The sequence below is a fragment of the Rhinatrema bivittatum genome, chromosome 6 (genome assembly GCF_901001135.1).
Source record: "Rhinatrema bivittatum chromosome 6, aRhiBiv1.1, whole genome shotgun sequence".
In the NCBI taxonomy this organism is placed as follows: domain Eukaryota; kingdom Metazoa; phylum Chordata; class Amphibia; order Gymnophiona; family Rhinatrematidae; genus Rhinatrema; species Rhinatrema bivittatum.
This window is the reverse complement of record NC_042620.1, coordinates 255,507,182-255,750,974: the sequence shown is the minus strand read 5'-3', so window position 1 is coordinate 255,750,974 and position 243,793 is coordinate 255,507,182. Positions and strand designations below refer to the sequence as shown.

At 44.8% G+C, this 243,793-nt stretch overlaps 3 protein-coding genes across 11 annotated transcripts; 1 reads left to right on the top strand and 2 right to left on the bottom strand.

The window, feature by feature from the left end:
- Positions 1–8,084: 8,084 nt before the first annotated feature.
- On the bottom strand, positions 8,085–102,297 carry LOC115094135 (microfibril-associated glycoprotein 4-like). 3 transcript variants are annotated; one of them, XM_029606874.1, is made up of 6 exons: positions 27,390–27,508; positions 23,311–23,404; positions 19,366–19,508; positions 19,007–19,103; positions 18,410–18,592; positions 8,085–8,903 (listed from the first exon to the last, which is right to left on the bottom strand). In XM_029606874.1, exons 1-6 carry the CDS (start codon positions 27,393–27,395, stop codon positions 8,593–8,595), a joined length of 834 nt encoding a protein of 277 aa, XP_029462734.1. In that variant the 5' UTR covers positions 27,396–27,508; the 3' UTR covers positions 8,085–8,592. The 3 variants fall into 3 exon arrangements, with proteins under 3 accessions (XP_029462734.1, XP_029462735.1, XP_029462737.1); XM_029606875.1 differs by lacking the exon at positions 27,390–27,508 and adding an exon at positions 102,208–102,297 and having other exon boundaries at positions 8,086–8,903; XM_029606877.1 differs by lacking the exon at positions 27,390–27,508 and adding an exon at positions 24,168–24,253 and having other exon boundaries at positions 8,086–8,903.
- RNF112 (ring finger protein 112) lies at positions 11,360–143,317 on the top strand. Of its 7 annotated transcripts, none has more exons than XM_029606863.1 (14): positions 58,681–58,949; positions 64,073–64,277; positions 84,394–84,690; positions 102,557–102,772; positions 102,984–103,106; positions 103,781–103,885; positions 105,384–105,434; positions 113,603–113,659; positions 114,985–115,071; positions 115,572–115,668; positions 116,333–116,448; positions 137,920–137,970; positions 138,285–138,359; positions 142,598–143,317. In XM_029606863.1, exons 3-14 carry the CDS (start codon positions 84,424–84,426, stop codon positions 142,988–142,990), a joined length of 1,638 nt encoding a protein of 545 aa, XP_029462723.1. In that variant the 5' UTR covers positions 58,681–58,949; positions 64,073–64,277; positions 84,394–84,423; the 3' UTR covers positions 142,991–143,317. The 7 variants fall into 7 exon arrangements, with proteins under 7 accessions (XP_029462728.1, XP_029462726.1, XP_029462723.1 ...); XM_029606865.1 differs by having other exon boundaries at positions 64,073–64,311; XM_029606868.1 differs by lacking the exons at positions 58,681–58,949; positions 64,073–64,277 and adding an exon at positions 11,360–11,380.
- Positions 143,318–170,668: 27,351 nt separating this feature from the next.
- LOC115094136 (microfibril-associated glycoprotein 4-like) lies at positions 170,669–225,716 on the bottom strand. Its single transcript, XM_029606878.1, has 6 exons — positions 225,565–225,716; positions 220,847–220,934; positions 185,880–186,034; positions 174,722–174,818; positions 174,429–174,611; positions 170,669–171,825 (listed from the first exon to the last, which is right to left on the bottom strand). The coding sequence occupies exons 1-6, from the start codon at positions 225,568–225,570 to the stop codon at positions 171,575–171,577; spliced, it is 780 nt and encodes a 259-aa protein (XP_029462738.1). The 5' UTR covers positions 225,571–225,716; the 3' UTR covers positions 170,669–171,574.
- Positions 225,717–243,793: the final 18,077 nt, after the last annotated feature.

Here is a 243,793-nt window from a genome sequence, read left to right as displayed (position 1 = left end):
CCTCCTTCCAAAACCCCAGGCTTCTCTTCAAGTTTCCGCATGCCAACCCTTTTTCTTCAGAGAGCAGATCTTTGCTCTGTTGATGTCACTCAAATAGTGCTGCTTAAAAAAACTCTTACCTCCCCTGGTGCTGCCACTCTCAGCCTTCTTTGCAGGGCCGGCGAGCCATATTAGGCATACTAGGCAGCCGCCTAGGGCACCAGAATGGAGTGGGGCGCCGTAGGTTGACGCGAGGACGCCATGATTGAAAAAGGAAGCAGTTGCATGGTGCGACGCTGAGGTAGGTGAGGTCGCTGATAGTGCAATTTAGGGGATCAGGAGAGAGAGAGAGAGAGAGAGAAAACACCGCCTAGGGTGGCTGGAAATCCTTGCACTGGCACCGCTTTTTAATGACAGGACACAGGTGTCAGCCACCTCTATTTAATTACTATAATTTTTCAAAGTAGCTGCACTGTCCATACCAAGGACCCCAGGGGCTAGTTACTTTACTTTTTAGCGTCCCTACAATGGCAAATCACTAGCAAAAGCCACAAGGCTAGCCTATGTATTTTTGTGCTTCAGCAAGGGATGTATAGGGGGCTGCAGGCAAATCCTGGACCAGATTCCTGATAAACCAGGAGTCCCAGCACAGGGGCTCTCTCTGGCCACATTAAAATGCCCAAACCCCTCCCCCTTGCATAGCTGATGGGGGCTTGTACTGGCCACCCCATCACTCACTGGCCCAATCACTTATTTTAAGTGGTTTTTCCCCAGGGGCAGGATTGAAGTTGCCTCCCGGGTTTTGCATTTCTCTCCAGTATATCCTCCCATGTCCGCAGCAGCAGGAGAGGTTCTCCCAGGATCCCTTGCTGCCGTCCCTGCTTCTGACGTGTCCCAGTTCGTGATGTTACTCCCAGGGGGAGGGTCTTGCTAGGGCCCTCTGTCACTTCCTGCCTCCTCACCGCTGGCCATGTCTTTACCTCTGTAACCCCTGGTCAGGACAGATCTTTTAACTGGCACCCAGGGGCACATAGAAAGAATTAGAGACAGACCCTTTACGCCCCACTATTCAGTGTCGCTATGAAACTCCTTTCCTCCCACCAGATAGCTTTATATTCTGAGGCCCAGGCTCCTAAGTATGGGGGATGAACGATAGCAGGGATGGATTGGCCTATCGGGGCATCGGGCAACCCCCAGTGGGCCGATCGCTCCAGTCACGTGGTCTGCTGCACTCGGCAGACCACGTGATGTGTCCTGGGCCGGCCTGGGCGGCGAATACCCGGGCCGGTCCGACATGGTGAATCCGCCGCTGAACGATAGTTCTTATACCCTGCCTGCTTCTTTGTATTTCCAGCCCTTGTACCCATCCTGGGTTCCAGTACTACTACTTAACACAGCCTCTGCGTCCAATAAACACACAGTGAGAAGAATAATGGTTTCCAACGTCTTTACTGATAGTTGATTAGATGACTGGTTAATATTTACACTTCAATTCACTTCTCAAATTCAGTAGATAAATAAGAAGACAGTGAGAGGATATAACAAACTTGTGACTCCACCTCATTAGCAAAATCACTATTTGCAATGGAAGTGCTTAGCTTTACATTAAATATCTCTTGTTCTCCAGTTCCTTTACTCCAATATCTCTTTAGATTGAATATAGTCCAATCCTTCTTAAAATCCCAATTTAATCTTTAGATCTTCCCACTGAAGGTGGTTAGACAGTATATATTTCACTATTTAATCAGAACTTAGTCCCAGATGTAATTCTTTTCCAAATAACTTGTTTAATCCATTTCCTCCTTAATCAGTGCCTGGTAGGCACCTCTCACACCCTTGATTAATATTTTCTTCAAAAGTAAGTGAGTTCTTGTTACCTTTATGTTGTTTTTTTTCTTTGTTGCTCCCAATAGTGCACTTTTTAGGGGTCCCTTGCTTTAGATGGAATTTGTATCACCTCTGCCTCTTTCTGGATGAAAGATTTCCTTCTTTAGTACCATGGGTTATCAGCTCCAAGTGGACAACATATTAGTCGAACCCAAAAGGGAAAGAATTAAGTAAGAATCAGCAAGGGTGGAATAAAACTTCTGTGCCTCCAACGGAGGAAATGGTGCAAAAGACGGTCAATGCAAAAATATTCATCCTTTGCTTCGGGTCACCAGACAGCTTCATACTCTGGAGGAGATGCAAAAGACTGCCAGAGTCTTCTCTCACACGTGACCTAACCTTACGCAGCAGACGCACCAATCCATTGTGAAGGGAATTCTCAAAATTGGCTTAAAAGAATCCAAAGAAAGCTTAAAAGGCTGAGTAGTCAACAGGAGGCTGGCTCATAACTGGGAAGTCCTCCTTACTTCTGTCACACAAATTAGGAAAAATTAAAGCAGGAGAGAGAGAGCTCTTGCTTCCTTTAAAAGGGTAATTTAAAAATCCACAACTGGTCAGCTCGAGTTCCAACTAAAGAAAATCCACGAGGATGATAAACAGCTAGGACACACCACCTGCATGTTCCCACATGGGGAAGCAAAACCAAAATCTCTCTAAATTATTTCCACATAGAACTTCCCCAATTGACTGGTACACTACTTTAGTAAGGGGAAACCAAAAGGTCCCTTACACTTATTTATTTTGCTTTCATTTATTTTATTTTTTATTTCTCTGCCTTTTTCTTTTTTCTTTTATACCTCCCGTGCAGCGCCGAAGTGACCTGGCCCCTTTAAGAGGGTCACCAGGTGATAGGGGTGTGCATTAATTTAAAACAAATGCACAAAACATGACAAATAAGGGCAATTCATTTCATCTGAGGGGCCCTGAAATGAATTGAGGGCCCCCGAATGAAACAAAACCATATTTGTTGCAATCGTTTTAAATGAATGCATTGGGCCTAAGCCTAGGTCTGAGGCCAGGACCTTACCTAAGGCATGGGCCGAAGCCCAAAGCAGGGATTGTGGCCTAGACCTGATGATGCCGGGGTCTCAGCCTAGGCCCAGACTGACACCAGGGCCTTGACTGAAACCCGAGCCCCAAGCCCCTATCTGAACAACCACTTACCTGATCCATTGGGTATCGAGGGAGTGGCCAGGTTCTGACACCGGGGCCTCAGCCTAGGCCGGAGACTGGGCACATTCCCAACACTGCAGCCCAACCTGGAGGCCAGGTCCCAGTGCCAGAGCCTTGACCTAGACCCAGGCCCAAGGCCAGGTCCCAGCCCAGAGGCCAATTCCTGACACCTGGGCCCAGGCCCAATGCCATGGCTCAGCCTGGCCTGGAGGCTGGGTCCCAATGCCTGTGCCTCTGCCTAGTATCAGGCTCAGGCCCAGAGCTCAGGCCTTGCAGCAGCTCTGATGACATCCTCTTCTTTCTTCTTTTTATCTTCAACTGACGCCGTCTGCCAGGGATGCACCAGAGTTAATTAACTTTAGTGCATTCATCCCAGCGGATGGCGCCATTTTGATGTATGGCATTGTCATACAATATTGTACATCAAAATGGTGCAGTCTGCTGGGGTGAATGAGCCAGAGTTAATTAACTCTGGCACGACCCCAGTGGATGGTGTCAGTTGAAGAAGAAAAGAAGAAAAAAGAGGATGTCATTTAGCTGCTCTGAGGCCTGGGTTGCGGACCTGGGCCTCACTCTATGCCAAGGCCCAGGCCTCGGGACCCACTCTCTGGGCCAGGCCCCAGCTTCGGGCCTGTGCCTGGGCTCCAGCCTAGGGCGAGGCCCAAGCTTTGAGACCCAGCCTCAGGCTGGACCATGCAATCAGGCCTGGGCCCAGGCTCCGGCCTAGGTCGAGGCCCTGGTGTCGGGACCTGACCTCTGGGTTGGGCTGTGGAATTGGGCCTGGGCCCGGGCTCCAGTCTAGACCGAGGCATCTACCTTGTGTAGGTTGAGGCCGAGGTCACGGTGACCTACCGTGTCCTCGGCCTACACAAGGCTGAGGCTTTGGTCTGGGCCTAGGCCTTGCCGGCAGATCCCCTCCAGCCTGGGTAAGTTGGGGGCTGAGGAGGATCCTCGCCCCAGCATTTTTCTGGGTGGGTGCAAGGGAGGGACAGGAGGCCTTGGGAGGCTCCGTTTTCATTTTTTATCCGTTTTTTAAAAAGTTTGATTCATTTTTTTCACATTAATGAAACGAATCAAACATTCCACGGACCAAAATTTGTGGGAAAAAACCTCCCGAAAATGAACTGAAAAAAGATTTTTTTCCCTGCACACGCCTACCGGGTGATGATTTAGTACTGGGCCTGCGGGCCCAGCCGAATCCTTTTCCATTGTGGCACTACCTTCCCAGGACTCCACTTTGCTTTTTCTTGTCTCTTCGCGTGCCTGCCTGTTTTGGCCCTGCACTGCTACCACAGCAGCAAGAGCCTTCTCTATCTGCTGTGGGTGGTTGAGAATAGCTGTGGCAGCAGCACCTGTTCTGGCCTTCATCTTCTGTGGTTCAGGAGCAAGGGCAATGCTCCTGTGGCTGTCTACCCTCATTTCTTCCAGTCCTCATCCAGCCATCCAGGGCATGGGACCCCCCACCCAGCAAGTAAAACTTTTTAAATTTTTCCTGTCCTGTCCACACTAAACTTGTACTACTAAATCAAACTGAGAATCTTAAATATACAGTACTTTTGTCCTTGTAAAAGCAAATAAATATAGGGGTACATTTTCAATAGGGTACTAAGAACAACAATCATAAAACTATCAGTGGAGTCTGCAGTCCCATGGGTATGTAATCCCTGCTAGCGATTTATCATAGGGACAGGGGCATACAGTGTTCTTGTCATAGTTTTGCCTGTTATACAGTCTCTTCATGCCAAGGTTCAGCCTGCTGCACAGGCTTCGCTAGAAGTCCTCAGAAAGCCTCACCTATAGCCTTGCCAAGTAACTCCTCACTGGTTATACTATACCTGAGCCTCAAGTCATGGATTCACCCCTTGGTTCTCTGAACTGGCCACTCTTTCCATAGTACCTTGTTCCTTGCTCTGTGGATTTTGGGCCTGTTCTTACCTTGTACCTTTTCTTGTGGCCTACTCAGGCCTTTCCTTGCCTTGTGGCCTCTGGGCCTCTTGCCTCTCCTAGTGGTCTCTGGGCCTTAAGCATAGCAGCCTATGGGCCTTCTGCCTTGCAGGCTTCAGGTCCTCCATTTTTTCTGTTCTGTGTTGTCTTTGCCTAGTCCTTGTCAGGTCTTGTATATGTCTGCCTTGCCCTTGGTCCTGCCCAGTCTAAAGCTGTATCCACCCTCAGTCCTTGCACAGTATCCTGCCCCAGTCTGTGTATGTATCCAGCCTCAGTCCTTGCTCAGTATCCTGCCCCAGTCTGTGTATGTATCCAGCCTCAGTCCTTGCTCAGTATCCTGCCCCAGTCTGTGTATGTATCCAGCCTCAGTCCTTGCTCAGTATCCTAGTGCCAGCCTGCTCCAGTATCCAGTCCTCAACTTCCAGCCTGTTTATCCTCAGTGTTTCCTTAGCCCTGTCCTTGTCCTCAGCCCTGCCCAATCTTTAACCAGGCCAGCCCAGCTTGACCAATATCTGTACCAGCCCAGCCTGCCTAGGTCCTGTACCAGCTCCAGCCCATCCTGCCCTGGGCTGGTATCCAGTTCCCAGCCTGTGTGCCTGTCCTCAGCATCTAGCCTGCCATGCCTCATCCAGCCTGCCATATCTTGCAACCATGATGTTCAGAAGGAGACAAGCCCTACTGGGGAGGGGGCTAGCTAGGCAGAAGACAAACCTAAGCCTAGCCCAGTGGTCCTGCACTGTTCCTGAGGGGGTACTCCCTGAATCCAGCCTGCATCCGCATGACAGAATGAAAAGGCAAAAGAAACTTCAAGGGAGTTGGTGCAGGGTTCCCTGCCAACGTGGAGAATCAGGTACAGATTTTATTCCTCTAGCCTTTTGCCTGGTGGCTTCCAGGGAGTAGCCGAGTTCTTTCAGTTAGAGCGGAGGAGAGTACCATCGCTCTCGCAGTAATACCAGAAATTGCGAGCGGCCACTTACTATAATCCTTGTATGGCCTTAGCTGAACGCTGGAATAGCGAAGGTACATTCCGAGTCACTGAAGTTCAATTACATGCTAGCCTTCGGCGAATTGCTCAGGTTTCCTCGAACTATTATCGAGAAATGTAATATAAATTTCTTTGGAGGGCGTATGTCTCTCCCCTGGTGGCTTTCCACTCTACTTTGCTGCAACTTGTGGGAAATGCAGTCAGGCGACTGGTACTCTCTCTCATATGTTTTGGGGCTGTTCGATTATTCAACGATTTTCGAGGTGTGTTGTATCCTATCTGGCACACCTATTGGGGGTTTCTTTGTCAGTGTTCCCCCTTCTTGATACTTTTTGAATGTATCCCTATCCTACGCATTTGTGAAGTGGGTCCTCATCGCCTGTTTATGAAGGCTTGTTTTGTAGGGAAGAAATTGATACTTCTTCAGTGGAAGGAATCGGTGGGCCCCTCCTTTTGGGCCTGGAGGAATCACTTTCATCGATTGATGCAGATGGAACTGATGTCAACTCGGACTTCACCTAAGACACATCGCATCTTCCTTCAGATTTGGGACCCGTATATACAGACATTACCTCATAGAGCACGCAGCTGGATTTTAAATAACTAACATCCCTTTTGGTTATTGGGCCTGGGACCCATTGCTTTTATGGACTGGTACTCATAATGTACACTGGTCGATGTTACTGGGGGGGGGGGGTGCTCTCTGGGGAAGCTTTAGTTTCCATTTGCTATCAGATATTGCTTTGAGTGGTTGAATACTGAAGGAACAGTGTATTCACCTTGCTGTTTGTATTTTGATGTTATATTTGGAAACGCAATAAAAACTGATTCAAAGTAAACGTAAGAAGCATTTTATAGAAATATGGGAGAAATATTATTATTTACAGAAGCTCTCTCCTAGAGCTAGGAATGAAATAAGAACATGCCATACTGGGTCAGACCAAGGGTCCATCAAGCCCAGCATCCTGTTTCCAACAGTGGCCAATCCAGGCCATAAGAACCTGGCAAGTACCTAAAAACTAAGTCTATTCCATGCTACTGTTGCTAGTAATAGCAGTGGCTATTTTCTAAGTCAACTAAATTATTAGCAGGTAATGGATTTCTCCTCCAAGAACTTATCCAATCCTTTTTTAAACCCAGCTACACTAACTGCACTAATCACATCCCCTGGCATCAAATTCCAGAGTTTAATTGTGCGTTGAGTGAAAAATAATTTTCTCTGATTAGTTTTAAATGTGCTACTTGCTAATTTCATGGAGTGCCCCCTAGTCGTTCTATTATCCAAAAGAGTAACTGATTCACATTACCCCATTCTAGACCTCTCATGATTTTAAACACCTCTATCATATCCCCCCTCAGCCATCTCTTCTCCAAGCTAAAAAGTCCTAACCGCTTTAGTCTTTCCTCATAGGGGAGCTGTTCCATTCCCCTTATCATTTTGGTAGCCCTTCTCTATACCTTCTTCTCCATCACAACTATATCTTTTTTGAGATGCGGCGACCAGAATTGTACACAGCATTCAAGGTGTGGTCTCACCATGGAGCGATACAGAGGCATTATGACATTTTCCGTTTTATTCACCATTCCCTTTCTAATAATTCCCAACATTCTGTTTGCTTTTTTGACTGCTGCAGCACACTGAACTGACGATTTCAATGTGTTATCCACTATGATGCCTAGTGATCAACTATCCATGATGGTCTCTAGTCTGATATCTTCTATTATTTGCTTTGATACTTGTGTTTTATGCCAGGCCCCGGTTCTGTCTCTTCCATCTATAGCTTTTTAATGTAACACTACTACTCTTAGAGCATAATACGTGGTGTTCTCTTGTAACCTAGTGGGTGGGGTAGGGCAGGTGATGAGTTTCTTATTTTGCTACACATCTATTTAATGTTTTGTTTTGGAGGTAAATCTAAATACGATTGTTTTCATTGCCCTTTATTATGTTTGCAATGCAAAAGAAACAAATGTATGCCAGACATTGTTGATTCTATTTCAATAAAAAGTTTAAACATATATATATATATATATATATAATCTACATACACATACACCCCTGTGGGTGGGGGTAGGGGGGAGTTAGATAAGGGATATGATTTGAAGAAAAAAAGAGACATCTTAAAGACTTTATTAACCTTGGATTAAAATTTATTAGCAAAGGAAAGAATGATGTTCTCAATTCAAATGTCATATTTGGTAACACTTCAAGATTAGTTCTATGTAGAAGAAATATTATATATATAGTATATATCTGTATAAGCAGTGGGAGCTGATTAGTGGCAATGTCAGGTACCTTTGTTAAAGGTCACAGGAGAAGTTAATTAGTTTTATGAAGAACACTTGGAAGTTGACTGATGAAGGCTGCATGGAAGGTTATTTGACTGGGCTAAAAGTCATGCATTAAGTGTGCCGTGAGGGAAGGCATCTAAAATTCGTCATGATAACAGCCTCCAGTCACCCTGCCAACCTGCTGCTGGAAACAATGCCATTTGAATGCCCTCCCCCTACGAAAAAAAATAAAAAATCTTACACTAGAAAAAAATAAGTGTAATGAGAGATTTGCAAAGTAGCTGCTTTATCTCTGTTCAGGATCATCATCCCAGATTTTTCTTAAAAGCAGGCTATATTTTATTTTTATGTTGATGACGCATTTTCAGGTGGTAGCTTCCTGGTTTCTCCCAGTCACTCTTTGAAGCAGCTTTAATCTTCATTTGAGTGAATTTCAAGGAGTGGTTGGTGCTGGTCCAGGAATGCCAGCTGAGGCCAGAGCCAAGGTAGCCTTCGTAGCAGCCATTCAGATTGGCATGGTAGCAGCCGTTGGCATGGTACCAGAAGCCCCCCTGGATGTATTCAGCGCAATTCTGATAATCACCATCCTGGTCTCTGTCGAAGGTAGAGAACCGCTGCCCGCTATGGTTAGACAAGGAATCACCTACAAGGGAGAGATGGAGAGGAATACTTTAGTGGTCAGTTGGTGTCTTCACCGCTCTCCCAATAATAAACAGCATTATTCTTACCGAGAGCAGTTTACCAAACGTTTTAATTGAGCCATAGTTCTTTACCTATGTAAAAACAGCGGAGAACTCCCTCACTGCTGTTTAAAAAATGGGTAGGGTTAGAATAGAGGGAGGGAAAGTACATACAGGGATTGCATTTTAAAATCACTGCACACGCTTATACATACATAACCCTTGTAAATTTGCGCCTGCTGCAAAGCAAGGGCAAATGTGTGCGCCGACAAAGGAGGCATGGTCCCCACCAGCCCAAATTTTCATAAGGAAACTCCACGGGAAATTAGCTTGCAGGCCCACTAGTAACAAGGCTCCCATTTACTTTAAAAATTGCCCTGCTACTGGGCAATCAGTGACAACGTGTTCTGCTTAGAGCAAACAGTCTTCAAGCTGCCACAGACAACAGCAGCCACAATGTGCCATGCCCTCAAAGAGAAGCGCAGGGACCTGAACAGCAATAGACGGGAAGTGCCGACACATTGCGGTAGAAGAGCTGCAGCGCACTGCTTCGCCACAAGGAAGAGTGGCACAAGAAATACTGGCAGGCCAGAGAAATAGGCCATGGACTGAGATGTCTGTCTGACAGAGGTGTCTTAGATATGCCGGGATACAGGGACTACTGCAACTGTGGATACCTGGTGTTCTGTCTACACAGCCTATCTCATATGTTTTTCTCTTGTTCTGCTGCCACCCTGTGTCCTGTGGTTGTATTGTTTAACTTAGTTTCACCGTATCACAAATGATGGTACAACTGGTATTTTCTTTTGTATAAACTTATTCAAGCTGTCCAGCTTCAGGAAAAATATATAAACTTTGTAGGACCACTACTCATCGGAGTGAAGGTAATCAACCAGACTCTCTTTATGGTCTCAGGTCCATTTTACTTTATATATATTTTTTAATAATTTTTTATCATCTCTGTTTTCTCCAAAACTGATGAAAGCTCCTAGCTGATGAAAGCTCCAAAATTCAATTTAATTCATACAGTCACAATATGATAACAATAGTGTCACTTTTTCCAATATAGACTCAAAATAATTCTGCAGTGAAACTCATCTGCACATCCCGACACGATCGCGTTTCGGACCCCCACCGCCGGGGTCCTGCTTCAGGGGAATAGTCCTTTATGCTTGTTCCGTGACATCCAACGGGCATTCATCAGAAAAACATTCGTAGTCGCCAACAGCTGTTTTAATCCAATAGTGAAGTCGCGGTCCAAATTTAGACTCGCCTAAAGGCGAGTCTAAATTTGTGTGATTGATAACTTAGTTTCACGACAGGGCATGTGACCTTTGATCTAATAGGTCATTAGAGCTGCACTGTGATTGATTTGAACCTGGTGAGTGCACATTTCCTGGTTTGCATTCCTTACTCAGAGCGTTTCCCTTCTTACAGTTGGTCCCTTAGTCCCACAGCATCCTGGAATATTTGTTCCTTGGATAAACACAAACAATAGATGCCTGAGGGCCATGTCTTTTTCAGCCTGGAAAGACGTTTTAAGTTTAAAGATCAGGCATCTATTGTTTGTGTTTATCCTTGCGGCTATCATAGATCGCCTACCTCTTTGTTTTCTTGGACCATATTTGTTCCTTGGGCAGGGAATTTTGTTATGTGTGACACGGGTGCCACTAAATGAGCACTGGTCCTATGTATTTTTTTTTTCGGGGGGGGGGGGGGGGAGGCTACATGTTTACATACATTTATTTTGGCCAGTGTTAGAAGTTTAAAAGTGCAAAACCGAAGGGGTATCGATTGGGAAGGTTGTGGTCTGGGCAAGCCTTGGCAAAGAATGTTGGTGGGAGGACAGTTTGGGGTAGTCCTTCCTCTAAGGGGATGTTCAGAGTGTTATTTTAGTGAAGGTTAAAAGGTTATCCTGTTTCCTGAACTGGGAAGACTCCAGGTAGTGTTCTAAGATGGCCCAGTGGAGGTGTGCGCTGTGCGAGAGTGGCAAGCATGAAGTTGGACCAAGGAATGAAGTTTTGTGTCTGCTATAAATCTGTGTGGGTGTGGCCTGTGAGGGTGAGGCCTGTGAGTGTCTGGAGGGTCCAGGCCACAAGAGAGAAAGGAGAACAATTAGTGCTTCACTCAGAAGTACTGCTAGAAGTGTGTAGGTGGGTTACCAGTGTGAAAGATCATCTGAGAGTACCTTTCTTTTCTCTTGGATTTACAGAAGTGCTGCAGAAGTCAAGGACTACTAGAGGAGGGAGAAGAGGTTTTGAACTTGGAGATTTTTCTGAGATAGTGTGTTGGGGGAGGGGGGGGGCCTAGGGGAGAGGCTTTGGCTGCCTATTTCTTCACAGAGCTTGAGACTAGCACTATACTCCAAAGGACTGCAGAGTGCACTGCCTCAGGAGCTGCTGAAGGGGGACGTGTCTGAAATCCTAACAGCCTTTAAAGAGTGAGTGACAATTTTAAACTTCTGTATCAGAAACAGATAACTATCCAAGACTCCTTTTGGGTCCTCAAGTGAGGGAGAAAGAGACCAAGAGGTAAAAGGAGTGAGGAATGTGGAGTGGATTTTTAGTGGAGACTCCTGTGGGAAAAAAATGAGCCAAATCAGAATTTGTGTAAAGATGAACCAGGCCTTGCATGCATTGGGAGTAACCTCTACAAAAAAATCTGATCTCAGGGGAGGTGAACCATGGTTTCTAAAGACTCGGGGAGTAACCTACAGCCAAAGAATAACTTTGGAAAAAGTGAGAGCTTGGGGACTGATTTTTGTGATTTGAACATAATGGCAAGTGATGCGATTATGATTCTGGACTGAGGACTAACAGCAAATCTGTTTTGGCTATCCATTTTTATTGTTATAATAAAGTTATTTATTTTGGTAGCACAAGAAACTTGTGAACATTGGAATTTTTGGGGGTGTGTCTTCAGCCAGTTTGGCCTTACAGGATGTCCTGTCCCCAGCCTGCCCCCTGAGGGACAGTATAACCCACCCTGGGTGAGTACACCCAATGCTCCCCAGGGCTGGGAAAGTGGCCCCTTGGCACAGGAGCTACATAAGTTTGAAAAAAATACTTCGGCCGAGCTTGCAGCACCCTCTGTTTCTTATGTGCCTCAGAAACCCAGAAGGCGGCGCTACTTTTATTTTACCACACACATTGAATTGAAATTTAACTAAAGTATTCCAGAGGAAATACATTACAGCTATGAAGATTCCAGTGAATCTGTGCAACTACTTTTGATTCCATTTCATTGCAGTAACTGCTACATTTATTCATTGTTCTAATAAATATTTTGGAAGTTAAGAAGTGAATCTGTCTGAATATCTAAAGTTGGATCAAAGGTTATCTGGCTGTCTAGCAACACAAGAGGGAAAGGCTGTGCTGGAAGGGCAGCACACCTGGCTCTCTCAGACATATCAGTTGAGAAGTTGTAATTAGTCCAGAATGGCGCAACAGGAGTGATTATAGGTGTGGCCCTTGTGTGCAGAGTGTATCATGGTGAGAATGTGTTTGGCTAAAGGGATGATGGAAGGGGAGAGGTTCCAGAAAGTGTGAGGGTCATCTAATGGTCAGAGGGAGTGCATGGTCACACTTGGACTGACAGACTGGTTCAGCTCCTAAGGGCTGGGTTTTGGAAAGGGTATTTTGCCCTGCTTAGAGCAAGGGCGGGGGCTCCCTCAGAGTCACCGAGCCAAGAGAAGGCAGCAGCTGGGACCCTCTCCTGGGGTGCCAGGAGCAAGAGGAGAGAGTCGGCAGAGACACTCCAATAGTGTCTCAGGAACCAACAAGAGAGAGAGCAATTTTAGATCTAATTCTCATGGAGCACAGGATTTGGTGAGACAGATAACGGTGGTGGGGCTGCTTGGCATTAGTGATCATAATATGATCAAATTTGAATTAATGACTGGAAGGGGGGACAGTAAGTAAATCCATGGCTCTAGTGCTAAACTTTCAAAAGGGAAACTTTGATAAAATGAGAAAATAGTTAGAAAAAAACTGAAAGGAGCAGCTACAAAGGTAAAAAGTGTGCAAGAGGCATGGTCATTGTTAAAAAATACCATGCTAGAAGCACAGTCCAGATGTATTCCACACATTAAAAAAGGTGGAAGGAAGGCAAAACGATTACAGGCATGGTTAAAAGGGGAGGTGAAAGAGGCTATTTTATCCAAAAGATTTTCACTCAAAAATTGGAAGAAGGATCCAACAGAAGAAAATAGGATAAAACATAAACATTGGCAAGTTAAATGTAAGACATTGATAAGACAGGCTAAGAAAGAATTTGAAAAGAAGTTGGCCGTAGAGGCAAAAACTCACAGTAAAAACATTTTTAAATATATCCAAAGCAGAAAGCCTGCGAGGGAGTCAGTTGGACCATTAGGTGATTGAGGGGTTAAAGGGGCACTTAGAGAAGATATGGCCATTGTGGAAAGATTAAACGATTTCTTTGCTTCGGTGTTTACTGAAGAGGATATTGAAGATGTGGTAGGCCTGATTGACAAACTGAAGAGTCCTCTGGGGTCGTGCCGAGGCCTAAGGACACACTATCCCCACAAGTTGGGACCGCTCTCCCAGCGCTCCCTAACAAATCTGCTTCACTTTATTGAAGAGGTTAATAAACATGTAGATAAAGGTGAACCAGTAGATGTAGTGTATTTGGATTTTCAGAAGGCATTTGACAAAGTTCCTCATGAGAGGCTTCTAGGAAAAGTAAAAAGTCATGGGATAGGTAGCGATGTCCTTTTATGGATTACAAACTGGTTAAAAGACAGGAAACAGAGTATAGTATTAAATGGATAATTTTCTCAGTGGAGGGGGGTGGGCAGTGCAGTGCCTCAGGGATCTGTATTGGGACCCGTGATTTTCAATATATTTATAAATGATCTGGAAAGGAATACGATGAGTGAGATAATCAAATCTGCAGATGATACAAAATTATTCAGAGTAGTTAAATCACAAGCGGATTGTGATAAATTGCAGAAGGACCTCGTGAGACTGGAAAATTGGGCATCCAAATGGCAGATGAAATTTAATGTGGATAAGTGCAAAGGTACAAAGAGAAAAATAATCCATGCTATAGTTACACAATGTTAGGTTCCATATTAGGAGCTACCACCCAGGAAAGTGATCTAGGTGTCATAGTGTATAATACATTGAAATCATCAGTTCAGTGTGCTGCAGCAGTCAACAAAGCAAACAGAATGTTAGAAATTATGAGAAAGGGAATGTGAATAAAATGGAACATTTCATAATGCCTCTGTATCGCTCCATGGTGAGACTGCACCTTGAATACTGTGTACAATTCTGGTCGCTGCATCTCAAAAAAGATATAGTTGTGCTAGAGAAGGTACAGAGTAGGGTGACCAAAATGATAAAGGGGATGGAACAGCTCCCCTATGAGGAAAGGCAGAAGAGGTTAGGTCTGTTCAGCTTGGAGGAGAGACAGCTGAGGGGGGCTATGATAGAGGTGTTTAAAATCATGAGAGGTCTAGAACGGGTAAATGTGAATCGGTTATTTACTCTTTCGGATAATAGAAGGACTAAGGGGCACTCTATGAAGTTAGCATGTGGCACATTTAAAACTAATCGGAGAAAATTCTTTTTCACTCAATGCACAATTAAACTCTGAAATTTGTTGCCAGGGGATGTGGTTAGTGCAGTTAGTGTAGCTGGGTTTGAAAAGGCTTGGATAAGTTCTTGGAGGAGTAGTCCATTACCTGCTATTAATCAAGTTGACTTAGAAAATAACTACTGCTATTACTAGCATCTGTAGCATGGGATATACTTAGTTTTTGGGTACTTGCCAGGTACTTGTAGCCTGGATTGGCCACTGTTGGAAACAGGATGCTGGGCTTGATGGACCCTTGGTCTGACCCAATATGTCAATTTCTTATGTTCTTATGTTTTATATATTTAAAGCAAGCGCTTAAATCTACTTTTGAGGCCTGCTGCTACTGAGCTGAGCTTAATTAAATCCAGAAAGTGTGCCCTCTCTTGGATGGCCTTCTGTTATGGAGCATCAGAATTCGCATTGAATTGGATTACTTACTGTATCTTTTCAGCTCCCACTACAAACATGGCTCTCGAGCCTAGTTATTTAACTGTTACATTTTGCATGGCATTAATAAATTATTTTAGTATGATTGTGTAACAAATTGGCACGAGCTGACAAACTGACTGATTTTCTTACAATACAGTTAGGCATTTTTTGTTGACCCGTCAAGTCATTCTTACTTAATTTGTTTTCTTGATTTCATTTCACGAACTGATCTTCTGCACCGCTATAAGGCTTTAGCTGATTTATCAGACAAGTGATTTGACTGTGCTATTTTGTTTTAATTGGCCTGGTGCCTGTATGATATACATTTAATGTACATTTAAAGTTAACATTGCAATGTATTGCACTGTAATCGCGAGTGTTTTAGAAGTGCGGTCTATAAAAATAAATTGACATTGACGTTGGCAGTAGCTCAGTGCACTCTGCTTATAGGGAGTACATTTTCAAAGCCACATGTGTCCGTAAAACACAGGGTTATGCTGAGCATGCATGGCTTGTTATAAAATTGCCTGGGGTTTGTGAGCGTAAAAGTTAAGTACATTACCCGATGTCACGCTTACTTTTACACAAACAAAAAAAAAAGAGGTTTTCTGGGGAGACGGATTTTGTATTTATGTACATGTGGGGGAGTTCATGCACATACCGTAGTTAGGGATAATTTTTAAAGTGAACTTTGAAAACTGGTGTACCAAATGCATTTAGCTGCCGCATAAGTTATCTGAGGTTTGTCACAATTACCTTCTCTAGGGACAATTAGGAGCAGCGCATTCTATGTATAACAGACAGCCCATGAGACAGCGTCCTGCTGATAATATTCAGTTGCTGCTGCAGCACTTTGCTTGTAAAGGCCCAGTCAGTCACACTGCGCCAGCTAAAGGTCAGCGTGAGATAATCGTGAGCAAGGGCATGACAGAGCACACTCTGCTTGGAAGAGAAGTCTGGTGACACAGGGATCTGCTTTTGATGGAAAGGCAGTGACACAGCACTCTTTGCTCATAGCAGACCAGTCAGTGGCACATCACTTCACTTATAACGGACAGTTCATAAAAATGTACTGCTTATAAAGGACAACTGATGTCTTACAGCCCTCCAGTTATAACAGTTAGTTAATAAGCCAGCTCTCTCTGCTGATACCAGATAATCTGTCGAAGCAACACTCTGTTTATAAAGGACAGCCATTGACGCAGTCCTCTGATTATAAGAGACAGTAGAAGAACAGCGCTCCCTGTAATAACTAAAGTTAATGATTTTTTTGTTTAAACTAATAGAACCCAATAAAATATCTCTGACTTTGAAGATCAGGCCTAATGGTTTCCACTGAAAAACTATGATGTGGCCTGTGTAGGCCAATGAATGAAGGCCCTCCCCCTGTGGTGATTTATTAAAAGCTTTTCTTGAGCATTTTAGTTTATAAAAAATCGGCCAAAAGTAATTGCGCAAAGTAGACAACCCAGACATTAGCAAAGATAAATATTTAGAATGTATCTTGCAACTTTAATCGAAAAATCCTCTTAAAACTGTGCCATTAGACATGTGGTTTAGCAGGCAGATTAAAATGAGGAACTAGGATAACGGTCAAAGAATATTTTAACATTACTTTTATGTGCAGATGTGTAAATAGGCTAAAGTTGAAAGTAAGTGAGTATGCTTAGAATAAAAATAAAAGCACCGATATATGAAATATATTTCTTAAATAAAAAAAAGGGGAAATTAAACCGCTATTGATAAAAAGAAATGCTGTTTTGTAAGATAGAAATAAATCAGGTGTATGCTTGTTAGAACTCTGACAAGATCTCTCTTTGTCACTGTTTCTCTTGATGTGCGCACATCAGTAAAGGTAATTACTTACTGCAGAAAACTTTGGGGTAGATTTTAAAAAAGAGCGCGATCGCATACTTTTGTTCACGCAGCAGGCTGAATTTGCTGGATAAATTATTCAGTTAGCCAGCTGATTTATCCCGCCAACGCTGGTCAAGGCAAAGGGTTGTACTAAAGTTAGCTGGTTATACATAACCGGCTGCACCGCTGAATATACAGCACTAATAAGCCAGTTATGCATAACCAGCTAACGAGCAGAGCCACGTGGGGGCTGAATATGGACCTCAGAGTTTCTGCACGGAGTGGCACTTTACTTAAGAACATAAGAAAATGCCTTACTGGGTCAGACCAAGGGTCCATCAAGCCCAGCATCCTGTTTCCAACAGTGGCCAATCCAGGCCATAAGAACCTGGCAAGTACCCAAAAACTAAGTCTATTCCATGTTAAGTTGCTTCCCTAAGCAACTTGCTGGGCAGACTGCTTGGACTCTTTTGGTCTTTATCGGCCGTGCTTAACTATGTTACTGTGTTGTGAGTGTGGAGCTGCCAGTCTGCACTGTTTCCTAGCTGATAAACCATTTAGTGCTGAGTGGAACAAGCAAGCAATAGGAGGAAGGACGCGGCAATGCTATTGCACCATCTTCTCCTCTGGAGCCTGGGGGCCTGTGGCACTGCCACGTCCTTCTTGGTCCTGCCTGCCAGCCCAGCAGTTACCAGACAGAGAATGGGGGCAGTTTGTTAACTCCATGCTTGGACCCCCTGTGGGCCAAATCAAGAGGGGCGGGGCCTCACTTTTTGCCCCCCCACAGGCCCCATGGGGGAAGGGGTGCAGCTTTGCTCTGTGCTGGGGCAGCAGATGTGGCTGGGCTTTTGGGGAATCTGAATGTTAGAGATGTTACAGGTTATGTAAATATAAATTAACCAGAAAAGATGCCCAGCACTAGTGAGAATACCGATAAAACCAGATTTTAGTATCCTCAAAGAACTTCTAATTAGCTGGAAAACAAACACCTACATTTACAATTATAAACACCTAAAATCAGAAGCCCTACTCAAGGACAGATTTCGCTGGTTGCTGCCCCTAGGCACTGAGTCAGTGCTGATGCCACACTGATAACACATACACACCCCCTTTTCCCAGCCAAACTCTAAGACATGCGTAGCGCCCCAGACCTCAGCTCCAGTGGCTACCTTCAAGGTGCAGCAAGCACGGGGACAAAACGTACACTCGGAGGCTCTGCCCCTCTGGGCTTCTGAATGGAGGGCCAGGGCCACTGAGCCACAGCCTTAGTTCCCTCACTGGAGCCAAGGCCTGGGGGAAGAGGAGCGACAGTAGCCGTGGCAAGGGCACCTGCCAAGATCTGGGGCAGGAATGTAGGGCGGTAGGGGGCAGGAAATTTGCTTCTCCCTCCAATTTTGCCATCCCAGGCACAGGTCTAGTAGGCCTGAATGTAAATCCAGGCCTGGCCCTACTTATAACGATCAACGATGGAGCATCGTATAATGAGCCACTCCTGATGCAGTCCTTTGCTTATCATGAACAGTAGGAAACATAAGTGCTCTCTGCTTATAACCGATAGTCAGTGACACTGCGCTTCCCTTACCTGCTCCTCCATCCCTGAAGCCAGAGACATGCAATGTGTAGCCATCACTTTCACCATGAAGAGCATAGGGGGAGAGAGAGAACACCGCATACTCTGCGTACACCCTCTGATTGTCGAACCCCTCCAGGTCCACTCGTAACTTGTAATCCCTTTGCAGTGTCATCAGCCAAATATTCTCTAGACCTGGAAAATAATTCCAATTTTAGATTTTGTTCACCAACTAATTTAACCTCATCCCAGGTTTTTAAAACTCTTGCCTCAAAGTTCTGTGGGATTTTTTTTTATCTCCCTCTGATGGTACAAATCTCTGAGTTAACAGCCTAGTAGCAGAATGGATTCCAGAACGTTTTTTTTTTCTCCAGAAAAGGAGCTTCTAACCACGAACATGAAGCAGACACATAACCATTACAGATACAGCCTTCTGATTCCCTGACCTCATCAACCCCAGTCTCTCTCCCTGCTCAGTCAGTAGTTCCTGTTCCTCTGAGAGGCCAATAGTGCTCTTTGAGTCAGAAGTCATCTTGTTATTTAAAGAACATTTTAATCACCTCCTTTCCCCCATGCCCCAAAAGACTAAAGCAGGATTCTGAGCCTCACCCAACCAGTATTCTGTGTTCACATGGCCAAATCCATCCCTGTAATCTTTCCAGTCGCGGGAGAAATCAACGGACCCATTGGATCGCTTCTGGAATACCTGCAATGGAATGTGAGACAGTCAATTTATATTCAGAGGGGGTTATTTCTTATTTATTTTCCTAGATTTCATGGATTTTGCACATGAGATTCACATATTGATAAAAGTAAAATGATGAACTTGGGGAACTTCATAAAAAGCTGAATATAAATAAATAAATGTTATTTAATTTAATGCAACTTAGGAGAGGGAGAGAAAGGAAGGAAAGGTGTGGGAGAATATTGCATCGTGTAGGGAGAGAAAAATAAACGTTGTCACTTACCGTCCATCCTTCGCTGTTGCTTGTCATGTCACAGTAGACAGGAACAGGCAAGGTTGGACCCCTTGGATATATCACATAGACGCCAGAGGTTGTGCTCCCCCTCCTGAGGAAGTCCTCACAGTCTAGGGGAAGACCTGCATATTCTGAGCCATCAAAAGAGAAAAATGAGGAATTACCTTCTAAAGCTTCATCTCTGTATCATGGACACTAATTTTCCAATAAAGATGTCCCTCTGTTTCATCTCTATGTCCATTTCAGTCCATGCATATCAATAATCATATTTCTATGATGATTTTCCACCAGAGAGAATCCCGATACCTTGTGACAGAGTGACCCTGCTTTCCCCCTTTAAGCCCATGCGGGACCAAGAATGGGGCCTGGTTCACCTTAAATCCCACAGAGGGAGAGAGCTCTGTGGGTGGGACCCTGCTGGGGCAGGGAAGATCCTGAGGGAGTGACTAACCGAGGAGCATAAGAGGGCTAAGCCCAGCCGGTTTCTGGAGGTCCCTATGCCTCCAGGAGGAAGGCAACTCCTGTAAAGGGCTCTGTCCAAACCAGAAGGGAGGGAGTATACACTGACCTTAGAAGCAAGGCAGTCTACAGCTCCTGTATGTGTAAGTGAATACTGTTAAAGTAGGCAGTGCACTGTTAAAGTGTTATGTTTGCTAATAAAAGTTTTATCTGCATTTGAAAAGGCTGGAGCCAGTACAACTTTCTGCCTCCAGCCAGAGAAACACCGCTCACTTTCCCACATACCTCTTATAGTGTAATAGTTCAGATGCAGCCACTTCTAGTCTCTAGATCAAAGGTCCTCAAATCCAGTCCTGTTTTTCAGGATATCTCCAATAAATATGCTTGAGATAAATTTGCAGACACTGCTTCAGTTGTATACAGATCTATCTCATGCATATTCGTTGTGAAAATCCTAAAAACCAGACTGGTTTGCAGCTCTCGAGGACTGGATTTAGGGGCTCCTGATCTAGACTGCATAAGAGTTTTCAAAGCAAGTGATAGGAAAAGGAACAGTGCTGTTATAAATGCCCAGTTACAGATAGGTAGATTGAGACACCGGATGATAAACTGATTCTAATCCCAAATTTGCACCCAGCGTGTGAAACAGAACCAAGGGGTAGGGAGATAAAGTAACTTTTCCTAAGATTAAAACTTCTAAAGGAGTAGCTGTGTTAGTCTTTGGCAGAAAAAATGTCAAAGAAGCTGGTGGCACTTTATAGACTAACCAATTGACAGTTGCATCTGACTGAGTGGATTATTGTCCTCAAAAGCTCATGCCTCTCTCTGTAAATGGGTCAGTCTATAACAGGAGTGGTCAAATGGTGGTTTGGTGTCTCCTGAGAGCCAGAATCACATGCACTTTTTCATGTGCAAAATATACCTCTCACTCTCCTATTCCTAGTGACAGATTTAGGATTTTGCCTCTGGGTGTATGTGTGTGTGAGTGAGTGAGTGCATGTGGGCATTTGAAACTCAAAAGAGCGGGGAGCTGCTTAAAATCCTTTCTAATTTTAATTATTGGTTATTATTTAATGTGTCTGTTTTGAAATATTTTATGGGTGTTTGTAACATGTTTATGAGTTTTTTTTTACTATTTGATGTTGTTCTATTTGTTAATTGTGTTGAATTATTCTTTTTATTGGTATGGTTGCTGCTTTGGTCCTCTCACTGTGGAGTATACTTGCCACTGTAACCTCTTCCCCCCAACTCATAGTTTGCCCTCCCCTGAATTAGAAAGCTATTCCGTTTTCCCTGCTAAGTGAGTTCCATTTTACACAGGCAATTATACTTAAATTAGGAATGGCGCTCCTTTTGCATGGCTTACACAGGACTTGCAATTTCAACGCATAGCTGGTTAATTAGCCAGAACATTCCATCCTAAAAACTTAAAGTTCTGCCTAGCTGATTAAAAGGAATTGTATTCCTACACAGCTCATTAATTAAGGAGCGTTTTCCTTCTTTTCAGTCTCTGCATAGAGTTTACTTGAGGAGAATTTTACTTCTGTGCAGGTTACTATTTGTAAAGCACTCCCTGCTAATTAAAACCAATTTCACGCTGCTGCCCTTACATGCATTCCTTTAGAAGAGATCCAGCTAAGTAGTGCTGTCAGTATTAAGAAGAAAAAACAAAAAAGGTCCAAGGCCTAATAAATAAAGGGCTCTGTCAGGCTGTGCTTTACCCCCCCCCCCCCCAGCCCCCAAACATTAGTAGGGCCTTCTCCAGCACCCCGTCCCTAGTTTTAATTCAAAGTTTAAAATCCTTGCCTCCTGGACCTTTCCGTCCCCTTCCCCTGCAGTACCACCTCCCCCACCCCATCCCCGATACCTAAAAATATCCCGGCCGGAAGCAAGGGTTTTAACTCTCCTGCTCCCAGCTTTTGTCGGGCAGCGCTGGAAGCGTAAACTTAAGTTTACATTTCTAGCATTGGAAGCGTAAACTGAGCATAGTTAGCCAGCTAACTCGACCTCTTTCTTTTCTCTGGCTAAATTATAGCCGGATAACTACTTATCCGGCTATAATTTTGCCAGATAAGTGGCTGAATATGCCAAGTTTGTCATTTAGACGGATAACTTTTGAGTTATTCATCTAAATGGTTTTTGAATATGGACTTCTATGCGCTTAAGTTTATTCACACACTGGCTAATTTTAAAAGAAACGCGCGCACGTGTGCGGAGATACGCTGCAATTTGATATCGTGCGCGCATTTAAAATCTCTCTGCCATGTGCATGGGTGCATGTAATCTTAAGAGGCAGCTCAAGTAAATGTCCCACGCGTCTTTCCGCTAAGGCCTTGGCAGCTTTTACACGCATATGCAGGCAGATTTTAAAACATGCTCGCGTGAGGGCTAAACTAGTTTTGCCCTTTAGTCCAACAGTTTGTCCAGTTGATATTGAGGTCTTCAAGACCCCCTCTGCTTCTTCACCCTGTAAGCCCTCCACTTGACCCCCTAACCTTCACGCTGTGCTGAAAGTCCTAAAACCGGGGATCTCCAGACTTGCTCTTCATCAGGACCAGCAGTAAAGTTACGTGGATAACACGTGGACATCCGTTCATGGTCAGCTTTTTTAAAATTCAGAGTTACGCGCTTAAGCCTTGGCCCCGCCCCAGAACACCCATGCCCCGCCCCTTTTCTGCCCCCTTATTCTTGACGCGCGCATTGGGTAGGCACGCGTGGACTTCGTGGCTTCTTGAAATTGGCGTTGCGAGAGGCCTGCGTACGTGCGCATGTGGCCGGTTTTTTTGTGCGAGCAGCGCTTTTAAAATCTACCTCATATCGAGCAGGCAATTAAAAAGAAACCAAAACCCACTTCCGCGGGTAAAGCACTATTTTAACCACAGAAATGGCTTTGAACAGTACCCTCTGGGGGGATAATTTTATAACAGGCCATATAGTTTTGCGCGCTGTTATGCGTTCACCTTACAACAATTTTCAAAGCAGACTTACACGTGTGAGTTTGCTTTAAAAATTATCCCAACACATCTATGCCCACACAATTACTCCTGCTACTGAATGCGCATGGATTTAGCAAGAGAATGTGTACACACACTTTTTAAAATAAAAGATTCTGCACAGAATTTCCAACCCTGCCCTGGAATGCTGTGGGTAGAAGTGTGCACATACGGGTGGTGCAGTTTCCTAATCTAAAGGGCTATTTCTGCAGGTAAAGCCTTATGCAGGTAATTTTCTTTAAAAAAAATTGTTCTCATAGTAACTCCACTCTTTCAATATCCTGTCAGAGGTAGCAAAGAAAGCAAAATATCATTTCTGTTCCTTTTTTCTTCATTTGCAAAGCAATCAAGCCTCGTCTCTATCCAGATTATATTCCAGACCCAGGGCCTGAAAAATATCACTCTTTGGCCTGTACTCTCATTCACTGGAGGCGGTAAATTTCACCCTTTGGGACAGGTCACCCTCGGTAGGTCTGTTTACCTATGTTACTAGTAAAGACTTTTTTGCTCATCTTGTGGACCTGAGGAACCTCTGAAGAGCTGCAGGTCTGCCAGAGCAGCAGGAAGAGGAGAACCTGAGAGAGAAGAGAAGGAATTGGCATGAAATACCAGAGGGATGGAGGTTTTTCTCCTATCTTCTACTCCACATTCACTTGATTTTTCATACAATCCACCTCCAGACCCACCGCCACTGACAGACATTTTTAGGCCCAGACAGAACAGATATAAATAATGGGCTCCCTTTATATTTTCTTGAACTGAAAAATTGCAAAGGCTCCACTCCCTCCTCCACTCATGCCCTGCCCTCCCCCCCCCCCCCCACCCACCACCCTCAAACAGGGTTGTAATCATGACCCCTTACAGTTCACCCACCCCTCCCCACATCTCTATTCCATCCCTCTCCCTACCAGTTCATGCCTCTCCCATAGCAGCAGAGGAAACCTTCTCTTGCTATTAAAAGCAGGAGCAGTGATTGAATGAGCTCAGGACTGTTTGCAGGCTATGCTCACATTACCTGCAGTGTCTCGACTCCCCCTCCAACCCTCCTTTGTTACGAGTTTTCTAATCAGGCGGAAAGCCTGCAGGCGGAGGAGGTGAGCATTCGTGGGACTGTGTGCATGCATTGACTGCTTCCTCAGGAACAAATACGATCCAATAGGGAGGGGATGAGAGTGGATGTGTGGGATGAAAGAACTGTAATGGGCAGGGAAAGGGGGAGAGACAGGCATCCCAAGGTGGGGGTGGAGGGGGGAGACGGGAGACTGGCAGTTTGGGTGCCCGAGTTGACCAAGCTCCATGAATCACAAGGACTGGAAAAGCTACATGGACTATACCCACCTGTTAATGACCTTGACTAGAGCTTAAGCTCCCTCCCTCCCATTTCATCAAGGGACCTTATCCTTCTCTCTTTCCACCTATAAAATCCACTGATCCCTGCAGTACTCCCAGAGTGCAATTAGTCTATTTTTATATAGCGCTGACTGTGCGCAGCTCTGTCTGAGAGAGGATTATTCCTGGAGGTTTCATCACATGATTTAACACCTTGAAGGCTGCAGCTTCTGCTAACTCAGTTATGGAATGAGCACTTTTTCCTTAGGAGGAATTAAGCACCAGTGTATGCAAGTTTCACGATGTTCAGATGCAAAACATAAATCAAGGAACTTGGACAAATTATTGGTACTGTGAATCTTAGTTTTAACAGCGTGATGGGTTAATATATGTTTTTTTTTCTGCATGTTTAAATGGTATCTGAATATGATTTCATTTCACTCAGATCCTGCGGTGCTCCACTTTCAAAGTCATTTATCCAGGTGAACCGGCTTGGCTGAAAACTGGCCTCCTCTGCCCGGCTAAAAGTACACGTGGGCTTCCATAGCGCGCACGCGTTTAGCCAAGTTAAAAAGATGTGAGCTGGGGATATGTACAGGAAGCGTTCATTTGATTTTTCAATGGGATCTATGTGCAGTGTTTCACCACCTCCCCCCATTGGCAGATCAGCATCTTGTACGTGTACACTACTCTAGCTAATTATCATAAAGAAACTACACGGATAGTTTTCCTTTGACAATTAGCTACAAAGTAAGCATGCCCACTAAAAGGTTGAGTGTACTTTGCATTTATGGCGCCTATTGAAGGCTGCCCCCTAAATTCCAAAGAGAAAATATTATTACCAAATGCCTGGCACACTCCAAATGCTTTCATTAGATGATGTGCTCGTGTTGTCTTTTTCCCTGAACCTTGGTACTGCAAACAGTGGCATCAGAGCAGGGGGGTGGCCAGCTCTGGTTCTCGAGAGCCACAAACGGGCCAGGTTTTCAGGATATCCACAATGAATACCCATGAGGTAGATTTGCATGCTCTGCCTCCATATGTACTTTATGCATATTCATTGTGGATAACCTGAAAACCTGGCCTGTTTGTGGCTCTTGAGGACCAGAGTTGGTCACCCCTGCACTAGAGTAAAGCAGGGGTGTGCTATATTATTTTTTTTCATGCGTGCTAATAGGTGAATTTTTAAAGGTTTTATGCAAGTAAATATAACATACTATGGTTATGTTAGGATCCCCAGTCACGGGCGGCAGCGACTGGGACCCCTTACCTCCTTCGGCAGGCAACCAGGTCCAGCCTTCCTCTGTCGCCGCTCGCCGTGGCCGACACCAACTGCCACTACAGCGGCCTGCCTTCGCGGCTGTGCATGCGCCACCCTGACTTCCATGTTTGACTCCCTAGGCACGCATCTGCGCACTGTCGCTGCAGATTTAAAGGGGAAAGTTTCCCGCGGCCCATGAAGAGGACGTCAGGCCCTGCCTCTAGCACTTTGCCTCAACAACGGGTCCTGCTCTGTATTGAGTGCGAGTTCTGTGTTCCAGCTCCTGATTCCTGAACCAGCGTTCCTGCCTTGCTCCTTGATTCCTGATCCTAGCGTTCCTGCTCCTTGTCCCGCCAGATTGACCTCCTGGTTTTGATTCTGCCTGCCTGACTTAGCTTGACCTCCGCCTGCCTGACCTCTGCCTGGTAACCTGACTCTGCTTGACCTCCGCCTACCCTGACCTCCAGCCTGTTTCTCCGTCCACGCCTGTTCACTGCCCGTCCTGTCCCCTGGCCTGTTCCTGGTTCTGTCTGCCGCCTGCCTCGACTTCTGCCTGCCTGACGTTGCTTCAGCCTCTTCCTCTGGTTCCACCCCTTGAGAGACCCCCGCCTAAGTCCTGCTGGCCCCGGTACTCAAGGGCTCAACCTGCGGGGAATGAGGGCTTTTAAAGGTGAAGCTCCAGTTGGGTCTGCTCTGCCTGTTCCGCTTCCCAATGACGAGGACCAACAGGGGCCCTCTTCTGGTGGTACGGCCAACCTAGTCTCGGCTCAAGGTTCCACATCCCCAACAAGTAGCAATTCAGTGCACTAAACACAAGTAAAATCTATTGACAATTCAATGGCATATAATGTAGCTATTTTCAAAAGCCCACTTATATGCGTAACTTGTAAAACATAGTTTTAAGCATATAAATGACTTTGAAAATCAGGCCCTAATAGGTTTAGTGTGCACTAAAGTGATCTAGCGCGTATTATATCATATTAACATGCACTAAAACCATTTAGTGCATGCTGGAAACGAAATGACACAAATGAAAATTTGCAACTGCACACTCCTAGACTATAGTAGAAAAATTAAAAAATTAAAACAAATGTACAATAGGGACAAGATCATGACAATAAAAGTAGCCTATAATCGTATAATATCATAGCTTTATTAGAACACTACAAATACTAACTTGGTGTGTTAGATGAAATCATTGATTATTATATAGTTTGCTAATTATATTTTATTTTCAAAGTCTTAGCCTTTTTCTGTATATACCTTGAAGAGGACTTTGGTGCCTGAAACACATCTCATTTTTTTTTTCCAGAAGGATCAGATTTGATTTCCATATCTGTTTATTCTCACAGAAGTTATGGATTCAGTATTTATAATGTTCCAATAAAACGGTGATGCGATGATATACAGCTATATGTAATTTTATGCAAATGTGCCCCAAAATTGCCGCGGTATCTATTCCTGAAGTGCCAGAAAACTGGGGACTGTGACTATAATCTTCAGGAATATATGAAGCTAATGAGAAACCGATAAAATAAATTGGATTCACCATACAGGATTCTTGGGGGAAAAGTTCAGAATGCCCAAGATTTCTCTAGCATTGCACGCGGCAGCGGAGCTAGACCTTAAATTCCAGGATACTCCAGGACAATCCTGGAGGGTTGGCAATACTGACTGTGTATGCAGTGCTGGACAAAGTATAATTATTTTATCACTGACAGTATCTGCAGATCTCCACAAAGCATAAATATTTTATTTTTATGTAGGGCTCACAGCATATGGAGTGCTGTATGAGGGATATAATTATTGTCTCTTTATATAAAGCTAACAGTGTGTGCAGCACTGTCTAAAGTATAATTATTTTACTTTGTCATAGTGCTATCATGTGCCATACCTCGTAGAGCTTGCTATCTTAGCAGTAACTTGCAAACAACGTAATTAGCTAATATAATAAATCAAGTCCATATTACCTTCATGGTCCTGCAGTGTGGATCTTCTTCCCACTAAGGACTGAGAAGTCTTATTTATAGAGAAGTGATTGTGATAAGTTTTCATGCCAGGGTCAGCAAACAGCAAGGGGAAAACCAAGAAACTAATTTAGTGTGGTGCATGCAGGAAAAAACATATAAATTCCCGAAGTGACGTAGGTGATTGTGAAATTACATCCAGAAGCAATGTCTGAACCATATCAGGGAATCCCAGCTGGTGAGAGCACAGAGCCGCAAGGCCAGCAGACCTATGTTCCAGTCCCACTGCTAGTACCAGCCTCACTCTGTGGCCTATACTATTGAGCCCTTCAGAGCTGAAGAAGCTTCTAATTCCTTCACCACCATCACTCACTGTGTGACAGCCTAACGATGAGTGCGCAGTTGCAACTCCCACAATCCCAAATCCTGATACCATTTATACCACTAATCTTGACATGTGGTAGCGCAGCGATACATGAAGACCTAGGCTCTGATTCCACTGCAGCAGAGGACCCCAAACTATGGCCCGGGTTTTGGCTGAATTTCATCTGGTTCTCGGTAGCAGCAACAGCAGCAGGAAGACCTTGATCCAGCCTGCAGTAGCATGTCGGAGCTTTCATTGCATCGGTCCCAGAATGAGTCACATCCATTGCTCACGGCATGCACTCCCTGTCTCACTCAGCCTGAGGATAAGACAGAGGCTGGAAGGACTCAAAGGAGGAGACTCAAGAGGAGGACGATGAGGAGTTGCTCTGTACACTGTGTATGCCAAACAAAGCGGGACCAGCTATCCATACCCTGCATGCTGCCCATTAATTACCACACTCCAGGGCATATGCTGTAGCTAGGAAGAAGATCCTACATCTTCAAGAGCTACCATTGGTGACACTTGATGCTGTGAGTTATTGAGAGCAGAGTCCAGATGCTGTTTTGCATCTGAGAATCAGACAGTGGTAACTTTTCCGTGGCATACCTATTCCGGACTGAAGGCACACCAGTTGGGAGACACTGGCCTAGAAGAGAAGAATAGAGCTTGGTTTAGCCGAGCCTCTGGGAGACTTGGAAGAGACAAGACTCTAGGAACATGAAAGAGATGAGACTAGGAACTTGGAAGAGACGAGACTCTTGGAGACTTGGACGAGACGAGACTCTTGGAGACTTGGAAGAGATGAGACTCCTGGAGACTGGGACGAGAAGAGACTCTTGGACGAGATGAGAGGCTTGGACGAGATGAGACTCTGGGAGATTTGGAAGAGACGAGACTCTAGGAACATAGAAGAGACGAGACTTTTGGAACTTGGAAGAGATGAGACTCTTGGAGTTGAAAGGTACTGTCCCTCAGGGTGCCCTACACAGCCCGACATGGGCTGGTTGCGGACCACGCGGAGAGCGGAACATGAACAGAATGGAGAAGAAGGTCCAGGCAGTGCATGAGAGAAGACCAGCCAGAAGGGAATTCCAGTCACCTGAAGACAGACACCGAATGAGACGGAATTACTCCTAAGAAGGTCGGCTGGAGATGAAGTCCAGTGGACAGCAAGGCTGGTAGCAGATTCTTCAGGATGGAGATGAGGAGTGAAGGAAGACAGTACACAAGAAAAAGGTACCTCAGGACGCAAGCCATCTGGACACCTGGACATCTGGATCTCTGAACGAGTGGACATCTGGGCATCTGGAGATTTGGACAGATGGACATCAGGATGAGTGGACTTCTGGGCGAGAGGAAATCTAGATCCCTTGACAAGTGGACAAACGGACATCAGGACGAAGGATGTCTGGACAACCTGGACATCTAGATCTCTGAACGAGTGGACATCTGGACATCTGGGCATTTGGAACATCTAGGACATCTAGGTACAGACGAGGAACCCCGAAGCTTACAGGAAGGGAAGCCGAGGACTGGAACATACCACGAAGACGATCCGACAAGGGATGAGACCCGGAGCGTCGGACGGAGACATCAAGAAGACATGAAACATTAAGTCATCCGGACAGGAGCAGCAAGATGGACCATGATGGAATTGGTGGAACTCCATGGACAATGGAGAAGCTCCATGGAGGGTGTAACTCCATCCGAAGGCCCTGAGGAACTGAAGTAGGGCCTTTATATAGGGCAGGTCCAGGAAGTGCCCTAAGGACGTCATCTGGAGGGGCTGAAGGGTGCTTCCTGCTTCTGGCCCTTTAAAGGAGGAAGAGAGGCATGCGCCCGCACCTAAAGGGAGCCCCAGAAGAAGGTGGGTGCAGCCAAGGCCTGCAGCGGTGTCCTGCTATGTGGAGGAAGAGGGAGCAGGCCGGAGGCAGCTCCTGCCGTGAAGAGGAGCTACGCTGGGGTGACTTTCTGCCCCGAAGAAGAAGGAAGACGGCAGTGGCTCCGTGCTGCTGAAGAGGAGCTCTGACGGCGGCACTCGGGCTGCTGAGGAGGAGGGAATCCTGGCAGGGACTTCCCTAGTAAGAGGAGTCAGCGGCCTGTCTCCAGCCACGCAGGAGGAAGCAACAGCAAAGCCACAAAGAGGAAGAGAGGCACGGCTCGGCGGTGGTCCGAACCGCGTTGAGGAGCGGCAGCGTTGGCCGGCACAGGAGAGGAGGTGAGGTTCGCGGGGTGGGGTCTGCGGGCAGGATCGTAACATATACAGTCTAACCATTATCATAAAATAAAAATCTACGAATGCCTGGCCCGGATGGGCTCAATTCCTTATTTTATAAGACATTGCAACAGCATATAATTTCCCCCCTCACTGCCTTATTTAATCCAATGGCAGATAAAGAACAGATACCAAATACTATGTCTGAAGCGGTAATTATAGTGCTTCCTAAATCTGGGAGGGACCCCACTGACCCGGGTTCTTATAGGCCAATATCGTTACTAAATTTGGATGTCAAAATATATGCCAAGGTACTTGCCAATAGACTTCAGGGTGTGCTTCCTCTATTGATATCACCTGAACAAACTGGGTTTGTAGTAGGGAGAAAACCGAGTGTGAATATATGATGCCTGTTATTAGCGTTAGAAACTTGTCATGCGCGTACTTATATGAACCTGTGCTAATTAGCTTTGATGCAGAAAAACACCCGGGCACGCTGCTGGAGGCGGCGATCTTTCCTGCCGGCTAGGTCGATGAGAGCATCCAGGGATTCCGGGAGGTCCCTGGATGCCAGCTCGTCTTTCATACGCGAGGATAGACCCTCTAGGAAGATACTTCTCAGGCTACCTTCCCGCAAATTCAGTTCAGTAGCCATGGTATGGAACTCTATGGTGTAGTCCAAAAATGGCCGTGCACCTTGGCGGAGGTGTAGGATATCGGAGCCAGTGGCAGCCAGTCGACCAGGCTCATCGAAAGTCTACTTGAACACCTGGACAAAGTGTTGTAGGTCATGGAGGAGCAGGGCCCCTTGTTCCCATAGGGGGGATGCCCAGACCAATGCCTTGCTGTCAAGGAAGGAGAGGATTAAGGTGGTCTTCATGGTATCCTAGGAGAACTGTGTGGGCTGTAGTGTGAAGGCATGAAACACAGGTTGAGAAGTCCTCGGCACTGCTTGGGGTCACCCGCATACTGGGGAGGATACTGGAGGGAGGATAGTGAGGGTGCCGCTGAAGCTGGAGGCGCACCCGAGGCTGTGGAGGCATCAAGGTGGGCATTCAAGTGTTGTAGGGAGTCTGCCAGTATCTCGAAAAATTGCTGCTGCTGAATCTTCAAAACTAGGCCTGGAATAACCTGGAGGCCCGAAACATCCACCAGGTCCATGGCCTCAGCAAACTGTTACACTGTTACACCAGGTCCATGGCCTCAGCAAACTGTTACACGGACCTATAGGTGGACCCCTGGATGAGACAAGGTTGGTGCCACCTATAGGTCCTCATCGTCGGGAGGTGGATGCAGGTGGTGGAGACCCAACCGGACCTTCACCTATACCAGCCCTCTTTCCCCGCAGGTTGAGTCCTTGGGTGCTGGGGCCAGCAGGACTTAGGAGCGGGTCTCTGGATGAAGACGATCCTGAAGACAGAAGATGGAAGCAAGGTCAGGTGTCCCAGATGTCGGGGCCGGTGGCGAGCAGGAGAATCCAGGGTCAGGCCAGAGGTCAGGGCAGACGGCTAGCAGAAGAAACAGTGAGCAGGCAAGTGGTCAGGGCAGGCAGCAGACAACGCAGAATCTAGGGACAAGCCGAGTCAAGAACCAGAAGAGCAAGCTGAAGGGATGAGGAGCCGCGACAGGGATAGGAACACACGGAGCAGGAATGGGAACATGCGGAGCAGGAAAAGGAACACACAGAGCAGGACCATGCAGAGCAGGACCAGGAATGCACAGAGCAGGAGCAACCAGCAGCTCTGAGCAGAGCAGGACCTGTTGCTGAGGCAAGGATGGGGCAGCAGGAGTTCCCTTATATAGGGCCAGAGGTCAGTGTCAACATCCAGGGCCGCAGGTGGTTTTCCTGCCATGGCCCCTTTAAATCTAATTGAGAGCCGCGTGCGCGCTCGCATAGCAGCAGCGCAGCGGCTGCAGGTTCAGCTCCCTTCCGCGCTGGAGGGAAGCGACGGCAGTGGCTCAGGGGGCCACTTGGGAGGCCTGGACCTGCTCAGAGGGTGAGTGTGGCTGGCTGTGAGGCTCCGCAGCCAGCCACTGCAATAGAAGAGCATTCCAACACAAAGGACCTGCCACAGCCAAGATCCTATCGTGGATCTCCTCCAACTTCACCATGTGCACAGAAGGTGGTTGCATCCTGAGGATTTGAAGGTACAAGAGTGATCTGTACGTTTTTAGCATCGTAGCAATATAGCTGGGTGTTTCTTTTCTCAAAACCTTAAAAATGGTAGTTAGGAGCTTGAATGTGTTACACCACTGCGCTGGGAGAAAGTGAACATGTATAAAGTTTGGGTGATAGGATCTTTATGGCTAGCACCAGTTAGAACCCAGGCAGCAGAATTCTGAATCACTTGAAGTGCTTTGATACTATTCAAGGGTTAACCCATATATCACAGATTATAATAGTCAATCCCAGAAAGGACCATTGCCTGGAGGACTGTCCAGAAATCACTAGCTTCTACAAACAGCTTCAATTTCCAAAGCAACAAAGATTGTATAAAATATTTTTTATCAGGAGCTGAGTGAGGAGGACAGACGCGCTGTGAGATCTTGTGCGCTCTGAAAGCTGCCCGGCTGAGAGGGACGCCGTTTCGGAGGAGTGAGGTCAGCCCCGCCTACCAGTGACGACATCCAAGCGCCGCGGATCCCTATTTAAACTAGGGGAGAGCGGCGCGCAGCCGCCGGCGCGCCGAAGCCGCGCGCCAAAGGGGCGCGCCCCTGGGCGATTTTTCTTGGTTTGCCTTCCTTATCGTTGTTTGGTCTGTTGAATAGACGTATTTTTGGATAAAACTCTGGATGGGAAAGAAAAGGAAGGCAAAGATGGCGGTATCTATACCTACGAGGACAGATGTAATAGGCCCGATGGACCAGCACCTCATCAGAAGGGTAAGCCAGACAGTAAGAGATGTCATTCCAGACAACTCTTTCTCCTCGGGTACTCCCAGTAGTCCCGCCGAAAATCAGTTACCCGTCATAACCCCAAGGAATGAGGGAGCACATAGAGAGTTTAGCTCCTCTTCACTGTTAGTAACATCTCCAGACTTGAGGGTTCAATCGTCAGGGATCCAAGATGGGACTTTGCCGATAAATGATTTGCCTAAATTTGAACTGCCAGAAGATGTGACTCCACCTGAAAACATCTCCCTGACTGATGTATGGAAAGTGGTCACAAAAATGGAAAGGATGTTATCCTTTACTATAGCTCAATCCACCACATTATCTGTAGAAACTAGGAAGAGTTTGGAAGATCACAGTAAAAAATTAGCATTATTGGAAACCCAGAGTGTGACACATTCTGGCCAATTAGTAACTTTACAAGCAACCAGTGCTGCATCCATAAAGGACTCTTTAATGGTTCATAAAAAAATGGAAAGTTTTGAAAATGTCCTAAGAAAAAATAATCTAAGATTGTTAAATTTTCCATGTATTAGATTAATATCGGCCTTAGAATTATTTAACAAATATGTTAAAGAAATTCTAGGAATTATGAAGGAATTAACCATATCTAAAATGTATTATTTGCCGCTTAAGAAAATAGATACATCAACTCCAGAAGGGGGAATGGATGTTTTAGTTTCAGAAAGTCCTAATTTAACTGAATTTTTAGAGACCTCTAGGGATAATATACAAACGAGAGCTACTCTATTAGTGACATTTAGTTTGGAGAATGAAAAAAATTTAGTATTGCAAAATTATTTTAAAAATAAAGATATTTTATTCTGTGGTCAAAAAATTCATATATTTCCGGATGTTTCCAGAGAAACCCAGTTGAGACAGAAGTTATTTCTGAATTTGAGGCAGAGAGTGTTGTCCCTTGGGGCTACCTACTACCTCAAATTCCCATGTAAGTGCATAGTCACCTTTCAAAGAAATAAATTTATATTTCTAGATCCATCCCACCTGGAAACTTTCCTAACTGACAAGGGTGGATGAGTAAATGACCACTTTCTATCGGGTTAATTGGATAAATGAATGGCTTCCTCCTAGAGATTCATAATGCGATGTGATAATTTGCCTATTATAATTTCCTGTTAATAGCTCCCCTTTAAGTGGACTGGATTTTGATTCCGAATGATAATTGAGAGGAAATGTATTTCTTTATTATTATGGATGACGTGAATCAATACTTCTTATTTTCATTTGCATTGTATAAATGTCTAAGAAATTTAATAAACTATAAATAAAAAAATATATATATATATTTTTTATCAAGGCTTTTACTTATGGTTGTAAGGACAAAGAGGGATCTACTATGATGCCCAGATTACGAATCTGTGAAGATACAGGAATAGACAGGTTTTCAAACTGAAAAACCGATAAGGTGTAGGGAATGGGAAACATTTCAAGGATCATCATCTCTATCTTTCTGCCATTCAAGGGTAGTTTATTTCTCATCATCCAGTGGTTGATAGCAACAAGACATTTAGAAGCCTTAACTAAGGCTTTCTCAAGGGTATCAGTGATGGGCACAAAAAATTGTTTATTGCTGCATAGAGATGATAACCAACCTCCAGCTCTTATCTGTTGCGGTCTCTACCACTTCCCTCCGCTTAGGGCTCAAACCCGCCTACCTCCGCTTCAGGAATCACCGCATTCCGCCCGCTCTGGACCCCGGGGGCTTCTCTCACTCCACGTGGCGGCCGCCATTACGTGCCTGCTTCTTGTCAGTCTCGCGCGCGAGGACGCCCGTCTTGAGCGCTTAACTCCCGGAAGCCTGGCCCCGCTCGTGCTGCTGACGTCACGCCCAAGTCCCGATATAACCGGCGCTCAAACTCTCTCTCATCGCCTTGCAATAAGGTTCACAACTCCATAGTTGTTCTTAGTTGCGTTCCTGGTGATCTCCACGTTTCCTGCTTCTGACTCCGGTTTGCTTCTGACTTCCGCTTCAGCCTGCTGCCTGCCTCCGACTCTGGTTTGCCTCTGACTCCGCTTCTGCCTGCTGCCTGCCTTCGACTCCGGTTTGCTTCTGACTCAGCTTCTGCCTGCTGCCTGCCTCTGACTCCGGTTTGCCTCTGACTCCGCTTCAGCCTGCAGCCAGCCTCTGACCCCGGCCTGCTTCCGCTTCAGCTTACAGCCTGCTTCAGCCCCGCTTTGCTACCGACTCCGCTTCAGCCTACAGCCTGCTTCAGCCTCCGGTTTGCTACCGACTCCGCTTCAGCCTACAGCCTGCTACAGACTCCGCTGCTGCCCGCTGCCCTGCCTTCAGCCGGCCTCGGTCCTGTACAGCCGGTCCCCTGCTTCCCGGGTACCTTGGACTTCCTATCCTTCCTGTTTGCTCTGGTCCCGGTCTAGCCTATCTCAGCCCCTGGACTTTCTGCCTTTATTCCAAGTCCCGAGGACCCAGTGCCCTACGGGCTCCTCCCGGGGGGTTCCTGGTTCCCGGGTGAACACCTCCTGCTTGTGGCTCCGCCCCCTGGCCTACCCTGCCACCCTAGGTAGGCCGACCCAAGGGTCCACTATCTCTCCAGCAGTGTCCAACTGCAACACTATCAACAATTTACAGATAGGACAGATGTATATGTTAAAGGGCATAGGGGACAGTGCAGAGCCCTAAGGAACCCCCATGGAAACTGGCCTCAAGGAAGAGGAGGTTTGACTAAATGTAACATGTTGGGATTATTACAATAAGTAGGATATAAACCATTTGAAAACAGATGAAATAATTCATAGACTACTTAACCAGGGCAACAAAATAGAATGATTTAAAGGGTTGAATGCAGATGAAATATCCAATAACACTAAGATGAACCTGGTGCCAAGATCAAGACTGCTATGGGGAGTGGTGGACCTGTTAGCCGAGACGAGGTTGGTGCCACCTATAGGAGAGGGGCCCCTATAGGTCCTTGTCATCGGGAGGCGGACGCAGGTGATGGAGACCCAACCAGACCTTCACCTATACCAGCCCTCATTCCCCGCAGGTTGAGCCCTTGGATGCCGGGGCTGGAAGGACTTAGGTGCGGGTCTCCAGGCGAAGACAATCCTCGAAGGCAGAAGGCGGAAGCAAAGTCAGATGTTCAGAGGTCGGGGCAGGCGGCAAGCAGAAGAGACAGAGAGCAGGCAAGTGGTCAGGACAGGCGGCAGACAATGCAGAATCCAGGGACGAACCGAGTCAAGAACCAGAAGAGCAACCAAGGGGACGAGGAGCTAGAACAGGGACAGGAGCGGGAGCAGGATCACAGAGCCAGGAGCAGGAGCACAAAGATGATATGATTGTTCTATGGCCCTTATGTTATGTTCTTATGAGAGAGAGAGAAAGACACCAAAGCCTGAGCCATAAGCGAGAGTTTCCCCCCTATAAAAAGGATTCCACCCTTGGGAAAGAGAGTTAAGTTATGGGAGAAGTGCTAGCCAGAGCAGCCCTGAAGAATAAATGTTTGTGAGTCCTTGGGACCTAAAGCCCCCCCAAATAAGGGTTACAGTAGGTTGAAGTCTCCCAGAATAATAATGTTCTTTTTTCATGCTGTAGCAACCAGATACTCAATAAGTGGGGAAATAAAGCAGACATGTGCCCTATGTGGATGTCTTTAGTACAATCATTTCCTTAGAAAGATAAATTTCAGCATTAGTTTTCGACATAACCAGTGAGCTCCTGACCACAATCAGAAGTTCCCCACTTCCCTTATTCCTATGAGATTTATGTGAGGCTTGGCCAAGCTGGTTAATCAAAACAGTGTCAATATCCAACAATCAGGTTTCAGTTAAACACAAGAGGTCAGACCGCTTATCTTTTAAAATCTCAAACAAGATTGAGATCTTTTTCCAGATAGATCTAGCACTGATCAAAATAATAAACAGCACCTGAAACTAGGAAACTGCATCATAGGTGGAGTTAGCAATATAACAGCATCAGATGTGGTGGATACCAGTGACAATACCAAGTGAGTGGCCAGACTCAGGCATGTTATTAGGCCAACAAAGACCAACCAAGGCCAAACAAAGCTCTAGCAGTTAGAAAATCATAGCCAAAGTAAGGCGGAATATACAGCTTGGCATGCACGAAGGAACACAAAGGAACTCCTTTGTTGTGCAGCTTAGTGCGTGCGACAGAGGTCGAATGCGCCACAACATACAGTGCCTTCGGCATCAGCCTCCCCCTGAGGTTTAAACTGTACACTCCAGTACCATCACATGGAAGCTGAACTAACGTGGGTTCACAATTTGGGGGGAGGGGGGATTGGGGAGCATGGAAACAGCAGCAAAGATGAAGCAGGCAGATGGAGAAATCTCCCCAAGCATCAAGCACTCTCCAACTAGTCAAGATAAAAGCAAATTGCAGAAGCTGACTGACTTGCCATGGATTTCCTGTGTTGAAGAAAGGATAAATGCTGGAAAGGACTTTGAGAATCTGAGATAAAAAATTGCTAGATGATTTCAGATCATTAGGGACAGGTCAAGAACCAGCAAGTGACGCTGGTGCAGAACTGCTGCTGGATGACTTTGCACCTCTCCCTGGGACATCGGTCCAGTTTCTCACCTTTTGCCCTTTTGGGAGTGAATTTGCTGCCTTCTCTCTGCCTGCCCAGGTCTTGCCGGCCCTCTCTCCACCATCGGCCTCTGGTCCCTGCCCCCTGTCAAGAACCGGCAAGCGACGCCGGTGCAGAACTGCTGCAGGATGACTTTGCACCTCTCCCTGGGACATCGGGCCAGTTTCCCACCTTTGGACCTTTTGGGAGTGCATTTGCTGCCTTCTCTCTGCCTACCCGGGTCTTGCTGGCCCTCTCTCCACCATTGGCATCTGGCACCACCCCCGATGTCACCAATGGGGGGGGGGAGGGATCAAGAACCGGCAAGCGACGCCAAAGGAGCGCGACAAAGGAGCTCCTTTGTGCGCGATGAGTACCACTGAATGCTCTAGTGTTGCTTTTCCTTGTTCTTCTCTGTATTATTCAATCTCCTTCATTACCGTCAAGGTATATATGGTGATTTCCCTTCACATAAGTCTAAAGATTTGCTCACTCGACCTCGCTGTTTGCTTTCCGTATAGCTCTCGAACCCAGCTGTTAACTCAGATTCTCTCTCCAAGCCTATTGTTAATTCAGGTATTGATTCTATTTCTATCTGCTTGCTCAATGTGCAATTAGTTAAAAATAAGTCACATCTGCTCCATGATTTCATTTTTGAAGAACAATTAGATGTTATTGATTCACCAAATCTTGGCTTCTCAAGACTGACCATCTTGTTATTAATCAAATTTGTCCTATGGGTTACTCTGCAATTTTTCAATGTTAGGGATGTGGACCCTTGAGCTGAGACGAGGTTGGTACTGCCACCAGGAGGGGACCCCTGTTGGACTTTGTCGTCGGGAGGTGGTGCAGGCAGAGAAGACCCAACTGGAGCTTCACCTATACCAGTCCTCATTCCCCGCAGGTTGAGCCCTTGGGTGCCGGGGCCAGCAGGACTTAGGCGGGGGTCTCTCAAGGCGAGGAACCAGAGGAGGAGGCTGAAGTGGCATCGGGCAGGCAGAAGTTGAGGCAGGCAGCAGACAGACGGATCCAGGAACAGGTCAGAGATCAGGACGGGCAGCGAATAGGCAAAGATGGAGAAACAGGCAACCGGAGGTCAAACAGAGTCGGATATCCAGGCGGAGGTCAGGCAGGCAGAGTCGGGTTACCAGGCGGGTTCAAAGCCAGGAGGTCAGTCCGGAGGGGCGAGGAGCAGGAGGGCATGGAACAGGAGGCAAGGAGCTAGGCAGGAATGCAGGATCAGGAATCAAGGCTGGAATGCAGGATCAGGAGAGAACGCAGAACTCACTCTCTGAAGCAGAGCAGGACCCATTGCTGAGGCACTGATTGAAGGCAGGGCCTGGCCTTAAATAGGTCCTGGCTGATGAGGTCATCAGCAATGGCCATGGGGCTTCAGGACCCATCTCCCCTCCTGTTCCTCTTGCGCCAAAAGGGGAGAGGAGCAGAAAGAACCGAGGGCGACCCACACAAGGGATGCTCCGATGCGAGGACCTGCGCACCACACCAGACCTGATGTGCACGGCAGTGCAGCTCGTTGAACGCCAGTCCCCGTATCGGGACACAATGCGCCCGACTCGCAGGGCCAGAGGTGAATGTGCGGTCCGTTGGACCCCACACTCACCTTAAGTGGAGCGGTAGAGGCCTTTTGATTATCCACAAAACAGCTGTCCAGTTAAATCTGAATTCTTAAATAGCAATGCCTCACTTAAGATGCTTATCTTGTCTTTACTTCATATATGTAGTTGTTTAGTTTATGCCCCACCCAAACTTCTCTCTGCTGATCTTTCCCCTTTTTTTTTGAGCAGCTTCTACTGACTAGGTTTGATTTAAACAAGATGGTCATCCTTGGAGATTTTAACTTACATGTTGATGCCTCTCCTTTAAATCCCCAATGTTCTTTATTCTTAGATATCATGGATTCCCTTGGCTGGCCACAAATTGTCCATTCCCCCACACACAAACTGGGTCACACCCTTGACTAAATTTTTGTTAACAAATCCTGTGTTTCTGATAGATCCCACAATCCAACTATTTCTCCGGTCGCAAGTTCCGATCATTTTCTCATCACATTTGATTATTTTGTTTCCCCAGGTATAGTTCCGCTTACTGCAGAGGGCTTTCCTACTTCGCGTAGAGGTCTTATTGATACTTCTCTGTTCTATGATTCTATCCTGTCTTTGAAATCTGACTCATGCTTTGATAACTTCACAGCTGTGCTTTCTCATGTAATTTCTTCTGTCACATCAATTTTTGATAGTTTAGCCCCTTTAAAAGTCTTAAAGCCACATGAACACAAGTCGCCACCCTGGCTGAAGTCTGCCGCAGTTAAATCTGTTAGGAGCTCTTTAAGGAAAGCAGAATGTATCTGAAGAAAAGCTCCCACTCTGGATTGTGCTCAAATGTTTAGAAAGCTTCTCTTGGAATTTCAGAACTGTACTAATTTTACTGTGAATGAATATTTTTCAAAACAAATCCATGAAGTAGTAGGCTATAACCCTAAGGTTCTATTTAAAACTGCTAAATAGGTTACCAACTCTAATACATATTCTATGGTTCTTACAAATACACCTAGCGCACAATCCTTTTCTACTTTTTTCCAGCTAAAGACCCATAATACTTGTTTGTCTTTTTCTTCAGTTCCAAATTCTTCAGTTCTCAGACCCTCCTTCTACAATGCTATCTACTTGGGAAGAGTTTGAGGTTGTTTCTACTCTAGAGGTTGAGAGTTTCATGGCCAATCTTAACGATACCATCTATCCACTTTTTCAATGCTCATCTTTCCTACTTAAATCCTCTAGAAATGTGTTAGCTCCTTGGTTTGCTAAGTTAATTAACTTATCATTAGCCAAAGGTCAGGTCCTATCACCAAGAAAGCTACTGTGTGTGTCCACTTTTAGAGAAATCTTCACTTGATCCAACAGATATCAACAACTACCGCCCCATCTCTTCTCTACCTCACATCTCATTTTGTATAGGACGCCGGTGCGCACAAAGCCCCGGGATGCGCGTAAGTCCCGGGGCTTTGCTTGGGGGGCATGTCGGGGGCGTATCGGAGGCAACATGGTGTTCGGGGTGTGTCCAGGGGCGTGGCCACGGGTGTGGTTCCAGCCCAGGGGCGTTGTTCCAGCCCGGGGGCGTTCTGGAGGCGTGGCTGCGGCCTCTGGACCAGCCCCTTGGACTGGAACAGGGACGCCGGCAGCCTGATCGCGCGCGCGAGTTACGCCTGCCTTGGGCAGGCGTAACTTGTGGAATAAAGGTGGGGGGGTTTAGATAGGGCTGGGGGGCTGGGTTAGGTAGGGGAAGGGAGGGAAAGGTGGGGGGGGGACAAAAAAAGAAGTTCCCTCCGCGGCCGCTCCGAAATCGGAGCGGCCTCGGAGGGAACGGAGCCAGGCTACGTGGCTCGGCGCACGCAGGCTGCCGATTTTGTGCAGCCTTGCGCGCGCCGACCCCGGATTTTAACAAATACGCACAGCTACGCGCGTATCTATTAAAATCCGGCGTACTTTTTTAAAATCAGCCTCTCAGTGTGTTGCAACAGTCAAAAAAGCAAACAGAATGTTAGGAATTATTAGGAAGAGAATGGTTAATAAAACGGAAAATGTCATAATGCCTCTATATTGCTCCATGGTGAGACTGCACCTAGAATACTCTGTGCAATTCTGGTCGCCGCATCTCAAAAAAGATATAGTTGTGATGGAGAAGGTACAGAGAAGGGCAACCAAAATGATAAAGGGGATGGAACAGCTCCCCTATGAGGAAAGGCTGAAGAGGTTAGGGCTGTTCAGCTTGGAGAAGAGATGGCTGAGGGGGGGGGGGGGGATATGATAGAGGTCTTTAAGATCATGAGAGGTCTTGAACGAGTAGATGTGAATCGGTTATTTACACTTTCGAATAATAGAAGGACTAGGGGGCATTCCGTGAAGTTAGCAAGTAGCACATTTAAGACTAATTGGAGAAAATTATTTTTCACTCAACGCACAATAAAGCTCTGGAATTTGGTGCCAGAGGATGTGGTTAGTGCAGTTAGTGTAGCTGGGTTCAAAAAAGGTTTGGATAAGTTCTTGGAGGAGAAGTCCATTAACAGCTATTAATCAAGTTTACTTAGGGAATAGCCACTGCTATTAATTGCATCAGTAGCATGGAATCTTCTTAGTGTTTGGGTAATTGCCAGGTTCTTGTGGCCTGGTTTGGCCTCTGTTGGAAATAGGATGCTGGGCTTGATGGACCCTTGGTCTGACCCAGCATAGCAATTTCTTATGTTCTTAACATGGCAGAAAACTCTTGAAGATCTCAACATCTGATTTTCATCCCCCCCAAAAATGGTTAAATTTTAATGAACTTGCTCTGAATATGGCCAAAACAGAATTAATTGCCATTTATAGCCCTCATGTCTCCTTAACAGCTCTGTCTATAACTCTTGATAATTCAGTTTACACCATCAAAGCCCAGATAAAATATCTTGGCGTTGTTTTGGATAACACCCTATGTTTTTACCCCCAGAACAAGCACATCATCTCTCAAGGATTCCATAGACTCCGAGTTCTCTCAGGTCTTAAGAAACGTCTTCATCCCCCAGATTTCCGCACAGTTTTGCAAGCTTCCATCTTCCTGATCATCGACTATTGTAATAGTCTCTATCTAGCGATTCTCTCTTCTCTTCATTCATTACAGCTACTTCTAAATTGAGCTGCTAGATTAATTTCAGGCTTGAGAAGGTATGATCATTAGGGATGTGAATCATTTTTTGACGATTTAAAATATCGTCCGATATAGTTTAAATCGTCAAAAATCGTTAGAGGCGATATATAATAGGAATTCCCCCGATTTATCGTCAAAAATCGTAAATCGGGGGAAGGGGGAGGGCGGGAAACCGGCACACTAAAACAATCCTAAAACCCACCCCGACCCTTTAAAATAAATCCCCCACCCTCCCGAACCCCCCCCAAAATGTCTTAAATTACCTGGGGTCCAGTGGGGGGGTCCCGGTGGGATCTTCCACTCTCGGGCCACAGGTGCGTTGATAGAAATGGAGCCGGCGCTACCTTTGCCCTGTCATATGACAGGGCAAAGGTAGCGCCGGCGCCATTTTGGTTCCTGTCCCCCGACGTCACGAGCGTAGGAGATCGCTCCCGGACCCCCGCTGGACCCCCAGGGACTTTTGGCCAGCTTGGGGGGGCCTCCTGACCCCCACAAGACTTGCCAAAAGTCCAGCGGGGGTCCGGGAACGACCTCCTGCACTCGAATCGTGTTGCCGTATTGCAAAATGGCGGCCGTATGGCCGGCGCCATTTTGCAATACGGCAACACGATTCGAGTGCAGGAGGTCGTTCCCGGACCCCCGCTGGACTTTTGGCAAGTCTTGTGGGGGTCAGGAGGCCCCCCCAAGCTGGCCAAAAGTCCCTGGGGGTCCAGCGGGGGTCCGGGAGCGATCTCCTACGCTCGTGACGTCGGGGGACAGGAACCAAAATGGCGCCGGCGCTACCTTTGCCCTGTCATATGACAGGGCAAAGGTAGCGCCGGCTCCATTTCTATCAACGCACCTGTGGCCCGAGAGTGGAAGATCCCACTGGGACCCCCCCACTGGACCCCAGGTAATTTAAGACATTTTGGGGGGGTTCGGGAGGGTGGGGGATTTATTTTAAAGGGTCGGGGTGGGTTTTAGGGTTGTTTTAGTGTGCCGGTTTTCCCGCCCTCCCCCGATTTACGATTTACACGATATTTAAAAAAACAAAACCGCGACGATCCGATTCCCGACCCCCCCCAGCCAAAATCGATCGTTAAGACGATCGATCACACGATTCACATCTCTAATGATCATATTATTCCAACTCTAGCAGAGCTTCACTGGTTACCAATCAAAGAGAGGATAAAGTACAAAGTAGGAATGTTGATCTTTAAGCTTCTGAATGATCATTCTTGTGTTTGGGCCAATGCGATTTTAAAATTTTATCAACCAACTAGAACCTTGCGTTCATCCCAAAGAGGGCTCCTGGAAATTCCATCTCCCCGTCACACACAACTTCCTACACCCGCAAGAGTGCTTTCTCAGTTGCCGGACCAACATTTTGGAATTCGCTTCCCATCTCAAAGAGACTCACTTAAGAGTTTTAGAAAAGAAACTAAGACCTTTCTTTTTAAGCTGGCTTATTTTTAAGTTAATCTTTTAAGTTGGCTTATTTTAAATTAACTTTTTTCTTTATTCTGAAATGTATTTTACTACTGTGTTATATTATTTATAAGTTGATTTTATTAGTTTTAATTGATTTCAGATTTGTAATGTATTTTTCTTTGTTTTAATTTTGTTTTATTAATTTTAATATTTTTTACTGTCTTATTTTACTCTATGGTTATTTTATGATTATGTATGTAAAGCTGTTCATCACCTAGGCCTATTGTGTTAGGTGATTCAGAAATCTAAATAAATGTAAATGTAAAGGTTGAATTGAGCCCGTGCTGGTTTTGACCTTTTAGATTTTATTATCCTTTCAGTTTCTCAGCTTCCCGACAGTGAATTCCTCTTGCTTGTATATATTCTCCAAATGTTTTCTACCCCCTCCATTGACCACCATCAAAGACATTCAGGGAATTTCCTAGCAAATAATAAAAGATCTAAGAAACTTCCTCATTTTTATTACTTTACTTTTTTCCAGACTGTCTCTCAAGAACAGATTAAATAACTGACCACCAAACTGAATCTGCTGGAAATCCCCACTACTGTGCAAATTATAATAAAGGTTTTTAAAAATGCATTAGTTCAGCATTCTCAAGAGATCTGTGCAGCATGTTGTCATGCCATCTCTGAAAAGAAAATAATTAAGTCTCGTAAAGTCTGTGGCACATTTATTATTTGAAAATGTTTGATTCTGTTTCTTGGAAAATGTGCCACAGATTTTCGAGACAGTAATATACCTTCTGTAAAGTATTTTAAATTTTGTTTCTGTTAAGTTCGCTGGTGAAGATATACCAATATAGAGCTGCAAAAGCTGCAAGAATATTCCCAGCTTGAAGCTGAAAACCCAAGTCTGCAGCCCATAAGTGTACCAATTTACTAATTTACATATTCAAATAGACCTGCTTAATATGATATACCCAAATGCCAATTTTATTAAATTTAGACACAATTTCCATGAAAGTTTGTCATCTATAAAGGCAATTTTTTCTAAACCCTCAGCTGTTATACTCTTACAATAGTGTCTAGCTTGAGGATCCCATGTGTCCTGCAGCTGTTGAAATTAATATAGTCAGGACTGCTCATGATGGACAGTACAGGCCCCTCTCTTTCCAAGTTTGGAATACAGCACTCTCCATTCCTGCTGGAAAGTCCTGGTTACCTGTCAAAAATAAAAAAGCTGAAACTGACATGACCTAGGAGAAATATCTCCCTAACCCTTGCTAGGAAAATTTTTCTTTTTAACAGTATGGAGAAGGTTAATAGGGTGAAAAGGTTTGACCAATTCTTCCAGTAAGTTTTCATTATCAAATTTATGGTGTAGTGATGTCCAATCCTGAATATAACAAAGTAGTGAAGTTACATTGTATATCCTCAGGTCAAGCACTGTATGACCTCCTTGGTTCGTTTCTTTCCACAGTAAGTTGTAATGTATCCTTGCCCTCTTTTTTTTCTCCACACAAAAGCACTAACAGCCACACTAAAACATTGGATCTCAGAGTTTTTAATCCATATTGGAAGCATCTATACACTATACAACATTATCAGTAAGATCACCATCTTTACTACAGTGCAGTGCACAATGTTGTGTTAATGACAACAGAAATTCCATCCATTTGTTATTGAGATTTTCTTTTATCAATTCCAAAACATTAAGTATGTTGTATTGATTTAATTATTTCTTAGTATGAGTTAACCAAATTCCTAAATATTTCATATTAGTTAGATTCCAAGTTAAAGGAAAATGTGCCATACATCTAGCTTTTAAAATAGGTGAAAGAGGAAAGGCTCCAGACTTACTATAATTTAATTTAAGCTCTAAGAAGTCTCAGACATTGCAATATCTATAATGATTATATCTAAACACAAAAGTGGATTACCAATGAATAACAACCTATCATCTGCATACAAACTTAGTATCTGATTCACTAAGGGTTTTTCTGATAGACACAAAATGGGAGAAAAGCCTTAATGAATCTGGTCCTTAGTTTAATAAACTTCCCTCCTATATTGATGCCCTGAAATGTTTCCTTGCTATGAAGCTTTATTGTCATAGATTCTACAATAAGCACGTATAGCAGTGGGGATAAGGGACAACCTTATCTGGTCTCTCTTTTAAGTTTAAATTTTGGGATAATGCCCATTAACTAAACTTTGAGGTAGTAGGTATCAGTTCTAATTTTGTGATGGCATTGAGGCCCCTATAGTCAATAAAGGGCCTGAGAGATCCATCTTTTTTGCTCACAAAGAAGAAACCTGCTCCGGTTGAAGAAGAAGATGGCTGGATAAAGCCCCTTCCCAAGTTCTCTTTGATATAGTGACTCATGGCCTCAGTCTCAAGGTAGACCCTTCCTCATGGGGGCACCTTCTCAGGCAGAAGGTCTATGGTACAGTCATAAGAATGATGCAGGGGCAGGATTTCAGCCCGCTGTTTGGAGAATATTTCAGAGAAGTCAGCATATTATGGCGGCGGCCCTGGTATGGCGGCGGCCACTAACAAGACAGGTGGTGAATGGATGGAGGTGAGACAGGTAGAGAAGCAGGTGGGACCTCAATGTGCCAGCTCCAAGGAGTTCCACTCAATGACTGGCTGAAGCTGTTGCAGACAGGTCAGGCTCAGAATAACAGAATTCACCGCTCTGGGTTATCACATGGAATGAGATTATTTCCTTGTGGAGATGATCGATCTGGAGAGTGAGTGCAGGGGCGGTTCTATAATGAGGCAGCGTGAGGCGGCCACTTCAGGCGGAAAACTTTGGAAGTGACAAAAACTGCCCCCCCCCCCCCCCCCATACTCCTCTATCAGCCTCCTCCCCCTGCCGCAAAATCAATAAAGGACCTGCGGGCCTCCAGTGGATAGTCCTGGAGGAGACCTCAGCTGCGCAGAATTCCACCCTCTTCCCTGCTTCTCTGGCCCTGGCCGACACCAAAGGTGGAGCTGTGATCCACCAGCACCAGGGGCAGATTAGTCTATCAGGACTTTCAGGCATGCCCTGGTGGGCCAGTCAGCCCAATCACGTGGTTGGTGTTGGTCACAGCAATCCCATGCCTGCAGAGTCGCTGTGCCTAACACCACCCCGAAGCAGCTCTTCATTCAAGGCTGCCTTTTAATTTTCAGCACAGAGGCAGAGTGGGCTCCTCTCACATACAGTACTGTGGCAGCGGGAATCACTCTGGCCACTTCCTCTTGCAGCCTGCCTCTATCATCTTTGCCGTTGTGGTGGAAAAAAGAGCTGCTCTGCTGCAGGCCACCAGCAAGACCGTAGTCTGTTGCTGCGGGCTGCCACAGGAGCCCAGACGGGAGCTGCTTAACTGGGGGGCCGCTGGCAGGCCCCGCAGCAGTTTTATGTATTTTTTCAGCTCCCCAAGGCTTTCCTTATGTTTTGATTTGCGCGGCTATGGCAGTGGTAAAACGGCTACATGGGCCTGCTCTCGCTTCTCTCCTTTCCTCTGTGGCAACGGGAAGTACTCCCGCTGCCTCCCTACACCTGCCTTGCCTTGCCTAGTCTGGAGCCTCCACTGCCGGAAACAGGAATACACAAACCTCCTGGTGTTACCTTACTGCTCCTAGGCGCGACTTCCTTCATGCTTGACCCGCTACAAAAAAAATAAACTACCAGTGCCCCCCCTCCCCCTGCCAGCATCTGGGCCTTCCAGCCTGCCTCTACCATAGGGGCACTACCTGCTGGAGCAGCAACAGGGCGCCCACCCAGAACGATTTCTTTTGGGGTCCTGCCTGAATACCCTCTGACCACCAATGTAAAAGAAAGTAAAAGTTGTTTTTTTTAAACTTATTCAGAGGCACAGCGAGTCACTGTGTATGTATATAGGTATATAGGTGAACTTAGTTTGTTTTTGTTCTACTTATTATAAAGCAATCGTTTGATATGTTCTATGTAAATCGTTTGATATGTTCCATGTAAACCGCCACACGGCGGTAGTTATTTCAGTTACCTGTGAACCGGAGTGATATGTATTTTATACAGGAACTTCCGGTATATAAAAACCAAAATAAATAATAAATATGTATGAGCTGGTGTGAATTTTGAGCATGTGTGAGCCTGTGTGTCACTGAGCATGTGTGAGGGTGTGTGAGTTAGTGAGCATGAGAGTACGTTTGTGAGTCAGTGAACATGCTTGAGTGCATGTGTAAGTTGGCATGTGTGTGAGCGCGTGCGTTTGCATATGACAGAGTATATACGAGAATGAACATGTGTGTTAGTGTGTTTATATAAGAGAAAAGAGTTTGTGTGCAACCCTGTGCCTGCTTGATCCATGACAATTTCAGGGTGAGAGGACTCATAAATTCCCCAAGTATAAAGAGCGTGGGATTTTCAATCCTTATTAGTTTAAATTATTAGATGTTGTTAAATGTCTGCTGTTTTAAAATATTTTATTGGTTCCCAGTTATTGGATGTTCTATTTGTCAGCAGTTTTGAAACATTTTTTTAGTATGGTTTTACTATTATGGTTAAAGTTTTATATTTTTTTATTTTATTGTTTGATATTTTATGAGGAAACATCCTGATTCTGTTTTTCCATTGTTGCACTGGCTTTTTGCAGTTTCCAGTTCAGCTTATATCTGCATGTTATGGCATTTTTATTCTGTGTTTGAGGAGCTATTTGTGTTCTGCACGTGTAGGCACGGTGAAATATTCTGCTGGCATGTAGTTTTTGTTTAGGGATCTATAACAGCTTGACTTGTTTACTTTTCCCAATAGGAGTTGAATTGGTGTTTTAGAGTCTGATGTAATATTTCCTGTGTTGCCTTTTTATAGGTAGCATGGTAACTCTTTGCATACAAGCAGTTAGTGTTGTTTTGGTGTGGAGTTTACTGTATTGTAATTGTAATTCAGTTTACCCAAGGCTTTCAGAGGTCCAGGCGCACACCCAGCAAATGTTACAATAGGCCTACTGCCTTGAGAACATAAGTGCCATGCTGGCTCAGGCCAAAGGTCCATCAAGCCCAGCATCTTGTCTCACAACAGTGGCCAGGCCCTAAAAGTAGATTCAGTTTCTTGCTACTACCTCCCTGTGACAAGTGGTGGGTTTCCCTGAATCACCTGGTTAATAATTATGGACTTTTCTTTCATGAACTTGTCTTTTTAAATTCAGTTATGCTAGCTGTCCTGATCCCATCCTCAGGCAATGAATTCTATAACTTGATTGTGCATTGAGTGAAAAAAGAGACAATTGAGGCAGGATATGATTGAGGACAACAAAATTGTGAGTGGAGTAGAACAGGTAAATAAGGAACATCTATGTACCCTTTCAAAATTATTGTAGGAATCTGATACAGACAATGAAGTTCCTGCCTGCTCCAGAGTCAAGGGAAGCCACTGTAGAAAGCTCATAATGTTCAGTGGCAAGGGAGAAAGGAACCAGTAGTTGCAAAGAGGAGAGTATGCACTTGCAGCCTAGGGTTGCCTCCCTGATCAACCCTAGGCACAAGAGTTTCCTGATTTCTCAGGGCACTGAGATGAGGATGTCCTTGACCAGCACAGTATAAACACAAGTCTAACTGTCTTCTACGGAGTTTTTCCTCAAGGGACAGCTTAGCACAGCCGCGCTGCATTAGCTCCTCTGGCACTCTTATTTCAGAAGTAAGTACTGGAGCTAGAGTATGCTGGAAGCAAGGAGCCAGACTGATAGCGTGTTAGGTAGCCTTGGACTTCTGAGCCCATTCTTGAAACTGCCGATCAATATGATTAGAATGCCTGATTAAGGCATTCAATGTTGTGGGGAAATCTCAGCCAGGCAGTTCATCCTTTATTCTGCCAGAAAGGACTTGGTTGGTGAAACTTGTCCTTTCCCTACTGCAGCTCTAATGCGAGGGTATGAAACTGTATAGCATATTCTCCGACAGTTTGTAAACCCTGCCAATCCTGGAGAAACTCAGCTGCCAAAGGAGATGCTCAACCTGGTTACTTAAACACAAGTTGGAACTGATGAAGGAAATCTGAGAGGCTCTGGAGCAGGGGATCATCACATTCCCACAGGGGAGATGCCCAAGCCAGGGCTGTGCCACTCAGCAGTGACAAGATGTAAATAACCTTGGAACAAGCGGTGGGAAACAGGGCAGACTGAATTTCAAAATGCATGAGGCATTGATTGATGAAGCCATGGCACTCTTTGGGGTCTCTGTGAACATGTGGTGGTGACGGAAGTTGAGGAACCGGTCTGTGAGGAGAAACAGGCCTTGACAGGAATCAGCGGGAGAGGAGCCGGTGCTAGTGTTAGGGTGTCCCTGCAGGTTGCGAGTCTCTCAAGAAGACTAGTGACTTGATTGAGAAACCTCTATTGCTCTGGGATATGTTGGGCCAGGCCTGGGATAGCCTGGAGCGAGATCAGATCTGCTGGGCTCATAGCCTCAGCAAATTGTAATGGGTGTGGACCTTGCTGCTGTGGTAAGGTTGACGCAGCCTAAATTGCTTTGCTGACGATCAGGCCCAGCGCCACCGGGTGTGCAAACCGTGCAAGTGCATAGGGCGGCATACATGGTGGGGTGGCATCAGGAGCAGGGAGAGGCCCATGTTGCTGCTGGTGGGATCGGATCCACTGGCAACAGAAGAAGCAGGAGGTCCGTTGTGCCACCGGTTAACCTGACCCACTGGCAGCAGAAGCAGAAAGCACGTGGTACCACCAGTAGACCTAATCTCACTGGTGGCAGGAGGCCCGTGGGGCCACCGGTGAGATTAAGTCCACCGGTGGCAGAAGAAGTAGGAGGGCTATGATGCCATCAGTGGACCTGAACCCACTGGCGGTGGAAAATCAGGAGGCCCGTGGTGTCACTGGTGGGATCGTGTCTGTCAGTGGAAGAAAAGCAGGAGACCCAAAGTGCCGCTAGTGGGATCAGGTCCACCGATGGCAGAAGAAGCAGAAGGTCTGTGGTGCCGCCGGTGGACCTGATCCCACCAATGGCAGAAGAAGCAGGAGGCCACAACAGAAGAGGAAGCCCATCTAACAACTCCTCCTCAGTTGCTGTCCCCGTGGTATTCAACACTTGCGGTGCTAGCACTTCCTCTCTTGATGCATGAGATGAGAATACAGGAAGTGCTAGCACCACAAGTGTTGAATTACCTGGGGGCCAACACATGAAGAGGAGCTTCAGAATGGCTGCACTCTCCAACGAAGAAGGTACAGGCTGGCAGCAGCAGCGGAGGAGGAATGACCCGTGGATCCTGACTGTCTGGTCTGCATGTGTGTGTGTGAGTGAATAGGAGGCTACCTATGATGGGTGTGTGTGTGTGAATGGGAGGCTGCCTCATATGAGTGGGTGCATGAATGGGAGCCTGCCTGGGATGGATGTATGAATGGGAGTCTGCCTGGGATGGGTGGGGGTGTGAATTGGAGCCTGCCTGGGATGGGTGGGGGTGTGAATTGGAGCCTGCCTGGGATGAGTGTGTGAATGGGAGCCTGCCTGGGATGAGTGGATGTGTGAATGGGATCCTGCTTGGGATGAGTGGGTGTGTGTGAATGGGAGGCTGTCTTGGATGAGAGGGTATGTGAATGGGAGTCTGCCTGGGATAGGTGGGTGTATGAATGGGAGCCTGCCTGGGATGGGTATGTGTTGTGTTTGTGGCATTGTGGACCCTTGGTCGCAATGGAGATGACTCCGCCCACAGGGAGGAGCCCCGTGGGGAACTACTGCAATAGGCTGACACAGATAGCAGACACAGTATGGATAGAGTCTTTATTGTACTGCTGTAGATAGATGGTAAGGCAGGAACGTAAGGCACTAATCCACGAAATGCCAGTACGTTCAACAGGCTCAGAAGTTTAGTCTCACCCAGATGTTCACGATAGGCGGGAGCCCGCAGTGCAGGTAACACCGCAGCTGGTGGGTGGAGTTGGAGCACCGGATCATAGAGGTACTCACAGAATGAAGGCGTCTTCCTGGTGGTAGAATGGTGGGACCGAAGGTCCATGGTGCAGGATATAATGGCTGGTAGGCCTTCGAGGAGCAAATACCCAATGGTCCAATATCCTGAAATGTAGAATAGAGAGAAAGACCCCCGAGGAGCGGTTGTCTTAATTTATGAGGAACCCCGAAGGGAAGTTGGAAGCGAGAGACCCCCGAGGAGTGGGTGTCTAGAGCTTCTTACTGGAGCGAGGCCCTTAGAGTGAAAGCGGCATCTAAGCGTGCAGCTTAGAGCAGTCAGAGTAGCGAAGTGAAGTCTTTGCTAACTCAAGGTGGTAGTGGAGGCGAAGGCTAGATATACCCGGAGGTACTGAGTCATGCGGTGGGGCCGCCCCGAAGTTCCCGCCATGACGTGTATTAGAGCATAGGAGATGTGCGCGCTCGCGCCCTAGGAGGCCACTGGAGTGAACATGGCGGATGGGGACGCCCATGCTGTCTGCGACCGACGGATGCAACAGTATGTGAATTGGAGCCTGTCTGAGGTGGGTGTATGCATGGGAGCCTGACTGGGATGGGTGGGTGTACGAATGGGAGCCTGCCTGGGTTGCATATGTGTATGTGTGCATGCAAATGGAGGTTGCCTGTGATAGGGGTGTGTGTGTGAATGGGAGCCTGCCTGGGATGGGGCTGTGTGTGTGAATGGGAGCCTGCCTGGGATGGGTGTGTGTGTGTGAATGGAAGCCTGCCTGGGATTTGGGTGGATGTGAATGGAAGCCTGCCTGGGGTGTGTGGGTATAAATGGGAGCTTGTCTGGGGTGTGTGTGTGTGTGTGTGTGTGAGAGAGAGAGAGAGAATGGGAGCCTGTCTGGGTTATGAGAGAGAGAGAGAAAAAATGGGAGCTTGTGTGTGTGTGTATGTATGGTGCTGCAGGTGGATTCCAATCTGCCAGCAGCTGAAATGAAGATGAGGGCCTGATGGGTTTCCCATTGAAAAAGATGATCCCTAAATGAAACAACCATTCCACATTGCCACCATAAATGAAAAAAGGTACCGGTCTGACTGCACTTCCTCCAACATAAATCTGATACAGAAGCATATATTTGATGTAACTTTTCAGGGGTTATGTACCAGCGGTATAAGAGTTAATAACAATTCTCCTGTAGAGAGGCAGAGACAGAGCATTCTTGCGTAAGTGTAAATTAGTTCCCAGTCTTCATCACTTAAGGGGCCTCCTAAATCTAATTCCCAGGCTTTAATATGCTTCGGTGGTTCAAATAACTGACCATTGAGAACACCATAAATTTTTTATATCAGCCCTCGCATATGATCAGCTTGATCACAGAAATTCTCATACAAGAACTTATTCTGGCTCATTATGCATTATGGCATTCAAAAAATGTCTAAGTTGCACATAAGCCAAAAAATATCCAGCCAGTAGATTATACTTATCCCGTAGCTCGGGAAATCGAAGAAGAGAGCCTTGAAATAAACAATGGTCAATACGTAAAACACCGGAAGCCAGCCAACCTTTAAAAGTCAAGGACTGCAGCCCAGGTAGGAAAGTAGTGTTATAGAAAAGATGGGTGAGAAAAAAGTAAGTGCTAGTGCCCACCAGTTTACGTTTCCATTGAGATAAAATTCTCATAGTCCTATGTAAAGCAAAGGGAAAGCAGTTAAGTGGGCGCCAAGATGATTTCGGTTGCCAAGGAAGGGCAGATAAAGGCATAGCCCCCACCAATGCTTGCTCCAGGAGAACCCACTGCAGAATAGAGTTCTTCCTGTGTAGATCAATCAATGGACAGAGTTGAGAAGCAGCAAAGTACCACAGTATGTTGGGAACTCCTAGTCCTCCCCTAGACTTAGGGTGGAAAAGAGTTAGCTTGGCCACCCGTGGAAGGCGCTTTCGCCAAATGAAGTAAAAAATCTTCTTTTGCCAGGAACTCAAAATTGCAGCGGAGAGGAAAATGGTGCGGGTGGTAAATAGAGAAAGCGAGGCAGAATATTCATTTTAATAATGGCTACACGGCCTAGCCATGAAAAGGTGTCCCTTTGTCACTTCCTCATGTCCAACTCCATAGCGTGCAACAGAGGTACATAATTTAAAGAAAATAAGTCTTTCACGTGAGGACTAATGCGAACGCCCAAGTACTTGAGAGAGCGAAAGGTCCAGCAAAAAGGAAAATTCTGTTTGATAGTAACAACCTCATCATTGCCCAGGTTAATGTTAAATAGCTCTGACTTATTGCAATTAACTTTAAAATCAGATACCCTACTGAAGGACCCTAGCTCCTCCACAATACCCTCCAGAGAAGAACGAGGATTAGACACTGTGAATTTGATGTCATCAGCAAATAATGATAACTTAAAGTGCAGTGACCCTAATTGAACCCCGCTGATCTGTGGAGAAGAGTGCACCCTAGTAGTAAAAGACTAGCACAAATTGCAAAGGTCATAGCGGGTAGCCTTATCTATTCCCTTTCCCTTTAGTAAAGGTATCTCCAAAGCCACCATTCACCTTGACTCTAGCCATTGGCTGATCATAAAGCCTCCTTATCCACTGCAGAAAAAAATGGTCCAAAGTGCATTCTCTCCAGTGTCTTGAAAAGAAAAGGCCAATGAACTAAGTCAAAGCCTTTTCAGCATCAATTGAGAGCAAAACAGTAGGGATTTGCTCCCTGTGAATCCACCAAAGTATGTCTACGATCTTGCGAACGTTGTCGGCTGCCATATGTTTAGGTATAAAACCTACTTGATTGGTATGGACTAATGAAGATAAAAACACATTCTACCTTTCAGCAAGAACTCGGGCAAGTATCTTCAAGTCTAAGTTAATCAAAGAGATTGTTGCGCTGGAGGTGGACCCTTGGCCTGGTGCAGGATTGGTACGGCCCTCTGGTCGGACCCAGAGATTTATGCTTTCTGCATGAACATATGAAGGCAGAAAATAAGGTCCTAGGCCAGTTCTCCAAACAGGTGCCCAAAGCTCTGTGGGCTCTCTCAATCTTAATAGGCAGTACAGCAGAGTTGCCATCATGATCTCCATCAGCCTGCGCGGTAAGAATGAAGATACATGTTTTTTGCGCTACCACGTGGGAATCCATGTATTCGGCAGTTTCTGGGACTCCCCTTATCCTGAGGTTGTATCGCCAAGACCTATCTTCTAGGTCTTCTAACTTGTCGGCGAGAGAGGCACAATCCTCTTGCAGAGATTGGTAAGTACGCGCTGTGACTTTCAACCCAGTGGCCCAACTCATCAACTCTGGATCCCAGAGCCACAAGATCCCTGCGGACCTCCGAGATGGAGGCTAGCAATTCTGCCTTATGTTGTTTCATATCCCACCTCAAGTCAATAAACCAGCCGTGCAGCTCATCCTGGGAAGGATTATTTTATATATGTTTTATTGTAAATCGCCTAGACCTATTTTGTGACAGGCGATTAATACATTTTAATAAATGAAATGAAATGAAATAAAAGTCAGGAGGGCTTGTGATTGTCATAGGGCCAGACAGCAGATCTTCATCATCTTTTCCACCCACATCTTCTGCGGCCTGCACTGTCGCCTCACTGTCTTCGCCGAGGAGAAGCGATGCATTTTTACTGTATGAAAATTGTTTGAGGTCAGTGGTTTCCCGCTTGTTAGCCATCATAAGAGCTTAAGGAATGAAACAATGCAAAATATATTCCGCGATCACGGGTTTGTTGCTGAAGTGAAGAATATAAATTGCAGTGGAGAAGAGCTTTGAACTTAGGCAGCCATCTTGGTTGATGTCAATAGAGTGTCCCGCTAGAGTGTGAATTTTTAAAATCCTTTTTAGTTTTATTTTTCAGGTGTTATTTGATTTCTGCTGTTTTGAAATCTTTTTTTGGTGTTTGGGACATTTAAAAAAACTTGTATATGAGTTTTTAATTATTTGATCGTTTATTCATCAGCTTTTTTGAAATAATATTATTGGTATGTTTTTAGTATTATGATTATGTATGTATTTTATTTCTTGATTTTATTGTTCGATGTGTGAGGAATGGTGATGGTTCTGTTTTTTCATTGTTGCATTACAAAGAGTGTCTGGCTTCTTGTGGTTTCCAGTTCAGGTTTTGTCACATTTATATTTCTACTTTCTGGTTGCTCTATTCTGCATTTGGTGAGGGTCTGTTTATGTTCTGCATGAGTGACTGTCGGGTGAAGTATTCTCCTAATAGGAAGTGTATTAGTGTATTCGGGCTTTCAGAGGCTCAAGCCCACACCCAACACACATCACAATAGGCCTAATACCAGATGGGTTCCAAGTGTCTTTTTTGCAGGGATTTCTGGTTGGCATCACAGCAGTGCATGTAAATATAATGTATGTGATATTTTTTACCTCAGAATACTGTACTTTTCATGTAAAATATAAATACATAACTCTTAACCGTGAGTGTGGTATGGGGCAGGAGCATTGTGCAAGGGTATAAGGTTCGCCCTAGGGCACCTAATACCCTTGCACCAGCCATGGGTTCGGGTGTGGGGGGGGGCTAATAATGTCAGTTTTTAAAGTTTGTATCACTGAAGAGAGCTGGGTGTTCTTTTGTTGGGCCTGGGACAGAGAATGAATGAACGAGGGAGGGGGCAGCACAGTAATTGTTTGTACAGGACAGCAAAAAAGCTAGCACCGGCCCTGCTGACATTGAATTAGGTGAAATATGGCACAAGTGACTCCGTCCTCCGCACTCTTTGATTGCAGTCTTTTCCCTCTGTGCATGGGTCTCTTATACCAGGACATGGAAACTCTCATCCCCCAGGACTTGGCTAAGTGAGATCCCCAAGTGGGCAGGGCATCCTTGTATGGGCAGAAAAACTCCTACACAACTGGTAAAAGGTTAAAACACAGTCTAATGCACAGAGTCCAAAATCCTCTCTCTCCCCAGGGGCTGAAGACTCCTCAAGTGTTTCCTACTCGCACTTAGTTGATGTTTTTCTTCTCTTTCTCTCTCAAAGGAACCCCCGATCTTCTCTGGGACATTCTGCTCTCCATGTCCCCTTCTAGGGCAGGAAGAGGAGTGCCCTTGCCTCAGGTCACCACCATATTTATTTATAAGCATTTACTACCTGCCCCTCCAAAGTCCGGGGCAGGGTACAATAAAACATTCATAAACAGCAAGGAAAACAAATAAACCAACAGTACAAAAACTAAACAAAACAAAATGCTGGTCCCTAAAGGGGTTGCAGAGGGGCAGGTCTTCCTTATCCTTGGACCCCCAAAGACAGGGTTCCCCATGCTCTGAACCCAGGCGACACCCAGGGCTCTCACAAGGCCTCCTACAAAGAAAAAATTACTAAATCCAGAAAAAAAACCCCGGGGGTAAGCCCAACTAGCTAGCGACTGAGTGGACTGGAAGTGCAGCCTCCAAGTCTTGCCTAGGACTGAAAACCACCACATAAAAACTCTCTTATACTGCCACCTAACTCACAACTCACAGGTACTGCCTCCAGTCTCTCAGTATAGAGCTGCTTATAAATCCTACCCAGGGGGGTGGCCATCCCAGTACCCTCAGAGGGAGGGACTGCATACGAATGGCACCTCCCCCCATCTACTAAACTTACTGTCCCTAGCTAAAGGAGTTAACCCAGGGCAGTAATGGTAATGAACCCGAGGTTTCATACAGGCCGGTGGAGTGCACTGTTAACCCGCATTTGGACGCACGTTTTCGACGCGCTAGCTTTATCCCTTATTCAGTAAGGGGGAATAGCGTGTCGAAAATGCGCGTCCAACCCCTCGAGACTAATAGCGCCCGCAACATACAAATGCATGTTGCGGGCGCTATTATTCATTCTTTTCTGTGCACCCTCCGACTTAATATAATGGCGATATTAAGTCGGAGGTCCCAAAAGTTAAAAATAGTCAAAAAAATTTTTTTTAAATGGGCCCACGGCTTGTGGGTTGAAAACCTGATGCTCAATTTTTCCGGCGTCCGGTTTCCTAACCCGTGGCTGTCAGTGGGTTTGAGAACCGACACCGGCAAAATTGAGCGTTGGCTGTCAAGCCCGCTGACAGCCGCCGCTCCTGTACAAAAGAGGCGCTAGGGACGCGCTAGTGTCCCTAGCGCCTCTTTTTAGAGCGGGCCCTAATTTGCATAGGCCACCCTCCTGAATCGCGTGCCCAGGAGAGTGGCTTGTGCGCCTGCCAGGAGAGCGGGCACTTGCCCGCTCTCCCGCGACTTTTTCTGTATCGGCCTGATAATTAGTTAAAAGCTTTGTAATTTGCTTTGAGGCCGCTTGTGTAAAAAAGGCAGAATATCAAATGACTTTAAAGAGAGAAAGAAATGTGCGTGAAAAAAAATGATCTGCCATTGAGTGCAGGTACTGTGGCTTAACTGCATCTCCAGCTCTCCTCACCCCCATCACTTGCAACTGCAGGACTAAGCTGCACCAAAATGAATGCACTGTGGTGGTGAGAAGGCCCTGCCATTGAAAAGGCTCAGAGCCACTGCTCCAGCTCCATTTGGCCCCTTCCAGCCTCCTGAGACAGCAGGGAGGCCCAACTGCCCGAACTACCCCTTCCATATGGCCAGCGGCATGATGTAGAGGTTATGGTGCTGGTGTGCCATTTTTAAAAATACTGCTGCAACTGAGGTCAGAGGAAACCAAGGTAGTGCTGGAAATGATGATAGGCAGGACATGATGATGCCTTCCCATAAATTCCTGTCTTGGGTCTAACCTCCCATTTCTTGCCTGCCCTGCAGTCTTGCAAACTGCACAGGGTTTTCCCATTTATAGGTCAGACCTCACACAGACCAAAATGTGGGGAGTGCAGTGAGTGAATGGCACAGGCGCTGCCATGCATTTCGGCCTGGCACCTTAATATTTATCCTCCTTTTCTCTGCAATGAGATTAGAAGCAGGGGTAGGGGCAGTTTTTAACATAATCTCAGAGAAAAGAGAAAATATCTATTAAAAAAATCTACCCACCAAAAATAAAATAGCTGCGTCTGTACCAGATGACAAAACACTGATATACTTAGAGCAGCTAAGCTGGAGATACTTACTTTATAAACACTAATATTTTCTCAGGGAATGAAATAAAAATTGAAACAAATATTGTTTGTTTTAACTGTCAGCCAAATTATCTACTGTAAATGTAGTTCGGCTAACACTGTTGCATCATGGAAATCATGAGGGATATTTCTGGCAACAATTCAGATTTCAGGCTACTCTGCTGCAAGTGCAGGTGTAGCCTAAACTTTCACGGCTCTCTCACTATTCCCAAAAGAAAAGGCAAGGGGGCCGAGACTGCCCAAATGCCCCACACCGAGGGGGGCTACATCAGTTCCCAACTGTGACAAGCTCTGGTAACCCTACCCCCGTAGCTGCTCTCTGCGTACACAGACTGGAGGCTAATGGGAGACGGTGGGGGGTGGGGCCTGAGCTTGGCGAGAGCAAAGGGCAGGCAAAGATTTTAACAGGAATTACTTTCACTTTCATTTCTTGAGGAAAGAGAGAAAAATCAACAAACGAGCGGTGAGTAACTGCTTTTTTTTTTTTTACTGGATTGATCTCATGTATTTGTGATTAGTTTTCCAGAGCAGGGCTGATTTCATCTGGCCATTAGAAAGAAGAAGAAAAAAAGGACCGATCCGTCTCTCTCTCTCTCTCTCTATATATGTATTTTCCTTCTTCACTCTTTTTATTTTAAAGTTCACCTATTACTTTGTACAAATTATCATGCCAATAAAGTTTCCTGAATCTGAATCAGGCACAAGAAGGAAGCCAGACGAGGAGAAGGGTAATTAGGAAGAAACAGGGGCTTCACAAGTTTTTCCTCTGGCACAGGCTCCGACCTCGGGAGCGTTTTCTCCGGGGAAGGATTCGGCGCCTGGGCACCAGGAGCACGCGAAGAGCGCCCCCCCCTGGGTGGGTGGTCTAAAACCCGGGCTGCACCCCCTTCTCAGACGTCAGCCAGACCCAGACCCGTCTTCTTTTAACTGCGTTTAGGGCAGGAATGCCTGGGGGCGAGTTTTGGGAGAGACTGGAAACTAACATGCAGACTGTACTCTCAACTCTCTCTCTGCGTTATTTTTAACGTCAATTGTTTATCCACATACGAAAACAGCTGCAAAAATCCACAGGTATTGTGTACCTGTGGTAGTTTTCGATGGGAGCATACACTCAGACTTTCCCTTTGAAAATTATGTACGAGGACTGTGGGTACTTTAATTTCCACCCAGATAGAAAGTTTGACCATTGCCCCCGCTGACAGTTTGAAAGCTTGTTTTGTTTTTAAAAGCCCATCACAGAAGGAGGAAGAGAGTGAGAGAGAGAGAAAAGAAATTACCAGACTTTATAATTCCTTATCACATTTTTCAGGGTTGAGTTACCTTTTCAAATTATTTGGGAAACGTAGTCTTGCCAGCCTCTCCTCACTATTCTTGCTGTCCCCCCCTTCCACTGTTCTTTTTGGTCCTCCTCCATTCTACCTTCCCTATTGCCCCCTCTCCTTGGGTTCCCCCCTAGATTCCCAGAATCCATTTTTTCCATCTCTCCTATTTTCCCCTATCACAAACTCCTCTCCTATCCCTCTGCTTCTGCTGCCCCATTTCCCCCTCATCATGTCTCTTCTGTCTCGCTCTCTGTCGTTACCTGTAAAAACGACGCTTCTTAAATTTGCCTGGTGAATATGCACATAAAATTACACACATACACCCTTTTGGGCTTTGCATACACTTTTTGATTTTGAAAACGAAGGAGGTAATTTTCAGAGGAGTCGTGCAATGTAACATACTATCATAGCAATTTTCAAAAGTCCATGTATGCATTTGTGGATGAGTTTTAAAAGAGTTGCTCGCGTTAAAAGGCCCATATATGCGAGTATATGGGCACATAATTTAAAACTGGCAAATTATGTGCGTGCGTGCGCTCAAGAGAACGCGTGATAAAAAAGGGGAGAATTTGGGACGGGTCAGGGCATTCCAGGACGGGACCAACATTTATGCTCATAAATCCTGATTTTAAAACCAGCGAATGCAGCATGCATTTACTTCTGTTCTTGTTCAAGTGTAAGTCAGAATAAAACTCATAGCCAAAAACTGACCGGGTGAGGGGCCTGCAGGCTGAAGAACCAGAGGGGGCTTGATGACCTAGAGAGAGACTGGGCAAACTGGTGGAGTAATTGATCAAACTGGTTATTTCCTTCACGTGTGCATGTTTTAAAATCTGCTGTCTTGCACGTGTAAAAGCCGCTAAGTCCTAAGGAGAGAGACGCGAATAATGTTTCCTCACGGAACTGCTTTGAATTAGGAGCACGCATATGCACGCTATATGTACACTTGCATGAACAATTTAAATTTCCAGCGTATGTGGGCGCACGCACTCTCTTTTTAAAGTTACCATCTTAAAGTAGAATAGATTGTAGCAATTTTCAAAAGCCTACTTACATGGGTAAGGTGCATTTAAGCATGGTTTTAATCATGCAAATCCTTTTGAAAATTACCCCAAAGTATGTAAATTTCCCCAAAAACTTTCCTCGCCCAAAGTAGTAGGTGTAATGTGCAGCTAGTTTTCATGGGATAATCTTCAAGGAGAACTTATATGCATAAGTTTGCTTTGATAATTGGTTTAACTTAAGGCCCACAACAGCCTGCAAATTTATGTGGACTGTAATAAAATTACCCCCTTGATATTTCATTTAAAACTTTCAGAAGTTACCTACTTCAGTATTTAAAATAAAGGGTTTCCCCCTCCCCCCCCCCCACCCTTGTCTGCATTTCCGTCCCCTGTGGTATTCTCAGTCCGTCCTCTTATTTTTATCTTGGCCGATCCCCTTACTCCTTTTGTTGGTTCTCCATTCCTTCCCTCTCCTCCTTTCTTCATCTCTGCCACCTACTCCTGGGGCAATTCTGCACAAACCCCCCCCCCCCAATTAAAACTTCTGTGCAAAAAAAAGATACACATTCTGTTCTCTGTTGCTTTAGGCTCCAGGCACTGGCAGCGAGAATCATCCAGGCAGCCCTATGTGCTCAAGAAATAGACCCCTTGCTATGGAGGGCGCAGGGCAGGTGCCACCTTTGCCCATAGATAAAAGCAACCCAGTGCTCCCTCCAGCTGGATGTCGGTCACTGCTCATAAGAAACATAAGAAATTGCCATGCTGGGTCAGGCCAAGGGTCCATCAAGCCCAGCATCCTGTTTCCAACAGAGGCCAAACCAGGCCACAAGAACCTGGCAAGTACCCAAACACCAAGAAGATCCCATGCCACTGATGCAATTAATAGCAGTGGCTATTCCCTAAGTAAACTTGATTAATAGCTCACCTCAGTTTTCTCTTACCACAGCCCTGGAAGGGGGGGAGAAGTGGCATCGGCATGTGAAGGGCATCAAAATTCTGCCAGCTTTGTTTAAATAACACATTCCAATCACTGTTTTTTGAATACTGATTTATAGTTCAATATAGAAAAAAATGTTATTGCTTAAAACTGCATAACTTTTGATTTTTTTTTGTCTGTACATTTTCCCCACTGAAAGACAGGGACCCTCCCCCGCAGATCACCGAATCCCTCCTTAGCTTTCTACCGCACAGGCTTGACCCTCCCCAGCTTTTGCCTCTTTTTCACTTGAACTCTCCCCAAGCCTGAAACCCTCCCCCCATCTCTCTCCACCTCAAGCTCCGATCCATACCCCCCCCCAAATCCAGCTTTCTGTCCTACTCCCTTTCTGTGCTCCGGCTCGACCCCCCTTCCCCGCCAGCTTTCTCTCCTCTCTCTCTCTCTGCCCCATCAGACTCGCCCCCTTCCCATTTCTCTTCCCATCCTTTAGCAAGACCCCCCCCCCGCTTTCTCTCTTTCCCTGTCCCCTCATCTGCTCGCTCTTTTTCCGCTCTTCTCTCCCCAAGCAAGTCCTCCATCTCTCTCTGTCTCTATCCTGTCCACCCCCGTCCACCCCCCGCATGCTCTTTCTCTTTCTCTCTCAGGCTTCACCCTCTCTGTTCCCTCCACCATCCTGGCTGTGCAGGCTGCCTTTGCCATTGCTGCTCCTCCTCTTGCCCTCAGATGCTGTTGCTCCTGCATTCTGGTCCCTGCCCCAAATTCTGCAGGGCAAATGGGGGAAATCTGTGCAAATTCAGTGCTGCACAGAATACCTCCAGGAGTAACCATCCCTGCTATCTTTCTCCTACATCTACACTCTCGCTTTCATATCGCCTCTCGCCATTTTTCACTTCTCTCTGTCTCCTGTGAATCGCTCACCCTTTATCAGATACTATTTTATCTATCTCCATCTTCGCCTTCCCTCCAACCTACATCTCTCACTCTCTTAATCTGTCATGACCCTCCCAGGCTGTCTTTCTCTCTTCTTCCCCCTTGACCCCATCTCTTTTAACCTCCCTTCCTTCAGCGCTCTCTCACCTTTTATCTCCATCTCTCTCAGCTTCTTCCCCAGTTCTATTCTTCCAGTTCTCTCACCAGGCCAATTGCCAGCCTTCTCGTCCTCCAATCCCCCCACCAGTTTGAGCCATGGAATTCTTTCTTCCCCCAGCCCTCTCTTCTCCCCTCCATCCCCAGTCCCATGCTGCAAACTCACTCCCCAGTCCTCTTCCTCTTAACCCTGAGTTTATTCCACCATATTCCTCCTCCTCTTACCACTGCCAACTCAGTCCTTAGCTCTCTGTCCCACTCTCTCACTGCTCAATTCCTGGTCCTCCCTGTTTAACCTCCCCCCAGATCATCTCTATTCCCATTAGTTATATTTCTGGTTCTCTCTTCTCTTCCCAGTCTCTCCCCTCCCCCCCCCCCCACTTCCCACCAAAACATCTCCATTGCTGTTTCCTCCTAGCCCTATATCGCCCTTAAATCCCCAGTCCCACCATTTCTCCCCTCCCTTTCTTGCCCCACTCTCCTCACTCCTCCCCCTTCTCACTGTGTCTGGTGTCCAGCTACACATTTCCAAGTCCTGCAGTAGGAACCCACGTGGTGCTGGCAGGTCCCATAAGAACAGCTCAGGATCTGTGAGCATCTCATGGTCCTACTGCAGGACTCGAGCTCCTCAGCTTATGGAGAAGAGAGGTGTGTGGAAATGAGGAGACATGACTGGGCATGGGGAGGTTGGTGAGAGAAGCAAGGGAGAGTTGGGGGAGGAGCTGTAATCTTGGTGTGTTCAACTACAGCACTGGTCCATCAGGAAATGTAATCGGATTTATTTATTTATTTTAAAAAAAAAATTGTATTCCACACTCATACATAGTATTGCTCGAGGTGGACTACATTTAAAAACATACATAGTTTTTAAAACAGATGGAAAACAAGATTACAAAGACATGCAGATTTCTGCGGCTTACTAAAAAAAAATATACAAAAAAAAAACAGATCAGTGTGCATGGTCTTTAAATGCCAAGTTCCTGGGAATACGGGTTGAAGGCTTGTGACAAAAGAAATGTTTTTAGAGCCTTCTTAAAGGTCTTTGTACATGTGGCAGCATCCAATTGATCCAGCATGGCATTTTATATTCAAGGGCCAGACACTGAAAAAGCTCTCTCCCTTGTTATATTCAGGTGTGCCAGCTTTGGGGAGGGGATGTCAGGCAAATGCTAGTTTGTTGATCGCAGCTGCTGTGTGATATTTTATAGCCTCGTCCCAACCTCCCATGCTTTTGCAGCATTTCCAGGCTGGCTAACCGGGGGAACAGATGACCTGACCTGGGAAATGAAACCAGATTCTTCGCATGGCAAATCATAGCACTGCTACTTAGCCATCAGGCTGCCCTCCAGACCTTATTTTACAACTCCCACACCAGTACATCCTGCAGGAAAACAAGGACTAGACTGCCCTGAGAAACCAATCACCTGATCTTTTGGAAGCAGGTATTTGTTTTCTCAGCCTGAATAGTGTTTAGAGGTGAGTTGATGGGGCGTAATAGATAGGATAGGAGCAGTGAGTTTTTAATTTGTTTGCTTTGCTAGTTTGCGTATCATATAATGGGATTTGGTTTGGAAGAGGTTCATATTCAAAAGCATATAGCTGGCTAACTCAGAAGTTAAATCAAATCAAGAGCAGAATGACTGCTCTATCACTGAAAGTGAAATATTTCTATTTAATTTATTTGGCAAAAAATGTTTTTTATTACTTCCATGGTTAATTCATATACCTACACTCAATGTAGATATATTTATTTTCAAAAATTGTGAAACTACCTGAAAAAATTTTTTTTAGGAAGAGTAGAAGGTTTCATATATAGTGTAGGTGTCCCCACACCAATATGTTACTGGTTATAATCATCAACCTCCTACCACCTCCGAATTGATTTTTGTAAAAATATTTGATGCAACGTATTCACAATAAAGTCCCATAGGGGCGGTCATGTTTGCCGTGTTAAATCTCTATTTGTTTTCACCCTGTCTTACTCTAATTGGATGTGTAGTGCGACCTATATAGATCTTTGGACATAGGCATACAATAGCGTAGATGACATAGTTTGAATTACAATCCGTATTAGATCTTCTCCAAACTCTATATTTTGAGACTGGATCCTCCCATAGTACTCCAGTCAATGTCTGGGTGCACCAGCTACAATGGCCACACATCTGATGGCCTGTGACTGTTTCCGCTGTTACTGATGTATTGAGTTGAGCATGAACTATTTTATCCCTAATGTTCCTGCCACATGCCATGGCAAACATTGGAGGCTCTTTAAAAACATCATGGAGAGAAAGGATGTGCCAGTGGCGTTTGATGGCAGTGATGATAGTTCCAACTGCTGTAGATTGTCGTAATAACACATGTCAATCTGGCCTCTTCCTTTTTTGGTTTGTACTGTAATAGTGCCTGTCGGTTGCTAAATTTGACTCTCCTGTGTGCCCAAGTGAAAAGGATCAATGTGTGGAGAGAGACGAAGAAATGGCAGAAATATTAAACGAATACTTCAGCTTGGTGTTCACTAAAGAGGACCCTGGAGAAGGACCGTCGCTAGTTAACAAGAAACTGGAGGGGGGTGGAGTAGATGTAACTCCATTTACAGAAGAGAATGTATGGGAACAGCTAGGAAAACTAAAAGTGGACAAAGCCATGGGGCCTGATGAGTTTCATCCCAGGATACTGAGGGAGCGCAGAGATGTGCTGGCGGGTCTGCTGTGTGACCTGTTCAATAGATCCCTAGAAACAGGAGTGGTGCCGAGTGATTGGAGAAGAGCAGTGGTGGTCCTGCTTCACAAGAGTGGGAGCAGAGAGGAGGCTGGAAACTATAGGCTGGTTAGCCTTACCTCGGTGGTGGGAAAAGTAATGGAGTTGCTGCTGAAGGAAAGAATTGTGAACTATCTACAGTCAGAAGAATTGCTGTACAGTCAGAAGAATTGCTGGACCAGAGACAGCATGGATTCACCAGGGGAAGGTCCTGTCAGACAAATCTGATTGACATTTTTGATTGGGTGACTAGGGAATTAGATCGAGGAAGAGCACTCGATGTCATCTACTTGGATTTCAGCAAAGCTTTTGATATGGTCCCGCATAGGAGGCTTGTGAATAAAATGAGAAGCTTAGGAGTGAGTGCCGAGGTGGTGGCCTGGATTGCAAACTAGTTAATGGACAGAAGACAATGTGTTATGGTAAATGGAACTTACTCTGAAGAGAGAGTGGTGTTAAGTGGAGTGCCGCAAGGATCAGTGTTGGGGCCGGTTCTGTTCAATATCTTTGTGAGCGACATTGCGGAAGGGATAGAAGGTAAGGTTTGTCTTTTTGTGGATGATACTAAGATCTGCAACAGAGTGGACACGCCGTAAGGAGTGAAGAGAGTGAGACGGGATTTAAAGAAGCTGGAAGAGTGGTCAAAGATATGGCAGCTGAGATTAAATGCCAAGAAGTGCAGAGTCATGCATATGGGGTGTGGAAATCTGAAAGAACTGTATTTTATGGAGGGTGAAGGGCTGATGTGCAAGGAGCAGGAGAGAGACCTTGGGGTGATAGTGACTAGCGATCTAAAGTCGGCGAAACAATGTGACAAGGCGATAGCTAAAACCAGAAGAATGCTGGGCTGCATAGAGAGAGGAATATCTAGTAAGAGAAAGGTAGTGATGATCCCCTTGTACAGGGTCTTAGTGAGGCCTCACCTGGAGTACTGTGTTCAGTTCTGGAGACCATATCTCCAAAGGGACAGATACAGGATGGAGGTGGTCCAGAGAAGGGCGACCAAAAAGGTGGATGGTCTTCATAAAATAACTTATGAGGAGAGATTGAAGAACCTAAATATGTATACCCTGGAGGAGAGGAGGAGCAGGGGTGATATGATACAGACTTTCAGATACTTGAAAGGTTTTCATGATCCATGGTCAACAACAGACCTTTTCTATTGGAAAAAAATCAGAAGAACTAGGGGGTCACGATTTGAAACTCCAGGGAGGAAGACTCAAAACCAATGTCAGGAAGTATTTCTTCACGGAGAGGGTGGTGGATGCCTGGAATGTCCTTCCGGAGGAAGTGGTGAAGACTAAAACTGTGAAGGATTTCAAAAGGGCATGGGATAAACACTGGATCCATAAAGGCGAGAGGATGGGAATGAAAAGAAGAGCCATGGGGGTGGCTTGCTGGAATGGAGGCTACTACCTGGTGATTACTACCCTTACTCAATAAGCCTTTGCATGGTCAGTGCAACTCCAACATTGCTCTCTGCTTCAACGGCAGGGGGAAATGTGGAAAAGAGGATTTGCATTCAGACAACAACCAACAAGGACTGAACTTCACAGTCTGGGTAAACAAATAAGCGTGGGGGTAGCTTGCTTATTATGGCGGTTACTACCCTAAACCAACTAAGCCTGATACATCACTTTGAATGCATATACAGTGTTGCTCTCTGCTTCAACGGCAGGAATAAATGTGGAAAAGAGGATTTACATTCAGAAAACATCCAACAAGGCATCGATCTGTGCAGTCTGGGTAAACAAGCATCGGGGTAACTTGCTTGATGCGGCGCTTACTACCCTTAACCATTAAGCCTTATGCTCAACTTTGATGGAACTCCAACATTACTCTCTGCATCAATGACAGGGGATGGCAGGAAATTTGAATCAAACAGTTACCAACAAGAGCCCTGAACTTGGTGGTTGGTGAAACAACAGATATGGGAAAATAAGTGTGGGAGCTTGCTGGGCAGACTGGATGGGCTGATTGGTCTTTTTCTGCCATCATTTCTGTGTTTCTATGTAAGACACAAACACATCTGCTCTTGGAGTTATGTGAAGCAAAATAAGCTTGACCAACCCAGCCCCTTCTAAGCTTAAAATACTCAGAATCAGAAAGACCTGTCTCCTGCAACAATTCAATTTGAAAACACTGCTTCTTCAGATATTGAAAAAGTACATTTAATTGGTGAAGGCAATCCTTGCACATTCAAAGAAATACAAGTAACATCATTAACCATAATCCCAGTAATTCCAAATAATAAAAATATAATCCCAAATAGAGCCCAGAAATTTCTGAATACAGAATTCACAAGGAGTTTCCAAAGATAGCCTTTTAATAAAGACAACCCTTCTAAAAGGGTCTTCCAAACTGAAAAAAAAAAAAGTTGGCAACTTGTGCATCTCAAAAATTGCTTACAGTCTTATATCATTTTCCAGTTTCTAACCAAAAAACAAAACTCCAACAATCCAACAGAATAAGAGACAAACAACCCAACCTGCATCCCAACATATAACTTCATCCTAGCATGTTCAAGCATCTTGCATGCATAGTAGGGAACACCCCCAATACTGCAGAACCAGCCACCAGGTATAGGGACCCTGAGGGAACTGCTAGCCAAATTCTCCCAAATACCCCAAACTCACTTCAGAACCAGAGCACAAACCACAGCTTAAAGTCCTCGTATCCCCCTAGCACAAACAAATATAGCAAAATAACAAAAAGTCCCGTGTTAAGACTAAGTCAAGGGCAGAGAATTTTAAATAAAAAAACGCCAAAGAAAAACATTGAAGACAAAAAATTCCACATAAATTGGCCCAGCAATAATTTTTCTCCATGAATATCAATGGATTCAATTCTAAAGCAACTAGAAGTACCTCAAGTCTGAATTTAAAAAGCAGAAGATTGATCTTCTTAAAAAAAGAAAAAAATTACACCAAATAAGAGACTTCTATTGCTCCTGCCACTAAACGTAAGGCCAGTTAGGGGTCACTAAGAAGGAAGAAGTCAGCCATTTCCCTGGTCTATGCTCAGACTTCTTAAAAAAGAGTTTTGCATTTTTTATGGATTAAAAAATGGACCCTTTACTCCCACTTTTTCAGTTCTTTTTTTCACATCCTGGAAGCTCTGCCGATTGTGTTGAAGATCCTCTGGGAAGAAAAAAATAAATCCTGCCATCCATGGTTCTTGCATCCAAAATTCTACACTTGTTGGAGACGTTGTGCAAAAGCAGAATAGCAGCTTTGGTTCTACTGCTGCTTGCCAGGGCTGGAGCCAGCACCCTGTGAGCTTCTTAATTTTAAGTGTGCAGTGTGCAATGTCCAACTTATGGTAAATAGGCCTAAGATCCATTTCAATAGAAATTCAACCAGATCATTCCCCTATGATCTCTTGCGAAGACTAATAATACAAAAATTGTTCCTTCACAAGCAGTTTTCTAAGTTGTCCTGCTTTTCCACCAGGAATTTATGACTGTGTTCGAGTTTTTCAGTTTTCTGTATGGCTGCTGTGAATGAGTCTTCTAACTCCGAACACCCAATTCAAGTTTGTCCAGGTGTGCCAAATTTATCTCCACCGCCGAGACAATTCTGGACAACTTTGTCAACTGTGAGGTCCATATTCAATCACTGTCCGGATAACAAAATTAGCTGGATAACTTTGGAGGTACAATATATTCAATAGTGCAGCTACACTATTGAATATAACTGGCTATCTCATAGTTAGCCAGCTAACTTTATCTGGCTAACTTTAGGACAGTTCTTTGACCTGAACAGACTTAGCTAGCTATGTTATCTGGCTAATTCTGAATATTGGAGTTAGCTGGTTAACTTAGCCAGCTAACTCAACTCTTCCCACTTATGTCACCTGGAACACCCCTAATTTAGCCGGCTAGAATTTAGCTGGATAAGTGTACAAATCTTCATTTAGCAGGATAACTTCTACGTTAGGGCAACAAAGAGGTTAGACACCGTGAAGTCCAAAAATAACCTTTTTATTGAGTGGAGACAAATAATTCAAACAAAGCGCCCGACTCCGGCCGAGTTTCGCCCGTCAGGGCTGCCTCAGGGGCTACAACAATAAATACATAACAAATAAATAAATGAAACTAAAACTAAATAAATATATAAAAAAGGGTACTAAAATTACATACACACTAGATAAAATTATAACCTTTAAGAGATGAAATTTTGAAATAAATTTTTCTACCTGTATGAAGAGGTTCCTTTTGTAAATACTTTTGTGAAACAAACTTCATTACGCATCTGTAATTCAATAATTGAAATTGTGCATTAAAGTAAAAAGGTCCTGTATACAAATATATTTTATGAAATTAGTGATTGCACATGCTATAGATACAATACTATATTTTCAATCAAAAATAGAATAAAAATATATTTAATACAAAAACACAAATAAATATACTTTAAAAGCTTAGAAATAGCATTGCACCAAAAAACAGTTGTTATATTAAATACATAGAGATGTTAAATATTTATCTTTGGCGTTAAAATATGTAACTGAAAACAAATGATAGCTATGAAAAATATCGTGGTTTATCGCATAAATGAAAAAGACACGGAAAAGAAAAAAAAGAGAAAAACAATTATGCTGAACGCTACATCTTTATCCAAGAACTTAAAACCTAGACTGAAAACATTTAATGTTAAGGGCTGAGTCATACAAATGAATGAAGCATTTTGAGGACGCTGAAAAAATTCAAGACCGTATAACTACGAATGGCTAATATATAATGGAAAGATAACTAAAAAGCACTTTCTTACTACGGCAAAAACGTTGTGGCACACACAGTCAGCTCAGGTAAAAGACAAAAAACTATTTCTAAAAAAACTTTGAATGAGATGTCATTCAAAGTTTTTTTAGAAATAGCTTTTTGTCTTTTACCTGAGCTGACTGTGTGTGCCACAACGTTTTTGCCGTAGTAAGAAAGTGCTTTTTAGTTATCTTTCCATTATATATTAGCCATTCGTAGTTATACGGTCTTGAATTTTTTCAGCGTCCTCAAAATGCTTCATTCATTTGTATGACTCAGCCCTTAACATTAAATGTTTTCAGTCTAGGTTTTAAGTTCTTGGATAAAGATGTAGCGTTCAGCATAATTGTTTTTCTCTTTTTTTTCTTTTCCGTGTCTTTTTCATTTATGCGATAAACCACGATATTTTTCATAGCTATCATTTGTTTTCAGTTACATATTTTAACGCCAAAGATAAATATTTAACATCTCTATGTATTTAATATAACAACTGTTTTTTGGTGCAATGCTATTTCTAAGCTTTTAAAGTATATTTATTTGTGTTTTTGTATTAAATATATTTTTATTCTATTTTTGATTGAAAATATAGTATTGTATCTATAGCATGTGCAATCACTAATTTCATAAAATATATTTGTATACAGGACCTTTTTACTTTAATGCACAATTTCAATTATTGAATTACAGATGCGTAATGAAGTTTGTTTCACAAAAGTATTTACAAAAGGAACCTCTTCATACAGGTAGAAAAATTTATTTCAAAATTTCATCTCTTAAAGGTTATAATTTTATCTAGTGTGTATGTAATTTTAGTACCCTTTTTTATATATTTATTTAGTTTTAGTTTCATTTATTTATTTGTTATGTATTTATTGTTGTAGCCCCTGAGGCAGCCCTGACGGGCGAAACTCGGCCGGAGTCGGGCGCTTTGTTTGAATTATTTGTCTCCACTCAATAAAAAGGTTATTTTTGGACTTCACGGTGTCTAACCTCTTTGTTGCCCTGACGGCGTTCTTAGACAACCTACCCTCTTGCTTCATCAGTCAGTAACTTCTACGTTATCCAGCTAAATGCTTTTGAATATGGACCTCTCTAATTTCTAAGTGTGAGCCTAGTTTCTTAGAAATATTTACTGATAATTCTTCCATTGTTTCCTTAATAGTCTCAACAGCTGTCAGTGACGAAACTGAGCCAGATCAAGCCTCCTCATCCAGAGCCTGATCTGCAGCTGCCACAGCTGTCTCCTCTTTCTTTGTCTTTCCTACTTTTTTAGGTTTTCTCTGCTCAGCCCATATGTTGGGTACAGAGTGCTTTACTTGTTCCTTAGCCATTTCTGAATGTAGTTCAGTGTGGGAAAATGTTCTGAAAAAAATGTTTTAAAGCAATGAGGTAGCAGAGTGTATATCATCTGGACCTGGTGATTTGTTACTCTTTAGTTTGTCAGTTTGCTCTTTTATTGTAAGGGTCCATTGCCAGGTGCTTTTCCAGCCTGCAGGTGGTGCTGTGGGCTGCCTGAATTGTCTGTCTAGTCCTCCCAGCTCTGCGCTCCTCACTTCCCTCCTGTGGCCATCCTGTTGCCTGTATAGGCCTGTAGTTATACTGATACAGTCTCAGCAGTCAGTTGCTGGAGCTTGATCCTATCTTCTGGTCCGTGTACTCTGGCTTCGCATCTGTTTCCAGAAAACTGCAATTTCATCAACTTCTGTATACAGCTTCTTCATCCAGCGCTCCTGGCCCCCTGGATTTCTGATTAGTTCCTGCTCCTTAAACTGTGTCAGGCCTTTCACTCCTTGTCCATGTCAGGGGCAATCCCTGTTCTCATGACTGGCTGGCCACCAGCACTGGAGAGCTCAACCTGAAAGGAAGGTGACTGGCCTAGGCAGAGGTCTATCTACCATTGTTGGCCTTGTTTCAATTCCCCTGGGACTGATCTCTCACTTCTGGGACAACCTGCAGACTACAACATCATAATTACATCGTCCCGGTTCACCATGATTTGCTTCAGTTCCTCTGAATCATCACCCTCAAAACCATATCCCGCATAGGTATCTCCCTGATACCCTTCTCTGTAAAGACCAAAGCAAAGCATTCATTTAGTTTTTCTGTTATGTCTTTCTCTTTCCTGAGCACCCCTTTACCCCTCAGTCATCTATAGGTCCAACCAACTCCCCCACAGGCTTCTTGCTTTAAAAATACTTGAAAAACACTTTATTTTGGATTTTTCCCTCTAAGTCAGTCTTCTTTTCAAATTCCCTTTTGACCTGCTTTATTAATGTATTATTTTGGCTACCGCATGTGCAAATTATTATGCTGATAACGTTTCTTGAATTTGAATTAGACAGAACATTAATAAGAGCGAAGGTATGGCAGAGAAGGGGAACTTAATGTAAGGAGGTAGATATTCAAACCATAGCCAGTTAGGAAAGTTTTTTTGGATAAATATATCTGGCTAACTTAGCCAGGATATTAAGCAGTGCGGCCTTGCCACTGAATATACCCGGACAGATTTAGAGTTAACTGGATACATTTATCTGGCTAACTTTTAGACCTGCTCAACAGCAGTTCTAACTTATCTGGCTATCTTAGCCAGATAATTCTAAATATTGCTACTTATCCAGTTAAGTGCGTAGCTGCAGGCTTAAAAAAAAAAAAAGTTGCCCTGCCCTTTCACAGCCCCCACCCGCCTGAGCTATAAATAGAGGCCTCTGCTGGACCTTGCCTGCAGCAATCCTCTGCTCCTCTCAGAGTAATCTTAAAAAAAGTAAATTTTACGGTTCTAGCCTCCCCCGCCCTCTCTCCAGGACTGACAAAAGTTGCCTTCTTGGGCCCCCTGCCACCCTCCTGGTATCTCTAATCTGTTCATCTTCATGCCAGATCTCGGTAGCAGTCTGCTGCGACCCAGGCCTGGTGCTTCTGTGGTTGCTAGGGGAGATACTCCGGAAGTGTAGGCTTCCAGCATAGCACTTCTAAGGAGCAGTTTCCCTAGCAACCATAGAAGCGCTGGGCCCGGGTCATGGAAAGCTGCTTCCACAATCTAGGCTGTAGATGAGCAGATTAAAGGTATTGGGAGGGTGGGGGAAGGGAAGGGCCTTATGAAGGCAACGTTTGCCAGGACTGGGCAGCAGGCGGGGGAGGGGGAAACTGGCACCAGGCCCTTTAAATATACTTTTTTTTAAAGATGATTTTGAGGGGTGTGTGGAAAAGGGGTTCTGCAGGTGTAGCCTGGCTGGGCCATATATTTCTAGCTTGGGTGGGTGGAGGGCCGCGAAAGAGCCACTAGGTCCACAATTTTATTTTTTAATCTGCAGCTCGGCACTTAACTTTAGCCTTAAAAGGCTATATTAAAAAAAAATGTATCCAGTTATCGGGTCACTCGAGCCAGATAACTTTAAACCTGCTAGCAGGAATGTTTTACGTTAGCTGAATAGCTTATTTAGCTAACTCCAAATATTGGACTTAATCAGATAAGTTTGACTGGCTCAACCCCATCCTGGAACACCGCTCCCCCCAGCATGCCCCTTTCTTATTCGGCTAAATCTTAGCCGGATAATTAAGGGGAATATTTATAACTTGCCATTTTGTCAGGTAACATGCGAGTTATCCAGCTAAATGGCTTGAATAGTGATCTTTTAAGTTTCAAAGTCAATTTGACCAGCTTGAATCTTGACCCTCACCCAGACAATCAAGTTCATCAGAGCATGGATAGACACCTTAGAGGAGACAGAGCAAGGATTATTCTCATAGCCCCAACTTGACCGCATAAAATGTAATATCTGTTCAGCCCCTGATCTAGCTGGCGGTGTCTTCGACTCTCACCACCCAGGAAGTCAGAAAACTCTGCCACCCAAATCTTCCATCCTTGGGCCTTATGCAGTGGATGTTGAGCACACAGTCATATGTTCTTTGCTGCTTCTCAAGGCTGTGGAGGATATTCTAATTTAGGCTAGAAACATTCCACCAGGAAGTCCTAAAGTTTCAAGTGGAAGAGGTTCTCTGTATGATGTGAGATTAGTCATAGACCACTTCTCTTGTTGTCCACAAGACCTACTTTAATATCTCTTCTTCTCATCAGGCAAGTTGCATCTCAGTGCAATCGCGACATCACCTGTCAAGTTGGTAGACCTGAAGTTTCTTCTTTGGAAGATATTGTTCCATGTGGCCGTCATTTCAGTTTAAAGAGTGAATGAATTACAGGCTCTAGACTCTTTTTCTCCATACCTTCAGTTTTTTCACAGCAGATTTGTCCTATGCACTCAGCCTAAGTTTCTTCCAAAAGTGGTGTCTGAATTCCATATCAAACAGACAATTGTGCTACATTCGGTCCTTCCAGTGGATCCCATTTCACTAGGGAAAGGATATTGTTTAGCATCAGAAACCTCAATTGTCCAATTTTATTAAATTTCCCTAATAAATCCCCTGCTGAGGAAGCTTGCTCTAGTCTCTCTGTGCAGCTGCAGTAATGACAGCATCTAAACATTTCTTGGTGCGTGACACTCGGCAGAGCACTCAGTTGCGACCACTTGTCTCGTTTTTCATATCAGCATGAGCTTTGGAATGCAAACTCATGTCGAAACAACAGCCACTGACATTTCAAGGATCCCCAAAGTTGCAGCTATCACTAGAAGGAAACTGTCTTGAGGGTTGGGGCTATATGTGGAAGAATACAATATTGTACTGGAGGGGTGGCCTGCATCTGTCTGATAGAAGAACCAGGATCCTAGCTGAACAGTTTAGATTATACATCAACAAGAATTTTAAACTGGCTGAGGGGTCATGGTAGATGGAAGCTGATTAAATTGGACTGTCAATCCCAGATAACTGGAACCGGTCCTTTAAGGCATTCTGTGGATTCTGTCTATATACTCTGTCACATGCCCTCCCCTTCTCAGCTCACCTTTCTTCTGATGAGCACCAATGCTCTCTCCAAGGAGTGACTAAGTGCTTGCACATTTTTTTTTTTTTTTGTGAGCAACAATTTTTTTAAACTATTTGACCGCCAGTATTAGCATAGCACAAAAAAGAATTTGTGAGCAACCATGTTAAACCTGTGAGTGATGCTCCGAAATGTATGAGCAGTCATTCACACAGTCAATTTAGAGAGAAATATGGTGAGCACGTGCCCTTACTAGGGTTAGTCCCCTGGAGCAAGACTCGTCTTTCTCCTTAAGGAGGGAACAGTGGGCTCCCTGTCTTTGTCTGTTCTAGGATAGGCGTGACAGGCTTGCTGGGCCCTATGATATTTCTCTATCTGACCGAGTTAACCATTTTGTGACCTTATGCTGGAGTATTCTCTATAACTGTTTCTAAACAATAAGAGTAGCTAAGTTTCTTCCTTCAATGTCTCCTCCTTGGTCAGTTCATTCTTGGTTCTTGAACGTTTGGTTGTGTACAGTTTGATCCAGAGTGATGGGTTATGAGCTGACTCTCTAGAGTTCCTTCCCAGAACCACTGGGTGTGGAAGTATTCCTACTTCTATGTTGGCTTGTCCAGCCAGCATTGTCAAAACAACTTGTCCTGTTGGATATTGTTGTCAGTTCCTATGTATACAGGCAAGCATTGCACGTTTCTTATACTTCTTATAATTTCTCAGGGCTAGATCCTTTCTAATAAACATTTTACCACTCCCTGAGCCCAGCGAGCCTTGGGTAGAGATCTCATCTGCTAGCACTGAAATACCAAACCATTGAATCCTGAGTTAGCAATATCTTCAAAATTGCAAGTAGGAAGCTTCATTTCATTGCATTCCTATTCTCTTTTCATCAAGTCAGGGACAGTCCTTGGCCGTATGTGCCTTCTGTCCACAATCAGGCCAATTCAATAGAGTGCGCTCAGCCAAGCGCACTGTTTAACCTGTGGTTGGATGTGGGTTTTGGACGAGCATCCATAACCCCTTATTCTATAAGAGGATTAGTGCGTCCAAAATGCGCGTCCAACTCCCCATGAAACTAATAGTGCTCATCGCGTGCAAATGCATATTGATGAGGCTATTAGCTATTCTTCTCGATTTAAAAAAAAAAAAAAAAAGTGCGCTCAACATGTACATTTTTATGCTCAGAAATTAACACCTGCCTAAAACTTTTCTGTACTTCTTGACTTAATATCGTGGCGATTATTAAGTTGGGGGGAACAAAAAGGACGAGAATGTTTAAAAAAAAAAAAAGAAAAGAAAAGTGTGCCGGCAGTAAGGTTAGGAAAAGGGATGCTCAATTAATGAGCCAGGTGAACATTCATTTGCTTACTCCTTTCAACCAGGCAATCCTTGGCAAAATAACCCCATGACACACAGTTAAATCATGCCGGAAGCTCTGAGAGTTGTGGTTGCAGTGCAAGCTTAACACGGTCCCGATCTGAGTTCTGTGACAGAATGTTGATTTTAGGAGTTCAGTGCTCCAGCCCCTGAGAGGGCTTCTTCATGGAGCCCTTGGTTCCTAGTGAGTCTCGCTTTTCTTGTACGAAGAATGGTTCGCCATTAACTGTGCTTGGTAATAAGTGTCAGCAATTTCTATGGCGGACACCAAAGTGATCTTGGAGTGTTGGCATACCCATCGTCACATAATGGGTGTAAGGCCTCTATAAATTGTTCTAGGAGGAGAACTTTGGCAACTTCTGGGCCAGATTTTTTTTCCGGTTGCAGCCATCTCCACTCAGGATCCTTTTAACATGTGGAAAAGATTCCAGGGAGTCTCTAAGTTAGAGGCTCCTGTTCTGAACCATTGCCGGTAGGCCTTTGGGGGTAACACCCGCTCTTTCGAGGACTGCCGCTTTAATGGCCTCATTCATAGCTGGCTCTGTCATCCGGGTTGACAACTTGGAAGGCAGCTTGACTGCTGCTTATAAACAGGTTACATAGATAACAAGTCCAGGTATCTTCTGGCCAGGCTGCCAGTCAGGTGGTTTGTTCAAAATTCCTCAAGAAAGAATCTGGGTCTTCTGCAGTCATTTTGAGCATCACCATTGGCAGTGAGGGTAGCTTAGTCATGGCCAGTTGTATCGCCTGGCTATTTGGGTCAATGCCATCTTTTGCTGGCTATATTCTAACAGTGCCTGCTGCTAGGTTTTGTGGTTCCGTTTGTAGTTGCTGTTGCCCTGCAACCAGGGCTTTCGGTATTCTGTTTCAATTCAAAAGGTATGGCAATATGAAAAAAGAAAAGTTTTGCTTTACTCCTGGAGTTGGGGAGGTGAAAATGTGCCTTCCTTTTAGAGCAGAGGAGGGAAAAGAAAAAAATTCCTGCTGTTAGGCCTTGACTATGCAGGCAGGGCTACCCCCCCTTGGCCTGATGTAACAAAATTCTGGCTGCTCCTGCAGCCAGACCCCTGAAACAAATGATAGAAACATTTCACCTCTCCTTTTTTTCCCCCCCTTGAGGTGAAGGTCTTCAGTCTGCGCTCAGTGTAGACCATGAAATCCCACTTCTACCACCTTATGTGGTGTAGCGTAAGTGGACAAGGCTTAGGAAATGTACCAGAGGATAAAATGGAGGCTGGACTCTTAACTGGTTCCTTACACAGGTTTTATTATTTAAATAAAACAATAGCAGGAAAGGACTGCTTACCTTAGCAGCTTTTACAGCATTCACATGTAGCTTGTCTTAACCTAGACTTGGTTTCCATGTCCACCTTGGGGCCTCCTAATCTCCTGGGGCCTGCCTGCCTTATCCCTTGGTGAAGGGTAATTTCCTCAGCCCATTAACCCTTGCTAGGCTGTTTATTAAGGAGGACCGGTCCAGATACCCATAACCGGTCCTTTAAGGCATTCTGTGGACTCTGTCTATATACTCTGCCACAGACACACCAACCTCCATGGAGTAGATACTGTGGATATGGATTCATATGGTCCAAAGAAAAAATAGGGAAACACTGAAAGCTCTACCAGGCTCTCTTCCAAATTTTAAAACAAAGGTGGAGAGGGGATGGAAAGACACATCAATTCATAACAATGAATCAACTCCCTTTGGGGGTAATTTTCAAAAGGATTTACACGAGTGAACGTAACTACTATTGTAGAAATTTTCAAAAGCCATTTACCTGATAAAGAGCACTTATGTGGGTAAATTCTATGGATAATTCAATAGCATATATTGTAGCAGTTTTCAAAAGCCTACTTACATGGCTAAAGTGCATTTACACGTGCAAAACCCAATTTTAAGTGTATAAATGCTTTTGAAAATCAGATCCTTTATGTACACTTGCAAGAGAAGGGAGAAGTTAGTGTGGTGCGGGCAGCCAGCTCAGTTTGTTACCTTGATTGCCACACGTGGCTACCAGAGCTGCTCAACTGCTACTGCTCTCACCACTCGGAGTGAGTCACAGTTTCAGTGTCTTACACAGCCTGGGGTTAAGATAAAGGCTGGAAGGACAAAGGGGGAGGAGCTGCTGCATGCGCTGCACACAGTGAGACCTGGCTATCCGAGCCCTGCATGCTGCCCTTTAATCCCTGTGGTCAGGGTGCTATAGCTAGGAAAGAGAAGCATGCTTGCCTGCACATTTTCTCAGAAAGGAACTCTTGCATGTTTGAGCCACTGCTGGTGTTTCTTGTTGCTGCAAGGTGCTGAGGGCAGAATACTGATCCGGATCTGAGCATCGGGCAGTGATGACTCTTTTGGTGGCACACCTGAACTGGCCATTGGCACACCAGTGTGCCATGGCGCATTCATTGGAAACATTGATCTAGGGAATAAGATTGCAAACTTGCAATTCTTAATGACGAACGCAGATCTAGATATTATGGTAGTTGCAGAAAATTGGTTCAATGAGACTTTTGACTGGGACATAGCATTACTGCGCTGTAAACTTTTCAGTAAAGACAGTATAAGCAGAAAAATGGGAGGGGTTCCACTTGGTTGCATATTGAGTAATAATAAATAAATGTTCATAAATAATATTAAAGTAATAGAAATGTTGGGGCATATAGGGAAAGAAGGAGGAACTGCAGGATACATCTGAAAGGGGAGATAGCACTTCTATCCATACTGAAGTGTCGTACAGTCTTCCAGCACAGATAAAAGCTGAGAGATCTAGTCAGACATATATAAGAATGCAAGGAAGTTGAAAAAGCTGATGGTAATTTTAATCTGCCAGATCTTGTTTGGACTATCTCATCTTCAGGATCAGTTAGGAGTAGAGAGATCTGGGTTCCCTTCAAGGGGCGCTCATCAGGCAAATGGTAATGTAACTCACACAAGAGGAGACAATGCTGGATTTGGTACTTACAAAAGGAGAAAGTGTCTCTAATGTCCAGGTCATCAGATGGTACGGTTTACTGTACGGGGTGGCGAGGGCTTATTCAGGATTTCCTCAGGGCTCAGGCCTTTCTCCCTTGTGGTTGAATATTGGCATGCGCTCTGAGGCTGATCTTTTTCAGGAGCTGAGTATCATTGCATACATTTATGCAGATGGCATCCAGCTCCTGGTGCCTATAGATTCAAACAGAGCTGAAGCTGTGGACCTGCTTAGTAGATATTAATGATAAAGTTTTCCTGTTGGACGGACACTAGTAAGTTGGTCCTGAAATTCTTGGTGTAGGGAGATTATTTGAAAGTTTGGGGATTCAGATGGTATGGCCTGTATTGTAGAGATTTCAGATAGTGTTAAAAGCTTGGGGGTCGTGTTAAGCTCGTTTCTCTTTGGTATTGCATGTCTCTCGGTGGTCTCGGCGGACCCTCCTACAATTGAGAGAGGTCAGACAACCGAATATGAAAGTGAAAGTCCTGGATTTCAGGAGCACCAATTTTGTTAAAAAAACAAACAAACAAAAAACCCAAAACAAAACAGAGGAATATCTTAACGAGGGGCTGGCAAGAAAAGGACAACAAATCTTCATGTTAGGAAAGTAAATACAAAGAAACTTTCCAAAAAGATGGCTGAAAAAAATATGGGCAGCAAAGATTCACATTCAGGAAGTACAAAGGATCCTGGAAAGAGGGGCTCAGGGAAGAATATTGGTAAAGCTGAAAGAGGCAGACTTTGGGGGGTGGGGAAAAAAAAGGATAACTGAAACAGTAGAGTGAGGGGAGCAGATTGTTTCATGTATTGCGCAGAGAGGAGGAAGTACAGAGGCGGGATTGTAAGACTCAGAGGAGAAAAGGGGGTGGGGTGATGAGAAAAAAGCATGCATGCTAAATAAATCCTTTTGCCCAGTATTCACTGACGGGCTGATTCAGAAAAAAGTGCGGGAGAGCCAGCGAGCGCCCGCTCTCCCGGCGCGAGCACAGGCCACTCTCCTGTGCACGCGATTTAGTATCGGCCCGCATACAAATGAGGGCCTGCGGTAAAAAGAGGCGCTAGGGTCACTAGCGCGTCCCTAGCGCCTCCTTTTTTGACAGGAGCGGCGGCTGTCAGCCGGTTTGTCAGCCGATACTCAATTTTGCCGGCGTCGGTTCTCGCGCCCGCTGACAGCTACGGGTTCGGAAAACGGATGCCATCATAATTGAGCGTCCGTCTTCCAACCTGCGGGCTGCCGGCCGATTTAATTTTTTAATTTTTTTTTAAATTTTGGGGCCTCTGACTGACTTAATATCGCTATGATATTAAGTCGAAGGGTGTACAGAAAAGCAGTTTTTTCTGCTTTTCTGTACACTTTCCCGGTGCCGGCAGAAATTAATTTCTGAAGGTAAAATGTGCGGTTTGGCTGCACATTTTACTTTCTGTATTGCGCGGGAATAACTAATAGGGCCATCAACATGCATTTGCATGTTGCGGACGCTATTAGTTGCGGGGGGGTTTGGAAATGTTTTCGATGCGCTATTACCCCTTACTGTACAAGGGGTAAAGCTAGCGCGTCGAAAACGCGCAGCCAAACCCGGGCTAACAGTGCGCTCCACCGGCGTGCACTGTACTGTAACAGCCCGTGAGGAAGGAATTGGAGGAGGACTATCATTTGGCGACATTGGTACACATGGCAGTGGGGTGCTCTGCCATTTGTGGAAGAGTTTGTGCAGAACGAGCAAAAGTGAAAGTGGACAGAGCACGGGCCCAGATGTGATGCATCCTAGGATATTGAGGGAACTCGGATCCCTTCAGCAGGTAAAGAAATACCTTGCTCCCAGCCGGGGTTTCACAGATTGGGGGAAGGGAGCTGATTACAAAGACGGGGGGTGGGGTGGGGGGGGGGGGGGGGAGCCAGGTTTAAGGAAAAAAAAAATCCCGGGGAAGGAATGGGAACGGCGGAGGCCTGATTTTGCGAACTCCTACAATATTGTTTTTAGCCACTTTGGAGGGGTTTGGGGGGAGGTCTCAGCCCAGCAGGGCCATTTATTAAGCTTTATTTAATTTTTGAACAGCAGCTGCCTCTAAAGGTGGCAGGGGATTGGGGCAGGGGATCTGTGCAGACCCCTGGGGTTTTTTGATGGCTTTTTGGAGGGGAGCTTACTCAGTCATCAGTCCTTTAAGATGGGGCTCTGGGGGCATCGGGATGTGCATTCATTTCTTGATGCTCCCGGTGAAAGTTAGCTACATCTCTTGAGCTAACTCTTGATTTATAGCTAACTTCAGATCAAATAACACGGCTTTTGATTTTTTTTTTGCCAAGCTGCATTATTTGATTTTCATTGTTTAGTGTGTTTATAAGCGAATCAGCTCATTTAAGTTTGTGTGGTGCCAGGCCTGGAATAACGCAAGGTATTTCAAATACCCCATGTCAGCCTTGCGTTACGCCATTTACCGTGCAATAAACATTATCACATGACATGGTAAATGGCCTAACACAACTTAAGTGAATGAGCCCTATAGCCAGTTACATTATAAATTTATCTGGCTACATATAGCCAGATAACTTTAGGTGAATATATTCAGTCAGGCATGTATCCCACTGAATATAGAGGACAAGTTATCCAACTAACTTTAAACTGCTAACTTGTCCACTCTCTGGCTTACTGAACATGGTCTTCACAGTGCCCCTTTGATAAGCATAGGTGGTAGGCAACAGTTAATAGGTATTATTCAGAGATTATAAGACCAAAAAAGGTGATTTCTAAACCAACTGTAGCAGCAGAAAACAATTTGAAAGAACAATTTGCTATTGTATTCTGGGGAAGACAGCTTTGAGAACAGCTGACACTTTTATGGTGCCAGATTGTAATCATTTTTGTTCATTTTTTCATGAGCAAGCCCATAATTTTCAGAGTTCTTTGAAAGACAAGGCTGTGTGCAGCAACTGCCTGTGGGCTCCTATTGAAAACCATCTGGTAAGGACAGTGGGATGTTTAATTCGAGCCTAGGGACTCACCAGCTATATAATTGGAGATGATGTACAGCTGATTGTACCTGTTAATAAGAACAGCATGCCTACCAGGGGATATCTCAGTGTGTTTAAAGGAGATCACAAACTTGGAGTATTGTAGAAGGGCTTGCCTGATAAGCTGACCCATACACTACAAATGTTGGAAAATTTTGCAGCCAGGGTGGGTTAGGAATAGGCTACCCATCAGGCTTAAATAGAACCATTTTACATTCAGAAAAAAGTTGAAGACATGGATCTTCTGAGTTCTCTGATATGGAAGCTTGTATATGGTACCTTTTTTGGATCTGCTTTGAATGGGGATTGGTTTAGTAATGGGGGGAAAGGCCTGATTCCATTTTGAAAATTGGCGGCTCCCAAGCCTGGAGCCTAGGGGGCTCACTGGGCCTCCTCAAACACCAGAGATGCAGAAGGGAAGGACTCAGAGGTGGGAATAATGGGTCCATTACACGGACGGAGCGCACTGTTGGCCTGCTATTGGACGCGCGTTTTCCCTTACCCCTTATTCAGTAAGGGGAGGAAAATGCGCATCCAACCTGCGGCATCTAATAGCGCCCTTAACCAGCAAATGCATGTTGAGGGCCCTATTAGGTATGTGCGCGCGATTCAGAAACTAAAATGTGCAGCCACCGGGAAAGTGCTTTTCTGTGCACCCTCCGACTTAATATCATAGCGATATTAAGTCGGAGGTCCCGAAGAGTTAAAAAAAAAAAATTTGAATTCGGCCCGCGGCTGTCGGGCCGAAAACCGGATGCTCAATTTTGCCGGCGTCCGCTTTCCGAGCCCGTGGCTGTCAACGGAGTCGAGAACAGACGCCGGCAAAATTGAGCGTCGGCTGTCAAACCCGCTGACAGCCGCCGCTCCTGTCAAAAAGGAGGCGCTAGGGACGCGCTAGTGTCCCTAGCGCCTCCTTTTACCCGGATCTACCGCTGGACCTAATTTAAATACTGAATCTCACGCACTGGCGAGTGGCCGGTGCACGCACCGGGAGAGCGGGCATTCACCCGCTCTCCCGCAGACTTTACTGTATCGGTCCGCGAATAAGGGGTAAGGGAAAACGCGCGTCCAATAGCAGGCTAACAGTGCGCTCTGGAGCGCACTGTACTGTATCGGCCTGAAGGTTTGGTGGCTATTTGGAGTATTACAAGACATGGGGATTGGCTTAAGTATGGCATTTTGCATGCTTCTCTACCCAGGGTAGTAGAGAACTGACTTGGATGAGGAATTAAGTCCTATAAGTAGTTAAGCATCCTGGCACCTGCCATATATCTTTGCAGTAAGGGCAGGAATAACTGGGCAGACTGAATGGGCCATTGGTCTTTTTCTGCTGTCATCTACTTTATTACTATGTTAGGATGCAACTCTCATTGTCCTAAATGTAGCATGGTTCAGGGAGCAGGGATGGTGTATCCATCCCAAGGTGGTGTCTTCCCAGGGGGCAACAATGATAAAAAGCTTTTTCTCCAGGGGCATCAATGATATGAAACTGTAAATCTTCAGAGAGGCTGGCAGTCTCTCTGTCAGTAAAGGTAATTGCAACCAGAACACTTCTTTTGAAAGAGAGACCAAGAATTAGTGGAAGCCGCAGAGGAGGAAAAGGTAGGGTTTTGAAAGGCAAAATCATTTTGCCCTCTCTTGTTTCCAGAGTCTCAATGGGGGATGAAGTCATAAAGGAAGGGAGCAGGTTAGCGTGACCAAGCAGACAAGATGATCAGTTGAAGAAAAAACAAAAAAATGCATCCTCTGCTTCCAGTTCCATTTCTGGTTAGTAGTAACTGAGTGAACTTTTTTTTTTCTCTGCCAGAAAACTGAGCCTGCCCAAGTTTCCTTCACCATGAGGGACTTTGAGAGGTTGCTGGAGTCCTTGTCCGAGGAGATCACCTGCTGCATCTGTCTAGAAGTCTTCCAGGAGCCTGTGTCCATCCAATGTGGCCACAATTTTTGCCGGGACTGCCTTATGGAGCACTGGAGTTCTGGCGGCCACCAGTGCCCCGAATGCCGGCAGATCTGCCAGAGGACCCTCATGCCCACTGACTTCCGACTGAAGAGCCTGGTAGATAAGATCAAGCAGGTTCAGAAGGCAGAGAAAAGGCCAGCTTCGGTGAGCCTGTAAGGTTTCTTATCTCCTCCTTCTGGATTCCCATTTTGGAGGGTGTCCTGTATGGCTGCAGTGGGGTCACTTCTCCTATAAGACAAGTTCATGCAAATCTCCACTGCACTTCAGTAGAGCATTATGACACAAGGGTTGATTACATCTGATGACCCTGAGGTCTGACAAAGCAGTGGGGGTGGTAGGGTGCATAGGAAGGATTAACCAACACTAGAAAATTGATTTGGAAGAATGTATGCTTCCAGTGTCATGCAGAGTTAGCACTTGTCTGCTTGTGTTTCCGTATTTTTATTGATGCTCTAGTAAACGCACACAGTGCAGAACTTTGCTGTGGGTAGGGTCTCTGGCTGAGTGGGAAGGTCCAGCATTGTGACATCAGTAAGGTTTATGCAGCCTTCAGTAGCAGTAAGAGTTACAAGGACCAGATGTGCACTGCTCTATGTATGTAAAATATAAACAAGTAAACTACCTATTTTAGAAACTTATTTTGAACATGAAATGTCTCATTAAGCAAGTCTCATAACGTATGAAAGCACCTACAGGTTTCAATAGTTTGCCCATCTGTTTGTTCATCTATAGCCATGTTTGTATTGCTTGCTGCTTCAATGGATTTGCACCCGTTTTTGTAAGATAAGCTGTTTAAGGGAATCCAAAATGAGACCATTCATGTTTGAAATATGTATCTAAAAACATGTACCCATGTATATGTTGCATTTGTCGGGTTGTGTATATACTGGTGCAACATTTACATTCACAAGGGCCAGTATATGTGGCACTTTTAACCCATGTACATAGCAGTTTTCAAAAAGGGAAACCCCTCCTGACGTTTCCCTTTGAAAAATCAATAAGGATCTACTTGCACCAAAGCTGACAAAACATCAACAAGCACAATACGCTGAACGAGTGGCTACCACAGCACAGACTGTACATACAATGCATGACTAATATCTTAAAGTGCGTCTAGTTGTAATCATCGGTCCGGAGCATTCGAGAGGGGTAGATGCTCCTATCCTCTCTCTGTGTTTTACTATAGAGGAAATAATTTGACTATGGACAACATTTTTTTCAAAACATCTGATCAGTGTTGGCTTCCAGGAGAGGCTAAATTGTTTCGCCATTGAATCTTTACAGGACTATTAACAAGTCTTCTGATGAGAGAAGTTTTACCCTCTTTTTGTTTGCATTTACTCCAGAATTGGTGCCTGATGATTGTAACTTGGGGCACGTTAGATATTAGTCCTACATTGTATGTGCAATCTGTGCTGTGATGGTCACTCATTCAGCAGTTTGGTCAGCTTTGCTGTGAGTAGATTCTATTGAGTTGCTAGTTTCTGTTCTTAGATCTTATATTATTTTTTCCTTTTGAAAATTGTCCCAAAGTGCCCACACTAAGAGTGCCTGCTTGCTTCGGACCTATTTGTACAGGCAGTTGATCAGAGTAAAATAGCACGTGCACTTTTGAAAATGGGATGTCTGTGCACTGTTTCACTTCCCCAACCAGAAATGTCTCTTTTTAACCTGGCTAAAAGTTCATGTGCTTAAGAAGCCCGCACTTAACTTTTATCCAGGCATAATAGAAGGGCAACTTTCTACCAAACCATTTTACCCAGGTTAAATCACTGTTTACCTGGGTAAACAGCTTTGAAAATTGTTCTGAAGAGGACCTGTATATATACTACTCTGGCATCGGTATTCAAAAGGGTTTGGCCTGAGCTGGAGAAACTCTTGAGTCTTTAATAGCCCGCCGTGCTGAATGGCTAATTATCCAGCTAAACTTTTCCTGATTGTAAAAGAATCAGGGCAGGAGTGTTCCAGGAGCATGGCTTAAATTAACCCAGCTAGCTCTGACATTCAACACTAGTCAGGTCAATTTATTTGGCTAACTCTGGTCAAAAAGATCATAGGCCTAAGTTTACCTAGATGAGGTGTAAAAAAAAAAAAAAAAAAAATGTAGCAACCGAGCAGTGGCCAATTCCCCCTAACCCCTAAATTTCAGTTTCCTAGCGTGTAGCCAGATGGCTCAGGACCAATGGGTTATGCTCCCCTGCCAGCAGATGGAGATGGAGTCAGGTTTCAAAGCTGACGTCACCCTAGATATACCCCTGCCATGACCTCAGCCCTTCAATATTTCTCCGCCTCCAGCAGATGCGGACATGCTTTTCCTATGGAGATCGCTGTACCTTTTGGAAGAAGAAATTCTACTTTTAAATTGGAGAAAAGATTGAGCCCCACTCTCTTGCGGTAATTCGTAAAGGGCCCTCTCCTAGTTGAGAATTCCTGAGGTGGTTTCCAAGATCTCTCTGAGGTGTGCTTTGGTCTGGTAGCTGGTTCCCAAGGTGCCTTGGGCCTTTCAGCTGCTGAAGCAGCTGAAAGGCAGCAGGTGCAGGAAGCAGAGCACAGCAGTGATGGCCAAAGCCCTCTCCCCCCGCAGCCGGAGACAGTCTTTGTACTCAGTCGGTAAGCACTGAGCCCAAATAAGTTTAAAAAAAAAAGAGAAGATTTCCTCCCAATTCAGAGACATTGGAGATGTTTCTGTAAGACTTCCTCTGGTTTTCCTTGCTCGGCGCGCCGTACCGATGTTGTTCCCAGTCTCGTTGGGGTAAGGGGACATGGGCTTCCGAGTGGCCCCCCAGTGGCCTAGGCCCTTCTCTAGACTTGGTCAGCACACTGCGTGGTAGGCCACAGCGGCACCATCTTGCGCGTGTTTTTGTGCCTGTATTGCCCACCATAGAGCTTTGGTAAGCGCAGTGCGTGTTGGCTCTACACATGTGCTGTATGTTTAACACGTGCGTACATACATATACAACTTACTAGGAGCAGAATAGAAATAAAGCCGGGCACACGGGTTATGCGTGCAACTCGCTGCAGCCCACGTAGGTGCCTGAAATCTGTATGCATAAAATTGTAAGCCCGAGCTGTCTGAACATGCAGTTACCATCACCAGTGACTCCGGCAGCAAAGAAACATATGCACCTTTCTCTCTGCACTGCTTGTTATATTAGGGCTGCACAGTCTGACCTGGATTCTTTCTTATATCAGCACTGTGAAGAAGCCCAGGGAGAGTTGGCCTCCTCGGACTTTGCTAAGCCCGGCTCCTCCCATTCAGAGGATGGGTCATCAACAGCCTTAACCGGAAGTACCCCGGATCTGAGTAACCCCGGGACTGGGTCATCCATGGGAGAGGGAAATTCAGCGGCACCTACCCCAGTTCCTCCTGTGCTAGGCATGGACCTGGCTGCCTTCTCTTGGGTGGAATTCTTTCAAGGCCTTCAAACCTTCATACAGGTGCAGTCTGCTACCTCACTTGCCCCTCTCCGGACGGAACCTCAGCCGGTAAGCCCTCCCTCTCTCAGTCCTATCGGCAGACCTCGAGGCATGCCTTGACTCACCAAGGGTATCCCTGGCAGGGACCCGGATGGCACGGATGAAGAAGAGGATCCAGATTCCTTGGAAGATAGGGAAATCCCCTCTGGTTTAGAACCGTATCGGACCATGTTACGGTTTTTCTATAGACACATTGCTAGCCCTGGTTTCTCAGATCCTGAGGATACTGGGTGTTCCTGGGGCGGAATCTATGACAGAACCAAAGAAGAATCCCATTCTGATTTCCCTATGGGAAGCCTCTTGCTACTTTCCAGTACTGGAAGCCATCCAGGAATTGATTGACCTGGAATGCGATGCCCCAGAAGCAAGTTTTAAAGGTGGACAATCATTAGAAACTCTATAACCACTGGATCCGGCAGCGAGAGAACGTTTGCGTTTCCCTAAAGTAGATATGCTGTCTCTTAAGCGTACAACCATTCTAGTGGAGGGAGGAGCGGCCTTAAAGGATGCGCATGATAGGCGGATAGAGTCCATCCTTAAACAGGCCTTTGATGCAATAGCAATGACCTTACAGATTGGTTCTTGTTGTACCATGGTAGCTCATTCGTACTGCTCCTCTTTCAGGAAGTGGATGACTGGGGGGGGGGGGGTGCGAATTCCAGAGTGGTTATGGAACCTGTCTCTGCCTTTTTGGCTGACGCGGGCTCGGACCTAGTCCGTACCTCGGCCAGAGGAGTAGCCTCAGTGGTGGCAGCCAGAAGATAGCTATGGCTGTAAAATTGGTCAGCAGACGTAACCTCCAAGGCAAACCTCACAAAGATGCCCTTTAAAGAATTACTCCTCTTCGGAAGTGAATTGGAAAAGCTGGCCAGTAAATGGGGCGAATCTCCAGTACCCCGGCTACCAGAGAAAGCAGTTAAAGCACTCCTCGCCTATGAGGGGTCGATCCAGGGGCTTCTAATGTTTTCGCCCCTACAGAAACTTGACATTTCAGAGGTCTCGTTCCTTTGGGAGGTCTCAGTCCTTTCGGAGTCAGCAGCCCAAGAGAGGGTCAGGTTCAGGTTCGTCCCAAACCCCCCAAAGAAGTTTTGCCAACCTACTATTGGAACGAGGAGATGGGGGGGGGGGGGGGTCGACTGTCCCTCTTCTACCAATGGTGGGTCAAGATCACTTCGGACAAATGGGTACTGGAGGTCTTATGAGAATGATATGCACTGGAATTTCGCAGCACTCATCGGGATATCATGAATATATCTCCTTGCCACTCCCAACACAAGAAGCAGGCAGTGGAGACTACCTGTTAAGCCGCCCCAGGAAAATACGGGATGCTATTCCATCTATTTCATTGTACCCAAGAAGGAAGGTTCCTTTTGTCACATCCTGGACCTCAAGAACATCAACCGACATCTACGAGTGATTAATTTCTGCATGGAAACCCTACCCTGTGTGATAATGGCCGTACAATCAGGAAAGTTCTTAACCTTCCTGGACCTATCCAAGGTCTATCTACTTATTCCAATCGGGCAAGAACATTGTTTCCTACACTTTATGATACTGGGTCGCTATTATCAGTTCCAGGCTCTGCCCTTTGGCCTGGCCACCGCCCCTAGAACATTTTCCAAGATTATGGCAGTCATAGCAGCAGTTTGAGAAAAGAGGGAATCCTGGTGCAACCGTACTTGGATGACTGGTTGATCCAGGCAAAATCCATGGAAGAGAGTCTCCGGGTGACCAACAGGGTGAACTCCTTGCTTCAGGAACTCAGTTGGGTCATAAACCTGGATAAAAGCAGTCTCAAACCCTCTCCGTATTTGAAATATCTGGGAGTCCGGTTCGACACCAAGTAGGGCAAGGTCTTTCTCCCGACCACGCGCAAGTGCATCTGTTGATGAAAACGGTACACCCGACGAGATGGAGCTATCTTCAAGTCCTCTGTTTGATGGCAGCAACTTTGGAAGTAGTGCCATGGGCAAGTGCAGAAGTGATCATTTCAACGCTTCCTGCTGTCGCTTTGGAACCCATTGTCTCAAGACTATTTGATTCGCCTCCATTTACCGATGGAAGTATGCTCTTGGCTCCAGTGGCGGCTGCAGGAAGCTCATCTGGGCAGGGTTGTAGCTCTGTCTCCTCCAAACTGGCTGGTCCTGATGACAGACACAAGCCTCTGGGACTGTGAGCTCACTGTCAGCAACTGACGGCCCACAGGCGTTGGACCAAGGAAGAGGCCCTCTGGAACATAAACTGCCTGGAAGCCCGGGCAGTCAGATTGACATGTCTACAATTCAGCTACATACTCTAGGGACAAGCGTTCCACGTAATGTCAGACAACGCTACAACAGTAGCCTACATCAACGGCCAGGGTGGAACCAAAAGCCAGCAAGTTTCACGGGAGATAGATTTCCTTATGGAATGGTCGGAAATACATCTGCAGATGATCTCAGCCTCCCACATCGCAGGAAAAGGTAACATCAGAGCAGACTTTCTAAATAGGGAGAGTCTGGATCCAGGAGAGTTGGTGTTATCGGCCAAAGCCTTTCGGTTGGTAGTAGATCGCTGGGGTCTCCCAACCATCGACCTGCTGGCCACATCTCACAATGCAAAGGTTTTCCGATTCTTTAGTCGCAGAAGAGATCAGTTGACCCTGGGGCTCGATGCTGTCATTCAGACCTGGCTGGAAGAAGAGCTGCTATACACCTTCCCTCTGTTGACCCTCCTGGGCAGGGTCGTTTGCAGAATCTAGCATCATGGGATTAGTCCTAGTAGCTCCAGATTGGCCCAGGCGTCCATGGTATGCGGAGACTCCTGGTGGAGATCCCCCCCCCCCCCCCGTGCCTCCCACCGCACAGGGACCTGCTACATCAAGGTCTGGTCTTTCACGAGGATCTGACTTGATTCTGTCTTACGGTCTGGCCCTTGAGAGGGCTCACCTGATGAAGCGAGGATATTCAGCGGCAGTAATTGCCACCTTACTCTGCGCATGGATGTTCTCTACATTCCTAGCATATGTGTGGATCTGGAGAGTATTTGAGGCCTGGTGCGAGGACGCGGTGTTTTCGCTCGAACGGTCAAAATCTCACTAATTCTGGAGTTTTTCCAGGACGGCTTAAATAAAGGTTTGACACTTAACTCCTTGAAGGTCCAGGTAGCGGCTGTCTCCTGTTTCAGGGGTGAGATGAACGGAAACCGCCTGTCAGTTCATCCGGACATGGCCCATTTTCTGAAAGGGGTGAAACATCTCCGGCCACCCCTTTCACCGGTTCCCTTGTGGAGTCTTAATCTAGTATTGGAGGTTTTGGTAGGGCCCTCCTTTTGGCTGCTGCACAGTCTTTCCTTGCGTTTATTAACCCTGAAAACGGTGTTTCTGGTGGCTATATGCTTGGCATGTCTCATCTCTGAACTAAGGCATTGTCATGTCTGGAACCGTTCCTCTGGATGACTCCAGGAGTGTTACATCTTCATACCATTCCATCTTTCTTGCCCAGGGTAGTCTCGGAATTTCATTAGAATCAGTCCATTTCATTGCCAATCCTAGATAAGCACAAGGATGTGGAAGAATACCACCTCCTCCGCCATTTGAATGTCAGTAGGCTTTTGGTGCGGTATCTGGAAGTTTCAGAACCGGTCCAAAAGATGGACCGTCTATTTGTCCTTCACGGTGGAAGGAAGCAGGCCGAATCAGCTTTGTGGGCTGGCATAGCTTGCTGGATTAAGGAGGTAGTCACAGGAGCCTATGTGGAGGCAGGAAAGCCATTACCCCTTCAGGTTAAAGCTCATTCCACTAGGGCTCAGGCAATCTTATGGGCGGAATATAGACTGCTGTCTCCCGTTGACATCTGCTGAGTGGTGACACGATCCTCCCTGCACACCTTCTCTAGGTTCTATCGCCTGGACGTTCAGGCCTGGGAGGACATAGCCTTTGCAAGGGTGGTGTTAACCAGACCACGGGCAGCCTTCTGCCACGATCGGGAGTAGTTATTGTACACCCCATTGGTCCTGAGTCCATCTGCTACAAGCTAGGAATTGGAGAAATTACTTACCTGATAATTTTGTTTTCCTTAGTGTAGACAGATGGACTTAGCATCCTGCCCATGGCTGCTCAAGAACAGTGCCAAAGATTCACCCATGGAGTGGATATTGATTCCAAGAGATTACAGGTAAGCCGTCATCCAGTCCCTAGATCAGGGCATATATAATCTTACTGGGGTTCAATGTTTATGTTTGTTTGAGTACAGTTATGGTTATCCGCTTTTAATCAAGTTTTTTTGATAGTATGTCCACAGTGGCTTTTGAAGAGAATACTGAAGGGGTGAGGTCACTGTAGGGATGTATCTAGGGTGACATCAGCTTTGAAACCTGACTCCATCTCTATCTGCTGGCAGGGAAGCATAAACCATTGGTCCTGGGTTCATTTGTCTACACTAAGGAAAACACAATTATCAGGTAAGTAATTTCTCCATTTAAAATTAGTAGATCAAGCAGGCCCACCTCCCACCCAAACACCCAAATCTCTTTTTAAAATTAGCAGTCAAATAGGGGTGATCCTCCCTTTCTCCCCCCACCTTCAAAATGATATCCATAGGTCTGACATCTACTGGACTTGACTTCTGAATGGGGATTGGCAGTGTCAGTTGTCAGTGCAGGGCTAATCAGTGTAGAAGTACAGTTAATACATAATTGGCCAGTTGTGTCGCAGATTTATGGCTAATATGATCATGGTCACTGCTTGAAGGATGCTGGAGCCAGCGGTACAGAAGGAGCGTATGTGACATTGTGCCACGGCCACCACAGCCCATGATCCTCTGCTTCTGACTCGTAGTTCCCGCTAGGCTTTTCCCTTCCAGTATCAGTCAGGGACATTAGATTCAAACATTAGAGACAAAAATATGAGATTTGGCATATAAATCTTGGGTTACTATTTTTTGAGGAAAAAGATTGGTGTAAAAAGTGAAAGGAATCGACAAGGGAACAATCAGGTGATTTAGGTGAATCATCAAATGATGTTCATTCCAGAGAGTGTTATCATATTTTCCCAGTAATCTTGAAAACATTGCTTGAATACAAAACTAGTTGCTCAGTGACAGGTCAGAATTCAAAAAACAGGTGACTGGGAAAGTTAGTCTCTTAAGTTTACCTGTTCTCGATATTCAACCAGTAACAGCATGATCTAAATATACTCAGCTAAAGGTTACCCAGACAAAGTTATGCAGGTAACTTTGCCATTAACCAGTTTGCTGTTTGCAAAATGATCAATACCCCTGTGCCAATATGAATCAAAAAAGCTGCACAGCCAAGCAGCTTTTCCTTCCACCCTTTAATATTATTTAAAAGTGTCCTAAAGCCTGATCCTCCCCAATCCTCTGCTGAATATTAAGCGCAGATAGCTCTGACAAGTACCGGTACTTAGTATTCATTTATTCACTGCACTTGAGCAGTAAAGCCCGATTTTAAAACCGGCGAACTCCACGCGCATCAGGCTGTTACCTGCTGTTCTTTTTCAGGTGGAAGTCAAAATAAAACTCGTTAGAGCCAAAAGCTGACCGGGTGAAGAGTCAGGGTAAACAGGGGGGAGTGCAGGCTGAAGAACCAGAGGGTCTGGATAGCCTAGAGAGAGAAGCTGGGCAAACTGGTAGTCTAAGTGATCAAACTGGTTATTTCCTTCATGCACGTGTGTGCTCTCTTACTCGTGTAAAACCGACAAGTCCTAAGGAAAGTTACGCGAGTAACATCTCCTTGCGTGACCACTCAAAATTGCGTTCGTGTGGAAGGCGTATTTTGTATTATACGCGCGCACGATTTAAAATTCCAGCGTATGTGTGCAGGTCTCCACATATGCCTGTATGTGGGTGCACACGTGATTGCTTGTTTTAAAGTTGCGGTCCCTATTTTTTAATTCAAGCAGAATTTTTGTAAAGGAACAGATTGGGGAGGATCAATACTGCTGCTGCTAGGCAATTTTAAATTATGTTGGGGGTAAGTGGGGATTACGTAGCCACACAACATCTTTTATTCATATTGGGTGAGAGGGACGGCTAGGCCATTGCTTGAATGCTAGTTTGGGCATTTTGTTACCCAGTTACCTTTAGGACTATGATTTCTCTGACCAGAATTACCCGGGTAACTTTATGCAGCTAGTAGCAATACCTTATGCTATAATATTATATCATGCTTTTATACATCAAAAAGTTCAACTCAAGATGGTTTACAACAAGCAAGAAATGCAAGAAACAAAAGACATAAAAACAGAGGAATAAAATGCAGTACAATAATTCTTGTGATAATCCACTAAGAGATATTGCAGCCTGCAGGGAATCCAGTTTAATGGAATTCAGGAAGGAAACTGTGAAGGAGCAGTGGGTGGGGGGTAGGGATTTTCCCCATACTCCATTCCCCTCCTCAGTGAATGTGATGGGGCTGGGCTGGAATTCCTGCCCCTCTACTGACCCCCTCCCTCCAAGATCACTTGTTCTCTGGGCCTGGAGTGCTCAGCAACAGCCGGATAAGCTTAAAAGCAAGCCCACATGCCACCTCTTTCTTACCCAGCTTGATTTTAACCAGGTAATGAATTGCATGGATAAAACTGCACTGCTCGGCAGAGAAGGAATTCAAGCTTTGGAGTTTTTCTGATTAACTTCAAAAGTTATCAGGACAAACATTTTTTGAGTATTGATTAATTGCAATAATCTTTATTTCACAAACCCATACACTTCATACAGCTGATGAAAGTACTATATTATTTATGGTTTATTTTATTTATTATCTCAGTTTTATAAATTGCCAGTTCTACATAGTGCTCCCAATGATGTATAGCATTGAAAATACAAACAAAACTTACACATAATAAATAAATACATAAAACAAACAAAAAACACATTCTCAGAATTCCTATGAAATTCTATGGCACAACATGCCATCACATCATCCTGTTATTAGCTGCAGATCGAAGACCAACAATCCTAACATTCCTCAAAAGCAGATTGAAACAGCCACATTTTTAACAATTTCTTAAACATGGAGCAGTCGTATGTTAAGCATAACTCTTTTGGTATCAAATTCCATAGTTTTAGAATTATGTATCAAACATCTTGTATGTGCATCAACTTCACTGCTGAAATTCATAAGAAAAATTCTTGGAACGATCTTAGTGATCAAGTTGGTTGATATTCTACTCTACCAGCCTATCAGGAAGGTAGCTAGGACTCATTGATTTTAATGTTAGCATCAGTAACTTAAACTGGAATTTCACAGAGATCCAGTACAGTGTTTTCAGAGCAGGACTAAATATGATCCCTGATGCTATAGCCTATTAACACTCTTGCTGCTGAGATTTGAACCAGCTGGAGTGCCTTCACATTAGCCTTCGAAAATCCATTATATAAAACATTGCCATAGGCTTATCTAAACATTACCAGTGCTTGAACTAGCAAAGCTAAAAAAGCATGGCCCAAGAAAAATAAATCTACATTATCAGTCTCAGCTGGTAAAAGACTAAGCTGATTACAGTCATAATCTGGGACCATGCCAAAATCTGAGTCCAGCATGAAGCCCTGATTACAAGGCCTTTTATTTTAAATAGATAGGTATGCCCGTCTACCAAAAATTCAAGAGAGAAGTCTGGAAAGGAAATCTTAATCCACATATTGTAGACTGTTTACATAGCATCATTGACAGGTTGTTATGGACTGTATTTCCTTATTCTTCCTATATTGCTCTCTTGATGCCTTTTTTTTTTTTTTTTCAAAACCAGTTGTATTCTTGATTTTTTTTTTCTTTTTTTTTAAATTAGGATTTTTATTTATCAATTAATAAGGCTTCTGTTTTGGAATGGTTGATCTTTAGATCGTTGTCCAGGTAAATTTATCCAGACACAGCCAGCTGAATATCAACCTCAAAAAAAACAACCCAGCCCAACACTGACTGCTTCTGATTTTAGGTGATAATATACTGATCTATTTTGCCTTTAATTTTTCAGCCACCTCTTTGGAGAACCGTATCAGTTTCCTTTTCCTTTTTTTTTAATTATTTTTTTTTTTTATGCTATTTTCAAAAACAAATACAAACATTTGTTACAGTATTCAGATATCATAATTATTTTTACATTCTAATATTAACTAAATTCAGAAGGATATATGAAATATAAGCGGATTTAAATGTACTTTTCTTATGTAAAGATTTGTTGACTTTATAATACTTCCTTTTAATTTGGCCTTCACCCAGTCTTCTAGCTCCTCTTCAAAGAACCTTCCCATTTTAACAAAGTCTTTATTTTTGAAATCCAGGACTTTGATCTTCACACAACTTTTCTCTGTCTAAGCCACTATATCAAACCATACTGTCTAATGAACATTGGTGCTCAGATGGGCACCTAGCCAGATATTAGAGATACTTTCTCCATTTGTAACACCAAGTCCAGAATCGCTCTTCCCCTTGTGGGTTCCATCACCATTTGTCTAAGCAGAACACCTTGAAGGGCAGCAGATTAAAATCTCCAACAAGCAATGCCTCTCTTCTTGCCTATTGGATGTCTTCTGCCCATTTCTATCTGATCCGGAGGCCTGTAGACCATGCCAGTGGAAATGAAAGTATCATCTGGTTTTTAAGACAGCCCACAGTGCTTCCTCCTTACCTCCATACTCTCTCTGTTTAAGATACTAGGATATTGTTTATGACACAAAGTTACTGTTCCCCTTTTCATAGTAACAGTAATAATGGCTGTATGGACCATTTGGTCTTTTTCAATCTGCCCAGCCTCTTTTTATGGTAGTAACTGTCTCTCCATCAGGTTATTCCTATGTTTCTATTAAGGATAGTATTTGCCGCTCTGTGCAGGTTACCCCCAAGCCTTATGTTAAGGGAAGTAATATTTACAATCAAAATCCAGCAACTATCAAACCCATAACAGAATTACTGCTAGCAACATATTTATAGCTTTGCTTTTGGGTTTGGCCATAGAAGCAGTTCTTCTCAATCCTTCCTCAGATTATAGCCCAGGATGGTTGTATCCCATTCATGAGACTCACTGGACCATATCTCCGTAATAGAAACAATGTCTGAGTCTGCCTCCACCATTAAGATTTGCAGATCTGAAACATTGACACTGAGACTACGAGCATTTGCACACATAGGGTCAGATTTTCAAAGGGGTACGCGCGTACCCCCCCCGAAAACCTGCCCCAAGTTCCCCCGCGCGCGCCGAGCAAGCCCCGGGACGCGCGTAAGTCGGGCCGGGGAATCGCGCGGCCGGTGCGCGCGAGTTACGCCTGGGGCAGGCGTAACTTGTCAAACAAAGGTAGGGGGGGGGTGTTTAGATAGGGCTGGGGGGGGTGGGTTAGGGAGGGGAAGGTGCAGAGGGGTGGAAGGGGTGAAATGAAAGTTCCCTCCGAGGCCGCTCTGATTTCGGAGCAGCCTCGGAGGGAACGGAGGCAGGCTGTGCAGCTCGGCGTGCGCAGGCTGCCGATTTTTGCACAGCCTTGCGCGCGCCGACCCTGGATTTTAAAGGATACGTGAGGCTACGCGCGTACCTATTAAAATCCGGCGTACTCTTGTTTGCGCCTGGTGCGCGAACAAAAGTACGCGCGGGCGTACTTTTTAAAAATCTACCCCATAGCTTTCCAGTTTTTCTCTTTTGTCTTGCTGCCATTCCTGGCACCTTTCTCCTTATGTCCTATCCAGCATCTCCCTTCCTTTCTATGCCAGCAGCATAACTAGAACACATTGCTGCTATCTCCCACTTCCTCCAGTCCCATTTGATTGGTTTCTCTTTGCTCAATAGAGCCAATCAGCTGTAGGAGGCAGGAGATCAGCTTCAGCCTGCTCTGCCTACTGATACTGATTCTTGCTGTACCTCCACTTCCTGCAGTTTTGGCCTTGTCCATTAGGGGATGCTGTTCTATTCATCCACCACCCTTTCTGTGGAGAAATATTTCCTTACATTACTCCCAAATCTATGCCCGTTCAGTTTTCATATCCTAACACCTTATTCTGGAATTTCATTTCTACCCAAAATGCTGGCATCTTTTACATTAGTTTTGGTATTTGAATGCTCCTATCCTTACATCAGCATTTGTAGAAGGGACCTGTGTGATCTTAAAAGCTCGTGTACACATCATTACCTAGATAAGTGGCTCTCAACCTTTTTTTAGCCGGGACATACCTGACAGATGGCTCTCACATGTGTGACACACTGAACATGTGATCGTCACGGGGCTAAATGTAAACATGCACTCTGCATCCTCAGGAACCCCCTCGACCCCTAGCAATGAGTTCAGAGCAGAACTAGGACATTACTCTACTCTGTACAACTCACCATACAAAAAAGATATTCTGGTTCTGATGACATCTCAGTAAAAGCAAAACAAACTCCCTTTACTACCAGGCGCAATAGCCCTTCTTATGAAAAGACAGTAATTTTCTAGTAATGCATGTCCTATTGAGAAAAAACAACAAATAAGATTGATACAAATGCCTACATGCTAATAAAATACCTCACCTCAGTCACACACACACACAACTGACCTTCACCAAGTACAGAAAGACCACAAATTATAAATATGGAGACAGAAACTGGAATGGAGAACCAAAAAAGCCACTCTGCATGCAGTGCAAACCTGGAGAAATGGAAAGAGAAATATAGCACCTAACATAGTCCTAGGAACTGCAATAATGCACTCAAACTAATCTGCACAAAGTTACACCTGTATTATGGAACACACCCCATCAGTAACAACCCTATCTATGAAAAGGCAACACTACAAATATTAAACCAGGCCCTAAACACTAATACACTTCCTATTAAGAAAACAGAATAAGCCAAGCTGCTATAGATCCCCACATAGAAATAATTGTAAAGCTATACTAATAAATATTACAAAACAGCTGATGAACAGAACAACATCAACCATTAAAAACTTATAATAAAACTTATTAAAAATTGTTCAAATATCAATAAAATATTTCAAAACAGCAGACGCATCACATAATACCCAATAATTAAAATGGCAATCAAGAAAAATAAACTTAAAAAGCCACCTTTACTTACCCTCTCCAGCAACTCTCCTACTTCTTTCCCTTGCAGGCCAACAGCACATACCAGAGGCAGTAGTGGCTGCTGAAGCTCTGTCCTCATGGTCCTCTTCCTTAGGGCCCACAACCAGTCACTCACACACACCAGTAACTTCCCTAACCAGTCTCTCTTCCTCACACACAGACACAATTCACCTCTCTGACCAGTCTGTCTCTCTCTCACACACTCACCAGTCACCTCCCTGACCAGTCTCTGTCTCTCTCATAGAAACACATCACCTCCCAGAGCAGTCTCTCTCTCAATCACACACATGCTCTCTCGCATACAAGCTCTCAATCACACACCCAGGCACCCATCCTACCACAGACACACAAAGCTGCCACTCATATACACACATAAGCAAGTTTCCTCTCTCACATGGAGCCTCTTCTCATTGTTCAGCCCAATAAGCCTGGCCTCTGCTCTTCAGCCGCCTCCGGTCTGGCCTCCGGTGGCAGCATGCAGCATCCTTCCACAGCCAACTGCATCAACCCACCGGAGGATTACCAGTACCCTGACTGGCCAATCTGCCCCCGGGGAGAAGGGAAGCACTACTGGGGCAGTGGGACAACAGGAGCCGTGATACACTGGTGGGTCGCGGCATGCCGGTTGAGAATTGCTGATCTTGATAATTCTTGTTTGTTCAGTGTAAATTAACACAGTCTGCAAAGAACACAGTTTTCTCCAGGATTGATATGGCAGCAAAAACTCTTAAAACAGTACCTGTGCCCGACTAATGCATTTCAAAACCGGTTTCAAGCCAACTCAAACTTATTCCCAAGAAAACTGAACCCAGTGTTCAACTAGCATAGGCAAGTTAAATAAGAATTGTGCCAGGGTCTTTGCCTTTCTAGGAGATAGCTACAAATTCTAAATCAATATTGAATTTACAAAGCAAGGCTTAGAGGATAATGTGCAAAAACTCCGTACACCTACGCTTGTATGTAGGCCTACACGTGAGTACAGGCAGTGCATTGAAAGCATACTTTTCCTACTCTGTTTAAAAATATACTTGCAAAATAAATTAGTGCTTGCTCACATAAAACCCACTTTACATGCGGAAGTCGATATATATTTTAAAACAAACGTGCGTAATTGAAATGTCCAATTTTTCGATTCCTTCACCAGTTCTCCCAGTCTTTCTCCAGTTCATTGAGACCCTCCTGGTCCTTCAGTGTGAACTTCCCCCAGTTCTCCCAGCCAATAATAGACAATAAATAGACAATAAACCAGTCTGATATCAATTACGCAAGATCATTGGCAGATGTAAAATTAAACAGATAAGATGCCAAATGTACATGTGTAAGTCTCTTATTAAAAACTAGCAACTTAGCTCGTAACTGTTGGCCTTGCCCCAGAAAGAGCCCTATAATGCTTTTTTTTTTTTTTTGTGCATATATGTGCACATTAAATGTAAAGTATGCACATACCTTTAATGTTCATAAAATAGTAATGCAAGTGCAAGGTACTTGCGTTTGTGTACACAAATTTTACATAAGTGCTTTGAAAATTCACCCCTTAGTGTGAGTGTGTGTTGACTGCACTTATTATAACTAAGAAGTCTATATTCAGAAGGATTTGTCTGGGTAACTTTTCAGTTAAAAACAAAAAAACACAAGAGCTAATGTTCTTCCATATAATATAATTATACACAGTCAAAAGGAAAAACCAGAAAAAAAGCTTTCTAATGCTCCACCATCACTCAAAATCTTTATGCCAAGACCAATTTCAAAATGTTATTTAATATTTGACCGTATCAGCAAGCCTGACGACGCGCAACCCCGCTGTTTTTTTTTAAGGGGAGCCGTCCGGACTTCTCATCATTTACGGTCGGTCTCAGTCCACTTAACAACGGTTCCTAAGAAAAGTTCAAGTGTGCCCTCCTACCACCAGATAAGTGATCAATGGTTTGGAATAAATATTGATTGAAATTTCTTTTATGTAGGTTGTAAAATATAAGGACATTGTGTGAAGATGGTCCCCTTTAAAAATGGCGGGAAAGGTCTAATATTGTAAGCTCCTGAAGAAGCAAAAGCGAAACATCGGCCGGGTGTCGAGCTGACACTTTTCTGTCTGTGGGAGTTATAAAGCCTTGAAATAATTAAAAAACGAAAATTTAAAATTTAAAAAATTGAACTTTTCTTAGGAACCGTTGTTAAGTGGACTAAGACTGACCGTAAATGATGAGAAGTCCGGACGGCTCCCCTTAAAAAAAAAACAGCGGGGTTGTGCGTCGTCAGGCTTGCCGATACGGTCAAATATTAAATAGCATTTTTAAATTGGTCTTGGCATAAAGATTTTGAGTGGTGGTGGAGCATTAGAAAGCTTTTTTTTTCTGGTTTTTCCTTTTGACTGTGTATAACTTTTCAGTTATCCAGACAAAACCCTTTAATTGAACATTTGCCCCCTCTCACCGGCTACATTTTATTCATGTAAGAAGAGGAAGAGTTGGAGCTTATGTTAACAGGTAATATATATATTAGTGCTAAATGGACTTTGAAAATTAGCCTGGGGGGTTGTATGCATGGAAGTGATTTCCCACATACTTTCAGTTTTCAAAACATATGCACAAAAATGTTTGCATGACCAATTTACACATGCTCTCTAGCAGATGTAAATGTCGTGTCTATGACACGCTAAGTTGCACGCTGTCTGCGAATTTTCAAAGCAGACTTACATGTCTGCTTTGAAAACTAGGGATGAAGTCCGTGTGTACTTTCTACACTGGGACTTCAGCCCTACATGGGCTATTAATAAAATTACCCTTCCTATGTATTAGCACTGCCAAGCTAATATATACGCAAGGATGTCTGGTTGAAGAAAACTCAGGCCTAAAGCTACCTGGTAGGTTCAAGTGCGTTTTCCAGCAACTGAGCAGCTCAGGCTGCTACGTGAATAATGTTCAGCTTTGGTGAACCTCCTGCCCTTAATCCCAAAACAAGGAACATTTGTTTGTTATAGCAGTATTGGTGATCTCAGGTTTTCTGGGATGCCTGTCCCACTGCCACCCTGTCACTGTATTACAAGGTGGTGCCTGTGGAAGTTCTGCCCACTCTCAGACACAGTGTTGCTGTCCCTTCAGACTGAGCCAGGTAAGTCCTGCTGAATTTCACCCCTGAACTTACCCAGTTAAATTTCTGCTTCTTGCTTTCCTTGGTTTTCTGAAAGGATGCCTTTCAGCCGTCTTGATTTCAGAACATCTTGTAGCAAGGCTGTCTGCTCAGCCTTAACCGTCTGTTTTATTTGTAGACCTATGTAAAGCTGCACCCTTCAGTTTCACTGTGATTTAGTATGTGACGCTTACGTAACTTGTCTACAAATCCTAAATAAAATGAAATCTATAGACGGGTGACGTTAACTAAAATTCTGCTTCTGAAGTGAAGGGTTTGCTGGAGCCACAGTGCAGGGCACTCCTGTTAGGACGCCTGTAGCTAATCTTACATGCCAACTTTGTGGTCCTTCTTTCCTTTGCAGTTAAGGGTCAGTGCCCTGAATGGCAGTAAAGGGCCCCTCCAACTGCTGGCAGTGGATGAAGACGGGCAGTTGGAAGTTTGTGAGGAAGCAATCCAGAAGTGCCTGAGCAGGGAGGAGATGAAGAAATATCCTGTCTGCCTCATCTCTGTCGCTGGCGAACAATGCCAAGGGAAATCCTTTTTGCTGAACTACCTGCTAAGGAGGCTGCACAGGCTGGTAAGAGAGAGGAGGCATTGGAGCGGAAAGACGGAAGAACAGGGAGGAAGATAAGACTATAGAAGGAGGACGGGATAGAGACAGAGAATAGAGGCAGGACAGGTTGAAGAGGAGAGAGGAAAGGGAGTGAGAGATGGAAGAGACAATATTGATGGCAGTGCAGGGGTGAATACAGCATTCCCTTCTTAATCTTATTGTCTCTTCTTCCCAGGATCAAGATGCTGGTACCCAAACAGAAGTCCAGAATGGCTTGGAGTGGCCTGTGAGGCCCCCCACCACTGGGGGCATGTGGATCTGGAACTCCCCCTTTGTGATAGGCCAAGGTGGTAGGAAGGTAATGTGCGGGGGAAAGCGTGGACAAAGCCCCACACCACAATCCCTCCAAGCGTTCTCCATTGAGGGAGCTCAAGATCATATTCAGTCATTAACTGTGGGACAGTTGAGCTCCCTGTTGCTCATTCCCAGTAATCAGAGGTGGCAATCCCACATCTGCCTGGTTAATAATTGTTAATGGACTTGTCCTCCAGAAACTTGTCCAAACATTTTTTTAAACCTGTCACTATGCTTGACCATATCCATCATTGTGGGAACAAATTCCACAGCTTAATTGTACCTTGATTGAAAAAGTACTTTCTTAAACTTGTTTTAAGTCTGCTGCTAGTTAGTTTCATGGTATGTTCCCTAGTCTTATTACTTTCTGAAAATGGTAAATAACCATCCCTATTAACTTGTTCCACACCATTCATGATTTTATAATCCTCTTTCATATCTTCCCTCGATCATCTCTAAGAAGAGTTTTAACCTGTTTAGCCTTTCTCCTTGAAAGCCATTACATTCCCTTTATCATTTTTGTACTTTCTAGTTCTTTTATATCTCCACTGAGTACACTTTTTCTTGACGACAGAGACACGCACACACACAAATAAATACGAGAGAGAGAGAGTCAGAGAGAGACGGAGGTCCTCCCATTTGCTTTTTTTTATTCCCTGCCTTCATATTTCTTGGCAGACTGTGGTGTTCCTGGTAGACATGGAGGTGTCTCCAGCCATTGCAGGAAAGGGGGAGACCAGCTTGAAGTTTGCAGCCTTCAGTGCCTTGCTTGGCTCCTATCTGGTGAGTAAAGGGGAGAGGGGTGCTCCTGCTGATGATTTTGGGAGCCCCAGTTCTGTTTGTTAGGATCCTATTGTGGTTTTATGATCTCTGTGCATGCTAAGATTCAGGTGCCAGTCTCTCAGGGACAAGCTGCAGAGCAGAGAAGGAAAGGCCTCCATTATTTCAACAGATTCCAGTAGTAAGCCCATTTAACAATGTGCACTGCAATGCTGTCGATTGGAAGACAGCAGGACATGCGTTTGGTAGACCTCTGAGGAGGGCCTTTCTTGCTTTTATGGACCCAGATTTCTCCTGCTCCTTTGGGAATCTAGCTCAGTTGGAACTGATCTCTGTTGGGCTGCAGTGTCATCAATCTTCATTTGAAACTGCCTGTTTTTTTTTTTCCCCCTATTATATAACCCCTGCCTATTGCCAGCTAGCCAGCCATGCATGTCCTTCTGGAAGCCAGTGTATATTCATTTCGAGCCAGGCTAGTAATGGCACCATTCTGCAGTAGCTGAGACTCCCTGCTCCCCAAGTACTGTGAATATTGCCTCTGTAGAATTCTCTGCCCAGGCAGAACTCAGAGAGCATAAGCCTGGCCCAGGAATTGATCATGGGTCCTCTGAAAGTCAATGCACAGCACAATCTCTGAATCACCTGTGTTCTAATTCACTGTGGGGCGGATTTTAAGAGCCCTGCTCGCGTAAATCCGCCCGGATTTACGCGAGCAGGGCCCTGCGCGCCGGTAAGCCTATTTTACATAGGCCTACCGGCGCGCGCAGACCCCGGGACTCGCGTACGTCCCGGGGTTTTCGGAGGGGGGCGTGTCGGGGGCGGGCCCGGTCGTCGCGGCGTTTCGGGGGCGTGTCGGGAGCGTTTTGGGGGCGGGTACGGAGGCGTGGCTACGGCCCGGGGCGGTCCGGGGGCGTGGCCGCGCCCTCCGTACCCGCCCCCAGGTCGCGGCCCGGCGCGCAGGAGGCCCGCTGGCGCGCGGGGATTTACGTCTCCCTCCGGGAGGCGTAAATCCCCCGACAAAGGTAAGGGGGGGGGTTTAGACAGGGCCGGGCGGGTGGGTTAGGTAGGGGAAGGGAGGGGAAGGTGAGGGGAGGGCAAAAGAAAGTTCCCTCCGAGGCCGCTCCGATTTCGGAGCGGCCTTGGAGGGAACGGGTTAGGCAGCGCGGCTCGGCGCGCGCCGGCTATACAAAATCAATAGCCTTGCGCGCGCCGATCCAGGGATTTTAGTGGATACGCGCGGCTCCGCGCGTATCTACTAAAATCCAGCGTACTTTTGCTTGAGTCTGATGCGCAAGCAAAAGTAGGCTGATCGCGCTTCTTTTAAAATCTACCCCTGTGTGACTTTTCTCAATCAATCAAATGTATGGACAGGCTTTCTTTAGTAACATGACTTGGTGAAGTTCATATTATCAGTGTAAAAAGTAGCTTCATTGGTTCTGCTATATCCTGAAAAAAGATTTTACAAACTTTTAAGGAGCTTCTGTTGGTGTTCTCTTTGCAGATCTTGAATGTTCCTACAAGTGTAAGAGAGAGGGAGATGGCGTCTTTGGAGGTAAGGAAGTGTGTATGTATGTATGTATGTATCAATCGATAGGAAGAGAGAGACGCGATATGAAATTCTGGGTTGTCTTAACAGACTATCTTGTTGCATAAGAGACATTTATTTAAAAATTTATTTTTTTCCGTCGATAAGCAGCAGCACCACCGAATGGACCTGCCTCTTCCACTAGTAGAGCTTTGAGCTGAACTGAGCATATATAGGAGTTCTTGTGCAGGCATTGCCTCAAGTGCTTCTTCAGTCTGTTTTCATCCAAGCACAGCCCAGATATGTACTCATTCTCTCCAGATATTTTTTTTCGAGAATACTTTAAAATTGTTTCTTTTTCTTCAGTTTCTTCACTGGTATTAACTTGTCAATCTGCGGCACCCACAACAGCATTTTTCAGTGCTACTAAAAAAACAAAACTCGTTCCTCTTCAGAATGGCCATAGAACTGCATCGTTGGTAAGCTGAAATCCCTCACGGCTTGTCCCTGCTTTTCCCCTGGATATGCCTGCGGACCTGTCTGCATTCTCAACCCTCCAGGGTTTCCTACATAGAGGAACTGAGTAAGTCTCTCAGAAGCGACAGTAAATCTTCCTCCCGTAGTGCAGCATTGTCTGCTCATCGGGAAATGAGTTGTGCAGGAGCTCCTCATTACCTTCCCCATCGGCCTAAATCAAAGCCATGGGGTCGATTGCTACAATCGCCCTGCATCGAACTGGCACCCGCTTCGAAGAAATGTAAGTCAGTGTCAGTGCCATCCGCACCAGTGGATGAACTCCTTGCACGGTGCACAGCTAGACAAGCTCGATGCAAGCTGCACCGATGGATCTGCTGGACACATGGCGCAGCGATGCTCTGTTACACGGCGCACTCACCAATGCATTCAACGCATGGTGCATTGAGGCACTTGATGCACAGGAAACATGGAGACACTAGGAACAGCTGTATATAAGCCACTCTACCTCAGCTGCTTCCAGCTACCACAGCCCTCAATCATTCTAGGCTGAAAGCGGACGGCTTCTGGTTAGAGACTCCAGCTCCAGTATGTTTCATACTGTCGCTTGCCTCAAAAAAAAAAAAAAAAAAAGAGAGGTTTCTATCCTTGTTATTGGAGAGGATGATTAACTATCTATGCCAGTTCAGAGGGTATATCTGTCACTCAACCAGGCTGCAGTTCTAGTGCGAAATTTCTTTGCCTCATCATTTAAAGAGACAAAAATTAATCCAACCACTCCTCTTCAGCATTGTGGCAGCAATTCCTCAGACAGGAGTCGCAGTATCCTGCATCGTGGTGAACACTTCCTCAGAATCCTTGATACGGGGTTCTTGATATTCACACGAGATGGCAGCAGCGCCAAACTGTTCAGATGTGTTTTCTCCTCTAAAGCAACTGGAAGAGCCCCTCCCCCCGGTTTGCCTTCATCATCATGGGAGTCCTAGGTTAGTAACCCTAAGTTTCCGGAGAAGGTTCTCCAAATACACCTCCTAACCCATTTCTAGACACGCCTGACATCACACCGGAACACCTGTCAAATTCAAAGTTCATGGAACTTGGGTGATAGAGCATTTTTTTGTCTTGCGTTAACAATGTAGGGTCTGTCCCCAGGTATAAGGGGGCAGTCATGGAAAGTTGTGCACAATATGAAAACTAAGGCTAGGATTCACTAAGCCATGATGTTTTATTGCGGGAGGGGCCCAATATCACAGGGAAGCGTTTCGCAATATTGTGCCCCTCTCGGAGAAAATATTGCGGTTGTATGCTACGTTATTTTGTCTCGTGGTAAAAGTCTGCGAGGTAAAACAAGCAGCAGAGGCCTATACTGTGTGATGGCGGTCCCCAATGCATGAGGCTGCCATCGCCTTACAGGGCACGACGACAAAAAAAAAAGTAGCCTCACAAAATGACAGGGTCTAACATGACCCCCCCCCCTTCCCACCCAAGGACTGCCAAACAAGGTGACCCCATCAAAAGAAGTATAAAAATAGAAATCAAGATTCATGTGATGATGCCCTGGCCCAACTTTATCCACATAAATAATGGCCAAAGGGTATCACCCCATCTCCCCATTCCATATAAAAATTTACAAGATAGGGAAACCCCCCTGTACCTATCCCTATCCCCACCAAACCCCAGCTGTTTAAAACCCTGTTGGTGGTATAGTAGAGCCCCCTCCTCCCAAGTCCAAATTTCATTGGTGTGTAGTGGGGCCGCCAGACGCCCACCCATAACCCCCCAGATCTCCGTCCCACACCCCATTACCTCAAATCAAGAATAGCTGCTTTTCAGAAGGAGCCTCGGTCATGTGAGGCCCAGGCATCGGGACCTGGTCTAGGCTGAAGCCCCTGGTTGAGACCTGGATCCAGGCCGAGGCCCAGGCATCGGGTCCCAATCTCTGCACCGGGCCCTAGTGTCGGGCCTAGGCCTTGCATAGGGTCTAGGCCAATGTTGCGGCGACCTACCCTGGCCTAGACCTGCGCAAGGCCAAGGCTTTGGCGTTGGCATCAGATCCCCCCCCCCCCCCGGACCAGATAAGTGAGGTTGGGGAGGATCTTAGTCCCAGCATTTTTTCAGGTGGGAGGGATGGGTGGTAGGGACAGGAGGTCCCGTTTCTTTTTTTTTTTTTTTCCTCCATTTTTTTTTAATGTTTATTTTCTTTTTTTTAATTAAATAAACTAAACATTAAAGGAAATTAAATTTTTGGGGAACCCTCCGCAAAATGAAACAATTTTTACTTCTTCCCACCCCTGCATAATGATGCTGAAGGAAGATAAGTTGTGCAGCTGAGTTTTGAATAGATTGCAAAAATGGTTCAGTATGAGGCTGGTGAAAAGCAAATTACAGTTGTCGAAGCAGGAGGTAATAGGAGAATGGATGAGCGTTTTGATAGCAATGTCAGAAAGAAAGGAGAGGATTTTAGCAGTGTCATAAAGGAAGACACAGCATGCTTTAGTAGTAGTTTTGATGTGCATAGAAAAGGAGAGGGGGCATCAAAGATGATTGCAAGGTTATGGACTGAGGGAACTGGGAGGGTGAGAGTGCCACCCACAGAAAAAAAGGAAAGCTGGGAAATGGTTTTGGAGGGAGGAGGGGTCGGGGTGGGAACAAAATGTTCCATCTTGGCCATGTTAAGATGGGGGCAGGACATCTAGGCAGCAATATTAGACAAGCATGCTAAAGTTTGGTACTGGGATTTCTGGTGACATTTCTAGCATAGAGAGAGAGAGATCTGGGAGTCATCAGCATAAAAGTGGTACTGAAAGCCTTGGGAAGAAATGTGAATTCTGAGGGAAGAAGAAGGCCTAGGACAGAGCATTGAGGCATACCAACTGAGAGCAGAATAGCGGTGGAGGAAAAACAGATAATACAGTAAAAGTACGATGGGAAAAGTGAGTAGAAAACCAAGTTAGAGCAGCATATCAAGAAGCAGACGGTGATCGATGGTGTCTAAAGCAGTGAATAGATCAAGGAGGATGAGGAGCCAGTAAAGGCCTCTGGCCTGTGCCATGAAGAAATCATGGGAGACTTTCATAAAAGCAGTTTCTGTGTAATGTAACAGGTGAAAGCCAGACTAAAGTGGATCCATAATAGCTTGAGATAAAAGAAAGTCAAGACAGCATATGTAAATAGCATGTTCAAGCAGTTTGGATGCGACAGGGTGGAGTGAGATGGGATAATACCAGGGCAGGTAGGGTCCAGCTAAAGTTTTTTTTGAGGCGTGGCATGATGACAGCATGTATGAAGGAAGAGAAGACAGTCGCAGTTGTAAGTGATTGATTGAGGACTTGACAGATGGAGGGGATGATTGCATGGGAGATAGAACTGAGGAGCCGGGTGGAAAATAGGGGTCACAAGAACAAGTAGTGAGTTTGGAGGAGGAGATAAAATAGGTAATTTTCTTCTCTGTGATCTCAGAAACAAAGGAAAACACGGCAAGGGCCAAAGGAAGGGGAGATGAATGTAGTGGGGCAGAGGAATGGTGGAAAATGCACAATTAATCTTGTCAATCTTTTTATGGAAGAAGTCAATCCATATTCTGGGTAGAGAATGAAGCAGGGGATGGAAAGTGGAGTCAGTTTGAAGAGGGAGGTGAATGTGACAAAGAGATAATGGGGGTTGGAGGCAAGAGTGCTTTTCAGGTGAACATAATCATCTTGTTGGAGAGTATAACAGAAGACCAAAAGGAGGGGAGCATGACTTTTTGAAATCAATGAAGTCAGCATGGTAATGGGACTTCACCCAGACACACTCTGCAGAGAGCACAGAAACATAGGATGTGAACTCTGGAGGTGAGCAACAGTTGGAATTTGATATACCTTGCAGGACGGAAGAGATGGCGTGAGCACATCCAAAGTAGAGGCGAGCATAGTATTATAAGAAGAAACTGCCTCATCAGCAAACTCTGACAAGGCTGGAGAAGGAGAGAGGATGAAGGAGCCAATAACTTGGATATTCCTAAAGGTGTTGGTGGTAATTTGACAAGACTGTAGGAGAGGGAGGTTAAATGTGAAAGTTATCAGATGATGGACAGAGAGGGGAAGAACAGAAGTGGAGAAACATGAAGAAAAAAAAAAAAGGGCCAGGTTAAGGCAGTGGCCATGTAGGCGAGTGGAAGCAGTAGAGCATATTTTGAGGAAAAATGAAGAGATTAAGAAAAGAAATTTTCAGGCAAAAAAGTCATAGGTGTCATCAATATGAAGGCTAAAATCCCAAGAATAAGGGAAGGGGAAGATGGATCCAGGAAGAAAGAAAACTGAAAATCAAAATCAGCAAGAAAGGTGGTGGGGGACTTATCAAGGGGAGAATAGATAACAGCTACCCAGAGTGAACAGGAACCACTGATGGCACTTCTTGTATACAATGGATCCTACCTGAGGGAGACTAAGAAAGAAATCAAGAAAATTTAAAAGTTAGGCGGAAGAAAGGAGGTAAAGAGAGGTGCCAAAACATTTATCAAATATATTAGAGGTCCGAAATGGTATAGTGAAATTGAAAGGTGACAAATAATGTGTGGAGAGAGATGAAGAAATGGCCAAAAATATTAAACAAATACTTCACTTCGATGTTCACTAAAGAAGACCCTGGAGAAGGACCGTTGCTAGTTAACAAGACTGTAGATGGGGGTGGAGTACATGAAATTCCATTTACAGAAGAGAATATATGGGAAGAGCTAGGAAAACTGAAAGTGGATAAGGCCATGGGGTTGGATGAGGTACATCTCAGGATACTGAGGGAACTCTGAGATGTGCTGGCGGGTATGCTGAAGATAGTGTTCAATAGATCATTGACAACAGGAGTGGTGCCGCAAGATTGGAGAAGAGCGGTGGTGGTCCTGCTTCACAAGAGTGGGAGCAGAGAGGAGGCTGGAAACTACAGGCTGGTTAGCTTCACCTCAGTGGGGGTGGGGGGGGGGGAATTAATGGAGACTCTACTGAAGCAAAGGATAGTGAACTATCTACAATCCAGTGGGTTGCTCGATCCAAGGCAGCATGGAGTCACCAGGGGAAGGTCCTGTCTGACAAATTGGATTGTTTTGATTGGGTGACTAGAGAATTGGATCGGGGAAGAACGCTCAGTGAGATTTACTTGGATTTTAGTAAAGCTTTTGATATGGTCCCACATAAAGATGCGAGAAAAAAATGAGAAGCTTGGGAATGGGTGTCAAGGTGGTAGTATGGATTACAATCTGGTTGACTGACAGGAGACAGCGAGTAATAATAAATGGAACCTACTCTGAAGAAAGAACGGTGTTAAGTGGAGTGCCACAGAGATCGATTTTGGGACCGGTTATGTTCAATATCTTTGTGAGCACCCTGGCGGAAGGGATAGAAGTTAGTCTATTTGCGGATGATACTAAGTTCTGCAACAGAGTGGACACATGTCTGAAGGAGTAGAGAGAATTTCAATTTTCTTAAATCACTTTTCAGAGTGGTCAAAGAATTGGCAGCTGGGTTTCAATGCCAAGAAGTGCAGATTCATGCATCTGGGGTGTGGCAATCCAAAAGAGCTTTATGTGATGGGTGGTAAAAGACTAATGTGCACGGACTGGGAGAGGGACCTTGGGTTGAGAATGTCTGATGATCTGAAGATGGCGAAGCAAAATGTGACAAGGCGATACCTAAAGCCAGAAAAATGCTGGGCTGCATAGAGAGAGAGGAATAGCCAGTAAGGAAAAAAAGAGGTGATAATGCCCTTGTACAGGTCCTTGGTGAGGCCTCACCTGGAGTACTGCATTCAGTACTGGTACCCATATCTCAAAAGGAATAAATTCAGGATAGAGGCAGTCCAAAGAAGAGCAACAAAAATGGTGAGGGCTCAGCATTGGAAGACTTATGAGGAGAGGCTGAAGGACCTGAATATGTACACCCTGGAAGAAAGAATGTGCAGAGGAGATATGATACAGAGCTTCAGATATCTGAAAGGTTTTAATGATGCACAATCGTCAAACCTTTTCTGTTGGAAAGAAATTAATAGAACTAGGGGTCATGAAATGAAACTCCAGAGAGGACGACTCAGAACCATTGTCAGGAAATATTTCTTCACAGAGAGGGTGGTGGACGCCTGGAATGCCCTTCCGGAAGAGGTGGTGAAGATGAAAACAGTCAAGGATTTCAAAATGGCATGGGATAAACACTGTGGATCCCTAAAGGCTAGAGGTTGGAAATAAAGAGTGCAAGGGGGTAAGTGGGGGTAACTTGCTGGTGTGGCAGTTGCTACTCTTAACAAATAACAGTATCAAGGCTTAATGCAACTCCATCATTGCTCTCTGCTTCAATGGCAGTTGGAAAAGGGGAATTGGATTCAGACAGCAACCAAGAAGGGCTCCAACTTTTACGGTTTGGGAATAAATAAACATGGGGGTAACTTGCTGTTACGGTGCTTACTACCCTTAATCACTAAGCCTGATACTTTTGATGCATCTCCAACGTTGCTCTCTGCTTTCTCGGCAAGGGTTAAGGGAAATTGGATTCAAACAGCATCCGAGGGCCCTGACATTTATGGTCTGGTAAACTGATAAGCATGGAAGTAACTTGCACAGTGCAGCAGATACTGGCATAAGCTTGCTGGGCAGACTGGATTGATCATTTGGTCTTTTTCTGCTGTCCTTTCCGTGTTTCTATGTAGGTAATAGAGATGAGCTTCGTTTTTTACTACCTGGTCGTTTTTTGAGTCTGAAGCTTCGGGGTAAAGTTCGTTTTTCCTCGGTTAGTTTTTTTGGAAAAACGAACAAAAAACTAAGCAGGAAAAACGAAACCGGCCCAAAAAACGACTCGGGAAAACGAAGCTCAAAAAACCCCACCCCAAGCATTAAAATTTACTATAAAACATTAACTACAAACACCCCCCCCCCACCATCCCGATCCCTCCCCAAGACTTACCAACATTCCTGGTGGTCCAGCGGGGTCCCGTGAGCGATTTGTCCCTCCGTGCTTTCTGACTTTTGGGCCTACCTCGCTCAAAATGGCGCCAATAGCCTCTGACCTACTATGTCACAGGGTCTACTGGTGCCATTGGTCAGCCCCTGTCACATGGTAGGAGCACAAGATGGCTCAGATGGCCATGTGACAGGGGCTGACCAATGGCACCGGTAGCCCCTGTGACATAGTAGGTCAGAGGCTATTGGCGCCATTTTGAGCGAGGCAGGCCCAAAAGATAGAAAGCACGGAGGGACAAATTGCTCACGGGACCCCGCTGGACCACCAGGTATGTTAGTAAGTCTTGGGGAGGGATCGGGATGGTGGGGGGGGGGGGTTGATTTATACTAAATTTTAATGCTTGGGGTGGTTTTTTTATTTAAAAAAATAAAATGTGCTCCTCCCCCCGTACAAACCCGAAAAACAAATTTTTCTCATAGTTTGGGGAAAATCTGTTTCGGGGGGCGAGGCCCCCGAACCACGACGAATGCACATCTCTAGTAGGTAAAGTAATGAACTAGATGACCTCTTCTGGTCCTGTCTTTCCATAGTTCTGTCTGGAATGGTTTAGATACAGTGTACCCTTCTTTAAAGTTGGATGGGCTTGCGGCTGGTTTTGATTACTTCTTTGGGTCACTTCCAGCCTTGATCCATTGGAATCAAAGGTTTAGCCGTGAGCAAGTGGCAGAGATTACCCATGAAATGTTGTAAAATCAAAATCCTAAATCATTTTTTTTTTCCTTATGTCTTTCTCGCCTTCAGTTGTTTCTTCATGTAGCCAGTGAGCTGGAAAGAACCTTCTGCTTGCAGCCCTTCCAGGTAGGGGCCCATTTTCTGCTGCTCTGTGGCAGTGTTCCATGACTGTTTCCATGACTCCCCCGCTTTCCGATGCCAGAGCCCTGATCCCTCACAGAAACAGAGAATATGCTGCTTCTGCTGAAGGCTCTATTCTTGTTTTTCATGCGTAGGGCTGCACAAACTGTTTATTCCTCTCGTTCCATTTTCTTTTCGTTTGTGTGGGGAGGGTTGTTTGTTCCATTTCTATTTTTTGTTTCATATTTTTTTTTTGTTTTTAGTGTCCATTAATTTGCAAAGCACAGGCCTTCTATTGGTGCTCTCTCTTGGCGGCACATACTAAACACTGGCTGCCAGCCCTGTCCCTCCCTGCTTCACTGTCTAAACCTGCTTTTTAAGCTTTAAAAAAAAAAAAAAAGGTCTCTCTCCTCAGTCCCCCCCCCTTCACTTACCCCTGGGATCCAAAGTGAGCTTGGAGCATTCCCAGTCTCTCCAGGTCCTCTGCTGCCGTACTTCAAGATGGCACCAGTTGACCCATTTTGAAGTACCGTGCTGGTGGAGCAAGAGTGACTGGAGATCGCTGCTGCCCCATTTGGACCTCATGGGGATGGGCTATGTGAAGGGAGGGCATAAGCTCAGAGGGGCTTTTAAAAACTTTAAATAATGGGTTTGGACAGCAGGGGGTGGAGCCGAAGTAAACAAAATGAAAACCAAACACAGTTTTGTTCATTTTTCTTTAATTTAGAAAATGAAGTGAAATAAGATGTCTTAGACATTTCCTGTTTTGTTTTAAATGAAAGCACGTCACTATTCATTAGTGTGGTAAAGTTTTATCGTAGAAACACCAGTGCCAAGGTTCCCTCCAGAATGGGGAGGGATTGATATTTTTGTCGTGATAGGTATGAGAAAAGGAACAACTTAATGATTATAATTTATGGCCCACCGCCAGGTGAATGGTTGACTTGAATTGAAGACAGTGGTTTAGTTTATGCTGAGTTATCTAATAATGCTATTGACCATTGGGTTAAGATTGGTGAAAAATACCCACGTCCTACTATTCTCGCTTAATTTTCCCACCTCTAAATTTGTAGAAGTGTTTTATCTATTCCCTGGCAAAAAAAAAAAATCACACAAATTCACCTTCTTATTCCTGTATCACTGTGAGCATCTGATGCTTTCTGCAATTAAAAGAGAGTCTGAATGGATTGCCATGACAAAATATTTTAGCACAGACTTTCTGCGGCAAACGACTGGTTTTTTCTGCAAAATTATTTTTGGTATAGGATAACAATTTAGACTTGCCTGTATTATTAAATCAGTTTTGTCATGGTTTGCGTGGTCTGTTCCAGCATTTGGATATTCTGGTGCAAGACTGTGGGTTTTCCACCACTTACGGACTGGAAGGAGGGCAGGAGTTCCTGCGGGACATGATGCAGGTACACAACAGCCTGATCAAACCTTCACTGTTCCTTAAGCAGCCCAGGTTGCGTCAAGCACTCACAGCCAAGAGGGGACTGGAAGAGAGTTAGTGAGTGGCAACAGAACCTAGCAGGTCAATTCAGATAGAAGGGACAGTGCTGGGAAAAAGCTTGACCATGGACAGTAAGGGGATTTTCTGCTAAGGCACAGAAGAGTGTTCGGACAGAAGAGCACAGGGAACAGCGAGGTGGGTGAAATATTGGAATAAAGAGAAATGACAGGATTTAGAAGAGCAGAGGGAATGGGGGGCGGTGGGGGGGGGGGGGCGGCAAAGTCTTTTTGGAGAGCGAGAGAAATCAGGAGATAGAAGAATGGAAGGCATGGGTCTCGGGACAGAGAAGGGACGGGAGCAGAGGAAATGGAGGAAGGGGTTTGAGACATGTCTTGAGACTGAGAGAAGATAGGAGTTTAAAAGGTAGAGTTGTGAAATGTTCTCTTTCTCTGTTTTCATTTGTAGAAACTACAGATGTCTTCCAAATACCCAAGGACTCTGGAGGTGCTGAGGTGCAAATCCCGCTGCTGCCTCTTGCCCTTTCATGTAGGGAATAAACCGGGTAAATCATTGAAGGGCTGCATTCTCGCTTATGCCTTTTATATTACATATTTCGCTGCTTTGGTGTCAATTTAGAAATTCTTTAAGGACGTTCTCTGAAGTGGGGGGTGAAGGCAACAAAACTGACAAGGAAGTGCCACCAAAAAAGCATCACAGCCCTCCCCAGTTGTTTTAGCTGTAAAATGCCAACACAGAAAATATCCCTGTCAGTGGTTTGTGTGCTTGACAGTGTCTGTGGTGCTGCTGTTCTAAGCTGAGTGTCCCTGGAACTTTTGAGGGGGTTTCTTAAAGAAGTCCATCTGCCTCTGCATCAGAAATGAAAACCTGAGAGTGAATTTACAGAACTTTTCTTTAAAAAAAATCATTCACTGTAGAAAGCAGCAACGCTGTACAATTAAACATTTTAATTAATTACTGTTTTTAACCACTTTAAGATGCTTCTCCTAGAAACTGCTAAATGCAGGCATCTTTGCAAACCGTGAAACTATGACACTGTGTATATACAGCCCAGAATTTGGTTCCTGTGGTGACTATTTTTGTGTGGGTTGTCATCTGGGACTGCACTATCAATCGGACCCCAGAAAACGTGTGACGTCCTCTTCTAAACGTGGCTGCGCCAGGCACTGGTAACCTCCTGCTGAGCCTTTCTTCCCTCCTCACTTCAGATATCACCGAAGACCTCCACAAGATGTTCAATAACCTTAATTCTACTCTGGCGTACACCAAGAAGGACACTGGCCAAAAGAAACTAACGCTTGGACAATTGGCAAATAAGATTAAGGTAAGAAGCAGTTTACTGCAGCCTCCTCCAAAATGTTCAGCTCCCTGCATTCTGCTGGAAATTCTTTCATTACTAAAGGTGACCAAAAAAAGAATCTTTACAACAGATGACAAAAATCCAAGCACACCAATAATGTATTTTAGTTTTAAAAAGAGGGAAGGTGGGGGGCGACAGCAGACAATAAGTTAAGAAACAAGTCTTTGCAAAACTTCTTTAAATCCACCGAGCAAAGCAAATTGACAAGGAACAAAACCTGGTATAATTTTTTTTTTAAATGTGTATTTCACCAGAAATGAGCTTGCTTTCTTTTCTATTTTAGTATAAGTACTTACCTGTGTTAATATTTTTCCAGCACCTATTTCTGTTGGTGACAGTCGGGAAAGATTTTTCACATTGCGTACTTTTTGTTCGCGCGACCGGCGCAAACAAAAGTACGCCGGATTTTAATAGATACACGCGTAGCCGCACGTATCTTTTAAAATCGGGGGTCGGTGTGCGCAAGGCTGCACAAAATTGGCAGCCTGCGCGTGCAGAGCCACGCAGCCTGCCTCTATTCCCTCCGAGGCCGCTCCGAAATCAACTACCCTGTCGAAACACACACCCCCCCCCCCCACACACCTTTGTTCGAAAAGTTACACCTGCCCGAGGCAGGCGTAATTTGTGCACGCTGGGCCGGCTGCCGGCGCGCCATGTTTCGGTCCGGGGGCTGGTTTTCGGGGGGGGGACGGGGACGCGCGTATCTTACCCCCCCCCCCCCCGAAAACCTGCCCCTATACGTCCAGCATTGGTTCTTTTTATTGAACAGAGTTCTCATTTCTAATCCATCATGCTTTCAGAAATTCAAGGGTCGCCTCTCCCAGGTCGTCATCTGGTCTCAGTTTTCCTGCTTAATAGCTCTGAGGAATTTTCCACTAAATTTTGTAATTCCATTGAAGATACAGAGGTCCTTGTTCAGACACAGTCCGGATTGCAAAGTTTTTGGGAGATGCCTCAGGCCGTGGTAGTGCTCTAACATGAGTTACATCGCGTATGTTGCACGATATGGTGCGGGTGGAAGGGAAATAGAACCAAAAGGTTACTAAGAGCCAAGAGTAACGAGTATGAGAGAAATAAAAAAAAAAGTGCATAGCTTGCTGGGCAGACTGGATGGGCCGTTTGGTCTTCTTCTGCCGTCATGTCTATGTTTCTATGATATATGTGATATTTTGCATCTTCCCAGATTCACTCCCCTATTACAACGGACTTATTTGCATGCACTTTGCATACATGAATAATGTAAATACATGCAAAGAAGGTCATTATAATAGTCAATTCAATGTAAATATTTTATTGCGGCCAACTGAGAAGCTGGTCAGCATGATAAAATAATTAATCATATTTGAAATGCGTTAAATGTGCAGTGGGAGGCCCGGGACCTTAACGCGAGTCACAAGGCTCCTGCCACACACTTAAAGCAGCGGGAAAAAAAAATTGCAGTAAATGGGTAGGTTGAAATAGGGTCAGTGCTGATCCCCCGTCTCAACCACTTGAGGCAGCTCCAACTCCCCCAAAATGTTAAAAATTTTAAAAAGACTCGGGCAGTGACAGACACCTCTGGACCCCCCCTCTCCCCAAAGCACAAAAGTTAAATGTGGCCCCGGCCCTCAATTCCAATACCCCCCACCCCCCAATTAACATCCTTATCTCCCCCCCCCCCCCAAGTAACAGTGACTGCTTCCAACCTCCCGTGACATAGATAAGCCCCCCCGAATGGGGAAAAAAAGGTCCCGGGCCTCACCCCCTCCAAAAAGAAAAAAAAGTGTGTCTGAGCCACCACCCTCCCATAAATGGATCCTGCTTTGGGGCCGGGTGCACCCTCGCACCCGGCCCAGTCGGTGTCATTTTCCAAAAATGGCGCCAACCTGATCTTGCCAAGGTCACATGGCTGGAGAAGTATTAGGTCAGAGGCATTTTGGAAAATGGTGCAGACTGGGCCAAGTGCAAGAGTGCAGCCGGCCCCGACACGGGATCTGTTTTTAGGTGTGGGAGGGGCTGGGGGCTGGGACACTAGTGTTTGTTTATTTCTTTATTTTTTTACAGGAGGTGGGTGGGGCTCGGGACCTTTTTTATAATTGAGGGGCCTGGCTGTCACTTGGGGGAGGGGGCTGTTGCTCTTGCTTAGGGGGTGGGGGAGGGGGTTTTCAGGGGTGGGGAGACTAGGACTGGGATGTCATTTGGGAGATAGGGAGTATTAGGATCGGTGTCAGGGCCATATTTGACTTTTGTGCTTTGGGAAGGGGGGGGGGGGGCATCGCTGCGTGGTTGTTTATTTATTTATTTTTATTTTTAACATTTTGGGGCTGCTTCAACAGGCCCAAAATGTTAAAAATAAAAAAAAAGCTCTGGTTTGAGATGGTGTCAGCCATGACCCCTGCTCAACCTTTCCATGTGGCCGTGACTTTTTGTTTTTTGGGCCAGTGGCCCTTTAAGGCAATAGTGGTCCCTTGAATATGGGGCCGCCATTGCGTTAAAAGGCCGCTAGGCGTGCTCTTTTGTCCCACGGCGTTTGACCGTGAAACAAAAGAACATGCCATAGAAGCACAATTCTTTTGGGAGGCGGGGCCCCAGTATCGCAGCAATACCACCACCTCCACTGCGATAATGGGACCACTCCTGTGAAAAGATATCCCGGCTTTATGTATCTAGGGGTTAGCCGGATATCTTAAAGTTGGCTGGCTAAACGTAGCTGGCTAACTTTAGCACAGCTCTTCGGCCTGATCAGATTGGAGTGAAGGAGTAGCCTAGTGGTTAGAGCAGCAGAGTAGGATCCAGGGAAATCAGGGTTCAAATCTTACTGTCCGTCCTTGTGACCTTGGGCAAGTCACTTTAACCTCCGTGCCTCAGATATTAGATTATAAGCCCTTTGAGGATAGGGAAATACCTATAGTACCTGTATGTAATCTGCTTTGATGTACATGTTGAAGTGCCAAAAAGCGGAATATAAAAATTAAAATTAAATTTACTTTGAATATTGTAGCTCCTCCCAGTTATGCCCCTAACTTAGCCAGCTAGAGTTTAGCCAGATAAGTGCCCAAATATTCTTTTAGCTGGCTAGCTTCTGAGCTATCCAGCTGAATGGTTCTGAATATGGACCTTTTCGATTCTAAATGTATCTATTCTTCCTCAGTTGTATCTCTACAGTTTTTGTTTCTTAGCAATTCAAATATATTAGACATATTTTCAGAAATAACATTGAGAAATTTTTAAGGTACGAAGCTGCTTTCTGGATTGTTCTGGCAAGACAGATGCTTCAAATTAAGAGAGATCTATTTGTTTTCCCACTTGACCCACCAACACGGTCTCTGAAATAGCAGCTTCATCTTTAGATGGCGCCTTGTCATGTCGCTCAGAAGAACATTTTTTGCTGTTGAGAGCTGTTGGACAGATGTATGCAAATCCAGTGTTTGATATCTTTGATATCTTCTTTCCAGTAGCTGGTAACTTCTTTAATAGGAGGGAGATTCAGGGGACTCTTCTGTTTGGATCCCATAGTCTTTGGTTTGACTGAAATAATTTATCAGTTATTCTTAATAGCTCTTAAACCCAGATACAGAATACACACAATGGGGGTCATTTTCAAAAAAGGCTTGATTGCCTCATCTAAGTAGCCATATTTTGGATACCCAGGTTTTGGAAAATTTACTGTTGAAAACTTAGGACCATAAATTTGATTGAATAATTTCCTAAGTTAGGTGACCAAAATACAACCACCAAGATTTAGGGTTCTTAGCTTTTTTTGAAAATTAGCACATAAATTGATTCAGGGAGAATAACTTTTAAAACAAATGAAAAGTGGATAACAGTGGGCTTGCGCATACTTGCACGTAAATTTTATATCGAGCATGCACACATTCACGCTTGATATAAAATACGCATTACTGCAGCATAAAAGTTGTGTGTGTGGGTTGCACATAAACATGTATGTGGTTTTCCGTTCACGTGTATTGTACAAGTGTACATTTCCACGGTGTGCAACTTCTGGTTCTTCCGGAGCGGGCTCAGTCCATGATGCCACCACCCATTCGGCAGCCAAATTTCACCACCAGGGATGTTGCCTGCCTGGTGTCCTTGGTGATGGAGCACGAGAGAGTGCTGTTCTCTATCCAGGAGGTGTGCAGGACCCTGTGCCAGAATAAGAAGGCCTGGCAACTTGTCTGAAGGCTAACCGGGGAGCTTCCTACCCACGTGGAGAAAGTAGAATATGTATAGTGGGAGTGGGGGCCTGTTACATGTGCATTGGCGATCACTAGGAGGGGCTTACAGGGGCTTGGGGGTGGAGGTGGGATGTTAGGATGTACATGGGTATCACTGGAGAGGCTATAGGAGGCGGGGTGGGGGATGTTAGAGTGTACATGTGGAGTTACTGGGGGTTATAGGGTTGTGAGGGTGGGGTCATGATAGGGTGTACATGGGCAGGTCACTAGAGGGGGATGTTGAGATGCGGGGCAGGTTAGGGTGTGCATGAGGGGCCACTGGGGGCCCCGATGTGGCATACAAATAAGGCAGAAGTCAATTGGTATGTCTGGATACAGTAACACAGATGTACATTCTGTGTTGCCAAAGTAATATAATCAAGAGTGAAATTATAGGCAAGAATGACAAGAGATGATTTAAACCAATAGTCTCTAGTATAATAAAGGTGCAGTATGAACTTCCTCAGGGACATTTAATAGATTTAATTACGGCCCCAATAATAGTCAACCTATAACCTCCTTTCAGAAGGGAGAGGTTTGGCCCTGTCGCATGGTCCCCAAAGCTCTGTGCTCAGTGGAAAGGGATATTCCTACTGACTGCACTGCCCAGCTTGCTGCTTCATGAAAAGGGGTACCATGGAAATTCATGGAGAGTACCTCTTTTGGGCTATGTTTGGTGTAGGTGGCTGCACACACTTCTACATGTATTAATGGATGGAAAGAGCCATGTTACGTCAAAAATCAGTAGAAAACATAGATACATACTAACATGGAGGTCACATTTATAGCTACAGTGCACACTCAACTTGTATTCCTAGTTCTTTGTATAGATTGAGGACCTGAAGAGCTCTAGAAGGCTCTAGAACGAGGGCGGTCATGATTTCAGGGTGAAAGGGGGTAGACTAAGGAGTAATCTTGGGAAATATTTCTTTACAGAGAGGGTATGCATGCATAGAACAGCCTCCCAGTGGAGGTGGTGAAGACAAAACCTATATCTGAATTCAAGAAAGCATGGGATAAATACAGAGGATCTAAAAGGGACTAATGGGAATCATAAAGCTAAATTAATTGGGCAGATGGGCAGACTAGATGGGCCAAACCATGTTTCTAGAAGAAGGCCTGGGAGCTGCACTGGAAAAAGAAGAAGTGGCTGGACTGGCTGTAAGCCAGGAGGAAAATTCATGATATGGCCATCAAGGGGATTTTCACAAAGTCTGTCTATGTCCTGTTTCCATCACCAACCACATTATTAGCCTACCACTTAGCAACACTCTGGCTCTGCCTTGAGCTTAAACAAACCCTGATGCAAATATACTTAGACCTTGGCATTTCTCTGGGTCGTGGAGCAGCACTGTCATGAAGCGTTACTTTGAAGACACCTTCAGGCCAAGCTGGAAACCTTTCAAGGTGTTCACACCCACTCCTAAATTTATTGCTACTGAAAGTATATTCTCATTATGCCATACAACTATGTGCATCATTATGGACTTTGATGCTTTGCTATGTAGACCACAACCAAATGCTAACAACCTTGACGTAGAGTTTACCTTTGAGCCCATATCAGAAGTGAGGCACCATCAAGTAAACTACTGAGCTGAAGCTTCTGTATTTCAAGGACCCATTCTATGGCCTTGCTGCCACCTATATGACATGAGTGTACCATAGCTAGGACCACTTTTCTTTTGCCTACACCTTTTCCAGAAAAGGAATTCCCTTTACCTGTAAGATCAAGCACATCATACCCTGGAGCAAATGAGCACACAAGCTGACAGACATTTTCTGCTCTATTCATAGCTGACAACTCTTCAGAGTAGGAGGAAGAGGGATGGCAGTCAGGACCCAACCCCTTCTGCAGGCCAGTGCCACCACTAGGGAGGAGTAGGCTGCTCCATCGCCCTCTTGTCACCACTAGGGGACCCAGCAGTGGTTATCCAGCCCCTCCACCCCCAACCAGCAAACCCTAGGCCAGAAGAAAGCATCCCTTTCCTCATCCCGATAGGGTATCCTCCCTGTTCTGTCCTGGGATCCAGGGATGCTATGACCCAGACCAGCCAGCCCTTGCTGGCTAAGGAAGGCTTGGATCCCCCTCTAGCCCTCACATCATTATCTGCTGCTCTGCCAGTGGCTTCTGAGCCTAGCTTATTATCTGGAGCACCTGTTCCAGTTGATGAGCCAGTGTTTCAGCGAGCTTTTGACAAGGGTATGCAAATAATGGTGGAAGAGATGAAAGGGAGCCGAGCTAACCTTGGGACTCTGCTTCCACCTCAACAAGACTTGGGAATGCCTCATGGTGGCTTTTGAGCTCATCGGTATAAGGCCACCATTACATCGACCAGACTCCTAAACCTGCAGCACCTGGCTTTCCTAGGTCTCTGGGCCTTTTCATTTTTATATATAGTTTGAACACTAAAATATCCCATCCCCTCCCTTTTTTTTTAACAATTGTAAATAGTTTTTAAAAAGTTGAAACTAATTTAATATTTAGATAAAAATGTTTCTATTTTCTATTCACTTTGGATGTATGTCTCTATTTACTACATAGTAAAGTTTCTTTTAAGATATGCTATAGCCATAGCAGTCTGAACCATACATGTCGCTTTCCATGCTGGTTTGTCCAATTATTATTATACTCCTCTTATCTATTCTTACATTAACAAATGTAGTTGGTTTAGATGTGTTGATCTTGCATCCTTAAAACAGCTACCAGTAAGGGAGAACACAAATCAAAAGGTATATATCAACAGGGACCACTTATCTCCCCTAAGAACACCAGATGCAAGTGCAGCCAAGCTATAAGCAGAGGTTTTGTGCATAAAGTTTCTAGTATATTAGGTATCCTTTTAAATATTATCACAGCATAGGGGTGATAAGATTGCCCTTTCTGAATCTCTACATTTGAAGAGGTATGATATAGAGAATGTGATAGAAACTGCATTCACCTGAAGCAGGCTGCTGCTAAATGGTCTTGTAAGTAACCTCTATGGCCCATATACTTAAGATGTAACAGAAAAGAAATGCAGTATTTCTGATACAGAGATAAAATGCCTGCCAGCCTTAAAACGGGTGTTATATTAATGACTGGCACCCAGCCTACCCTTCTATATGCTCACACTGTCTATCCTTGCAGGTAAGGCCCTGCTTTTTTGCTGAAGGCTCCCAGCTCCCACCTGCAAATAACTTAAAACATATGTTTCAAAGGACATCTGCCTGCTAGAAGACATCTGACTTTGTGTTCAACAAGATATACAGGATGATATGGTTTTTGAGGACATGTAGTACAAATCTCCCACAATGGAGAAGGTTTTCATGGGTAATGATTCAGATGGACTGAATCAAATCACTGTGAACCTAGAAGATGTGGTAGGCCTGATTGACAAACTGGAGAGTAGTAAATCACCTGGACCGGATGGTATACACCTCAGAGTTCTGAAGGAACTAAAAAATGAAATTTCAGACCTATTAGTAAAAATTTGTAACCTATCATTAAAATCATCCATTGTACCTCAATACTGGAGATTAGCAAATGTAACCCCAATATTTAAAAGGGCTCCAGGGGCGATCTGGGAAACTACAGACCGGTTAGCCTGACTTCAGTGCCAGGAAAAATAGTGGAAAGTGTTCTAAACATCAAAATCACAGAACATATAGAAAGACATGGTTTAATGGAACAAAATCAGCATGGCTTTACCCAGGGCACGTCTTGCCTCACAAATCTGCTTCACTTTTTTGAAGGAGTTAATAAACACGTGGATAAAGGTGAACTGGTAGATGTAGTATACTTGGATTTTCAGAAGGCGTTTGACAAAGTTCCTCATGAGAGGCTTCTAGGAAAAGTAAAAAGTCATGGGATAGGTGGCGATGTCCTTTCGTGGATTGCAAACTGGCTAAAAGACAGGAAACAGAGAGTAGGATTAAATGGACAATTTTCTCAGTGGAAGGGAGTGGACAGTGGAGTGCCTCAGGGATCTGTATTGGGACCCTTACTGTTCAATATATTTATAAATGATCTGGAAAGAAATAAGACGAGTGAGATAATCAAATTTGCAGATGACACAAAATTGTTCAGAGTAGTTAAATCACAAGCAGATTGTGATAAATTGCAGGAAGACCTTGTGAGACTGGAAAATTGGGCATCCAAATGGCAGATGAAATTTAATGTGGATAAGTGCAAGGTGATGCATATAGGGAAAAATAACCCATGCTATAATTACACAATGTTGGGTTCCATATTAGGTGCGACAACCCAAGAAAGAGATCTAGGCGTCATAGTGGATAACACAATGAAATCGTCGGTTCAGTGTGCTGCGGCAGTCAAAAAAGCAAACAGAATATTGGGAATTATTAGAAAGGGAATTGTGAATAAAACGGAAAATGTCATAATGCCTCTGTGTCGCTCCATGGTGAGACCTCACCTTGAATACTGTGTACAATTCTGGTCGCCACATCTCAAAAAAGACATAATTGCGATGGAGAAGGTACAGAGAAGGGCTACCAAAATGATAAGGGGAATGGAACAGCTCCCCTATGAAGAAAGACTAAAGAGGTTAGGACTTTTCAGCTTGGAGAAGAGACGGCTGAGGGGGGATATGATAGAGATGTTTAAAATTATGAGAGGTCTAGAACGGGTAGATGTGAATTGGTTATTTACTCTTTCGGACAGTAGAAAGACTAGGGGGCACTCCATGAAGTTAGCATGGGGCACATTTAAAACTAATCGGAGAAAGTTCTTTTTTACTCAATGCACAATTAAACTCTGGAATTTGTTGCCAGAGGATGTGGTTAGTGCAGTTAGTATAGCGGTGTTTAAAAAAGGATTGGATAAGTTCTTGGAGGAGAAGTCCATTACCTGCTATTAAGTTCACTTAGAGAATAGCCACTGCCATTAGCAATGGTAACATGGAATAGACTTAGTTTTTGGGTTCTTATGGCCTGGATTGGCTACTGTTGGAAACAGGATGCTGGGCATGATGGACCCTTGGTCTGACCCAGTATGGCATTTTGTTATGTTCTTAAGAGCTATCTTTCTCTGCTATCCTAACATCCAATATAAATTTTGTGGAGGTATAATAGCAGCGGGCTCCATGGCATCAGGAACTTGTGAGACCAGTCCCACTTAGCAAACTAAAGGGAGAAACACTGGCCCAGATACTAAAGTCCCTGAGCAGAAGGATCATTCTGTTACTCCTTGTATAGACCCACTACACTTAGAAGTAGAAAAATACATGTGTACCAGTAATGCACAATATAAACATGAACCACCTCTTCTAAGAGTATATGCGCAAATGTTAATGCTATATACACAAGTAATAATCTCATGTATGTTTATTTTAATTATATACACATGTAAGATTTACGTGCATATGTCACCCCCCTCTTTATACGCACAAATATGTGCAATTTACATGTGTATGCAGGTATAAAAGGTTGGCTCCCAGTATATGTCTTCCTACTTGCATCATGTTCCAAAGGAGTAGAGCACTTGTGAGGAAAAATCTTCAGGAGGATAGCCATATTAGTCTGGTGGTGTAAAAATGACAGGAGTCTAATGGCACCTTATAGACTAATCAATTTATTAAAGCATGAGCTTTCGAGGACAGAGTCCACATCATCAAATGCATGGTACCTTCATGCATCTGCAGTGTGAAAGACCTGAGGCACACGTGGCAGGACCTCCAGCGTCTAGTGAAGAAGAAGCAGGCCAGGATGCTAGCTGAGGGGCTGAGCACATTTCTGGTGCAGCTGTGGGGAGAGATTGGCAGCCTGAACGCTTCTAAATTTGAATACCAACAAGGTGAGCATTGCATATTGAACATGAAATTAAGTGTGTGTATGAAATGCGATATAATATGTATAGTACCATATTTTAATATACCTAGTCCTCGTCCAGTGAAGGTCCTGGACAGTTAGGCATCCAGGGAGGGACAATGAGCACCCTAGGCCTCCTGACATCCTGGAGATTCTGGATAGGTGAAAAGCTGAATATTGTTTTAGCCACAATGCACTTGTAAGCACTGAAACTTTTCCAGCTCCTTAGTCAAACTCTACAATAAAATAATCTGTACCCTTGAGGTATGGGAGAAGTTTTATTGAATTGATGGCTTGGAAATTAATGTCTAACCAGGAACCTTTGCTGTATTTTATTGCCTCAGTATCTGTATATACAGAGAAATGCAATACTCCACTATTCTGTCATCTCCAGATCCACAACCCTGAACAGATTGTGGGGACAGTTACCACTTTCACCTGGGTTCCCCACCCCCATTAGATGAAAGTTAGCTGCCATCGTATTCTCCAGTGCCATGCTCACTTATCTTTCTGTCTAGGGCAGCTTGCAGTGGAATCAGATTCAGACTCTGCCGACATGTCCCTGCCAGGATGCCCTATCTCTTGCATCTCCCTTGACACTTCTCCTCTGCCTGTTGGATCCTCTTTCTCTCCTCATTCTTCTGTACTACTCATACTTTCTCATCTAGAAAGCTTCTCTGCTTTCCTCTGAGCCTCTTCTGTAACAATTCTGTACCTATGCTGGCACTCAAGGAACACATCCCACTCAATGGGCAAGTGCAGTACCTCCTTTATAAATTGCCACTCTGCTCACAGGTGATAGGCTAGACCTTATAAAATCATTGTCCTACTGAGGGTACTTAGACCAGCTAAAGCAAGGGTGGCCAACTCCAGTCCTCAAGAGCCACAAACAGGCCAAGTTTTCAGGATATCTACAATGAATATGTATGAGATGGATTTGCATACAATGGAGGCAGTGCATGCAAATCCATCTCATGCATATTAATTGTAGATATCCTGAAAACCTGGCCTATTTGTGGCTCTTGAGGACTGGAGTTGGCCACCCCTGAGCTAAAAGCACCTATAAGATGTAGGTAAGGGGCCGTGACATCTTTTAAGGGTTCACAATTGATCAACCCCCTTCCATATAGAAATGTTCTATGTTGGATATATCATTTGGTACATAATGCAGATTGCCTAGCAGTCAAGAGATGAGTTGCCAACTGGCTCAGGATTTTCTGGACAGGCTGATTACCCCAAGGCACACAGGGACTTGTAGTGTAGGTTTTCTAAAGGAAAGCATTATGGAAATCTGATGTACAGGTTCCAGAATGCAATGGTGAAATTCTAGGACTGAAATTCTCAATACATGTAGCCAGTAAGCAACCCTTTTCAAGAGTCACACCATTTAGTGAATCCTTTCTCTGGCTTTGCATGCTGGTGCTTAACAAGTGTTTCCAGAGTATATATTGGCACTACAGGAGTGCTTTCTATACAGTTTGTGGTATAATAGGAGGTCCTATATTAGGGACCAGGGAGCTGTTCTGTTAGGTACAAAGGATGGTCAACTGAGTGTGAAGAAAAATACACAACTATATTTAAAGTATGTATATGTTGCCATTTTGCAGGGGAGCAGCCTGACGATGACGCTGTTGAACCAGGGCTAAGATATCGCCGAAGAGCATGGTGGCGCTCATAGGTGCTGCCTGTTAGCCCCAAAGAGGACACTGAAGTGGAAGAGGGAGCAGCAGAGGAGCAGCGACAGTCTGTGGAGGAGGAGAGGAGACTCAGCTGGTTGCTTCTCTTTAACAGTCACTCAATCTCAGGTTGCAGTTGGCCAGCATGAGGGCAGCTCATTGATCCTCCAGAAGAGGAAGGTGCAAGTCTTTCCTGCAGAGAGGCAACTCCTGCACATAAACTCCAGAGTGGTACATGAGATAGCGGGACTTAGAATAGAGATGCATTGCCTCCAGGATACTGTGAGGGAGGAAATGCAAGGCCTTAGATGTTGTAAAGGAGGAGATGCAGGACATGCAGCACGAGCTACAGGGTATTAATCAGTCAATGGATTCCAAGATTGTAGTATTCAGGGAGATGTTGTAAAGGATGCCCCTCTGGCAGCTGCAGCCCCCACCATGTCCCTTCTACATGATGCTCCACTGGATGCAGCCACCACTAATCTTTGCTGCACCATCAGACTGGATGGCTCCTCCCCAGACCAGAGCTCCACCTGTACCATTGTCTGCTCAACCTATTCCTCCACCACTGCCCATCATGCTACCACTTCCTCTAATGCCACTACTATCACCGACCATGCAGCCTGAAGCATCACCACTACCAGAGAGAGATGCTCCCACCCCTCTGAGGGACCAAGTAGCTGAAGAGACAAGGCCTACCACAGCTCACAGCCTATCATTTTGGCTAACTCAAAAGCCCTGCAGGACCGTCAAGCAGCAATGATGATGTGCTACTGTCCCCAGGGTCCCGTGCCCTTTAAGGGCAGCGTCAGCTGTGACAGGACACCACAGTGGAGGAGCACCAGAATTGGGCAAGCAAAGGCAGCAGAGCTTCTCCCACACCAAAAGAGAGGGCAGCCAAAGAAGTACTAATGTTTTGTTATACATTAGTCATCACACAGAGCACAGCATGTAAATAAATGCACATTCAGCTTCTAAAATGTCTTTGTAATAGTGTTTTCCCTATAGCCTGTCCTTGGATGTATTTCCTGTAGTTCTTCCTGATAGGCTCCTCTTTCTCCTCCTCTTCATCTGGATTTTCTTCCAGTCACTCTGGAGGAGGCATGCATCTGGTTTTGGCCAGGTTATATCGCATACGGCAGGCTAGAAAGATCTCACAGTCTAGGCGGGTTGTAGTGAAGGCATCCCCCAGATCTGTCCAGACAACAGAAATGTATTTTGAGTAGGCCAAAGGTTCTCTTGAGACTGCGCTGGTCTGCTGGTGGCCCTGTTGTAGTAAGCCTCCGCAGTGATCTGTGGGGTAGCCTGTGGGATGAGGAGCCAGGTTTTGAATGGATATCTATCCACCTGTAGGGGCGAAGGCAGAAAAGAACAGGGTTAGATATGCATTAGAGTTGGGCAGCAGGGCGGTTCACAGGAAATGGTTGGAACAATCCTCCTTGCCTAGTGCCATCAGTCCACTTATATATGAGGAGACAAAAGTTTAGTTGGTATGTGGTGTTGTGAAAAGTGCATTCCTCCCTAGAAGCCAGCCTCCAGTGATGTTTCCTTCCTGGAAGTGGTCATGAATTCCTGACTGTGAGTGGATGTAGGCATTGTAAGTGGACCCCAGAAATCTAGGCATGATTTCTAGGATGATACCCTTGGCATCGTAGACCACCTACATATTGAAGGATTGTAGTGAATATTCAAGTGAATATCCAAGTGAATATCTAACTATGGTATATATCCTATGGTATATCTAACTATGGTATATATCCAAGTGAATATCTAACTATGGTAGATATTCACTTGGATGCAGTTCCAACACTGCTCTCTACATTAATGGAGCAGGTGGAAGGGAAATAGAACCAAAAGGTTACTAAGAGCCAAGAGTAATAGAAGTATGAGAGAAATAATAAAAAAAAAAAGTGCATAGCTTGCTGGGCAGACTGGATGGGCCGTTTGGTCTTCTTCTGCCGTCGTTTCTATGATTGGAAGCATGGTTACGATAGATGGTCTCATCAGCCCTTGGGCCCTTATTGGGACGTGAGCACAATTGATAGTCTCCAAGACAAAGGGGGAAATATGCTATTTGATAGAAATCAGTTATTATTTGATGTTGCTGTTTTCTCTAAGAGAAGAATATATAGTGTTGTGTTTTCCTGAGCAATGCAGCCAGGATTTGATTTATACACATAGAGGTGACAGACTGGCTGATTCCAGCCATGACCCCAAGAGAAGAATGCCAGTGGTGAAAAATGCTAGGGTAGGTGGTAGTGAAGTTGATGTATACTAGCAAGGCATGGCCTCTTTTGGATGGTTGAATGCAGGATCCACTCTAGCTGCTGGCATAGGTTCCTTGTCAAAACTAAACTTGTGCATACCTTGTTCTTCAGATAGATCCAAAAACTGTGTCCTAGTCCTGTAAATTCTCTGTAAGGAGTACCTCTTCCTCCTCTCTCTCTCTCCCTTCTCAGCCATTGTGTCCTGAGTGTCATAGGGCAATTAGTCATATTGAAAAGGGACTCTACACACTGACTCACACCTCCCAGTATGTCCCAGGAACACACACTCTCACCTCCCTCTATAGCCCTGTGTGTCCCAGTTCCCACAATTTGTTCCAGTAACCCCCAGTATAAACCAGTATGTTCTAATTAGCACCCAGTATGGCCCAATCTATCCCAGATATGCCTCCTCCCACCCCCTTATCCCTGTGATCTCCCTGTATGTCCCAGTTTGGCCCTAGTAGGTCACAATCTGTTGCAAGTACATTCCCTCCCACCCCCTAGTCTACTTCTGTGTTCAGTCACCTAGAGAAGCCAACCCACCAAGCACCAAGTCCAAAATCAAAATTAAAATTTGCACGCGTTTGCATAAATAAGCAGTAATAAATTAACATGTATATGTTGGATGACATTCATGTGTTCATTACTTTTAAAATACCTCATTGTTTGTGTATGTGATAACCCCACCCTAACACACCCATAACATGCCCCTTTTTTCCACGAGTACTTTTTATTTTTTTTATTTTTATTATTTCAACATTATACAAGCAAGATATTCCTTACTTAAGAAAACAAAAATAAGATATCAAAGACAAAAGCAGCCAGCATATACAAATAGGAAAACTAAATCCAGTGATAAATCATTTTTCAATAAGGAAATTTAAGGGGGTAGGCAGAAAAACAAATGGGAGGTAAAGAAAAAATTATTTAAAAGGTACAAGCTTAATGTATACTCAGCATCTATTACATATTGGATCTTAAGACCTAATTATTGCCAGGAGAAATAGAGATAGATAACATACTCCTGGAGTGAATAAATGATTTAAGTTGTTCAGGATAGAAAAAACCATAACATTCTTTTTGCGAGCGAATAACACATTTACTTGGGGATCTTAATACAAAAGAAAAACCAAGAGCTATAATCTGTGGTCTTAAAACAAGAAAATTGCGTCTCCGCTCTTGGGTCGCATGGGCAAAGTCCGGGAAAATTCGAACAGTCTGACCATGAAAAGAAACAGAAATGTTCTTCAAATATCTTTTCATCACTTCACCCAATTCCTGTTCAGAAATAAAAGAGACGAGAAGAGGTAAACGTTCATACATCTCCATTGTAGAATCCTCCAAAAATTGTGTTAGATTCGCAAAAGCATCAGGGCGTTGTTCCTGAGAAAGCTTTTCTTTACTCGGAAGAAAAAACATTTTATTAATAGGAGTTTTCACCTCTTCAAACTTCAAAACATCAAGGAAAAATTTCTTCAGGGTGTAGTAAGGTTCTTCCCCCACGACCCTAGGAAAATTCAAAAGACGAAGATTCAGATGTCTCGTATAATTTTCAAGAAATTCCAACCTTCGGGAAAAATTACCCAAATCTTAAATCATTTTAACATTTCAGGACTGGACCTTGGTAACAGACGCCTCCGATGCAACTATTTGTGAATTAAAATAATTAATTTGACCTTCAAGTTTTCCTTTCATTAAATTTTACCCTGTTAGTAAGATTCTCTATTTGAACATGATGATCTTTCATTGAACACCCGAGTCCAACTATTAGGTCACACAAAGCGACTAGTGTAACAACTGCCGGCTTAGTGGAAAATAGGAAAACTCACTCATATTTTATTTAACACTTTTTTTTTCTATACCGACCTTCATGGTAGAGACCATATCAGGTCGGTTCACATCATATGTCCTGGGGATTCCACTCCCGAGTCACTTCTTCTCGGCACTGCTGCCAACTTTTCACATTCTCCTGGGAGCTCAGTTGGGGAAGAGGTGGCAGCACAAATCGCAAAATCGGAGGATCCCATGGTCTCCATTGAGCCCGATGAAAGTAGGGGAGACATTAGTACAACTCCATTTTGACCTTCCTCCATAGTTGCCCAAGTAATGGAATCACTCTGCGCTGTGGTCAGGAACGGAGAATCAACAGCAGCCAGAGCCAATGGGAACCGAAGATCCAGAGATCTGAGAGTGACGTCCCCAGGCGATTCTGATGCTCCCTCGCTGGATAGCACAGTGGGGACAGGTACTCCCTCTAACGTTGCTGGACCAGAAGCAAATGATGTTGTTAATCGCTGTCCCGAAAGGAGGGAGGTGTCAGGAGGGGGTATACATAGACACAAAATTGTTCAGAGTAGTTAAATCACAAGCAGCTTGTGATAAATTGCAGGAAGACCTTGTGAGACTGGAAAATTGGGCATCCAAATGGCAGATGAAATTTAATGTGGATAAGTGCAAGGTGATGCATATAGGGAAAAATAACCCATGCTATAATTACACAATGTTGGGTTCCATATTAGGTGCTACAACCCAAGAAAGAGATCTAGGTGTCATAGTGGATAACACATTGAAATCGTCGGTACAGTGTGCTGCGGCAGTCAAGAAAGCAAACAGAATGTTGGGAATTATTAGAAAGGGAATGGTGAATAAAACGGAAAATGTCATAATGCCTCTGTATCGCTCCATGGTGAGACCGCACCTTGAATACTGTGTACAATTCTGGTCGCCTTATCTCAAAAAAGATATAATTGCGATGGAGAAGGTACAGAGAAGGGCTACCAAAATGATAAGGGGAATGGAACAACTCCCCTATGAGGAAAGACTAAAGAGGTTAGGACTTTTCAGCTTGGAGAAGAGACGACTGAGGGGGGATATGATAGAGGTGTTTAAAATCATGAGAGGTCTAGAACGGGTAGATGTGAATCGGTTATTTACTCTTTCGGATAGTAGAAAGACTAGGGGGCACTCCATGAAGTTAGCATGGGGCACATTTAAAACTAATCGGAGAAAGTTCTTTTTTACTCAACGCACAATTAGACTCTGGAATTTGTTGCCGGAGGATGTGGTTAGTGCAGTTAATATAGCTGTGTTTAAAAAAGGATTGGATAAGTTCTTGGAGGAGAAGTCCATTACCTGCTATTAAGTTCACTTAGAGAATAGCCACTGCCATTAGCAATGGTTACATGGAATAGACTTAGTTTTTGGGTACTTGCCAGGTTCTTATGGCCTGGATTGGCCACTGTTGGAAACAGGATGCTGGGCTTGATGGACCCTTGGTCTGACCCAGTATGGCATTTTCTTAGGTTCTTATGTTCTTTCTTTCTTTTTAGATGGCATTCTTCAAAGGTAATAAAAAAAAACAAAAAAAAAACGAAGAGCGATTGTTCGCATGTGGTTCACACCGCCATTTTGCCTGCCTCTCCACATGTACTTTTGCCCTTATACACACACACATATATATATATATTTATGTGGCCCCTTTTTAAAATACACATTACGCGTGCACAGGCCACAAACTCAAATATATGGTCTTTTTTATTCTTAAAGGTGAATTTGAAAATTTACCTTTAAGCATTGCCAGAGGAATACCTTAGTTGCAGTGTTGGCTTTTTCATAGGTAGGGTTGTCACTGTTTAAGTGCTAGCAGTTAATGCTGTTTTGGTATGGGAGATTTACTATATTCTAACCCAGTTTACCCATGGCTTTCTGAGGGTCAAGCCCACATCCAACATGCATTATAATACATGTAATGCCATATGGGTTCTAAGTGTCTTTTTTGCAGGGATTTCTGGTTGGCAGCACTGCAGTGCATATAAAGTGAGCAAGTTGTGATATTTTTACCTAAAAACCCCCCTGTACTTTAAATATCCTTTTCCATGTAAAATCTTTTGTTATAAATTCATAACTTTTAATTGTGTGTGTGTGAGGGAGAGGAAGGTGGGGGGAGGGTACAAGGCTCACCTAGGGCACTTAATACCCTAGCACCAGCTCTGCTGCACTGGCTCTTTCAGGATTTTTTCTGGAGCTGCTTTGGGTCAGTGACTCTCCCTTACTTGGCCAGGGTTTCATTTTTCACTTTTTAAAGCCTTGGAGGAAGAACATGGATCACGTCTAGTCCTCTCTCCACTGGAGTAGGTAGGCAGAACAGAGCCTGGAGAATCATAAAAGCAGCAGGCCATGCAACACGCAATCAATGAGAATGACCTGAGCGGTGATGGTGGTGGTGGGGCATGGAGAAGTGGTAAAGGGGATGGGGTGAGCCAGAAAAAAGAGCCGGTGCAGTGTTGGAGAGACTTCTGATTGAGGTGGCTGGGATGAGCTTTGAGAGGACGGCAGCTGGTTGTGGAACCAGTAGACCTCCTGTAGAGTGGGGGTGCCAAGAGAGGTTGGAATGGGAAAGGGAGGGGGATACTGCAGGCTAAGGGGGGGGAGGGGGAAGTGTCATCGCATCCTTCACCTCAGGCAGCAGATTGCCTTGAGCTGCCCCTGGAGGGCAATATTCAGAAAAGCAACAAATGGACAATTTATCCAATTAAAGTTGGCTAGAGATTGTTTGCTGGCCGGCTCACTCACCCCAACACCAGCAGGCCTCACCACTGTGGGACGTCACTGAACGATGCAACACAGTAGGACACTTTCAAGACCGTTGCCTCCCCTTATACTCACGGACGCCTGAAGTCTGTACCTTTTAAAGGGCTTGTGGCACTCTTTGCCCTATATGAGGGCCTCCCTGATGGTCCTCGTCTGCCTTAGCAACGGGTCAGCTCCCTTCTGGCTGCGTTCCTCGCCTTTCCTTCGTCTTGCCTTCACTTCTCCAGCCTTGTCTTCACCTCTTCAGCCCTGCCTTCGTCTCTTCAGCCCTGCCTTCATCTCTTCAGCCTTGCCCAGCCCTGCCTTCGTCTCTTCAGCCTCATTTTAGCTACCTCATTTCCACCCTCTGACAGATTACTGATTTTGACCTCTGCCTGGACTCTTGTTACCGTCGCCTGCTGCCTGCCACTGACCATAGCCTGGATCCTTGTTACTCGTGTCTATCCACCCATCTCCAACCTCAGCCTGACCCTGGATTCACTGTTCTGCCTATGCCCCAGAGACTGCCATCTAAGATCTGCCAGCCCCCAGAACCGAAAGGCTCAACCCAAGGGGAAAGGGGTTGGTACAGGCGAATCTCCACTTCAATCTCTGCACCATCTGCTCTGCCAGTTGGTGGTGAGGACTTATAGAAATTTCCCTGTAGGTTGCATCAACTTCACCCCAACACAAGGCTCCTCAATCCTATCAGGTTGCTGAGTCCATGGTTCAACAACTGCAGGAACAACAGCAGGTATTAAACAGGTTTCCGCTGCCCTGGAATGATTGGCCATCAGGATGGATGCCTTGAAGCCAGCCCCAGCGCTGGTGCCAGTGATTCTCCCTCCATCAGTACTGTCCGCACCCGCCAGACCAGTGCTGCAGCTCCTGGCACCCCCACGTTACATGGGGAACCCCAAGCAGTGCCGAGATTTCATTAGTCTTTACCTGATGCATTTCCAACTGTAGGCTGGCCTTTTCCAGGATCATTGCGCTAAGGTCATGTACATCCTCTCTCTTGGTGGGTACCGCACTGGCTTGGGCCTCCCACCTTTGGGAGCGTGATGATACCATCCACCAGAATCTCTGTAGCTTTTTACATGAGTTCTGCCTCTTATTCAGCAAAACCGGAAGAGACACCACCCTAGCAGCAAAGCTCTTACAAATCCGCCAGGGCTCCCGAACTCTCAGAGAATACGCTATAGACTTCCGAACCCTTGATTCAGAGTTGAACTGGGGCAAGGATAGCCTCACAGCAGTCTTCCTTCAAGGTCTTACAGGCTGAATCAAGGATGAGCTCGCAGTCTGAAAGTGACTGTAGAAATTCAAAATCAGACTGTGAAAAATAACAACTAATTTTTCTGATAAAGCACAAGATCTGGAAAGAAGAATAGTCTCAGTGGGAGCTAAGCAAAATAAATTGATTAACTCAGAGCGAATAACATCAAAAAGGTTAGAAACAATTGAGAATTCTTTAAGGGCTCACAATCTACGTATATTGAATTTCCCAGTAATTAAATAAATATCTCCATTGGAATTATTTAAATTATGTATGAAGAAAAGTTTGAAAATTTCTGAGTAGGCTATACCAGTGGTAACGAAAGCATTTTACCTACAACAAAGTACCCAGATGAAAGAACAAATCCCTTCGTTGGATCTAACAGATATATTAGAAATGTCCTCTAAAGAAGTCAATCAAAGGAAACCTATGCTGGTGTCTTTTGCGTTCCTAACTGAACGTAATCATGTATTGCATTTATTCTTCAGAAATAGGCAAGCCTGTTTTATGGCAGCCCTATATGGATATTTCCAGACGTAATAAAAGTAACAGAGACACGCAGAAAGGAATTCCTACAGATGCGACCTGGTGTTCAAAAACTGGGAGCAAGATTTACCTTGAAGTACCCTTGCAAGGTGTGCATCAGATATCTAAATATGAATTATATATTTCAAGAACCTGAACAATTAAGAGTTCTTGGCTGGGTGTTCCCTCACTGTTGCCTCAGCAGGCCCGGTTTGAATAAAGAAAATTTGGATGTAGCAGATCCGGAGTGTTCATCATATCACTGATGTATATGATATTATTTGCTGATGAAAAAAATGCTCCTTCAGCCCCCTAATTGCTATCTTTCTTTCTTATCATTTAAATTTCTATGAATATACATGAGTATATGTGATATTTGTAATTTTTGTTTTTCTTCTTATGAGACATTGTTTTTCTGTAAGGATGTTTTTCCTGGTAAATTTCAAAAAATTGAAAATAAAGAATTAAAAAAAAAAATCACCAACTATTAAAATTTTATGTGAAATTAGGAGTAAGCTCAAAAAATATGATACAGAAAGAAGATCTTTACATAAAATATCGAGTGATCAATAAAACAGAGCAAATACTGAATGATCGATCTTAAAAGCAATACTATCACAGCCATGTCCAAGCAAAATAGATAAAACTTGTGGCTCCAGAATGGTCTTATAAAAAAAAAAACAACTAAAACAACTCCTCCACATTTATTCTTCCTAACATGCTGATGAAAAGAGTAACCTGGGGGACAGGTTAGATGCAATAATGAGAGATCAGTTTCAGACAACCATGTTTCTGAAAGAAAAAGCAAATCAAACATAGTATCTGCTTAGCCACATGCACAAATAACAAGCAAAGCATGCAGACTCTTAGCATGCATATTCTGCACCTGCTTTTTAAGCAGATTTTTTCCCCCTTGAGACCTGGTGCGACGTACACAAGCTAAAGTAGATCGCTATCGAAAATTGCTCCCAGAAGCCATTCTTTATTTCTCCTGAAGGGGCTATAATGCTATATTTTACCATTGTAAACCTCCACAGCTTTTGGTATTAAAGAAACCAGTTGCTTGCTTCGTTGTATAATGTTATCAACTTGCTTGTCCCATTTGGCTCCTCTTTTAGATATTCATGGAGGTTTTGAAGATGGACTATGGATTTTACTGCCCTCTGGGGGTAAGCCTGAGCTCCTGTTCTCCATCGATTTTCTTTATGAACAGAAACACCCGGATCCCCATACTGCTAGTCTGTTTTCTTTATTGGAGGGGGGTGTTTGCCATGAAGCCTTAAAATTAGCATTTGAACTTAGGCCTCTTATTGGCTGTGCTGCTCTATTCCCGCCTCTGCTACTGATGTCTGAGAAGACCAGTGAGTTGCGGAAAAGTTCTGAAAATTAGAGCATTGCCAAGAGACCGGATAAGATTGGGAATAAGACTGGGTAAAGAGACAGTAAGGAATCCTCTCTAAATTCTCCTGTTCTTCACCTACAGATGGGTATCGCTATCCACAACCACAAGGTGAGAGAGAAGTTCAGGGAGAAATACAGAGACTTCCTCAGGGAACAGGTGAGTGGAATGTGAGCACAAAAGAAAATGTAAAAACAAACCTAAATCATTTTATCTCTAGGACTCTTGCTTGAATCACTGACTATGTGTGTGTTTATGACATTGGAATAAACTACTTTAAGGTAAATGTTCAAAGATTATTAAGATCTGTGCAGGCAAACAAATAAAAGGAGTTACGCAGGTAGAATGGCTGAATCGGCATAAGTGAAAGTTAAGTACATATTTTTCCAAGATATATACTTTTAGCCACACTAAAAAGAGGCAATTTGGGAGCCGTGATTGAAAACTGAGTACTTTGTGTTTAAATAACGGGTTGATTTGTGAGGACTAAAAATACATGGACACGTTGCCAGTTAAATTCCTCTGTGAAAATTTATATCTTTTTCCCCGCATACCTCAATTCTTATTCCATGACTTTGTAGCTGACTCTGAACTTGATTCACCCAATCTGATGCTGGAACGGAAGCCATGAAAAAAAGCTATTCAGGAAGCCTGGCAAGAAAAAATAAAACATGCTCCCTCTTTTTGTCTCTCTCTGTTCTTCTTCTCTGTATGTGGGTGTACTATGGTGGTGGTGTTTTCTTTCTCTGCTTTGGGCACAGTCCTCTGTCACATACAGTGGAAAAGCGTGTGCTTTTTCTGTGTTTCCTGAATACTGACATATTGCTTGTCATTGTTTTTCTAGGTTACATTATATACAGTGTCTTCTCATGCCTATGCACCTTGTTTTATTTATTTTAATTCAAAGTGGAATACAACATAAATACATATACATTAGTCTAAGAAACTGAATACATGTTTAATTAACGCAATAAAATACATTAAAACAATCAATGAATGAGCAGAAGTCTATTAGGCAGTGTATAGGGAAAAGTCCTGTTCAGAGTTCAGACAGGTTTTCATTTTCTTACAAAACTTGGAGTAGCAGCTCAAATGTCACATTTCAGGCGGCAATGTATTCCTTAATGTGGAAGTAGCTACCTCAATGTTCGTGATCATGCATCCATAAGGTGGACAGCCTCAATGGTAGGAACTTCAAAGAGCATTGCTCCTTGAGAATGTAAGGATCTTGCATGGGTATATATAGATATTATAGTTACCACCCAGGAAAGAGATCTAGGCATCATAGTGGATAATACATTGAAATCATCAGCCCTGTGTGCTGCGGCAGCCAAAAAAGCAAACAGAATGTTAGGAATTATTAAGAAGGGAATGGAAAATAAAATGGAGGATGTCATAATGCTCCTGTATCGCTCCATGGTGAGACCGCACCTTGAATACTGTGTACAATTCTGGTCGCCGCATCTCAAAAAGGATATAGCTGCACTGGAGAAAGTTCAGGGAAGGGCGACCAAAATGGTAAGGGCCATGGAACAGCTGCCCTATGAGGAAAGGCTAAGGAAGTTAGGGCTCTTCAGTTTGGAGAAGAGACGACTGAGGAGGGATATGATAGAAGTCTACAGAATCATGAAAGGATTTGAACAAGTTAATGTAAATTGGTTATTTTCTCTCTCAGATCACAAAAAGACCAGGGGCACTCCATGAAGTTAGCAAGTAGCTCATTTAAAACAAATCGAAGAAAATTCTTTTTCACTCAGTGCTGAGTTAAGCTCTGGAATTCATTGCCAAAGGATATGGTTACAGCAGTTGGTGTAACTGGGTTTAAAAAAGGTTTGGATAAGTTCTTGGAGGATAAATCCATAAACTGCTATGATGGTAGATTAATAAGCAATAGTAGCTTGAGATCTATCTAATGTTTGGATACTTGCCAGGTACTTGTGATTTGGATTGACCACTGTTGGAAACAGGATGCTGGGCTTGATGGACTCTTGGTCTGACCCAGTATAGCATATCTTATGTTCTTATGTTCATATACTTTCAGGAAAGGGTGGGTGTAGTGCCTTAAAGACCAGTGTAAGAATTTTAAAAAGGGTATGTCAGGCAATTGGGAGCCAATGAAGGCTATATAATACAGGAGTGATATAATCATGATAAGATGTACCATTGATAGCGGTTTTGGAAGACCTAAATAAAGGGAATTAGAGTAATCTAATTGAGAGAGAACAGAAGCTGGTATGACACTATAAAAGTTGGCAGGGTATATCATTGATTTTAGGCCTTGAAGTAGTTTGTTTATAAAAGGTGGCACGAGTCAAAGCTTTGACTTGAGCTTTTAAGGACAGATTTGTGTCCAGATAGACACCTGAGTGTCTTACCTCTGATTTGTGTTCTTTGTTCATGGTTCTTAGTTTGTTACCATCTTGTATCTGAGCTTCTTTTCCCCCCACTTCTTCTGTTTTTCCTTGTCTACCTAGAGCATACAACAGCCTCTCCAAAGGACCAGTGTCCTGCAGTCTAGGCATGTAACCAGTGAATGCATGAATGCATTCTTTGGTCTTTGCTGTACGTGCTTTCTTCTCTGCTTTGTATCTGCTGGTTTCTGTGTTACTGGTTCAACCTTGCCCAAACCTGCTGATCCTGCCCCTCTGGGAGCAGCATTGGGAAGAAAGGACCCCATAGAGGAAGAGGCAGAAACCACCCCCCCCCCCCCTTCCCCAAAGCAGCACCAGAAACAGTCTTCGTGATTCCTTAGGGGAGTAAAAGTAGGCATAAGATATTACATTGCGTGATGTGGATCTATAATATTTGGAATCTAGTTACAGTATGGTCACAGAAGGACTGAATGTATAGTTTGGAATGATGGATGGTGATATGACAATGGTATACTTTTCAGGGGAATGGTTATGTGCTAAATATCATTCCAATAGGAAACCTGAGTGGAGGGTTACCACAGGTCTGTGTATTCTAAACATAGTCCATTTTGACTGTTGATCTAAGCCTATATATATATATATATATACACACACACACACTATTCTGCTGTATTTATTGATACATTTGTTAACATCATAACTGCGAAGAGTTATTTTATTATATGACTAGCCGTTAAGCCCGTAACAATGGGCTATGTTAACCTTTTTTTTTTCGGTCCATTTCCTTACCCCTCATTCTTCCCTCCCTACCCTCATTCTCCCTTGCCTTCTAGTCTCCCTCCTCCCTCCCCTCACTCTCCATCTAGTCTCCCTTCCCCCTCCCCTCCCCCTCCCCCCTCACTCTCTTCTCCCTCCCCTCAGTCACTCCCCCTCTCTCAATCCCCTCCCCTCCCAGCTCATTCACAACCCCTTCGGATGGCGCAGACGGAAGATCTCCAGGGGAGGTCCCTCCCTCCCTCCCGCCGCCGCCGCGCCAGAGGTCCCTCCCTCCCTCCCGCCGCCGCCGTGCCAGAGGTCCCTCCCTCCTTCCCTTGTGCGCGCCGCCGCCGCTACTGCTCCTCGCAAGCTCTGACCGACGTGCTGCCCGTGCATGCGCGGTAGATTTGCTCTCTCCTGCGCATTTGCGGCACGTCGGTCAAGCTTCAGTTATCTAGTAGATGAGCGGTCTATATAATTTTTATTGCATTATTAGGGAAATAAAGTGATGCCAGGATATCTCCACCCTCCTCCCCCTTCCTGTGTCTCTTTAGTGATATGTGAGCATGAATGATGGGGGTCTGTGCTAGAGTATGAGTGAACGTATGCAGTGGAGGTCCCAATAGTGTAAATAAGGGAGAATGAATACGAGGATGCTGCTGCTGCAGGGGGTGGAGGGCGCGTGTGATGAGTGAGCGTATTGTCATTCTTGATTTTCAACAGACACATGCCACAGTGTGCCGCAGAAATCAAAGTGCTGTCTCTTTAACTGCGTTGAACAGGGTCTCTGGAATTAACATTTTTTTCCCAACTGTTTCCTGGAATTGGATAAAGTAAAAGAAAAGAGAGTGGCATGGAAATGGAAAATACATTTTTAAAAAACTAATATTTTTCCTTTCATACAAATTAATGGGAACTATGTGGGCAAAAGGGAGACTCCCTGGACTTACTCCTGCTCTTAATAAATCCATTCAGGATACAGACAAATAAGCATGTATCTAGATGAATGAATAACTCTTTGTGTATTGGGCCAGAGGTGGAACAGAATTCCACTTTCTAGGCACTTTGAATATGTTTTTTAGTGTTTCAAAACAGCATCATTAGCTGCCAGAAATTCCCCTTTTTATGACAATAGATACTTGCATAAATCAGATTTTCAGACGCTGTTGCTCTAGTGGAGGCCAAAACATTTAAGTGTGAATCAGGTCCTCTGTTTCTGACTCTTTGCACGTTCTGTTTAATCATTTTCTCCATCTCTCCCCTCCATAGGATATACAGTCTCGCTCATTGCTGAAGATTGTCCAGACGCGCTCTGAGGCACTGGCAGAGGAATTATACCGCCGGCTCATAGAACTGTTGGAGGACAGTGCCTGCCACCTGCAGGGGGATGAGAACCGGAAGCAGCTCCTCCTGCAAGAGATGCTGAAGGAGGCAGAGAGAGAGGTGGGCGGAGTTGCTACTGGTTACACCCGGAAACGTCGTCGGACCCTTCTGGCCAGTGCCGCAGGTGTTCTGGGAGTTGCCGTGGCAGCTCCAGCCCTTTCCCTCACAGCTGTCCCGTTGTCTGTGGCAGCTGTGGTCGGGGGCATGGCCAGCCTTGTGGCTGGGTCCAGCCTGGGGGCTATTGTCTGGACCCAGATATTTGACAAGAAGAAAGACTGAGTGGAGGTGCTGCAGATACTTGCATTCCTCTATGGCCTGGTCTCTATTAAAAGCTTTCTCCCACATAAGTCAAAACCAGTTTTTCTTTGCATAGTACGTAAGTACAGCTCAAGCAGAAGGCGCAATTCTCCTTTATACTTTTCAGGTATACTTGTTTCTGAAGCAAGTTCTAATTTCAAGATCATCTTTCTCTCCTAATTACAGCAGATTGACATGAACTTTTTTAAAATTCTTGATCAATAAGTTCTGAATAATTTTGATTGTATATATGCATTTATATTGTGTATCCTAATAGATAATAAAAAGGCTATTGTTAATATTACCAGATATATATTACCAATATTACCAGTTATATATTACCAATAGCAGTTTTAGAACTGGGTCCCAGACCAGTCCTCCAAATGAGGAGGGCAATTTTCAAAAGGCTATAGCTGGAAAACTAAGAAATGACCCCATCAGAAGCCCGTGGGTTTACTGTATTTACTCGTAACAAAAAAGAGCCATCCCAGAGGTGGGGATAGGTCAGGGGGGTAAACTATGTTCCTAGATTAGATTTTCAAATCTGCACACATTTGTTTTCGCCCTGTTCTGGCACCTGCAGAAATAGGAGGAGTAAGTAGGCTTGAGCTTTTGTACCTGTAAACCAAATAGTTTTCAAAAATTATACTTTGCACCAGTGTGGACAAGTGAAAATTGATCCCTTAGAATCCAACTCTAAACTCAGCCTTCAAGATTCAGTTAATAAAAAGTTACATTTATATATATATGTATACATACACACACTGAGATCAATTTTCAAAAAGCTGGAAAACAGATGACCTATCTGGCTAAAGTTAGCCAGATAAGATATCCTGGATATTCAGTGGGATAAACGTCCCGCTGAATATCCTCGACTAAAGTTTTCCAAATAAAGCTACCTGGATAACTTTGAAACCTAACCGGCTGTCTGGGTAATGCATCCAGTCACAATAGTGCTCTAACGCGCATTAAACAATGATTTGCATGGCCCTGCCCCGGGTTCCCTCCCCTGTTGCAATGTCCTAATTTGCTTGCAATTTACATGCATGAATAATGCAAATGCATGCAAAGCAGGTACTTCCTAGGCAATTTGATGTGAATATTTTATCTCAGCTAACTGAGAAAGTGGTCAGGCATGATAAAATAGCACCTCCTCCTGGGAAATCGGTAAATAATAACGCAGGAGCCCTGGGACTCTATCGTGGGTCCCGAGGCTCCCACATTACATTTAAAGGGCCATGCAAACCCTAAAAAAATGCTGTGGCAAAAAGAAAAAAAGATGACCCCCCCCCCCATCTCAACCCAACACAACCACTCGAGGTGGCCCCGACACCTCAAAGTTTAAAAAAAAAAAAAAGTTTTCTCTAGATGCGCAGTGATGCCCCCCCTCCCCCTCCCCCCCGCAACCCCCAACTCTGCATTCAAAAAAATCCATTCCTCCCAACCTCACTAGTGAGAAAACATTGTTGGGGTACAGTGCCCCCTTCTATTCCCTCCCAAAGTTATCAAATCCCTTGGGATTCATAGGGACACTACCCCCACCTCTATCCTCCCTCCTGCACCCTACAAACCTTTAGAATGAGAAATATCACCTGCAATAGAGCCTGGGGTGTCCCCTAGCACCCGGCCCAGTCTGTGCCTTGCTCCGATCACATGATATGGGCAAGGTCCGTGGATCAGACCTAGGTCCCATTGCCTAGGTTCAATCCCCAGATCTTGCCTCAGTCACATGACATGGGCATAGTCAGGTTGGCATCATTTTAAAAAAGTGTGCATGGGCACTCAAGACCAACTGAACAGGCATATTTTGGCCCAATTACATGGCTCTTATTGTTGATTGGAGTAAACCAAGATACAAAGAGTTACAGTAATCTAAACAAGTTGTGACCAAAGCATGCAGAAAAGATTTCAAATCATCACATGAAAGTATTGGTTTTAGATGATGCAATAGCTGTAGCTATTTAAAAAAAAAAAAAAAGCATTTGTGACCATGGTTTTTACTTGCAATCTTAAAGAAAGCATTGAGCTGAATTGCTAAATTTCAAGCTTGAAAGGAAATAGGAATCTGAAAGCTATCGAAAAGCAAATGGAAAGGCACATTAAATAGCCCTTTCTGAGACGACAGGATCTTTTTAATATTTAATGTTAATCTGTAACATTCACTCGCTGATAGAAACTAAACAATGGGAAACAGATAAATATATCAACCACAAAGGAGGAAATGGGCAAATAAAATTGAATGTTGTCAGCATACAATTTGTACCCGATGCCTAAATTATCCACAAGCTGACATATATAAAAAAATGTATATGTTAAGGTGGCTAAGAGCAAGGAATCCTGAGGAACACCAGTGGTTAAAGCAGTCAAAGAAGATGCACAGTTGCCTATAACAGTTTAAATCTTAACTAACTGCTTTCAAAAAATTATCTAAGAATATCTGTATTATCTATTTTTTTCAAACGGTCCAACAAATTTTGGTTAAGTGTATCAAACACTGAGGAAACATCTAACAAAATTAGTAAAAAAAAAAAAATTAAACTGTGGTCAAAACTATCGCGAAACACATTTGAAACTTGATAAAAGCATTGTTTCTGTATTATGGGTTTTATGAAAGCCAAATTGAAATTCATCAAGTAGAGTGTGCATCAATAAAATCATGTAGCCATTTTAATACCACTGATTCAAGCATTTTAGCTGAAAAAGGCAAGGAAGAAATTGGATGATAGTTGCTTACGTCAGGGTCTAACTTGTTTATCTTAAGTTCAGGACATACGGATGCAATTTTGAGAGAAGCTGGCAACTTAACTTCAGACAAAGAAGCATTCACTGCTTTTGATACAAAACACACGAAGATCTTCTGTTACTGCCTTAGACAACACAATGGAGCATTGACTCATGGGACAACGAATATCACTGAGATTAGAAATAACGTGAAATCTCAGTGGGAGAAACCAAACTAAAAACCTCCCAAACCTGCTCATCAGGATAAAAGCCATCATGCATAAAAGGAATATTAGAAGAACCGTGCAAACCACAGATAATCAGTGGGGTTATGTTCAACCAGTGTCCTAACAACATGGAATAATTCACTGGGTTGACCCATCACTATGGTGTTCCTATAAGCTGTTAGTGTTTCTAAATATAACTCAGAATTCCAAGGGGACTCGGTTTATGCTGAGCAAACTCAACTTTTCTTAATTGATATTTGATTGCCTTTAGGTTTTGCAAATACCAAGGTGCATTACTCCATCTACTAGAAGTAACATATCTAACTGGGACTAAAACATAAAGTACCTTTAAGGCAGATTATCTAAAGCTGGGGGGGGGGGGTATTTACTTGAAAAGTAGTGAGGATGGATAGAAGGAGGGGCATTTACCATGCAAAACGTTTTTGGCATTGGGTGAGGGTCTCACAACAACCACAAGGGGGGTCAATTAGACTGATATGGCTCTTTAACAAGATGTCTGCCCCAGGCGAAGGGGCTACCATCACATGACATTTGGGGCCTTTACCCCATGGTATTTTTTTCTTGCAGTATTTTACCATAGAGAAAATATTGCGGCTCAGTAAATGACCCCATAAGTTTGTAAAAAGCTTAGTGACTGCTTTGACCTGACCTTTCAAGGTCAGTAAGAATCCAAACAGGTCCCCTAAAACATGATTTTCAGATAGTAATGGAAAAGAAAAATGACCTGATACCACCGGGTTAGATCTCCAAAGAGTTTCCGATTTCTGGAAGTTCAAACCTAATTTGTTGCATGTCATCCAACTATTCGCTTCTCCAAGGAATCTTGTAAGGGTATCAGAAGCAGAAGCCACATCCAGAATACTCAATAGGCATAGCTGGATATCGGTGCACTTCTAGGGAAGTTAGCTAAGAGTTGAAAATAGATATTAAATAATAGCGCCATAAAATGCTGACCTTTGTGGGATGCCAGAGTCTAAATTTAAAATCCAGAGTCTAGGGGCTTCCAGAAGAAGCACTCATTCCCAACCCTACTTGCTGCTTTGTATCAGCAGGAAATAACATGCCTACAGAGGCCTGCTCTGCCCTATGCTTCCAGGAGCCACAGTGCTAGGCTAGTTTATAGTGGTATTCGCACACTGGATTGTTTAGGCAGCTAATCAGCAGCACCAAGAGGGAAGAGAAGTAGAGACAGGGACGGCTCAAGGCAATCTATTTCCTGAGGCGAGGGATGAAATGGTGCCCCCTCCCCCATGGTGTGGAGCAGGTGAAATCACCAAGCGGGGCAGGGGGAAGGCAGTAGAAGGTGAAGTGACTTGCCCTAGGTCACAAGGAGTGGCAATAGGATTTGAACCCTGGCTTCCTTTGTTAGCAGCCCACTGCTCTAACCACTCAACTTTTGGGCCTGTTATATTTTTGTTCTCAGTTTTCGGTGTCCCCACTAGGGGGCGCTGGAGAAATGTTTAATGGGGTGGGGAGGCCTTTGGCCACCCCACCCTCTGGGTCTAGAAATAGAACTTCTCTATTGCCTGTCTCCTACCCTTCTCTAGGATCTGCCTCCTGAGGGTCTGAGAGGTTGGTGAAGGGTGGGAGTCTGTGTGTGTGACACTCTCTCTAAGGGCTGATACCAAGGGTATTGGATGCCCCAGACAAACCTTACAGCCTTTCATTCCCCTTCCCTCCCCACATAATTAAAACGTATGTATTCTTTTCTATTTTAAAATTTATTAACTTCTCCAACCTAAAAGGTAGACTGCATATGGAAAATAGACGTTCAAAGTACAATCTTCTAAATTAAAAATAGCACAGCAACATAATTATATTTGCATACACTGCAAAAAAAAGACAGTTTCAATAATAATAGTTTAATAGGCTTAATAAAATACCTTTCTCTTAGTAATCAAGGCGATTTACTGGATCCCATATGGTATTAGGCCTATGGTAAAGTGCACTGGATGTGGAATTGGCCCACAGAAAGCCAGGAATAAACTGAACTATAAGTCTAATATAGTAAGCCTTCCACATCATAATTGCCAGCACTCAACCTATATATACATGCACACATACACCCACAAATGCCTTCTCATATATGTATATATATATATATATATATATATACATATATATATATATATATATATATATATATATACACACACTTATACACTCATGTATACACATACACACACACTTATACACCTCTCATATTTGCACTTTCCCCCTCCCCATTTCCTCAGGGGGGGGGGGTGTCCTGTCAAGTTGCAGGTCTTCTTGCCCCTCACCATTTCTTTGGGGGGAGAACTGCCACATCTGCATGCCATGCTATGTGCCAGAGTGTTTTTCTCCATCTTCGACTGCCCCCCCCCCCCCCCTTTCTTCCAAGGATGGGGGTCTTTCTGACCTGTGGACTTGCCTTGGCTCATCCATGATTCCTGCTTATGGGTTAAGTTGTTGCATTGTTTCTGTCTTCTTTATATTTGTACAGGAACTGACAAACAAGCACATCTTTATAAAGTATCTTTCAGTGTATCAGGGCAAAGTCTCTTCTTTTTCCACTGAGACAGTGCTGTTTTGGTAGGGGCATAGGTTCTTTCTCTTGCTGTGACAGTGTTTACGGCCTGTCAGCACCTGGCCTGTACATTTTTTTTTAGCTATTATGATTCATATATGGTGATTCAGTGATAAAACATGAGAGATTTCCACACACACTGTAGGCCCTTTTCTGCCGCCGGCTGCGTGGAAAACACTGGCAGCACTGCAGTGACTCTTCTTTGGCTGCTGTGTTGTCCTTTTGCTGGCGGGGAGTGGGAACACTGCTGGGACCTTCCTTTAGCTGGGATGGAGTGGGAACTCCCGCCAGCACATCGTAATTTCACGCCTCTGGGATCATCCTTTTGCTGGCAGGGAGTGGGAACCCTGCTAGCAAGTCACAGTTCTGCACCACATCGGATCCTTTCTTTTGCTGGCGGGACGTGGAAACCCTGCCAGCATGTCACTGCTCCATACTGCCAGCACTGCATATCTTCCTGCCGGCAGAGTTGTTTGCCTGAATGAAGGGTGAGGCAACTGTGGCAGGAAGGTTTCAGGGGGGCAATTTTTCCACCTCAAAATCGTGCTGCCCAAGGCGGCTGCCTCATCCTGCCTTATTATATGCCCCCTAGGGAAGTTCCAACACTAAGGTGCACAGCAACTACAGGTACAAGTGGGGATCACCACACAGGAGAACACAGGGATTGAATCTTTTTTGTCCTGCACTATATTATAGAGGAGGATGTGATCAAGAGATACCTCTTGGGCCATAATGGATTTATATGAAGACCTTGATCTGGTCACTGAGAGGTTCTGTGCCATACCAGGTCTTGTGAAACTGTTGAGCTCCCTCCATTTCATGGCTTCTGGCTCCTTCCAAAGAACTGTTGGTGTTATATGGGTCATGTCACAAGTATCTTTTTTTCCAGGTGCTTGCACGAGGTCCGGCAAGCCATATGCAATCACATTTGTACTTAACATCAGATTGCCTATTGAGAGGTAGGGATTGCTGGTTCTGAAGACGGGTTTTTATGCCATGACATAGTTCCCTCATGTTCTGGGAGCAATAGACTGCACCCATTCATTCCATCCCGTCAGAGGGAGGAGTCCTACCGCAACCATAAGCTCTTCCACTCTCAATGTGCAAGTGGTATGTGATGCACAAATGTGCATCTTCAATGTTGTACCCGAGAGCCACACAAAATGCCTATATCCTTCGATAATCAGCCCATTTTGTGCAGTTTGGGAAGAATGGCTATAGCTGGCAACTTGGTAAGACCATTGCTTAATTTCATGCATATGCCGGGGAGGTACATTTATGTGTCTGCCTTATTAGTATGCACTTTTCTAACGTTTTTCTTGCAGAACCATTATCTTTACATAACCAGCAGTTCAAGGTCTTCTCATTCTGGCTAGATGGTGTTAAACAGAGGGAGTCTAGAGAGGCCCTAGGTTTAGGCTTCCACCATTGATGCCCAAATTTCAAGCATAATTTATGATTAACCCTGTCAGAAATTAAAAAAACAACAACAACCCCCCCAAAAAAAAAGATAGAGTTAAAAATGCTAGAGTCTCAAGTGCACTGTGAGTTTATAATAAGAACCTGGTAAGGTCTACAGAGAAGAGACAAACAAGGAATATGCAAATCATCTGAGTGGAATCTGCAAATGTCATTACTATAAGTTTGTAATATTTTCACTGAATGTTGGTATGACTACAGTTTACAAGTGTCACTTTTGTGAGCCCTTGTACTGTTATGTGGTTGACACAGCCTAGCAGGCGCAACCTCTAGGCCCACATTGCTAGCTGGTGGACATGCTGTTGGCTGGGACTGAGCTGGACTTTCACCTATACCTGCCCCATTCCCTGCAGATTGAACCCTTGGATTCCAGAGGCCAAAAGGTGAATGTCCCAAAGGGTGGTCAGACTGAAAATATCCAGAACCAGGCTAAGGTCAGGGCAGGCAGTGATCAAGGCAAAGTCAGGATCTGAAGCAGAGGTCAGTATCAGGGGAAGTGGTAGAAGAGGGACTGGGATGAGACAAGGCAGGAGGCAGGAACAATGAAAGGCTGGAAATGAAGCAGGATAAGGCAGGAACAGAAATGGGGCAAGGCTGGAAATGGGTCAAGGCAGGCTGGATCAAGAGCAAGGCTGGAACAGGAGAACGACAGGATCTGGGAGTAGCAAAGTGTACTGCAAGGTTGCAGGGGACCTGTTGCTGAAGCAGGTAATGGAGTGCGGCTGGGCTGCTGCTATCATCATGGCATGCTGGTTGAGTGATTCCCATTTTGAGGCCTTTAAGAGGCACTGTGCCACATGCGTGCTCATGCCTTAGGAGGCCCCAAGAAGCTGGGCGGATGGCACCTCTGTTTCATTAGTGGTGTGGAGGAGCAGGGGTGAGTGCAGCCAATTGTAGGCTGTTCTACAGCCAGCCAAAATGTTATAGTACCCCCCCCCCTCCCTCTTTCTAAGTACCCTCCCCAGGACCCTTAGTTTTGGCTTTTGGGGAAAGCATTGATGGAATTATTTTACCATCTGGGGGGACTTCAAGGCTAGACGCAGGTTTAAGAGGAGGTTCCAAGGAGTCTTTGGTTTTGGAAGAGCATGAAAGGGCATCAGCTCATTGGTCCTTTTCTGCAGGAGTGAACCTTCTGAGGAAATGAAAGCATGGCATGTGAAACCCTTGGCCATTGTGTTGAGTGAAGACAGTTGCTACCTCAATGGCAGCGGCTTTGAGAAATCCGGGAAATGGGGACAGGAATCATGCGGGAGTTCCAGTTTGAGAGATTTAATGTCTGAATGGCTTCTGTCTCCAGTGTGGACAATGAATGGACCCTACCCCTAAGGGGCATCTTTCCTGGGAGTAGATCACATGGGCAATCGGGGGAACTGTGAGGTGGTAGACTGTTGCTTGCTGCATATGAAAGTAACAGTTGTGTACTGGAGCTGCAGATCAGGCAAGATTTTCTGAGCCACCATGACTGACGGCAAGGTCCAAGAGAAAGGGCTCTTGGCAGAAGGGACTCCAATGGGCAATTTTCAAAGTACCCCAATTTATTGCAGGTTGGTGGAGCTTGAGCCAAGGTAACCTGAGATTAGAATGTCAGGGTTGAGTACTCTTGGTAGCACATAGTAAATGATACTTTCCTGATGGAGATTGGTCTGCATGATGAGGAATAAGATGACCTTGGTCAGGCAGCAGGGCAGAGGCTTGCTGTAGACTGAAGAAGTGGTGAGGGGTCATAGCCAGTGTGGTCTTCGACAGGTTATATTGGTGAACCAATGACTCCTTGACAAAATTGCTCCAGAAATGCCTCAGTTTGAATCATGGTCTCCCCAATGGTGAGGCAAGCTGCGGTGAGGAGGCAGGATGACCCAGGATTATCTTCCTGACCAAGTCTAAGTTTTTGGAGGTTTTCCCGACTTCTTGGGGCAGTGGCTAGCAAAATGCCCCTGAGCTGTGCAGAATAGACAAAGGTTATGTTGTCTCCATCTCCATTTCTCTTCATCCGAGAGCCAAGACCAACCCAATTGCATGGGTTCTTCGGAGACAACTACCATCATTGAATCCAAAGCAGATTCCAGGGGGTGCTGGAACTCAGAAGCCAAGCTGATAGGTTGGCAGGATGCTTCCTTCTCCTAGGCTTGTTCCTGGAACCTTAAATCCAACCGTATGGCCAAGGAAATGAGATCTTCCAATGTGGGTGGAAGATCTCAACCTGCCAGCTCATCTTTTATTCTCCCAACTAGCCCTTGCCAAAAGATGGCCATCTCCACCCCAGTGAAGCTCGAAGACCAGGGTGCAAAACTGTACATAAGAACATAAGATATGCCATGCTAAATCAGACCAAGGGTCCATCAAACCCAGTATCATGTATCCAACATTAGCCAATCCTAGTCACAAGTACCTGGCAAGTACCCAAACATTAAATAGATCCCATGCTACTAATGCCAGCAGCAAGTAGTGGCTATTCCCTTTTGATTAATAGCAGTTTATAGACTTCTTCTCCAGGAACTTATCCAAACCCTTTTTAAACCTAGCTAAATTAACTGCTTTAACCATATCCTCTGGCAATGAATTCCATAGCTTAATTGTGCATTGAGTGAAAAAGAATTTTCTTCAATTTGTTTTAAATGTGCTACTTGCTAACTTTATGAAGTGCCCTCTAGTACTTGTATTATCTGAAAGAGTAAATAATAGATTCACATTTACTCATTCAAGTCCTTGATTTTGTAGTTCTTTATCTGTCTCTTCTCTAAGCTGCCAAAGTAGAAAGAACCAAAGCTCTTGTCTTATCAATCAAATATATGCAACAAAAAGACAAAATATGTAAATTCTCTATGTTGTGATTATCACAAAGTTTTGTTTATCAAGGATATCGCATCAGCAAGCCAGACAACGGCAGTGTAACCACTTGCCGTCCAGACTACTCGTCATTTGCAGTGAGTTGTTATCTCTAATGTTGTTAACCAACTTATATGTCCGTGTTGAATAAACTTCATCTGTAGCCCGAAACTGAAATTGCACCCGACAGCGGCCGGTGTTTTGCGATAGGTCAATCGCTTCTTCAGGAGTATATTTTAAGATCTATCAGGACAGATGCTTTCTAATGGACCCGAACGTCTCTTGGTTTTTCCCGTTTCATTGAAAACCAAGAGACGTTCGGGTCCATTAGAAAGCATCTGTCCTGATAGATCTGAAGAAGCGATTGACCTATCGCGAAACACCGGCCGCTGTCGGGTGCAATTTCAGTTTCGGGCTACAGATGAAGTTTATTCAACACGGACATATAGTTGGTTAACAACATTAGAGATAACAACTCACCGCAAATGACGAGTAGTCCGGACGGCAAGTGGTTACTCTGCCGTTGTCTGGCTTGCTGATGCGGTATCCTCGATAAACAAAACTTTGTGATAATCACAGCATAGAGAATTTACATATTTTGTCTTTTTGTTGCATATATCTTCTCTAAGCTGAACAGTCCTAACCTCTTTAGCCTTTCCTCATAGGGAAGCCGTTCCATGCCCTTTATCATTTTGGTCGCCATTCTCTATACTTTTCTCCAGTGCAACCAGTGGCGTAGCCACGGGTGGGCCTGGGTGGGCAGCTGCCCACCCAATTTAGACCCAGGCCCACCCAACTGACACCAGAACTGCAAGGCTGTCGCGGGATCCCATCCCCGCGACAGTGAAGAGGAGAACCCATGCTTGGCGCGCCATCACGGCACACGTGGGGAAGCGGTCCTACAACCATATGGCCGACCGATCGTCCTGTTTGGGGGGGGGGGGGGGGGAGGAGAGCGGAAGCGCCGCGCACAGTTTCCGCTTCCTCCCCCCAGAGCAGGAAGATCAGCTGGCCTCTCCTGCTGCCACTGGCCTCCTGCGTACAGCCGACCGATCTTCCTGTTGGGGGGGGGGGGAGAAGAGCGGAAGCGCCGCGCACAGCTTCCGCTCCCCCCCCCCCAGCAGGAAGATCGGTCGGCCGTATGGCTTGAAGATAGCAGGAGGCCAGTGGCAGCAGGAGAGGCCAGCTGATCTTCCTGCTCCGGGGGGAGGAAGCGGAAACTGTGCGCGGCGCTTCCGCTCTCCTCCCCCCCCCCCCAAACAGGAAGATCGGTCGGCCATACGGCCCGAAGATAGCAGGAGGCTAGTGGCAGCAGGAGAGGCCAGCTGATCTTCCTGCTCTGGGGGGAGGAAGCGGAAACTGTGCACAGGCTTGAATGTGTATGTGAGGATGAGAATGGGAGCCTTGTGTGTGTGTGTGTGGGTGAAAATCGGACCCTGGGTGTGTATGGGAGTGAGAATGGAGTCTTGAATGTGTGTGGGTGATAATGGAAGCTTGAATATGTGGGTGAGGTTGGAAGCTTGAATATGTGGGTGAGGTTGGAAGCTTGAATGTGTGTATATATGGGTGAGGATGGAAGCTTGAATGTGTGTATATATGGGTGAGAATGGGAGCCTGGGTTTGTGTGTGTGGGTGAGAATGGAAGCTTGAATATGTGGGTGAGAATGGAAGCTTGAATATGTGGGTGAGGATGGAAGCTTGAATGTGTATATATATGGGTGAGAATGGGAGCCTGGGTTTGTGTGTGTGGGTGAGAATGGAAGCTTGAATATGTGGGTAAGAATGGGTGCTTGAAAGTGTGTATGTGTGGGTGAGAATGGGACCTTAAATGTGTGTATGTGTGGGTGAGAATGGGAGAATGGGTTTGTGTGTGTGTGTGTGGATGAGAATGGGTGCCTGGATGTGCGTCTGTGTGTGCATAAGAATATAAGCCTGGGGAGGGGTGAGAAAGTGAGAGCTTGTATGTGTGTCTGCAGAGAATGTGAGCTTGGGGGGGGGGGGGAGAGCATATGAGAGTGAGAGCCTGAGTGTGTGAGGGAGACTGTGAGAGAAAGCATTTATGTATATATGTGTGTGTGTGTGTGGAAGGGAAGAAGACAGTAGTAGAAAAGACACTGAAGAGGAATTAGGAAATGAGCGACAAGGGAAAAAATGGGAAAGAGAGACCAGGACCAACTGATTAGAAAAATACAAAGATCAGACAACAAAGGTAAAAAAAAAATATATATATAGATATATATAGAGAGAGAGAGAGATGTTAGCAATTTAAATATGTCATCTTTGGGAATGTGCATTCTTATATTTTTGTATTTTGCTCTTTCTTAAGTATTCCACTGTTCAGACATTTTAGTTTCTCAGGCTTTCTATTTTGGCTTTATCTACATGTTTCTGTTTCTAATTTATAGTCTCTTATTTCTATATTAGGTAAGGGTCGGTCTCAGTTTTGCCTGTTTGTGACAGAAATGAGTATTTCTAGCATATAGTTTCTCTGTAGTAATAGTCCAGCCTGTTCTGTTAATCCCATAGGTGATGTATTAATGTTCTAGGGCCTGGTGTAGTATTTGCATTGCTGCTTTTTCATAAGTTTGCTGTTTGAATCCTGAGAGTCAGTGCTGTGATTGTTTGGCAAGGTTCCAGATGCCTCTTTCTTTGCAAGAGTTTGTTACTTCACAAAATAGCAGTGGAGGGTTATTTTTTGCTGAGATTACACCAGAATTTGAATTTTTTTTTTCATGTTACTTGTAATGTGAATTGCCCTAGCTCTGCGCTGCACCTGTTCTGATGATTAATTATATTTTACTGTATTTATGAAGATTTCTGGGTTTCTGCAAAGATGGTTCATGAAAGAATACATTAATTTTTGTTTTATTATATGATTGGATTTGATTGTTTTCTAGGGATGTGAATCGTTTTAGGACGATTAAAATTATCGTCCGATAATTTTAATATCGTCTTAAACCGTTATGGAACACAATACAATACAGATTCTAACGATTTATCGTTATAAATCGTTAGAATCGTGAGCCGGCACACTAAAACCCCCTAAAACCCACCCCCGACCCTTTAAATTAAATCCCCCACCCTCCCGAACCCCCCCCCAAATAACTTAAATAACCTGCGGGTCCAGCGGCGGTCCGGAACGGCAGCGGTCCGGAACGGGCTCCTGCTCTGAATCTTGTCGTCTTCAGCCGGCGCCATTTTCCAAAATGGCGCCGAAAAATGGCGGCGGCCATAGACGAAAAAGATTGGACGGCAGGAGGTCCTTCCGGACCCCCGCTGGACTTTTGGCAAGTCTCGTGGGGGTCAGGAGGCCCCCCACAAGCTGGCCAAAAGTTCCTGGAGGTCCAGCGGTGGTCAGGGAGCGATTTCCCGCCGCGAATCGTTTTCGTACGGAAAATGGCGCCGGCAGGAGATCGACTGCAGGAGGTCGTTCAGCGAGGGTTCCGGCGCCTCGCTGAACGACCTCCTGCAGTCGATCTCCTGCCGGCGCCATTTTCCGTACGAAAACGATTCGCGGCGGGAAATCGCTCCCTGACCCCCGCTGGACCTCCAGGAACTTTTGGCCAGCTTGTGGGGAGCCTCCTGACCCCCACGAGACTTGCCAAAAGTCCAGCGGGGGTCCGGAAGGACCTCCTGCCATCCAATCTTTTTCGTCTATGGCCGCCGCCATTTTTCGGCGCCATTTTGGAAAATGGCGCCGGCTGAAGACGACATGATTCAGAGCAGGAGCCCGTTCCGGACCGCTGCCGTTCCGGACCGCCGCTGGACCCGCAGGTTATTTAAGTTATTTGGGGGGGGGTTCGGGAGGGTGGGGGATTTAATTTAAAGGGTCGGGGGTGGGTTTTAGGGGGTTTTAATGTGCCGGTTTTTCGATTTTTCGATTTTTCACGATTTTTAACGATTTTTCACGATATTTTACCCCCCCAAACGGCAACAATACGATTCCCTCCCCCTCCCAGCCGAAATCGATCGTTAAGACGATCGAGGACACGATTCACATCCCTATTGTTTTCTATACTTGAAATAATTGAAGTAAATTATTTTAAAGTTTCATACATGACACATAATGGCTGTTGCAAACTACTTAGAAAGCCATTCTAGGGTGCAGTATATGGCATTATTTATCAGTAAGAAAACAACTAGTAGACCTGCATGCCTTGTGCCCACCTATGTTAACCTTGTGCCCACCCAAAAAATCAATTCTGGCTACGCCACTGAGTGCAACTATATCTTTTTTTAGATGCGGTAACCAGAATTGCATACAGTATTCAAGGTGGGGTCTCACCATGGAGTGATACAGAGGCATTATGACATCCTCCATTTTATTTATTAATCCCTTCCTAATAATTCCTAACATTCTGTTTGCTTTTTGACTGCCATGGCACACTGTGCCGACAATTTTATTCTTCTATCCAGAGTGATGCCCAAATCTTTTTCCTGGCTGGAAATTTCTAATATGGAACCTAACATTGTGTAACTACTGCATGGGTTATTGTTTCCTATGTGTATCACCTTGCACTTGTCTGCATTAAGTTTAATTTGCCATGTGGACGCCCAATCTTCCAGTCTTGCAAGGTCCTCCTGTAATGTATCACAGTCTGCTTGTGATTTAACAACTCTAATAATTTTGTATCATCCGCAAATTTGATAACCTCACTCGTCTTATTCCTTTCCAGATCATTTATAAATATATTAAAAAGCACCGGTCTAAATACAAATCCCTGAAGCACTCCGCTGTTTTACCTTATTCCACTGAGAAAGCTGACCATGTAATCCTACTCTGTTTTCTGTCTTTCAACCAGTTTGTAATCCACAAAAGGACATTGCCTCCTATCTCATGACTTTTTAGTTTTCTTAAAAGCCTCTCATGAGGAAATTTGTCAAGCACCTTCTGAAAATCCAAGTGCACTACATCTAACATAAGAACTAAGGCTTGCTATACTGGGTCAGACCAAGGGTCCCTCAAATCCAGTATACTATTTCCAGCAGTGACCATGATCAAACCAGATCACAAGTACCTGGCAAGATCCCAAGGGGTAGATAGATTCCAAGCTGCTTATCTCAAGGATAAGCAGTAGATTTCTTCAAATACTACCTTAATAATTGTTAAAATAGAGTTGCAGAAATAAATGTTTCCTCCATGACTTGTTTAAACCTTTCTTTTAAATGCAGCTATACTAATAGCTTTCACTACATCCTCTGGCAATGAATTCCAGAGCTTAATTAAACATTGAGTAAAAAAATATTTTCATTTATTTGTTTTAAATGTATCACCTAGTAACTTCATTGTGTGTCCCCTGGTCTTTATACTTCATACCTTTGTCCACCCACACCCTGGCCTTTAGCCACAAATTCAACAGCAGGATTATAGCATCTTATCTGATGTAGTTTTTTTTTCTGCTCAGTTATCCTGAAGGAGCTCAAATTTTATCAGTAATGTGGCCATATTTTTGCTTATTTCACAGTTCAGTTCTGGATGTCTGGCAGTGTGTCACCTCTGGACTATGGGAGATGATTATAACCTTAATTGTCCTTCACATTAAGTGAATATAGTCAGATATGTATAAATGCCTCTTGGTCCTATTTAAATCCACACACAAGTGAAATTACAGCTGTTTGTCTATTACTGCCTTAGGTGGATGCCAGACAGCATAAGCAGAGGTTCCAGTGCTTACAAGGCATGTGTCAGGCACTGCTGTGTGCATGTGAGCTATATTTCTTTTAATTTACTGCCTGAGTTTACTTTTTGCCTTGTGAATACATCGAAAAGGCCAGATGTGCTGAAGAATGGCACAAAACCTCCTGCTGAGTATTCATCTGGAATCTGCTTTGATACGGCTGTGTATGGTAGCCAAAGAAGTGTAATTTTGCATTTGGTGCTAAGCAGAAAGGAGCAGTGCATGGCAGATGTGAATGTGAGAGGATATATTAATATATTGGCAGTGCTCCTTGTTGTTGTAATCTAAGGGATGATAGGCCCCTAAAGGATTTTATTGGAAGCACATGTAGAGGGCTTATAAACAGTCAATGCTGAGTCTCTGTAGAGGAGGCAGAAAAACGCAGCAGCAAGTTGCCTTTGCATCAATGCATTACTATGATGATGAATACAGTATAAGTGATAAAAGGTTACCTGTATAGATAGAAACACTGCACAAAGAAGTACTTTATTTTTTATATTCTACTTTTCAGCACTTCAAAGCGGGTTACATTCAGGTACTGTTGGTATTTCCCTATCCCCAGAGGGCTTAGAATCTAAGGGGCTGATGCAATACAGTGCGCTCAGCCAAGCTCACTGTTAACCTGCAGTCAGACGCAGGTAGAGTAGGCGCTAATCAATCCCAATGCAAAAAAAAAAAAATGGAGCAGGTGTTAATAGCTGAGCGCATCAAAAAAAATTTGATGCGCCTCCTACTTAATATCGTTGTGATATTAAGTAGGATGAAAAATAAAAGAAACAAAAAAAGTAAAAAAAAAATATTCGGACCCATCACGAAAACAGATGCCGAGTTTATCGGTGTCGGTTTTCTACCAGCGGACAGCTGAGTCTTGAAAACAGACGCTGATAAACCCAGCGTCAATTTTCATGATTGCCATCCGCCGGTAAGGAAAGCCGATGCCGGGTCTATCGGCGTTGGTTTTCGTGACTGCCTACCACAGACAAGGAAAACCAACGCCGATAAACTCGGCTTCAGTTTTCCTTACCGGCGGATGGCAATCATGAAAATTGACGCTGGGTTTATTGGCATCGGTTTTTGTGGCTGTCTGCCGGTAAGGAAAACAGACGCCGATAAACTCGATCCTAGCGCCTCCTTGGTAACACGACCCCCTAATTTAAATATTGCATGGCACCCCCCTTGGGGGAGCCTGGGGCTTATTAAGAGAGCGGGCGCTGAATATTCAGGGCCCGCTTTCTACATGACTTTATTGTATCAGCCCCTAAGTTTGTACCTGAGACAATGGAGGGTAAAGTGACTTGCCCAAGGTCACAAGGAGCAACAGTGGGACTTGAACCCTGGTTTCCCTGGTTCATAGCCTCCAGCTCTAACCACTAGGTTACTGTGCTGTACTGTACTGCTAGATTATTCCTTCAAGGACACAGCAGAAGCATTTTGTGCCAGACCAGCTTTAATTTCTGCACTGGTACCTGTAACCATCTTTTTTTTAACAAGCTTGAACTACTGTTAAAGTGAAACATTGTCATTTCTGTGTTTGATTGGGGGGAAGGTTATGTTACGTCTCTCTCAGCGTTTGGTTGTAGTGTGGCTGTTACATCATTAGAAAAAGGCATATATTGGATGCATTGGTTGGGGAAAAATTCTGTGCCGTAGCATTTCAGATACTATATATGTTCTGGGGGTCTTAACTTTGGCTTTCCTTCACATCTTTCACATTCAACGTAGTAGTCACTGTATTTGAAACAAGTCTGTCCTTTACTGCCATTTGTGACAGAGGTTACATTTTCTGCATGCGTGTTTATATATAGTGTCTGTATCTGTTGCAGTGAAGGCTAAGCATGCTTCATAAGAACATAAGAATTGCCATTGTGTGTCAGAACGAGGTCAATCAAGCCCCACATCCTCCTGTCTCTGGTGGTTCTCTGGACTCTCTGTGCTTTATTGTATGGTCTGGATTGCAACACTTTTTACTTCTCTGATGCATCCATTATCACATCTTGACGTGTAGAGTACAGGCTATGTTTGCTTGGTCTGTTTGGCATACAGAAACTCTTTTCATAGATTGGGGAGATCTTATGGCCTTTACAGGTGCCCACTTTTTGTATCAATATTCCCTTGACCCTAATAGAGCCCATGATGTTATGCTGGTGTGTAACAGGTAAAAGAGTTCTGGTGCACCTTAGCGACTGGGGAGAGCCAAGATCTCAAATCTCTGCATATGACAAGCATTATACCGCATAGGTCCTGTAGTGTAAGGTCAGGCTTTGCATATCTGTGATGTACACTTTAAATATCTTTTAAGAAAATCTTGATGAGGGTGCCTTCTGGTACATCCCTGTTGCTCTCCTTACTACGCTGTGAATCTGCTTGCTTGCATATTGTATATGTGTTCCTTACAGCAGAAAATGTTATAGTTGAATGTTTATCATGCAGTCTTTTTGTCCCCTATTCCTGTGAGAAGTTAGTACAGCCTCATGACTGTAATCAAGGTAGCTGTAAAAGCTTTGCTGCACTCCATGACTACTGCTAATAGTCTTCATGAGGGGTATCTGTGACAACCTTGTAGGCCATGGTCTCTAGTTGTGGTCAGTGGTTGTGTGTGGTGGAATGTTTGCTCATCACACTTTAGTGTAGATTTTTTATTATGTATGTTTATTCTGGCTTGTGTGTGAGCGATTAAGAAATTTTAATAAATACAAATAGCAGGAAGCATGTATGGAGGCGTTTACTGAACACATCAATTTTTCTTGGTTACACCAATTGGTCTATAGGTCACAGGCATTGTGGCATGATTATGATTGTCAATAGGTATTGTGTTCCCTTCACTTCATGGATAACAGACGTGGTCTGAGCTTTGAATCAGCAAGTGGGATGTACCAAGTGACTCATCCCTTGCCATATAGCAGTATATCCTCAAACATGTTGCTATCTAATCCTGTACAGAAACAAAAGAACCAAAACTAGTCTTGTCACCGTAAATCAAGCAACCAAAAACAAAGACTCTAAGACTATTTTCAAACTGTGTACACCCAATGTAATACAAAGTACTGCAAAAATCTTAATGAAATTTTGATGAAACCGCATCAGCAAGCCTGACAACGGCCGTGAAATCACTTGCCGTTTGGACCACTCGTCATTTGCGGTGTTAATGTGTCCATGCAAAATGCTTGTTTTAAATTATTTCAAAAACTCATAAGCAATGTCTGTTCCTCCATAGAGAATTAATGAGCCCGACAATGGCCGGTGTTTCGTGATCAATATCACTTATTCAGGAGTCAATTGCAACAGATCATGGAACAGATGCTGTATAAGAACAGAGAAAAATGCATGAAACAAAAGTAATATCATAATGTACTTAGCTTGAGGTGTCACAGCACGCAAACCTTTATCCCAGACAATTCCGTCTCCACAAGTCGATAAACTCCAGCGGGACAGAGTAACGCTGAAAAACCTACCCTTTAAAAAGCCTGCGTTTTTGAGCACGTTATGACGTCAGAACGTCATCCGAGAACCATTGCTATAGCAACATATCAGCTGTGAGGTAGATCAAAAAAAGGAAGAAACTGACATGATGACGTTTCATTGAGTTGACGGAACAGTGACCAAGGATGTCTTGTGCTGAACAGGTAAAATACTTGAAATTAACCCAAAAAATAAATTCAATCTTGCTTATTTATAGGAATACTTGATATTCTATTGCTGAATTGAGTCCATTAGGCTCTGCTGTATCTAAGCGGTGTATCCAATGTTGTTCAGCGCGCAATAACTGTGTATTGAAATCTCCACCGCGCCAACTAGGGGTCAATTGCTCCAGTACACAAGATTTTAAATCATCAAATTTATGATGATGTTGAAGGCAGTGAGACGTCAGCGGGGCGGTCAACTTGCCCGTGGTGATGCAAGACCGATGTTCTATAAGCCGAGTTTTAAGGGCTCGCTGAGTCTTCCCCACATACCATAGATTACATGGGCATTGTATTAAATATATTAGTTCTGTGGACCGACAATTTGTAAACTGTCTTAGGACCCAAGTAAAGTCTATTTTTGAAAAATACAGGGAGGATGTGTCTATCATCACATGACACACTGTGCAAGATCCACATGAAGTATGTGCGCCTATCCGAGCCATAGATTGTGGAACAATTGTATCAGAATGAACCAATAAATCTTTGAAACTAGAATTTCTAGTAAAAGCAAAACGTGGAATGTCTTGAAATTCATTGTAAATCTGAAGTAAATGCCAATTTTGAAAAATGATACGTTTCATGACCGAAGTCATTGATGAAAATGGCAAGACACATCTGTCGACTCTGTCTGTTCTGGTAGAAATAGCCAATTCCGGTGGGTGTGTTTTGCACGTGTGTATGCGCGTTTGATACAACGTGGAGGATAACCTCTTTTCAAAAACCGATCTGTCAGAACCGCAGCCTGGCAGCGGAATTCTTCTGAGGTGGTACATAGTCTCCTGAGCCTAAAAAATTGGCTCACTGGTAGGTTCTCCTTTAAAAATCGCGGATGGGTGCTGGTGAAGTGCAAGAAAGTATTAGATGCAATTTCTTTCCTATAAATGGTAGTCTCAAAACCAGTAGGTTTCTTCAAAATTTTTATGTCCAAAAAATTGATCACCTGAGAATTGGTCTCTGATGTAAAATTGAGATGGGAATTACATGTATTGAGCCAACCTAAAAATGCCTGAAAATCAGAGGTCGAACCAGTCCATAATCCTGGACACATGATTTTGTGGGCATGCATGTATACCATGGAGTGCATGCCCGTGTGCGCAAATACCGGGGTTTACGAGTGTGGCCAGGTCTTGCACGCGCCGTGCACATTTTACAACGGGCTCGGCCACTCGCGAAAACCCTGGTATGCGCTGAAGTGCCGGCCTCTCCAAGGGGGTGTGCCAAAGGGTGGGGCGGGACAGCGCCATTCGACGCTGTCCCGGGGAAGCGCTCACCGGCGGTCGGCCAGCGCCTGCAGATTACTTCTGTTCCAGAGGAGCAATAAGTACTGAAATAAAAAATTTAGGGTTACTTAGGTTAGGTTTAGGGCATTCCATGTGCATGTTAAAAAACTGGCGTATCCATGTGTGCGTGCCGGGAACTGCGTGCACATGGATGGCCTCGCACTGCTTTTAAAATCGACCCCATTGTGAATACCCTGAAAACCAGACCTGTTTGTGCTCTAGAGGACCAGAGTTAACCACCCTTGATCTACGGCCTTGTAGTTCCTGGTTTTCCCAGAAAAAGGTTTCCCAAATCTGTCCTGGTGAACAATGTTCCTCTAAGAATTGGGTTGCTGTGAGCTATGCATTTTGATGCAAAAATGCCTGAAATTTCATGCATTACAAAACACAATTAAAAATGTATTTATTAAAAAGGCATGTTTATTTAAGCTATCCAGGCCCAAGCAAACTGAAATATATAGAAAAAACTGGTTTGGTGAGTGAAGACTGTTTCCCTTCTTCCTCTTTTGATTTTTCATAAATTATAAACATTGTCCAGATTAACGAGTCTAAATAAAGCACTAACTGATGGCACTCAAACAGTAACAACCTTACCTATGAAAAGGTAACACTGCAAATATTACACCAGGCCTTAAAACACCAGTACAACTTCTATTAGGAAAACAGAGCAAACCAAGTACTTTTGACTTAGATTGGCCACTGTTGGAAACAGGATACTGGGCTTAATGGACCTTTGGTCTGACCCAGTATGGAAAATCTTAAGTTCTTATGATCCCTACAGAATACCTAGTAGAATTCCTCACTTCAGTCACACATGCAGAACACAGACAAACCCTCAACAAATATAGAATAAAGAGACCATAAAGTATAAATAGAAATATGCAGACAAAAATTGAACTGGAATCCGCAACAAGCCAGACTCTGTATGCACTGCATTAATAGAAAAAAACAGAAACATCACCATGCCTCATAAAACATCAAACAAAAAAAAATTAAGAAATATAAAACAATAATAATAGCAAAAGCATACTATGAAAAAGCAAATGTTGCTTACCTGTAACAGGTGTTCTCACAAGACAGCAGGATGTTAGTCCTCACATATGGGTGATATCACAGGATGAAGCCCAATCACAGAACACTTTTGTCAAAATCTCCAGAACTTTGACTGCTCCCTACTGGGCATGCTCAGCATGGCACTAACCCTGCAGCCAGCAGGGGTCCCCCTTCAGTCTTGTTAAAAAGCTACAGGTAGTGCCGAAAATAAAATAAGAAAACGTTACGAACCCAACACCGCAGGGTGGCTGTCCTGTGAGAACACCTGTTACAGGTAAGCAACATTTGCTTTCTCACAGGACAAGCAGGATGGTAGTCCTCACATATGGGTGAATACCGAGCTGAGGATGTCAGAGTATGCACCAAATGTACTCAGGTGTGCAAGGCACAAGGCCTGGGATGAAATTTGGCCGAGGGCATCCTGAACCCCACTGGGCAGGCGGAAGGGTGTTGGTATGTCACGTTGTAAATAGGTTGCACTAGACAGACTGACCGAAGATGGAATCTTGTCTTCTGCCTTTGTCTAAGCACCGAGCGTAGGTGTGCTACTGAAGTTGCCATGGCCCTCACAAAGTGTGCTTTAACACGGTCTTGAAGTGGAATGCCCGCTTGCTGATAGCAAAAGGATATGCAGTCCACAACCAGGAGGAGAGTCTGCTTACCCACAGGCTGCCCCAATTTGGTAGGATGAAAAGAACAAACAATTGAGTGCTTGTTCTGTGGGCAGCTGTACGGTCTAGGTAGAACGCTAGAGCCCATTTGCAGTCAAGGGTATGCAGAGTCTGTTCTCCTGGATTGGAATGGGGCCTGGGAAAAAAGGTAGGTAGTATAATAGATTGATTGAGATGAAACTCCGAAACTAGCTTAGGCAAGAATTTAGGATGAGTGCAGAGTACTTGCCCGGTCCTTCAGAAGTTTAGTGTAAGGCGGATAGGTAACTAGAGCCTGTAATTCACTAACTCTGCGAGCGGAAGTGATTGCCAAAAGGAAAATCACTTTCCATGTGAGATATCGAAGGTCACAGGATTGAAGAGGCTCGAATGGTGGTTTCATGCGCCGACCCAAAACTAGGTTGAGGTCCCAAGAAGGGGCCGGAGGATGCAGAGGAGGCTTAAGGTGAAGCAAGCCCTTCAAAAAACGTGTTACAAGGGGTTGTACTGATATGGGAACATCCCCGACACCTTTATGGAAGGCGGCTACCGCACTGACATGCATCCTGATGGAGGAAGTTTTTAGACCTGACTCTGACAAGTGCCAGAGATAGTCCAGGTACTTCGTGATTGGACAGGTAAAGGGGTCAAGGGACTGAGAATAGCACCATGACGTAAACCTGGTCCATTTGTAAGAATACGATTTTCTCGTGGAAGGCTTGTGTGAAGCAATCAGGACACGGGAAACTGGTTCAGAAAGATTAAGTGGCTGAAGGATTAACCTTTCAACATCCATGCAGTCAGGGACAAGACTTGAAGATTGGGGTGGCGTAGGCACCCGCCGTTTTGAGTGATTAGAAGCGGATCCTTTCCCAAGGGAATGTGCCTGCGAATGGAGAGATCCTGAAGTATTGGAAACCACACTTGGCGCAGCCAGTGAGGTGCTATCAGGATCATGGTTCCCTTGTCCTGACGTAACTTCACGAGAGTCTTCGAGAGAAGTGGAAGTGGAAGGAATGCATATAGGAGACCGGTTGCCCATGAGAGGGAGAACGCGTCTCTTGGCTGATAGTGTTGGCTGAGAGGGAGAGAGCAGAAGTTGTCTACTCTGCGATTTTGAGGTGACGCAAAGAGGTCTATTTGAGGATGACCCTATTGTTGGAAGATCGAGTTCGCTACTGAGGGGTTGAGAGACCACTCGTGCGGTTGAAAGGTGCCACTCAGCTTGTCTGCCAACACATTATCCACTCCTGGCAAGTAGGTGGCCCTGAGGTACATCGAGTGGGAGAGGGTCTCCGCCCAGATCTGTGCAGCTTCCTGACACAGAAGGTAGGAGCCCGTCCCTCCCTGTTTGTTGATGTACCACATGGCTACCTGGTTGTCCGTCTGGATCAGGATGACTCGATTGGAGAGGCGATCTTGAAATACCCTGAGAGCATATCTGATTGCTTGAAGCTCCAGGAAATTTATTTGGTGTTTGGCTTCCTCTGGAGACCAAGATCCTTGTGTCTGAAGATCGGCCACGTGCACTCCCCAGCCGAGGTTGGAAGCATCAGTGGTGAGAGTTATTTGAGGGTCTGGAGCCTGGAAGGGCAAGCCTTGGAGGAGGTTGACCTGATTTCTCCACCAAGCGAGAGACTGATGGAGTGAGTCAGTTATATGGACAATGGTCGACAGGGGCTGAATGGATTGAGTCCATTGTGACCTTAGAGTCCACTGCATGACTCTCATGGCCAAGTGGGCCATTGGGGTGACCTGAACTGAGAACGCCATGTGTCCCAGGAGGATGAGAAAGTGGTGTACTGAGACTGCAGCTGGTGTGCAAGAGACACGAGATTGAGAGCTCACTGTCGAGGCAGAAAAGCCTTTGCCTGCAAGGTGTCCAAGTCTGCCCCAATGAACGATAAGGTTTGAGATGGGACTAAGTAGGGTTTGTCATAGTTGATGACAAATCCGACGAAATTAGAGTGTGTAAGGTAAGACGTAGGGATGACAGAGAAACTTGCTGAGTGGGAGCCCTGATTAACCAATCGTCTAGATAGGGGTAGACGTGAACACCTTGAGTCCTGAGGAAGGCTGCAACCACGACAAAGCATTTTGTGAAGACTCGTGGTGCAGACGCGAGGCCGAATGGAAGCACTCGGTACTGATATTGCTTGGGGCCTTCTAGAAACCTCAGGTATTTGCGATGGGATGGAATTATTGCAATATGAGTGTATTCGTCCTGGAGGTCTAGAGAGCAGAGCCAGTCTCTTCTTTGTAGCAGAGGAAGAAGAGAGCCCAAGGTTACCATTTTGAACTTTTCTCGGTGGTGGTACTTGTTGAGAGCATATAGGTCCAGAATTGGACGAACACCCCCTGATTTTTTGGGGATTAGAAAGTACCGTGAATAGAACCCTAGGCCGTGCTGAGAGTAGGGTACTGGTTTTATTGCCTTGGACTGGAGGAGGAGGGAGACCTCCTTTTCCAGAAGGATGGAGTGATTGGATGTTCTCCATGTCGGTAGAGGTGGGGAGTCCGGTGGAATGGAGAGAAAGTTCAGATGATAGCCCTGAGCAATTATCACCAGGACCCATTGGTCTGAGGTGATCGAGTGCCACCTGTTGTTGAAATGGCACAATTGACCTCCCACTGGGAAGTGGGGTAATAGAAGCTGGCTGCTGCTCTCTATGCAGGAGTCAAAAACCGGAAGCAGGACCTGGTTGAGGAACTGCTTGCGGTTTTTGTTTTCGTGTCTGACAAGACTGGGTTTTTTGAAACTGTCTCGTAGAACGGGTTCTAGCTGGTGGCAGGTAGAATTTCTTCGGGTGGAAGAATGATGACTTAGAGTCCTTTCGGAAAGGCTGATTTGAAGAGTACTCAGAAGGCATCAGAGAGAGCTTTCTTAGGGTCTCATGATGGTCCTTGAGTTCCGCCACCGTTCGTTGAATCTGCTCGCCAAACAGATTATCTCCTACACAAGGCAGGTCGGATAATCTGTCTTGTACTTCAGGGCGAAGGTCGGAAGACGAGCCAGGCCCATCATCTTGCCGGTGCCTTTTCTGGACGGGGTTTCTTCGGCAGCTCGGACGATGGCGAGGTCAATGATTTCGCTCCCTTGATGGTCTGATACTTTCGATGCCAGTGTCGATGTTTGTCTCTACAATCCCCACGGTCCTGAGGGGGAGTAGAGGGTGTTAAAGGCCGAGAAGTCGTCTATGCCGGACGGTCACTGGCCGGAGGTCAATACTGGTGCGAAGTTGACAGTGCCGGCTCTGACGACATCGATGCAATCGATGGCGTCGGGGTTTGAGCACGGAAGAGAAGTTCCATCTTCTCCATTCTGGCCTTGCGACCTTTTGGTGTCATTAGGGCACATTTGGTGCAGGTTAGGACATTGTGCTCACATCCGAGACACATTACACAGACTTTGTGAGGGTCTGTGATGGACATGGTGCGATTACAGTTCGGGCACCAGCTGAACCCCGACACCATGGCCATGAAAAAATTGAGCCGCGGTACGGTCGACGGCCAGTAGGCCGCGAGGGCCAAACTCGACGGTAATCGGAAAACGGGTAAAAAAATTACCGGAGTATTGCAGCTTGAAAAAGTTGTACTTTGTAAGGTAAATTAAATTTTAGTAATTCCGTGAGGAAAATTCCTGTCAGGAATCTTTACAGAGCTCCTTAACTGCGTGGCTACTGCTGCGCGGAAAACCCTGCTGGCTGAAGGGTTAGTGCCATGCTGGGCATGACCAGTAGGGGCCAGTCAAAGTTCTGGAAACTTTGACAAAAGTGTTCCGTGATTGGGCTCCATTCTGTGATGTCACCCATATGTGAGGACTATAGAGAAGGGCAACCAAAATGATAAAGGGGATGGAACAGCTCCCCTATGAGGAAAGTCTGAAGAGGTTAGGGCTGTTCAGCTTGGAGAAGAGACGGCTTAGGGGAGATATGATAGAGGTCTTTAAGATCATGAGAGGTCTTGAACGAGTAGATGTGACTTGGTTATTTACACTTTCGAATAATAGAAGGGCTAGGGGGCATTCCGTGAAGTTAGCAAGTAGCACATTTAAGACTAATCAGAGAAAATTCTTTTTCACTCAATGCACAATAAAGCTCTGGAATTTGTTGCCAGAGGATATGGTTAGTGCAGTTAGTGTAGCTGGGTTCAAAAAAGGTTTGGATAAGTTCTTGGAGGAGAAGTCCATTAATGGCTATTAATCAATTTTACTTAGGGAATAGCCACTACTATTAATTGCATCAGTAGCATGGGGTCTTCTTAGTGTTTGGGTAATTGCCAGGTTCTTGTGGCCTGGTTTTGGCCTCTGTTGGAAACAGGATGCTGGGCTTGATGGACCCTTGGTCTGACCCAGCATGGCAATTTCTTATGTTCTTATGTCCTGTGAGAGAGAATTTTTCAAAACAGCTGACAAAAAGAACATTTAATAATTATACATTTTTAACAAGCTTCTAAAAATCAATAAAATATTTCAAAAGAGCAAACACACCCAATAATTAAAACATAAGGATAATAGGAAGCCTAAGGATTGGGGTGGAGGAGAAAGAGAAGGAGGAAAGATTGGTATAAAACAGGAGGAGAACAGGGGCTTTGCAACGCCTCTGGCACATTTCCCTCTTCCCCCCTCAGGGTCCCAGTGTTAAGTTTTGAACCACAACCTTCAAAGCACATTGCAGGCCTCCTTCTCCTGTTTTATCACAGCAGCAGGTGAGTGAAGGGATCGGGGGGGCAGAGGGGAAGGACTGCGCTATGCTGCTACCAGCAATGCTTTTCAACCTTGAAGGGACAGTGCCGCTGCAGTTTTCTTTCTTCAGTCCGCTGGGGATGAGAGCCCCGCAAGCACATCATCACCATGCCACCCGTGGTCTATCCTCCTCTGCCCATGGGGGATGTGAATCCACGGGCACATCATCACCATGCTGCTGTGGTTTTCCTTCTTCTGCGCATGAGACTTTGGAATACCTGTGCGCTATGGAGAAAAATTATGCGCTGAAGCAAAAGATTTGTGCATGCATGCGCAGCTTAGATGGAACATTGCTGGTGACCCCCCACGGCTGGATTTTTAGGATATCCACAATGAATATGCATGAGAATGGAAAACCTGTAGATGTGAATATATGTCATGCATATTCATTAAAGATATGCTGAAAGACCAACTGGCTATGGAATCACCAGAACAGATTAGGGAAGGCCTCTCCTAGAGACAATTGAAGTGCAAATTCCAGAGATGCAGTGGAGGTAAAAACAGTATTGGCCTCAATATGTATCTGATTGGGTGGAGCTGACTGATAACGCTGCCACCTGCCATCCTAAAGTAATCACATTTCCAATGAACGAGCAAACATTAAATGATCAGAGTAACCGCATGTTTATTAATATTATATAATAAGATCAGGAAAAATATTAAGACAGGCTAGGGATGGATTATATATATATATATATATATATATATATATATATATATATATATATATATAATCCCTCCCCTCTTTTCTACAGGAATAAAATGTTTATTGCATAATGTGTTATATAGTTTACTATAGATGACACTGTCTTCAACTTCATCAATTTCAATTCTTTAAAATTACCCCAGTAAAATGTACTTCTCTATAAATAATAATTGTTTTGAATGATGCCTGTGCTCCTAAATCACATTTGCTGACTTGACTGGCTTAAAAAGCCCTTACTGCACAGGTTTTATTTATAGCAGAGGCATACAGAACTCAGGATGTGCTATTGGTTACTTAGAATGGGGTCAAACTAGCTTATATTTTTTATCTTATAAACAGAAATTGAAGAAAAATGCACATACACATGGCTGCGGTATGAATACTGCTCACGAGATGGTGCCAACCCTCCACAGATAAAATTTATTCAACAATATGTATTATCATTGAAAAGCCAATAATCTAGATCTAATGTGCTCATATATGATATTGAGAGACCATATATCTCAGGATTTATATGCCATTGCATATATATAGTTGTATGCAACATAAAAATTATAGTTTGCAAAACAGGATATTTGCTTTAGCAAGACAATACATTGCATGGCATGGTTATAGCTGCAAACTTGGTTCACTATAGAAGTTAACTGGAAAATGTATGAGTCACAATGTTAAAACCAAAACAAGTAAAAGACAAAATTGACTGTGAGCTCTTTTGTGCAGAAGTCTTTGGAATTGACAAAATATGTTCAGAGAAACTCTCCCGTCAACATCTATAGCACACATTTTGCACATACATTTGGCAGATTTGTGATTTAGCTGTAGCAAAACCCTTAGTTTGTTGTCATAGAATCGTTGTCTCCCCTGCAAAGCTTGTATAATATCTAATTCTTGGTACTGTCTCTGCTGCGAGGTACCCATCTGTTCCTGGTGTCTTAGGCCGCAGGCCGTATCTTCATCTCACTGCGGCGCAGAGAGTAGTAGAGCCCTTTCCATTGTGCCCAGTTGATGCCATTGGCATAGGTGACGTGGGATCCCTGCAGGTAGAGCCCGTTAAGGTTGGCGAGGTGGCAGGCCCGAAACCAGAAGGCTCCAGAGGAAAGCGCAGCACAGTTCTGCACGTACAAGTCTTGATCACGATCAAAAGTGGAGAATTTCACACCACTGTGATAGGAGAGTGAGTCCCCTGCATAGTTCAAAGAAATGCAGACAGTCATATGAGCTCAGGCATGGATGCAGCCTCAGTGTTATAATGAAACAGTTGTGAGAACTGTGTTTCCTGGGTTTTGAGAGCATAAAGAGAATTTCTTTTGATTTTTGCAATGTTTTACACTGCTTGTTTTCCCACTTTGTATGTGGGTTTTCACCTTTTTCTTGATGTCTTAGAGTTTTCAAAATTTTCACCTGGAATTTTTCATAAATAAAAAAAACTTTTTATAATTTTTCTTCGAATTTTTCACCCCCATGGTTATTTTGCATTTTCTTGATTTACTTGTGATTTTTCCCATTTTTTTAATAATTATACTTAGTTTTGATTACACTTTTCATTTTGTTGCAGGGATTTTCACATTTTTTAGGATTCTACCCAATTTTCTAATTTCGACGTGATTTTCTTTTATATGAATTTTATATGATTTCTGCAGATTTTGCCTTTGCTTTTATTTATTTATTATTGTTCTTTATTTGTTTGAAGCTCTACCAATAAAATGCTGCCCAGACAAACTCATACCATTCTATGACTTAGATTTATCATTTTGCTATAAATTCATTTTGGGTTACTTCTGGGTGGGATGGAGAGAGAGAGAGACTCTTTATAAGGTGTTCATATAAGTAAACTATACCACTGTAGGAGGGGCAATTAGTAACTCGAAGTGAGGTTTAGGTGGTGGCCTAGGTTTTGGTGGGGCAGTTTTACATGCACGGTCAGAGGTACGAACAGCACAGTACACATCAGTGAAGATTTGATGTGATTTGGAGTGAGGAAAGTACACAAAGATGAGATTTGTACATTGTGCTCTTAACCTAGCTTGATAGCAGCTAGGTAAAGAATTCATCACCTTGAGTTACTAGTTGCTCCTCCTATAGTGGTATAAAAAGTTGACTCATATGTGTGTGTCCCTAGAGGCTACCTCTCCCTCTCCTCTCCTCCCCTCCCCTCTCCCACCCGAAACGGGATTTGCCATTTTTAGTGCAAATCCTGTCGCAAAGCATAATGCCAGGAAAAAAGGTGTAGTTATTTTCGGCATTAAAACCCGCGATAACATGTGTTATGCTATCGCACACAATGCTAAGCACACCTCATTTTAATTTACTGCGCCCTAACTCCACCCAAACTCCTCCCATTTGGGAAAAATTGTAAAATTTTCATGCACATCTCGCAATGTGTAATTTATCGCAGGCGTTATGGCATTGTTGCAGGTGTTAGGGCCCTAAAGCCTGCAATAAGGCCCTAACACAATTTGATAAATGACCCTGTATGATTTTTAGCTTCTTCAAGTCTTTTTCTGTGATTTTGTTTTTCTTTTTATTTATTAATGTATGACAATACCTTTCCTACCTTTTGGAGGGTTTTTTCAAATTTACATCTTTCTGCTGTGAATTTTGAACATTTTTCTTGGGGTTTTTTTTTCAAGGGATTGTCACATTTTCCAATCATTTTTCATAACTCCTATGAATTTTCATGGTTTTGATTATTTTTACTTCTAATGTTTGGGAGATAATCTTTCCATAATTTATTTCCCATGAATTCTGCTGCTATGCTATTGGTATCATTTCTACACTTGAGACACATTACACACCTGCTAAACTGCAGTTTATTTTGTCTTTTCCAACCTTATAAAATGTCCAGGTTTTATATTTTATAAATATATATTTTATGAAGGATGATACTCTTTCCAGACACTTCTTTTTTTTCTTCCAATCAAATAACAGATAACTAATGCAATGCAAGTGGCAGATATGTGTCTGAGGTCCTCAGACATCTTGTGCATTCCGACGCCCGCGGCCTTCACCCATTCCATCCCAGGCTGCTCCAATTTAGGAGCAGCCTGGGAGGGAACTTCCCTTCCCCCCTACTTTATCCTTCCTACCCCTTCCCTTAACCTTCCCACCCCCTGGCCCTATTCTAAACCCTTTAACTTACCGTTTGCAGGCACAGGTTGCGCACGCTGGCACCCTGCCGGCTCATGATCCCTCGGCACAGCGGCAAATGGCCGCTGTGCCGGGGACCTCTAGCTCTGCCCCACCCCTTTCGTGAAGCCCCGGGGCTTTATGCGTGTAGCCTGGCCTTTTAAAAATAGGTCCGGCGTTCGAAAGCCCATCTACGTGCATAAGGCTTTGAAAATCCAGGCCTAAGTGTTTTAAGATGCTTGTTCTGCAGTAGTTTGAGTCAGTTCAGATTTTCTGGGTGTAACTATTTCACACTTATGGGAGATTTTTCTTTCTGGAAATGCATTGTCATTTCAAGTGCACAGTTAGTGTAGCATCAAAAGCTGGATATTAAAATAGTAAATATTCCTGAAACTTAAGTATCAATGATATGATTATATCACTATAATATAAATATAATACTCATTTTAAAATACACAAACTATAGTTCTGTTACGTTGCATGGTTTAATGTATGGTGTTTTATGATGTGTGCTTTTGTGTTGTATTTGTCGTTATGTTGTGTGCTGTATTTTTTTATGTTATGCTGTATTATACATGGTTTTATGTTGTGTTATATGGTGTATTTTTATATCATTTAATAATAATAAATATAAATCCACTGCTCTCAGACGTATCTCACCAGCGCCTCCGTCAGTGAAGCCGTCCACATACAGTGTGTACCCATCCTCCTCGGCATTGATGGCATTGGGTGAGAGTGAAAATTCTGCATATTTGGCAAAAGCTGTGCTGTTCTCAAAGTCCTCAAGATCCACACGCAGCTCACATGTTTTCTTCAGAGTCAAGAGGTGGATGTGCTGCAGGCCTGAGAGAGAAAGGGGGGCACACTGCTACCATGGAACACTGCACCACTGGAATCCCACAGGAGATGCTGCTCATAAGGAAACAAAAAGAATCCAGAGAGGGATCACCTACCCAGCCAGTACTCGCCATCAGCCCGCCCAAACCCCAACTTGTAGTCGTTCCAGCCCCGGAAGAAGGCCACCGAACCATTGAATCTCTTCTGGAACACCTGCATGAAACAGCAGCATGGGTTACATGTAAGATACAGGGAAAATGGCAGGACCATCCAAGGAGCACAAACCCAGAGACAGAGAGAAAAATAGTCAGTGAGGGAAGGTTACAAGGACAGAGAGAGAGTGCGCTTTTTTTTTTTTTTAATAATTTTTACTGGGGGGGGAATGAACTCCAATGGATACTTTTAAACAGTGCAAAGGGAAATATATAACTTTTATTTAAAAATGAAAATTCAGAAATTGTTTTTAAACTCTATATTTATATTTTCAAAAAAACAATTACAAGAATACCTTGCATGGAAAAGGCAATACAAAGAATACAAAGTAACAGCATAAGAAAAGAAATAGCCTATATAATCCACAAAAATGTGAGATCCAAGGGAAATACAAGGGGAGATTTTCATAAAATTAGAAAAGCAAGGAAATTCCAAGAGGATGCACTCAGTGTATATAAAACATTCTAGGATTGGACCATATAAGGAGCCCTGATCACCATTACAAAGTAATAGTAGGCGAATTAACCCCAGAACATCTGCAGGTAATAAGGCTACGAAGCTGAGACGGTTCAAAGAAAATAAACTTCTCAGTAAAAAAACCCAAACATTTACAAGGAAATTGAAGATGAAATCTAACGCCCATGGAAATAACCTCCTGCTTCATAGCTAAAATTTTTCTCCTACGTCCTACAGTAGTCGAGAAATATACGAAGTTCACAAAAAGGACAAGTGAATGAGGGCCATTAAGATGAGTGACAAGTGGCCCAGCCCAATAAGGGGAATGATCAAGGAAGAAGTATAAAATGTTTCCATGAGAATTTTCTTAGATCTGGAGATGGGAAGCTACTAAGAAAGATGGGAAACAAGTAGCAAATACCTCGCCAAGTGGTCCTGCTGATACTGAGTAACTGAGGTGCTTCCACAAGCCCTCTCGGAGTTGTAGAAACAAAGGCGTTTGTGGAAAAGGAGATTGGGAAGTGTAATGGATATGGGTTGCGTGAGCTCTTAGTGCTGCGGTGTAGTTGACGCAGCCTCGAGGGAGAACCCCCGAAGCCTTCGCCGGGGGTTTGGCCCATTGATAATGGGCCAAACTAGACTTCACCTTTACCAGCCGCCTCCTCCACTGGTTGAGCCACCTCCTCCACTGGATTCTGTTGGTCAGTACACTTAGAGGGGTCCTTAAGACAGAGGTGATATTTAGAATCCAGGTCCAGGCAGGAGGTCAAGATCCAAAGCGGCAATCTGAGGGAAACGTGGACATTCAAGAAACACTGATGACAAGAATGAGGATGGCAAGTTAGACAGGATAGGCTAGAAGGCGAGGCAAGACTGAATGAGGCTGGACTGGAAGACAAGATGAGGCAAGGCTGAACTGGAAGATAAGATAAGGCACAAGAATACTGGCAACATGCATAGCAAGGAATGCAGGAGACCTGTTGCTGAGGTGAAGACTAGCAGTCTGAGGAGTCCTTATATATGGAGACTGCATGATATCAGGATGTGCTGCGGGCCCTTTAAGAGATCAACTGTCGGGCATGTGCGTGCCTAAGGAAGAACACCCAGATGCTAGGGTGATGGTGGCTTTGGCGCGGTGTGGCAGCAGAGGTGAGTGAGGCTGCTTGCTGGGCCATCTCAGAGCTGCTGATCGTAACAGTGCCTCTCCTCCAAAGCAACATCCCCCATCTTCTTGGCCTTGGCTTTCTGGGGAATTTCATGTGGAACTCCTCTATAAGTTGGGGGGCTTGTAATTTAGCAGCTGGCTCCCACAAACTTTGTCCTTTGAAGGGTATCTCATGAATCGCAGTGCCAAAGCAAGTGATGGACAAAGGTGCCCACTAGCCCTAAGATGAAAAGGATGGGACTCCATCCACAGGCAACAGACTGTGGATGCTTACCACCAATGGCAAGAAGGTCTGAGTCCTCTGTGTCAAGACTTGACAGGGGTTAGGTCACCTCACATGGAAGGAGTACCGGCCCACCCTCTCCTGTAACCACTGTAGGAGCGTTAATGTGTTGGTAATTAGTGGTGTCCATAGGGGCAGTGAGTCAGGGACCACAGTTCTTGCCAAATAAATTGCAGGCTGAGCTTTGAGCAGTTATTGTTCTTGGCAGCAGAGGCCCCGACCAGAAGTCTATAGAGTTTGTCAGTCAATCTCAGGCTGGTGCTGAGAGAGCCAGGGCAGGCTCAGGATGATATTATTAATTGCTTTAGGCAGAACAAATGTTTCCTGTGCAGGATGCTGGTCTGCATGGACAGGGGAACCGTAGACTTCATGATACTTCCAGGCAAAGGTTCTCCAAGGACAGAGGAAATCATGATTGCTGGATCTAGGGGAACTGTTGGAATCTCCTATTGCTGTACCAAAGATTCATGAATAAAATTGCTTCTGGCTCCAGTGTCAAGGAAGGCTTGAGTGTCAAAGTGGGTGTCTCTGAATGAAAGATTCACAGGTACAAGAAATTGGGGAGATTTGCAGAGATGGGCTAGGGTGGCCCCTCGCACCACACTGAGGTTTGGGATTTTTACCGGCTTGACTGGACAATGGTCAGCAAAGTTCCTGATGCACCACAATACAAGCATAATTGGAGTCGACAACACCTCTGCTTCTCTTCTAGAGATAGCTTGATGTGATCCATCTGCATCAGCTCTTCTGAGATGCTAGCAGATTCTGAAGCCAGCATGGGTTCCATAAGGTTGGGTACTGGATGAGTGGTTCGATGAGCTGAGCCTCTCTCTTTGGCTCATTCCTGAAACCTCAGGTCTATTTGCACGACTAGTCTGATCAGCCCCTCCAGAGTAGATAGTAGGTCTAGGGCAACCAGTTAATCTTTAATGTATTCTGAAAATTCTTGTCAGAAAATTGCAATCAGGCTGTCACTGTCCCAGTAGAGTTCAAAGGCCAAGGTGCAGAAGTGCACCACATATTCCCCCATAGACCAAGAGCCTTGTCTGATCTGCAGGAGTTCAGAAGACTTGGAAGTTGTGTGACCTGACTCATCAAATGCTTGTTGAAACTCTTGCAGTAAGTGTACCAGATCCCCCAAGAGTGGGTCATCCCTTTCCCAAAGGGGGGAAGTTCAAGCCAGTGTGATTCCACCCAGCAGAGAAAGAATGTAAGTTACCTTGATTTGGTCTGTCAGAAATAATGATGCCTGCAGCTTGAATTGCTTCAGACTTAGAAACATAGAAATGACGGCAGAAGAAGACCAAACGGCCCATCTAGTCTGCCCAGCAAACTTCGCACTTTTTGTTTCTCTCATACTTATCTGTTTCTCTTGGCTCTTAGTAACCTTTTGGTTCTATTTCCCTTCCACCCCCACCATTAATGTAGAGAGCAGTGTTGGAACTGCATCTAAGTGAAATATCTAGCTTAATTAGTTAGGGGTAGTAACCGCCGCAATAAGCAAGCTACACCCATGCTTATTTGTTTACCCAGACTATGTATTTCAGTCCTTGTTGGTTGTCTGTATATAGATCCACTTTTCTTCATTTCCCCTGCTGTTGAAGCAGAGAGCTATGCTGGATATGCGTGAAGTATCGGTCTTTCTCCCCTGCCGTTGAAGCAGAGAGCTATGCTGGATATGCGTGAAGGATCGGTCTTTCTCCCCTGCCGTTGAAGCAGAGAGCTATGCTGGATATGCGTGAAGTATCTGTCTTTCTCCCATGCCATTGAAGCAGAGAGCTATGCTGGATATGCATTGAAAGTGAATTATTAGGCTTATTTGGTTTTGTGACTGCAAATCCTTTTTTCCACTTTTCCTCTTGCCATTGAAGCTTAGAGCAATGTTGGAGTTTCTGGTATTCCTATCATGCCGCAGAGGCGAGTAGAGTGTAGAAATAATAGGTTGGATCGGGGGAGTCAGAGCTGGAATATCTAGAAGTGAAGGGGCAACCATCTATTTAATTATTTCTCAGATTTTTTATACCTCACAAACAGAAATCTGGTCAGAGCAGTGTACAACAAAAATAAATAGTATACAATAAATCATTAAAATAATAAAACATAATTAAAACTCTTTCAATGCTGCTATTATTTAAAACAACCCACTTATTCCTATTACAAATTTGGATAAAGCTATGCCTTCACTTTCTTTCTGAATGACAAATAGTTCCTCTCCAACCCAATAACCAAAGGGGCTGAATTCCAGAACACCGGCCCATGCACTGAGAACATACTCCTCCAAAAAGGCTCTTTCTTAATCAATTTAATAGCAGGAACTATAAATAATAGACTATTTGCCAATCATAAATTCTGCCTTGGGGTATATCTCTGCACTTGACTGATTAGATAATCTGCACCCTCATTACGATTAACCTTATACATTAGGGTCATGAGCTTAAATTTTATCCTTCATTGATAGCAAGCCAGTGCAATTCCTTTAGGAGAGGTCTGGCACTAACCCTTCTTGGACATCCAAACACCAGTCTAGCTGCCGTATTTTGCATTATTTAGTCGTTGCATATTTTTCACTGTTATATCTAGCAGGATCCCTTTACAATAATCAAATATTGGGGAAACCAGAGCCTGAATTCAAAATGCCCCAAAATTCACCTATCCCTTAATTCTCTTCAGTTGTTTCCATTTCAAAAACACCTTCCGCACCAACATAGATATATGAACTTCAAAAATAATTTATCATCTAATTGAACCCCTAAATTATGAACAACTGAAGAACTGGCACAACTAACCTTGCCTACTTCCAACTGTAGGGGTTTATCCAGCTCAATATTAATTTAAAAAAAAACCCAAACATCCATTCTGTCTTACTTTCATTTAAAATTAATTTATTATTTGTCAACCAATCCATTAGAATCGTTAACCCTTCTTGAACCCTACCCAATGATGATGCTGGGTCTTTCCCTAATGAACAGACTAATTGTACATCATCTGAATAAATATATCCCCTAAAACCCAAACCATGAACTAACTTCCCCAGTGGCTACAGCAAGTTGTTAAAAAGTAGAGGGGACAATGGAGATCCCTGAGGTAATCCACACGCCAAACAATTCTATGCAGCCTTTTCTTCTCTTACCTGAACCTCCAACATCCTACCTTCTCAAAAACAAACAAATCAAGTCTAAAATTCACCCTTTAAAAAACTAGATCTCCACATCTTTGTACTAAAATCTTCTGAACTACCAGGTCAAAAGCACTTAACAGATCCAACAACAACCCAACAGCTTCTCGCTTATCCACATTTCTACAGATCAAATCATTCAATGCTATTAACACTGTCTCTCTGCTGACTGGCACTCATCTAATAACCTATTCACCTCCACATGATGAGAAAATTGAGCAGTAACAACCTTTACCATTACTTTCCCTTAAAAGTGGCTATTGGCCATTGGGCGACAACTTGCACAGTTTTTGTTGTCTAGTCCCCACCTTTTTAGCAATGGATGTAAAATAATCTTCTTCAATGCCAACAGAAATGCTCCTGCACTGAAGGAACCATTCACAACCATTTATAATTTCCCCATTAATTCCATTGGGAGGTGTTTTTTGTTTTTTGTTTTTTTCCCAAAAAGGATGGGCAGGGATCCAAACTACAAGTAATATTAACATTTTTAAAATTCCACAAAGCTCTTCCTGAGACACCTTCTACAAATCCTCTACTCCCTCCCAAGAACTCATACAAGACTGTTCTTTTTCTTGTCAGCATTTAACCCCAACCAACCGGGTATCATTAAGCATTTGAGCTTGTAAGGTTTCTACATTTTCTTTCCAAAACTGAGCAAAGCGGTCACAATTTAACTTTTCTGGAATTACTTCCCTAGGTACACAATTTCTTCCTAATAATTCCTGTGAGATATGAAAAAATTTCTTTAGGTTATTCTCAGCGGACTTAATCCAATCTTCATAATATTCCCATTAACAACTTAAATTGGGTTGGAGACAGTGCTAGAATTAATCAGTCCAAACATGAGATTTAATCCATATTTTTTCCTTCTTCCTCAGTTCCTTACACAAATCGATTAATTCCTTCGTAAACCAAGGGGCAGTACCTTTCAACCTCCCACTATTTTTCTTAATAGGTGCAATTATATTCAAAACATCTTCCAATGAAGAATTACACTTTTTTACCAAACCATCTAAGGGGTCCCCAACATCACCCAACTGATACATTTTGAATAAAATAAATCTCTATGAATTTGATTTCTTTGTACCATCTCCTTCTTTCCTCTAATCATAGTTTCCCAACCTGGTACCATAAACAAAAAAATAAATAACCCTGTGATCTCACCAAATCACTTCATCCATACTAAATATGTTTAATTGTCCCCCCTTTATCACCTTCTCAGTTCCAAAGCTTAAATCTAAAGTATGACCTGAATGAGCCACAAAAGAAACTTGCTGATGCAAGTCAAACATAGCTATAACTTCTAGTAGCATAGATGCTTTACTACACAAATCATCTACATGTAAATTAAAATCCCCCAAGAAATTAAACTTTCAAAGCGTAAAATCACTTCCCCACCCAATAAATTCAACTAATCTTATTACCCTTTCCAATGTTGAATTTGGAGGCGAATGCACCAACAACAAACCTATTGAAGACACTTTCTCCACAGGGAGTAACAAACATTCACAACCCTGTAATTCCCTCAACCCCACCTGCTGGATGATTTCCTCACCTCTAGTATTAATAGCCACTCCACCCCCTTGACCATATGATCTATTCTGAGAAAAAACCTTGTATCCCGGAGAACACACCTGCGAAAAAAATCGCAGTTGCTTCCCCTGGGAACCAAGTTTCAGTAACAAATACAAAATCTACCTCTTTCTCTAAAACTAAATCAAAAACTTAATTAGTTTTATTCCCTAACAATCTAGTATTTAATAACATAGTATTTACATGGTTAATCTTAGAACTCTGCTCTATTTCCTATTTTCAGCTTTCACCTCTGTTTCCCAGTCTCTCCTAGCCTGACAGTCATGTCAAGATCTTTAAAGCTCTTCCCATACCTTCCTCTTCACTTACCATCCTAATATACAATCCTCCTAAATACATAACACCCAAAATAACGAAAGCAACTAAACAGCAAATGTTCAAGGGTCTTCCAAAGGGGCTCAGTAAGGGCCATGTCCCTATAGCATGCCTCTTTGGCAAGCTGCAGAGGCAAGAGCAGCATTTCAGTTGTTTAAATCTCTCTCTTGATGTCAAAATGGGCAGCTCTTGGCAGCATCATGGCACGGAGAGGAGCTAAATGTCCTGGATCACCTCGGGCACCTCTGGACCCAGTTGTATGGCCCATATCCTCTCTCTGCTCCTCCTCTCTCCTCAGACCTCCCAGTCAGGCAACCTTTGGGCAGAGCGGCGTTTCAGCTGTTTAAATCTCTCTCCTGATGTCAAAGTGGGCGGCTCTCAGCAGTGTCATGGCAGGGGAAGGCGCTAAATGTCCCGGAACAATGTCCCACAAAAAGCTGGTAATCTGGTTAAATTGGCCTAGCTGCTGCTACAACTGGTGGACTGTCCCGGCTAGGACAGCGGCCTGGGCTGAGTTCTTCAAGCTCATGACCTCAGCAAACTGTATTCTGTAATGGATATCGGATATGTGAGCTCTTAGTGCTGCAGCATAGTTTACGCAGCATCGAGGGTCAATCCCTGAGACCTATACTGGCAGCGGGTGAACAGATTTGATAACAAGCCAGACTGGAGTTTCACCTTTACCAGCCACCTCCTCCACAGATTGAGCCCTTGGATTCTGGCAGCCAGTAGGACTTAGGTGGTTCCTAGGGCAGAGGTGGTAGGTAGAGTCCAGAGGCACACCAGAAACAGAGGAGACAGCAGGGTTTTACGGAAGTCAGAGAAGAGCCAAGATTAGGGCAGGCAACGAGCAAGAGTAGTCAGTTCTAGGCGGAAGGCAATCATGGTCAGGTCCATGTGGCAGGCAATCATGGTCAGGTCCAGGCAGGAGGTCAGGATCCAAAGTGGCAATCCAAGAGAAACACAAGATGATGAGAATGAGGCAGGCAGGCTGGGCTAGAAGGCGAGGCAAGGATGAAGGCTGGGCTGGAAGACAAAATGGTGCACAGGAATGCTGGCAACTTGCATTGCAAGGAATGCAGGAGGCCCCCCCTTGAAAAGCTGAATATAAATCATTCACATGAAAATAAATAAAGGTCTTCAGGACCAAAGGAAGAGAGGATGCCTGTGCAGGGCTAAGGAAACAGCATCTGTCTAAGGGACAGAGATGTGTTGTCCTAGGAGCCAATCTTGGGGTTTGTGAGCCACTGAGATTTTGAAGGGGACTGTGGGGAATACTGAAGAGAGACATTAAGCTCTTCTTGGATCCGCAGAAGATCCAGGAAGTTGAAGACAAAGAACTTTGTGTCAAGGAAGTTTCCTGGGAGATTGAGCTTTAAGCTTTTTTTCAGAGTTTTTCTGCTGTGCTGTACTTATTGTGATTCTGTGGGTTTTGAAGTATTTCTGCAGTTTTTCCTGCTGAACTGGACTGTGGTTTTTTTTTGTTATTCTGCAGATCTGGTTATTTCCGAAGTAAACCATTTGGAGCACAACTTTGGTGTGGACAGTATGTTTCTTCTTGTGGTATTCTTTGCCCAAGCTTGCCCCCAGTCCACGACCAGAGAGATTTCTTCCACCCCGATTGAGTGGTGCCCAGTCGCTCTCCGGGGCAGGGAAGGTGTCCCCTGGCGAAAGGGGGGGGGGGCGGTGTTACATTCGATAGCAGACAGCGTGGTGTCCTATTGAGCATGGAAGTGTTCTGCTAAAATCTGTTTTGCTGCTTGTATGCTTTCCATTTGAATTGCCAATATAGTTTGACTGTTGCCTATAGACATCTTGTTGGTTATGTATCTATTGCTTAATCTAATATGAATGGCAATATCAAATTTAGATTTTGATTCACACTTTCCAGGGAAAGACCTTCCTTCATCAACATTGTGACTGCTGAAGTCAATATGTCAGAAAGGATAATTATAGTCATCGCACTGCAGATGTTTCTGTAGCGCCTGGTAGACATCTAAAATATCTCACATGGTTTTAGAAAACCATGGACAGCTGCTCTGTATTTTTCATCACTAATCTCCCTAAACTTTCCCCACATCTTCTGGCTGCCAGGTATGTTGGACAACACTGAACGAATGAGCTGAACCTGATGCTATCTAAACCTTACACCATCTTCTCGTGAAAATTTTTGCTGCCTCAGGAAAGACAGAGCCCAGCAGCTTCACTCTGCTCTTTGATGGGTGGAAGGAGATGTTCAAAGCTCGTAGGTAAGCCTTCCAAATCTTCAGCGCTGGGACTATAGTAATGATGGTCGCTGCAGCAGGGTCCCAGCAGCGGACCACAACATGAAAAAGTCAAAATCTCTCTTATGTACGGGTTACTCAGAAGTTTCCAGAGACCAGAGTCCTTCCCTGTTCTGTAATCCCTGTCAGCTTCATTCCATTTGAGCCAAATATTTTCAGTACTACTTTCACTCCTTCAAGCAAACTTTTGGCTCCATTCTGCTCTGATGAATGTATTAGTACGAAAAGAGCGCTCAGACAGCCATTGTTTGGTATTGCAATGCTGCAGCTAATAAATTTTAAGCAGAGTCAAGGCGGGAGTGAGGCACAAGCGAGGGTGAGAATGTTTGCAGTGGCTGTTTCAGTTTTTTGGAATCAATTACCACTGGAAATGTGTCTTGAGCAACATTATTTCTATTTTCCCAAAAAATTGAAATCATAGCTTTTTCTCTGAAGGAAACTATGGCCAATCTGGCATATAGGGACAGTGGTTTTTTTTAATCAAAGTGCATTTATTGTATGTGTGGTTATTTAAAGATGTTATTAATTTTGTAAATGTGTTTACATCACTTTGATTGCATTTGGCCGGAAGGCAGTCTGTAAGAAGTCCATATTCAGCCACTGTGTGGCTTGGCTACATAGATAAACTTAGCCTATATATTCAGTGGTGCAGGCATCCCGCTGACTCTATCCAGCCATCTTAAAGTTAACCAGTTAAGTTTATCTGGCTAACTTTAGGACAGCTCTAAGGGTTAAACAAAATTAGTCGGCTAACTCCGCTCTTCCCAGTTATGTCCCTGGAATGCCCCTAACATTATCTGGCTAGAATGTAGCCGGAGAAGTGCTCAAATCTTCATTTAGCCGGATAACTTCTGAGTTATCCAGCTAGATGGTTTTGAATATGGTCCTCTTAAAGCTTTTAAACAAAATTAAATAAAATAAATCTTGCATTTGTTTGCTGACAGTGCCATCAGTCTAAATACCAAACATCCTTCAACATTTTTTCAAGGAGAGTAGAGTCCTAGGAGATTAGGAGTTCTCCTAGGCCAGAGAAATCTGGGTCTTTTTGTATGCCAGCTAGCATAGTAGCCTGAGATCATCAGTACATGGAATGAATGGGGATATTTCAGTTTTGAACAAGCTTTCCTGATCTGCCAGTTGTTGTGCTGTGTGGGAGAGTAATGAGAATCCACAAGTACTGTATCGATGTCTCAGTAAAAGGAATTTAGCATAGCAATTTAATTTATCACCTGCCTTTTCAGGACAGTGCTCAAGGCAGTAATCAACTCCTTGGATCTAACCAGTTGGGTTGGATGAAAGTGGAGAATGCTCTGTACAGGAAAGAGAGTTTTTCTGATGTGTTTGTTTGGAATTCAAGCAAATGTGTAACAGTCTTTGGGAACCTCAGGCATTGATGTGGCCTTCTAGATGAAGGAAACCAGGATTTTAAGTCCCCCGCAGATCTTGAAGGTTATCTTCCACCTATGGAAAGAACCTCTGTGCACACCTTATATTTCAGAGTAAGCCAGGACTACACATAGTAACTATGTTTTGAATTCTTCAGTTTTCACTCTGCTCTGCTCTACCAGCCGTGATAATATTTATTCAGTCTATTTATTTGGCATTGCAGCTGGCGGACCAATTAGACCTCAGTCAGTGTGTGAGATCATGTGTTAATTTCTTCTAAACATAGCCAGCCAAAGGAGAGGATGGAGAAATGCAGGCAAAGAGTTACTTAAGGAAGGCAAACGTGAATCAATCCCTCAAAAAAAAAAAAGTTTTTTTTCACACTGGCACAGACACTCACCGTCCACTTTCCACCGTCTGTGGTCATGTCACAGTATACAGGGATGGGGTTGTGAGGTCCTCCAGGGTAGATCAGGTAAACGCCATCTGACTCTGCTCCTTGCTTGTGTACATCATCACAGTCCAGAGGGGGAGGGGATATGCCCTCTACCTTCCCTGCAAAGAAGCACAGTATGAGAGGAGGCAGCTAGGGCCGGCTCAGAATATTTGGGCCCCTATGTAAGGAAATACAAGGGGACCCTCTGCGAATATTATCAGGAAGCTGGCTATCTGGAGTCCAAATAGGGCTGCTCCTGACACTTTGTATCCAAATTTAGTCATCCTTTTAGTTTTAGTTCAAAGCAAGACTATGATGATAGACTTGAAAAATTTCATTGGCTGGCACAGCACTGCTAAGACATAGAGGCATTGCATCCTTGACTCATTAACAATTTTTTTTTTTTTGGGGGGGGGGGGGGTAATTTTCAAAGCCATTTATTCAATAAAACTCTGTAAATGTCTGTATGAAAACAGCCCGGGGCTCAGTTCATGTAAAAGTATGTGCAAACGGCAGAGCGGCATCCTGGGAGCGGAGTTGGAACCTTAAAGGTGAATTTTAAAAGCCAGACGCGTCCCAAAACCAGGAGATAGGCGTGCATCCAGCACACGTACACGTCCACCCAATTGTAAAAGCCACCTATGTATGTGCACATGCACCAATGCATGATTTATCTCACATCAGGAAAAAAAAAAAGTGGCAGAATGTGGGAAGGTTAAGGGCATTGTGAGGCGAGGCCAAGAGAAATGTGCACCCGCCCAGGTCCTATTCAGTGGACCGTTCCTTCTGTTATGGATGAGGTGTGAGTCCGCATCAAACTGTTTCCAGCCATCGATGAAGTGTTTGTGGGGTCTGTGTTAACTGGGGAGAGTGCAGGCTAAAGAACCAAAGGAGTCTTGATGTGTGCCTGAACAGAAATCCAACATAGAGAAAGGAAAATGTGTCCCAGAATCCCCTGGCTTTCTTAGCCTGCCTGGGCTGAATAAACTCTAACAGGCCGTTACAGTAAAGTTCACGGGAGAGCGGACGAGCGCTGGACACTGGCCTGTGCGCGCGATTCAGTAAACTAAAATATTTAAATTAGGGCCGGCGGTAAAAAGAGGCGCTAGGGACACTAGCGCATCCCTAGTGCCTCTTTTTGGACAGGAGCGGCAGCTGTCAGCGGGTTTGACAGCCGACGCTCAATTTTGCCGGCATTGGTTCTCGAGCCCGCTGACAGCCAAAATTTTTTACTTTTTTTAACTTTTGGGACCTCAGACTTAATATCGCCATGATATTAAGTCAGGGGGTGCACAGAAAGGTTTTCTGGAGGGTTTCTGCACTCCAGGGTTAAGTAAGAGGTCAGTGAGTTTTGTGAAAGTGCAGAGCTGTTGCAATCTGCAAGTATTCTCTCTGTTAAGGGGGACTGGAAAATCTGTCCTGCAGAGTGAGTGATGTGCTGAGCTAGATAAGGATGTACTAGTGGGAGGTTCATTCCCCCAGAGGGGGATGAGTTAAGGTGAGAGGCTATATAAGATGCTTCCACAGACATCGAAAGAAAAGAGAAATGAGAGTCTTGGGAGTCTGAGTTGTGAACAGATCACTGTTCACTTAAGAGATTGTCTTCAACAAAGGATTTTGGGTAAGTGTCCTGTGAGCCATCCAGAGGGACAAGACCCTGTAGGTTAAGCAGTGCTTTCTCCTCATCTGCGGGAGCTTTAGGAAAAAAGGATATTTGATATACTGCCCCAAAGGGCTTGGGGTTGAAGGTTGATTTTTGAAGGCTCTCTCTCCAAACATTTACAGTGCCTTCAGTGTGGGCTGCAGAGCAGGTGGAGGTAGGAATCAGTGTGGTATTTTGTTATACGAGTTAGGAGAAGCACTGTGGCATTTTGATTCGGCTGCTGAAGGAGAAAGATCTTTTTCTTGTTTCCCTGTCCCAGTGTGGTTGGGCCTTACGCCCCTGGCTATACAGAATAGGAAGTAAGACTGCACCTTTCTAGTCCAAAACCTGACTAATAAGAGATCTTAGATTATCTTTGGATAGTTTAAGGATTTGTGAAGTTTATTTTTTTGAGGTTTTCCTGGAACCCTAGCTATGGCTAATGGTGGGGAAATCCCTGCCCTCAGAAGGATAGGAAGATAGAAGACCTACCAGCTGATTCCATCTCATACCCAGTAGATGGACAATGGTGGCCCTGTGCCAGTGAAGTTGTTTTGAATATTTTTGAGTGCTTTCTCATTTTGGTTTTGAGAGGAAGTATTTTCAGCTAATCTTCCTGCCCAGGAGTTGGGGGGGAGAAGCGTTTCCTTGCTGTGGTTTTTGGCACGTTCAGCTGGGAAGATCCAGTTACTATCTGTGGAGAAGTGCAAAGGAATTGATTTGGAGACCTCCACAGGAGTTTCTACCCCTGGAACAGAAAGGACTGGGAGAAGTGAAGTTTGTGAGACCATCTGTGACCTCAGGTACTGTTTTAACTTTTTAGAAGAGAGAAGCATTTACTCAGAGCCATACTTCCAAACCCCAGGAAGAAAGGTTATCCTACTTCCTCCCTGAAGGACACTATACAGAAAAATAGAACAGAGATTTTGGACTGATTTTGGCTGATAATGGACTGATAATGGATGTATCAGTGATAAAATGTGTTTGGTGCCAGTTGATAACCATTGAAGATATTCTGCAGTAAACATTATTTTTGGAACACCCTACTTGCATGTCCAGCTTGGATATTGGCATCTCATATAGAAAATTCCCAAAAGAGTGTGAGTGCACCCAGAGAAAAGATTTCTCCCCTTTACCTGGGGCCTTGGTGATTATCCGCCCCCCCCCCCTTTTGGAGAATCCACACCCTGGGCTGTTGGGACTTAGCAAGGAATTAGCCCTGGGACTGAGTGTGACCCCTGTTTCCACAGAAGAGGGTCTATATATAGCATCCCCCTCTTTTATCTCCCCTGCTCAATAGCATCACTCTCTCTCTCTCTCTCTCTCTCCCCTGCCCAGCATTCCCCTCCTTCTCTAATCCCCCTACCCAGCAGTATCCATAAGAACTTAAGAAATTGCCACGCTGGGTCAGACCAAGGGTCCATCAAGCCCAGCATCCTGTTTCCAACAGTGGCCAATCCAGGCCATAAGAACCTGGCAAGTGTCCAAAAACTAAGAAGATCCCATGCTACTGATGCAGTTAATAGCAGTGGCTATTCCCTAAGTAAAATTGATTAATAGCAGTTAATGGACTTCTCCTCCAAGAACATCCTCCCCACTTTCTCTCTATCTTCCATCCACTCCACCCCACCTCCTACCTACTTTAGAAACAAACCCCTACACATATGTTAACTCCTGAACAGATTTCACTTTTGTTCTTATGCTGGGGGAAACAACCTACAGCAGTGGTTTTCAAACTTTTTACCTTGGGACCTAACAGAAAAATGTATTTTCTTACCATGACCCAGTGGCAGAAAAGCACTTAGTCCCCATCACACAAACAAGAACATCTACTGTCTTAAGTTTTCATAAAATAAAGATGAAGGGCAATAACTATTAGCTATAACCACGATCGTGTAATACCTACAATTAGATATTGATGTTTCTCGTAAATGATTTTAAATCTGTTCATGGCAGTCCAAGTTGGTAAACTCATATTAGAAATTGTGTTCCTCTGAGTTCTGTCACACTGTTAAAGAACAACTAAGTTTTACCTGAATGGTGAAATATAAGGGGATGTTCTAGGTTTTCCATACAGACCCTGGAGCACTAATGCCATCTGGCCCAGTGGATGATTGTTATTCATGTGGCTGTTCTAGTGACCTCCAGTGACCAGGGCTTCATCCATGGGGATGCACCAGAGGAAGGATTGCCAGTGATATCTAGTGATATCCCTCAGCGCGGAGCCATGATTTCCTCCAGCAACTCTGGCCCAAGATGATCCCTCCAGCAAGACCAGAATGCTGGTAGTGATGGATGATTTCAGACGCCGATAACACTGCAGAGGAAGGAGCTGCTGGAGGTGCTGCCGAGGTGGAAGGACAGCAATGGCAGGCCAAGAGCCTCAGGGAGGGAAGGATGAAGTTATTTAGTTTAATCCAGAAAACCAAGATTGAGACGGAGAGAGTGACTTTTCTGGTGGGGAAGTTGTCTCAAATGTCTGCAGAATCTGCATGACCCTCAGTTCAAGACATTATAACTCTACTTCTTTTGAGTCATCTTTGCTGGTAAGACCTAAAGTGTCAGTCTAGAACAGGGGTGGGCAGTTCCGGTCCTCGAGGGCCACAAACCAGTCTGGTTTTCAGGATATCCCTAATGAATGTGCATGAGAGAGATTTGCATGCACTCTGCCTTAGTTGTATGCAAATCTATGTCATGCATATTCATTAGGATATCCTAAAACCTCGACAGGTTTGTGGCCCTCGAGGACTGGAATTGCCCACCCCTGGTCTAGAAGGTATCTGGGAGGTTTTCATTGGAATAAAAAAGTCTATAAAACAGTCATATTCTGAGTTTCAGCAACAAAGAACAACCGTACAACAGCAAGAGAATGAAAAAATATAGGTATTCGTGGAAAAATATATCTGTATAAGGTATATATAAAAAATATTATAAAGGAACACTAAATTAAAAATAAACAAAGAGTACACAGTATATAATCATGAATAATATAAAGTTTATTTTAAATAATGACAGTTTTAAACAGACATACTAAAATACAAACTTGTAAAACACAAAATATATACCACACTACACTTACATCAGGGCTAGACATAATTCAATAAGAAAAATAATAGATACAGCACATAGATTGACATCTCATTGTAAATCATGCATTGAAAATAAAAATATAAAAATAAAAATATACATTATCCATATCAACCAGCCCTTGATGCAGGCGTTAGCTGAAACATGGCATTGTCGGGCTTTGCATTTTAGTGTGGAATGTTTTGTGTTTACAACTTTGTATTTTAGTATGTTTGTTATAAAATGTATGTACAATTAATTGTATATTATTTGTTTATTTATTTATTTATTTATTTAACAATTTTTATATACCGGCATTCGTAGGACACATCATGTCAGTTCACATTTAACTGAGAAAGGAAATTACAATGAACGAGGATAGAGAGAGTCAACGATATTACAATGAACTAGGAACAAGGATAGAGAGAGTCAACGAGCAAGGATACAACTTTGTAAAACGAACTGGATGATGATTATGCATGTTAAGAGTAGGTATGCATCAGGATGTAAAGGATGCATGTACCCTTAAGAACTTAACATATGAAATTATTTACAATAATAATATTAAATGTAGGGGCAGGGAGAAGGGGAAGGGGGTAGCGAGGAGGGGAAAGGAGAGGAGGGGGTAGGGGTATAGGAGAACGTTAAGGCAATGGCACTTTCAAGGAAAGGCTGTTTGTAGGAGGAGAGGGGAGGGGTAGGGGAGAGGCAGCAGGGTGCTGGGGAAGGGTGGGGGGAGGGAGCAGGGGGGGAGCTGGGAAGGTGAGGGAGCTAGAATGGTAGGGGAGAGGGGGGAGCTGGGAATTTTATTTATTTTGGGATGGCGAAGGGGAGGTTGAGGAGGGGGTGTGTAGGCTGAGCGGGAGCTGAGTAAGTTCGAGACAAGACAATGACTAGGATTGGGAGGAGTTGGGGTATGCCTGTTTAAAGAGCCATGTCTTGATTCCTTTTTTGAAATGGCTCAGGGACGGTTCTAGGCGGAGTTTAGCAGGAAGGGAGTTCCAGAGGGTAGGACCCGCAATGGAGAAGGCTCTGTCCCGGGTAGTGGTAAGGTGCCCAATTTTGAGTGAGGGGGTTTGAAGGGTGCCAGCGAGGGAGTTTCTGGTGGGGCGATTAGTTTGACGGAAATGTGGCATATCCTCCAGCCAGGGGGAGTTGTTTTTGTATAATGTGTTATGGAGGATGGTAAGTGTTTTGTATTGGGAACGGTAGGAAATGGGGAGCCAGTGGAGATCCTGTAGTATGGGAGTGATGTGGTCAGTTTTCCTGGTGTTTGTTAAGATTCTAGCCATAGCATTTTGGAGGATTTGGAGGGGTTTAATAGTGGAGGCAGGTAGACCTATGAGAAGGGAGTTGCAATAGTCGATTTTAGATAGTATGGTGGTTTGCATAACAGTGTGGAAGTCGTGGGCGTGGAGGAGGGGCTTCAGTTTTTTGAGGGTTTGAAGTTTAAAGAAGCCCCCTTTTAGCAGTGATTTAATGTGAGATTTGAAGCTTAGCTGATTGTCAAGGGAAACTCCTAAGTCTCTGACACTGGGTGGTAGTGTGTAAGCTTGTGAGGCGTTTTGATTCATTTGGTGGATCGCGTCGATTGATTGATTTGTTAGGATAAGGATTTCTGTTTTAGAGGCATTGAGTGCAAGGTGGATATTGGAGAGGAGAGAATTGATGGATGTCAGGCAAGTTTCCCAATATTGCAGGGTTTCAGTAAGGGATTTCCGAATGGGAATGAGTATTTGTACGTCGTCTGCATATAAGAAAAATTTTAGTCCTAGTTTAGAGAGAAGGTGGCAGAGTGGGAGTAGATATATATTGAAGAGGGTGGACGATAAAGAGGAGCCTTGTGGTACGCCTTGTGTGAGGGGAATGTGAGCGGATTCAAAGTTATCAAGTTTGACTAGGTACTTTCTGTGGTCAAGGTATGAGGAGAACCAGGATAGGGCTGTATTTGAGATGCCTATCTCCGCTAACCGTGATAATAGGATTTGATGGTTCACGGTATCGAAAGCGGCAGAGATATCAAGGAGGGCAAGTATATATGATTGACCGTGGTCCATGCCTTTGAGGACGGTGTCAGTTATTGCAAGCAGGAGTTTTTCGGTGCTTCGGTCTTGACGAAAGCCATATTGAGCGGGATGTAAGATGTTGTTTTCTTCTAGGAAATCAGTGAGTTGCATGTTAACCACCTTCTCCATGATTTTGGAAATAAAAGGCAGATTGGAAATGGGCCTGTAGTTTGCTGGGTCATTGTGGTCAAGGGTAGGTTTTTTCAGTAGTGGCTTCACGATGGCAAGTTTCAGTGGTTCGGGGACTTTCCCAGTGGTGATGGAGCAGTTTATAATATCTGCTATTGGCTTAGCAATGGCGGAAGGAATGGTGAGGAGAATTTTTGATGGGATGGCATCTGCGATATGTGTGGCTGGTCGCATCTTCTTTAGTATAGATTCAACTTCCTTCGAGGAGGTGAGGTCAAGGGAGCTGAGATTAATTTTATTGTCAATAGGTAGTGGGTCTGTGGGGGCAGGGTTGGAGGGGAGCCGAGTAAGAATTTGGGAGATTTTGTTTTTAAAATAATCTGCTAGTTTCTCACATTTCTCTATACTATTTTTTTCTTGGGAGGATGGAAAGGGAGATTTTGTGAGATCTGCAACGAAGGAGAATAAAGCGTTAGGATTGAATTTGTAGCTGTGGATTTTTGCTGCGTAGAAGTCACGTTTGGCGTGCAGGGTTGCTTGTCGGTATGTATGTAGGGTCCCCCTATCAATTCCATACTTCGCGGTTGTTTATATACTCTTTGTTTATTTTTAATTTAGTGTTCCTTTAATATATTTATATAAAAAAATATTGGTATTGATGGAAAAATATGTCTATGATACTTGAACTTGAAAGCCGGTATATAAGGTTGAATGAATAAATAAATAAATAAATATATATATATATTTCTCACAGGACAAGCAGGATGGTAGTCCTCACATATGGGTGACATCATCAGGATGGAGCCCAATCACGGAACACTTTTGTCAGAGTTTCTAGAACGTTGACTGGCACCTACTGGTCATGCCCAGCATGGCACTAACCCTGCATCCAGCAGGGGGTCCCCCTTCAGTATCTTTTTTTTCTGCACAGCAGTAGCCATGTGGGTTAAGGAGCTCTCTAGAGATTCCTGACAGGAATTTTCCTCACGGAACTTCTTTCAAAATTTTCAAAAACTTCTACCCCCTAGGGGTCCCCCTATCAATTCCATACTTCGCGGTTGAAAGGTAAGGCTTTACCCTAGTTTGCGGTTGATTCCTGTCGAGTTTCCCTTTGGGGCCTACCGGCCATCGACTGCACTGCGTCTAAATTTTTGTCAAAGCCATGGCGTCGGGTTTTCGTTGGTGCCCTGATTGTCCTCGGACAATGTCCATCACAGTCCTGCATAGGGTTTGTGTGTTATGTTTGGGGTCCGACCATGACACCCTAACTTGCACCAAATGTGCCCAAATGACATTGAAGGGCCGTAAGACCCGCTCAGAGAAGATGGAGTTTCTTTTTCAAGCAAAGCCTCCAACTCCATCGACTGCTTCGACATCGTCTGAGCTGGTGCCATCGACCTCTTGCCAGCAGCAGGACACCGGTGCTGCCTGACCGGCACCAACTAGTCCAAAGGTGTTGACTTCTTCCTCATCGTGAGAAACGCCAACACCGTCACCAGAAGGCTCAATATACCGATCCAGGCAAGCCTGTGGCATCAGCGTCGACTGAACCACCGACTAAGAAATCCCGTCCAGAGAAGGCCCCATCCTCCTCTGCGACTGGGTCACTGAGGCGTTCCCCACCTTCATTAGTGCCGGGAGCCGCGACTCCAATTTCACCAGTGGACCCTCCGGCTATGCCAGTATTGCCTCCTACTCCGGAGCTGGGGTTGCATGCCCCAGGCTTCCGCGAGGAATTGGATCAGATGATCCAAGAGGCCATCGGTAAGGCACAGCAGGGCTTCCAATCTCTATCGGCGCCAACACTGATGCCAGCCCCAGTCACTGACCCAATACCTACGGCGCTCACACCGCTACTTGACAGACTGGATGCACTGATCGGTGCCCTTCCACCTGTGGAACCAAGGATACCGGTATGTCCACTGCCTTCCATTCTTATACCTTTGTAATCGGAAGACGAGGAAACACCGATGCCGGAACCTATCCCTGGACCATCTGGGATCTTGGCACCAACTCACCCGATGTCACCGGTTCCATCGGTGCCTATTCTGCCATCGATACCGCATCGTCCTCAATCGGTGCCACCATTGATGCTGTCGGTGCCATCTCCGATGTCGTCGGTGCCTAGGTCTGATCCTTCAGGAATAGCACCATTACTCCCCTCTGGAGGTCCTATGGGAGCCAGTGTTCAACCTTACGATTCTTGGACAGATGATTCTTCCCAGGATACTGATTATCTACTTTCAGAACCTTCTCCCCCTGAGGAGAGAAGATGTTCTCCTCTAGAGGACCTGTCCTTTATAAATTTTATAAAGGAAATGTCTGAAGCCATACCATTCCAACTTCAGACAGAAGAGGACTCCAGACACAAAATGCTGGAAGTGCTCCAATTCGTAGATGCAACCAAGGAGATCATGTCCATACCTGTTCATGAAATTCTTCTGGACTTGCTGAAGAGGAATTGGGAGCATCCAGGCTCTATACCACCGGTGAATCGGAAAACAGATGCCACCTACCTGGTACAGACAGCCCCTGGTTTCTAAAAACCACAGCTGGGATCACCATTCTGTGGTTGTGGAGTCAGCCCAGAAAACAGCATGATGTTCTAAACCTCATTCTTCCATTCCTCCAGGGAAAGAACAGAGGTCCCTCAATGCAGTTGGCCGTTGTGTTTTCCATGGATCAATGCTTATTTCTCGCATTGCTTCCTACCAGTTATACATGACCCAGTATAACAGAGACCTATTCAAGAAGATCCAGGATTTCTCTGAATCTTTACCCGTCCAGCTTCAGGATTAACTCAATGCCCTGGCTCAAAAGGGTGTAGATGCTGGCAAGCATGAGGTCCACGCTGCCAATGATATTTTTGACACTGCTTCTAGGGTGTCCGCGGCGGGGATTAGTGCACGAAGGTGGGCCTGGCTGAAGTCCTCTGATTTAAGACCAGAGTTACATGACCGTTTGGCTGACCTGCCCTGAGCTGGAGACAATCTGTTTGGGAACAAAATCCAGGAGACTGTAGCACAGCTCAAAGACCACCACGAGACGCTAAGCCAGCTTTCATCCGTGCCTTCTGATTTCCCGTCCACCTCTAAGAGGACATTCTGAAAAGACTCTAAGCGGCCGTCCTTCAAGCCATGGAGATATTATCCTCCTGCTACTTGAGGTTGCCCCTCCAGACCTTACCAGAAAGGCCAGACCAGGCAATCCCAGCCTCAGAAGACTCAGCCAGCCCCTCCACCGGGCCCAGCTGCTGGATTTTGACTCCTCGCTGGAGAGCATAAGCCCTTTCTCTGCCGTCCGTACCCGTCGGTGGTCAGTTGTGCCACTTAGCCAACATATGACACACGATCATTTTAGATCAGTGAGTACTCGCTGTACTGACTCAAGATTACCACCTCAACTTCCTGACTGTACCGGCGGACTCCCCACCTCGGCTGATGTGGGGATCATCTGACCATTCCTCTCTTCTGGAGGAGGAGGTTTCAACCCTCCTGAAATCCCAGGCAGTAGAACCAGTGCCCCTCTCCCAGCAGGGGCAGGGATTCTATTCCAGGTATTTCTTCATCCCGAAAAGGTCAGGGGGCATTCGTCCAATACTGGACCTGCGTGCCTTAAACAAATATCTGCAGAAGGAAAAGTTCAGGATGTTAACCTTGGGCTCTCTACTTTCTCTTCTACAAAGAGGAGATTGGCTTTGCTCTCTAGATCTTCAGGACCCGTATACACACATCTCAATCACTCCGTCTCACCACAAATTCCTTCGATTCTTGGTCGGCCCCTGGCACTTTCAGTACCGGGTTCTGCCGTTCAGCCTAGCATCCGCACCTCGAGTCAGAGATGTCAAGGCGTCCATGTCTCCCCTTATCTCGACAATTGGCTGATAAGGGCTCCAACTCAAAGGGATGCACTAGCCTCCTTATGTCTAGCTATCCATATGTTGCTGTCTCTCGGGTTACTGATCAACTACCCCAAGTCCAGCCTAGTTCCGTCTCAAACCCTATTCTTCATAGGAGCCGACCTGGACACCATGCAGGCAAAAGTATTCCTCCCTAGGGATGTGAATCATTTTTCTGACAATTGAAAATATCGTACGATATTTTCAAAGTCGTCAGAAATCAGGGGCACCCCGAAACCGATAGGAAACCCCCACGAAATTGTTCGTGGGGTTCTCTTATCGTTTTGGGGGAGGGCGGTAAAAACAGCACACAAAAACAACCCCTAAACCCACCCCGACCCTTTAAAATAGATCCCTTAGCTTCCCCCACCCTCCCGACCCCCCCCCCAAAAAAAACTTTTTTAAAGTACCTAGTGGTCCCTTGGGGGTCATGGGAGCGATCTCCCGCTCTCGGACCGTCAGCTGCCACTAATAAAAATGGCGCCGATGGCCTTTGCCCTTACCATGTGACAGGGTATCTGTGCCATTGGCCGGCCCCTGCCACATGGTAGGAGTAATGGACAGTCGGCGCCCCTGTCACATGGTAGGAGCACTGGATGGCATGGGCCATCCAGTGCTCCTACCATGTGATGGGGCCGGCCAATGGCACAGATACCCTGTCACATGGTAAGGGCAAAGGCCATCAGCGCCATTTTTATTAGTGGCAGCCGATGGCCCAGGAGCGGGAGATCGCTCCTGGGACCCCCACTGGACCACCAAGTACTTTAAAAAAGTTTGGGGGGGGGTTCGGGAGGGTGGGGGAAGCTAAGGGATCTGTTTTAAAGGGTTGGGGTGGGTTTTTTGTTTATCGGCTCGGGCGCAGCCAATTTAAAAAAAAACAATCAGACCGCACGAAAAATATTTCACGATGTGAATCAGAACTAATTCCGGCTCCGATTCACATCTCTATTCCTCCCTCAGGATCGAGCTCGTACTCTCATATCCCTCACACAATGCCTCCAGAATCGAGATTACTTGATAGCTCGTCATTTCCTCATTTTGCTGGGTCACATGGCATCCTCTGTACATGTCACTCCAATGACACGCCTCGCCATGAGAGTCATGCAGTGGACTCTGAAGTCCCAGTGGACTCAGGCTTATCATCCAATGTCCAGCATTGTCCACGTTACCAAGCAGCTCCGCCTGTGGTTGGCCTGGTGGATACAGCTCTCCAACCTCCTTCAAGGCCTTCCCTTTCAGGTTCCAGAACCTCAAATTATCCTAACAATGGACGCCTCCAATCTAGGTTGGGGTGCTCATGTCGACGACCTATAGACTCAGGGTACCTGGTCTCCAGAGGAAGCCAAATGTCAGATAAATTTCCTGGAACTTCGAGTGATCAGATATGCCCTCAGAGTCTTTCAGGATTGCCTCTCAAACAAGACCATCCTGATTCAAACCGACAACCAGGTAGCAATGTGGTACATCAACAAGCAAGGGGGAAAGGGCTCCTACCTTCTGTGACAGGAAGCTGCACAGATATGGGCGTGGGCTCTTTCCCACTCGATGTACCTCAGAGCAACCTACTTAGCGGGCGTGGACAATGTTCTGGCGGACAGGTTGAGCCAGACCTTTCATCCGCACGAATGGTTGCTCAACCCCACGGTAGTGGACACAATCTTCCAATGTTAGTGTTATCCACAAATAGATCTCTTTGCATCCATTCACAACCGCAAAGTAGAGAACTTCTGCTCACTCACTTGCAGCCGCCACTCACAGCCGAGGGACGTCTTTGCCCTCTCATGGTCCAGCGGTCTCCTCTACACGTACCATCCAGTTCCACTCATATCGAAGACTCTCATGAAGTTATGAAGGGACAAGGGTTTAATGATTCTGATACCCCCTCACTGGCCACGCCAAGTCTGGTTCCCTATCCTCCAGGACCTATCAGTTCACAGGCACATCCCTCTAGGGAAGGATCAGCTTCTAATATCGCAGAACAACGGGTGCCTACGCCACCCCAACTTCCAGGCCCTGTCCCTGATGGCTTGGATGTTGAAAGGTTAATACTTCAACCCCTTAATCTTTCAGAGTCGGTATCCCGAGTCCTGGTAGCTTCACGAAAGCCTTCTACAAGACGGTCTTATTGTTCTAAGTGGAAAAGGTTTACAGTCTGGTGCACGTCCATGTCCATAGACCCCTTCACTTGTTCCACCACGAAGGTTCTGGACTATCTCTGGCACCTGTCCGAGTCAGGCCTGAAAACTTCCTCTATAAGGGTGTATGTCAGAGTGGTAGCCGCTTTCCACAGCGGCGTGGGAGATGTCTCTATTTCGACACAACCCTTAGTCACACGCTTCATGAGAGGTTTGCTCCACCTGAAACCTCCATTGCACCCTCTGGCCCCTGCTTGGGACCTTAACGTGGTCTTAGGATGGCTCATGAAACCTCCATTTGAGCCTCTCCACTCCTGCGATCTCCGCTATCTCACCTGGAAAGTGATTTTTCTTCTCGCTATCACATCCGCTCGCATAGTTAGTGAGTTAAGGCATTAGTCACTTACCTGCCTTACACCAAAATTCTACATGACAGAGTGGTCCACCGTACACACCCTAAGTTTTTACCAAAGATAGTGTCGGAATTTCATCTTAATCAATCCATCATCTTACCTACTTTCTTTCCAAGGCCCCATTCAAACCCAAGAGAACAGGCTCTACATTCCCTGGACTGCAAACGTGCCCTAGCCTTTTATCTAGAATGCACATCAGCCCACAGGAAGTCCACTCAATTATTTGTTTCTTTCAATAACATCAAATTGGGAAATCCAGTAGGAAAATAGACCCTTTCCTCCTGGTTGGCGGACTGTATCTCCTTTTGCTACCAGCAAGCAGGCATTCCGCTACAAGACTGTGTAAAAGCACACTCTGTTAGGGCCATGGCAACCTCATGGCACACCTTCGTTCAGTGTCACTTATTGATATTTGTAAGGCTGCGACCTGGAGCTCTCTCCATACCTTCGCAGCCCATCTTTGCTTAGGTAAGGCTGGCAGGCAAGATTTCATTTTTGGCCAGTCTATTCTACGCAACTTATTCTCAGCTTAACTACCCAATATCCTACCAGCGACCCGTTTAGGGTTTTCAGGATGCCCTCCTACCCAAATCCACCCCTGTTGTTGTGCCTGTTGCACATTCATGGGTGCATTTGGTGCATTGCTCGGGCATCCTCAGCTCGCTACTCACCCATATGTGAGGACTACCATCCTGCTTGTCCTGTGAGAAAGCAGAGTTGCTTACCTGTAATAGGTATTCTCACAGGACAGCAGGATGTTAGTCCTCACGAAACCTGCCCACCACCCCGCGGAGTTGGATTCACTTGCGATTTGTTATTTTAATTTTCATACGTACTTCTTGCTATACACGAGACTGAAGGGGTCCCCTGCTGTGTGCAGGTTGGTGCCATGCTGGGCATGCCCAGTAGGTGCCAGTCAAAGTTCTAGAAACTTTGACAAAAGTGTTCTGTGATTGGACTCCATCCTGATGATGTCACCCATATGTGAGGACTAACATCCTGCTGTCCTGTGAGAACACCTGATACAGGTAAGCAACTATATACTAACAAAAAACACTCCCTAAAGAGTGGGATACAAGCACCTACTCTATTCTGAAGAATTTCCTATAAATCTTATAGTACATATCCTATATTGACTCAAAGTTTCATTTAATAGATAATTTTATTACAAATATATTTGTCACATTAAATTGTATATTCACCATCACTAATCATACAATATACATTGTTTACATTTAGATCATTTTCATCAGTTTTCAATACAAAAATCCTAATGTTAATAGTTACCCTAAAACCTATAATTTATATATCACCCCATCATCAAACATACTCCCCCATGCATATCTTCATTCATAACCCATACATATCCACGCTCCCCATTAAAAATCAAATGTTCTTCTTGGGGCTGTCAATCATATGCCCTTTAAATCCTCACAACGATGGTATTGGTGTTCTTCTTTGCTCTACTGTTAACGTCCCAGCAAAGCAAAAGAAGAGCAAAGAAGAACACCAGGGACACTAACTATATATATATAATTCCTTAATAAGGTAAACCCACTAGACTGACTAGTACAGCAATAATTTTATTCATCATAATTATATATATATATATATATCTTAGACATATATTTTCCCGCCAATACCAATATGTTTTCATCCTTTTGCCGTCGTGTTGCTCCTCTTTGCTGTCTATTGTTTGTAGCAGTTTTCCTTTGCCTTTCCCTTTTCTTTCCATATTCTGACTCTCGCCAATCAATTTCAAGATTTCTCTGGCAAAAAATCCAAGGAACTTGAATTTGAGGTTTTCACTCAGAAGCAGGTTAACAACTCAGGACAATGAGTTTTTATTTGGATTTTTTAGTATTCTGCGATGTGGAACCTCGCCCAGGGCAGAATACAACACAGTAACCCAACACGTTAGTACAAATTTAAACTGCATACATTAAAAGAGCAAATTAAAGATAACAGCAAGTACTTGGGGTACAGAAATCAATGTGAGTGGATTGTGGTAGGTAGTGAAGCGCTGATGTGTACTGACCAGGAGAGGGACCTTGGTGTGTTAGTGTCAGATGATATATCAATGTAGCAAAACAGTGTGATTACTAGGTGGTGGCCAGAGCTTGGAAATGCTTGGATGCATAGGGAGCGGCATAACTGGTAGAAAAAGAGTGGTGATAATGCCTCTTTACACATCATTGATGAGGCCTCTCCTGCAGTACTGTGTTCAGTTTTGGAAGCCATATCACAGAAAGGATATAGAAAAGCTGAAGACTGTCTAGAGAAGGGCAATCCAAATGGTGCAGAGTTTGTATAGGAAGCACTATGAGAAGAGACTGAAGGAACTTAATATGTATACCCTAGAAGAGAAGCGACAAAGGGGAAAATGATACAGACATTTTAATACTGAAAGTAATACTAATGCACAAGAAGCCAAGCTTGTTCAATGGAAAGGAAGCTGTAGAAGTAAGGGTCACAATAAGAAGCTCCAAAGCGGGTAGGTTTAATAATAGTAACAGAAGTTATTTTTTTCTTAGAGAGGCTGTTGGATGCCTGGGATGCCATCCCAGAGGAAGTGGTGATGACAAGGACAGTGACGGACTTAAAGAAGGCATGGGATACCTTGTGGCAAGAGAATGGTAATAAAGTCACTGGCAACTTTCACTGAGTGATAGTTGCAGCCTAAGGCAGCAGTGAAATGGCTGCATAGTACGTGCTGGAAGGCAAGGAGAATCCTGCAAGGATTGGCAGTTGCAATCCTAAAAGGGACACAACAGATTCGGGTGTTGGGTTCCAAGTGGGAATTTGATCTGCTTTGGGTACATGCACATAAAATTACTGCTGGGACTTTTTCTGTCGTCATTTACTACATTACTATGTTACTATAAACACACAGCAGTCTACTATGCCTTACTAAATCTCCCACAATGGGTACTATATATCATAATAAACAAATGTATTAAATAAATCACATACAAGAAAATATAACATTAAAAATGCAATGACATATTACAAAGCATCTCAAATATGGTATAGAGTCAGACAATTCAATTTCAATCAATAAAATATGTTAAAAAAACAAGCAGAATAAGCGCTGCCAAAAAGTCACTACACCCAGTCAAAGAATGCATGTCTAAAATTACAGCACCTAAATCAGGAAAATGTGGAAGTAAAAAGCCAAGGTTTTATTAACTTTTGGAATCTAAGATAATTGGCCTCTAGGCGCCATTCCAGTGTTCTAACATTCCAAAATGTAGTTGAAGCACAAGAAAATGCTCTTTTTGGAGGATGTATTCTATGATAAAGGTTAGCCGAAGGGGTACAAAGTCTAGGCTAATTAAAAAATCTTATAGTACGGCATGGATGATAAAGTGATATTAATGTTTGTAAATAGGATGAGACCATACCACACAAGGCTTTAAAAGCCAAACATAGCACTTTAAATTTCACTCTTGAGATTATAACGAGCCAATGTAAATTTCTTACAGCTGTGGTCTTACGGTCCTAATATTCAGCCCCAGATGCAATACAAGCAGCCATATTTTGAATTATTTGAATCTTATGATGTGAGATTATTGGGAGACCCTATATACTACATTACAGTCTACACATAATAGAATCACTGCAAATAGGGTGTCAGCACCTCACAGCTTAACAACCGCCATCTTAGCAATGACAGTTGAATGATCTTTTAACATTAGTATAACCCTTTGCTCAGGGAATCCTCTGAGTCACAGAGCCAGTTACACTGAAAACAGGACTGTCACAAACACAAAGTATTCTCTCCAAGACCCGTCTAGTGGATTCTTTGTAAGGGAGTAGGTTATCCTCCAGGCCCTGGGTATTTGGTTATCAATCTCCAAGTGCACAAAAAGAACCAGAAGAATACTTGTATGATGTTCCAACATAAAGTCTTTACTGAAGGATTTGTTCAACAAGAACGATCAGGCAATGATAAATCCATAAATAAATATTTGAACCAATAACTGTGTGGTCCCTCTTTTCTGTTACTGGGGTCCTCACTATTCCCTTTTAAAATTTAAGGACTCTCCCAGCTATTTCCTCTGGAATTTGGGGACTATGAGGACTCAATACACGGACACTCCCTCCAGTTGGCACCTGATAGTACTTTGATTGGATCGTCTCCTTTACTTCCACTTCTCTATTTGTTTCTCTGTTGCTACTGTAATCCCCTTCTTGGTTTGGGGGCCACCTAATCAAAGGGTCACAGCAAAATCCCAAGACCACAGTTTCTTTCCCATATCTCTTATTTGCTAGACTTGCATCAGACTTTAGCCCTGGGTTCTGGAGTTCACCGGCAGGGAGGAGGTATACCCCTCTGGGGCCCTTAGGGCAGTGGAGGGGATCTATATCACAAACACTTGCTTTTACCACCATTCACCAGAGCCTAAATCTCACTATGGCCTACCGGGTCTCCTCCCATGGTGGTTCCCTTCAGCGGCAGCAGCAAGGCCTACCAGGCCTCCTCCGGCGGCCCCCGTTAGTGGCAGCAGACGTGAGGAGATGCCGGTGCTGCAACGTCGAGGCCCACCCACCACCTGCCCATCGAAGCCTGAGTCTCACTGTGGCGGTGATGCCAAAGGCGCTTGCGTCGTGAGGCGTGCTCCCTTTGGCGGACGCATGAAGCAGCACACACAAAGGAGCTTGCCCTTTCATGCAGTCCTGAAGCGCTGATCCCAGTACACCTGGTTGTAATGGCTACAATCATGGATCAGATGTTCTTCATTGAGACTATGCTAGTATGGAGTCGGCATGGAGATCTAAGGAGAGTCCCAAGAAAGAAGCAAAGAAGGTACACAAATATGTTCCTCCCTATGATGAGTAACAATTCTTCAGCTAACTCTTCCTACTTGATGTTTACTCTGCTTCTATTAAATGTTCAGTCATTGTAAAAAACAAATCCCTCTGGTTAATGATCTGCTAGAGCAGCGCTTCTCAACTGGTGTGTCACGACACACCGGTGTGTCGCCAAACACCGGCAGGTGTGTCGCGTCTCCCGGTGTCCCACTGCCCTGTTGTACTTTCCTTCTCCCTTTTTCCAGCCCCTGTGGGCCAATTGGAAGCCTCCTTTCTTCCTACCCCCACTTCCCAATGGGAAGCCTCCTGCATTCTGCCTGCCCCCACGCAAGCCAATCAGAAGCCTCCTCCCTTCTACCTGCCAGTGGGAGTAGGCAGAAGGGAGGAAGCCTTTGATTAGCCTGTGAGGCAGGCATCAGAAAGCCCGGGAGTGGGGTGGGAGGAATAGAAGTGTTGAACTCTGATGAAGCAAGGCCACCACAAGAGCCCATTCCCATGGCAGCGAAGAGGAAAACCCGACCCGACGAAGCAAGGCCACCATGGGAGCCCATTCCCATGGCAGTGAAGAGGAAAACCCGACCCTGACCAAGCAAGGCCACCACAGCCCATGATGGCGAAGAGGAAACCCGACCCCCAACCAAGCAAGGCCGTCACAGCCCATGGCGGTGAAGAGGAAACCCGACCCCAACTGAGGCCACCACAGGAGCCCATCCCCATGGTGGTGAAGAGGAAACCTGACCCCGACTGAGGCCACCACGGGAGCCCATTCCTGTGGCGGTGAAAAAAGAAGGCCTGCCGGAGTAAAGCCATGGCGGAACTGGAGCCCATCCTTGCAGTGAAGGAAGAATAAGTTTTTGGTGAGAGCTTGGGTGTCTGTGTGTGAATGAGTGGCTGGGTGAGAGCTTGTGTGTCTGTGTGTGAATGAGTGGCTGGGTGAGAGCTTGTGTCTGTGTGTAAATGAGTGGCTGGGTGAGAGCTTGTGAGTCTGTGTGTGAATAAGTGCCTGGGTGAGAGCTTGTTTGTCTGTGTGTGAATGAGTGCCTGGGTGAGAGCTTGTGTGTCTGAGGGTGTGAATGGGTGCTTGGGTGAGAGCTTGTGTGTGTGGGTGTGAATGGAAGCCTGGGTGAGAGCTTGTGTCTGAGGTGTGAATAGGTGCCTGGGTGAGAGTTTGTGACTGTGGGTGTGAATGGATGCATGGGTGAGAGCTTGTGTCTGTGGGTGCCTGGGTGAGAGCTTTTGGGTGTGAATGGGTGCCAGAGTGAGAGCTGGTGTGAATGGGTGCTTAGGTGAGAGCTTGTATGTGTGGGTGTGAATGGAAGCCTAGGTGAGAGCTTGTGTCTGTGGGTGTGAATGGGATGCATGGGTGAGAGCTTGCATGTGTGGGTGTGAACGGGTGCCAGGGTGAGAGCTTGTGTGTATGCATGTGAATAGAAGCTTGGGTGAGAGCTGGTGTGAGTGGGTGCTTGGGTGAGAGCTTGGGTGTGTGGGTGTGAATGGAAATCTGGGTGAGAGTTTGTGTCTATGGGTGTGAATGGATGCATGGGTGAGTGCTGGTGTGAATGGGTACTTGGGTGAGAGCTTGTGTATGTGGGTGTGAATGGAAGCCTGGGTGAGAGCTGGTGTGAATGGGTGTGAGAGCATTTATGTGTGATTGAGAGCTTGTATATAAGAGACCATGAGTGTGATTTTGAGAGAGACTGGTCAGGAAGATGACTGGTGTGAGAGAGACCGAGGCTGGTCGTGGGGTCTAATTGTGTGTGTGTGTGTGTGTGTGAGTGACTGGTTGTGGGTGCTAAGGAAGAGGACTGTGAGGACAGAGCTTCAGCAGCCCTTGCTGCTTCTGGTGAGTGCTATTGGTCTGGAAGAGAAAGGAGTAGGAGAGTTGCTGGAGAGGGTAAGTAAAGGTGGCTTTTAAAATTTATTTTTCTTGATTGACTGCCATTTTAATTATTGGGAATTATGCGATGTCTGTTGTTTTGAAATATTGTATTGATATTTGGACATGTTTTAATAATTTTTATGAATTTTTAATTGCTGGATATTATTCTGTTCAGCAGCTGCTTTGTAACATTTTTAGTATAACTTTACAATTATTTCTGTGTGGGGCTCTATAGCAGCTTGGCTTATTCTGTTTTTACAATAGGAAATGTATTAGTGTTTAGGGCCTGTTTTAATAATTGTATTTCTTAGGATTGTTACTGTTTGAGTGTGTTCCATAATACAGGTGTACTTTGTGCGGGTTTGTTTGTGTGCATTATTGCAAATCCTGAGAGTCTGTTAGGTGCTATATTTCTCTTTCCATTTCTCCAGCTTTGCACTGCATGCAGAGTGGCTTTTTTGGTTTTCCATTCCAGTTTCTGTCTCCATATTTTTAATTTGTGGTTTTTCTGTACTTGGTGAAGGGTGTGTGACCGAGATGAGGTATTTTACTAGCATGTAGGCATTTGTATCAATCTTATTTGTTCTGTTTTCTCAATAGGATATGCATTAGTGGTAAATTACTGTCTTTTCATAAGGAAGGCTATTTTGCCTGGTAGTAAAAGGAGTTTATTTTGCTTTTACTGGGATGTCATCAGAACCAGAATATCTTTTTTTGTATGGTGAGTTGTACAGGGTAATGCCCTAGATCTGCTCTGCACCCATTGCTGGGGGTTGAGGGGATTCCTGTGGATGCAGAGTGTATGTTTACATTTAGCCCCGTGATGGTCACATGTTCAGTGTGGCACGCATGTGAGAACCATCTCTCAGGTGTGTCTCGGCCAAAAAAAGGTTGAGAACCACTGTGCTAAAGGATGTAAATCCCACTATCTTTTTACATCTCTGAAATCTGACTGAATGACAAAGATAATGCACTCCTCAATCAAATTTCCAATTCTAACTGATATATTTCCTTTTCTGAGACCTAATAAAAAGGTGGGGGCTTATTAATAATTAGTAAAAAAGAGCTTAAGCTAGTACCCTACAAAGCAGAGATTAACCTTCCCTATAAGGTGGCAATTCTAAAATCTCCACAATTAAACTTAGGACTGGTCTATTGTCCAACAGGTATATTACAAAAAGATTGCTCACCACTGATTGAATTACTCGCTAAGGTGTTTCCAAATCCAGATTTTTCCTTTAATTGTAGTAGACTTTAACCTCCATGCAGATAAAACACAGAGATCAGTAGTCTGTGAAATGTTCATAGAGACAATGGAAGTCTTGGGATGGCCCCAATTTGTTTCCAAAGCTACTCAGAAAGTAGGACACATTCTAGACCTAATATTTGCCTATGCTAGCAACTGTTTAATCAAGACTTCTCATTCCATATTACCCTGGTCTAATCACCAATTAATAAAGGCAGAAATAACCTTCCACTCATAAAAGTTCAGATGATAATTATAATTTTACTTTCAGAAAAAAGGTAGAAATGGAATTACTTGCAGAAAGAATGGAAAATAAGCTCTTTGAGCTAAATAAAACCAATGCCTCGACAGTATTTGATTCCTGGGATCAGATTGTCAATGAAATAGCTGAAAACCTCAGTCCTGTCCAGACAAAAACTATTACCAAAGACAGGAAAACCTCTAAACTTAAGAAACCCTGGAACAATGATGATTTTAAGATGCACTAAACAGAACCTTAGAAAAAATGGTGGAAATGCCCATGTTCTGAATCCCTAGGAAAATACAAATCCCTCCTGACAAAATACTGCCCTCTAACCAATAAGGCAAGAAAAGATTACTATGCAAAACAGATTCATGGGGTAATATTCAATTCTAAATTGCTCTTTGATGTTGTTAAACATTTAATTAAGGACCAATCATCCTCCATCCGAGAAACTATAACTTCTCATTGTTGCGCTCCTGCTTGCGGGCCAAGTCGCGAGCAGGCGCTTACCTTCGTGGCAGGAGTCACTGCCACCAAACTCCTTTTCACCGTGGCAGGAGCCACGGACTTCAGCTCCTCCTTTGCGGCAGGAGCCGCTGATGTCACCACGCTCCGCGGCCCGGAGGGGCCTTCATCCCCCGGTCTCGCCGCAGCAGGGAGCCGCCCCCAGCTGCCTTTCCGTGGCTCGGATGCCGACTCCAGTGTCGGGGCCTGTCCTGCGGCCCAGCTCTGCTCCTGTTCTTCTCTATGGCAGGACGTCGCTGTCCAGGGTCCTGCCCACTTCCCCTAAGGGGTGAGGCCACGCCTCTCAGCAAGATTTAAATGGCCAGTACAGGTGTGGCCCTCCTCAGATTCCTCCCTGGGCGTTTCCTGCAGAGCCCTACAAAAGGGCTCCTTGCTCATTCACTCCTCGCTTTGGCAAGGAGCCTGTCCTCCTGGGAGCTTCTCCTCCATTGGACTTCTCTGCATCCTGCTCCTGCCTGGCATCTTTGTTCCTGTGATCTTCTCCTGATGTCCGAGTCCTGATGTCTACATCCTGATGTCCATGTCCTGATGTTCCAGGTCCTGAGCTACCCATGCCTCCGGAGGTTCCTTGATTTTAAAGCCCGAGTTCCAGATTCCAAGTTCCATGTTTTTAAGAGACTGTTCCTGTTTCGACTCCGGAGGATCCAAGGGGTACACCTCGTTCCTGGCCTGTGTTGTCCAGAGCTTGCCCCGCTCCTCTCGTGGTCTGCGACCACCCATCTGGCTATGTAGGGCATGTAGAGGACAGTGTGGTCCGTGACCAGCCCTCGGGCTGTGTAGGGTGCCTGAGGGACCTTGCTCGCCACGTCGTCTGAGTTCCTAGCTCCATGTCTTGTCTTCAGAGTTCCAAGCTCCACGTCTTGTCTTCAGAGTTCCAAGATCCACGTCTTGTCTTCAGAGTTCCAAGCTCCATTCCCAGATGAGGCTTCGTCTCACCGCAAGGGCTCACACCACTCATCCCGCTATGGGGAGCGCCTCCTAGCGCTTCCTTCCATCACAGCGCAACACTCATAGGTCACTTATAATGAATATGCCACATACTTTTTAGACAAAATCAATAGATTGAAAACTCAATTCCCTATCTGTTTTCCCACAAAAGCACCTGAAGATACACATGGCCTGTTAAGTGGTTCATCTTCGACAGAGCAACTAATCTTGAAATTAGTCAAATCATTGCTAAAATTAATCTTGTTATTCACCCACATGACCCAATTTCAGCCAGTTCCTTGAAGCAAGTGCACAGTGATATCACTCCAACAATCACAACCTTAATTTATCTCTTTCTCTCAGAAGGAATTGTACCAGCTGGGTTAAAGCAAGCTGGATAAAACCAATTCTAAAAACCAAAAGCAGCAGAATCAATGATTGAGACAACTATAGGCCCATATCCAACTTGTCTTTTCTTTCTAAAGTACTGGAAAAACTGTACTATCTCAACTCGTGAATCATTTGGAAGAACAATATAGCAAAATTGCTTACCTTGTAATAGGTGTTATCCCAGGACAGCAGGATGTAGTCCTCACATATGGGTGACATCACTGACAGAGCCCTATCCCGGAAAACTTTCTGTCAAAGTTTCTAGAAACTTTTGATTGGCATCCTGAGCCTACTGAGCATGACCAGTATGCTATGATCCCTCGAGCCACAGGGGTCTCCCTTCAGTCTCGTTTGTAGCAATGAGTGTTAGCCAAAAATAAAATAATAAAACATATCGGACCCAACTCCGCGGAGTGGCGGGTGGGTTTTGTGAGAACTACATCCTGCTGTCCTGGGATAACACCTATTACAAGGTAAGCAATTTTGCTTTATCCCAGGACAAGCAGGATGCTAGTCCTCACATATGGGTGATTAGCAAGCTACAGGCTGAGTCATCTTTGTATTGGACCAACAGCGTACAACTTGTGCAACAGGCACAACAACTGGTGTACTGTTGGGAAAAATGAGGCAGCCTGAAATCACTAAAGGTTGGATGTGGAAGGAGTTGGATTATGCTGGAAACAAGTTCTTTAAGATAGATTGTCCATAGGCTGAATCTTGTCATCCTTCCTTGTCAAGACAGTAGTGAGCTGCAAAGGTGTGAAGGGAACTCCATGTTGCAGCTTTACATATGTCAACTATTGGTACTGAACGATAGTGTGCTACTGAGGATGACATTGCTCTTACTGAGTGAGCCTTTACTCGCCCTTGGAGAGGAAGGCCTGCTTTTTCATAACATTGTATACAATCTGCAAGCCAATTAGATAGAGTCTGCTTGCCCACCGCTTTTCCAGGTTTGTTTGGATCAAAAGAAACAAAGACCTGGGTGGATTTCCTATGGGCCGCAGTGCGATCTAAGTAGCAGGCAAGCGCACGCTTACAGTCCAAGGTGTGTAAAGCCCTCTCTCCTTGATGAGAGTGCGGCTTTGGGAAGAAAGTAGGCAAGATGATGGATTGATTCAAGTGGAATTCCGTAACTACCTTGGGAAGAAATTTTGGGTGTATACGGAGTACCACTCGATCATGTAGGAATTTTGTGTAGGGTGAGTATGTGACAAGTGCTTGTAACTCGCTAACCCTTCTAGCAGATGTGATGGCTATTAAGAAAATAGACTTCCAAGTGAGAAATTTAACTTTTTTTTCCATTTTTTCTTTATTGAATTTTCATTTAAAACTTTAAACAAAATTTCAAAGAAGTAATATAGAAGTATACCATACTTAATATAATATTATTCCATATTCACACCCTTCTCCATTACATAACCCATAATTGGGGGAGCTAACTTACAAAACAATGAATAATAATAACAAACAGATGAGAGAGAGAGAGAGAGAAAAAGGATTTTACTGGCCTTCTATCTTATTTCCTCCATTTGTATCTTTATCTAAAAGTCTCCAAATGTAAAGGGTCAATAAAACTATAGTTCTTCCCTCTAAAAGTAATAAGACAAACAGATGGATATTTCATGAAAAAGGTTGCCCCTAGGACCAACACTTTAATTTTTAGAGAGAGAAAGTGTCTCCTTTTAGCCTGAGTGGCTTGAGACACATCTGGAAACATTAAAATCTTTTGACCACAAAAAGTTCATCTCTGTGTTTAAGGAAATCCCTAAACACTTTCTTTGTCAGCTTCTAATAGCATTGAAACAAATATGGTGGCTCTTTTTTGTATAATGTCAATTGACTCTTCAAGGAATGTAGAAACAACAATAGATGAAATATCTGGATCTTCCACTTCCACCCCTCCAATTTTCTTGGAGAAGTAAAAGACTTTGGAAAAAACAGGTACTTCCTTCTCTGTATATTGCAGTATTTCCCTGAAGTATTTTTTTAACATTTCACTAGGTGATAAAAGTCTAGTTTGCAGGAAGTTAAACAAACACAAATTTTTAGATCTCATCATATTTTCTATATTTTCTAGCTCTCTGTGGATAGAAAGACTATCTTTAATCTGGGCTATCCCAGTGTTTTCTAACAATTTAACTTTAAATGTTACTTTTCCCATTTCATCCTTCAAACTAGTTACTTCCTTACTTTGTTCCTCTATCTTAAATTTGTTCACATTAACTATTCCTGATAATAATTCATTCATTTGCGAAACATTATTTACAGTAGCCATCAATTTCCATAAATCTTTGAGGGTTATATTATCAGGGGGATCTATAGGCCAGGTTTCTGGCCTCTTTAATTCCCCTGTATGTAACCCTACATCATTTTTCAATAAATGATTACTTATCTGAGTCTCTGCAGGAATTACGCTGTCCTTCAATGGACTGCTAAATTCTAACTGTAGAAAACCTTCTGGAATTGATGCTTTAACTTCACAGGAATCCATGGGTTCAAAAGGTGAACGCATGAGTCTTGTTAAGACTACATTAAGATCCCATTCTGTGACCGGTGGTCGGTGAGGAGATTTAAGTTGAATTAAACCTCTCATAAATCTACTAACAAGGGGTTGCACTGATATTGGTGCATCTCCGATGGTATTGTGATAAGCTGAGATTGCACTTAAGTGTACTCTTACAGATGAGGTCTGGAGACCAGAATCTGAGAGATGCCATAGATAGTCTAATAAAGATAATGTAGTGCATGAAAAGGGATCAACACTGTTTTATGTGCACCACGTGGTAAACCGTTTCCATTTGGCATGATAGTTCTTTCGTGTGGAGGGTTTACGTGAAGCTACAAGCACTTGAGAGACATTAGTGGAAAGATTGAGAGGTTGTAGAATCAAGCTTTCAACATCCATGCTGTGAGGGATAGGGATTGAAGGTTGGGATGATGCAAACTGCCCTGATCCTGAGTTATGAGAGTGGGTGCTGTGCCCAGGCGAATTGGGTCTCTGATTGAGAGGTCTAGAAGTATGGGAAACCATACTTGTCAAGGCCAACACGGGGCTATGAGTATCATGGACCCTTTGTCCTGTTATAGCTTCACTAGAGTTTTGGTTATTAGCGGTATCGGGGGATACGCGTATAGAAGTCCTGAGTTCCAGTGGCGAGCAAAGGCGTCCCTGGGTAAGCGGTTTCTCTGCTTGTACAGGGAGCAAAAATTGTCCACTTTGTAATTTATTTGTGATGCAAAGAGGTCTACTGTTGAATGGCCCCAACGTTGAAAGATCTTGGTCGCCACATCTGGATCCAGAGACCACTCGAGAGGTTGGAAGTGATGACCGAGGCGATCCACCACTACGTTGTGAATGGCTGCTAGATAAGTGGCCCGGAGAAACATTGAGTGTGTTAGGGCCCAGTCCCAAATCTGTGCTGCTTCTTGACAAAGGAGATACGAGCCCGAACCTCCCTGTTTGTATCAGAACAGTCTTGTGGGAAAGGCAGTCCTTGAATGCATGCAGCGTATAACGTATAGCTCGAAGCTCTAGGAAATTTATTTGAAATGTAGCTTCAAAGTTTTGTCCAAGTACCTTGAGTCTGCAGATGACCAACGTGTGCTCCTCACTCGAAGGTGGATGCATCTGAAGTTAATGTCACTTGCGTAACCGGTTGCTGGAAAGGTAGGCCTGGGAGCAAGTTGTCCTCGTTCGTCCACCATAGGAGTGAGGACTGTAGCTGTTGTTATTTGAATTGATAGGACAGTGGTTGAATGGCTTGTATCCACTGCCTTCTGAGTGTCCATTGAGTGACTCTCATGGCTGATCTGGCCATAGGAGTGACATGAACTGTGGAGGCCATGTGACCCAGAAGAGTGAGACATTGATGAGCTGTTATTTGAGTGCATGCGTGAAGAGAGCCTGCTAACGAGGCGAGTGTCTGTGCGCGGTTTTTTAGAAGGAAAGCTTTTGCCGTTATGGTGTTTAATTCTGCTCCGATGAATTGTAACAGGTGAGATGGTGTGAAGTGGGATTTCTGGTAGTTGATGAGGAATCCCAATGAATGGAGTAGAGTTATTGTGAGCTTGAGAGAGTTGAGAGCTTCTTGTCTTGATTGGCTTCTGATAAGCCAATCGTCCAGGTAAGGAAGGTAGTTATTTTCGGCAATATCATGCATTATGGCTCCACGAAGGCAGCCCACTTTTACAGAATTCCCGCCCCGGACTCCCCCCCAATCCTTCCCCTTTAAAAATTTGCATCGCATCATGCATTATGGTGCTTTTCACATGCGTTAAATTGTTTTTTGCATGCGAAAACATCTTAATGCATTCGAAAATGACATAACGCGATTTGATAAATGACCCTGTTAGATGGTAATTTTAAAACGGGCGCGTGGACAGATGCGCTGACATTTTATATCATGTAATCTACTAGCTGGGCTTTGTTTGGGATACTGTCTTTATAACGACATTATCCAATTTCTCATTCCTGTAGCTTTCACCTGGTCAGACACATTTGCCATGATCTTCATTGTTCTGTCTGTAATTCACCACTGGCTAACCTGTAATAGATTAGCGTTAAACTTGAGCAAAACTGAGGTCATGTTACTTCAAAAAAATGAAAAACTAGTTGTTCCCTCATCATTTATGTTGAGAGACCAATTGATTCCCATTGTTTCATGTGTAAGGAGTCTAGATGTTCTACTTGACTGTAATTTAAATATGTTGTCCCAACTTAAAGCTGTGCTGAGTTCAGGATACTATAGCGCTTGATGAAACATCTGCACATGCTACTCCAGTGCTCCGTGAGCTTCATTACTTCCCTATACATGAGCACATTTTATTCAAAACTGCACTGCAGATCCACAAATTGCAAGATTGATTCGTTATTCTGGATTAACCAACAACTGGGTATTTACAATCCAACTCAGGCTTTACACTCTGCTCAAAGAGGGTTTTTAGTAGGGATGTGAATCATTTTTGAACGATTAAAATTATCGTCAGATAATTTTAAAATCGTCCAAAATCGTTAGAGTGCACGATACAATACAAATGCTCCCGATTTATCGTCAGGGGCATTTGTATTGTATCGTTAAATAGGGCGCGGGAAAACCGGCACACCAAAAAAACCCTAAAACCCACCCCGAACCTTTAAAACAAATCCCCCACCCTCCCGAACCCCCCCCCAAATGTTTTAAATTACCTGGGGTCCAGTGGGGGGTCCCGACTCGATCTCCAGCTCTCTGGCCATGGCTGCGTTGAGAAATGGCGCCGGTGGCCCTTTGCCCTTATCATGTGACAGGGCAAAGGTAGCGCCGGCGCCATTTTGGTTCCTGGCTCCCGACGTCACGCTTGTCAATACGGGTGACCGTCGCCCGTATGACATAGTGAGGGCAAAGGTAGCGCCTGCGCCATTTTGAAGATTGGCAATACGGCCTGCGTGCAGGAGGTCGCTCCCGGACCCCCGCTGGACTTTTGGCAAGTCTTATGGGGGTCAGGAGCCCCCCCCCAAGCTGGCCAAAAGTCCCTGGGGGTCCAGCGGGGGTCTGGGAGCGATCTCCTGCATGCGTGACGTCGAGAGCCAGGAACCAAAATGGCGCCGGCGCTACCATTGCCCTGTCACATGATAAGGGCAAAGGGCCACCGGCGCCATTTCTCAACGCAGCCGTGGCCAGAGAGCTGAAGATTGCGTCGGGGACCCCCCCCCCCACTGGACCCCAGGTAATTTAAAACATTTGGGGGGGGTTCAGGAGGGTGGGGGATTTGTTTTAAAGGTTCGGGGTGGGTTTTAGGGTTTTTTTGGTGTGCCGGTTTTCCCGCTCTCCCCCGATTTACGATTTTTAAAAAAATAAAATCACGACGATCAGATTTCCCTCCCCCCCCCCCCCCCCCAGCCAAAATTGATCGTTAAGACGATCGATCATACGATTCACACCCCTAGTTTTTAGAAATACCATCCTTCTGGAAGTACAGCTCACTGACATTAGGGAGCGCCTTTTCTTCGTTGCCTGCTTTACATTTTGGAACTCTCTGCCCATGGACTGAATGCACCACTATTTTTAAGAAGCTGCTCAAGACACATTTATTTCAAGTTGCATTTGACAGACAGAATAATTATTGAAATGTAGGCTACCATGAAAGTATGATAAACTGATGCTACCTTTGGTTCCTATCATGAAGATGCTTTTATCTTGTCTGGTTGATGGTTACGTTCTGTTTTGTCTTTTTTTTATATACTGTTGACATATTATGTATGTAAATTTTAGTAAGCCACTTTGAGCTGTGAAAGGCAACATAGAATCAAATAAATAAATAAGCCAGGCACGTGTATGTGTGCTCCTAATTTTAAAAGTGTCCTTGCACAGCAGGGAAATGTCAGCTTTGAGATGTGCAAGTGAGGGAATTTTATACAGGTCTGTCCAGACTCCAGACTATGACCAGTTTCACCAGTTAATCCACCAGTTTGCCCAGTCTATAACTAGGTCCTCCAGACTCCCCTGGATTTTTAGCTTGCACTTCAGGTTAACCTAGACTCCCTCAATCAGTTCATATGTGACTAGAAATTGTTCTATTCTGACAGATCACCTAATGGAGAAGTAAAATTGCATAGAAATGGTCCTGGACGTATGCCCAATCGCATAGCAACATGCACACATATCTCTTTGCCCCGCCCTGGAACGCCCATGCCACGCCCACATTCTACACCTTATTTCCCCAATGGAAGATATTTGCACTTTGGTACTTGTGCGTGCATGTGCGTAGTTTATAAAATCAGGTAGACTCGCACATGTACTAGGTGTGTGCCCATCTCCCAGTTTTGGCGAGCCTATGGCTTTTAAAATTCACCTTTTAGTGCGGGAAGCAAAGTCCCCTCACATTACAGTTAGGTACCTCCTTCATGCTCCTCGATAATACTGAATGGCGTTCTGTTGTAGGAGGCAAGCACCTTGTGGTTGCCACCTCTTCTCCTCTCTCCTATTTCCTCTGCTGGATACTGAATGGGTATCCTCTCCTCCAAGATTTTGCTGTGTAGGCACTGACTCTCTCTGGCCAAGAGAACCATATGGGAAATAAATTACCAAATAAAAAAGGAGAAAAGAGTGGAAAAACTTCTTTCCAAAATAAACAATCTTCTCTAAACTCCAAAGGGTAAATCAATTTGAAAGTTTCTCTAATCTTCAAAAATCCATGACCCACTGAACTGCATCTAGGGCTTTCTACAGGAAAATGGGAACACAAAAGAAACACTTCTCTCCCTTAGACTTTCAACACAAAAATTCACAACTCCTTTCTAATATAAACAAAGGAAGCAACCAACCATTGCAGCAGCATCATAAGGGGGTGTTAGGGCAGGGATGATATGTTCCTCTCGCCTTCTCTAACTGCATAGCACTTTTACAAGGCAACACCTCTGTAGGAATCCCAATGAGGCCATACACTAGTTTGGAATAAAAAATGACCCTATGATTACGAACTGCTGTCTTTAACACCAAAGGAGTCCCTACTAACTCAAACTTAAGGTCATCAGCCAGCACCAATGTTCGGTTCACCCAAAGAAGTACAGTTTTATTTGGATTTCAGGTGATTTTAGTTTGCATCAACCACTTGGTAATCTCCTGTGAGATGCTATTAAGAGCTACAGCTGTTCTATAAAAGTCAAATTCCATCAGAAAAATAAAGCTGTATGACACGCTCAAAGATTTCCACAATCTAAAGGAAGGAGGTGGATGTTGAAAAGGTTGGGGGATATTGCCAAACTCTGTGGAAGGTTACAGCCCATTTATTTATTTATTTTAAATATTTAATATCAGTAGTTCAGAATGTTTATCATCTATCACTTCCTACTAGGATCTATGTGTTAGAAAAGACTGAAACAATGATAGCAATATTCCCTCAATCTTTCAGTTTTTCATTACATTTAATTTCATATTTATAGACTACCTCATTCATAAAAAGATGTGATCTAAAGTGGCTAACAAGCTATAAAAAATACAATATCTTATACAATATTAGTTACAAAAATTCAATATAATACGTATCATAACTTTACTGATAAATCTAAAAAGGTTAAAACCTCATCTTGGATCTTTATTTATAATTCAGAATAATTCATACATAACCAAAACCAATACAGTTTAAATGAAATAACCCTTCCAAAATCTTGATTGACATGGGTCAAATAAATTTGCTTCTTCCAAATATATTAGCAGCGGGTTGCAAACAAGAATCTTTGATTATCTTACTTACAAATGTGAGGCTTGGAACTGATCTATAATTTACCAGCTCATCAGCATTTAAAGTTGATTCATAACAAAATGGAGTGTTCAGAAAATTTGGTCAGATGTCATACCAAAGTGGTTAAATCTCATCCTCTACTTTCTTTTTTTTTTACTGAAATTTAGAAAATTACTGGAAATACATGTCCTCCAATCTCTCTTGAAAAAAAAAAAACCAACCCTCACAGCTATGAGGTCAGCTAAAAACATGGGAAATGGTTTCTCTATAAAGCAGCCCTCAGCAGCACTTTCCAGGAAAATGGTTTCTCTATAAAGCAGCCCTCAGCACTTTCCAGGAAAATGGTTTCTCTATAAAGCAGCCCTCAGCAGCACTTTCCAGGAAAATGGTTTCTCTATAAAGCAGCCCTCAGCAGCACTTTCCAGGAAAATGGTTTCTCTATAAAGCAGCCCTCAGCACTTTCCAGGAAAATGGTTTCTCTATAAAGCAGCCCTCAGCAGCACTTTCCAGGAAAATGGTTTCTCTATAAAGCAGCCCTCAGCACTTTCCAGGAAAATAGTTTCTCTATAAAGCAGCCCTCACCATTTTCCAGGGAAACCACACAACAGTCATTAGAGAAGCCATTGCCATGTACTGAATGTAATAAAATTTTCATTGGGAAAGCCAATTCTACAAGAAAATCTAAATTCCACCCTGAACCTTGAGGATCTTTATGCCACTCAGTTTTGCTTCCATGTCAAGATCTTACAACTTAAGAGTTCTCTTTGCCAAACTGCCTTGCTGTCGGACCCCAGACCTAACATCTTGCCAGTCGGGGGTGGGGTGTGTGTGTGCTTTGCACCTTTCATGTTGCTTTGGAGTCTTCAAGCCACTTTGTGTGCTGCTTGGCCCGTTTATCAGTGTCTGCCTTGCAGGTTTCTCTGCTGCTTTTTCTGCTTTGTTCACCCTTCATATTGCCATAGGATAATAATAATGCCCCATTGGATGCCATTTTGCTGCTTGAGATGTCATCAAGGTTCATGACACTGTTGCTGGTGCCCTCTTAGTGCCCTGGGATATTCTGCACACTTTTTCTACTTCTCTACTCTTCTCACAGTGAATAGGTGAAATTCTGCCAATGCTAATACCCCTTTATAGAGTTGTAGGCTATTCGTGCCACTTTTTGTGCCACTATCCAATCTTACCAGCTTTTCTAGGTATCTTTGAGTTCTTTTCCCCTTCTGTTGATTTCTTCCCACAAGTTTTAAGACAATTGATTAGAAAATCCCTATTCTGGAACCAAATATAGGCTGGGAATTACCTGTAAATGCTTCCGACTTTGACTTTAATGGTAAATGAAAATGAATCAAACTAAAAAATGCATTTTTTTTCATTTTGAAACTAAAGAAATGAATCAGGGTCCCCACGAAATGAATTTTCAAACACAATAAATTTTTTCCTGCTGCACACCCCTAGAACCAAGTTGTGGCTCCTTGTATGCTTTTTGACTTTCTTGACCTTTGTGTTCTAAGGAAATCTGAGAAAGAAACTAATTTGTCTTCAGCCCTTGAGTTAATTTTGTACTTGAACCCAACAGAGATTGGGAGATAAAGCTCTTTTTTTGTACTTTGTTTTTACATTTTAGAGTCCGCATTTCCCCTGATTTGGCTAAGGCCACACAAAGAAAAAGAAAATATTATTTTTCCTGATGCAGCCCAAGTATTACAGCTGGTAGTACTGTAGGAAAACCCTCTTCTGCATAGATCAGTGTTTCCCAATCAGTGTGTCATAGCACACTGGTGTGCCTTCAGACCTGAGTAGGTGTGCCATGGATAAGTCACTGCTGCCTGACGCTCAGATCCAGACCAGCACCTAAGACCTGCTCTTAGCACCTTGTAGCAACAAGAAACACCAGCAGTGGATTTTAAATGTGTAGGAGTTCCTTTTTGAGAACATGTGAAATCATTCATGCCTTTTCTTCCTAGCTACAGGAAAAAAATTGAAATCGTTTTTTGACGATTTAAAATATCGTCCAATATATTTTAAATCGTCAAAAATCGTTAGAAGCGCCATACAATAGGAATTCCCCCGATTTATCGTCAAAAATCGTAAATCGGGGGAAGGGGGAGGGGAAGGGGGAGGGCGGAAAAAACCGGCACACTAAAACAACCCTAAAACCCACCCCGACCCTTTAAAATAAATCCCCCACCCTCCCGAACCCCCCCAAAATGCCTTAAATTACCTGGGGTCCAGAGCGGGGGTCCCGGTGTGATCTTTTACTCTTGGGCCTGCGGTGCATTGTAGAAATGGCGCCGGCGCTACCTTTGCCCTGTCATATGACAGGGCAAAGGTAGCGCCGGCGCCATTTTGTTTTTTGTCCCCCGACGTCAGGAGCGTAGGAGATTGCTCCCGGACCCCCGCTGGACCCCCAGGGACTTTTGGCCAGCTTGGGGGGGCCTCCTGACCCCCACAAGACTTGCCAAAAGTCCAGCGGGGGTTCGGGAGCGACCTCCTGCACTCGAATCATTTTGTATGGCAAAACGGCGTCAGGAGCTTAGGAGATCGCTCCCGGACCCCCGCTGGACCCCCAGGGACTTTTGGCCAGCTTGGGAGGGCCTCCTGACCCCCACAAGACTTGCCAAAAGTCCAGCGGGGGTCCGGGAACGACCTCCTGCAGTCGAATCGTTTTGCCGTACGGCCGGCGCCATTTTGTGCAACTAGGTTGAGAGAACATTGCACAAATCTCACCTTTGAGTGAGTTTCCTCACTCCGAAGGTTATCAAATCTTCGCATGAGAGCACTGTTCTGTTCGTACATCTCACTTTGAATGTCAAAGTGGCCCCTAACCCCTACACTAATACCTAAACCTCACCTCGAGTTACTAGGTGGGCCTCCCATAGAGATATAAAAACCTATCTAGTGTGAGGGAATTATGGCTAGTCTCTCTCACTCTCTCTTTCTCTCTCTCTCTCACACACAACATGCAATAAAGCCTTAATGCAACCTATCCCCACTCCTCCTCTTTTTCTGATTTGCATCGCACCATACATTCGCATGCGTTAAAGGCATTTTCGCATGCGTTAAGGGGTTTTCGCATGCGAAATGTGTGAAGTCACTGAAGGTAGGGCCCCTTTTAGTCAGGTGCCCTGGATACCAGTCCTGGTGTCTGGCAGCAGGATGAGGGAATATACATACTGGGCGACATACACAAAATATTAAGAACATAAGAAATTGCCATGCTGGGTCAGACCAAGGGTCCATCAAGCCCAGCATCCTGTTTCCAACAGAGGCCAATCCAAGTCACAAGAACCTGGCAATTGACTGCCAATCCCCAGATTGAGAGGGAGAAAGTGTTACCTTTCTGATCTGCCTTAGGTGCCTGCAGGGTGGCCATGCCCACAGTTGCCAAAATGAGAAGAAGCCGGGAGAAAAGGGCAGAGGAGACCTGAGAATACACAAAACTCAGATCAGTAATTATATTTTATAAATATATTTTACAAACAGTAAATAGCTATAGATTTTATATAAATGCCTTTCATACAATGACTCAGAGAATATATAGACGGAGTTTCCCATGTCAGACACCTCTTCAGATCTCAGAGTAAAAAAAAAAAACCCCACACAGTTTTATGGTGAAAAAGTGTTAAAGCATCTTCCGAAGCAAAAAAAGCACTCTTAATAATCTCTATCCACTTCACAGAATGCTCAAAAAAATCAGGAGACATAAGTAAGCAAAAACTGTTATCATGTGCTAACGCAGAATATGCAAATTGTAATCGATTCATTTTATTTTTTAACATTGCATAGGATAAAGGCTGCAAAGGAAAAAATTAGTTTTAAAAAATTCCTGTAAGTGATTTTACAAAGTTACATTACTCAGAGCATTATAGAATCACCCTTCCCCACTAACAGGTCGATACAATAAAGTATGCTCCGTCGGAGCGCACTGTCAGCCTGCTCTGGACGCGTGTTTTCCCTTACCCCTTATTCAGTAAGGGGAGGAAAACACGCGGCCCACCTGCGGCACCTAATAGCGCCCTCAACATGCAAATGCATGTTGATGGCCCTATTAGGTATGCGCGCGCGATTCAGTAAGTAAAATGTGCAGCCAAGCCGCACATTTTACTCTAAGAAATTAGCGCCGACCCAAAGGTCGGCGCTAATTTCTTCCGGCGCCAGGAAAGTGCGCCAGGAAAGTGCACAGAAAAGCAGTAAAAACTGCTTTTCTGTGCACCCTCCGACTTAATCATGGCGATATTAAGTCGGAGGTCCCCAAAAGTAAAAAAAAAAATAAATAAATTTTGAATTCGGCCCGCGGCTGTCGGGCCGAAAACCGGACGCTCAATTTTGCCGGCGTCCGGTTTCCGAGCCCGTGGCTGTCAGCGGGCTCGAGAACCGACGCCGGCAAAATTGAGCGTCGGCTGTCAAACCCGCTGACAGCTGCCGCTCCAGGCCAAAAGGAGGCGCTAGGGACGCGCTAGTGTCCCTAGCGCCTCCTTTCCCTCGTTTGCACCGCGTCGCCTCATTTAAATACTGAATCGCCCGCACCGGCGAGGGGCCGGTGCGCGCGCCGGGAGAGCGGGCGTTCGTCCGCTCTCCCGCGGTCTTACAGTATCGACCTGTAACTAAATAAAGTTAATTAATTTATCATATCATACAGAAAAGGTATATACTATCACCCTTCCAGTTTGGATTTATTTTTTTTAAAAAGTCTATTTCATTGAAATAGTATTAAGAAAAGTGGTTGATAACATTGCCTTGTAAAGCAACAAAGGATTCACAACTGATGTCGTGCTTTTAGATGTAGCTGAGGCTTTTGACCCTATAAATCTGGAGATGCACCTGGATAGATCAATGTCAATAGGTATAACGTAAAACACAGCATCCTGGTTTAAATCAGTGTTTCAATATTGCTGCCAGGGACCAGTGTCAGTCCATGGACTGACACTGGTCCCTGGCAGCAATATTTTTCTGGTCCACGAATCACAGGAGGATGAGGAGGAATCAAGAGCTGCCCTGCAGCTGCACACATTCTACTGCCCTCCAGCCAGCAGATACTTTTACCCCGTGGACCTTTTTTACTCTGTTCGGGGCTGGTTCTGAGGTCTTGTTTCTAGGATGGGAGCCACTGCAGCTAAATGTTAATGAGCCAGGATAAGACTGAGTCAGGGTCTGCTCTGCTCTCAGGCCCTGTCCTGTACAAAAACCAGGAGGGGACAGGGCCACCAAGGAGCCTGAGAGCGGAGCAGTTGCTGATGCAGTCTCATGCCAGCTCCTTAATATTTAGCTGCAATTGCTCCCTTTCTAGAGAAAGGGCCAGTAGATCTGCCCCAACTGGGAAAAAAAGTAGTCTAAGGTGTAGGGTTATTAACTGTAGTAGTGTTGCTGACTTGCATAGAGAAGAAAGAGGATGGGAGGAATTTCTTATTTTTTTTTTTTAACAAGGAACTGGTGTATGATTGGATGGGGGAGGAAAAGGGAGAAGGAGGGATTTTTTTTTCAGTCAGCTGGTGGGTTGGCTGGGAGTGTGAAGAAGGTTTGTTTTTTTTTTCTTTTCTGAGGATCATATTGTTAGCTGGCTGAGAGAGGGAAAGAGAGAGGGAGATTTTTTTTTTAAATAAGAGCAACTTATTTAGAAAATAAGTTTAGAAAACAGTTTTCTTAAGCTGGCTAGTTACCTTCTTAAAATGACACAGAGCAACTGCAGACTTAACCCATGAGATTAAAAAACTGAGTTGGGTGGGGGGGGGGGGGGGGACGACTAGTATATTTCCCCTCCCCATGCCACAACTGGTCCATGTAATTTAAGGAAGGCAGCCAAGCCGGTCCCTAAAATGCAAAAGGTTGAGAAACGTTGACTTGGATCACACCTATTGCAGAGAGATCGGTATAAACACAGGATGTTGTGCAGGGATGCCAGATCTGGTCCTTAAGAATCACAATCCGGCCTGAGTTTCAGGAGATCAGTAAAGAGTATGCACGGTCTGTGTTGTATGCAGAAATATCCCATGCATATTCATTTTGGATACCCTGAAAACCAGGCCTGTTTATGACTCTTGAGGACTGGCCTTGCTCACCCCTGATGTAGTGAGACCCTGAGGTACAGAACTATATAGGTCCTCAGAGATCCTTTCTAGGCCCTATATCGTTCACCCTTTTAACATCTCTTTGTTCACTCTTTTAACATACTCCTTGTGACCTTGGGCAAGTCACTTCGGCCTCCATTGCCTCGGGTAGAAACTTAGGGTCTGATTTACTAAGGCTCTTCTCCCATTCTGTGTCTATGGGAAAAATGCTTACGGGCTGATTCAGTATGATGTGCTCAGGCCGAGCGCACCTTTAGCCCCGGTTTTGGCTGCGCGTTTTCGACGCGCTATTTTTACCCCTTGTACAGTAAGGGGTAATAGCGCATCGAAAACGCGCGGCCAACCCCCCCCCCCCCCCGAAACTAATAGCGTCCGCAACGTGCAAATGCACGTTGATGCGCCTATTAGTTATTCCCGCGCGATCCAGAAAGTAAAATGTGCAGCCAAGCCGCACGTTTTACTTTCAGAAATTAACGCCTGCCAAAGGCACTGGGGAAGTGTACAGAAAAGCAGAAAAAACTGCTTTTCTGTACACCCTCCGACTTAATATCAAAGCGATATTAAGTCGGAGGCCCCAAAAGTATAAAAAAAAATTTAAAATCTGCCCGCGGATTGGAAGGCGGACGCTCAATTTTGCCGGCGTCCGGTTTCTAAACCCGTGGCTGTCAGCAGACTCGAGAACCAACGCCGGAAAAATTGAGCGTCAGCTGTCAAACCTGCTGACAGCCGCCGCTCCTGTCAAAAAGGAGGCTCTAGGGATGCGCTAGTGTCCCTAGCGCCTCCTTTTGCCACGGGCCCTCATTTACATTTTTTTTTTTTTTACTGAATCGCGCGCCCAGGAGAGTGGCCTGGGCGCGCGTTGGGAGAGCAGGCACTTGCTGGCTCTCCCGCGGGTTTTTCTGTATTGGCCTGTTAGTGAATGAGGCCCTTAGACTGTGAGCCCTTTGGGGAAATATCGACTGTTCCTTGCCTCGAGCTACCAATGAAAAGGTGTGAGCTAAATAACGCCTCCTCTTTATGCAGATGATACAATACTGTACTGCTCAGAAAAAAATACTGCTCTGATTATACGGGCTAAATTGCAATCTGAATTGAACGAAGTAGTATGCCGGCTAAATGCTGGTAGAAACAAAAAGTAAATGTTCTACGTTAAAAGAAACAAACTGGATGAACATTCAAAGAGTGGCATGAGAGCTAAGGGTGGATCCCATTTGACATCAGTCTCAGCTTTTAAATACTTTTCATGTGGATTGGTCAGAACTTTATTTTGATTACCAGCTTTCTAAACGAGTGAAAAATTCCGCTCTAAAGACTTCGAGCACTACACAGATAGAAGCCTGCTTAAGTATAGCTACAGGGAAATAACAGCCCAGCAACTATTAGAGTGTAAATGGACTTAACAAGGCTCCTACCTCAAATCTGATTGTACAATTGAATCTGTGAAATTGTTCTTAATAGTTCAAAATCCACACATCACAGTTTGTTAGCCAGGTCAAACGGATAAATCACAATAATAGCAAGATGGGGGAAAACTGACTTGAGCTGGCATACAAAAGTTATTCTGGGCTCACTACTCCCATCTTCAAACCTGTCTTCTTCATCGAGCTGATAAAGAAAAAAACTGAATAGGATAAAAAAAAAATCCTTTTCCTGAGTCTTAGACAGCATCTTAGAAAGACCTTCCACCACACCTGCAGAAAAGCTTCACCTCTGCTCCAGGGGAAGAGTTAGCAACTAAATGTGTCTGCAAATATTTTGATTAGCAATTTATGTCATTGAGCCAATGTAAGAATTCTACTGTTTTGATGTATTTCGGGTACCTTGGCAACTACCATTATGCCCACTAGTAAACAAGGCTTTTTGTCTTAAAGTTGGCTCTTTCAGTCAGCACATGTAAATTAAATAAATAAACAATTAATTAAAGGAGATTCTTAATTTACAGAGAGTAGCACTAATGGATAGGGTGAACCTGTGATGTCCTTGGCTTACCTGCATTTTGCTGCTTTTGCTGCCTCTGGCTCCGAGTCTCTGTGCTCTAGCAAAGCCAAAACAAGGGGGAATGTCTTTATATAAACCCAGAGCGCCCCCCCTTCCCCCCTCCTCGCAATCCGATCCGCCTGTCTCTCTCTCTCAGCCAGATTCAGGTCACTCGGCTTCCTACTGAGCCCCCACCAACCCCAGGGGGAGGCTGCAAAGAGGCAGCACAGCCAAGAACATACTGTGTACAGTTAACAAGGAAAGGGGAAAGCAACCCGAACGTAGCACCAGTAGACCAAGAGGGGAGAGAGAAACACATCCTGCCCAGAGAGAGTCCTGCTATAAGTATGGGATGCAGCTCCGATATTAGGATCCCATCAACTGAGAAATTATGGTTCCTGCACACAGTGTCGTTTGCCCAGATCGTCAGCATTATCATCATCAGTTTTTTTTATTGCATTTTTTTTTCCAACACAAGAGCTTGAACTGAGTTACAGCCAAGTTCAGATTGGCAATAGTGTTTGTAGGCATTTCTGGTATAATGTTTCAGGACGCTAGCAGAGTGAGTCACAATAGATATAACAGGGTAGCATTTGGGGAGGCACAATGAAGTTAAGGCATCAGCAGGCTACATAGGGATATATCAGAGTAGTCTTTTCAGGTGATGACTGGGTAAGGTGCAAGGTACCAGGTAACAGAGTAACTCTGCTTTGTTAAGTAATCCTTTTAGCTGATGATGGGGTAAGGTACGAGGTAGTGTTTTCAAATACATTTTTAGGTGACAATAAGGTAAGGTGCAAGGTCATTTTCTAGGTTACATCTGGATAGAGACATAAAAACATAGATCATGATAGCAAATGAAGACCATATGGACCATCCAGTCTGCCTATCCACATCTCCTGCTCAGCTTTATTGATCCCCTCCTATTCCCCAGAGATCCTCTGTGCTTGTCCCATGTTTTCTTGAATTCTGATGTGGTCCTATCTTCACCACCACCTCCACAGGGAGGCTGTTCTTGCATCCACCACCTTTTCTGTAAAGAAATAGTTCCTTAGATTACTCCCGAGTCCATCCCCTTTCACACTCATCCTATGCCCCTCATTCCAGATCCTTCTTTCCGTTGAAAGAGGCCATCCTCCTATGCATTTATTCCTTGAAGATATTTAAATATCTTTATCATATCTCCCCATTCCCTCCTTTCCTCCAAGGTATACATGTTTAGATCTTTAAGTTTTTCCCCCATATGCTTTATGAGGAAAACCAATGAACATTTTAGTAGCTGCCCCCTGGATCAATTCTATTTGGATTTAATCATTTTTAAGATGCAGTCTGCAGAATTGTGTACAGTACTACAAATGTGGTCTCATCAGAGTAGGGCTGGTGCAATGATAGTAGGCACCCTAGGCGAAACTTTCAGCTCACCGCCTGTGGGAACGAGTGGTGATTCCCACGAGTCTGGAGACAAACTAAACTGACTCCAGCCTTGTAAAAACAATACTCTTTATTATAACTTCACACATTCACATCAATTCTCTTCAGACAGTTTACACTATTTACTTACAGTGTGTTGCTTTGTCTCAGCTCAGTGTTTGGACAGTATTGCAGGAAACCTAGCCTGGTCTGGTTATCCTCACCTGGATCCCATCTCTTATTCTCCAGTCTCTGGCTACGCCCTCTGAGCTCCACCTGCCCTACAGGATCCCGCCCATAGAGCATATTCTCCCTAAAGGAAAATAGAGGATCCTAGAAGACCACTAGGGGCACTACCTCACATCCCCTCCCCTTAGCTTGGACCCAGAACGACCACCATCCAGTGTACCATTTGTGCAGTGCACATCTCCAGTTCTTTAAGTCCTTTGCTAGTTCTGGGTTCAAATTCCACCCCGATGGAGCTATATGGACTGCCTGGGGAACCACAAGTGCTAGTTCCTCTGTATCCTCAGTTGCTGGAGTCTCCACAGTGCCTCCCTTTGGGCTGTCCATGGACTTGTCCTCCAGGTTCTCCACTGTTTCCTCTTCTGTACACTGGTTGCTGCTGGCTCCTCCACAGCCTCACTCACTGGGGTCTCTGCAGCACCACCCTCTGGACTCACCATGACATCTCTCGATTTCCTTTCCATACCCTCTCCCTCTGGGCTTCTCACATGAGTTGTCTTGAGGCTCCTGGTAGTGTTTGGGCCCCCAACAAGGTCTTCATCCGGATCACCTGTAGTGCCAACTTCCCACTTCTCAACATTGCCTCCTCCTGAGCAGTCTGTGTCGCTCTCCTTAGGACTCTCTGTGACCCCTCTCAGGGTTCTTCACAGCCCTATTCTATGCGCTTCTCACGGGAGCAGTCTCTGTTTGGGCACCCTACAGGGTCTTCATCAGGACCATTCGTAGTGCAACCTCTGGCTTCTCAATGCTGCCCCCTTCTGGGCTCACCACAGCCTCTCCTCCTATGGCACATTGCCAGAGCTCACTGAGCACCTGGCCAATCTCTGCTGCAATTACCATTATCTCTGCCACTGTCTGCACCCATCCGTCTCCCTGCCCGGCTAGGGCACCTGGGAGAAGGCTTTATGGTTTTCCAGCCTCGGCTTTTCTCTCAAGCACCTATGCCTCAGGTTTTCTCTTCCCTCTGGCTCTGGAGAGCTGGGAACTTCTACCAGCCAGATGTACATAGCTCACTCCTTGACTGCAGAGTAGCTTGCTTGCTGGAAGGGGGCCCCGTCCTGTTTCCATTCAGCGCACTCACAGCTCACTCGGGCAGCTTTTCCAGGGCCATGCCCTCCTCAGCACAGCCCTGCTGCACCAGTGTTTCTTTTACTTTTCTTTTCAAGGCAAAAAAGTAAAAAAAAAAAAGCCAACTTGCTTACTGTTAAATCCCTATATATCTTCCAGCAGGGCTTCTCCTAAAACTAACTGGCTTCCCTACAACCAGACCCGCACACTGTTTCCTCTCTACCTGGAACTTTTCTCTTCAGTGCAGCTTCTGCTACACCCTTTCACAAACCATTGTGCACTCCTGCACTCCCTGTGCTCTGTACTTAAATTTATTGTCACTGGCCCCTTGGGTTCTGTACAGCATTTAGAACCACAGGTCCTCTTCACAACTCTCTCCACTCCATATAGACAGTTTCTTGGAGGCTGGGGTTTTTCTGTGCAAAGCTTAAAAAAGATTCCACTGCTTCCACCATATGTGGGAAAGAGCGGTGATTCCCACAGGCCTGGAGACAGACTAGATTGACTCCAGCCTTCTTAAAACAGTACTCTTTATTATAACTTCGCACATGCATATCCACAGATTGTCTTCTCCTCAGACAGGGCCAAATTTTAAAACATACATGCGTGGGGTACATTTGTGTGCGCTACCCGGTGTGCACAAATGTATGCCTGATGTTATAACATGCGCGTGCAGCTGCACACATGTTATAAAATCAGGGGTCGGTGCATGCAAGGGGGTGCACACTAGTGCACCGTGCACGCGCCGAGCCCACGGGGAGACCAGCTGGCTTTCCCCGTTCCCTCTGAGGCCACTCCGAAATCGGAGCAGCCTTGGAGGGAACTTTCCTCCCCCCCCCCACCTTCCCGTCCCTTTCCCTACCTGTCCCGCCTCCCAGCCCGAAACCCCCCCCGTACCTTTATTTCAGAAGTTACGCCTGCCAGAGGCAGGCATAACTTGCGCGCACCAGCCCAGCAGCAGTGAGGAGGCCTCTGGCCCCGCCTCCGGACCGCCCATCTTTTCATGCCCCAGGACTTACACGAGTCCCGGGGCTTTATGCTCACCGCCGGGCCTTTTGAAAATAGGCCCGGCTAGCGTAACCCCAGCTGGATTTACACGCATAGGGCTTTTAAAATCTGCTCCACAGTGTACACTACTTACAGTGTGCTGCTTCATCTCAGCTCAGTGTTTGGACAGTATTGCATACAGGAGCTGTCTTCCTCCTGGAGACCTGGCCTAGTCTGGTTATTCCCACCTGGATCCCAGCTCTTATTCTCTGGTCTCTGGCTACACCCTCTGAGCTTCAGGCATCTAGCCTGGTCCTGCACAGGAAAATAGAGGACCACTAGGGATACTGCCTCACACTGCCTCATTCCTCTCCCCAGTCACTCCCTCCCCACACACAATAAAATATTATGCATTTATAATAATAGATTTTACATGAACATTTAAAGTACAGTCTTCTGAGGGAAAAATATCACTTACAACATATATATTAGATTTACATTCAGTGTTGTAAAACCCTGCAAAAAAGTAAAAAAGACCCTTGGAATTGGTATTGAGTTTATTGTAATGTGCGTTGGGTATAAGCTTGGCCCTCAGAAAGCCACAAGTAAACTGAATTACAATTTCAATATAGTAAATCTCCCCAAAAAAACCTGCCAGCCCTCAAACACTAATAACCCTACTTATGAAAAGGCAACATTGCAATTATTACACCAAACCCTAAAACACCAATAATACACCTACTATTGGGAAAATAGAAAAAGTCATGCTGCTAGAGATCCCGTCACAGGACTTACACAATAGCAGAATACGTCAGCTCAGTCATACATGCAAAATACAGACTCTCACCAAATGCAGAATAAGTGACTATAAAGTATTAATACAAACTTGCAGACAAAATCTGAATTGTAAACTGCAACAAGCCAGATTATATGTTACGACGTTGGCTGCTATGCAGCCACCTCACCACCAGAGGTTCCCCATGAGCATGCTCTCCTGGCTGGCCCAGTCCACCCTCCTCGTCTACCCTATATTCCAGACTTCCTTTATAACCCTGCCTAGCATTTCCCTCAGTGCTTTGGCATCGAGCTCGTTTGGGCTCCCTGCTCTGCTGCCTTCGGGCTTCTGCCTTGCTCTGTGGCCTTCAGGCTTGTGTGTTTTATGTTCAGTGTTAGTATTGTTTGGGTTAGTCTGTCTAGTCATTGTCCGTCTTGTTTTTCTGGGTTCCATTAGTCCTGTCACTCTTACCTACAGTCAGTATCACCCTTACCTGCACGCTATCCGGTTTCCATCCTTACCAGCACCCAGTTCTGGTATTCTGATCACCTTTACCTGCATTCATTTTCACACATACCTCCATGCTGTTCCTGTGTACCAAGCTCACCCTTACCTCCACGCACCTTGTATTAGACTCCCTCCAGCCAGCTCCCACCACCACAGGCATCCTCTGCATAACCCTCAGTTTCACAAAGCTCCAGACAGTATCCACACATTTCTGCCTGCACCAGCCAGTATCAGAGGCTCTACTACTAGTCCTGCTTCTCTCCACCATAAGTCACTCCTGCAGGTGGTGTTCACTACACCTAACCAGTGCCCATTTGTAACAGCATGCCGAAGCCATCCACCTCCAGGGAGAGAGAAAGGACTTTGTATCCATCCGGTGAGTCTCCATGGTTTTTTACCTGTACTTCTTGTCAAACCTTGAACTATTTAACTTAACCAGAACTGTCTAGCCTGTCAGCTCGCAGATCAGGAACATTGGGCATGCAGCAACTGTCACAAAAAGAATATGTCTGTCTACCAGGAATGTTTAAATTGTTATACTCCTAGACCAGGATGGTGGAACTGCTCATGCATCCCAAACCTATTACCACCAGGCAAACCTTGCCCCTGTTGTACAGCTATCGGACAGCTGTTTCAGAAGAAAGAACAGCCAGTTCAGTTACCCTGTGTTTTGTTTCTGGCCCAACAAATAAGGTTATTACTACTGACAGTTTGTGGATAGAGAATTCTAGCACATCATTTCAGAAAACCTCTCACAAAAAAAACAAGCTATTTCCCAGAAAACCGTAGAACTCACCTGGTCAAGAAGACTCCTGTGATTTCTATACTAGGGCCTCAGAAACAGGATTCTCTAAAGGCAAGAGAACTAATTAACTTTAGCAGAGCTTTGCTTCCCACAGCTGCAGGTCAGTCACGATTAACGACCGGTGTTCCTAGACGATCCAGAGCTGCCTGTTCTTTCACTAAGCTACAAGCCCACACCTCCAAACTAGGGAACCATAATTTGGAGCTCAAGAGTCTGTCTCTAGGTACCAAGTCCTCAGCAGTTCAATCTTTATTCTCCTTTCACACCACAACAGACTTTGTTACCCTGCCATTTGAGCCTACCTTGCTGCCCCGGGAGGGGTCTGAGCTTGCCACATTACCCGGGGAGGGGTCTGAGCCTGCTGCGCCGCCCGGGGAAGGGGTTGACTTTGTCACACCATCTCAGGAGGAGTTTGGAATTGCCATCACGCAGTGTCCCCTGCAGAGTTGGGACCCAGGTGGAAGAGGAGGCCTTACGGAGGGGGGTAGTGTTACGACTATGGCTGCTATGCAGCCACCTCACCACCAGAGGTTCCCCATGAGCATGCTCTCCTGGCTGGCCCAGTCCGCCCTCCTTGTCTACTCTATATTCCAGACTTCCTTTATAACCCTACCTAGCATTTCCCTCGGTGCTTCGGCATCGAGCTCGTTTGGGCTCCCTGCTCTAGCCTCTCCACTGCCTTGCCCTGCTGCCTACAGGCTCCTGCCTTGCTGTCTTCAGGCTTGTGTGTTTTATGTTCAGTGTTAGTATTGTTTGGGTTAGTCTGTCTAGTCTTTGTCAGTCTTGTTTTCCCGGGTTCCATTAGTCCTGTCACTCTTACCTACAGTCAGTATCAGCCTTACCTGCACGCTATCCGGTTTCCATCCTTACCAGCACCCAGTTCCGGTATTCTGATCACCTTTACCTGCATTCATTTTCACACATACCTCCATGCTGTTCCTGTGTACCAAGCTCACCCTTACCTCCACGCACCTTGTATTACTCCCTCCAGCCAGCTCCCACCACCACAGGCATCCTCTGCATAACCCTCAGTTTCACAAAGCTCCAGACAGTATCCACACATTTCTGCCTGCACCAGCCAGTATCAGAGGCTCTACTACTAGTCCTGCTTCTCTCCACCAAAAGTCACTCCTGCAGGTGGTGTTCACTACACCTAACCAGTGCCCATTCGTAACACTATATATGCAGTGCAACAATGGAAAACCAGAAGCATTACAATTTCTCATAAACAATACAAACAGGAAATATAAAATGTCAATAGATGTAAAACCATACTAATACAAAGAATATTTCAAAAAGCTGATAAAAAAAATAACATTCAGTAATTTAAAACTCATAAATTTTTCAAAGACCAATAAAATATTTCACAACAGCAGACACAAAACGCCACCCAATTTTTACAACTTAAAAAAGATTTTTAAAAAATCTCCTGCTGTCCGTACGTGGGATCTTTTGATTTCCAGATGCCCTGAAATTGTCTGGATGAGCAGTGGAGAGGAGAGGGGTTGTTGCTCACAATCTTTCTCCTCTCTCTCATACATACACACATGCTCAATCATAGAACATGCGCGTGTGTGTGCGCGCACACACACACACACACACACACACACACACACCCCCACACATACACACAGATCTGCTCTCACACACAAATACAGACAGACATGCTCTAACCCACAGACACAAACATACTGTCTGTCACTTCCTACTCCGCTCCCCATCAGAATCACAGCAGCAGCTTTCTCTTTCAGCCTCCGTGACAGACGGGGACACTTCATTTTTCTTGAGGCTGCTGGGGGCTGGTGCAGTTCTGCTTCCTGCAGCTCTGCTTCCTGCACCTATGGGGGGAGGGCAGCTCTGTTGCTGCTCCAAGTGCACTCAAATGCCAAAGCCGCCTCTTCCTGCGATGACCCAGGACAGGTGCTGATCTTCTTCCTGCTTCGGGCCGTGACTGCATGGTCTTTCCTTCTTCCTGTCAAGACCCACCACTTCCTCTTCCAGGCCACCTGGGTGGGAAGAAGAAAAGGCCAGGCAGCTGCATCCCCCAGACCCATGGTGCTCTAGGCGGCTGCAGCAGAGACTTATATAGAGACAATCTCACCTTCTATTTTCCTGCTGGCTGTTCCTCTTCTGATGCACCCAAGCATCATTCTTGCTTTTTCAGTTGCCTTGTCTATCTGTTTGGCTACCTTAAGATCATCAGATTCAATCACCTCCAGATCCCACTCTTATTTCCTGCACAAAAGCACTAACCCTCTATAGTGTACCAATCCCTGCATAACCCTGCATTTTTTTTTTAGCATTAAATCTTAGCTGATAGACACTAAATCCCTCCTCACGTTTTTCATGCCTTTCTGTTGCAGATTTTGGTATCATCCACAAAAAGGCTAACCCTCTCCCATAGCACCTCCACAATATTGCTAACAAAAATGTTGTAGAGAACCAGACAAAGGACCAATCTTTGTTGCACATCACTGTTATCCTCTCTTTCCTCAGAATGAACTCAGTTTACCATTACCCTTTGTCACCTCCCACTCAATCAGTTTCTAACCCAGTCAGATACTTTAAGGTCCATTCCTAGGGTATTCAGTTTGTTATCGGGCTATAAGAATTGTAAAATACATAAATACAGTTTATAAGTAGCTAATGTACAGCCATGCCAAAGGCCTTGCTAAAATCCAAGTGCACTACATCTAGCACTCTCTAGATCACCCAGTCAAAAAAACAGATTATATAATATAGCTTCTCCCTACTCCCCCCCCCCTCCCACCTTCCTGGTCATGGCACACAAAATGTGAGAAGGTCCCAAACTGTTGGTGGCTAAGTGCCAGTCTCTCAATAGGGTTCAGTACAAAATGGTCAAGCAGATGGTGTGGTAGACCTGACTCAGAGACCAAGAGCTTCACTGTTCAGCTGGATAGGGAATTCTCTCACAATCCATTCTGTGGCCCCCTGCAGACTCCCATCCTTTTCCCCCTTGATACACAAACTCTGACCCATTTTCCCTTAATGCAAAACAGGCTCTAATACCACAGACATATTCAAACAACTACAAAATGTTATTACTGGGCAGTCCAGTTGTGAGAAATTAAGAACATGTATTAAAATAAGGGTAAAATTAGGGTACGGATATTTTCAGCAGGAGGTTAAAAAAAATTAAGAACATAAGAACCTGCCATACTGGGTCAGTTAAAGGGTCCATCAAGTCCAGCATCCTGTTTCCAACAGTGGCCAATCCAGGCTATAAGTACCTGGCAAGTACCCAAAAACTAAGTCTATCCCATACTACTGATGCTAGTAATAGCAGTGGCTATTTTCTAAGTCAACTTAATTAATAGCAGGTAATGGACTTCTCCTCCAAGAACTTATCCAAACCTTTTTTAAAACCAGCTACACTAACTGCACTAACCACATCCCTTGGCAACAAATTCCAGAGTTTAATTTTGCGTTGAGTGAAAAAGAATTTTCTCCTGTTGTGGAGCGCTAGGAGAGCGATCCCACTCATGGGTGATGTGTGTCCTTGGGCCACGGCTCGACCCCAGAGGACTCTGAAGAAGTGCCGCGGGAGGCGTGGCATGCCCGAGCATGGGCTGGACGGAAGCAAGACTGGCGTGATGACCCGGAGACAGGCCCTCCTCCGGACCTGCACGCTTCGGAAGACCCAACAACGTAATGTTGGTCTTGTGAACAGTCCTCCGACCGTTCCCAGCCCTTTCGGACCTGCCGCGGGGTACAGCACGAAGCGGCAGGCCGGATGGAGGCCAGGACAGCGATGACTGGAACATAGATTCAGACAAGACTCCGGAACGTGATACTGGACGTGCAGACGTAGACTCAGAGACAAGGTACTGGATGTGCTGACGTAGACTCAGGCATAGACGTGGACTTCAGGAATGAGGTGCAGGATGCAAAGACATGGACAGGCATAGACGTGGACTCAGGAATGAGGTGCAGGATGCATAGACGTGGACTTAGGCACAGACGTGGACTCAGGACGAGATACTGGATGCACAGAGGTGGACTCAGGAACGACGTAGACTTAGGCACAGACGTGGACTCAGGAATGAGGTGCAGGATGCATAGACGTAGACAGGCACAGACGTGGACTCAGGAATGAGGTGCAGGATGCATAGACGTAGACAGGCACAGACGTGGACTCAGGAATGAGGTGCGAAGGAAGACATGGGTACTGTCCCTCAGGGCGCCCTACTCAGACCACCCACGGGACTGAGTCGCGGACCACCCTGGAAGCGGGACAGCACAGGGAAGAAGCAGGTTGCTGCACTCCTGGCAGCTCAAGGCAAGGATACGCTGCACTCCTGGCAGCTCAAGGCAAGGATACGCTGCACTCCTGGCAGCTCAAGGCAGGTTAAAACATCAGGAACAGGAACAAGGATTAAGACAGACCTCAGGGCTGGAACAAGGACATCTGGAACAGCGGGAACATCAGGACTGGAACACGGATACTGGAACAGGAGACAGGCCTTGGGACTGGAACATGGACATTTGGAACAGCAGGAACATCAGGACTGGAACAACTGAAGACATCAGGACTGGAACACTGGACAGGAAGCTTCAATGGAAAACATGGAACACTGAACCTTGCAGAAGGCTGGAACACAAGGCAGCTCCTGGAACGAGGATCTCAGGAGTGACCAACTCCTTGCGAAGGCAAAGACAGAATGAACGCTGAGCCCTTTAGTAGAGCTGAGGTGGACAACGCCCAGGGAGGGGTCAGCAGGGGGCCACACCTGGCTGGCCCTTGAAGAGGAGCAGAGAGGCGCGCGCCCGTGCCCTAGGGAGCTGGAGAGAAGAGCTGGAAGCTGGTGGCGTCCTCAGCCACATGGAAGGCCAGGGAAGCAGTGGAGCAGCCCTGGGCTGGAGCTGGGTGAAGGCAGGTCAGTGGAGCAGCTCCCAGCTGCAAGGACAGAAGCAGGAAGAAGCAGAGAGAGGTAAGGCTGGCTGCAGGCACCGGCAGAGAGAACAGAGAGCAGCAAGGACTGAAGCAGGAGAAGGGCTGACTGCAGGAATGGCTCCATGCCGTGAAGACAGCCCCAGGAGGAGAGGTAAGACTGCAGGCAGAGTAGAGAGCTGTAGCAGGCTGCAGGCACTGGCAGGGACGGCTTCCCAGCCAGGCAAGGACCCAGGCTGTAGCAGGCACCAGCAGAGACGACCTGCTGACTGAAGGGCCCAGGATCGCAGCAGCACGTTGGGGGAAGGCAGGAACAGAGGAGCCGACCGCATGGCAACAGCTGTGGGGACAGCCCCAGCTGATTCAGGGAGAAAGAAGCAGCAGCGTCAGCAGCCCGACTGGCTGTGAGAAGGTAAGAGCCTGCCCATGCTCCTCGCGGGCAGGATCACAACATCTCCGATTAGTTTTAAATGTGCCACATGCTAACTTCATGGAGTGCCCCCTAATCCTTCTATTATCCGAAAGAGTAAATAACCGATTCATATTTACCTGTTCTAGACCTCTCATTATTTTAAACACCTCTATCACATCCCCCCTCAACCGTCTACATAAAACAGAAATATATAACAGATTTTCATCCCATGGTATACTTTTACTTCGTAACCCAAGGAATAACATAGAAACATAGAAGTGACGGCAGAAGAAGACCAAACGGCCCATCCAGTCTGCCTAGTAAGCTTTCAGACCTAATTGTTTTCATACTTATCTGTTACTCTGACCGCTGAAGTCAGGGCCCTTATTGGTAACTTTGGTTCCAATTCCCTTCAACCCCCACCATTAATGTAGAGAGCAGTGCTGGAGCTGCATCTAAGTGAAGTATCTAGCTAATTGGTTTGGGGTAGTAACCACTGTAATAAGCAAACTACTCCCACTCTTGTTTACCCTGCCTGTACAATTCAGTCCTTGTTGGTTGTCTGAATATAAATCCTCTTTACTTCATTCCCCCCTGCCATTGAAGCAGTGAACTGCGCTGGATATGTATTCCAAGTGAAGTATCAGGCTTAATTGATTCGGGGTAGTAACCGCCGTAATAAGCAAGCTACACCCATGCTTATTTGTTTACCCAGACTATGTATTTCATTCCTTGTTGGTTGTTGTCTGAATATAAATTGTCTTTTCTTCATTCTCCATTCTCCCTGCTGTTGAAGCAGAGAGCTATGCTGGATATGCATTGAAAGTGAAGTATCAGGCTTATTTGGTTTGGGGTAGTAACCGCCGTAACAAGCAAGCTACTCCCCTGCTTTTTTGAGGATGCAAATCCTTTTTTCCACATTTCCTTTTGCCGTTGAAGCATAGAGCAATGTTGGAGTCGCATTAACTGTGTGTATGTTTATTGAATAAGGATATTAATCTCCAGGTATACAAGAAAATAACTCTTGTATCTTCTTTACCAGAAATATTATTACCATTCCCATTCTACATCCACCTCAGCTCCAAGTACATCAATATCTTACATTCATATGCAGCTGATCTAGATTCTTTCCTAGATCTTTTAGTAAACTTCAATATCTGTTTCAACATGTACTCACTCCCCCAATCACAGTACTACTTCCCTAGGTATGCTGTCTACTTTCAGACTCTCCTTCTAAACAATGGCTAAGGATTTCATTGTTGTGTTTGTGGACCCTTGAGCCGGTTGAGAGCAGATGGATCCACCGAGGGGAGGCCCTCTAATGGTACTCTTAGCCAGGAGGCGGTATAAGACCAGGAGACCAGACCGGAGCTTCACCTTTATCAGTCCTCGTTCCCCGCAGGTTGAGTCCTTGGGTGTCGGGGCTGGCAGGATTTAGGCAAGGGTCTCCTGGCAGAGAGAGTCCAGGATGCCCAAGTCGAGGCTGGTGGAGATCCGGAGGAACAGAGATGGTCCAGGAGTTGAGGCGGGCAGCAGCGGTGCGACACGATAAACCAGACCAGACGTCAGGGCAGGCTGAAGATAAGCAGGAACCAGAGAACACGCAAGCGGTCAGGACGGGTAGAAGACAGGAGAATCAGGATACCAAACCGAGGTTAGAGCTGAGGAGACAACCAACGACAGGAGCAGGAGCAAGCAGGAACAGGAACAAACTGGAATGCTAGAAAGGAAGCAGGAACACAGGGCAAGCAACTATCTACTCTCACAAGCTGACCTGTTGCCAAGGCAAGGAAGAGAAGCAGGAAGTAGGCTTAAATAGCCCTAAGCTGTGATGCCATCATTGGGGGCTGGGCCAAGCCAAGGTTTCCTGCCGTGGCCTCTTTAAATCTGGAGCTAGGCCGCACGTGCGTGCGTCTAGGGAGGAGGAGTCCAGGAGGCTACCGGTGGCGTCTCCCTCATGGGGAGAACGCTGCAGCAGAGGCCCGACACGGCCTGCCTGTCAGGGCCACGGGAAGAGATGGAGACTGGCATATGCCGGGTAAGTTGGGGGGACCTGGTCGCAACAGTATGCCCCCTTTACACCCCCTCCGAGAAGTGCCAGACTTGTCAGGGTGCTCACGATGGAACTGCAGGAGGATCTAAGATGTTGGAGGCAGGTTCCCAGGAATTCTCCTCCAGGCGAAAGCCCTGCCAGGAGATAAAATACTCCCAATGTCTTCGGTAGTACCTGACGTCTAGTATATTCTGGACTTGGTAGATGGGGTCCTCATCAGCAACCACATCCAGAGGTTCGGGAGGATTCTGGTGGAATGCTGACAGGATTAGAGGATTCAATAATGATACATGAAAGGTATTGTGAATTTTCAGACTGGAGGGCAAGTACAAACGATATGAGACTGGTCCTAAGTGCTCCTTCACAGTGAAGGGTCCGATATACTTGGGTGCCAAGCGCATAGAGGGTACTCTTAAACGGATGTGACAAGTGCTCAGCCACACTCGGTCCCCAGGTTTAAAGAGTGGTGCCTGCCAATGGTGTTTGTCCACACTCCTCTTAGCGGACTCGGCCGCTTGCTGAAGGTGAATCTGAGTGGAGTTCCATAGGGTGTGAAGTTGCTGAGCTGTGAGTTGGACTGCTGGTGAAGGCACGGCCAGGGGTAACAGCAAGGGTGGAGTTGGTTGCTTCCCAGAGACAATATCTGGAAAGGGGATGTCCCAGATGCAGAGTGGACATGATGATTGTAAGAAAACTCCACCCAAGGCAGGAGGGAAGCCCAGTCATCTTGTCGGTGACCCACGAACGAGTGGAGGTAGCCCTTCAATGTGCGATTAGTCCACTCGGCTTGCCCATTTCCTTGTGGATGGAATGCTGATGTAAAATCCAGTTTGACTCTGAATTTCTTGCAGACAGCACGCCAGTACTTGGCGGTAAATTGTGAGCCACGGTCTGAGGCAATATGTTGAGGTGGCTGTGCAGATGAAAGATGTGTTGGGCAAATAGACGGGTGAGTTCAGGTGCTGTAGGCAGTTTCGGGAGAGCCACAAAGTGGGCCATTTTAGAAAATCTATTGATGGTCACCCAAATAACTTGCTTCCCTTCAGATATGGGTAAGTCCACCATGAAGTCTGTGGAAATGTGGGTCCATGGCTCCTCAGGGATAGGAAGTGGTTGTAGAAGCCCCCAGGGGCGGCCAGGAAGTGGCTTCTGTCAGGCACACGTTGGGCAAGAATTAACATAGGCCTGGATGTCTCGATTAACATGGGGCCACCAATAATAGCGGGTCAATAATTCGAAGGTGCATGCCTTGCTAGGGTGACCAGCAGTCAGAGAGTCGTGGGTCCAGGATATGACTTTCTTCCAGAGGCGAAGGGGCACTACAGTCTTGACTGTAGGAACTACGTTGGTCGCGGTAAGATGAACTTGAGCTGGATCCAAGATGTATTGAGGAACCACTGGGGTATCCTCAGAGTGCGAGATAAAGCATCAGCTCGGATGTTTTTTGAGGCTGGGCGGTATCAGATAGAAAAGTTGAACCTGCTGAAGAACAGGGACCATTGTGCCTGCCGAGGATTCAGCTGCTGAGCGCGGCACAAGTACTCCAAGTTCTTGTGGTCTGTGTATACGGTTATTGAATGTTGGGCCCCCTCCAGCCACTGTCACCACTCCTCGAAAGCCATCTTTATAGCAAGCAGTTCTTTATCCCCGATTCCATAATTTCTTTCCGAGGGGGAAAATTTCTGGGAGAAATAGGAACAAGGTAGGAGTGCCCTGTTAGGTGAGAACTGGCTGAGCATCACCCCAACGGCAGAGTCTGAGGCATCCATCTCCACCACAAATGGCCGGGAAGGATCAGGGTGACGTAAGCAGGAGTCTTGGAGAATAGCTTGTTTCAGTTCCTCGAAGGCTTTCAGCACCTCTGGTGGCCAGTCTCTGGCATTGGCTCCCTTTCTGGTGAGCGCAGTGAGCAGAGCCACAATGTGCGAGTAACGGAAGGAAGTGCCGGTAGAAATTGGCGAAGCCAAGAAAACGCTGGAGGGCTTGAATTCCCACGAGGCGAAGCCAGTCTCTAATACTGGCAACTTTCTCGGTCGATATGAAAGCCAGTGTTGGATACGATGTACCCTAGAAAAGGAAGAGGCTCTTCTCGAGCTTTGCATACAGATGATGATCCCGAAGGCGCTGTAGCACTCAAAGTACCTCATGGCGATGGAAAGAAGATCCTTGGAGTAAATGAGGATGTCATCCAGGTAGACTATTACGCATGAGTGGAGCATGTCCCTGAAGACCTCATTCATAAGGTTTTGGAAAATCGCAGGAGCATTGCATAACCCGAAAGGCATTACCAAATACTAATAATGCCCGTCTCGGGTATTAAAGGTGGTCTTCCATTCATCGCCAGGCTTTATTTGGACCAAATTATATGCTCCTTGAAGATCGAGTTTTGTGAAGATCCTGGCTCCTTGCAAGCGATCCAGGAGTTCGGGGATAAGTGTTAGAGGGTCCTGGCCCCGGCAAGTAATGGCGTTGAGGCCCCGGTAATCAATAATTGGCCTCAGGGAGCTATCCTTCTTGGCCACGAAGAAGAATCCGGCTCCGGCCGGAGATGTTGAGGGCCAGATGAACCCCCTCTCAGTAATCCAATGAACATTCCATCCAGAACTTTCCTAGTATGTGAAATACACTGTGATCTTTCCCATAAAAAGTACCGCTGATACTGCTATTCTTTTCCCCTGAAAAACAGTGTTGATAGTTTTTATCTGCAAGCACTGTTGCCTCCCCGATCTAACCCTCCCTCTCATCCCATTACTTTCCCTGTGGATAAAAGTGAACATGTTGCTGATCCTCGTGCGCACTTTTACCTGCATACAGGATGGGACATTTTCAGATGGACCTTTTACCTGGGTAAACAGTTTTCGAAAATTGCCCTGACAACATAGATGTACCTTCTCGGGGGTCATCACCCAAGCCAGGCCCACACCTACACATTTTGATTTTGTCCTTGCTTGTTCTTTCAGACAAGTAGGAACCCGATTTTGGCATGGAACCCCCCCTCCCCACCCCCCCCTCGGGCAGGTATCTGGATCCTTTAGCTCTGTCAGCCTGCTGTTCCCAGCACTCCTCATGATGGAAGATGGACCTTACATGCGAAAACTGTTTCTCTGGCCTCTTCCACAGACTTGTCATTATTATTAAATTCCTTGATTTATTGCCTTCTGCGCCTCTGGCAAAAGGAAGTCTGGCAAATCGTGCACACCTCCCCACTTCTATCCAAGTCCTCCCCAGGGGCTCTCTGCTGATTTACTGTGGGTCTGGATTCTGTCTATAACCATAATTACTGCTGGATCAGTTCCAGATCAGTGCAGGATATGTTCTCAGTGTCTTTCTTCAGCTCTCTCTTGCGCCTCTCTTTTTCTTCCTCTGCCACACCACCCTGCCCAATTCTCTTCTGGCTGCCCGTCACTCTGAATCTCACAACTTAAAAACATCTGAAAGTAGAGAGCTACTACGACGAGAAGAACCAGGGATACAAATTGAAGCATGAGGAACAACATTAACGAGAGAAATTTAAGAATCGTACTAAGATGTGAAATTTGTTAGACTATACCTTTTTATTTTACGTCCTGGATCTTTGGTTGACATGTTCTGGCACATGTCATTAGGTAGAGGTTAATGCCTGTTTATGGATACTACCTCTGTAACCCGTCATTATTTCTTGATTTACAGCTAAGAATGTCATTATTGTAAACTGTTGTGATCTTTACGTGGAACGACGGTATAGACAATGACTAAATAAATAGAAACCCATCCAGTCCTAGAGATGAAGAGCTCTGAGTTCATGTGCTTGCTGGTATGAAGATCTCTTTCAGGATACGTTTACGGTGGGCGGGACAGAACAGTGTGGGAATGTTTTGCTCAGGAAAGGGAACGGACATAAGCTTTGCTCAGCACAACATCTGCAGCTCTTTGGACTGCCTCAGCTCCCTGGGCACCCTCTCCCTGCCTTCACACACCTGCAAGCCTAGCAGGAAATGTCTGGGTAGTGGGAGACATTGCAGCTGTGATTCAGAACAGCTGGGACTTCGGGTAATTTGTGACCGACCCCCCCCCCCCCCTCCCCCCTTCCTCAGACAGACAGGCTCCTTCACTGGCCCCACCTTGGGACCCAGTCAGGACTGAATGAGACAAGAAGGCTCTGTAAAAAATCTGAATGTTTGTTCTGGACACTCCTGCAGACTAGTCTTATAGACATAACAGCCAGGGAGAAAGACAGAGAGGCAAAGTGACAGACAGAGAGAGCGAGAGCAGCGTCTCTGCTGGCTGTTTGACTCTTCTCACACTGCGGCAGTGAGACAACTCAGGAGACAGCGCTGATGTACAAGGTGGGAAATCTGGCAGCTGGTGTCTGGATGGAGCAGATGCAGATCTTTTACAGACTCAACACAGGAACACAAAAAACGTTTAGGCTATGAGCAGCACGTTAAGCATAAACTATGCAGAGGAGAAAGAGAGGGGCTCTGGCAGGCATCTGAGAACAAGCTGGGAAAACAACAGCATTCTGCATTGCTTCATTACTACAGCACGTGACAAGACAGACTGCCAGCCACGCTCATACTGCAGTGCAATAGCAATCATAACATTAATAATGCTGGTAAGCCTCTCGCCTTCCATGTGGTTCTCATCAGGGAACCAATTGCATGGTTCTTTCCAGCTTTCTTTCCAATTCATTTCTCTTTAGGAAGCAATCATACATGGCATTTCTACTCCCTTTTTTGATATGGCTCTCATCAAGGACATATCTGGGAGGAGGAATAGCCTAGTGGTTAGAGCAGTGGGCTATGAACCAGGAGATCAGCATTTGTGATTTATATCAGCATCAACCAACAAAGAATGAATTACATAGTCTGGGTAAACAAATAAGCATGGGTGTAGCTTGCTTGTTAGGGTGGCTACTACCCCGAATCAATTAAGCATGATACTTGACTTGGAATAAGTATCCAGCGCAGCTCACCGCTTCAGCAACAGAGGGAATTAAGTAAAGAGGATTTTTATTCAGACAACCAACAATGGCTGAATTGCACATGCAGGGTAAACAAACGGGAGTAGCTTGCTTATTACGGCAG

Coding starts and splice junctions, on each gene's coding strand:
- LOC115094135 (XM_029606874.1), bottom strand. Junction 19,509..23,310: donor AGTCTTTACTAGTAACATAG/GTAAACAGACCT, acceptor TTGATGGCTCAG/AATATGCAGGTCTTCCCCTA. Junction 8,904..18,409: donor CTTCAGGGATGGAGGAGCAG/GTAAGGGAAGCG, acceptor TCTCCCTTGTAG/GTGATTCCTTGTCTAACCAT.
- LOC115094136 (XM_029606878.1), bottom strand. Junction 174,819..185,879: donor CAGACGGTGGAAAGTGGACG/GTGAGTGTCTGT, acceptor TGTTTCATGCAG/GTGTTCCAGAAGAGATTCAA. Junction 174,612..174,721: donor TGATGGCGAGTACTGGCTGG/GTAGGTGATCCC, acceptor TTTCTCTCTCAG/GCCTGCAGCACATCCACCTC.
- RNF112 (XM_029606861.1), top strand. Junction 113,660..114,984: donor TCTGCTTGCAGCCCTTCCAG/GTAGGGGCCCAT, acceptor GGTCTGTTCCAG/CATTTGGATATTCTGGTGCA. Junction 116,449..137,919: donor AATTGGCAAATAAGATTAAG/GTAAGAAGCAGT, acceptor CTCCTCTTTTAG/ATATTCATGGAGGTTTTGAA.